The following is a 288,358-nucleotide window of genomic DNA, read 5'->3' as shown; positions in this document are numbered from 1 at the left end:
GAACTCTGTCATTATCTGTATGTGATATCATGTGTTTATTTCATGTACTGAATCACTTTCACTTCTGACTGATATAACCCTACCCACAGCCTCCCCTTACTGTCCACGCTCAGTCCATCAGGATAATCTAGTCCACAATTGTCCACACATCTCAGGAACTGTCCGTTCTGATCCAGGATGTGTAGACAGTCATTGTTCATATCTGCCACAATGATCTGACCCATGGAGTCTGTCACTATGTGTTTAGGATTAAATGACTTCCTCCTCCTGGCTGGTGTACCATCGTATCGGAAACGAACTCTTCCTGACTTGTCCACCACGACCATGGAGGAAGCATTACGATCAGAGGCACAGATGTCTCCATTGTTGTTCTCCACCACATACAGCAGGTATTTCCCTCCATTATAGATTGGTTCTCCTTCTTCATCTCTATATATTTCCTGTTTCACTGCGTGTCCCTGATAATGTACAATTTTATATTGGCTTTTATCAGTAGTACACACACTGACCAGAATGCCCCCTGACTTAGTACAGCATAGTTGACCTGGATGCCAGCCCTGTGCTGTAGTTATCAGTGTTTCTATTCTCTCGTGTCTGACAATGTTCACAGTTCTCTTGGGACCATCACTGTATACCAGTTCTCCCTGTCTGGTCACTGTGATGTCACTAGGCCTGGTTTTACATGTGGTGGTGACAGTGTCCCGTACAGCCCCGTGTATGTCAACACGTCTTATGGTTTTATCTTTACCACTCATCCACTCCCACACAGGAAACATTGAATAGAGGATTAACTCCAGTGGGAATGGTTGTAATTGATTTGGCTTGCTCTAGCAGCATTTGTAAAGATAAATAGGAGACTTCGTCTGTCAGACTGGACAGTGTTGTTTGTGTCAGGCTAGCCTTGTAGCTTTCTAATTCCAGGCTGAGTTATCTACCTTGGACTGTGTTGGTTTTGAGTGATGGCAATTTGACATCAATTTCAGTAGGCATGTTTCTGTATCCCTCGAGTTTGGATTTGTAGTTGGTGACTGCAGAAACATTATTTGACTTCAGAATTTCTTTGTTTTGTTGGACTGTTTGGGTCATGTCTGGAATTTGATTTTTTATTTTGGATTGGTGAGAGTTTAGAGCAGCCAGGAGATTCTCCTTCATGGATTTCATTAAAGAACCAAACGTATTGAAAATGGTGTCGACTTCTTGGTGCCAGAATTTTCTGTGCTTTTCTTTTTCTTTGTCCAGTTCATCAAATGCGGCCATTATAATGGATATTTTGCTTTCCGTTTCTTCGGTTTTCTTCTGGTACAGTGGAATAATGGTGGATTCAATTTCTTTGGTTTCCTTTTGAAGCTCATTTTTCTTGTCGTTGAATATTTCCGGCATATCTTTGACTTGGTGTCCATTATGGGGACCAACTATACATTTCAGGCAAATTGGAACATCACATTGGTGGCAGTGAACCTCACATCTCTGGCTGGAGTGAAATTCACATTCAGGAAAAACAAATTGTATCTTTTTGTCTTTGAAATGAACGATGTCATGTTGTTGGTACTTGAGCTTGTCCACATGTTTACTAACACAGTACACACACAAACTGAGTTGACAGTTGTTACATAATTGCTGGGTAGGCTTGACACAAAGGTTACATGTGATGACCTCCTATGCCTGGAGGTTGTGCGTGGCTATCATCTGTCTCACTGTAATTATACAACCAATTATTATATTCATTCATGAAAATAAGGTAGTAAAATTATACAATAAATGTGATTGACCAACAGACGATTTATATACATGTAGTGTACAATTTAAGGTGGATTCGGAAAATTTTCAAATGTTCGGGAGTGGAGGATGTGACCCAATATCACCAAAACGAGGGAGATTGTAGATATCTTAAAATGTTCGACCAAAAAGAGGGAAATTGTAAACATGAAATAATGGTCCATTCAATCCAGGGAGATAGTAGACATTCAAAAATATTCGACAAAAAAACGATGGGGTGCAAAACCCGTAAAACCCAATGGCAGATCAAGCGGAGGTTAAGTCAGGTTTACCCCCACCCCTCCCTTTTTTTAGTTGAATATTTTTATCAACGTTTTTGGTTTTTTCCTTTTTATGCCATTTGGGGGCTATACCCCCCCCCCCTTTTTTTTTTGTTGAAGCAGTAAACAGGTCCAGACAAAAGACTATTTCTAGCTACGTAGCTATTAATAGCTACCGAGGCTACTTTTACCTGGGGTTTTTTTAAATATAGATAAATAATAATTAAGGTGCATCTTTTAAACAGATGAGTCTATGTATCATGTTGTGCATGTGCAAGTCAAAATTCAGAGTGTAAATTTAAATATTTTACGAGAGTGGAGAATGTAGAGAAATGCATGAAAAATCGGCCCAAAAATCTTTAATGTAAAATTGTCTGAGAGTCAACTTTAAAATTTAAATACATATTTGTAATACATTCTAGACTTCATATCACGTTACTTTGATCCTAGGCTCCTAGAAAATGGAACTGGGTGTAGTTAGTGATGCAAATTTGAAAGGTTAGAAAGTAATCATTTTTGTCCAATATTTTTGTGGCATTCATCGTCAGTGTAAGTGAATCAAGAAATTTGGTACACACCATATTGCACCGTTCCTGTATTATGCCACGAATTGCAAGTAAAGGAAAAAGTAGGTAAAAATAGCTACCTGGAGTAATTTAAATACCTTGGTAGAATTGCCTTTGGACTGGACGTGGTAAAGGTACAAACTTGGGTTGTACCCCCCTTAAAAATTTTCTGGATTCGCTATTCATATGATGGTTTTATTCGGGTTTCATCAGAGCCAATCGGAAAATCGCTCGGTCTTTTCCGTTAAGCCAAGAAAGAACGAGGTCTTGACGGAGAAGACCGAGCTGGAGCTGTGTTTCCTATATATTCGCATGTAAACATTTGATCCCCTTTTGTGGTCCCACCCTACTCCCAGAGGCTATGGTTTGAATAAACGCGTATTTGCACTATGTCCAGAAAACGTTCATATCAATTTTAACTATCCTGGACTAGTGGTTGTTGAGAAGATTTTTAAAGATGTCCCCCATATATTCACATATAATTTAACTTTAATCCCTTATTGTAGCCCCACTCTATCTCCGGGGTCCATGATTAAATCAAACTTGAATTTGCACCATGCCAGAAAGCTTTCATGTAAATGGGGTTCGTGGAATTACCGGAAACACCGTAAACATCAGGTAATTCCAATAAACACTTAAAAAAGTGCCAAAAACACCTAGTGCATACCTGTAAATATATATATCCATAGCGTTGTTCATATTGAAGGAGAATTGAATGAGCTATAAATAGTTTTATATCTTGTATTTCAGACTGCATTTGTTCTGGGTACTTTTGGGGTGTTTTCAGGAATTTCCTGGTGTTTACGGTGTTTCTAGTAACTCCATGGACCGATGTAAATGTCAAATTTTCTGGTCCAGTCATCGTTCTTGAGAAGATGTTTAAAGATTTCCCCAATATACTCCCATGTAAAGTTTTGATTCCCTATGGTGGCCCCACTCAACCCCCGGGGACCATGATTTTAACACACTTAATCTTCACTGTCAGAAAGCTATTGGACATTCAACAATACAAGAAGTGGGTGATACCGGGGGTCCTGTCCGCAAGCACCTTTGATTACAATAGCATTATTAACGAAGTCTGTGAAAGAAGTGATCGAAACTGGTACCCATTTTAACGTTATCAATATTTTCTCTACTGATCTACAAGTAGGCCTCGTCCTGACTCAGTCACATTATGTGTCCATGATAATAGTCCCAACACAATCGTGTAAAAGAGTTATAGATATTGAATTTCAATAAATTAAACATGTTCAAACTTGAATGTTTTACCTTTAGATTTCCGTGTATACCACGTATGTAGAAATCCGTGTCCCCCGCGGCTCCCCCGATATCCACAAGGATGCGAAGTAGTTATGTGTCACGCTTCCTGCACAAAGAGTCAGTTATTCCGCTTTATACATATTGATGGCGAGGAGTTCAGAACAACGGTTTTTTTTATTTAGTTATATATTTTTTGAGGGGTTGTTTTTTTTTCCAGCGGTTTCTAGTACAAAAAAATACAGCATCAGTGACTTGATGATTTTGTGGTTAATTAAAGATGAGATAAAATAAAATGATAAAGGGAAGTGATGATTTGAACAAGTCCGGCTAGGAAAACTCCACGCACAGTTTAAATAAAATCCTCACTTTCACTAGTTCACTCCATTGATTTGTGACAAATACCCAATATTTCAAAGTTCATCATAATCACTGCTAGAAATAGTAAATAAAGCGTTTCTTCTAACCATATATTTGTTTTTTAATTATTGCAAAATTGCACTTTTACACCCACTATGTCTGTTTCTAAATCTCGCTCTCTGTTTCTAAATCTCGCTCTGAGTCATAATTCGGGTTCCGGGTAATTAAATACTAGTAATCAACAGCTACCATCAAATCTGTGACTTGATAAATGCTTGAGTCAACAATTTCCGATTTCTTTCGTTGAAATTCGGCTCATTTACAGTCAGAATTAAGAGATGCTTTAATACGAGGACTGGCCCGCGGAGATCGTCGTTATGTTCCTTTCATATTTTGGCAGAGATGTTGTATTTTAGAAGCAACAACTTGCACTGTGGAATAATGTTTTGGTTTCCTTTTGAAGCTCATTTTTCTTGTCGTTGAATATTTCCGGCGTACCTTGACTTTGTGTCCATTATGGGGACCAACTATACATTTCAAGCAAATGGAACATCACATTGCTGACAGTGAACCTCACATCTATGGCTGGAATGAAATTCACATTCAGGAGATGCTTACTCCTCCTAGGCACCTGATCCCACCTGTGGTATATCCAGGGATTCGTGGCTGCCCAACTTTCTCTTTTTTGTATTGCTTATGGGAGTTATGAGATTGATCCCTGTTCGTTATCTTCACCTTTCTTGTCGAGAATTGGGATATGGATAATTCCTCTCTACTCTGTTTTATCTTTGGCTTTCCTGTTGGCCTCGTCTCACGACCTGAATCCTATTTGATTGCTCTCTCTCTCTCTCTCTCTCTCTCTCTCTCTCTCTCTCTCTCTCTCTCTCTCTCTCTCTCTCTCTCTCTCTCCATGTTTCCGTCGGTCTTCACGACCTGAATCCTAGTTATTTCCTTTCTCTCCATGTTTCCTTCGGTTTTCATTGGTTCTTATTAGTGTCCAAACTAGGGCTGTTCTGACATGACTATTACCTCTCATCCTTAGTACATACCCAATCCATTTCCATCTTGATATTTCCTCGTTAAATATGATGATATACTGATCTCTTCCATGTTGGGTAATTCACCCTTTCCTTTCTCATCTTTACAGAAACTTATCAATACCTTTTAATACACTAGAGGAGGAAGGTGTCATGTAGAATTCGTATCCCTTGGTCATCTTCCAGGTCTCCAAGCTAGACACCAAAATAAATTTGTACTCTTAAGAAGTGGAATATTTGACCACATCTTGGATACTCTGTTGAAATCTATTTACCATTTAAGCAAAAGTTTTAGAAAGGATTTAATGTTGGCATTATTTAATAGCGAGGTAATTAACGTCGCTAAAATTTATTATTGCTAACAACTTATTCCGTAACGTTGGTAATAGTTATCGTTCTTGGAATTATAAAGTCACTAAAATTACCTCTCACTAATTGTTATGGGGAAATCGCGAAATTTGTGTCTCACTAAAAATTCGAGTTAAATAGTATATACTCTGGTAATGTTTGTTATATTGCTTTGTCATAACAAGTTACAGATCAAGTTGAAATTTGGTTTCGGTCCATTGATTTCTCACTAAATTATGGTCCTTGGACTTAAAAAAATAGCATGAATTATCAGTTTTTCACACGTTGTTTTGTTGTGCTTGCAGATATTCATTTAATATCTAATACATTGCTTTGCCATTACACGTTACAGATCACCGTCGAATTTAGTTTCGGTCCGTTGATTTTTCACTAAGTTATGGCCCTTGGACTCAGAGAAAAATAGCATGAATTGTCAGTTTTTCACACTTTTTGTGCTTATAGATATTCATTTGATATTTTGTACATTATAAGTTACAGATCAAGTTCAAATTTCATCTTGGTTCGTTGATTTTGCACTAAGTTATGACCATTGGACTTAGAAAAATAACATGAATTATGAGTTTTCCGCACTTTTTTTTTTTTGACGTACTTGCAGATATTCATTTTATATTTGGTATATTGCTTTCTCATAAAAAGTTATAGGTCAAGTTCAAATTTGGTGTTAGTCCATTGATTTTTCAATACTTCATTGCCCTTGGACTTAGAAAAATAGAGTGAATGATCAGAATGTGGATGTGTTTTGGGGGGATTTTTTTTTTGGGGGGGGGGGGTATTTTTTTTTTTTTTTTTTTTTTTTTTTTGGTACATTGCTTTGCTATAACATACAGATCAAGTTTGAATTTTAAAGTTTTTTGCTGAGTTACGGTGCTTGGACATTTTGTTTTGTTGTGCTTGCAGATGCTCATTTGATAATTGGTTATTTTTAGTTGGCCCCTACAAAGTTGACGAACTAGTGGAGTCACATCCACACCAGCTCAAAGTTTACATCCAAGTTTCTTATTTCTGTAGATAAGAATGCTTCACTCATTATCACCTACATTTTACAGTTCATTGAATTGATTAAAGACCTAAACCTCATTATAAAGAGTATGACACGAGAACCATGAAAAATGACCTAGCCTCGGATATTGATTATGTCCGTACATGATATTCTTCGGGATATAGGCTTTAAAGAATTTTTTTTTTCATATCGTTAATGTTTTACTCTTATTGTGACATTTAATATCAGGTTATTGAACGTTCAAAAAATTGTCATTTCGGAATACACGTCACATCAATAGCCTCCAATACAATGTACAATGTTCGTGAACCTATAGATCACTGAATATATCAAGTTATGTGCACTAGAATGACTAAGGTGGCTTATTCAAATATCATACTAAGCATTAGTTATAATATTTCTGGCCAATTTTGAGAATTAGAAATGTTTAAAAGATATTTTTGGAAATGATAAAGCCGTGATTATTCAATTTATTTTTAAATAGTACTTAATTGATTAAATATTTTTTATATAAAAAAAAAAAATAAATATAGTATATAGTCTATTTGCATTGTGAAAAAAATGAATCAGTGGAACAATTCAGTTTTATATCATATTCCATAGTTTTTTGTATTACAATGACCAAGTATCGACACCAATGGCAACGAATTAAATTGATACCGTGTCTCGCCAAAACATGTTCAATTCGAGTTTACTTTGGAATTACACGTTGAACAAGGATTTGCTGTGAATTTTGATTAAAGCAAGAGTACTGTAATCATCCAATAGCAAGTATCAGATGTTCTTTTTCTTTACATGCACATGTAGATTTTTGTAGCATGAATAATAACACAACACCGATATAGGGGATCAGAAATCGGTATATTCAACTCTTAAATACGAGTTGTTTGTGGTACTTTACCTACAGTTGGTGACGTCTCAATGTGTGTGGAAATTTCTCGAAAGGACGTACAACAATTAAAGCTCTTTCGGAGGAGTGAAAGTTTCAATAAAAGCGATACTCGTACATTAACCCTTACTTAAAACAACATTAAAATGTGTACTCTACGGGTTATTTGGAAATAGTATACCGATATACCAAAACAAGATCATATCCCAACTCCCCAACCCTGTCACCCCCACCTCTAACTAAACAAGAGATCCATGGGCCACATCGCTCACCTGAGTCACCTTGGCTCATATCTGAGGATTTTCCATATATATTTGCATGTAAAGCCTCAGTCCCTATTATGGTCCCAACCTACCCCTGGAGGCCATGAATTTTGCAAACTTAAATCTACAGTATCTCAGAAAGCTTTCATGTAAATGTCTTCTTCTTTTTTATTTCATCATTTATTAAAGAGTAAACATAGATATCATTTGGGATAAAATATCCTCGGATACTCCCGCATAATTCTCACCAATGGTGCCAGGGGCCCATTGGAATGAATGTATTTTATTATGATTATTTTATACAAGGCATCTATATGATTTATATGAAAATACATAATATCATTATATGTATAATAACAAATATTTTTCGAAGTCATAGAAATATCATATACAACGTTGATGTAGATATATCAACAGTAGATTGATTGAATATTGTTTAACGTCCCTCTCAAGAATCTTTCACTCATATGGAGACGTCACCACTGCCGGTGAAGGGCTGCAAAATTTAGGCCTATGCTCGGCGCTTATGGCCATTGAGAAGGGAGGGATCTTTATCATGCCACACCTGCTGTGAAAAGGACCTCGGTTTTTTGCGGTCTCATCCGAAGGACCGCCCCATTTAGTCGCCTCTTACGATAAGCAAGGGCTACTGAGGACCTATTCTAACCCGGATCCCCACGGGATTAGTAGAATAACAGAGAAATTACTCAAGGAATAATATATAAACAATATAGTCCTAAGTTGACCGTATAGTTATAATGATAAATATTTAAGGATTGAATATACAGTTTTGTTGATATTAATTTTAAAGCAGCATTTTCACAGAATTTATTTATTTCATTTAGGGCATTTTTCATAGAAATTACATTATTTACCGCAACTGTTAAATCGTCTGCGTGCTGTATACTTTTTATTTCAGAATTATTTATCACAACACCGTTAATGCTGTTATTGCTTTTTATTCTAATCGCTAAGATTTCTGCTACTAAAAGAAAAAGGAGGGCTGATAGGGGACACCCTTGTGTAATCCCCCTTGTCATCGAGCATATTTTAGAAAGCCATCCATTATTTTCCATTTTAAAGATTGGTTCTGTATATAGATATTTATCCAATTGATAAAATTATTTCCTATATTGAATTTATTCAACACTTTAAAAAGAAAATTCCATTCCACAAAATCGAATGCTTTTTCAAAATCTAATAATAGTAATATTCCTTCCAAATTTTCAGTTTGACAATATTCAAATATGTCTAGTAGAAGTCTTTCATTCTCCCCAATATAACGTCCTTTTATATAAGCAGTTTGGTTTTCATTAATTATACCTGATAAAAAATTTGCAGTCATTTAGCAAAAATAATGGCAATTATTTTATAGTCAGTATTTGTCAAACCTATTGGTCTATAATTTTTAGTTGATTCTTTGCTCCCTTTTCAAAAACCGATGATATTGCTGATAATCTTTGAGTATGTGTCATTATTTCATTGTTAAAAATCTCTTTTAGAGCATCATAAAAATACGGTCCAATTTCATTCCATAAACTTTGGTAAAATTCATTAGGCAAACCATCCACACCAGGTGATTTATCACTTTTCATACTAGAAACGGCCTCCGTACATTCTTCGAAAGTTGGAAAAGATCCATCATCTAAGTTTTTACTAGTATATAAATTTTGATAAAAGTCAACCATTTCTCCCAATATTTTTTTAAGTTTGCTTATCTTTTTATTGTTTGAGTTTAGAATTTCTGTAATGACATTTGAGAATTGATGCTGTTTTTCTAAGTTTAAGAAATAAGAAGTACTTCTTTCTCCATTTTCTATCCATTTAGCTTTTGATCTTATTTGTGCGCCTTTAGATATTCTATCATAAATGCAATCTAACTCTACAGTTTTAAGTTTTTTGTGCCTTTTCTGATTTATTTATTTATTTTTGCCACTTTAACAATGATTTGTCCTAAGAGATGGTCCAGTCCTATCCCCCACTTGTCATTAAAAGTACACTCGGCGAACAGGGTATCCTCTTTGACGGATCTGAGCTTTTCTCTGAATCTCTCCACTTGAATGCATTTTTTTCTATTATTTCTATCATAACATCCTCAGAGGATTCGTTCCATTGATCATTGATTTTCATGAAAATGTCAACTTCTTTGGCCCAATGGTTCTTGAGAAGAACATTTTTAAAGATCTCCCCTATATATTTGTATGAAAAACTTTGATCCCCGCATGTGGTCCCATCCTACACCCGGGAGCCATCATTTGAACAAACTTAAATCTGCACTATGTCAGAAAGCTTTCATGTAAATCTCAGCTTTTCTGACTCAGTGGTTATTGAGAAGATTTTAAAAGATTTTCCCTATATATCATACAAAACTTTGATCCCCTATTGTGGCCCCATCCTACCCTATGTAAATCTCAGCTTTTCTGGCTCAGTGGTTCTTGAGAAGATTTTTAAAGATGTTTCCTATATATTTGTATGTAAAACTTTGATCCCCCTTGTGGCCTCATCGAATCCCCGGAGGTCATGATTTTAACAAACTTGAATTTGCATTCTGTCAGAAAGCTTTCATGTAAATTTCAGTTCTTCTGGCCCAGTGGATCTTAATAAGAAAATATTTAAAGATGTTCCCTATATATTTGTATGTAAAACTTTGATCCCCCTTGAGGTCCCATCCGATCCCCGGGGGGGGGGGGGCATGATTTGAACAAACTTGAATCTGCACTATGTCAGAAAGCTTTCATGTAAATTTCAGCTCTTTTGGCTCTGTGAACCACAGAAGATTTTTAAAGATTTTTCCTATATATTTGTATGTAAAACTTCGATCCCCTATTGTGGCCCCATCCTACCCCCCAGGGGCCATGATTTGAACAAGCAAAAATCTGCACTATGTTAGGAAGCTTTCATGTAAATTTCAGTTCTTCTAGCCCAGTGGTTCTTAAGAACATTTTTAAAGACTTTCCCTATATATTTGTATGTGAAACTTTGATCCTCTATTTTGGCCCTATTCTACCTCCAGGGACCATGATTTGAACAAACTTAAATATTCACTATGCTAGGAAGCTTTCATGTAAATATCAGCTTTTCTGGCTCAGTAGTTATTGAGACGATTTTAAAAGATTTTCCCTATATATTTGTATGCAAAAGTTTGATCCCTTATTGTGGCCCCGTCCTACCCCTGGAGGCCAAGGTTTGCACAAACGTGAATCTGCACTATGTCAGAAAGCTTTCATGTAAATTTCAGCTCTCCTGGTCCAATGGTTCTTGAGAAGAAGATTCTTAAATGACCCCACCCTACTTTTGTGATTATCTCTCCTATGAAAATGACATGGCCCTTCATTTGAACAAACTTGAAAGCCCTTCCCCCAGGGATGCTCTTGGCCAAGTTTGGTTGAAATTGGCCCAGTGGTTCTGGAGAAGAAGTCGAAAATGAAAACAAAAATTACGGACGGACAGACGACGGACAACAGGCGATCAGAATAGCTCACTTGAGCTCTCAGCTCAGGTGAGCTAAAAGTCCGGGTAAAATCTCCAAAAAACACACACACAAAAGTTTCCATTAAAAAATGTAATCGAGTACTCAACACTATCAACATCAATAATACAGCTTGAAATAAATCAAACAAGAGTACCGCAAACGGTACAATATACGCCCGTCGGACAGTGAAATTCAACCTGGAAGCATATTGTGCACTCTGAATTGATACAACACACATTCTGAATAGAAAAGCCTTAAACTGGGGCAATGTACACCAATTCATCTGACATGTGAAGTGATCATGTATTCATCCAGGAGTGATGTTGAAACAAAATGTTGGCGCAATATCTATCTATGATGATAAAAAGTCCAGGAAACCATTTGATCTATTTTTAGCCCTAAAGTAGGTCATGGTGCACCAATTAAGTTGAAATGTTAACTGATCATGTATTTCTCTGAAAGGGAGGTTGTGACTAAATTTCAGAGCAAAACTTGTGACCATACCTAAGAATCTGAAAAACTGTTTGACCTACTTCTACCCCTAAAGTATTGTAGGTCATTGTGCATCAATCCAGCTGAAATGTTAAATGCACTTGTCGTCCTCCGAGAGGAAGCCTTTGACTAAATATCAGGGCAATATCTGTAGCAGTAATGAAAAAAGCCCGAAAAACAGTCTGACCTATTTTTGGTCCAAACGTAGATCAAGAATGGACCAATCCAACTGAAATATTATCTGAACTTGTATTTCTCTGAGAGGAGGCCTTTGATTAAATATCAGGGCAATATCTGTATCCATAATGGAAAAAAATGCCTGGAGAACTGTCTGACCTATTCTTAGTCCCAAAGTAGGTCAAGGATGGATCAATCTAACTGAAATGCAAACTGAACTTGTATTCCTCTGAGAGGAAGCCTTTGACTAAATATCAGGGCAATATCTGTATCCATAATGAAAACAGCCCGGAAAACTGTTTCACCTATTTTTTCCAACAAATATGTCAAGGATGGACCAATCCAGCTGAAATGCAAACTGAACTTGTAATCCTCCGAGAGGAAGCCTATGACTAAAGAGCAGGACAATATTTGTATCTGTAATGAAAAAAGCCAGGAAAACTGTTGACCTATTTTTAACTGAAAAGTGGGTCATGGAAAGACCAATCCAGCTGAAATGCAAAATGAACTTGTAATCATCCGAGAGGAAGCCTATGACTAAATAGCAGGGCCATATTTGTATCTGTAATGAAAAAAGCCAGGGAAACTGTTGACCTATTTTTAACTGAAAAGTAGGTCATGGAAAGACCAATCCAGCTGAAATGCTAAGTGAACATGTATTCCTCCAAGAGGAAGCCTAAGCCTAAATTTCAGGGCAATATCTGTATCCATACTGAAAAAAGCCCGGAAAACTGTTTGACCTACTTTTAGGCCTTATATAGGTCACGGAAGGATGGACCAATCCAGCTGAAATGCTAACTGCACTGGTATTCCTCTGAAAGGAAGCTTATGTATAAATTTCAGGCCAATATCTGTATCTTTAAAAAACAAGAGGCCCATGGGCCACATCGCTCACCTGAGTCACCTTGGCCCATATCTGAAGACTTTCCATATATATTTGCATGTAAAACCTAATAGTCCCTATTATGGCCCAAACTACACTGCAAACTTAAATCTACACTTTCATTTAAATGTCAACTTCTTTGGCCCAATGGTTCTTGAGAAGAAGATGTTTAAAGCTTTTTCCTATATTTGTATGTAAAACTTTGACCCCCCCCCCCCCACTTGTGGCCCCATCCTACCCCCTGGGGGCCATGATTTGAACAAACTTGAATCTGCACTATGTCAGAAAGTTTTCTTGTAAATATCAGCTTTTCTGGCTCAGTGGTTCTTGAGAAGAAGTTTTTCCCTATATATTTGTATGTAAAACTTTGATCCCCCTTGTGGCCCCATCTTACCCCCGGGGGCCATGATTTCAACAATCTTGAATCTGCACTATGTCAGAAAGTTTTCATGTAAAATTCAGTTTTTCTGGCTCAGTGGTTCTTGAGAAGAAGTTTTTCCCTATATATTTGTATGTAAAACTTTGATCACCCCTTGTGGCCCCATCCTACCCCCGGGGGCCATGATTTCAACAAACTTGAATGTGCATTATGTCAGAAAGTTTTCATGTAAAAATCAGCTTTTCTGGCTCAGTGGTTCTTGAGAAGAAGATTTTTAAAGATTTTTCCTATATATTTGTATGTAAAACTTTGATCCCCTATTGTGGCCCCATCCAACCCCCAGGTCCATGATTTGAACAAACTTGAATCTGCATTATGTCAGGAAGCTTTCATGTAAATCTCAGCTTTTCTGGCTTAGTGGTTCTTGAGAAGAAGATTTTTAAAGAATTTGCCTATATATTTCAATATAAAACTTTGACCCCCTATTGTGGCCCCACCCTTACCACGGGGGTCATGATTTGAACAATTTAGAATCTGCACTTCCTTGAGAAGCTTGCACATAAATTTCAGCTCTTCTGGCCCGGTGGTTCTTGAGAAGATTTTTTAATGACCCCACCCTAATTTTGCTTTTTCTTGATTATCTCCCCTTGGACGGGGGCCTGGCCCTTCATTTGAACAATTGAGAATCCACTTTATCCAAGGATGCTTTGTGCCAAGTTTGGTTGAAATTGGCCTAGTGGTTGTTGAGAAGAAGTTGAAAATGTGAAAAGTTTACAGACGGACGGACGCCGGAATACGGGTGATCAGAAAAGCTCACTTGAGCTTTCAGCTCAGGTGAGCTAAAAAAGTCCGGAAAACTGTTTGACCTTCTTATAGTCCTAAAATAGGTCAAGAATGGACCAATCCAGCTGAAATACAAAGTCACTCTTACAATTCTTAACGGCGATATTGTGACCAAATTTCAAAGTTGTACATGCATCCGTTACGGAAAAAAGTCCGGAAAACATGACCCAGGACGGACGGACAGCCAGACAGACAGACGCACGGACAGCGTCATAACATAATACGTCCCGTCTAATGACGGGCGTATAAAAAGTAGGAAATTTATTCATTTATGTATTAGTTAATTGACTTGCATTTTGGCTAAGGAATATTTATTTTCTTTTTACCAAATGTATCCATTTCAAAATAACAATAAAACAAACATATCTTGTTCCGTAAGATATTTTAAGACAAAACTATAGCAACTCCATTTTTAAAAAGCTTTATTTTAAAGCAATAAGTATGCCGGATTAACATTCTAAATTGATAATACGTTTCATAATTCATGGTAATTAAATGCTCTGTATAGCGCGCCATACATTTTACCATCATCAATTTATCGGAAATTTATTGGTGCTTTCGTTAATAGGTCTGTATTTGTTTTATACTGTATACAGTAATGAGTGAATGCGTCATTTCTTTAAAAACGCCAACAATTTTCTTTTCAGGTAGGTCAATATGAAAATGGCACAAGGTCTGTGCATTAAAGAACATGACCCACGAACCATGAAAAATGGCCTAGCCTGGGATATTGATAATTTCCGTATATAATAATCTTCTGGATATAGGCTTTCTAGAAATGTTTTTCTTTTTTTCATATATTCTATACTTTTTTGTTAATATGACGTTGAATATTGTGGTATTTAATGTTAAAAAATTAACATTTCGGGATACACGTCACAACAATAAACCTGCAATGACCATGTACAATGTACATGAACCTATAAATCTCTGAATATATCAAGTTATATGCACTCAAATAGCTAGAATGGCTAATTCAATGATCATAATAAGCATTTTTGACCAAATATGGGAAATAGAAATAAGAAATATTTTGGAAATGATGTTCAAAGCCGTGATTGTTCAACTTTACTTTTAAATTATTTTTACTTGAATTTTGAAATACTGAAATAAGAATAAATATAGTATGTAGTCTATTTACATGGTGAAAGAAGTGAATCATTGGAACAATTCTGTTTCATATCATATTCCATGGTTTTTGGATTTTGTTTTGTTTTTTTGGTTGTTTTTTGTTTTGTTTTTTGTATTAAAACGACCGAGTATCGATATCAATGGTAACGAAATAAGTTGACACCGCGTCTCGTCAAAACATGTTCAATTCGAATTTACTCGGAATTACACGGCCAACGAGCATTTGCTGTGAAACCTGATTAAAGGAAAATTACTGTAGACACCTAATAGTAAGTATCAAATGATCTTTTTTGTTACATGTACATGTAGATTTCATAGCGTGAATAATAACAACACAACACCGATATAGGGGATCAGAGTCAGTATATTATTGACTCTGAAAATACGATTTGAGAAATGATACTGTATAAATTTTACTGTATTTATCTTGATCAATAATTGCATATTCCTATACGTATTAATCATGTAAAGATACTGAGGTCTTTTAACCAACAATTTTAAATGCTTGTGCCAGGGCCGTAAATTACATGGAGGCGGAGGAGGCAGCTGCCTCCTCCAACTTTTGAGCCAAAAAAAATTAAAATTTAAAGTTCATATAGAATTTATGTTGTTTCCAATAACTAAGAACATGATACCTCCCTTAAAAAGCATTCCAAATCTTTCTTTTAGAATGAGTTAGTCAAGTAACATCTTAGAAGGCCCTAGAATCAAGGATTTTGCACGAAACGTGTTCAGTGTGCACAAAATGTGCTCAACGTCTGGGGGCCTGGGGCCCCAGACCCCCGCCTAATTTTCTGCCTCCTCCAAATTGAAGGTTAATTTACGGCCCTGCAGTGTGCAATACATTATTGACTGACAGAACGTAATTCATGAGCTGTGATCTAAAAATCTTCCAGACATTAATATAGATTTGAATAGAATTACATCTAGATACATATTTGAAATGGAATATATCCTAAGGCACTGTAGTTTTAAATTGTTTGGATTATATTGCATTTACATGTAATTTATACATGCTTGTAAATGCCACAGAATGAGAAATAATCTAAATTGGCCTATTTTCATAATGTTCCCAAAATAGAAGTATCATGTAGATCTATACAGGAAATAACATTTACAAATCATGTTTGTTGTTTGTTATTTGCCAGTTAAGGTATTCAATGTATAATGACCATATTTCATATCTAATAAATGGATCGTGGAATATTTGTAATCATGGTATCATTGTGAAGGGTTCATCAAATAAAAATAACCCACGGTAGGAATTTTCTAAATTTTGTTTACTGCTTGATATATTTCACCTAGAATTTAACATTGAAGTATATGGGAAAAGCATCTTTTATTACAATATTTTAAAAACAAATTATATATTCATACTAATCTCTTGGTAGAAAGTTACATACACTTTCTTTTTATGAAAATATGAAATAAAATTAATCATTGACCACACACATTTTTAGAAAATTAGATTTTCCTTATTTTTACAAAGGGCAGACAACTCTTCCAAAAAGTCTTAAGTGCAAAAAGGTCAGCTTCTAATCATTTACCAGTCATGTGAATTTCATCTGCTTCACTTCCATCATTATTTAACAATAAAGTTTTATGTTGATCTAAATCCTTCAAAATTGTTCATTATCCTTTCATTATACATGGAATACCTTAAGTATCATAATGATAATACTAGTAGTTCATGATAAGTAATTATTATGCTAAAATCAAATACCCTTTTTATTGTCAACAAATACATCACTGGTAGAAAGGTTATAAAGCTTTTATATAGCACAAGTTTCCATATTCTACAGGTTTACATATGTCAGCAAGTCCTCAAAAGCAGCTTTAGGGGTTCCCAGGAGATTCTGATGCTCACTGTTAGACTTTCACTGTTGTCAAAATCCAACCTTATTTTCTCTTTTCTCAAAATTTCAGCTCTCAAAAACTTGTTTCATTAATTATGTCACTCCTGTTTTGTTGAACATGGTGTTGTCAGCAATAGGTTCAAGTTCTTCTATGTCTTGTTGTAGGTGATTTGTACAGAAGCGAATGATGGCCTCTTTTGAAATTAAGATTTCATGCCTTACTCCTACTGGGACTACAACTAACTTTGGACCTGGTCACTCGCAGATACAGCATGAAGTGTGCCCTCTTGATGTACATGGGGATGGGAGTGATACAGAAGGGGGACTAATTGGAAGAACTGCTACTGCTGGTGGTGGTGCTGGACTGTCTTGAATCTGTTGCCTAACCGACTTGATATTCTTCTGTTTAATATGGGAGCAACACACACACTCTGGCATATATTGCACAGAAAATCATGATCAGATGGTGCCCTCCCTATCAGAGTGGTGATCACTGTCCTATATTTCTTTGAAATCCTGGATCTGTGTTTTGGTTTTACTCTCCATGGACAGTTGAAACAGAGAAAGAATTAGGGACCACTCCTTGGCATATCTGAAATATTTATGTCATATACATGTAATTAAAATATACAATTTGGGTTGGATGAAAATCTTATCTTCATGTTAAAACCCATTAGCCTAGGTTATTTTTCCTAAAATCTAATTATAAATCAATTAACTTGTTAATTAATGCTTGGTGAATCAATTAATAAATTGTATTCAAAAACTTGAAATTATTTTTTTTCCACTAATAAACTGAAAATGTGTATCTTCAAATGTTTTGTTGATTAATGTCAGTGTGAAATATAGAGGGGGTATGGGGTTTACAACAATGTATATTACATGGTTAATTTATTTCTATTATGTAGTCCATGTAAATTTCTGTGGAAACGAGGAAGTTATTTATATTCGGTCTTTCCTATCCCGGGGTAGGAAAGACCGAATATAAATAACCCCCTCGTTTCCACGGAAATTAAGTCCATGAGAGCCTGAAATCTCCCAACCTGGGTCTGTTTAATGGACCCTTCCAAAGTCCTTTTTTAAGGAAAAAGTAAACCATTTTCCTAATCCAAAAAGAAAACTGGTGCAAAAACCATGCACATCTCCATACATGAAATAATATAAATAATAGAAAAATTATCAGTAGTATTGTAATACATTTTCGGGGGGGGGGGGGGGGGGGGGGGGGGTTGCCGTTTCACCTTTATAGATTGGGTTTTTTTCCTAACATTTAAAACATATCTTTTCAATATCAATTTTGTCTATAGCACAAAATAAAAATTCTAAAATCAATGAAAGCGTTTGATTTTCGTGTGTATATATAAAACAAAACGAAAGAAGAAAAAAAATAGGATCCTCCACTAGTAAACTATGTTTTCCATTTAGAGTTATTGCCCTTCAAATGAAAAAAGTAAATATAATTAAATGAATACTTTACATTTCAACACAAGTTATGTCAAATATTATTTAACAAGATATATTTTGATATGTATTTAAATTGACCTACTTCATTAAAAACAAACTTTCTTTGTGTTTTTGTAGGTTTCTTTCCACGTATATACAAGGGACTTATGAATTTACGAACTTAAATAGTTGAAGTTGAAAACAAAACAATAATTGTTTCCTTTCCGTTCGATGTATGAAAATTGTACGTTCAAATTCTAAAGTACAAATGTAAAATAGATAGAGCTCACAGCCGTGTTTGACATTGCCGTAATATTCGGACATTTGTTAATGTAACACGTTGCTACAACTTTACAGTTACGATTGAGAGACTTCATATTTTATAAGAAACTTTGAACTGTAGCCTATAATAATTAAACGTACAAAATTTATAAAAGTTGTGAGAACCAATGGACAAATTCATACGATAGATCATACTGTCTGAATATATATCGCACATCTCCATGCGTAATATATGTGTACATGCTGGGCCTGTGTAATTGAAATCTTTCGTTAAAATGATAATGTCCTACGGCACCGATTGTGGTGAGGGCCTGTCCCGAGACACAGTTAGATTATTCTAACTAGGGTATTCCGTATGGCCGTATAAGTTTGTACTGTACGTTTGATTCGAACATTCATTCTGTTTCGAACAATATCATTTTTAAAGTAACAAAAGGTAGGGAAATCGGTACTTTTAAAGCCATCGGAACGGACTTCGGAATCAAACATACACGATAGGTGTAAACCCCCCCCCCCCCCCCCCCCCCCCCCCCGCGCCGTACCTTTTTACCATAGGCCATGACTCTCATATTTACTCGTTTAGATATTGATTTTTTATTTTAAAAAATATATAACAACATAAAAACTCACCTCTTTGCTGTTTCTTTTTGAGTCGTATCAACTTCGTTAGATGTATGTATTGACGTCCTTGGAATCTGACGTTTCCAGACGACACTTTTGTTATTATTTTTTTTTTTTCGACATGGCCGCATTGCTTACGAGTTAATTTTTTTGATGGAAAGTGTTAATCTAACTTTGCATTTTAATTTTAGTTTACAAAATTGAGTCGTGAGTAATGCGGCCCATGTGAATTTATAGACTGAAGTTGGCAAATTTATGCGATTTTCCCGGAAAACGTGAAACTGCGGTAGGTTTGGGCATTTACTTGAGTGCTTTAAACATCCGGTGTGAGGAAACGATTGCGCAATACAACTTAGCTCATGTTATGGATAAAAAATATAATCTTAGATTTATTCTAAAGTGTTCTTTAATTTTTCCAAATTTGGTAGGCCAAAAATGGCATATTGTGGGTCATGTTCTTTGTTTGCCTGTCAATAACGAAAGCACACAAAACATTGCATTGTAAATTAATATAGCACTTAGTATATTTTTTTAAGTATTTAGCATTTAAATTTTGAATTTTCCACAAATTCGTTTGTAAAAGCAAAGCAAAAAAAAATGTTCCTTTAACATTGTACGGAAGCCGATATCACGGAAATTGATTAACCTGCAAAATACATGTACAGGGTACAAACAATGTTTCTGAAATTTCTCAATGCATGATTTTTCAAGCCTATTTACAGGTAATTGAATAATACCATTTCCATAAATATTGGGGAGATGAATTTTCAGCACCTTAATTTACAATGATAACTTTGATTTTATCACCCGTGTTGCATCTTGATAAGCGGTTATATGTTTTCATTTTGTCACATGTTTTCTTTTTTATTGTGACGTTAAAATACGGTGGATTGACATAAAGGGGGGGGGAGTTGGTTCCGCAGGTCGTGAGTTCAACCCCGGGTAGGGGCGGAAGTGGGTATCCATATAAAGTGAAATTTTCTGTGCTTTATATTATTTCTTCACTTAGGGCAGTTATGTTAATTTAAGAGTTCATTGCTATTTCTGTGCTTTATATATATATATATATATATATATATATATATATATATATATATATATATATTGTGCTATCCTATCTAAATAAAAGAATTTATTATTATTATTGCAAACGAGTGTAATATTCATTGCAGAATACCCACACAAACGCCTGTTTTGACCAAATGCTCTCAATATACACATACCTACATTTTTGTAGGTATGCACATGGCTACAACGGCGCTTAAGGCGCTACCATTCGGAATCTATCCAGAGCGACATGAAAATCAATTGACTAACGAGGCGAATTAAAGTACCGCTGACCTGTTGTCTGTGCGTAGCACCAAGCAGCAGGGAATCAGTTTACCTCCCGTATAGCTCATTCCTACTTACGTTCAACGCGAAGTAAAAGTCAGAGTGGATCCGTATCTCGAGAGTCCCGTATTTGGTAACACTGCTTTTAAATGCAAGAACACAATAACCAATACTTTGTTTAAACCAACCACTTTGATATGCACAATATTTCCCATACCATGCCGAAATTCCAATGACCAGAGATTAGAACTACAGTGTTTCCTCGATATATTACCAACTTTTGTGCTAGACGAATTTGAGCAATAAAGAGGAGGTGGGTAAAGAATTTACAATTACAGACAATTCAAAGGAAATTCAATACCATAAAGTTATTTGGACTCAATTCTGTATAAACATTTAAATTAGCTCGAGTTTAATTCCGCAATTATTAGTAATTAACCTGGCCACCTGAATACCTTGTCTGAACTGTCACACTTCACCGCACCGCTATCAAAGTACAGGTGCGATTACCGATGGGTGTTAGGTAATTGGCATTATCATCAAGGTATACTCTATAAAATTTGACCATTTGTTGGTGAAAATCAGTGGCATATGGCATTTTGCGGGGTTGGCATTATAACGGGGGTGTTAACATGGGAGGAAATCTGTTCTTTAAGATTTTCAGGCAATAGGCAGGGGTGACATTATAACGGGGAGGGGGGGGCAATGTATTGAATCACGCCTGTACTTTGATAGCGGTGCAGTGAAGTGTGACAGTTCAGACACTGTATTTGCATTATCTCGCGTATATATCAACAAAGGTTTGTACTCAAAATCCAAAGTGCAGTGCCGGTTATAACAAAGGGTCTTCTCCCTATTGCGAGCCGACTCAACAAAACTACAGTAGCCAACTGGTCAAACCTCTACATAAATAAAAAATTCTCAAATTGAAACTAAAATAATTTAATTCTTATTGTATCCTTGTCTCTGATTGGTCAAATTCCAATTGAGGAACGCAGGTTATTTTTGTATAACCTGGTTTGGTATGGGGACTGGTATGGGGACACACCCCCTTGACAATCAGAAGCCGGAACTATTTTTTTTTCTCTCTCTAAATTTACATCGCAGCAGTTTTCATCCTTCTATGGAATAGAAAGTCAACGTGTACAATAAGATACTTCGGTTTGATACACATGTTTTCTCGTTGTCAATTAGCATCTACTTGTACCCTAATCACTGTTGTAAATCATCTTTCTCTGTATGATGATCGAATAATTTTAAAATAGATTAAAACAATTAATGATATTATATTCAAATTAATGATTTACCAAGTAAGAATTGTCCTGTTCATTTTCAAATACATTTCTCACTGGAGAAAGGGGGGAGAGTCATTGCTGATCCGCCTTTCAACAAAACAAACAAAAAAACATATTTTAACACATGACGTCAGTCACATTGACATGTGGATCGCGATTTGTCACTTGCTTACATGTTTTCTAGTGCTGGATTTACTATTAGCGACAACTTTGCATGCAAGGGTAAGTTTTCATGTAGTAGACATTTTCACAGAGTTAAAAGCCGCAAATTATTGCATTTTCTGATATATGAAGACTTACTTTGGGTAGATCTAGGCCTAAACAATGCAATTTCCCGTATTTTCTCAATCTGTCGGAGATGAGCGACTTCAAAGTAGATCTCTAAAGGGCAGCGAAATACGCCATGGATAGTCTACACATATTTTCTGTCATGACAAACTTCACCTTCGATACAATAATTTAATAAATAGGCTAGGCTCTGTTGAACTAAGACCAATTGACAACGAGTTAAGATGGCGACCTTCTATAGCAACATATAGACGTTTCGTCGTTGTTGCTCGGGTCAATTGACTTGTATTTTTCAGAGTTTATGTACATTTTGATAAACGAAGGTTAGTATATTTGTCTCCTGCATTAAATTATAAGGAATGACTTTAATTCTGGGGCAAGTTATACGAGTATAACCTGGTTTGGGTCAGTTTACGCTTTTTTATGATCCGCTTCGCGGATTATAAAGCATAAACTGACCCAAACCAGGTTATTCGCGGATTATAAAAAGGCGTAAACTCACCCAAACTAGGTTATACTCGTATAACTTGCCCCATAATTAAAGTCATCCCTTAACAACAAACAAAACATTTGATAAGACATGGGGCCCACTTTGAATATTTTTCTTTAACAAGGAGGGCAGGAAAGTTGTCTATCAATTAGTCCAGTCCCCAGGTCTTCCATATACCACCCAGTCCATGTTTTACAACACGCCACAATTCATTAAACGGGGGTGGGGGGGTGGGGGTTCCATGGGTCGAATTCACCAACAGTTTATTGTATGGTACTTCAGAATGAGTACTTACTTTGTCAAAGTGATTAAGATTTTAATAGTATATACCATTTATTGTATGTACATGCATTTTCCTGGACCGATGGTAGCGATATGAATTTGTTTACCTATCCGGAGTAAAAAATTACACTTGGCATATTCATACCTAAGGTTAAAATTAGAAGATAAAAAACTTACTCTTGTGTCTAAAATATCAAAGTTCAACAAAACAACTCTGAATAAATACATTTCCTATGTCGAGTAAACATTGTTGTGTAAATATCATCAAGAGCACTGTGTGAGCTCTGTCATTATCTGATGTCTGTATGTGATATCATGTGTTTATTTCATGTACTGAATCACTTTCACTTCTCCTGATTGATATAACCCTACCCACAACCTCCCCTCACTGTCCACACTCAGTCCGCGAGGTTTATCTAGTCCACAATTGTCCACACATCTCAGGAACTGTCCGTTCTGATCCAGGATGTGTAGACAGGCATTGTTGATATCTGCCACAATGATCTGACTCATGGAGTCTGTCACTATATGTCTAGGATTAAATGACTTCTTCCTCCTGGCTGGTGTACCGTCGTATCGGAATCGGACTCTTCCTGACTTGTTCACCACGACCACGGTGTCAGCATTATTATCAGAGGCACAGATGTCTCCATTGTTGTTCTCCACCACATACAGTGTGTATTTCCCTCCTTTATAGATTGGTTCTCCATCTTCATCTCTATCTATTTCCTGTTTCTCTGTGTGTCCCTGATAACGGACAATTTTACGTTGGCTATAATCAGTAGTAAGCATACTGACCAGGATGTCCCTGACTTAGTACAGCATAGTTGACCTGGATGCCAGCCCTGTGGTGTGGTTATCAGTGTCTCTATTCTCCCGTGTCTGACAATGTTCACAGTTCTATTTTGAACATCACTGTATACCAGTTCTCCCTGTCTGGTCACTGTGATGCCATCAGGCCAGTATTGACAGGTGGTGGTGACAGTGTCCCGGACAGACCCGTGTATGTCAACACGTGTTATGGTTTTATCTTTACCACTAACCCAGGCTTCATCCACTCCCACACAGGCAACATGGAGTAGAGGATTAACTCCAGTAGGAATGGTTGTAATTGATTTGGCTTGCTTTAACAGCTTTTGTAAAGATAAATAGGAGACTTCGTCTGTCAGACTGGACAGTGTTGTCTGTGTCAGGCTAGCCTTGTAGTCCTCTAATTCCAGGCTGAGTTCTCTCCCTTGGACTGTGTTGGTTTTGAGTGATGGCAGTTTGACATCAATATCAGTAGGCATGTTCCTGTATTCCTGGAGTTTGGATTTGTAGTTAGTGACTGCAGACACATTGTTGGACTTCAGAATTTCTTTGTTTTGTTGAACTGTTTGGGTCATGTCTGGAATTTGATTTTTGATTTTGGATTGGTGAGAGTTTAGAGCAGCCAGGAGATTCTCTTTTATTGACTTCATCAAAGAACCAAGCTTATTGAAAATGGTGTCGACTTCTTGGTGCCATTGATATTGATATTGATATCGCGATATGTGAGTGCTTTTAGTTTGTTGATAAGGTGTTTGTAATACCAGAGCGTTATTGCTGAGTTTGGTACTGTGAATACAGTGTGATGGTAGCACTTTTATTGATATTGATATCGCGATATGTGAGTGCTTTTAGGTTGTTGATAAGGTGCTTGTAATACCAGAGCGTTATTGCTGAGTTTGGTACTGTGAATACAGTGTGATGGTAGCACTTTTGTTGATATTGATATCGCGATATGAGAATGCTTTTAGCTTGTTGATAAGGTGCTTGCGTTGTGATATCAGACAGTTATAACTGATTTTCGTATAATGATTACATCGTGATATTAGAGTGTTACTACTGATTTTGATATGAAAATGTAAAACTTATATGGTACCAATTCTGATGCACCAGATGCGCATTTCGACAAATAATGTGTCTTCAGTGATGCTCAAGCCGAAAGGTTGGAAATCCGAAATAACAATAAACTTGTAAGAACTAAAATGAAAACCCCAATGCCAAAGACTGGAGTCAAATTTATCTAAGGATCAGAGCTATTCATGAGGGAGATAATCCTCAATTTTGAAACGAATTTCTAAATTTTATAACAGCAATTAAATATACATCCGTGTTTTCAAGCTAATAACGAAGTACTTAGCTACTGGGCTGTAGTGACCCTCGGGGACTAACAGTCGACCAGCAGAGGCCTCGACCCAGGGGTCGTAATGTAAAACTTATACGGTACCAATTTTGATGCACCAAATTCGCATTTTGACAAATAATGTCTCTTCAGTGATGCTCAAGCCGAAATTTGGGAAATCCATTGTGATTTTTAATGATTTATTCTTGATTTTGATATTATGAGTTCATTGTAGTATCAAAATGTTCAACTTCCACAGAGATAAAAAAAATTGTGATACGCGGTTGAGTTAAGGCTTTCCCCATAAAATTTTTAATACCAGTGCTACATACATAAATATACTTTACCGCACTGGCACATTGCACGACGTCACAATGAAAAATACGTCATGACGAAGGTCATGACGTACATATCTACAGTCCTTTTGTGGTTGGAAATGTCAAAATATTGTTTCCTTATTTACCACCGCTGTCAAACGGTAAACTGCAATCGCGTAAAAGTTTCTGTCATATGGGTTATATTAATTCTCTTTGATATTGAAAAATCAATTTCTTCTTTATATAGCATACATGCTGAAGTAATATCCATATTACATTGTGATCATGATATCGCCCCTAATCTACACGTATAGTTACTTTCACAATGGACTCATTTGCATAAACAGGGTTTCCGTACATAAAAAAATCATCATTGGCACGACACCCCGAGGTTTTTAAGTGAAAGATGTTTGATTTATGTGACATGTGAACTTCAATGCCAAAGGAAAGTTAGGGGAGCAAGTTCTGGCGTCAGCAGAAAATATGTTTTTCAGGCTAGATTCAACTTCGTATGTGCAACAATCGCTGCATCTTGCATATTCAATGCAAAAATTAGACATGTTACAAGTCATAATAAACTTGTTCTCAGCACTTTTCAAATTAAGAAATTAATATGCTTTGAAGTTATATTAACTTCAACTTGCATTGATATCTGGATATCGTGCCAATTCAACGATTTATACATACACGATACGTTTTATCTCGATATTTGATCACGTGATACAGAGTTGATGTAGAGACTGTCGATCTGGTGAAAAATGTATAAGAGGTCAATATGCACTTAATGATATATACATATTGTTTTTGTATAAAAGGGTTGTGTTTACAGAATTTGTCACAAATTGATCTGTTTATTAATGCTTTTTCCTTGACATATTTCTATGGCCCTACTTAACACAACTGCGTATCAAGGAGTAATTGCTGACTTTAATATCATGATTTGATTGCACTTGATGTCGAGGTGTTGTGCTTGTTATAGTTGTTATGTGGTGTTCTTCGAATGATTCTGTTTATATTGACGATGTACCTGGTAAACTGTCAGAAGATTACATTTTTCTTTGAGTGATATTAGACATGTGGGTTTGATGCTTACTTTGGTATTGTGATGTAATACTGCATCCCAAGAGCTACCTTTAATTAGAAGAATATTTTAGCATGGATCGCCAATTAAGAAATTAGACGTCAGGTTCTATAATTAATATTGATTATATTAATGCTAATGCAACAGAGAAATAGACAAGCTCACAATTTTACTGGATAATAAAATTTTATTTGCTAGGATTACTTTGTGGATATGGGTTGAATGATTTTCGGTATTCCTTTAATTTTCCTGTATTGATAAAGGTGAAATCAATACATTCGTTGCTTTGTTGTGGTCTTATCGATCCCAGTGTAAATACAACACATTAATACTAAACATGTAGCTGTACATCTCTCTTCCTTTCACATACACACATTAGGAATCACAGTTCAAAACTGGGGTGGCATACATTAAACACATTGCACTATTTGGGGTTGGGGAAAATTAGAAATGGAAATTTGATCACCATATTTGCAAATACTTTTCTTATAAGTTATTCATACCCTCAACTGATCTCAGATAACGCATCTGTGTAAAATATCTAAATAGGTGTTCTTATTTATTGTCATATTTCGGAATTTGCAGAAGCCAGAGTGATCGTTCATTCCGATCAACGGGGCATGCTTACTGCTACTAGGCACCTGATCCCACCTTTGGCATCACCAGAGGTCTGTGTTTCTCAACCCCGAATTTTGTATTATAGGAATTATGAGATTGATCACTGTTCGTTATCTTCACCTTCCATTGATCAATGTTTGTTTTCTTCACTTTTTCATATGGTTCATTCTGGAGAAAATAAGATTAGCATTTCCGTCAGAATCCTACACTGGTTTAAAATATTTTGGAAATTACAAATTAAATGACTAAAACTTTTTTCACTTTGTCCATTACATCTAATAGAAAGTTCTGTTTATCACGTATGTTTGGTCATATGCTTTATATTTCTAAGTGGTTTAGGGTGATCCAATTGTACTGAATTTTCTGTAGAATTGAGTCTGGTTTTGCAAATACCACTTTCATCTAAATCTTCTTTACTTTCAGCAAACATCAGTTTCGAATTCATCAAATTGAAAGTCTCCATTTAAATCCATTCCAAAATGGACAAAAGTATTATCTTTCTTCCACATATTTGTTATGTAAGGTTTTCATGAGAATCCAAATAATGATGAAGGTTCACACACAGCCGATTCTTATCGCACGGAATAGCATTACCAGACATTTCTTGATTTGATTGTGATTTCACTATTTGAGGTTTTCTTGCTTTTTTCAACTTTTGACTCTGGGACTAAGACTTCAATATACTGCTATATCTCATGACGGTGATTCTGGTGCAAAATCTCACTCATTACCTCAGAAATCTTACATGTTATCTTTATTTCAGTAATGATATTAATGCATTCCATATTGTCGTAGGTTTCTCCAAATGTATACTGTGGTACTTAAGATTTATATATTATATCTTGAATTACTAGTAATTCAGCATGTTTTATTGCCATTTTAATGTGATTTTAAATGATTTTGTTTGTCTATTTGATGGGGTTTTTTCTGCCACACTCAACAATTTTTCAGTTATATATGGCGCCCAGTTTTTATTGGTGGAAGAGAGAACCCAGATACAATGTACCTGGGAAGAGACCACCGACCTTCCGAAAGTACACTGGGAAACTTTCTCACTTACCAGCGCGAGCGGGATTCGAACCCTCGCTGACAGAGGTGAGAGGCCATGTGATTTTGAGCGCAATGCTCTAACCACTTGGCCACGGAGGCCCTTTTTTTAAATGATACAGAATTACAAATTATAAGTTGAATATAAAAAAGACTATGTTGAATTTTCTTCATTGATACTTTACTCAAGGTATTTATGTTTGTTTTCTCCCAAACAGAAATTAAGAGACAGTGTATACGGACCTTCAATAACTTTATTAATGAATTGTTTTTACCGCAAACCTTTGTCGCTTTTTAAAAGCATCATGCGAAGATGTTCTTTTTCGTTTAGAATCATTTCTTTTTCATCTGGAATAATTTAAGGAATATCAAGTACGGCATCATCTTTTAATTGTGATCACATATTAGGATATGCCAATTCAGCTAACGACGATGGAAATCCGGAATACTGATTTTTAGTAGAGCGTATACTACCAATTCTGCTGTTTTGTATAATTATTGAATCCTTTCTCTGACAGTAATAGCTAACCGTTTTTGGAGAACTGACTCATTTGGAAATTTGAAAAAAAGACTATGTAAAACTAAGACAGTTATACATTGCAGATTACAGTTTATCTACAACACTATGTGTCTAGAAATTGAAAATCGGAGATACATTCTATCACTGTTCTGAGAATATTTTCATGATGTGGTCCGTATTTGGAAGATTAATGGACGCGAAATTTCTTTGATTTCTGCAATAATCGTAAAAACACTCCGTATATATCCCGTAACTAGTAGACGCCAAACAAAAATCCTTAATATGATCGGAGTTTACAAGATTTATTTTTATTCGTCTTGATAACAAAATTTCAATTAAAATATTTTCGAAGGTAGCCGACTTACTGTATCAAAAACAATGTCATTCATTGCAAAATACACTCTGTTTTGTCCCTAAATATCGATGAAATTCATAACCTAGTATTGTTATACATAACGTCAAGGGATTGGGTAGAAATAAAAATTCTTTTCGCCAAATAGCTTTTTTTCACCATTTTCCCAATGTAATTTGAATGAATATGAAACCAGGTGATGTTTTATGTGTAGCAACATTATGTGTCTGAATGTCTCAGCGTGGTCCATCATAGATGTGTTCCAACTTATAGTGGACGGACTTTGCTACCACTTAAAATGTTTGCTATGCGATTATTCAAATAAGAGTTTAAATAATGCATGATAAAGCAAAACTGTGATTGGTGATTTGAGTGTGGTTGGGATAAATATCATTGATTTTCTCATCTCTAAACCTTAACATCACAGCGTATTTGTACATTGCTGAGCTACATGTCTATCGAATCTAAATAAATCTTCAGAACTTCTTTAAAATGCATTCGTATGCGACAATGATTTTCAATATATTTTTGATTGTCGGTTTATCAAAACCTGTGCTTGGATATTCGGCGGAAGTGGTCAAAAACTTGACAAAATACATGTTTGAAACCAACGCATACGATAAAACGCTTCGTCCATCAACAGATCAATCAACGGCAACAGAACTATCTGTGAGTTTCCACTTGAAGAGGATAAAAAGGCTGGATGAACTGGAGGAAAAAATGGTCACTACGGCATATCTCACTCTGGAATGGCGGGACGAATTCCTGACGTGGGAGCCGACAGTATTTCCTGTATACAGATTACCACTTCCTCAAAACACGGTGTGGAAACCGGATTTGGTTCTGAAAAACGGATTCACGGAATTCAAGGAACTAGGAGGTTCCTTTTATTACGTCATGGTCTCATTTGATGGAACAGTAACCTGGAAGCCTTACCAGGTGTTTGAATCTCAGTGTTCTATAGACGTTACTTATTTTTCATTCGATACCCAAACCTGCGACATTGTTTTTACATTGTGGTCACATTTTCAGAACCAAGTGGAAATAAGACCTCTTAATGATGACATTGAATTGGTTCAGTATCAAGGCAACAGCATTTGGGAAATCACATCTACTAGCCAAATTGTAGATAATTCTAGAAGTAATGCTGACATCACTTTCAATCTCCGTTTGAAACGGAAGCCATCACATTTCGTCGGAAATATTGTTCTACCCATTTTATTTCTTGGAATCCTAAATATACTTGTGTTCGTCATCCCTGCCGATGCTGGAGAGAAGATGTCGTACTCTATTACAGTAGCGCTTGGATTCATGGTATTTCTGACGATCATTAGTTCGGAACTGCCTGCAAACTCAGACACCACTCCATACCTCACTTCTTACCTACAGATTCAGATCATCATGGGAGGAATAGCTCTGATAGTTTCCTCACTGCAGCTTCGCTTACGAAATAACGATGAAGGTCAAAAGGTCAATGCATTTTTTCAATTGATTGTAAAATTTTCGCGTTGTCAAGTCAGGAAACGTAAGAATATGAATGTAGACACTGTCGTTCCCCTTGATGATGTAAAAGAGAATAAACTGGTCCATGATGACGGGGAGGACCAGGTTACTTGGAATGACGTCTCCTCTGCGATAGATTTTCTTATGTTTGGTGTCTATTGTTTGGCTTACTTCATTACTTCAGCTTCTGTGGTAGCCATTATGAATGGCGGGTAGTGATATACTAGTTCGTGTATACAGCTATGCTACATATTAAGCATATAAAAAGAACCACGTTCCATATACTCTTTTTATCATATTGAATGGATTATTTGGACATATGTGATCAATGTATAAAGAGTCAAAAATGCCAAGGGTATGTCCATATACAAAACCAGATTATACAGAATAAATTGCATAGTCTAGTTTGTATCTGATAAGAGACTAGAATACAAAGCAAATTAAAATATCAACACTTGATGCAAAGCACGGAATGAGACGGAATGAAATTAAACACATCATATTTCCAGAAATACTATTTATCTTCCATATAAATTGAGTGGTCGATTTACCATGAAAACATCCATTAGGCAGTCCACTAGAGCGTGGACATTAAATGTACGGAACTTCCTGTCCACTCTTAATCACGTACATTTTGGTAAGGCATTGATTGTTTAACATTTCTGCGAAATGGAACATCAACTATTACAATAAGTTTTCTCTCTGTCAAACTAGACGTAGAATCTACTTATAAGCAAATTACTGTGGTAAAATTTCAACACATTATCTGTGTAATATTTGAACATTAACACATATAAATATTCGAAATACTGGTGTATCAAGTATTTGAAAATTTTATCCCATTTCGTTTTGAAATGCATTTATTTCTTAATGGGGGATTGCTTGATCCGCCTTTCAAAGCAAAAATAACACACACTGACTTGTGGATCGCGAGTAGTCACATGCTTGTATTTCACGGTATCGTATTTAATTGGGGACATTGTTGCATTCAGTGATAAGTTGTGATGTAGTTTAAAGCTTTCATAAAATTAGAAACCGCAAATTATGGTATTTTCTGGTATTTGAAGACTTCGTTTGTGTGATCTCAAAAAGTAAACAATTTCCCGTGTTTTCTGTCGGGGGACTTCAAAGTTGATCTCAAAAGGACAGCGAAATATGTATAAAATGTATAGCCATTTTTGCTAGGAAAATTCGAAGCAAACTTCACATTCAAAATTTGATAAATAAATTTAAAATTTTAAGTCTTTGCAGAACCAAGCTGGCTGTCTACAAAGATCAACGCTTCGTCGATAGTTCTCACATATAAATGATTTGTGCGCGGTGGAAGTGATTTGCATTAATCAATGTAGATACATGTGCATTTAGATAAACGAAAACTTATACTTTTATCTTTTTGAATTGATTATAAGGAATGAATTGAATTCTGGGACATATACGATATAACCTGGTTTGGGTCTGTTTACCCAAGCCAAATTATATACCATTTGTTCCCAAATCAAATTCATTCATAACATGATATAGCACCATTTAATCATTAAATTATCTATCATTTTGGATCGATTTGATCGATTGTTTAACGTTCCACTCGAGATTTTTCTTTCAAATGGAGACGTCACCATTGCCGGTGAAGAGCCTATACTCGACACGGCAATTGAGCAGGGAGGGATCATTGCCATGTCACACTTGTTGTGACACGTGGCCTCAGGTTTTGCTGTCTCATCCGAAGGGCTAATGCACTCAATCGCTTCTGACGACAAGCAAGTGGTACTGTGGACCTATTCTAACCCGGATCCCCACGGGACTAGATTGATATTAATGTTCTATACATAATGTTGACTTAGCCATTGTGATTGCATTGTTGAAAGATATTTCATTGAAATAAATATCCTCGTAAGCGCAAGACAATGGAGGTTCTTTATTTAACGTGTCAACGCCTGTCATGAAACGGGACCTCCGATTTTAAGCAAAATATTTTACACCGTATATTTTTCTTAGATTTGGACACAAATGTGTTTCTCACAGAAAATTCTAACTATTTAAACTTATTATTGATAATTAACACTGGATCAGACAGGGAAATTAGTGGCTTTCACCATTGGAAGTTGAATGCAAATTATGAATAGATATTAATATTTAGATTGTTTATATCAAAAAGATATCAAACATTTTAAGGAATTGTTGTATCGAAACGTCGATGAGGAAATTAGTCAAGAGCTTCAACAAAATCTGAGAAATTCATAGAAATGATATCTAGATGACTGTTTCATCTTTGGAAAAAATCCGAAGTTTCATAAGCTGTTGAATACGCTCAATCCAAATACTCAGTTTACCATGGAATATAGAGATACTTCGGTTCCCTTTTTTGACGTCAAAGCGATAAAACATGAAATTAACATACTAACTGACATATTTTACAAACCTACTGAAACACAGCAATATTTGAATTTCAAATCGTGTCATCCTACACACAATAAAAAGAGTATCCCGTACAATTTGATCAGAAGAATTTGCACCATTGTTAAAGATGAAAATGCTAAAGACCAAAGACTGGCGAAATTGATAACATTTCTTACTGTATGGAGTTATCTGGAAACACTCGTTGTTTCAGCTATAATGAAACTAAGAAAATTCCACAAAATATACTTAGAACAACGAGTGAAAACGATCATGATCTTTTCCAGATACTATTAATGACAACTTACAACTCAAAACATATAAATATCTTTCAGGAAGCTAGGAGGAATTTTGCAAATATTAAGCGTGATTGAGAACTTCAGAAAAATATTCGTAAATCTAACCTACTCCACAGCCAAATACAACAACCTAACAAAAAGAAATTGTTCATAAAAGGCAAATCTAATTCAACAACTTAAAAATATACAGTCTCTACAGGTGATAGAACATTGTTAACAACTACAACGTATTTCCATTTTATAAATTCAAACCCGAATCAACCTCTGAGACTGGTTAAAGAAAATTATTTATCAAACTTTTTTCTCCTAGACGGAACACGCCTTAATCAATCTGTGTGACATCATGTGTGTTTTTAAACCTTTTAATTTATCACCTCAATGATGTAAAACTTTATACTATTTTGCCAAATTTACATTGATTTACATTGATTCTAATAAGAAATGAATAAAAAACATTTCAATGGAAAAAGAACAAAAAACAATTTTAAAAAATGTATAAATGAATAAGGTGGACCAACTTGATATCAACATTAGATATTCCCATACTGATCAGGTCTTCATTTGGTTGTAACAAAATTAAAAGGGCACACACGAGCCCCTGGCGATACGAGAGGTGGGACCATGTGTCTAGGAGGAGTAAGCATCCCTTGTTGATCGGTCACGCACGCCTTGAACACTAAATCTTGATCAGGTAAACGGTAGTCAAGATCATTAAATAAAGAACGGTCCAACGATTGGTATGAAAAACGTTACACATCATTTGACCTAATGATATCGTGTATCATTATAACAGCAATAGAATTTTCGAAATTCTGACATTAAATAAGATTGTTGAAGCCCATTTAACATCAACTTGTTTGTCAGTGGTCTGCCTTAATTTAAAATCTGATCATATGCAGAACAAGCTCTTGTGTATCCAATGAGTTGCGATACATAAACACCATACACAGGTATTTGGAATAATGGAATTGCACATCGAATGATGTGTAAAGTGTTTCATATCAACGGGAAGTTGTCGATGGAGAAGCTGAAGTGATTGATTTTGTCATAAAGTAGAATTGTAAGTTTGCCTTTAGCATTTATGTTCAATGAAATATTCAATTATCAAGCGGGTATACACGATTAAATGTCTTTGTGTTTTTGATTGGAGTTCACCGGGATATATTCAATCTACATACGAATGAAAATGAATATTGTTCATACATGAAATATCGTCGATATATCTAAATGTCGGGTTGAAAACCACAGCAAGAATTTATTTCCTCTCGTGAAAGCTTTTGAATAAACTCTGACTCATAAGAACATAAAAGCAGCTCATCTAATGAAGGAGCACATTCCATGCCCAAGGAACTTCCAACTGACTATTGGAAAACCTGACCACCAACGACTACGCAGATATTGTCGATGATATCCTTTTGATATCAACTTTAGAATATTACTTCATAGAATCGGACTGGTGTTTAACAAAGTAAGTGTTTGGAGGCCTCATCACAAGATTCGAATATTTCTGTTTTCCATTTTCATTAACAAATTAGCTATCTAGCATGTTAAAAAACCTTCTCTTTAAGATATCGTGAAGAATAATCGTGTAAAGTATTGAAAAGTCATCCGCTTTTGTTTATTGTTTGTTTTGTTTGTTTGTTTGTTGGGGTTTTTTGGGGTTTTTTTTTTTTTTTTTTTTTTGTTGATTTGTGAAAAGTTTTGTGATTTAAAATTTATTAACTTTTCTTTAGAATTAAAGGTACTGGTCAAGTATATCTGAAGAGTAAAGGCACTTCTAGTAATAAGAGTGCATATAGTCATTTTCGTCCTAGTTCAACTTTGATGTGAGCTAGAGTATTTTATGTTGTCGTTTTTGGAATCCCATCAAGATATCATCATGTAGGAAAGGCTTCCTTTATTTTTCTACGACATAGGCGACGAATTGTCCTATCTTTTCTTTCGGTTGCTTTATTACTTAATAAGTTCCATTCTCCATTATAGAAAGAACACAACCCGTGCTAATAAGGTAAGCTAAGGAATAGATACAAAACATCACTAAATCTATTGCAGACGAGACGTCATTCCAAGATATATTTCCATCTTCCTCAGCTTCAGTAACGTTCTCTTTCACAACATCAAGTGGGTTAACAGCATCTCCCTTCATTATTTTACGCTTTCTTATTTGACAACATGAAAATTTTACAATTATTTCGAAACGTCCATTGCATTGACCTTTTCACTTTCATTCCTGTGACGAAAACGAAGCTGTAGTGAGGACACTATCAGAGCTATTCCTCCCATGATGATGTGAATATGTAGGTAAGAAGTGAGATAAGGAGTGGTGTCCGAGTTTGCAGGAAGTTCCGAACTAATGATCGTCAGAAATACCATGAATCCAAGCGCTACTGTAATAGAGTACGACATCTTCTCTCAGGCATCGGCAGGAATGACGAACACAAGTATATTCAGGATTCCGAAAAACACAATTGGTAGAACAATATTTCCGACGAAATGTGATGGCTTCCGTTTTAAACGAAGACTGAAAGTGATGCCAGCATTACTTCCAGAATTATCTATATTTTGGCTGGTAGATGTGATTTCCTATATGCTGTTGCTTTTATACTGAACCAATTTCATGGCATCATCAAGTGGTCTTATTTTGACTTGGTTCTGAAATTGTGACCACAATGTAAAAACAATGTCGCAGGTTTTGGTATCGAATGGAAAATACGTAACGTCTGTAGAACACTGAGATTCAAACACCTGGTAAGGCTTCCAGGTTACTGTTCCATCAAATGAGATAATGACTTAATAAAAGGAACCTCCTAATTCCTTGAATTCCGTGAATCCGTTTTTCAGAACCAAATCCGGTTTCCACATCGTGTTTTGGGGTAGTGGTAACTTCTCTACACGATATGCTAACGAGTCCCACGTCAGGAATTCGTCCCGCAATTCAAGAGTGAGATATGCCGTACTAACCAATTATTCTTCGAGTTCATGCAGCCTGTTTATCTCCTTTAAGTTGAAGATCATAGATAGTTATGTTGCCAATGATTGATCCGTTGATGGACGAAGCGTTTTATCGTATGCATTGGTTTCAAACAGATATTTTGTGATAAATTCACAATCAGGAATATATTGTAAATGATTGTTGTACACAGATACATCTTAAAGAACTTCTTTGACTTCATCCACTGAATATCTGAGCACAGAAGCTGATAAATAAACAATCAAAATAGTATTGAAAATTATTGGTGTACCCAGTAGCATCTTAAAGAGAGATAATTTTGTAGATTCTACCAACTCCTAGCTCAGCAGTTGACAGGCGCACTGCGATGTTACAATTAGAGCAAACGTAAGTTCGATGATGACAAAGCCAATTGTATTTGTCCCTATCATAAACAATTTCCAATGACTGCATTGATTTTTGTTTTGTACATTCTTTTTATCAGATTTGTAATTATAATTAAGAAATATCATAGAGCAAATAATTTTAATGGAGGTAAATTTGGTCCATTGTAAGTCGGACCAAATATTCGATGGACCATGCTGAACCATTAAGAAATGTGACAATAATGCAACACAAAGAAAAAACAGTTGAATTCACATTCGTGATTATTTAAAAAGCATTATTGTATCATGAGCCTATCTAATAGGAAAAAATAGATTTCTGTCCACGCCAATGGCGTTAATTGAAAAAAAAATCTAGGTGATTGATCTCCTTAACACTTATAAGAGCAAAGTGTGTTTAGCGATGCAATATGTTTCTAAATACAAAAGAGGTAATTCAAAAGTGAGGCGTAACGAATTATTTTCAATCTCTGAGCGCCTAAATAGATAATGGTATGCTTTAATTTCTCTCATTTTGCAATATCTGTTTGCTGATCTGACCTAATTGTTGAATTGTGCGAACGTGCATCCGAGTGGGATCAGGATATTTACGGGCAGTGACATCACACATACATTGGACAGAATCATTTGGTGACGTATATGGACTTCTTTTTCACTTATGTAAAACCTGAAGATAACAAACAACGATCAATCCCATAATTCTATAAGGAATACAAAGGCGATAAACACCATAATTGGGACCAGGTTGGCCTAGGAGAGTATATAATCCTTCTTGATCGGTTACATCCGCAATGAGTCCTCTAAAACCGTAAAATGACATCATCTATTTAATTTATTCCCAAGAGATGGCATATTCACTGAAACAGGAAACATCCATGTGCATGGCTTTGTATACGACATTTTTTCGAATCATCATCTCATTTATTAAACTGCTTAGATAGGAAGCGATAATTCCATTTGTCAACAGTCAAGTCGTGGTATGACAAAGACAATCATACAATATAAATGTACTAAGGTGTTTCCATATCTATCCACCCACTCTTTTATTTTTTGTCAAACATGATCCACGGCAACAAAGGACGCAGTGAAGGTTTTTTTTCTGTTTCTACGTGACTCCCATTATAAATCCCCATAACGTGCACATGTGGAAGAACGAAAAATAATTAGATCGCGATTCTAACAAAACGAAATATCTTTGCACTTGGAGATTGACTTAAAACAACCTTCTCAAAAATATGCTATTAAGGAAACTTGAGAGAAAATATATTCTTCCGATCCTTAAATTTTCAGTGTATTTGATGTGACCTTAGATGTCATATTTCACCAAAAAAGATTTCTATCGCACCTGGATCGCAGACATTTTCTTTTGTATTTTGGGTTGTCCTATAAGTTCGAAACTTTTCCAGTAGATCTACCACTATACCGATAGTATGATGGAGAATTGCGTCAGATACCAAGTCGTCCTTTGTTTACATAGTATTAGAATTTGAAAATCAACATGCACAAACGCCAAAGATTAATTTTAAGATATTGTACCCCTAATTAGCCCCACAAATATTTTCAACAGACAATAAAATCAGGCCGTAAATGTTAATTTTCTCCTGAGGATTCTGCAAATCAACGGAGAGACGTTTAAAAATCAATCTCAAAACAGAAGATGTAGCTTAATTAATTAAGCATTGAAGCCTATGGGAACAAGATATTTTTCATGGATGAAAGATAAAGAAATGGGTTTGGGTGGAAGGTCTAGGTGAAAGAAAATCCACAATAGTATCATTAGTAAATCAACGGACTAAAAAACAGAGGCCACGTGGATTTTTTTTATATATTCGATTTGTCCAAATTTACAAGATGAGATCATTCTTATAATTGATACTGAATGTTAATTACATTTCGTGTTCATATATTTTATTCAATATATACATGCGAAGTTGGTAATTCCAACAGATAATCAACTTTATATTAATTGTTATACTGCTGAACATAGCAACTATCTCTACATTGATGAGGAATACCTTAATCTTACCAACTACATTCAGGAATATAGATATTCAGTAAAATTACATGCATTGCATGACTAAATACCATAGATGTGTTTTTACGTTTCTGTGACACGTCATAATGTTTATTTTCAGGATTGGATGTAAGTCATTTATAATTTTGTACACCTTGCTCCATGAACATAAATTGAATATAGATATACGGCTGTATGCTAAATTTCAAATTGATGTAAACAATAAGATTTTATTATTTCATAAATCAGTAAAATTCGTGTTGCGGTTTTGGTAAGGTGAAGATAACGAACAGTGATCAATCTCATAACTCCTACAAGCAATACAAAATAGATAGTTGGGCAAACACGGACCCCTGGACACACCAGAGGTGGGATAAGGTGCCTAGGAGAAGTAAGCATCCCCTGTTGACCGGTCACACCCGCCGTGAGCCCCGTATCCTGATCAGGTAAACGGAGTTATCCGCAATCAAAATCAGTGTGCCAAGAACGGCTTAACAATCGGTATGAAACACGTCAGACAGCATTTGACCCAATGATAGGTTGTATTGACGAACTAGATCGTTATAACGACCATAGAATTTGCGAAATGCTGACTTCAATTGAGACTGTTGAAATCCCTGTACCATCAACTTGTTTGTCAGTAGCTTACCTCGATTTAAAATCTGACTATACCCAGAACAAGCTCTTGCATATCGAATCAGTTGAGATATATAAACACCATATGCAGGTGATAATGGAATATTGCTACATAAATGTGGGAAGTTCACGATGGAGAAGCTGAAATCATCCCGTTTGTCATACAGTTGAGTTGTCAGTTTGGTGTAATATGGTACAACATTAATAGAGTGTATTAGTGTGATTTTAAACAATCGGGGCTATATAAATTTTAATTTTTGAAACATCAATGCTTCATGCCAGAAATTCAAGGTTTTTAGTCCAGGACTCATTCGGAGCATGAGTCCTCTTGTACGCGGGAAATCTTCTGAGAAAGTTCTGATCCGCCTTCATAACGACTTTTTGAAATTAAAATTCTGTTTTTTTAATACAGGAGAGTATGGACAGCGACTCTTTACGCCGCCATAATTCATAAAGCGAATTAGCGCTTCGTGAAAAACTATGACGTATGAAGCGTTGCACTTCATTCCCTCGTGTATTTTACAAAATTTTAATTCATTTTTTTTTTATATTTACATTTTACTTTCATTTTTACTGGAAACACAGTCAATAGAATAGCCGACTATATTTATCAAGATTCATACGCACATTGTTCACATTCTTGAGGAAATTGTTCTTACTTCAATTGGTAAAGATATAAAAGGCAAACACATTAGAAATCTAAATATAATGGAATATCAACCCGTTTACTCTAGAGATACAAATAACGTTTATCAATTTCTTTCGTGAATGTATCAGAAGAAGAAGAAAATTTTCGGTAGATGCACATCTCCGTACCGAGGAAATAGCATTCCGATTTGTTTTTTTTTTTTTTTTTTTTTTTTTTTTTTAACTTGGCGAGCATGCCACGTGCATTACTTTTGCAAATGCACTTATATCTGGCAAGAATTGAATGTGAATAATATACATATTATGTCCATTGATTATTTAATGTTATCAGTACATAACTGGTAAATGATTACATGTTATTGGCGTGATGACAAGTATTCTAGAAAAACCTTTTTTTTCGCATTTTCTCATCAATTATTTAAGCTTTCGGAATGTTTTACTAATGTCCGATATGTCGATTGTAATTTTGAGGAATGCACGATGTTTTAAAACGTGGTTTTGTTTGTTTTTCACTCGGGTGTAACAAGTAAATGTTGGTAAACTTTTCTCGAGTACCAAGAGATTTAGCACCGAGCGAAGCGAGGGACCAAATCGAGTGGCGAGAGAAAAGTTTAAAAACATACTTAGTACATGTTTAACCCGAGAAATGAATACTCTTTGTCTTCTCTATCTGATTTATTATAATCCTTCCTTATTCTTTATCCTTCAATCAAGGTCATCAGCATTTATTTTATATAATTTTGTATTGGCTGGGTTTGATAATTAGTTCCCTTAAGGGGAGTTTACCTGTCTTCAACGGCCAGGTGAGGATGCACAGTGAGTAGTTTTCAAGTATTAATAGGTTTCTGTACACATTCGATATATCTTCATCCATGTTTCACGAGTGTCTGTCATGTCTTTTCAAATGGATTTTGGCTGTGTGCTTACTAAAACTATTCTTTCATTATTTTTTTTTTTTTTTTGCATTTTTTTTTACGTTTTAGGGTATAATAGAAAATACTTCCATGATTTTCTAGATATCATTTCTGAAAATGATCTTGAAAACAGACTATTTGGTTGACCAACAAAAACAGATCAGATATGCTGATAAAGTGATATAAAACTCCCTATGTCTTTTATATTTGTTTCAATGATAAGTAAGAGTAAGGGATTGAATATATCTTACACAGAGCACGTGTGATCTCTTCATTGTTTCTGTTGGTCGCCCAAATCTTGTGTTTTTGTTTTAATATCCAATGTTCCATATCAATTCTGGGAAGTGACACACCGTATGCAGAAAGCGCGACGCTCTTCCCCGATTGTTACCAAGTCTTAATCATTATTGGTTTGATAATTGTAAATACAATGGCAAGGTTACCCAACCATGAAGCTTGGACTTGGGGTGCACCAAGCTATCTGGTACACGCAAAAATCTTTTGTTCGGGATGCGAAACATATGCTAATCACATTTGGTTTATATTCGGTAAGGTAAAACCTTAAATATGAAAGAAAATAACGGATAAAATGTATACATATTTTGGAATCCATGTCAGCTTTAAAGTCATTTATAGGACAGTAATTGCGGTGTGTCATCGCAATCGCAAAATGTCACGTTTTTAAACTCTAACTATAGTTTCTGTCAATTGTTGGTAAAATACGTACTCGTCAAGGTCCGGTGATTATGTTTAAACGTCTGATAACGAGGATTTTATCACTTTCTAGAGCAGACATAATTACCTCAGAATTGAAATTTCAATGATACCTTCGGTACCGGGTGACATTTTAAATATTTTCTATTTTATAAGATATGAATTAAGCGATCACTATCGTGATAATTCATGTTGTTTACTAAGTACACAATAAGGTCGAACAGACGTAGTAAACTATTGTATTTTGTTCTCCATGATAGTGTACATATTATAACCATTGTTTGCTTTTCCTTTGAGAGAATGTTTTACAGAGTGAAACGTATATTGAAACAAAATGTATGCATTCCCTCCAACAAATCGCAATCGTTATGTACGATGTTCACTTCTGAGTTCGTAAACTCTAGCAGAGACATATATAATAGAATTAAACAATTGTTTACCGCTTAAAATATGTGATAGTCCCACAATTTCTATTCATCGGTGTGATAAATGGTTTTAAATGAAGTTTATTTCATCTCATTGCAATTACATGTTCAAGGGCGGATCCAGAGGGGAGTCAAGGGGGTCCGGGCCCCCCTTTTTGCGGACCCCCCAAAAATTGAGTTATTCAATGTTAACGAGACTTTGAGTCAAAATGATATGAAAGGTGGATACTTACATGTAATTGCATCATTCAAATATCAACACCAGTATATGATTTAATTCTACGATAAATAAGACGAAACACTGATATATTTTTACGACATTTTCTTCAGATACAAGTCTCACTTCAGAATTCTTAAAAAGTATTTAAGTTTATGTAACATGAAAGTTCTGTTTAAGAAGTAGACAATTTAAAAGTGAAAACGAAGTGCCAGAGGAAATGCTCATAATGCAGGATTTTGCACCATTTACCGCATAGTTTCTAAGGACAAACACCCCATACCTATTGGGAGTAACCTTTAAATAAGTTTTTAAAATCAAAAATCAGGTCTGAATATGTAGATAACAATGACTAGAACTGGGGAAACAAGTGGAAATAAATTAAGCATTTTCGTGTATAAATTGTCTCAAGATCCCCCTAAAATGCTATGTATACAAGCAAAAGGTGTCAATGAGGTGGGAGTGGCGATTGTGAAAAGTACCTAAAAGATCAAGTGTTAGGACACCCCCCCTTTTTTTTTTTTTTTTTTTTTTTTTACAAATTCCTGGATCCGCCTATGAACTCTATTGTTAAGTGGAAATATTGAGTTCTCCATGGGTAAAAATAAAGATCATTCAAAGCAGATCAGATGCAATATATTCTCAAAATCTTTAAACTACAGAAAAAGGGTTTTTTCTATCTCATAGAGGTATATACTAGTACAATTTGACTTCGCCTGATTTGACTGAAAATTGATGTGAAGGATTTGAGGTAGCTCATTACACTAAAATTGTATTTAATGGCTCGTTAAAGCACCTTTAAAGTTTTATGAAATATAATTACCATCGAAAAAGGGATACAAGCTCTCAATTATTCTAAATGATTTTTTAGTGATTTCCCGGGATGAAAAAAAAAAGATGTTTCGTTTACAAATAAGAGATTCTAGAGTCAAAATTTCCCTGTGATTTGGTGCATAATATAAATATCTAATAAAACATGTCTAAAGGTTTCAGATATAATGCGCATTCTAATATTTTAGAGGAAAAAAAATATTGATGAAAAATTGAAATCGTTGTTAATACATGTATGTTTTAAATCTACGGATAAAATTTTACATTAGTTAGAAATGAGATATTCCTAATATTTACAGAAGAGACGTATTACAGATATTTATTCATCAAGATTCATCCGCGCATTGTTCACAACTGAGTCGCATTCACACGGAAATGACGAACATTACAATGGGTAAAGTAATCAATGACAAAAACTTTAGAAATGTAAATAACAACTTGACGTCAGAAATGAAGCAGAATATCCAGTCAACATTTACTTCTTTTTCGTTTTGTTGTTTTGTTGTTTTGGTTTTTTTTTTTTTGGTTTTTTTTTTTGGTTTTTTTTTTCTTTCTTTCGTTTTTTGGCTCCAAAATTTAAATATTTTTACACTTGGTTACGAACAAATTTACAAATGTATCAACCAAATCATGTTTTACTCAAAAGGATCATATGTAGTAACAGTAGAGATTACATTCCCAAATTCGCTCTATACAAAATGTATTTCTTTGTATCTAAATAAAAAAAATTAAAACCTGAGTCAAATAATAAGATATCCATGACGTAATATCTTAGGCTCAAGAACACGTTTTATATATACAAATCTAACCCATTTATGGGGTCACATCAAGCTATTATTATCATTTGGTTTGTATCACTTTTTCACTTTTCTATGACATAAGCGACGAATTGTCGGATTGCTTTATTGCCCGTTATGTTCCATTCTCCATTAACGATACCACACAAACCGTGCTAATGAGGTACACTAAGGAATAGATACCGAACATAAGAAAATCTATCGCAGACGTGACGTCATTCCAAGACATCTTTACATCGTCCTCATCGTCAGCAAAATTCTTTTCTTTTACATCATCAAGAGGGATGACAGTATTTCCCTTCATAACCTTGTTCTTCCTCAATTGACAATGCGAAAGCTTCACAATTAATTGGAAAAATCCATTCACATTTTGACCTTCCTCTTTGTGACGTAGGCGAAGCTGCAGTGAGGAAACTATCAGAGCTATTCCTCCCATGATGATCTGAATCTGTAGGTAAGACGTAAGGTATGGAGTGGTGTCTGAGTTTGCTGGAAGTTCCGAACTAATGATCGTCAGAAATACCATGAATCCAAGCGCTACTGTAATAGAGTACGACATCTTCTCTCCAGCATCGGCAGGAATTACGAATACAAGAATATTCAGAATTCCAAGAAACAAAATTGGTAGAACTATATTTCCGACGAAGTGCGAAGGCTTTCGTTTTAAATTGAGACTGTACGTGATGACGGCGTTACTTCCGGAATTGTCTATATTTTGATTGGTCGACACAATTTCCCATATGCTGTTGCTCTGATACTGATCCCTTGCCACTGCATCCTTAGCGGAGGTTAAATTTACTTGAGACGAATAATGCGACCACAGAGTGAAAACAATGTCGCAAGTTTGGGTATCGAATGGAAAATACGTCACGTCTATAGAACATTGGGATTGAAACACCTGGTAAGGTTTCCAAATTACGTCTCCACTTAATGCCAGCAGGATATTGTAAAACGAGCCGCCCAGTTCCTTAAATTCTGTAAATCCATTTTTCAGAACCAGATCCGGTTTCCATACCAGGGTTTGGGGTAACCAGGAAATGCTGACGGATCCCACGTCAGGAATTCGTCCCGCCATTCTAGAGTGAGATACGCCGTAGTTACTAATTTCTCCTCCAGTTCATCTAGCTTGTTAATACCCATCAAATGGAAGGACACTTTTAGCTCCGTTGCCAATGATTGATCCGTCGATGGACGAAGTGTGTTGTCGTACGCATTGGTTTCAAACAGATATTTCGTCAAGTTTTTGACCACGTCAGCTGAATATCCAAATACATGACTTGATAAACTCAACATATAAAGTGCACGGAGCAACATTGATGCACAAAGTTGCATTATTATCTGAGACCATTGAAAACCTATCCAATACAATCCAGTTTTAAACACAGATTTTTGTCAAGTTCCTGACCATGCCCACCAAGGGTGGTTGCGTAAAAACTTACTCAAAATATTATTGAACACCGTCGTCGAACATAATTGCACTGAATTTCGAAACTTGAAACCTGTTTCATTCAAGAATAGAAAATATAGTTCACGATTTTAAACTTATTAGCAAAGTTACAAGAAACCATTTTCAGCATGTGTGGGTTGTACGAAGGTATTTAATTCTTTTATGCAGCTTTAAATCATCCTTCGGGACAAGTTAATCCGTAGAGAGGTGAACAATACAGAGAGAGAAATTCTGCTTTGATTTTACATGAACTTGAAGATGAACTCCTTACATCTGATTCAATAGTTCAATGATGATAATTTGAAGATTGTTTATATATTTATAGATAGAAAAGACATTGTAATTGTATTTTCTTCTACCGATGTGACCTTGTCTTCAAAAGAGCATCATTAGATACTTCAAATCTATCGTTATATCATCATTCCATATATATATATATATATATATATATATATATATATCCAATAATAAAAGTCATAATTTAATTAAAGCCGAAAGCGCTAACAGTGAAATGTTCTTCGAGTTTTGTGTTTCTTGACTTTTATTATTGGATGTATTTACTGTATCAAATACCGAATTCTTTATTTACAAACTATATATATATATATATATAGAGAGAGAGAGAGAGAGAGAGAGAGAGAGAGAGAGAGAGAGAGAGATAAACGAAATTATAAATAAAACCAAATAATGAAAATATAATGAAGGTATTTTACTCCAAATCAAAATATATATATATATATATATATATATATATATCTTTTGATTTGGAGTAAAATACCTTCATTATATTTTCATTATTTGGTTTTATTTATAATTTCGTTTTTCTTTTCATGTCACAGTTAAACAATGTAACTTAAATAAGCACGAATTGGGTACCTTTATTAGCTGACCTGGTTTTGTCTTCTTATGCGGTAGAATTTATTCAAAACCTTTTATGAAAGAAAAAGTCTTGTTGTGGCGTTCAAACTGATATTTATATATGTCGAGTACGCTTTATATATTAATGATACCTACTTCATTCAAACGTCAATTCTATATATCAGCGGCGGATTTAGAGAGCCGGCGCACCCCCCCCTCCTAAAATTTTCAAATTTAAGGTAAATCGAGGTATCTTGTTTCGGAAAATGTATTAAACGATAAAAGATGCAATAATTTCTTCCACTCCCGGAAAAATAAATGAGAAAATCCTTTGATTTCTTGAATTACTTTATTGGGAGAACTTAATTTTTTTCAAAAAAACCCTTAAAATTTGGGTCATTTTATTAATTTCACCTTATTAAAATGATAGAAAATAGTACAAATGACTTAATAGGAGAAATATTTCAAGCCCCATAAAATCTGTAAAATCCAGAACCCCCTACCTCATAAAGTGGCGCCTTCCGTAACCACAATTCCTGGATCCGCCCCTGTATATCCCTTTAGACTCAAAATAAAAAACACCAGTCTTATATATCTGCTTCATAGTTAAGCATATAGACGTTAACGGCGAACTAACAACTAACCTTTATAACAAACGGGATGGCCTCAGCTTCTCCATCGTCAACTCCCCATATTTATGTAGCAAAATTCCATTATCACCTGCATATTGTGTTTAAGCCTCTCAATGGATAAAATATGTGAGAACATGTACATGTACTACTTATGGCCTCGCTGCACTTCTCGTTTTTATGACACAGCGAGATCCCTCTGCATATATATACATACTTGGCGACAACAGAATGCAGACTTTTAACCACTCTAACACCAGAATAACAATTCTGGAACTCCAAGCCCTCCACCTCAGTTAGATAACCACACAACAAGTTTCCCGATACAGACCCACATTGTAGCCGAATATTCAACAGACTTTAATGCATTTCCTGACTAGGAGGTTTAGCTTGAGGTGTAAACATTCCATACCGAGGGTAACGAAATGTTTGACCACGGAATAACAAATTCATCTAAAACTACAGAACAATGATGAGTCGGTTTCCAGGAACCTCAAGTCTCTCCGTTATACATGTTCTAAAACAATATCTTTAAAAGAAAAACTATATTCACCCAGTTTTTTAAAACGGTTCATATGTCTGCTTCTGTAGTGTCAATACCATCATATTCCAAAGTAGTTTTAGTTCCACGGTTTTGGGAATACATTGAAAATTGTGAAGCTTGAACTATAGTGAAATTTGCGCTTCATACAGTTTATTAAAGGAGCTATTTGCATAGGGGTGAGGTTTTTCCCTATAATAATTCCGTTGACCGTGAAGGTGCAAGAATTCCGACTCGAGTTGGACTTAAGCTAAAGGATCAATTCAGGGTAACAAAAGAAAAAATAACTTTTTCTGTCTTTTCAAAAATCTCATCCATATTCGTTCCAGTTTATGATTTTATGCCAAGCATCTATTCTATTTTGATTATTTGGGTTTTAACACTACGGACGTCCAGTAGAACATGGAAGTGGTATTGTAAGAATTGAAATAGTTCTTATAAAATAACATTCATAGGGAAAATTACTTACAGAAACTCTATCTTCTGTGTTCATCAACAAAAATGAATATTGCATCCATGAGGTGCAAAAATTTCTCGAAATGAAATACCTACCATGACATTTTGTATAATACATGTAATTCTGGATCATTTTATTTCAGTTGAAATTACAGAATAATTGGAGAGATTAAATTCAAAACTACGTGTCGACATTTACCAGCAAAGCAAGACATCCTTCAGAGAAAAGGATTTCTCACATATGGGTTTATTCAATCATGATAGGAACTAGTCTCGTTCGATTTTCTGTTGAGAGTTGCTGCCCCTTGCAAGTGAAGTGACCAACTGCACACTTCCTTAGTAACGAATTAACTAATTTGAATAAGTAAGTCATGTAGCAGTATTTATCGACAGATACAAATTATGCAGCGGATGACTTATAGATAAAAAGACAGAAATTGATATTCTGTTCCCAGTTGCTCTAGAATCATAAACATAGTTCCATAAAATTACCCAAAGGGCCATAACTCTGCATTTTCAACTCGAATAACATGTTCACGGTAAGCATTAGATATTGATCACCGTTCGTTAGATTTTCACTTCTTCATACTTGGTATAATCACGTGATTAGATACCAGATCTTCTGAGTGGCCTAGGATCTAAGTATCAACAGGTGCTTGCCAAGAAAGGCAACTCTAAAACTCTGCATAGTTGCATCTGAAGAAAAATACATAAATATGCGTTACATGTACATATAATATGCTGTCATTTTCAGCCAACTTCTGTTTGAAATTTTATCGTTGACTTTTCAGTGACCTACGCCGCCGAAATGTCGAACAAGGTCAAAGAAGGGATATTATATATGTCAGTGGCGGATTTAATGGGGCGCAGTCCCCCTCCAATTATTTGAATTGAAGGTCAATCGTTGTCTCTCTTTGTTTAAAGAAAATGTAAACGATAAAAGAAGAAATATTTTCTTCCACTCTCGGAGAAATAAATGACAAAATCTTTTAATTTGTTTAATTATGTTTATTGGGAGAACTTGCATTTTTTCCAAAAACTCTTTAAGATGTGCGTCATTTTATTAAAATGTACTTTAATTCACCTTAATTTTCAAAAATGACAAAAAATAGTAAAAGTGTCTACATAGGAGACAAGTCTTGTAAATCTGTAAAATCCAGAAGCTTCCGGGGGCGACACCCAGACCCCCTGCCTCATAATGTTGCGCCCACCTAATGGCAATTTCTGGATCCGCCCCTGCATGTTTTCTATGGTTGTTTCGAACTTGACTAGATATATAGTGCTATATAGTGAGACTTCCTCCCAAACTATCAATAGTGATACAAACATCCCCATGTGCTTGGTCTGGAAGACTGGCTATAGTATATGCATTAAGTGAGTCATCTGTGGTGCACCACAATTAACATAAACTCAAATAATTGAAAATATCTTTTAAATTACTAATAATTATTTCAAGATATCATCAATTTAATTATTGCACACAATAATTGAATTAAGGAGGTACTCATAATCGCTATAATGTCCGACTTCCTTTTAAAACATGGATGACAAGATAAATATCAGCCTGAAAATATAGATAACAGCAATATTTGTCTATTCATTTAAAAAATAATCGCCTAGCTGGGTAGCTCAGTAGGTTAGCACGTCAACTACTGAACTGTAGATGTCGGGTTCGAATCCAGCAGGGGTTTTATATTTTTTTTTCAGATTGCCTCAACTAAAACTGCAGTTTTCAATTTCAAAATATTGTTTAACATATCCTCCACTTTTCATCCCTATCAAATTTCTCTGATGTAGCATACCTCCTGAGTAATAATTGATTTGATGCGCGTTTTAATTAATTAATGAGAATCATTTTCCTCATTATTGAATTGATACTGTACCAGTATTAATTGAATTATTGCTCTCTTCAACTGAAATGTAACACGCATCAAATGAATTGATAACTTAAAATAATTATAGATATAGTCAAATAATTATAGATATCTTCAATTATTTGAGTTGATTTGTCGCTCCATAGTCATCCCCCTTAAAGGGGTGGCTATATCCACTAACCCTAATGTGTAAGGACACAGTGTATGGGCAGATAAATACGTACTTATATTAGATTATATTTAAACGACATTTCCTACATCCATGTATCAGCAGCCCCACAGTTGGCCCACCGAACCTCCGGGGACCTCCGGGGGCCTCCGGGGACCTCCGGGGGCCATGTATTGAACCAATTTGATCTATTCTATGTCTGGAAGCTTCTATGTCAATTTCCACTTTTCTAGCCCAACGAATTAAAAGAAAGATTTATAAAGGAAAAACAAGTGAGATATTTTAGTTCTCCTACTCTTGAGTAAATACATGTACTGCAAAGTTGAAGTGTAACCTAACACCCAGGGGGAAATAGGAAGAGTATTTCCTTTTTTACACTAAATACATTTAAAAAAAACTACAGTAGTTTAAGCTAAATTTAAAAGGATTTCCATACGGTGATAGACAATTAATAAAAAAGTGAATAGAGGATAACTTTTGATTGTCAGCAAAGGTCACAAACACTCCTCTGAATCCTCCACCACACTTCCGAAAGGGGGAACCTACTGAAGAGGGTTCCACTCTGTACCATCAAGGGATTCATCCCATGTTCCTACTGGAAGCATTACGGCGGACTTTTCAGACCCATTGTCTCCGAGGCTATGACCACGCATCCATCCCTATTGCACCACTCCTTATTGAGTGTCATGAAAGAACTTCACTTTCCTTTCATTAACTTATGATCATGTAGATTGCTTATACTACGACACTTCAAATTGGTGTTGTCCTTCGGATATCAAAAGAGTCATTTACAAGTTAGAATATGAAAATATTGATTTTTAACGCAACCTCGTGTACTGGCCGAGAAACAATGATGTAAAATAGGACTTTTTAAAGGTACCTATACTAGTTTCCGGATATAATATTTAACTAACTTTAAAAAGTGCATGAAAGAAGTTGTGCTTGTATTTCAATGACCACGTGTAAATTATAGCGAAAAGGATTTTTCCAGATAGTAAAGTAAATGAGGAAGCCTCACTATAAAGGGGGACGAATGGCTTTATAGTGAGACTTCTCCCGGGCAGTTTGGCTATATAGTGAGGCTTCTCTGGGATAAGGCTCACTACATAGCCAAAATTTCACTAAATATTCAGTCTTTCCGGGGGTATCTCACTATATATCAAAGTACTGAAAGACGGGATCAAATTATTCAATGCATAACTTTCAGAAATGGTGCAGTTATGCTAATATGACAAACATATGAAAACTCTTCAGACAAATACTTTAATGAGACATTGGTCTTGAATTGCAGATTTACGAACAACTTCCTATTCGTGTTTTTATATAAGAAAAGAAGTGTTTAAAATCGAAATTTTCTTGAAGTATGTTCCTTTTTTATGGTTTTGAAGTCAAAACAAATATCTAAAGGGATGCTTGTATGGTAGCCTCCTAGTCTTGTGGCCAGTTTTGTGTAATCAGTATGACCCAGAACTCGATATTCTTGGTTTTCATTTTGTCGAGATAGTTCCTTCCTTATTAAACCTCAATATCCGTGGTTTGTATCTTATAGTGAGGGTCACCACTTTAACTTGTGTACTTAGCTCTTCAGCTATTCATAGCTAAATCAGTTGCTGAACTCATGTGAAAAAGCATGAATGCTATAATAAAGTAAATGAAAAGAAATATAGATAAAGGTATGGAACAAAGTTTAATATGTCAACAGAACAGACAGATAACATATGATAGGTTGACATATGATAATATATGTTTAATAGCTTATTTTATGGACCAACATAATGAAACCAAATGTTAAATGGCATACTTCGGAATTGCACAACACAACTTGTCAATAACACACGAAAGGTTAAACTCAAGTGGTTATGTAAACACTCCACTTCTCTTTTTAGTAAAGAAATTTTCTAAACTACTAAAACTGTAAACAAGAACATGTAAATTGTAAACATTGTAACAAAATTGGTAACATAGTAATTTCTTGACACACATTTGGGCTAGAAGTTTCCTATGCAATGAATTTGTTTTTACATGTTACAGTCCAACATAAATAAACAAGTCCACAAGCCAGACAACGGTCTTTTCAAGTGACAAATATACAATGTAGCATAAAGTGCTGCAAGTTCAGGCATTTTAGAATATTATGCATATACGGGTATCTGGACAATTAACAATTGTAAAAGCATTACTGTTGAATAGGAATAGCATCCATACAGAACAGTTAACTATGATTGTGTAAAGAATATAATACTGTTGCAATGTCATATTTTGAGTTAATAATACAGACTGATGCCTGATCAGGGTTAAATAAATTGCAATGCTGGATTTTCATCGCTATTTTCAGTATCACAGAAAAGGTTATAATGAGATAGACATGCAAACACTCTAAACTTGTATAAAACAAGATGTGTTTGTGAAACACAAAATGCCCCCGATAATGGCCAATTCCGAAGATGACCAAGGTCGCAAAGACAAATATCTTGGTACCAGTAGAACGATATTGTCACAGGAAATGCTCAAGTGCAATATAAAAGCTCTAATATTAGGTCAAATTCCAAGGTTAAGGTCACAGGATCAAAACTGTTGGCACCCACAAAACGGCCTTTTCAGAAGAAATACTCAAATGAAATATCAAAGCTCTAGCTATTACTGTTCAAAAGTTATTGGTAAGGTTAAAGTTTTTTAAAAGTAGGTCAAACTTCAAGGTGGAGGTCACAGGATAAAAAATATTGATACCTATGGAAAGGTCTTGTCACAAAAAATTCTAATGTGATATATCAAAGCTCTATCACTTACTGTTCAAAAGTTAAAAGCAAGGTTAAAGTTTTCAAAAAGTAGGTCAAACTCCAAGGTCAAAGGCTAAAACATGTTGGTACCCACGGAATGGTCTTGTCATAAGGAATACTCATGTGAAATATCAAAGCTCTATCACTTAATGTTCAAAAGTTGTTAGAAAGGTTAAAGTATCAGACAGAATTACAGAATGACAGACAGTACAAAATCAATATGCCCTTGATCTTCGATCTCGGGGGCATAAAAATAGTTTCTAAACTACTAGAACTGTAAATATGTACATGTGAATTGTAAACATTTTAACAAATTATTTACATAATTTCAAATTGTTTGACACACGTTAGGACTAGAGGTTTCCTATGCAATGAACGATACATGAATGTGATAGTCAATCATAAATATGCAAATCCACAAGTCAGGCATCTCTTTTTAAATAATATAATATAAAGACTTGTAAATTATATAATTTCCAAATAATATGCATGAAAGATGTGTATGGTCGAGTTGTAGTTTAGAAAATTTTTGCACGCTTTCATTCACGAAGTAAAAATATTCATGTATTTTATATAGTTTATAAGTATAAAGCTTGGAATGGCCGCAATAGGTATTTAGTGTGATAATGACCTTGACCTTTGGCCTTTGGATTTAAAAAGCAACATGAACCTTGCATGTCATCAGGATTTAAACTAAAGAAAGGTGATAATTACTGCTCTACCGCATATAATAATTTCTACAAATGTGCTTGAGGAGTTGAATATAATTCTTCTCTAATCATCTTATTCTTCTTACAACATTAAACCGTTTTCTCGAATACAGCAAACTACACCAGTAAAGTGAGTGATTCCAGTTCAACAAGTTGTCAAATACCACGCTCCAGTATAGCCATCACACCAATTGTGCTAATGAGGTATACTAAGGAATAGATAACAAACATCAGAAAATCTATCGCAGACGAGACGTCATTCCAGGACACGTTTTCTTCCTCCTCGTTCTGGGTCAGATTCTGTTCTTTCTCCCCACCAAGTGACACATCAGTGTGAGCAATCGCATTCTTGTGCGTCGGTATTTTGCAGAGCGAAATTTTCGAAATTAATTCAAAAATTCCATTGACCTTTTGAACCTCATTTCTGTGACGTAAGCGAAGCTGTAGTGAGGATACAACCAAAGCAACACCTCCCATGATGATCTGAATCTGTAGGTAAGAACTGATATACGGAGTGGTGTCCGAGTTTGCAGGAAGTTCCGAACTAATGATCGTCAGAAATACCATGAATCCAAGCGCTACTGTTATAGAGTACGACATCTTCTCTCCAGCATCGGCAGGAATGACGAACACAAGTATATTTAGGATTCCGAGAAACAAAATTGGTAGTACAATATTTTGAACGAAGTGCGAAGGTTTCCGTTTTAAACGAAGACTGTATGTGAGAACAACGTTTTTTGTTGAGTTGTCTCGCTTTTGGCTGGTAGACACAATTTCCCACACACTATTGCTTTGGTACTCATCCCTATCTATTACAATGTCAAAAGTATCCACCGTTACTTGGTACTCAGTGTGTGACCACAATGTAAAAACAATGTTACAGGTTTGGGTATCAAACGGAAAATACGTAACGTCTATAGAACACTGAGATTCAAACACCTGATACGGTTTCCATTTGACTACTCCGTCATCTTTGACAAGGACGTAATAAAACGAACCACCCAGCTCCTTGAATTCGGTGAATCCGTTTTTCAAAACCAAATCCGGTTTCCATATCATGGTTTGGGGTAGTGACAGCCGATACACAGGGTATTGTGAAGTGTTCCATGTCAGGAATTCGTCTCGCCATTCCACGACAAGATACGCCGTACTGACTAACCTCTTTTCTACCTCGTCCAGCCTGTTTATGCTCATCAAGTGGAAGCTCACAGACAACTGTGTTGCCGAAGAATGGTCCATCGACGGACGAAGCGTTTTATCATAGACATTGGTTTCAAACAGAAGCTTTGTCAGATTCCTGACGACATCCACGTGATGTCCCGACACAAGGACTGATAAGCTCACGTTCAAAATCATACTGAAGAATATCGTTGTACATCGTGGCATTTGATACATCTTCAGAAATTCAATCTTACTAAGATAGAAATTAGTATTACATGTATATAGCTCAGCAATTTCAGCTGATGCCCAATACTGCGAGAATGAAAAGTGATGTTAATGTTTAAACTCCAATGGATGAAGTATTGATTTTAAAAGTAAATATTTTCGGATTATACCAACGATATTTGATGGGTACTATGACGTTCCATGACGACAACGCTGTACAATTAGAAAACAACTGATTTCATGATTAGAATTATTTCCAAGGCACCATGTAAATATTTGTTCAACAAGATCTCTATTTGATGATAGACAATGCATTGAGGGGTAAATAGTGCAGGAATTAAATGGACATCGTGAAGCTTCTCAAATTATCACAATGACCCACAGTAGGAAATAAATTGACCGATCTATGAATTTAATTGACTTGACCACAGCGATATGAAAGGGACACCCCACTCACCCCTATCTCCTTTTGTGACCCAAAATAGAAGAAAAAACACGAGTAAACAAGGAGCTATATTACATGTACAAAAAGGTGCATAACGGAAAAATAAATCAATCATTTGTCTTCATTTCTTGACTCTATTATGTATAAAGCTATAGCTAGAATAACGCAAAAAAGTGACCTCAAATGCCTGAAAACCCTGGAGCCCCCAGACCTCCAGCCTATTGCCCAAACCCTCTTTTGTAATAAATCATGGATCCGCCACTGACCTCCACCACAGTTTTGTAGGCGTGACCGGCCAACAGTGGATTTTTACTCCGCTTGGTATATACATGTATTGACCAATTTTCAAAAATATTTTCTACAACCGCATAGCTGTAAGAAAACTAAATAGTGATGTAGGGCAGGAAGGCCTCTACCAAAATAGTAAGTTTCATGATCCCCGGGTAGATGTTCTGATTCCAGGACAGAACCAAACCTGGTATGTAGTGTTTATTTGTAAGACATTTAAATAACATCTTCATTAGTGCTGTTGATATCAAATCGACACTAAATGGATATTAAGAAAGAGCAGGTAATAGTTTACCAAAATTGTAAATTTGATGATCCCCAGGGGTAGGGGTTTTGGTATCAGGGTGGGTGGGGCCAAAATGGTCAGGTATTAGATGTGTTAACAATTGAGCATTTTTGACTACCAATCCAATTCGTTTGAAATTTAATATGAAGCATATTTTGGACAAGGATTTTAAATTTCTTTTAAAATCCTGAATTTTAAATTTCAGGATTCGTAAGAGGTGGGGCAAAAATTGACAAATTTTCAAAACTCTTCTCTACAACCGCACATCTGCAAGAGAAACTAAATCCATAGTGATGTGGAATAAGGAGTTCGATTTCTACAAAAATTGTAAATTTCATGATCCCCGGAGGAGAGATTCTGACCTCAGGGTGGGGCCAGAACTTAGTATCATATAGTGTATATATGTATAATATTTAAATAATACCTCTTCAATGCTATTGATACTAAATTCGAACTAAATAGATATTTAGAAGGAGTAGGCCGTCCTTTATCAAAATTGTCAATTTTATTATCCCGGGGGGGGGGGGGGGGTAACGGTTTTGGTTCCAGGATAGGGGCTTTATCATAGTGATTATGGTCTCTCTTTTTTATTTGAAAGACTTCTCTATGTCTGCTGATACGGTATAAAACTCCTGCATATTTAGGAAAAGCAGGAAAGGATGTACCAAAATTGAGAATTTCGTAACCATAGGGTTTAAAATCTAAGACAGGTCCAAATTGTCATCTGGTGTTAATGTTTAATATACATCGTATTCTGTAAAGTCTTTCATCCGTATGGGCACTGTAATGTATTTCTATGTATGACTTATCTAGTAATGCATGTTCGAGTTATCTATCTTGATTGTTTTTACTTCCAAGTTGGTGTTTCTAAATAAACCGATTAACTACATCTTAACGGTGTCTGGCTATACCATGTGCAACTTGAACATTACATGGTGTCAGAAGAAACTCAGAATGGCAACTCTTCCTTTCGATGTTTCAGGGGCATTTAATGTTTAGGAACACATCGTGTTTTATACTGTTGCTAAATGCAATATATTAGAATTTACCTTAGATATGCAGTTGAGATCTGCAGTCTCGATTGAAGTCAGCATTTCGCAAATGCTATGGTCGTTATAACGATCTAGTTCGTCATTACAACCTCGCATTGGGTTAAATGCTGTCTGACGTGTTTCATACCGATTGTTAAGCCGTTCTTGGCACACTGATTTGGACTGCGGATAACTCCGTCTACCTGATCAGGATATGGGGCTCACGGTGGGTGTGACCGGTCAACAGGGGATGCTTACTCCTCCTAGGCACCTGATCCCACCTCTGGTGTGTCCAGGGGTCCGTGTTTACCCAACTATCTATTTTGTATTGCTTGTAGGAGTTATGAGATTGATCACTGTTCGTTATCTTCAGCTTGAATATACAGGATATGAATTTTTTTCTAGATTGCACTAGTGATACTCTTAACTAATACCCAGGTGACCGATAAGGCTTGTGGGCCTTTTGTTTGCTTTTAATGAAAACGAATTACACGATGATTACTGATCAAGTAAAATGCAGTTATTGCTTACGGACTTCACCGATATTAAAGGTGCAAGCATTAAAGCGTTCCAGAGTTTCTGGAAATTTCAATACCACTATTCTCTAGAGGATTCGGGTTAGAAAAGGTCCTCAGTACCCTCCACCAATTGTAGTTAGATATAGGGCTCACGGCGGGTGTGACCGGTCAACAGGGGATGCTTACTCCTCCTAGGCACCTGATCCCACCTCTGGTGTGTCCAGGGGTCCGTGTTTGCCCAACTATCTATTTTGTATTGCTTGTAGGAGTTATGAGATTGATCACTGTTCGTTATCTTCACGTTGCATGAAAGTCAATAAAAATTATTCTATCAATTGTTTAAACATTCTAGGAATTTTCTTTACGTTACACTAGATATCAGGCTCAAAATTTCCATTATTTTTGTTGACAACTTGCATGTGTTACTGCAGACGATAAGGATATGATTAAAACCATGAGGAAATAATGAATGGATATTTATTTCCATGGTAGGATTAATTTTAAATCTACCTCCAAAGAAAAAAGAATTTTAAAAAGTAAGACGTAAATCGTAAGTGTTACGACTACGATAGCTTTCGTGAAACGCTGGTATGCATGCGAGTCAAATGATCTTAAACGTAATCGTACGTTTACGATCTATGATCGGTTAGTGAAACGGCCGCCTGGATCCCAATTCCAACCATTATACACAAGAAAGAACCCTTATAGCGGCTAATTTCTCTTCCGATAAGTTGAACTTTTGTCGCCATGTTTCGAGGGGAAAATTACGCTTATAAATTTTCAACTGAGTGTAAACAAGATTTCATGGCATAATCATGTTATGAGACACGCGGACTTAACAATATCGTTATCATGGTTACATGTATAGAGATATATAATTATAGATAGTCGGCACACGGACTAAATAGTTAATAATACTTTTATATTTTTACACATGTTAACTAATCATGTTATTTATTCCGTTTTTTAAAGTCACATTTACGGAATAAATGCTATTGTAAAGTCCGCGGATTGAATAACATGATTATGCCCTATTATTGTGTGACTCTCTCTACATGAAAAGCCAAAACCGTTTCCCTATCGAGCTGGATTATGCGGTAAGCCTTAAACGCTTGCACGGACGCCTCGATCCCCAGTTAGATAGATAAGGTATATACAATGACTAGTAAGTAAACGTCCATCAATTTCTAGCATCCAATTTGAAGTTTAATTTCTCCTGATTGACAAGGGTTCACAGACCAGTTAAACTTGAAGGCGGTGCTTATTTTCTCAGTCTTTAAGAGTCGACTAAATGGGGAGGTCCTTCGGTTACCATATCATGTTTTGGGGAAAAGACAGCCGATACACAGGGTATTGTGAAGTGTTCCATGTCAGGAATTCGTCTCGCCATTCCACGAACAGTTACGCCGTACTGACTAACCTCTTCTCTACCTCATCGAGCTTGTTTATACCCATCAAGTGGAAGCTCACAGAGAGCTGTGTTGCCGAAAAATGACCCATTGATGGACGAAGCGTTTTATCATAGACACTGGTTTCAAACAGAAGCTTTGTCAGATTCCTGACGACATCCACGTGATATCCCGACACAGGGACTGATAAGCTCACGTTCAAAATCATACTGAAGAATATTGTTGTACATCGTGGCATTTTATAGAACTTCATAAAAATTACAAATCAATCTTACTAAGATAGAAAACAGTATTACGGGTATAACGCTCAGCAATTTCAGCTGATGCCCAATGCTGCGAAAATGAAAATGTGATGTTAATGTTTAAACTGCAATGGGTAAAGTTGTGATTTTAAAAGGACGGTAAATATTCTAGGACAATATCAGCGATATTTGATGGGCACCATGACGTTCCATGACGACAACGCTGCACAATTAGAAAACAACTGATTTCGTGATCAGAATTATTTCTAAGGCACTGTTACGAAAGTAGTATAACACATCCCAGAGAATGCCCTATTAAATCTAAAGAAAGTAAATGTTTGGTGAGGTACTCCCAATCATGATCATCATGAGTAATTCATCCCAATTACGCAATGCAAATGTATTTTGATGGATTTTTATATTTACCATTATAACTCGGGAGAGTGCATCTCGAAATCCCGAATTTCCTCTGTGTCATATTATGCTGATTAATATTGCTAACCATGATTAATATTGCTTTAAGATTGATCACTGTTCGTTATCTTCACCTTGCATGTATATCTATTTCACGATGATTTCCAGCAGTGAATTCCAACATACAACTTCTGTAAAACACGTTTAGCACTCCCTTACACGCGATTGTATTCCAACTGCTTCAAACACTTCGACAGTCAAATATGGCGGGTGTTTACCTATGACGCAACATCATAACAATCGAGCCCGACGTCAATAAATACGCAGCTACAACAAAACATCTTGACAAAATAGCAACATCCCACCAAAACAATGAATGGGAGTGTCCAACAGTACCGTTGGGTAATTATTTTTTTTGTTTTTGATCATTAACTGATTTTTATCTGGGAGCTGATGGACATATGATGGCCAAGTTTATATACCTTATTAATACTTAAGTGTATGGGAGCTCTAGCATATTAGAAACAAAAGTTTACATCATTTATATTAATGATATCCCATGATTTTTTCTATTGGAGAAGCTGAGATACTGTTACTTATTAACCCCCATAAATGGGAAAGTAATTATATCCCAGAAAACTTTGTCCCACGTTAATTTTATCAACATGCTTGACTTGATTAATAAAGTTTTATCTTTTGTATTCCTGGCTTTATTTGTCCTTTGTCCAATGTACAGACTTGGGAGACCCACATAAGTTGCTTATACGTGAAAACATAAGAAACGCAACAGCACTATCTAAATATTTGTTCAGCAACATCTCTATTTGATATTAAGTCTTTTATGAGAGAAAATACATGGAGGTAATCAGTGTTTGAATTAAATGGACAGCGTAAAGCTTTTCAAATTATCACAATAACCCAGAGTAGGAAGGAAATTGATTGATCTATGAATTTTAATTGACTTGACCACAGCGATATGAAAGGGACACCCCAACCCACCACTATCCCCTTTTGTGACCAAACAGAGAAGAAATATATTAATAAAACAAAAAGCTATATTACATATACAAAAAAAGTACATAAAGGAAAAACAAATCAATCAATGTATTTATTTATTGACTCTATTATCCTTAAAATATAGCTAGAATAACCTATAAAAAACAACATCGAAAGCCTGAAAATCCTGAAACTAAAACAACAAAAACAACAGTTGATAAGGCCTGGGTTCCACTGTGAATATTTTTTTTTCTTTTACACAGAGGGCGGGAGAGCTGTCAATCAATGGATTTTGTTCACAGTAAAAATAAAGTCACACTAGGCATATAAAATATTACAAGAAGAAGAAACTAACTCTTATGTCTAAATTATCAATGCTAAACAAAACAACTCTGTATAAATACATTTCGTATGAAGTAAACATTGTTGTGTAAATATCATCAAGAGCAATGTGTGAACTCTGTCATTATCTGATGTCTGTATGTGATATCATGTGTTTATTTCATGTACTGAATCACTTTCACTTCTCCTGACTGATATAACCCTACCCACAGCCTCCCCTCACTGTCCACGCTCATTCCATCAGGATAATCTAGTCCACAATTGTTCACACATCTCAGGAACTGTCCGTTCTGATCCAGGATGTGTAGACAGTCATTGTTCATGTCTGCCACAATGATCTGACTCATGGAGTCTGTCACTATGTGTTTAGGATTAAATGACTTCCTCCTCCTGGCTGGTGTACCATCGTATCGGAAACGAACTCTTCCTGACTTGTCCACCACGACCATGGAGGAAGCATTACGATCAGAGGCACAGATGTCTCCATTGTTGTTCTCCACCACATACAGCAGGTATTTCCCTCCATTATAGATTGGTTCTCCTTCTTCATCTCTATATATTTCCTGTTTCACTGCGTGTCCCTGATAATGTACAATTTTATATTGGCTTTTATCAGTAGTACACACACTGACCAGAATGCCCCCTGACTTAGTACAGCATAGTTGACCTGGATGCCAGCCCTGTGCTGTAGTTATCAGTGTTTCTATTCTCTCGTGTCTGACAATGTTCACAGTTCTCTTGGGACCATCACTGTATACCAGTTCTCCCTGTCTGGTCACTGTGATGTCACTAGGCCTGGTTTTACATGTGGTGGTGACAGTGTCCCGTACAGCCCCGTGTATGTCAACACGTCTTATGGTTTTATCTTTACCACTCATCCACTCCCACACAGGAAACATTGAATAGAGGATTAACTCCAGTGGGAATGGTTGTAATTGATTTGGCTTGCTCTAGCAGCATTTGTAAAGATAAATAGGAGACTTCGTCTGTCAGACTGGACAGTGTTGTCTGTGTCAGGCTAGCCTTGTAGTTTTCTAATTCCAGGCTGAGTTATCTACCTTGGACTGTGTTGGTTTTGAGTGATGGCAATTTGACATCAATTTCAGTAGGCATGTTTCTGTATCCCTCGAGTTTGGATTTGTATTTGGTGACTGCAGAAACATTATTTGACTTCAGAATTTCTTTGTTTTGTTGGACTGTTTGGGTAATGTCTGGAATTTGATTTTTTATTTTGGATTGGTGAGAGTTTAGAGCAGCCAGGATATTCTCCTTCATGGATTTCATTAAAGAACCAAACGTATTGAAAATGGTGTCGACTTCTTGGTGCCAGAATTTTCCGTGCTTTTCTTTTTCTCTGTCCAGTTCATCAAATGCGGCTATTATAATGGATATTTTGCTTTCCGTTTCTTCGGTTTTCTTCTGGTACAGTGGAATAATGGTGGATTCAATTTCTTTGGTTTCCTTTTCAAGCTCATTTTTCTTGTCGTTGAATATTTCTGGCATATCCTTGACTTGGTGTCCATTATGGGGACCAACTATACATTTCAGTCAACTTGGAACATCACATTGGTGGCAGTGAACCTCGCATCTCTGGCTGGAGTGAAATTCACATTCAGGAAAAACAAATTGTATCTTTTTGTCTTTGAAATGAACGATGTCATGTTGTTGGTACTTGAGCTTGTCCACATGTTTACTAACACAGTCCACACACAAACTGAGTTGACAGTTGTTACAGAACTGCTGGGTAGGCTTGACACAAAGGTCACATGTGATGACCTCCTGTGCCTGGAGGCTGTGCGTGGCTATCATCTGTCTCACTGTAATTATACAACCAATTATTATATTCATTCATGAAAATAAGGTAGTAAAATTATACAATAAATGTGATTGACCAACAGACGATTTATATACATGTAGTGTACAATTGAAGGTGGATTCGGAAAATTTTCAAATGTTCGGGAGTGGAGGATGTGACCCAATATCACCAAAACGAGGGAGATTGTAGATATCTTAAAATGTTCGACCAAAACGAGGGAAATTGTAAACATGAAATAATGGTCGATTCAATCCAGAGAGATAGTAGACATTCAAAAATATTCAACAAAAAAACGATGGGGTGCAAAACCCGTAAAACCCAATGGCAGATCAAGCGGAGGTTAAGTCAGGTTTACCCCCACCCCTCCCTTTTTAGTTGAATATTTTTATCAACTTTTTTGGTTTTTTCCTTTTTATGCCATTTGGGGGCTATAACCCCCCCCCCCTTTTTTTTTTGTTGAAGCAGTAAACAGGTCCAGACAAAAGAATATTTCTAGCTACGTAGCTATTAATAGCTACCGAGGCTACTTTTACCTGGGTTTTTTAAAATATAAATAAATAATAATTAAGGTGCATCTTTTAAACAGATGAGTCTATGTATCATGTTGTGCATGTGCAAGTCAAAATTTGGAGTGTAAATTTAAATATTTTACGAGAGTGGAGAATGTAGAGAAATGCGTGAAAAATCGGCCCAAAAATCTTTAATGTAAAATTGTATGAGAGTCAACTTTAAAATTTAAATACATATTTGTAATACATTCTAGACTTCATATCACATTACTTTGATCCTAGGCTCCTAGAAAATGGAACTGGGTGTAGTTAGTGATGCAAATTTGAAAGGTTAGAAAGTAATCATTTTTCTCCAATATTTGTGTACCAAATTTCTTGATTCACTTACACTGACGATGAACGTCAGTGTAAGTGAATCAAGAAATTTGGTACACACCATATTGCACCGTTTCTGCATTATGACACGAATTGCAAGTAAAGGAAAAAGTAGGTAAAAATAGCTACCTGGAGTAATTTAAATACCTTGGTAGAATTGCCTTTGGACTGGACCTGGCAAAGGTACAAACCTGGGTCGTACCCCCCTTAAACATTTTCTGGATTCGCTATTCATATGCATATGGTTTTATTCGGGTTTCATCAGAGCCAATCGGAAAATCGCTCGGTCTTTTCCGTTAAGCCAAGAAAGAACGAGGTCTTGACGGAGAAGACCGAGCTGGAGCTGTGTTTCCTATATATTCGCATGTAAACATTTGATCCCCTTTTGTATGGTTTGAATAAACGCGCATTTGCACTATGTCCAGAAAACGTTCATATCAATTTTAACTATCCTGGACCAGTGGTTCTTGAGAAGACTTTTAAAGATGATGTCCCCCATATATTCACATGTAATTTAACTTTAATCCCCTATTGTAGCCCCACTCTATCCCTGGGGTCCATGATTAAATCAAACTTGAATTTGCACCATGCCAGGAAGCTTTCATGTAAATGGGGTTCGTGGAATTACCGGAAACACCGTAAACATCAGGTAATTCCAATAAACACTTTAAAAAGTACCAAAAACATCAATGTATCATCAAAAACACCTAGTGCATACCTGTAAATATATATATATCCATAGCGTTGTTCATATTGAAGGAGAATTGAATGAGCTATGAATAGTTTTATATCTTGTATTTCAGACTGCATTTGTTCTGGGTACTTTTGGGGTGTTTTCAGGAATTTCCTGGTGTTTACGTTGTTTCTAGTAACTCCATGGACCGATGTAAATGTCAGATTTTCTGGTCCAGTCATGGTTCTTGAGAAGATGTTTAAAGATTTCCCCAATATACTCCCATGTAAAGTTTTGATCCCCTATGGTGGCCCCACTCAACCCCCGGGGACCATGATTTTAACACACTTAATCTTCACTGTCAGGAAGCTATTGGACATTCAACAATACAAGAAGTGGGTGGTACCGGGGGTCCTGTCAGCAAGCACCTTTGATTACAATAGCATTATTAACGAAGTCTGTGAAAGAAGTGATCGAAACTGGTACCCATGTTAACGTTATCAATATTTTCTCTACTGATCTACAAGTAGGCCTCGTCCTGACTCAGTCACATTATGTGTCCATGATAATAGTCCCAACACAATCGTGTAAAAGAGTTATAGAAATTGAATTTCAATAAATTAAACATGTTCAAACTTGAATGTTTTACCTTTAGATTTCCGTGTACACCACGTATGTAGAAATCCATGTCCCCCGCGGCTCGCCCCGATATCCACAAGGATGCGAAGTAGTTATGTGTCACGCTTCCTGCACAAAGAGTCAGTTATTCCGCTTTATACATATTGACGGCGAGGAGTTCAGAACAACGGTTTTTTTTATTTAGTTATATATTTTTTGAGGGGTTGTTTTTTTTTCCAGCGGTTTCTAGTACAAAAAAATACAGCATCAGTGACTTGATGATTTTGTGGTTAATTAAAGATGAGATAAAATAAAATGATAAAAAGAAATGATGATTTGAACAAGTCCGGCTAGGAAAACTCCACACACAGCTTAAATAAAATCCTCACTTTCACTATTTCACTCCAATGATTTGTGACAAATACCCAATATTTCAAAGTTCATCATAATCACTGCTAGAAATAGTAAATAAAGCGTTTCTTCTAGCCATATATTTGTTTTTTAATTATTGCAAAATTGCACTTTTACACCCACTATGTCTGTTTCTAAATCTCGCTCTCTGTTTCTAAATCTCGCTTTCTGTTTCTAAATCTCGCTCTGAGTCATAAATCGGGTTCCGGGTAATTAAATACTAATAATCAACAGCTACCATCAAATCTGTAACTTGATAAATACCTGAGTCAACAATTTCCGATTTCTTTCATTGAAATTCGGCTCATTTACAGTCAGAATTAAGAGATGATTTAATACGAGGACTGGCCCGCGGAGATCGTCGTTATGTTCCTTTCATATTTTGGCAGAGATGTTGTATTTTAGAAGCAACAGCTTGCACTGTGGAATAATGTTCTGGTTTCCTTTTGAAGCTCATTTTTCTTGTCGTTGAATATTTCCGGCGTACCTTGACTTTGTGTCCATTATGGGGACCAACTATACATTTCAAGCAAATGGAACATCACATTGCTGACAGTGAACCTCACATCTATGGCTGGAATGAAATTCACATTCAGGAGATGCTTACTCCTCCTAGGCAACTGATCCCACCTGTGGTATATCCAGGGATTCGTGGCTGCCCAACTTTCTCTTTTTTGTATTGCTTATGGGAGTTATGAGATTGATTCCTGTTCGTTATCTTCACCTTTCTTGTCGAGAATTGGGATATGGATAATTCCTCTCCACTCTGTTTTATCTTTGGCTTTCCTGTTGGCCTCGTCTCACGACCTGAATCCTATTTGATTGCTCTCTCTCTCTCTCTCTCCATGTTTCCGTCGGTCTTCACGACCTGAATCCTAGTTATTTCCTTTCTCTCCATGTTTCCTTCGGTTTTCATTGGTTCTTATTAGTGTCCAAACTAGGGCTGTTCTGACATGACTATTACCTCTCATCCTTAGTACATACCCAATCCATTTCCATCTTGATATCTCCTCGTTAAATATGATGATATGATGATGATATACTGATATCTCCCATGTTGGGTAATTCACCCTTTCCTTTCTCATCTTTACAGAAAATTATCAATATCTTTTAATACACTAGAGGAGGAAGGTGTCATGTAGAATTCGTATCCCTTGGTCATCTTCCAGGTCTCCAAGCTAGACACCAAAATAAATTTGTACTCTTTAGAAGTTGAATATTTGACCACATCTTGGATACTCTGTTGAAATCTATTTACCATTTAAGCAGAAGTTTTAGAAAGGATTTAATGTTGGTATTATTTAATAGCAAGGTAATTAACGTCGCTAAAATTGATTATTGCTAACAACTTATTCCGTAACGTTGGTAATAGTTATCGTTCTTGGAATTATAAAGTCACTCAATTTACCTCTCACTAATTGTTATGGGGAAATCGTGAAATTTGTGTCTCACTAAAAATTCGAGTTACATAGTATATACTCTGGTAATGTTTGTTATATTGCTTTGTCATAACAAGTTATGATCAAGTTGAAATTTGGTTTCGGTCCATTGATTTCTCACTAAATTATGGTCCTTGGACTTTAAAAAATAGCATGAATTATCAGTTTTTCACACTTTGTTTTGTTGTGCTTGCAGATATTCATTTAATATCTAATACATTGCTTTGCCATTACACGTTACAGATCACCGTCGAATTTAGTTTCGGTCCGTTGATTTTTCACTAAGTTATGGCCCTTGGACTCAGAAAAATAGCATGAATTGTCAGTTTTTCACACTTTTTGTGCTTATAGATATTCATTTGATATTTTGTACATTATAAGTTACAGATCAAGTTCAAATTTCATCTTGGTTCGTTGATTTTGCACTAAGTTATGACCATTGGACTTAGAAAAATAACATGAATTATAAGTTTTCCGCACTTTTTTTTTTTGACGTACTTGCAGATATTCATTTTATATTTGGTATATTGCTTTCTCATAAAAAGTTATAGGTCAAGTTCAAATTTGGTGTTAGTTCATTGATTTTTCAATACGTCATTGCCCTTGGACTTAGAAAAATAGAGTGAATGATCAGAATGTGGATGTGTTTTGGGTGGGAGGGTGGGGGGTTGTTTTTATTTTTTTTTTTTTTTTTTTTTTGGTACATTGCTTTGCTATAACATACAGATCAAGTTTGAATTTTAAATTTTTTTGCTGAGTTACGGTGCTTGGACTTTTTGTTTTGTTGTGCTTGCAGATGCTCATTTGATAATTGGTTATTTTTAGTTCGCCCCTACAAAGTTGAAGAACTAGTGGAGTCACATCCACACCAGCTCAAAGTTTACATCCAAGTTTCTTATTTCTGTAGATAAGAGTGCTTCACAAATTATCACCTACATTTTACAGTTCATTGAATTGATTAAAGACCTAAACCTCATTATCAAGAACATGACACGAGAACCATGAAAAATGACCTAGCCTCGGATATTGATTATGTCCGTACATGATATTCTTCGGGATATAGGCTTTCTAGAAAAAAAAATTTTCATATCGTTAATGCTTTACTCTTACTGTGACATTTAATATCAGGTTATTGAACGTTCAAAAAATTGTCATTTCGGAATACACGTCACATCAATAGCCTCCAATACAATGTACAATGTTCGTGAACCTATAGATCACTGAATATATCAAGTTATGTGCACTAGAATGACTAAGGTGGCTTATTCAAATATCATACTAAGCATTAGTTATAATATTTCTGGCCAATTTTGAGAATTAGAAATATTTAAAAGATATTTTTGGAAATGATAAAGCCGTGATTATTCAATTTATTTTTAAATAGTACTTCATTGATTAAATAGTTTTTATATATAAAAAAAAAAAAAAGAATAAATATAGTATATAGTCTATTTGCATTGTGAAAAAAATGAATCAGTGGAACAATTCAGTTTTATATCATATTCCATAGTTTTTTGTATTACAATGACCAAGTATCGACACCAATGGCAACGAATTAAATTGATACCGTGTCTCGCCAAAACATGTTCAATTCGAGTTAACTTTGGAATTACACGTTGAACAAGGATTTGCTGTGAATTTTGATTAAAGCAAGAGTACTGTAATCATCCAATAGCAAGTATCAGATGTTCTTTTTCTTTACATGCACATGTAGATTTTTGTAGCATGAATAATAACACAACACCGATATAGGGGATCAGAAATCGGTATATTTAACTCTTAAATACGAGTTGTTTGTGGTACTTTACCTACAGTTGGTGACGTCTCAATGTGTGTGGAAATTTTTCGAAAGGACGTACAACAATTAAAGCTCTTTCGGAGGAGTGAAAGTTTCAATAAAAGCGATACTCGTACATTAACCCTTACTTAAAACAACATTAAAATGTGCACTCTACGGGTTATTTGGAAATAGTATACCGATATACCAAAACAAGATCATATCCCAACTCCCCAACCCTGTCACCCCCACCTCTAACTAAACAAGAGATCCATGGGCCACATCGCTCACCTGAGTCACCTTGGCTCATATCTGAAGATTTTCCATATATATTTGCATGTAAAGCCTCAGTCCCTATTATGGTCCCAACCTACCCCTGGAGGCCATGAATTTTGCAAACTTAAATCTACAGTATCTCAGAAAGCTTTCATGTAAATGTCTTCTTCTTTTTTATTTCATCATTTATTAAAAAGTAAACATAGATATCATTTGGGATAAAATATCCTCGGATACTCCCGCATAATTCTCACCAATGGTGCCAGGGGCCCATTGGAATGAATGTATTTTATTATGATTATTTTATACAAGGCATCTATATGATTTATATGAAAATACATAATATCATTATATGTATAATAACAAATATTTTTCGAAGTCATAGAAATATCATATACAACGTTGATGTAGATATATCAACAGTAGATTGATTGAATATTGTTTAACGTCCCTCTCAAGAATCTTTCACTCATATGGAGACGTCACCACTGCCGGTGAAGGGCTGCAAAATTTAGGCCTATGCTCGGCGCTTATGGCCATTGAGAAGGGAGGGATCTTTATCATGCCACACCTGCTGTGAAAAGGACCTCGGTTTTTTGCGGTCTCATCCGAAGGACCGCCCCATTTAGTCGCCTCTTACGATAAGCAAGGGCTACTGAGGACCTATTCTAACCCGGATCCCCACGGGATTAGTAGAATAACAGAGAAATTACTCAAGGAATAATATATAAACAATATAGTCCTAAGTTGACCGTATAGTTATAATGATAAATATTTAAGGATTGAATATACAGTTTTGTTGATATTAATTTTAAAGCAGCATTTTCACCGAATTTATTTATTTCATTTAGGGCATTTTTCATAGAAATTACATTATTTACCGCAACTGTTAAATCGTCTGCGTGCTGTATACTTTTTATTTCAGAATTATTTATCACAACACCGTTAATGCTGTTATTGCTTTTTATTCTAATCGCTAAGATTTCTGCTACTAAAAGAAAAAGGAGGTCTGATAGGGGACACCCTTGTGTAATCCCCCTTGTCATCGAGCATATTTTAGAAAGCCATCCATTATTTTCCATTTTAAAGATTGGTTCTGTATATAGATATTTATCCATTTGATAAAATTATTTCCTATATTGAATTTATTCAACACTTTAAAAAGAAAATTCCATTCCACAAAATCGAATGCTTTTTCAAAATCTAATAATAGTAATATTCCTTCCAAATTTTCAGTTTGACAATATTCAAATATGTCTAGTAGAAGTCTTGCATTCTCCCCAATATAACGTCCTTTTATATAAGCAGTTTGGTTTTCATTAATTATACGTGATAAAAAATTTGCAGTCATTTAGCAAAAATAATGGCAATTATTTTATAGTCAGTATTTGTCAAACCTATTGGTCTATAATTTTTAGTTGATTCTTTGCTCCCTTTTCAAAAACCGATGATATTGCTGATAATCTTTGAGTATGTGTCATTATTTCATTGTTAAAAATCTCTTTTAGAGCATCATAAAAATACGGTCCAATTTCATTCCATAAACTTTGGTAAAATTCATTAGGCAAACCATCCACACCAGGTGATTTATCACTTTTCATACTAGAAACGGCCTCCGTACATTCTTCGAAAGTTGGAAAAGATCCATCATCTAAGTTTTTACTAGTATATAAATTTTGATAAAAGTCAACCATTTCTCCCAATATTTTTTTAAGTTTGCTTATCTTTTTATTGTTTGAGTTTAGAATTTCTGTAATGACATTTGAGAATTGATGCTGTTTTTCTAAGTTTAAGAAATAAGAAGTACTTCTTTCTCCATTTTCTATCCATTTAGCTTTTGATCTTATTTGTGCGCCTTTAGATATTCTATCATAAATGCAATCTAACTCTACAGTTTTAAGTTTTTTGTGCCTTTTCTGATTTATTTATTTATTTTTGCCACTTTACCAATGATTTGTCCTAAGAGATGGTCCAGTCCTATCCCCCACTTGTCATTAAAAGTACACTCGGCGAACAGGGTATCCTCTTTGACGGATCTGAGCTTTTCTCTGAATCTCTCCACTTGAATGCATTTTTTTCTATTATTTCTATCATAACATCCTCAGAGGATTCGTTCCATTGATCATTGATTTTCATGAAAATGTCAACTTCTTTGGCCCAATGGTTCTTGAGAAGAACATTTTTAAAGATCTCCCCTATATATTTGTATGAAAAACTTTGATCCCCGCATGTGGTCCCATCCTACACCCGGGAGCCATGATTTGAACAAACTTAAATCTGCACTATGTCAGAAAGCTTTCATGTAAATCTCAGCTTTTCTGACTCAGTGGTTATTGAGAAGATTTTAAAAGATTTTCCCTATATATCATACAAAACTTTGATCCCCTATTGTGGCCCCATCCTACCCTATGTAAATCTCAGCTTTTCTGGCTCAGTGGTTCTTGAGAAGATTTTTAAAGATGTTTCCTATATATTTGTATGTAAAACTTTGATCCCCCTTGTGGCCTCATCGAATCCCCGGAGGTCATGATTTTAACAAACTTGAATTTGCATTATGTCAGAAAGCTTTCATGTAAATTTCAGTTCTTCTGGCCCAGTGGATCTTAATAAGAAAATATTTAAAGATGTTCCCTATATATTTGTATGTAAAACTTTGATCCCCCTTGAGGTCCCATCCGATCCCCGGGGTGGGGGGGCATGATTTGAACAAACTTGAATCTGCACTATGTCAGAAAGCTTTCATGTAAATTTCAGCTCTTTTGGCTCTGTGAACCACAGAAGATTTTTAAAGATTTTTCCTATATATTTGTATGTAAAACTTTGATCCCCTATTGTGGCCCCATCCTACCCCCCAGGGGCCATGATTTGAACAAGCAAAAATCTGCACTATGTTAGGAAGCTTTCATGTAAATTTCAGTTCTTCTAGCCCAGTGGTTCTTAAGAACATTTTTAAAGACTTTCCCTATATATTTGTATGTGAAACTTTGATCCTCTATTTTGGCCCTATTCTACCTCCAGGGACCATGATTTGAACAAACTTAAATATTCACTATGCTAGGAAGCTTTCATGTAAATATCAGCTTTTCTGGCTCAGTAGTTATTGAGACGATTTTAAAAGATTTTCCCTATATATTTGTATGCAAAAGTTTGATCCCTTATTGTGACCCCGTCCTACCCCTGGAGGCCAAGGTTTGCACAAACGTGAATCTGCACTATGTCAGAAAGCTTTCATGTAAATTTCAGCTCTCCTGGTCCAATGGTTCTTGAGAAGAAGATTCTTAAATGACCCCACCCTACTTTTGTGATTATCTCTCCTATGAAAATGACATGGCCCTTCATTTGAACAAACTTGAAAGCCCTTCCCCCAGGGATGCTCTTGACCAAGTTTGGTTGAAATTGGCCCAGTGGTTCTGGAGAAGAAGTCGAAAATGAAAACAAAAATTACGGACGGACAGACGACGGACAACAGGCGATCAGAATAGCTCACTTGAGCTCTCAGCTCAGGTGAGCTAAAAGTCCGGGTAAAATCTCCAAAAAACACACACACAAAAGTTTCCATTAAAAAATGTAATCGAGTACTCAACACTATCAACATCAATAATACAGCTTGAAATAAATCAAACAAGAGTACCGCAAACGGTACAATATACGCCCGTCGGACAGTGAAATTCAACCTGGAAGCATATTGTGCACTCTGAATTGATACAACACACATTCTGAATAGAAAAGCGTTAAACTGGGGCAATGTACACCAATTCATCTGACATGTGAAGTGATCATGTATTCATCCAGGAGTGATGTTGAAACAAAATGTTGGTGCAATATCTATCTATGATGATAAAAAGTCCAGGAAACCATTTGATCTATTTTTAGCCCTAAAGTAGGTCATGGTGCACCAATTAAGTTGAAATGTTAACTGATCATGTATTTCTCTGAAAGGGAGGTTGTGACTAAATTTCAGAGCAAAACTTGTGACCATACCTAAGAATCTGAAAAACTGTTTGACCTACTTCTACCCCTAAAGTATTGTAGGTCATTGTGCATCAATCCAGCTGAAATGTTAAATGCACTTGTCGTCCTCCGAGAGGAAGCCTTTGACTAAATATCAGGGCAATATCTGTAGCAGTAATGAAAAAAGCCCGGAAAACAGTCTGACCTATTTTTGGTCCAAACGTAGATCAAGAATGGACCAATCCAACTGAAATATTATCTGAACTTGTATTTCTCTGAGAGGAGGCCTTTGATTAAATATCAGGGCAATATCTGTATCCATAATGGAAAAAAATGCCTGGAGAACTGTCTGACCTATTCTTAGTCCCAAAGTAGGTCAAGGATGGATCAATCTAACTGAAATGCAAACTGAACTTGTATTCCTCTGAGAGGAAGCCTTTGACTAAATATCAGGGCAATATCTGTATCCATAATGAAAACAGCCCGGAAAACTGTTTCACCTATTTTTTCCAACAAATATGTCAAGGATGGACCAATCCAGCTGAAATGCAAACTGAACTTGTAATCCTCCGAGAGGAAGCCTATGACTAAAGAGCAGGGCAATATTTGTATCTGTAATGAAAAAAGCCAGGAAAACTGTTGACCTATTTTTAACTGAAAAGTGGGTCATGGAAAGACCAATCCAGCTGAAATGCAAAATGAACTTGTAATCATCCGAGAGGAAGCCTATGACTAGATAGCAGGGCCATATTTGTATCTGTAATGAAAAAAGCCAGGAAAACTGTTGACCTATTTTTAACTGAAAAGTAGGTCATGGAAAGACCAATCCAGCTGAAATGCTAAGTGAACATGTATTCCTCCAAGAGGAAGCCTAAGCCTAAATTTCAGGGCAATATCTGTATCCATACTGAAAAAAGCCCGGAAAACTGTTTGACCTACTTTTAGGCCTTATATAGGTCACGGAAGGATGGACCAATCCAGCTGAAATGCTAACTGCACTGGTATTCCTCTGAAAGGAAGCTTATGTATAAATTTCAGGCCAATATCTGTATCTTTAAAAAACAAGAGGCCCATGGGCCACATCGCTCACCTGAGTCACCTTGGCCCATATCTGAAGACTTTCCATATATATTTGCATGTAAAACCTAATAGTCCCTATTATGGCCCAAACTACACTGCAAACTTAAATCTACACTTTCATTTAAATGTCAACTTCTTTGGCCCAATGGTTCTTGAGAAGAAGATTTTTAAAGCTTTTTCCTATATTTGTATGTAAAACTTTGACCCCCCCCCCCCCCCCACTTGTGGCCCCATCCTACCCCCTGGGGGCCATGATTTGAACAAACTTGAATCTGCACTATGTCAGAAAGTTTTCTTGTAAATATCAACTTTTCTGGCTCAGTGGTTCTTGAGAAGAAGTTTTTCCCTATATATTTGTATGTAAAACTTTGATCCCCCTTGTGGCCCCATCTTACCCCCGGGGGCCATGATTTCAACAAACTTGAATCTGCACTATGTCAGAAAGTTTTTATGTAAAATTCAGTTTTTCTGGCTCAGTGGTTCTTGAGAAGAAGTTTTTCCCTATATATTTGTATGTAAAACTTTGATCACCCCTTGTGGCCCCATCCTACCCCCGGGGGCCATGATTTCAACAAACTTGAATCTGCATTATGTCAGAAAGTTTTCATGTAAAAATCAGCTTTTCTGGCTCAGTGGTTCTTGAGAAGAAGATTTTTAAAGATTTTTCCTATATATTTGTATGTAAAACTTTGATCCCCTATTGTGGCCCCATCCAACCCCCAGGCCCATGATTTGAACAAACTTGAATCTGCATTATGTCAGGAAGCTTTCATGTAAATCTCAGCTTTTCTGGCTTAGTGGTTCTTGAGAAGAAGATTTTTAAAGAATTTGCCTATATATTTCAATATAAAACTTTGACCCCCTATTGTGGCCCCACCCTTACCACGGGGGTCATGATTTGAACAATTTAGAATCTGCACTTCCTTGAGAAGCTTGCACATAAATTTCAGCTCTTCTGGCCCGGTGGTTCTTGAGAAGATTTTTTAATGACCCCACCCTAATTTTGCTTTTTCTTGATTATCTCCCCTTGGACGGGGGCCTGGCCCTTCATTTGAACAATTGAGAATCCACTTTATCCAAGGATGCTTTGTGCCAAGTTTGGTTGAAATTGGCCTAGTGGTTGTTGAGAAGAAGTTGAAAATGTGAAAAGTTTACAAACGGACGGACGCCGGAATACGGGTGATCAGAAAAGCTCACTTGAGCTTTCAGCTCAGGTGAGCTAAAAAAGTCCGGAAAACTGTTTGACCTTCTTATAGTCCTAAAATAGGTCAAGAATGGACCAATCCAGCTGAAATACAAAGTCACTCTTACAATTCTTAACGGCGATATTGTGACCAAATTTCAAAGTTGTACATGCATCTGTTACGGAAAAAAGTCCGGAAAACATGACCCAGGACGGACGGACAGCCAGACAGACAGACGCACGGACAGCGCCATAACATAATACGTCCCGTCTAATGACGGACGTATAAAAAGTAGGAAATTTATTCATTTATGTATTAGTTAATTGACTTGCATTTTGGCTAAGGAATATTTATTTTCTTTTTACCAAATGTATCCATTTCAAAATAACAATAAAACAAACATATCTTGTTCCGTAAGATATTTTAAGACAAAACTATAGCAACTCCATTTTTAAAAAGCTTTATTTTAAAGCAATAAATATGCCTGATTAACATTCTAAATTGATAATACGTTTCATAATTCATGGTAATTAAATGCTCTGTATAGCGCGCCATACATTTTACCATCATCAATTTATCGGAAATTTATTGGTGCTTTCGTTAATAGGTCTGTATTTGTTTTATACTGTATACAGTAATGAGTGAATGCGTCATTTCTTTAAAAACGCCCACAATTTTCTTTTCAGGTAGGTCAATATGAAAATGGCACGAGGTCTGTGCATTAAATTTGTTTGCCTGTCAATAACGAAAGCACACAAAACATTGCATTGTAAATTAATATAGCACTTAGTATATTTTTTTAAGTATTTAGCATTTAAATTTTGAATTTTCCACAAATTCGTTTGTACAAGCAAAGCAAAAAAAATGTTCCTTTAACATTGTACGGAAGCCGATATCACGGAAATTGATTAACCTGCAAAATACATGTACAGCGTACAAACAATGTTTCTGAAATTTCTCAATGCATGATTTTTCAAGCCTATTTACAGGTAATTGAATAAGACCATTTCCATAAATATTGGGGAGATGAATTTTCAGCACCTTAATTTACAATGATAACTTTGATTTTATCACCCGTGATGCATCTAGATAAGCGGTTATATGTTTTCATTTTGTCACATGTTTTCTTTTTTATTGTGACGTTAAAATACGGTGGATTGACATAAAGGGGGGGGGGGGGTGATTTGGTTCCGCAGGTCGTGAGTTCAACCCCGGGTAGGGGCGGAAGTGGGTATCCATATAAAGTGAAATTTTCTGTGCTTTATATTAATTATTTCTTCACTTGGGGCAGTTATGTTAATTTAAGAGTTCATTGCTATTTCTGTGCTTATATATATATATATATATATATATATATATATATATATATATATATATATTGTGCTATCCTATCTAAATAAAAGAATTTATTATTATTATTACAAACGAGTGTAATATTCATTGCAGAATACCCACACAAACGCCTGTTTTGACCAAATGCTCTCAATATACACATACCTACATTTTTGTAGGTATGCACATGGCTACAACGGCGCTTAAGGCGCTACCATTCGGAATCTATCCAGAGCGACATGAAAATCAATTGACTAACGAGGCGAATTAAAGTACCGCTGACCCGTTGTCTGTGCGTAGCACCAAGCAGCAGGGAACCAGTTTACCTCCCGTATAGCTCATTCCTAGGTTATGACTAGATGGTATCCCTCAAAAGCAGGTGACCCACGAGTTACTTGCCCCTGATCATAGATAGAAAGATAAGTCGTACGTCGAATAATTTCGTAAAGAAATGTGTTTACGATAAAGAAGGCAAAGAAAATTGTTGGGATTTTTTTACTAATTAAGATTACTAATTAAACCCTAATTAGCTGAACTATTAAAAATGTAAGAAATAAATAAAGCAATGAACGCAATATGGAGAGAAATACGATTTGACAGAAAGTATACAGAGTATTATTTAATTAACATAATTAATCAAACCCTAATTCTCTCAGATGTTAAAAACAGTAAGAAATTTGATATAAAAAACTGTAAGGGGCGAGATCAACAGATTGATTTCGGATAAAAATCTAAATTCAAATAGTTAGGGGGAGGAGGGGGGGGTGTTAAAACTTCTGTAAGTTTCTCTCATCCGACATGGATTACACATTAGTCGAAAAAGGAGAAAGACAAGTGACTGTTAAAACTACATGACGATATTACATTTTAATGAACATTTTATAGTTCTAATCTACACTTTCATTTGTGAATAAACAGAAGATAGGGTATACAGAGTTATTTATACTCGTTTGTTCTTACTTGTTAATCGATTATAGTTTAAACACTCATCATATCTGGTTTAGGGGGTCGTTGTGGGGGCGGATAGGGGGGGGACGTAAAAACTATGTGAATTTAGTTTTTTTGTCAGACATTGAACTTTCGATCTCGCCCCTAGGAAGTAGATAAAACAGCGAATGCAACATGGAAAAAAATAATATTTAATAAGAAGTCTTATTAAAAGCAAAACTGATGATATCTAGCGGTGGTCAAAGTAACATATCTTTAGAAATTATTTTTGAAAGTACAGAAGGGTATTTGTGATCAAAAGTTAATCATAGAAATTATTTTAATTACACCCCCCCCCCCCCCCCCTCATTCAGTACACAAAATCAACTCAAAACTTTCATTCAACATTATAACTCACTAAAAAGACCATTCCTCAAAACCTGCTTTTGGATATCGAGTTAATTATTAAGACCAAACTAACTCAAGATCCAGGGCGATATAAACACCTACTTTTGAGGGATTCCAGATAAGCTTTGCCACCCAGCGAGGCCTATGCTAGCCCTGCCTTTCAGGGATACCAAGTTACTTAATAAGGCTCAACTAGCCCGGGTTCCCGGGAGATCTAAACACCTACTTTTGAGGGATACCAGATAAGCTTTGCCACCCAGCGAGCCCTATGCTAGACCTGCCTTTCAGGGATACCGAGTTAATTATCAAGGCTCAACTAGCCCGGGTAACCGGGCGATCTAAACACTTACTTTTGAGGGATACCAGATAAGCTTTACCACCCAGCGAGCCCTATGCTAGACCTGCCTTTCAGGGATACCGAGTTAATTATCAAGGCTCAACTAGCCCGGGTAACCGGGCCCTAAAGTCACCTACTTTTGAGGGATACCAGATAAGCTTTACCACCCTGCGAGCCCTATGCTAGACCTGCCTTTCAGGGATACCAAGTTAATTATCAAGGCTCAACTAGCCCGGGTAACCGGGCGATCTAAACACCTACTTTTGAGGGATACCAGATAAGCTTTACCACCCAGAGAGCCCTATGCTAGACCTGCCTTTCAGGGATACCAAGTTAATTATCAAGGCTCAACTAGCCCGGGTAACCGGGCGATCTAAACACCTACTTTTGAGGGATACCAGATAAGCTTTACCACCCAGGGAGACCTATGCTAGACCTGCCTTTCAGGGATACCAAGTTAATTATCAAGGCTCAACTAGCCCGGGTAACCGGGCGATCTAAACACCTACTTTTGAGGGATACCAGATAAGCTTTACCACCCAGCGAGACCTATGCTAGACCTGCCTTTCAGGGATACCAAGTTAATTATCAAGACTCAACTAGGCCGGGTTCCTGAGCCCTAAAATCACCTACTTTTGAGGGATACCAGATAAGCTTTACCACCCAGCGAGCCCTATGCTAGACCTGCCTTTCAGGGATACCGAGTTAATTATCAAGGCTCAACTAGCCCGGGTTCCCGGGCCCTAAAGTCACCTACTTCTGAGGGATACCAGATAAGCTTTGCCACCCAGCGAGTCCTATGCTAGACCTGCCTTTCAGGGATACAAAGTTTATTAATAGGGCTCAACTAGCCCGGGTTCCCGGGCGATCTAAACACCTACTTTTGAGGGATACCAGATAAGCTTTACCACCCAGAGAGCCCTATGCTAGACCTGCCTTTCAGGGATACCAAGTTAATTATCAAGGCTCAACTAGCCCGGGTAACCGGGCGATCTAAACACCTACTTTTGAGGGATACCAGATAAGCTTTACCACCCAGGGAGACCTATGCTAGACCTGCCTTTCAGGGATACCAAGTTAATTATCAAGGCTCAACTAGCCCGGGTAACCGGGCGATCTAAACACCTACTTTTGAGGGATACCAGATAAGCTTTACCACCCAGCGAGCCCTATGCTAGACCTGCCTTTCAGGGATACCGAGTTAATTATCAAGGCTCAACTAGCCCGGGTAACCGGGCCCTAAAGTCACCTACTTTTGAGGGATACCAGATAAGCTTTACCACCCTGCGAGCCCTATGCTAGACCTGCCTTTCAGGGATACCAAGTTAATTATCAAGGCTCAACTAGCCCGGGTAACCGGGCGATCTAAACACCTACTTTTGAGGGATACCAGATAAGCTTTACCACCCAGAGAGCCCTATGCTAGACCTGCCTTTCAGGGATACCAAGTTAATTATCAAGGCTCAACTAGCCCGGGTAACCGGGCGATCTAAACACCTACTTTTGAGGGATACCAGATAAGCTTTACCACCCAGGGAGACCTATGCTAGACCTGCCTTTCAGGGATACCAAGTTAATTATCAAGGCTCAACTAGCCCGGGTAACCGGGCGATCTAAACACCTACTTTTGAGGGATACCAGATAAGCTTTACCACCCAGCGAGACCTATGCTAGACCTGCCTTTCAGGGATACCAAGTTAATTATCAAGACTCAACTAGGCCGGGTTCCTGAGCCCTAAAATCACCTACTTTTGAGGGATACCAGATAAGCTTTACCACCCAGCGAGCCCTATGCTAGACCTGCCTTTCAGGGATACCGAGTTAATTATCAAGGCTCAACTAGCCCGGGTTCCCGGGCCCTAAAGTCACCTACTTCTGAGGGATACCAGATAAGCTTTGCCACCCAGCGAGCCCTATGCTAGACCTGCCTTTCAGGGATACCGAGTTAATTATCAAGGCTCAACTAGCCCGGGTTCCTGAGCCCTAAAATCACCTACTTTTGAGGGATACCAGATAAGCTTTACCACCCAGCGAGTCCTATGCTAGACCTGCCTTTCAGGGATACAAAGTTTATTAATAGGGCTCAACTAGCCCGGGTTCCCGGGCGATCTAAACACCTACTTTTGAGGGATACCAGATAAGCTTTACCACCCAGAGAGCCCTATGCTAGACCTGCCTTTCAGGGATACCAAGTTAATTATCAAGGCTCAACTAGCCCGGGTAACCGGGCGATCTAAACACCTACTTTTGAGGGATACCAGATAAGCTTTACCACCCAGGGAGACCTATGCTAGACCTGCCTTTCAGGGATACCAAGTTAATTATCAAGGCTCAACTAGCCCGGGTAACCGGGCGATCTAAACACCTACTTTTGAGGGATACCAGATAAGCTTTACCACCCAGCGAGACCTATGCTAGACCTGCCTTTCAGGGATACCAAGTTAATTATCAAGACTCAACTAGGCCGGGTTCCTGAGCCCTAAAATCACCTACTTTTGAGGGATACCAGATAAGCTTTACCACCCAGCGAGCCCTATGCTAGACCTGCCTTTCAGGGATACCGAGTTAATTATCAAGGCTCAACTAGCCCGGGTTCCCGGGCCCTAAAGTCACCTACTTCTGAGGGATACCAGATAAGCTTTGCCACCCAGCGAGCCCTATGCTAGACCTGCCTTTCAGGGATACCGAGTTAATTATCAAGGCTCAACTAGCCCGGGTTCCTGAGCCCTAAAATCACCTACTTTTGAGGGATACCAGATAAGCTTTACCACCCAGCGAGTCCTATGCTAGACCTGCCTTTCAGGGATACTAAGTTCATTAATAGGGCTCAACTAGCCCGGGTTCCCGGGCGATCTAAACACCTACTTTTGAGGGATACCAGATAAGCTTTACCACCCTGCGAGCCCTATGCTAGACCTGCCTTTCAAGGATACCAAGTTAATTATCAAGGCTCAACTAGCCCGGGTTCCTGGGCCCTAAAATCACCTACTTTTGAGGGATACCAGATAAGCTTTACCACCCAGCGAGACCTATGCTAGACCTGCCTTTCAGGGATACCAAGTTAATTATCAAGGCTCAACTAGCCCGGGTAACCGGGCGATCTAAACACCTACTTTTGAGGGATACCAGATAAGCTTTACCACCCAGCGAGCCCTATGCTAGACCTGCCTTTCAGGGATTCCGAGTTAATTATCAAGACTCAACTAGCCCGGGTAACCGGTCGATCTAAACACCTACTTTTGAGGGATACCAGATAAGCTTTACCCTAATTATGGTGTTCTTAAACCTAACCCTAGTTGCCCGCCTAATTAAAATATCAAGTCCCGTGGGTAGAGTAATTAAGGTGTGGGCACGGCGTGGGTGTTAGATCCTGCGGAAATCGCCAAGTTTTAACGTGCCCCAACCCCCGGGACGCTAGGGTTTTTTTTGGACAAAGTTATGGCAAAATCCCTAAAAAGGCGAAAAATGCCCTTAAACTCTGATTTCCCATAAAGGATTAGATAAAACTAACTAGGGGTTGAATAGGGGGTCAAAATTAAGGGCTAATCATGTGGGAAGGGATAGCCCAGCACCCCTAGAAATATGGCTCCAAGGGACCCTGGAACGAGGATGGTCTGAGGGGTATAACCAACTTACCCTATAATAATGTCTAAGTACAAAAGTACTTCATTTTTTGGGGTTAATAGTATGTTTTTCTTTTTCCTTGGATTTTTACTTGGATTTTTACCCTGGTCCGAGGGACAATGGTTGAAAGCCTACCCTCCCAAAATTGCAGCCCGATCCCCAACTTGGGGGCTGGGGATGGACTTTGAAGTTGTTTTTTTTTTGAAGCCAAGACTGGCCCTAACATCTCATATCGGTGGCCAGTTCGAGCCTTTTTTCAACCCCCACCCCGGGTGCTAAGCGCCCCCTCAGAGATTTTTTCTGGGTGGGGTAATAAAGAGTGGACCCTGCCCTACGGATCTGGCAAGTTTCGCGCCTGAAATCAGCCTGGAAAGGGGATAGGATGATGTTTTACTAAGGTAGCCACTTGCCCTTAAAGTGCAGGGCTCGCTCTAAAAGGGTTTTTTCCAGGGTTGTGCCCCTTTAGAAAAGGGGGTTAGACCCCTTCTTTCGACCCCAAAGGACCCCCAACATTTCAGATCGGCTCCTAAAAGGATATTACAGAAGAAGTCAAGGGAAAAATTTGCCCCCACGGGTGCCTAGACCGAACCCCTCTTAGGCCCCATCCCAAATTAGGGTCCCCTAGCCCAATCAACTTTAGAGCTAGAAGTCCTCCAGTAAAAGGTGTCACTAAAAAAAACATTGGCCTTAAGGGGGCAAATGAACCCCAGGGGGCTCGAAGACGTTCCCTTTGAAGGTCCCTGCCTAAATTTGGGTCCCCTAGCCCCATCCAATCTCGAGCCCCAGCACTTCGAAATCGGCAAAAGGGGGCAAATTTCTAGTCTCATATCTCGGGACCGGAAGTACCTAGGGACTCAATTTTTTAGCCCTGGACCCCTCGAAGGACTTTCTGTCGACACCCGGAAGGGCAGGACCAAAAGGGGGCTTTACAATAGTTTGAGGTCACCCTCTTCAAAGGGTCATGCCGGGGTAGGGTTTTTAGCCCTTTGCCCCAAATCGACCCCAAGTGGGCACAGAGTGGGGCCCCATTAGTTCTGGAAACGAATAGGGTTAGGTCTGGCCCCATCATGAGGGGCTCGACCAGTGGTTAAAAAATTCTGGGAACTGCTGACCCCAAGGGGGCCAATTTACCCAACAGGGGCCGAGAACGGACCCTTCTTACGCCCCATTCCAAATTGGGGTGCTCTAGCCCCATCGACCCCAGAGCTACACGTTTTCCAGTAAAGGGTGACCTTTCTAAAACTTCTGCCTCGTTGGAGCAAACTGGCCCCAGGGGGCTCGAGAGAGACAACACGGAAGGCCCCTCCCTAATCTTGAGTCCTCTGGCCCCACCCATTTGGCAGTGACGGGTCTTTGAAAAAAGCCATAATTCCGGTAGCCAAACCTGCCCTTAAAAGTAACCAAAATTGCCCTTAAAATGTAAAATTCTCCATTTCTCCAATGGGCCATAATTCGGTACCGGAAGTACCTAGGGACCCCATCTTCTCAAAAACTGACCCCAAATGGGGCCCTCTGATGACTCAGCGAAGGCCAGGCCTCATGAGGGGGCCCAGAGTGGATTGGCATGACAACTTTAGAAAGGTAGGGTCGTGATAGGTGTTTTGCCCCTTAGGACCCCATGGGGCAATAGAGTGGGGCCAGTCCTTTTGCCACTCGGGAAAAGTCCGGTCTGGCCCCATCAACTTCGGCCCAGTCGGAATTCAAAAAATGTTGGCCCCACTTTTAAGGACCCCTGACCCCAAAAGGGCCGATTTGTCCCAAAGCGACCGAGAACGGACCCCTTTTAGGCCCCATCCCAAATTGGGGTCCTCTAGCCCCATCGACCCCAGACCTACAAGTCCTCCAGTAAAGGGTGTCACCCACTTTGGCCCCACTGGGGCAAATAAGTTCCATGGGGCTCCAAGGCGCTCATCACGAAGGCCCCTCCCCAAATTTGGGTCCCCTAGCCCCACCCATTCTCGAGCCCCAAAACTTACAAAAAGGGTCGAAATCGGCCAAGGGGGCTCTCTTTGAGGGCTCATATCTCGCTACCGGAAATACCTAGGGACCCCAGTTTTTAATCCTGGACACCACGAAGGGTCTTCGGACGACCCCTATAAGGGCAGGTTCTTAAATGGTCTCACAATAGTTTGGGGTCACCCTCTTAAAAGGGTCATGTCGGAGTAGGGTTTTTCTTATGTATAGCAACCATTGGTGTAGCACCAATCATCGGGGAACCAGTTTAGGTTGAGACCCAATCGGAATTCCTTGAATGTCTCGCGCACTATCATTCTCTCAACAAAGGGGGCGTTACGCAAGCTTCTCTTACCAGAGGTGGCGTTACGCAAGCGTCGCTTATACCTCTGTCAATGTTTGGAATCACGTGATAATATAATCACATGATATAAACAATTATTCTCGTTTCCTTTCCCTTTAAAAGTAGCGCACAGAACACTGGGTAGAGAATGGCGCACTATGTCGAGTGCACGAGACATTCGAGGCGTTCCGATTGGGTTGGGACCTAGGTAAACTGGTACCCTGTTGATCTCGCTTCTCTCGTGTGAAGCACCAATCAGTAGGGAACCAGTTTAGGACCTAAGGTAGTCTCGTGCAACCAGACGCTCGGTTGTCTCCAGAAATCTCCGACGAGCAGAGATTTTCGTTGCAGATTTGCCGAGACAGTCGAGTGTCTGGTTGAACGAGACTAGACCTAGGTCGGGTATGACGTAACAATGGAAGCCGGGAGCGGTATGACGTAGGAATGCAAAAGCGTACAAACTCCCCGTCGAGGCCTCACTGCGTCAACTATGTATAGACATCTCCTATGTGACGCAGTACAATATACAGATTTGTATATTGTGAGTCCGCGATTATCACGCGGGCAAATAACACTAAAGAAGTAGTTCGTAGTTAAAGCTTGAAAATATTGACATTAAGAGCATATATATAAAAGTATGGATTTTATTTTAAATATAAAATGATCAAAAGATCATTAAAGAGAAGGGAGACTGTTCAAATTATAGTGTAAAGTAATAAACTTGTTGTTTACGTTCTTGATTTGAACTATTTACGTTTGACATTATGGTTCTTTTTTCGTCATTCTACAGTGACGTCACACAGTATACAATCGCTATCCCATAATGCCTAACTGGAAGAATTTGGTTTGTGAGCAAACGAACTCTGGCGGAAGTTTGAAGAGCGATATGACGTTAAGTCGAGCATGACGTAACAATGGGAGTTATTAGCTTTACGTCGGGAAAATAACGTTAAAAAAATTGAAATAGCAGAGAACACAATGACGTAACAATTGCAGTAATATGTGATATAGGTGTAATGGTATTTTGTAGTATGGGTGGTGGTATGTGGAGTATGGGCAGTGTAATAGTATGTGGTGTATAGGTTGTAGTTGATAGTGTATGGGTGGTATACACCACATACCACCACCCATACAATCACCTATATCACCTCCTATACATACGTGGTACCACTGGCACACTTATTATTAACACCTTTAAATACTACGCCGACTTGATCGATTTTTCCCTTGTCATTGCTACGTCATAGCGCTCTTGGCTTTCTCAATTTTTTCTGCGTTATCATTACAACATAGCGCTCCCAACTTCTATTGTTACGTCATATCCGACTTGACGTCACAGGTCTCTTGTATTTTTATATCATACCCTAAACTGGTTCCCCGCTGATTTGCAAGAGAAGCGAGGTCAACAGGGTACCATTTCATATCATACCCGACCTAGTTCATCCCAATCGTAACTACTCGGCTATTTCCGCAACCGCAAATGAACCTCATATGTGGATCGACGCCATCATAGTCTATTACCATGTGTACAGAAATGCAACTATGACGTCACAGGCGTACGTTACAATATGAACCGCGAGCTTTCAAATGCATTTAAGATATCATACATGTCTAAGGTATTCTACCACTATTATTTTTTACTTTTATGTTTATGTATTGGAGTGAATAAGACGTTAATGATACCAAAACTGAATCTCTGGTGAAAATATAAATAATACATTATACAAGGATTCGGTTTTGGCCTTTTAACCTAATCCACAGGCGCGCTTCCGGCGAAGAAATGCATCAATTTGATGCAATTCTTGCGCCGATCCACGTCCGAGTCTTTTTACCGGTTACGGAAAAAGGCGAGCGCGTGATCCGATTGAGTCCATCCTAATCCTACGTCATTGACATTTTACGTTATAGCGCTAATGGCTTATATTGTTACATCATCACTTGACCTTTGACCCACCTATCAATGCTGTTTATACTTACAAGGAATGTGATATTGCAGAGAAGAAGGATCAATTATACGCGTAACTCTCAATTAGATTTTTCACCCAAGATTTATAATAAATCATTTCTTTTTATGGTAATGTTGGTATATCAGTAACAATTCTGATTACATATACATGTAGTTGCAATGTCTCAAGCTCTCTCAATGCAATGATACATGCTTTTGTCCAAAATATGATGATATATCTTGAGTATATATTTGAATACAGATAAAAATATTATTATCTTACCTTCACTCAGTGGACTTATTGATTAAACTGCAAAATCAAAATAAATGAGGAGCCTTTCTTTTATACTGCAGTCGGAGAGAGAGGGGGAGAAAAAGAAAGGGAGAGAGAGAGAGGGATGAATAGATAGATAAAGAGGTGAGAATGAGAGAGAGAGATAAAGAGGAGAGGGTAGAGAGTGAAGGGAGAGAGGGGAAGGGTGGTACAGAGAGAGGAGGAAGAAGACAGGAGACATGGAGAGAGAGGAGGAGGAAGGGTGGGGAGAGAGAGGGGCAAGAGAGAAAGGGAAAGACAGGCATGGAGGCATTGAGTAGGGAGAGATACGAGAGTGAGTGAGAGGAAAGGTGGGAGGAGGTAGACAGACAAGAGAGCGAGAGAAAGAAAGACAAGAGAGCGAGAGAAAGAAAAACAGTAACAACTAACACCCAATATAATATGTGCACACATTCATTTACAAACTATCATAGCTGATGAGCTTAATCAGTCTATCAAAAATTAAAAGTCCGTACTAAATGTTGTTTTAATTTGATCTAGTCAATGCAACATGGTGATTATTTCATAACGTTTAAGGATGTCCATGGAGATTTTTTTATCATTACAGTGTAGCGTCATTTCCATTACAGTACGAAGTGTTTCTCATTTACTAGTATTATACATCTTAGTTCCATAGTAATAACTATGCTAGGCGCGAAATACGTTATTGTAATAGCTTCATTTGTGCACAATAGTCCCCAAAGGCAGCTTAGCAAAACACCATAGGAATTGGCTTAGCTGTCCAAGGATTACTAACTCCGTATCTCTAAAAGGCAGATCTTATGAATCGATCTTTGTATAGGAAATCAAAAATACTATCCTTAAAAGGCAGATTAGTACCGTAGCCTACAAATCGTACTACACTCGTCGTTATGCGTTGCTGATTAACTCAGTATCCCTGAAAGGCAGGTTTGCCATAGGGCTCGCTGGGTGGTAAAGCTTATCTGGTATCCCTCAAAAGTAGGTGTTTAGATCGCCCGGGAACCCGGGCTAGTTAAGCCCTATTAATAAACTTGGTATCCCTGAAAGGCAGGTCTAGCATAGGGCTCGCTGGGTGGTAAAGCTTATCTGGTATCCCTCAAAAGTAGGTGACTGTAGCACCTGGGAACTTGGGCTAGTTGAGCGTCGATAATTAACTCGGTATCCCTAAATGGCAGGTCTGATATAGGGCTCGTTGGGCGACAAAGCTTATCTGATATCCCTCAAAAGAAGGTGACTTTAGCGCCCGGGAACTTGGGCTAGTTGAGCGTCGATAATTAAATCGGTATCCCTGAAAGGCAGGTCTGATAAAGGGCTCGTTGGGTGGCAAAGCTTATCTAGTATCCCTCAAAGGTAGGTAACTTTACCGCCTGGGAACTTGGGCTAGTTGAGCATCGATAATTTAGTCGGTATCCCTGAAAGGCAGGTCTGATATAGGCCTCGCTGGGTGGCAAAGCTTATCTGGTATCCCTCAAAAGTAGGTAACTTTAGCGCCTGGGAACTTGGGCTAGTTGAGCGTCGATAATTAACTCGGTATCTCTGAAAGGCAGGTCAGATATAGGGCTCGCTGAGTGACAAAGCTTATCTGGTATCCCTCAAAAGTAGGTGACTTTAGCGCCCGGGAACTTGGGCTAGTTGAGCATCGATAATTAAGTCGGTATCCCTGAAAGGCAGGTCTGATATAGGGCTCGCTGGGTGGTAAAGCTTATCTGGTATCCCTCAAAAGTAGGTGTTTAGATCGCCCGGTTACCCGGGCTAGTTGAGCCTTGATAATTAACTTGGTATCCCTGAAAGGCAGGTCTAGCATAGGGCTTGCTGGGTGGCAAAGCTTATTTGGTATCCCTCAAAAGTAGGTGTTTAGATCGCTCGGTTACCCGGGCTAGTTGAGCCTTGATGATTAACTTGGTATCCCTGAAAGGCAGGTCTAGCATAGGTCTTGCTGTGTGTTAAAGCTTATCTGGTATCCCTCAAAAGTAGGTGTTTAAATCACCAGGGAACCTGGGCTAGTTGAGCCTTGATAATTAACTCGGTATCCCTGAAAGGCAGGTCTAGCATAGGGCTTGCCGGGTGGTAAAGCTTATCTGGTATCCCTCAAAAATAGGTGTTTAGATCGCCCGGTTACCCGGGCTAGTTGAGCCTTGATAATTAACTTGGTATCCCTGAAAGGCAGGTCTAGCATAGGGCTCGCTGGGTGGTAAAGCTTATCTGGTATCCCTCAAAAGTAGGTGACTTTAGGGCCCGGGAACCCGGGCTAGTTGAGCCTTGATAATTAACTCGGTATCCCTGAAAGGCAGGTCTAGCATAGGGCTCGCTGGGTGGTAAAGCTTATCTGGTATCCCTCAAAAGTAGGTGTTTAGATCGCCCGGGAACCCGGGCTAGTTGAGCCATGATAATTAACTCGGTATCCCTGAAAGGCAGGTCTAGCATAGGGTTCGCTGGGTGGTAAAGCTTATCTGGTATCCCTCAAAAGTAGGTGTTTAGATCGCCCGGGAACCCGGGCTAGTTGAGCCCTATTAATGAACTTAGTATCCCTGAAAGGCAGGTTTGCCATAGGGCTCGCTGGGTGGTAAAGCTTATCTGGTATCCCTCAAAAGTAGGTGTTTAGATCGCCCGGGAACCCGGGCTAGTTGAGCCTTGATAATTAACTCGGTATCCCTGAAAGGCAGGTCTAGCATAGGGCTCGCTGGGTGGTAAAGCTTATGTGGTATCCCTCAAAAGTAGGTGACTTTAGGGCCCGGGAACCCGGGCTAGTTGAGCCTTGATAATTAACTCGGTATCCCTGAAAGGCAGGTCTAGCATAGGGCTCGCTGGGTGGTAAAGCTTATCTGGTATCCCTCAAAAATAGGTGACTTTAAGGCCCGGGAACCCGGGCTAGTTGAGCCTTGATAATTAACTCGGTATCCCTGAAAGGCAGGTCTAGCATAGGGCTCGCTGGGTGGTAAAGCTTATCTGGTATCCCTCAAAAGTAGGTGACTTTAGGGTCCTGGAACCCGGGCTAGTTGAGCCTTGATAATTAACTCGGTATCCCTGAAAGGCAGGTCTAGCATAGGGCTCGCTGGGTGGTAAAGCTTATCTGGTATCCCTCAAAAGTAGGTGATTTAGGGCCCGGGAACCCGGACTAGTTGAGCCTTGATAATTAACTCGGTATCCCTGAAAGGCAGGTCTAGCATAGGGCTCGCTGGGTGGTAAAGCTTATCTGGTATCCCTCAAAAGTAGGTGTTTAGATCGCCCGGGCTAGTTGAGCCATGATAATTAACTCGGTATCCCTGAAAGGCAGGTCTAGCATAGGGTTCGCTGGGTGGTAAAGCTTATCTGGTATCCCTCAAAAGTAGGTGTTTAGATCGCCCGGGAACCCGGGCTAGTTGAGCCCTATTAATGAACTTAGTATCCCTGAAAGGCAGGTTTGCCATAGGGCTCGCTGGGTGGTAAAGCTTATCTGGTATCCCTCAAAAGTAGGTGTTTAGATCGCCCGGGAACCCGGGCTAGTTGAGCCCTATTAATAAATTTGGTATCCCTGAAAGGCAGGTCTAGCATAGGGCTCGCTGGGTGGTAAAGCTTATGTGGTATCCCTCAAAAGTAGGTGACTTTAGGGCCCGGGAACCCGGGCTAGTTGAGCCTTGATAATTAACTCGGTATCCCTGAAAGGCAGGTCTAGCATAGGGCTCGCTGGGTGGTAAAGCTTATCTGGTATCCCTCAAAAGTAGGTGACTTTAGGGCCCGGGAACCCGGGCTAGTTGAGCCTTGATAATTAACTCGGTATCCCTGAAAGGCAGGTCTAGCATAGGGCTCGCTGGGTGGTAAAGCTTATCTGGTATCCCTCAAAAGTAGGTGACTTTAGGGTCCTGGAACCCGGGCTAGTTGAGCCTTGATAATTAACTCGGTATCCCTGAAAGGCAGGTCTAGCATAGGGCTCGCTGGGTGGTAAAGCTTATCTGGTATCCCTCAAAAGTAGGTGATTTTAGGGCTCAGGAACCCGGGCTAGTTGAGTCTTGATAATTAACTCGGAATCCCTGAAAGGCAGGTCTAGCATAGATCTCGCTGGGTGGTAAAGCTTATCTGGTATCCCTCAAAAGTAGATGATTTTAGGGCCCAGGAACCCTGGCTAGTTGAGCCTTGATAATTAACTTGGTATCCCTGAAAGGCAGGTCTAGCATAGGGCTCGCTGGGTGGTAAAGCTTATCTGGTATCCCTCAAAAGTAGGTGTTTAGATCGCCCGGTTACCCGGGCTAGTTGATCCTTGATAATTAACTTGGTATCCCTGAAAGGCAGGTCTAGCATAGGGCTCGCTGGATGGTAAAGCTTATCTGGTATCCCTCAAAAGTAGGTGACTTTAGGGCCCGGTTACCCGGGCTAGTTGAGCCTTGATAATTAACTCGGTATCCCTGAAAGGCAGGTCTAGCATAGGGCTCGCAGGGTGGTAAAACTTATCTGGTATCCCTCAAAAGTAAGTGTTTAGATCGTCCGGTTACCCGGGCTAGTTGAGCCTTGATAATTAACTTGGTATCCCTGAAAGGCAGGTCTAGCATAGGGCTCGCAGGGTGGTAAAGCTTATCTGGTATCCCTCAAAAGTAGGTGTTTAGATCGCCCGGGAACCCGGGCTAGTTGAGCCTTGATAATTAACTCGGTATCCCTGAAAGGCAGGTCTAGCATAGGGCTCGCTGGGTGGTAAAGCTTATCTGGTATCCCTCAAAAGTAGGTGACTTTAGGGCCCGGGAACCCGGGTTTGTTGAGCCTTGATAATTAACTCGGTATCCCTGAAAGGCAGGTCTAGCATAGGGCTCGCAGGGTGGTAAAGCTTATCTGGTATCCCTCAAAAGTAGGTGTGTAGATCGCCCGGGAACCCGGGCTAGTTGAGCCTTGATAATTAACTCGGTATCCCTGAAAGGCAGGTCTAGCATAGGGCTCGCTGGGTGGTAAAGCTTATGTGGTATCCCTCAAAAGTAGGTGACTTTAGGGCCCGGGAACCCGGGCTAGTTGAGCCTTGATAATTAACTCGGTATCCCTGAAAGGCAGGTCTAGCATAGGGCTCGCTGGGTGGTAAAGCTTATCTGGTATCCCTCAAAAGTAGGTGACTTTAGGGCCCGGGAACCCGGGCTAGTTGAGCCTTGATAATTAACTCGGTATCCCTGAAAGGCAGGTCTAGCATAGGGTTCGCTGGGTGGTAAAGCTTATCTGGTATCCCTCAAAAGTAGGTGTTTACATCGCCCGGGAACCCGGGCTAGTTGAGCTCTATTAATGAACTTAGTATCCCTGAAAGGCAGGTTTGCCATAGGGCTCGCTGGGTGGTAAAGCTTATCTGGTATCCCTCAAAAGTAGGTGTTTAGATCGCCCGGGAACCCGGGCTAGTTGAGCCCTATTAATAAATTTGGTATCCCTGAAAGGCAGGTCTAGCATAGGGCTCGCTGGGTGGTAAAGCTTATGTGGTATCCCTCAAAAGTAGGTGTTTAGATCGCCCGGGAACCCGGGCTAGTTGAGCCCTATTAATAAATTTGGTATCCCTGAAAGGCAGGTCTAGCATAGGGCTCGCTGGGTGGTAAAGCTTATGTGGTATCCCTCAAAAGTAGGTGACTTTAGGGCCCGGGAACCCGGGCTAGTTGAGTCTTGATAATTAACTCGGTATCCCTGAAAGGCAGGTCTAGCATAGGGCTCGCTGGGTGGTAAAGCTTATCTGGTATCCCTCAAAAGTAGGTGACTTTAGGGCCCGGGAACCCGGGCTAGTTGAGCCTTGATAATTAACTCGGTATCCCTGAAAGGCAGGTCTAGCATAGGGTTCGCTGGGTGGTAAAGCTTATCTGGTATCCCTCAAAAGTAGGTGTTTACATCGCCCGGGAACCCGGGCTAGTTGAGCTCTATTAATGAACTTAGTATCCCTGAAAGGCAGGTTTGCCATAGGGCTCGCTGGGTGGTAAAGCTTATCTGGTATCCCTCAAAAGTAGGTGTTTAGATCGCCCGGGAACCCGGGCTAGTTGAGCCCTATTAATAAATTTGGTATCCCTGAAAGGCAGGTCTAGCATAGGGCTCGCTGGGTGGTAAAGCTTATGTGGTATCCCTCAAAAGTAGGTGTTTAGATCGCCCGGGAACCCGGGCTAGTTGAGCCCTATTAATAAATTTGGTATCCCTGAAAGGCAGGTCTAGCATAGGGCTCGCTGGGTGGTAAAGCTTATGTGGTATCCCTCAAAAGTAGGTGACTTTAGGGCCCGGGAACCCGGGCTAGTTGAGCCTTGATAATTAACTCGGTATCCCTGAAAGGCAGGTCTAGCATAGGGCTCGCTGGGTGGTAAAGCTTATCTGGTATCCCTCAAAAGTAGGTGACTTTAGGGCCCGGGAACCCGGGCTAGTTGAGCCTTGATAATTAACTCGGTATCCCTGAAAGGCAGGTCTAGCATAGGGCTCGCTGGGTGGTAAAGCTTATCTGGTATCCCTCAAAAGTAGGTGACTTTAGGGTCCTGGAACCCGGGCTAGTTGAGCCTTGATAATTAACTCGGTATCCCTGAAAGGCAGGTCTAGCATAGGGCTCGCTGGGTGGTAAAGCTTATCTGGTATCCCTCAAAAGTAGGTGATTTTAGGGCTCAGGAACCCGGGCTAGTTGAGTCTTGATAATTAACTCGGAATCCCTGAAAGGCAGGTCTAGCATAGATCTCGCTGGGTGGTAAAGCTTATCTGGTATCCCTCAAAAGTAGATGATTTTAGGGCCCAGGAACCCTGGCTAGTTGAGCCTTGATAATTAACTTGGTATCCCTGAAAGGCAGGTCTAGCATAGGGCTCGCAGGGTGGTAAAGCTTATCTGGTATCCCTTAAAAGTAGGTGTTTAGATCGCCCGGGAACCCGGGCTAGTTGAGCCTTGATAATTAACTCGGTATCCCTGAAAGGCAGGTCTAGCATAGGGCTCGCTGGGTGGTAAAGCTTATCTGGTATCTCTCAAAAGTAGGTGACTTTAGGGCCCGGGAACCCGGGCTAGTTGAGCCTTGATAATTAACTCGGTATCCCTGAAAGGCAGGTCTAGCATAGGGCTCGCAGGGTGGTAAAGCTTATCTGGTATCCCTCAAAAGTAGGTGTGTAGATCGCCCGGGAACCCGGGCTAGTTGAGTCTTGATAATTAACTCGGAATCCCTGAAAGGCAGGTCTAGCATAGATCTCGCTGGGTGGTAAAGCTTATCTGGTATCCCTCAAAAGTAAGTGTTTAGATCGTCCGGTTACCCGGGCTAGTTGAGCCTTGATAATTAACTTGGTATCCCTGAAAGGCAGGTCTAGCATAGGGCTCGCAGGGTGGTAAAGCTTATCTGGTATCCCTCAAAAGTAGGTGTGTAGATCGCCCGGGAACCCGGGCTAGTTGAGCCTTGATAATTAACTCGGTATCCCTGAAAGGCAGGTCTAGCATAGGGCTCGCTGGGTGGTAAAGCTTATCTGGTATCCCTCAAAAGTAGGTGACTTTAGGGCCCGGGAACCCGGGCTAGTTGAGCCTTGATAATTAACTCGGTATCCCTGAAAGGCAGGTCTAGCATAGGGCTCGCTGGGTGGCAAAGCTTATCTGGTATCCCTCAAAAGTAGGTGTTTAGATCTCCCGGGAACCCGGGCTAGTTGAGCCTTATTAAGTAACTTGGTATCCCTGAAAGGCAGGGCTAGCATAGGCCTCGCTGGGTGGCAAAGCTTATCTGGTATCCCTCAAAAGTAGGTGTTTATATCGCCCTGGATCTTGAGTTAGTTTGGTCTTAATAATTAACTCGATATCCAAAAGCAGGTTTTGAGGAATGGTCTTTTTAGTGAGTTATAATGTTGAATGAAAGTTTTGAGTTGATTTTGTGTACTGAATGAGGGGGGGGGGGGGTAATTAAAATAATTTCTATGATTAACTTTTGATCAAAAATACCCTTCTGTACTTTCAAAAATAATTTCTAAAGATATTTTACTTTGACCACCGCTAGATATCATCAGTTTTGCTTTTAATAAGACTTCTTATTAAATATTATTTTTTTCCATGTTGCATTCGCTGTTTTATCTACTTCCTAGGGGCGAGATCGAAAGTTCAATGTCTGACAAAAAAACTAAATTCACATAGTTTTTACGTCCCCCCCCCCCCTATCCGCCCCCACAACGACCCCCTAAACTAGATATGATGAGTGTTTAAACTATAATCGATTAACAAGTAAGAACAAACGAGTATAAATAACTCTGTATACCCTATCTTCTGTTTATTCACAAATGAAAGTGTAGATTAAAACTATCAAATGTTCATTAAAATGTAATATCGTCATGTAGTTTTAACAGTCACTTGTCTTTCTCCTTTTTCGACTAATGTGTAATCCATGTCGGATGAGAGAAACTTACAGAAGTTTTAACACCCCCCCCCCTCCTCCCCCTAACTATTTGAATTTAGATTTTTATCCGAAATCAATCTGTTGATCTCGCCCCTTACAGTTTTTTATATCAAATTTCTTACTGTTTTTAACATCTGAGAGAATTAGGGTTTGATTAATTATGTTAATTAAATAATACTCTGTATACTTTCTATCAAATCGTATTTCTCTCCATATTGCGTTCATTGCTTTATTTATTTCTTACATTTTTAATAGTTCAGCTAATTAGAGTTTAATTAGTAATCTTAATTAGTAAAAAAAATCCCAACAATTTTCTTTGCCTTCTTTATCGTAAACACATTTCTTTACGAAATTATTCGACGTACGACTTATCTTTCTATCTATGATCAGGGGCAAGTAACTCGTGGGTCACCTGCTTTTGAGGGATACCATCTAGTCATAACCTCATTCCTACTTACGTTCAACGCGAAGTAAAAGTCAGAGTGGATCCGTATCTCGAGAGTCCCGTATTTGGTAACACTGCTTTTAAATGCAAGAACACAATAACCAATACTTTGTTTAAACCAACCACTTTGATATGCACAATATTTCCCATACCATGCCGAAATTCCAATGACCAGAGATTAGAACTACAGTGTTCCCTCGATATATTACCAACTTTTGTGCTAGACGAATTTGAGCAATAAAGAGGGGGTGGGTAAAGAATTTACAATTACAGACAATTCAAAGGAAATTCAATACCATAAAGTTATTTGGACTCAATTCTGTATAAACATTTAAATTAGCTCGAGTTTAATTCCGCAATTATTAGTAATTAACCTGGCCACCTGAATACCTTGTCTGAACTGTCACACTTCACCGCACCGCTATCAAAGTACAGGTGCGATTACCGATGGGTGTTAGGTAATTGGCATTATCATCAAGGTATACTCTATAAAATTTGACCATTTGTTGGTGAAAATCAGTGGCATATGGCATTTTGCGGGGTTGGCATTATAACGGGGGTGTTAACATGGGAGGAAATCTGTTCTTTAAGATTTTCAGGCAATAGGCAGGGGTGACATTATAACGGGGAGGGGGGGGGGGGGCAATGTATTGAATCACGCCTGTACTTTGATAGCGGTGCAGTGAAGTGTGACAGTTCAGACACTGTATTTGCATTATCTCGCGTATATATCAACAAAGGTTTGTACTCAAAATCCAAAGTGCAGTGCCGGTTATAACAAAGGGTCTTCTCGCTATTGCGAGCCGACTCAACAAAACTACAGTAGCCAACTGGTCAAACCTCTACATAAATAAAAAATTCTCAAATTGAAACTAAAATAATTTAATTCTTATTGTATCCTTGTCTCTGATTGGTCAAATTCCAATTGAGGAACGCAGGTTATTTTTGTATAACCTGGTTTGGTATGGGGACACACCCCCTTGACAATCAGAAGCCGGAACTATTTTTTTTTTCTCTCTCTAAATTTACATCGCAGCACAGTTTTCATCCTTCTATGGAATAGAAAGTCAACGTGTACAATAAGATACTTCGGTTTGATACACATGTTTTCTCGTTGTCAATTAGCATCTACTTGTACCCTAATCACTGTTGTAAATCATCTTTCTCTGTATGATGATCGAATAATTTTAAAATAGATTAAAACAATTAATGATATTATATTCAAATTAATGATTTACCAAGTAAGAATTGTCCTGTTCATTTTCAAATACATTTCTCACTGGGGAAAGGGGGGAGAGTCATTGCTGATCCGCCTTTCAACAAAACAAACAAAAAAACATATTTTAACACATGACGTCAGTCACATTGACATGTGGATCGCGATTTGTCACTTGCTTACATGTTTTCTAGTGCTGGATTTACTATTAGCGACAACTTTGCATGCAAGGGTAAGTTTTCATGTAGTAGACATTTTCACAGAGTTAAAATCCGCAAATTATTGCATTTTCTGATATATGAAGACTTACTTTGGGTAGATCTAGGCCTAAACAATGCAATTTCCCGTATTTTCTCAATCTGTCGGAGATGAGCGACTTCAAAGTAGATCTCTAAAGGGCAGCGAAATACGCCATGGATAGTCTACACATATTTTCTGTCATGACAAACTTCACCTTCGATACAATAATTTAATAAATAGGCTAGGCTCTGTTGAACTAAGACCAATTGACAACGAGTTAAGATGGCGACCTTCTATAGCAACATATAGACGTTTCGTCGTTGTTGCGCGGGTCAATTGACTTGTATTTTTCAGAGTTTATGTACATTTTGATAAACGAAGGTTAGTATCTTTGTCTCCTGCATTAAATTATAAGGAATGACTTTAATTCTGGGGCAAGTTATACGAGTATAACCTGGTTTGGGTCAGTTTACGCTTTTTTATGATCCGCTTCGCGGATTATAAAGCATAAACTGACCCAAACCAGGTTATTCGCGGATTATAAAAAGGCGTAAACTCACCCAAACTAGGTTATACTCGTATAACTTGCCCCATAATTAAAGTCATCCCTTAACAACAAACAAAACATTTGATAAGACATGGGGCCCACTTTGAATATTTTTCTTTAACAAGGAGGGCAGGAAAGTTGTCTATCAATTAGTCCAGTCCCCAGGTCTTCCATATACCACCCAGTCCATGTTTTACAACACGCCACGATTCATTAAACGGGGGTGGGGGGGGTGGGGGTTCCATGGGTCGAATTCACCAACAGTTTATTGTATGGTACTTCAGAATGAGTACTTACTTTGTCAAAGTGATTAAGATTTTAACAGTATATACCATTTGTTGTATGTACATGCATTTTCCTGGACCGATGGCAGCGATATGAATTTGTTTACCTATCCGGAGTAAAAAATTACACTTGGCATATTGATACCTAAGGTTAAAATTAGAAGATAAAAAACTTACTCTTGTGTCTAAAATATCAAAGTTCAACAAAACAACTCTGAATAAATACATTTCCTATGTCGAGTAAACATTGTTGTGTAAATATCATCAAGAGCACTGTGTGAGCTCTGTCATTATCTGATGTCTGTATGTGATATCATGTGTTTATTTCATGTACTGAATCACTTTCACTTCTCCTGATTGATATAACCCTACCCACAACCTCCCCTCACTGTCCACACTCAGTCCGCGAGGTTTATCTAGTCCACAATTGTCCACACATCTCAGGAACTGTCCGTTCTGATCCAGGATGTGTAGACAGGCATTGTTGATATCTGCCACAATGATCTGACTCATGGAGTCTGTCACTATATGTCTAGGATTAAATGACTTCTTCCTCTTGGCTGGTGTACCGTCGTATCGGAATCGGACTCTTCCTGACTTGTTCACCACGACCACGGTGTCAGCATTATTATCAGAGGCACAGATGTCTCCATTGTTGTTCTCCACCACAAACAGTGTGTATTTCCCTCCTTTATAGATTGGTTCTCCATCTTCATCTCTATCTATTTCCTGTTTCTCTGTGTGTCCCTGATAACGGACAATTTTACGTTGGCTATAATCAGTAGTAAGCATACTGACCAGGATGTCCCCATACTTAGTACAGCATAGTTGACCTGGATGCCAGCCCTGTGGTGTGGTTATCAGTGTCTCTGTTCTCCCGTGTCTGACAATGTTCACAGTTCTATTGTGAACATCACTGTACACCAGTTCTCCCTGTCTGGTCACTGTGATGTCATTAGGCCATTCTTCACATGTCGTGGTGACAGTGTCCCGTACAGACCCGTGTATGTCAACACGTGTTATGGTTTTATCTTTACCACTAACCCAGGCTTCATCCACTCCCACACAGGCAACATGGAGTAGAGGATTAACTCCAGTAGGAATGGTTGTAATTGATTTGGGTTGCTTTAACAGCTTTTGTAAAGATAAATAGGAGACTTCGTCTGTCAGACTGGACAGTGTTGTCTGTGTCAGGCTAGCCTTGTAGTCCTCTAATTCCAGGCTGAGTTCTCTCCCTTGGACTGTGTTGGTTTTGAGTGATGGCAGTTTGACATCAATATCAGTAGGCATGTTCCTGTATTCCTGGAGTTTGGATTTGTAGTTAGTGACTGCAGACACATTGTTGGACTTCAGAATTTCTTTGTTTTGTTGAACTGTTTGGGTCATGTCTGGAATTTGATTTTTGATTTTGGATTGGTGAGAGTTTAGAGCAGCCAGGAGATTCTCTTTTATTGACTTCATCAAAGAACCAAGCTTATTGAAAATGGTGTCGACTTCTTGGTGCCAGAATTTTCTGTGCTTTTCTTTTTCTTTGTCCAGTTCACCAAATTCGGCCATTATAATGGATAGTTTGCTTTCTGTTTCTTCATTTTTCTTCTTGTACTGTGGAATAATGGTGGATTCAATTTCTTTGGTTTCCTTTTCAAGCTCCTTTTTTTTCTCATTGAATATTTCTGGCATATCCTTGACTTTGTGTCCATTATGGGGACCAACTATACATTTCAGGCAAACTGGAACATCACATTGCTGGCAGTGAACCTCACATCTCTGGCTGGAGTGAAATTCACACTCAGGAAAAACAAGTTGTATCTTTCTGTCTTTGAAATGAACGATGTCATGTTGTTGGTACTTGAGCTTGTCCACATGTTTATTAACACAGTCCACACACAAACTGACTTGACAACTGTTACAGAACTGCTGGGTAGGCTTGACACAAAGGTCACAGGTGATGACCTCCTGTGCCTGGGGGTTGGGCGTGGCCATCATCTGTCTCACTGTAATTATACAACCAATTATATTCATTCATGAAAATAAGGTAGTAAAATTATATAATAAAGGTGATTGATCAACAGAAGATTTTATATTGTGTACAATTGAAGGGTGGATTCAGATATAGTTGACCAAAAACGAAGGGGTGAAAACCCCGTAAAACTCAGTGGCAAATCAAGCGGAGGTTGCGTCAGGTTGACAACAACAACCCCACCCGTTTTTTTCAGTTGAATATTTTTATCAACACTTTTCATTTTTATGCCATTTAGGGGTCATTACCCCCCCCCCCCTTTTTTTTTCTTTTTTTTTTTTTGAAGCGTTAAAGGTACAAACTTGGGTCGCACACCCCTTAAAAATCATCTGGATTTGCTAGATAGTGTAGCAGGAATGAATTTATATGCATATTATTATTGTTGTATTCAGGGTCCACGCAGAAAATATAAAAGCGAGGTTAATTTACCATAGTGTTTCTCTGTTCCGCCATCACCGAACTTGGGTTTTATGCCTCGTTCACACGAAGAATTTAATTCGCATTAAACGTAAGTGCTGTTCACACGGAGATTTTAATGCGCATTAGTTTACTTCGAATTAAAATTGACGTCGCGATTTAATGCGAATTAAATTTACTTCGCATTAGCTCCGTGTGAACGCTAAGCGAAGATAATTCGCATTAAATGTACACGCATGCGTAATGGCAAATGTGGGTCACATGCATCATACCCATGGTCAGCTATATATATTAATGCCTTGTTCACACGGATGCGCATTATATTTTACTTCGCATCAAATTTGATGCGAAGTAAAATAATGCGCATTAAATTAATTCGAATTAAATAGCGTTCACACGGCGGTAATATTTAATGCGAAGTAAACTAATACGCATTAAATTCGTATGCATATCTATTAAAGGGTGCGCGAAATAAATTAAAGAATAGACTATGTTATTGAAAATTATTCTTATAGATATTTTAATGAATATTGTGTAGATACAGAATTCTTTGTTCAAAATACTATATACATGTAGTATACTACATGTTTACAATTTACATGCTGATCTACACATAAGGAGTTTTGTCGTGTTTATTTATATGTTCCCACGATATTACTTGTTATTTCCTCTGACAACCAGCATTAAATCTAGACAATATATTGTTTCTTCATGGGCCCAATTTTAAAACTTCGGAACGTCTTTTTCACCATTCCACTGACTACTGTTGTGACGTAATTTTTAATTACTAATACGTATTATAAGTCTACTATGACGTCATATGGTATAAAAATTAACAATGAGCGGCATATTTGTTTTAAAAAATGTAAAACAAAAAAAAGAAAATCATATTATCACTATTTTAAAACATTGTTGTCGTATTTAAAAACAATTCCTTCCACATGTATTACTCAGTATGCCTATGCAGAGCACAGATTTACGTCTGACATTATCTAATGACATGCTGTTTGTACATGTTTTTAGTATTATTTAGTATTAGGGTCAATTAGAAATTATTTCTTCCCACAAACATGTTGGTCGCACTTTTTTCAATGATTTACAATGGTCTATGTACATAAAAATGTATATCAATGATATTGTAAACAATGCGCATAAAAAACTAGGACTTCTAAGGAAACTCAAATTCACTTTTTAAAAGTTGAAATAAATAATCTAAATTGTATGTGACTTTTGTTAGACCTATACTAGAATATGCTTCAGTCGTATGGGATGGATGTTCTTCTGCAGAAATTGAAAAGTTAGAAAAAGTACAGTTCCATGCAGCTAGAATTGTAACGGGACTGCCAATTCTTGCATCCAAAGAATCCTTATATTTAGAAAAGGGTTGGGAACCACTATGTAAAAGACGGGAAATCACAAAATTAATTTTTTCTTTCAATTTGTTTGTAAAAGATTTTCAGTAGTAAGGAATGTTATGTTTAACGACATTTTTTCAAATACAAGAATTATCTATTATTGATACACAGATCTTACTTTGGGGCAGTGACAATTTGGGGTATGAAACTTACAGCAAAATTTTTAATACTGTTCACAAATTTATACTTAATTAATTCAGGCAGATTCCCATGATAATAATTTACTTTATGCCATAAGTACTGACATGTATTTATTTTATCTATACAATTGTTATCATTAATCTAAGGTGAGAAAGGTTTGTAAGAACTTGTGTTCAAACCTGTTGTAAATTATATATGCAATAAAACATGTTCAAACTATTATCTAGAGCTGTGGTTCTTGAGAAGAAGATTTTTAAAGATTTTCCCTATATATTCGCATGTAAACCTTTGATTCCCTAGTGTGGTCCCACGTTACTCCCGGGGGCTATGGTTTCAACAAACGTGTATCTGTAATATATCAGGAAACTTTCATATTAATTTGCCACTTTTCTGGGGGGGGGGGGGGGGTGATTCTTAAAAACAAAAACAAACTTGAATTTGCTCATGTCGGGAAGCTTTCATGTAAAATGTAAAATTTTCTGGTCCAGTGGTTCTTGAGAAGATTTTTTAAAGACTCGCATGTAATGCTTTCATCCCCTAGCCTAAGGTGGCCTGGCCACCCTATCCCGGGGACCATGACTTACACTTGAATCTACGCTATGTCAGGTAATCCGAGATTCCTCTGTCTCTTACCCCCGCTTTTAAATTGTGACATGTGCTCCCCCGCAGAATATAAAAGGATTTATATGTCAGGAAGCTTCAATGTAAGGAATTGAACATTCAATACAAGAAGGGGTGGTACCGGAAGTCCTGTCCACAAGTACCTTTAATTACAATAACATAGCTATGAACACAGGAGTCGGCAATTTTATCAATAAAATAGAAATATATGAGAAATGGGCATGAATACTATCACTGAGCTTCGCGAGCGCTAAGCTCAGTGATAGGACCATTTCTCATATATCTCTATTTTATTGATAAAATTGCCGACTCCTGTGCTATGAAGAGGTCAGAACTGGTATGTATATATTATTTGTTACATTTTTCTCTCCTGATCTACAAGTAGAGCTCTTTTGAATAGATTGAATATAAGCTTCAAACTTGAATGTTTTACCTTTAGACTTCCGTGTATAACACGCATGAAGAAATCCATGTCCTCCGCGGGCCGCACCCGATAATGATATGAATTCACCAGGTCAGGTTGGGAAGTACTTTCGTTTTGGTAATCATACGTCACGCTTCCTCCACAAAGAGTTATTCCGCTTTGTACATATTGACGGCGAGGAGTTCTGAAGAATTAATTATTATTTATAGATTCTGTCAAAGTCAGATGGACTTCGTTTCTTCTATTCTCCTTTGCAACTCGTCAGTCTGTAACAGGAAGGGATAAAATGCAACGAACCAGACCGGGATTCGAACCCGGGCCCCCTGAATCTCCATCCCTGAATCTCTAGTCAGGTGCTCTACCAACTGAGCTACATGTAACAGGCCAGCGGCAATTGAACCCGGCTGACTGCGACATTCCTCTCTCCTTAAATGTCTTCACACCTGAAGACATCAACCCAGGATCTTTATCCCCTGACAGTCATTTTCACCTGTTAGTTCCAGAGGCTGGTAACGGCACCAAATGTAACAGGAAGGGAGAAAATGCAACGGACCAAACCGGGATTCGAACCCTGGCCTCCTGAATCTCTAGTCAGGTGTTCTACCAACTGAGCTAACTGACCACCGGTGATCGAACCTGGCTGACCGCTACATACAATGTATCTATACATGTCTATTGCATGATTTGTCTACTTGTTTTCTTTTTCACCCAACTCAACTGAAATGACTCAAATGAAATTCCACAACGATAAAACAGAGTAGTTCCTCTTTTTTACATCATCTTCACACCGTAGCTTAATATGTACCGGTATGTATTCAAGTGGGGTGTTTATTTATATATAAGATATCTTTTTTTATTATATCAGAAAAGAATGAGATGATTTGGGGTGAGATATTTTTAAAACAAAAAATAAGTAGTACTATCTCTTTAACTAACGTTGTAAGCAGTTTACCTCATCGTAGTGCTAGGTTAGGTACAAGTGTATCAAAATAAAATAATAAAAGGAAGAGATGGTTTGATCAAGTCTAGGAAAACTCCACACACAGCTTAAATAAATTCCTCACTCTCACCAGTTCACGCCATAGATTTTTTGTGACAAATCACCAATTTTTCAAAGTTCATTATAATCACTGCTAGAAATAGTAAATAAAGTGTTTCTTCTAACCATATATTTGTTTTTTAATTGTTGAAAAATTGCACTTTTTACACCCACTATTAGAGCCGTATCTTACGCAATTTGTATTGACAAAATGGAGCCTATCTACACGATGGATTTTCTCTTCCTACCTGCATTATTCTGGTCAAAAAGATTTACAATTAGTGTATAGAGTGTACTTAAAATTTCCATGTTGATTTTTTTTCTTTTTAATTAAAACTGGAATATTCAGTAATCAATTTCAAAATGTCTCACGTCTACCAGACAGGGAAACCATTTCGTGTTATTTTACAAATTCGAAACTACGCCTCTGGGTTTCATTTCTGATGAGTCAATTTGAACGACAGTTTATCAAAGTGTGAGAGTTTATTTCTGTTTCTAAATCTCGCTCTGAGTCATAAATCAGACTCCGGGTAATTAAATACTAGTAATCAACAGCTACCATCAAATCTGTAACTTGATGAATACTTGAGTCAACAATTTCCGATTTCTTTCGTTGAAATTCGGCTCATTTACAGTCAGAATTAAGAGATAATTTAATACGAGGACTGGCCCGCGGGGATCGTCGCTATGTTCGTTTGATAGTTAGGCAGAGATGTTGTATTTTAGAGGCAGCAACAAAACTCTGCTGGTTCATCATCTACAAACATGTTTGTATGCTGCACACGTCCTACAGGAGAGAGAGAGAGAGAGAGAGAGAGAGAGAGAGAGAGAGGTATGATAAAACGTGTATAGTGGCGACAATGTTTGACCATTTGACAGAAGTTGTGAGGACAGAAAGTACACTATGAGGGCAAAATTCTGTCCTCACAATTGCGTCCCCATAAACGTGATCCACAGCATGTGAAAGATGTAGATACAAAATATCAGATTAGTTAGGACAAGTGGTGTGGGGACATGTTCTCACAAATATTCTCTCTCAAAACCATTTCTTTTCACAATTCGAAAGAGGGTATTAGATAAACTTTATAGGTGTCCTATAGCTATACCTAACACAGTAAATTTTATAGATGTCCCTATAGTTATACCTAACACAGTACATTTTATAGGTGTCCCTATAACTATACCTAACACAGTACATTTTATAGGTGTCTCTATAGCTATACCTAACACAGTACATTTTATAGGTGTCCCTATAACTATACCTAACACAGTACATTTTATAGGTGTCCTATATCTATACCTAACACAGTACATTTTATAGGTGTCCTATAACTATACCTAACACAGTACATTTTATAGGTGTCCCTATAGCTATACCTAACACAGTACATTTTATAGGTGTCCCTATAGCTATACCTAACACAGTACATTTTATAGGTGTCCTATAGCTATACCTAACACAGTACATTTTATAGATGTCCTATAGCTATACCTAACACAGTACATTTTATAGGTGTCCCTATAGTTATACCTCACACAGTACATTTTATAGGTGTCCTATAGTTATACCTAACACAGTACATTTTATAGATGTCCTATAGTTATACCTAACACAGTACATTTTATAGTTGTCCCTAACTATACCTAACACAGTACATTTTATAGGTGTCCTATATCTATACCTAACACAGTACATTTTATAGATGTCCTATAGTTATACCTAACACAGTACATTTTATAGATGTTCTATAGCTATACCTAACACAGTACATTTTATAGGTGTCCCTATAGCTATACCTAACACAGTACATTTTATAGGTGTCCCTATAGTTATACCTAACACAGTACATTTTATAGATGTCCCTATAGTTATACCTAACACAGTACATTTTATAGATGTCCTATAGCTATACCTCACACAGTACATTTTATAGGTGTCCTATAACTATACCTAACACAGTACATTTTATAGATGTCCTATAGCTATACCTAACACAGTACATTTTATAGATGTCCTATAGTTATACCTAACACAGTACATTTTATAGATGTCCTATAGTTATACCTAACACAGTACATTTTATAGATGTCCCTATAGTTATACCTAACACAGTACATTTTATAGATGTCCTATAGTTATACCTAACACAGTACATTTTATAGATGTCCTATAGTTATACCTAACACAGTACATTTTATAGATGTCCCTATAGCTATACCTAACACAGTACATTTTACAATAACATATCCGTGTTTTCTCTTCTAGACATTGTGAGGACATCCTCAGTAAACAGGTTTCATTGTCCAGATCCAGATCCAGATCCAGAGAGAGAGAGAGAGAGAGAGAGAGAGGTTCAATTAAAAAATTAATATATTATTAAGATACAAATATCCACACGAGTTGAATTTGAATGACGGAAGTGATGCAGTGGTGTGTACTAATAGTCTATAGGAAGCCTCAAAAGCTTAGATATGAATGGAATGATGTTAATCTTTGACCTCGGGGAATAGAACCGACTGCCTGTCCAGAACATATTCCAATAGGCTTCAAATTCAGATAATTTCACGGTATTTATACGCTCTCTCATTCCTTGCTTTCAGATGTACACGAACCAGACTTAATTCATAATACGTTTTCTGTTGTCTCAACGGTCCCCGCGCTTGCGCATACGCGGATTGAACAAGGTATTGTATGATTTCCATATGATTTTTTTTTTTAAATTAGATTATAAGAAATAAAGTTATTAAAGTATTCGAGTCACCAGTTTGGGAGGGGGCCTACATAGGCCCTGCCTGTTGCCCAATCCTGAAGATCGGGGGGGGGGGGGGACTGAAATACATTCTTATAAGGTTATAAGGTGCTTCACACAGATGAAAATATATATCAAAAATCCTGTTTCACTCGTGAAATAAATTCTATATACAAAAAGAAGCATTGAATGACCTCTTTTCTTTTTCATTTTCCTTTGTATCATCAAACAAATATACCACTCTATCATTTTATCATGACTATGAGGCTTCAAAAACTTACTTATACATGTAATTCCGTATATTTTACTTTGTAAAATCTATCATAATTATATACCCGCAGATCAACATACCTTAATCCTGTTTAAATTCCCCTGTAGTGTAAAGTGCTATCGTATGTTTATTCAAAATAACATTTTGACGTTGAGTACGATGCTTTATCAATCTGAAAAGTACAATATTCACTGAGCATGGGGAAGGAGATTGAATATTGTACGTATGGTAACGAAATTATTGTATGAACCTAAAAATGTCAAGAATTGTGTTATCCCACGAGGATCTAAGTTAAAATAGATCCTTGTCGTAAGAGGCGACTAAATGTGGCGGTCCTTCGGATGAGATCGCAAAAACTGAGGCCCCATGTTACACCAGATGTGGCATGATAAAGACCCCTCCCTGCTGAAAGACCATAAGCGCCGAGCATAGGCCTAAATTTTGCAGCCCTTGACCGGCAATAGTGACATCTTCATATGAGTGAAAAATTCTTGAGAGGCATATTCAATCAATCGAGAACTGTTTCAGTATATGATTGAATAATTCAAAACATCATAGATCGATACCTGGTGGGCAATCTCTAAAGCGACGGTGATTATAGGTGATCATTTGGAAGTCTCTATTTATTTTTGGTCTGAGGTTGAAAAGATTAAATCTTGTATTCACCCTGAAAGCATGATTGCTATTTGTGATATACATTTATCATATGATTGAAAAAGAGTTTTCTGATTGATGTAGATAAAAACACCAAGAGGAAAAAATAGAACAGAGACAACAGAAATACTTCTGTGCAAAGTAAAACAACTTACCCGAAGTATACATTTCTGTTTTGCCTTAAAATAAGACAAGATTTTTTTTAAATGGCTGAAATATTACCCAGAGAAAATAACAATAGCTTTATTTTTACTAGTTTTTACTATGTTCTGAGCTACACCTTCTGCAACCCTTAAAGTTGTTACTCTCTTAGGCAGATGAAAGTGTCGGGGCTTTGTTTGTAGTACATAGATCTGTAATGTTGTTTAAGCTTTCGTTATACTGAGTGCTTTCTACATTGCAAAGTTCGATGAATTCATATACATTCTCATGTTCCTACATCTTCTCTTTCTTCTTCTACACTTCTGTCTTTCTCCTATCTTTATCCGATATAAAACATAATTATTGATATCAACACTCACAATCTTCCAAGATAAAAACTCTTCCCCCGCCTTCCTTTGTCTTTCATGAACCTTTTATTTATACATTTTCCCAATATTTCTTTGACCTACGCAATTCTTGCGCCATATGCACTGACCTCTTTTACTATTCTTATTTTCCAAAAGAGTTCCGAAAATATAAAGATTAAAACCAAACCAAGACAACGAATTAGAACTCTCCAGTTAAATTTAATTTTTGTACATGGGGATGAAAGACTTTGTAGTATCTGACTTAAATTCTTCGTATGGCTTGGTTACAGTAAGTGAAAAGTCTCTATCTTTTCTGATGGGATCTTAAATTCACATTAGACGACTGCACGATAAAGAACCGTCTCTTCTAAATGTCCCAGAACGCCAGGCATATGTCAAAGGTCGTAGCACTCTGGTGGCGTGCAAAATTGGAAGACTGTCGAATCGACGTTGGTCTCCAAACAACCAACTCCGATCAATCTCCACGTTTTTAGAAGAACATGTCATTTTCAATACTTTTGTTGTTAGGGTAACCAAAAGCATCAAGCCGGTCCAAGAAAAAAGATGAGAATTCGTTTTAAAACTTGTGTACTAATATTTCTGCATTTCCGTAGCAGCTTGTGGATATTTTGAATACTTGCATGTAATTGGAATCTGTAAATAGCTAAAATAGTCCAATCTCAATTTCTCGGATTTTTCCAGCAAGCGGAAAAACAACATCGAATGTATTACGAAAACCTCCATTTTTATATGAAATGAAAATATGAACATTAAGAAATTGTATTTTGTCTGTTTTTCAATGAATATTTACTAGAAACCATAAAATTTCCCAAAGTAAGATTCATATTGTACAACGTTCGCACATTCGTGAAAGTAATACATCCGAGGCTATTTCCCGAGCTTGCCGGAAAAACCCGAGAAGTTGCGATTGAAGAACATGCTTGTAAAACTATACATTGTACGAATTATTTACATGCATACAATATTTGTGTACCACTAACTGTATAAAGGACTCGGAAACTTTGTCTAAAGTTCTTTAACAGAAAATTCCAGTCGTTGTCAGGTCTCTTAATGTTCATTGGTGGGTGGGTATTTTTGACATCTAAGCTGTCTTTCGTCATCTTCGGAAATTGCATGCGGTTTCAATTTCTACTCATAGAAATAAATGAAGCTGATTTATCTGCAATGAATACATTACTGAAGGAAAATTAAGTTCTTGATTTAGAGAAGATGGCTTAAAGATGACTTCGTCTCTGTGTTACCAATGTTATCTGATGCCGTAATTCGACATTAAAATGTTCAAACAAAGCCTGGCTGCGGACTTTTATGTCTTTTCAAAAGCTCGATCCCGATTTTAAGCATGAAAAACACATCAACTATCATCCGGGTAATTTAGATATGGAAACGATGGATTTCTTCTGTGGTAAAACTTGCATCATTTATTTTATTTTCTTATAAAGTGTCGTCTAGATACGCGTGTGGCGCCCCATAAATGATCGTGATGAAAAATCACAATTTCTATAATAAAACAAAAATTTCAAATGGTGAAATATCATTCCATGGGTACTCAATGATCAGTGATTTCTTTTTATTCATAGAAATCGGACATGATCACATGGTTAAAAACTTACATCCAACAGAAACAGGATAACCACATGTACATTGTATGTGACTGTGCACACTCGTGTTTTATGTCTACGCAACATAAAGTTCTGGAGTTGTGAACAGACCTATATTTACAAATATACATTGAGTATGTTTTCAACATTCTTCGCTCGCCAAGGGTGACGCTCCACGGTGTTTCTCTTTTCACCGTTGAGCGTCACCCTTGGCTAGCGAAGATGTAGCTTTGTATATCCATATAGCATATTATTATCACCTGTATCTGGTGACCCATTACGGCGTATTAATTTTCATATTGGAATTATTTAGATATGATTTTTTAAAATTATGATCAATAAAACACACAAATGTAAGATGTTTAGAATAGAACAATTGTCTTCTACTAATTGATCATGATCACTATGACTGTTGGTCTCCATTTCAGATGATTCTATTTTTCACACGCCTTTTGAACTTGAAGGACTGGTCAAAACCGGTATTCAACAGTTCTGCATGTAAGTCTGTCACTACGGAATATGCAAAAAAATATCATTGAAAGATTGTAAATGTAAGCGTTCATAGCTTATGCAATTGAATGGTGTAAACATTGTACAATTTATGGTAAAAGCATAAAAAGTACATGTACTTACATGTACATCTGTACAGGTGTAAGTAGGATTTAGTTGAACTAGTGGTGTACTTCCAATCATCGATTATAATGGAAAATCAGTCGACTGTTCACATATTTCAAGCGCTCGATTATGAAAATTTTATTCCAATTAATCGGATATTAGATTTTTTTATCGACGACTTTAGTTTTTTAAAGAATATTCCAACCGCGACATATCTATTAACCTCAAAAGGCTCGCAAATTTGTTTATCATTATGGCGGCGCACATGAAAGTGTATGACATACCTTTTATAGGTCTATAGTCATATTTGTTGCCTTAAATAGGCGAACTTAGATTCAAAAATATGAATGAAGGACCATCGATCAAAGAAAATCTGGATTTGAACAAAGAGTCTACGTGTGTGAATTAAGTAGAATAAAATGCCGTCAAACCCCAGTGCATTGTTACATCGTTCGTATAAAAGTTTTGTTGTTAAAATGAGATAAAATTTCATTTTTAGAAATATTTTATTTTTCTTTGCTGAATTTTAGTTATATCTGATCATCTTAAGTGAACATGTGCGAAATATGGGGTTACATAAATGTATTAAATGAAGCAAACAGCATCCGTATTTTGGCGCGTAGACCTTTCTAAATGTCTTCATTGTTTCAATATCTGTAAAAAAAAAAAAAAAAAAAAAAAAAAAAAAAAAAAAAAAACACACACACACAGAAAATACTTATATACAAATGTACACTAATTTCAGCGAAAGAACCAACAAATGTAAACGTAGAAATTTTTTTCTTATTAACATAGTTCCACCTCTCTTGTTACGTCTTCAGATTTCGCAAAGTCAATGATTTAATAAGATTTATGCAGGACAGGAACTTAAGTTTTGTTGGAGTCTTTTGCAAAAAGTTGTACAAATTTTTGTTAACCATAGAATATTTAAAAAGTCTAAGTTATTTAGGAATAATCAATTATATGTTTCAAAATATTGAATCCAAGAGTAATAAGTCTGTTTTCATTTATCAAGTCTTTTCTTTATTTTTCATTTAAACAATCATTTTGTATATATTTTCAAAGAAACAGTTTCATGAAATTGTTATGAATACTTTTGTATCATATTAACCAGTTTTGTGAAATTTTGATAATGCTGTTTAAGGAAAATTATAATTTTCTGACGTTGATAACGGGTTTATGTTTGCCAATTGATAAAAAATTCATGAATACCGCAACATACTTATTTTATCATTTTTATTTGTTACTAAGATATATCATTTGAAGAATCAACAATCAAATATACGATCGAACCTATAATTCTAGAAGGGTAGAATTACCTTAATTAACTTTATTATAGAATTTCTTGATGTCTGATTATAATCGATCATTAGTTAATATCAGTAAACCAATCATCGATTATTAAATTCTTACCGATTCCCGTCACTGTAATTTACCATACGAAACAAAACAAGGTGGATCTTGAAAACGGTGGTCATTTTAGATATTGGCGACATTTTGTACGAAATATCTATTGCATGCTGGGTGGCATTACGGTAGGATGAAACATTGAATAAACTGTAGCCTTTATGGATCGCCAGCGAAGCATTGCGACACTTCTCACATTTGCCCATCACTTGTCCATATTTTCTCTATTTGTCACAACACTGTTAGAGATAGAACTTCTTTTATTGGTCTGTGTACTCTTTGTGTGAGAATCGTTAAATGTATACATCACGATTAATCATGTCATTGCAAATGGCACATGCCTTCCTCAATTATCTTATTTTGCATAGACTGTGGAAATGCGCATGATATTTACTACCAACTGAGAAACTTTAGTGGTTACGACGCTCACCACAACCGCGAGGTCCTGGGTTCGATTCTCGAATTGGGCGACGTGTTAATCCTTAGACGTATAACATAGGTACTGATTGTTCCTTCCCAAGCGCCGGACATTGCTGTAGCAAAAGTCACGGGTCTTTCAAACATGATATTAAAAATGGGGGTCCTGTCTCACGGTAGGCGGTGGCACAATAAAGAACCTTTACCGATACGTTAGTGATACGGGCGAGAGCGTCATGCATGGGTCAAAATTTGTGGCACTTCACCTTCACAAAACAAAAAATTTTTACTATGAACTACGTGTGTAATAAAGTGCTTCCTGTGGGATGTAAAGTACCTATTGTGAACTGGGGGTACCCGGTTACTTGGTTGATTATGTCCCAATGTCCAGACACAGTTTAGCGGGGGGGGGGGGGTTCCAGTCGCTAAATAGTGAAGGACCTGTTGTGATAGTGGAGTGGCTAGTGAAGTACTGGTCTTCAGATTGACATACTAAGTATTCGTCTAGTAATGTAGCTGTCGTGAAGATGAAGTGTCTAGTTGGTGAATAATTACATAGCTCTAAAACTTCATTGTTATTTCGGATTTCAAACACTTCGGTTGAGCATCATTGAAGAGACATTATTAAATTTTGTCGAAATGCGCATCTAGTGCATCAAAATTGGTACCGTATAAGTTTTACATGTTAAGGTTGAGAATTTAGCAATCCAATTCGAAGTTTAGTGCTGTGATTGCAAACTGGGATTTGTCTAGTCGACCTGTGGTGTCCAGTCAGTAGTATGAGTAGTATGTCTGTCGTGAAAGAACGTGTCCTTCAGGTTTAGCAAAGTACCTAGCCTGAGAAAGGCATATCCAGTTATAATGGCTGTCTTACTATCGTGAAAGGGGCGTACCCAATCCGTAACTTGTTAAGTACTCGTCCGTTGTAAGAGTGTGTATTCCCTGCCTTGCCGGTGTAGGGGTGTGTGCAATTGTGGAGTAAACAATGCACGTATCTAGTCAGCGACCTTACAGTGCGACTTAGTAATGGTATTTCTGTGGTGCAGGGGGCATGTCTTAGTTTGGTTTAGTTACCTCTTGCGAGAGAGTGTCTTAACGTACGTAACAATTGATGACTGCTAATAAATTGTATTTTAGAAGAAGGGACATACCAAAGTCGGCAAAGGACTACTAACCACAGATAACAAATTCATAACGAGAGAAATGTATATGAAGTCGGAGTTCTTACAACAGTATTAAACATAATATATCCTATAGATCAATCATAAACAAGACATTAATTCTAGCAGTACAAGACCTTACAATGTAACCTTTCGTAAAGCAAGACACGAGATATATCTGAACATAAGCATTTTTAAACAGTTAATAGTATTTTTCCCTTCTTGGATTAAAGTTAAATCTGTTTAACGTATAATTAACGTCTTTTCTTCAGCTTTTCGTTTCTCATTAGTTTCAGGGGTTTGCGTGACTTGAGGGTTTTGTACCTAACAATTGCTGTCTGTCAGTCAACGTGAATAGGGTTCTTTCTCCGGAAGTTAAACTGGTGCGCGCCGAAGAAGTGCAACACATGGCTGTCCGCCCTCAATTAGATCTATACAGTGAAAAAGAAGTTGAAATTGAAATGAAAATTGGATCTATGATGACAAATTGAATGGCTGTTCAATTATGATAAAAATCTGTTAGGGTTTATAATTTATACTTGTACTAAATATACGACATTGATAGAAGAGTTGATGACGTAAACTAGTAAAAGTCAAATGGTGTCGGAATTGAAGATTTGTCTATCTGCCTTTGTTTATTTGACATCAAAATTGTCTGTGATATGAAAGGTACATGGGACACAGATTGAGCGAAGGTGTCAACATGTGATCCGATATTTTGGAAGGAGAGAGGTTATCCGTGATTTATTGTATACATATCAAGTCAAATCATTCCAGTGTATGCGATTTCTGTATAGGCCTACTGCTCGAAATCAAGTAAAATGTACAAGTGTATTTGTGTACCATGAGATTGTCATTAATTTATTTTTCTTTACTTTTTTTTTTTTTTTTTTTTTTTTTTTTTTTTTTTTTTAGAAAATACTAAGCTTAGATTAAAAGTCATGTTTCCGCCCGAACTGTTTAGACTCAAAGTCGTTCAAGGAAAGCAGCATCAATAAGAAGGAATGAATAATGACAAGGGGAGGTGATGATGTACACAACATAGTAACAAGAAATTAAAAAAAAAAACTCACTTCGTGGTTTCAGAGGTTTGTTTGCACTTCAGAATATAGACAGGTACATAATATAGCATACAACGTTCCTACGGACCCGAAATCACCAGGCGAGCGGGAACCTCGGAGTCCAACCATCGATACAGCTGAATATGGAAATCACCAGGCGAGCGGGAACCTCGGAGTCCAACCATCGATACAGCTGAATATGGAAATCACCAGGCGAGCGGGAACCTCGGAGTCCAACCATCGATACAGCTGAATATGGAAATCCCCAGGCGAGCGGGAACCTCGGAGTCCAACCATCGATACAGCTGAATATGGAAATCCCCAGGCGAGCAGGAACCTCGGAGTCCAACCATCGATACAGCTGAATATGGAAATCCCCAGGCGAGCGGGAACCTCGGAGTCCAACCATCCATAAAGCAGAATATCGAAATCCCCAGGCGAGCGGGAACCTCGGAGTCCAACCATCGATGAAGCTGAATATGGAAATCCCCAGGCGAGCGGGAACCTCGGAGTCCAACCATCGATACAGCTGAATATCAAATATACAATATAAGCCTCATGTGCTGCCAAAAACTAACATAAAATCTTCAAAGATAGTTCATTCATCTGATATACAGTTTATAATCATTGATATATTTCATATACAGTGTGTATTCATTGATATATCTAATATACAGTGTATAATCATTGATATATCTAATATACAGTGTATAATCATTGATATATCTAATATACAGTGTATAATCATTGATATATCTAATACACAGTTATAATCATTGATATATCTAATACACAGTGTGTAATCATTGATATATCTAATATACAGTTATAATCATTGATATATCTAACACACTGTGTATAATCATTGATATATCTAATATACAGTTATAATCATTGATATATCTAATATACAGTTATAATCATTGATATATCTAATACACAGTGTATAATCATTGATATATCTAATACACAGTGTATAATCATTGATATATCTAATATACAGTTATAATCATTGATATATCTAATATACAGTGTATAATCATTGATATATCTAATATACAGTGTATAATCATTGATATATCTAATACACAGTTATAATCATTGATATATCTAATACACAGTGTGTAATCATTGATATATCTAATATACAGTTATAATCATTGATATATCTAACACACTGTGTATAATCATTGATATATCTCATATACAGTTATAATCATTGATATATCTAATATACAGTTATAATCATTGATATATCTAATACACAGTGTATAATCATTGATATATCTAATACACAGTGTATAATCATTGATATATCTAATATACAGTTATAATCATTGATATATCTAATATACAGTTATAATCATTGATATATCTAATATACAGTGTATAATCATTGATATATCTAATACACAGTTATAATCATTGATATATCTAATACACAGTGTATAATCATTGATATATCTAATATACAGTTATAATCATTGATATATCTAATACACAGTGTATAATCATTGATATATCTAATACACAGTGTATAATCATTGATATATCTAATATACAGTTATAATCATTGATATATCTAATACACAGTTATAATCATTGATATATCTAATATACAGTGTATAATCATTGATATATCTAATATACAGTTATAATCATTGATATATCTAATATACAGTTATAATCATTGATATATCTAATATACAGTGTATAATCATTGATATATCTAATATACAGTGTGTAATCATTGATATATCTAATATACAGTGTATAATCATTGATATATCTAATACACAGTTATAATCATTGATATATCTAATATACAGTGTATAATCATTGATATATCTAACACACTGTGTATAATCATTGATATATCTAATATACAGTTATAATCATTGATATATCTAATACACAGTGTATAATCATTGATATATCTAATATACAGTGTATAATCATTGATATATCTAATACACAGTTATAATCATTGATATATCTAATATACAGTGTATAATCATTGATATATCTAATATACAGTGTGTAATCATTGATATATCTAATATACAGTTATAATCATTGATATATCTAATATACAGTTATAATCATTGATATATCTAATATACAGTGTATAATCATTGATATATCTAATATACAGTGTATAATCATTGATATATCTAATATACAGTTATAATCATTGATATATCTAATATACAGTTATAATCATTGATATATCTAACACACAGTGTATAATCATTGATATATCTAATATACAGTGTATAATCATTGATATATCTAATACACAGTGTATAATCATTGATATATCTAATATACAGTTATAATCATTGATATATCTAATATACAGTTATAATCATTGATATATCTAACACACAGTGTATAATCATTGATATATCTAATACACAGTTATAATCATTGATATATCTAATATACAGTTATAATCATTGATATATCTAATACACAGTTATAATCATTGATATATCTAATATACAGTGTGTAATCATTGATATATCTAATATACAGTGTGTAATCATTGATATATCTAATATACAGTGTATAATCATTGATATATCTAATACACAGTTATAATCATTGATATATCTAATACACAGTTATAATCATTGATATATCTAATATACAGTGTATAATCATTGATATATCTAATACACAGTGTGTAATCATTGATATATCTAATATACAGTGTATAATCATTGATATATCTAATATACAGTTATAATCATTGATATATCTAATACACAGTTATAATCATTGATATATCTAATATACAGTGTATAATCATTGATATATCTAATACACAGTTATAATCATTGATATATCTAATACACAGTGTGTAATCATTGATATATCTAATACACAGTGTGTAATCATTGATATATCTAATATACAGTGTATAATCATTGATATATCTAATACACAGTTATAATCATTGATATATCTAATACACAGTTATAATCATTGATATATCTAATACACAGTTATAATCATTGATATATCTAATATACAGTTATAATCATTGATATATCTAATATACAGTTATAATCATTGATATATCTAATACACAGTTATAATCATTGATATATCTAATACACAGTGTGTAATTATTGATATATCTAATACACAGTGTGTAATCATTGATATATCTAATACACAGTTATAATCATTGATATATCTAATATACAGTGTCTAATCATTGATATATCTAATACAGAGTTATAATCATTGATATATCTAATATACAGTTATAATTATTGATATATCTAATACACAGTTATAATCATTGATATATCTAATACACAGTTATAATCATTGATATATCTAATACACAGTTATAATCATTGATATATCTAATATACAGTTATAATCATTGATATATCTAATACACAGTTATAATCATTGATATATCTAATATACAGTTATAATCATTGATATATCTAATACACAGTTATAATCATTGATATATCTAATACACAGTTATAATCATTGATATATCTAATATACAGTGTATAATCATTGATATATCTAATATACAGCGTATAATCATTGATATATCTAATATACAGTGTATAATCATTGATATATCTAATATACAGTTATAATCATTGATATATCTAATATACAGTTATAATCATTGATATATCTAATATACAGTTATAATCATTGATATATCTAATATACAGTGTATAATCATTGATATATCTAATATACAGTTATAATCATTGATATATCTAATATACAGTTATAATCATTGATATATCTAATATACAGTTATAATCATTGATATATCTAATATACAGCGTATAATCATTGATATATCTAATACACAGTGTATAATCATTGATATATCTAATATACAGTGTATAATCATTGATATATCTAATACACAGTGTATAATCATTGATATATCTAATATACAGTTATAATCATTGATATATCTAATATACAGTTATAATCATTGATATATCTAATACACAGTTATAATCATTGATATATCTAATACACAGTGTGTAATTATTGATATATCTAATACACAGTGTGTAATCATTGATATATCTAATACACAGTTATAATCATTGATATATCTAATATACAGTGTCTAATCATTGATATATCTAATACAGAGTTATAATCATTGATATATCTAATATACAGTTATAATTATTGATATATCTAATACACAGTTATAATCATTGATATATCTAATACACAGTTATAATCATTGATATATCTAATACACAGTTATAATCATTGATATATCTAATATACAGTTATAATCATTGATATATCTAATACACAGTTATAATCATTGATATATCTAATATACAGTTATAATCATTGATATATCTAATACACAGTTATAATCATTGATATATCTAATATACAGTGTATAATCATTGATATATCTAATATACAGCGTATAATCATTGATATATCTAATATACAGTGTATAATCATTGATATATCTAATATACAGTTATAATCATTGATATATCTAATATACAGTTATAATCATTGATATATCTAATATACAGTTATAATCATTGATATATCTAATATACAGTGTATAATCATTGATATATCTAATATACAGTTATAATCATTGATATATCTAATATACAGTTATAATCATTGATATATCTAATATACAGTTATAATCATTGATATATCTAATATACAGCGTATAATCATTGATATATCTAATACACAGTGTATAATCATTGATATATCTAATATACAGTGTATAATCATTGATATATCTAATACACAGTGTATAATCATTGATATATCTAATATACAGTTATAATCATTGATATATCTAATATACAGTTATAATCATTGATATATCTAATATACAGTGTATAATCATTGATATATCTAATATACAGTGTATAATCATTGATATATCTAATACACAGTTATAATCATTGATATATCTAATACACAGTGTATAAGCATAAATATACCAAATTAGCACGTATATACATAACAGTGTGTATGTACAGATTCACGCCATGTCTTGTACTTAATGCCCAGGCGTGCGTCCTATGAGACGTCTGTTTTAGAACAATGTCGCTCTCTATCTTGGTATTCATATGAGTCTGTATCAAACGGCTGGAAATGATGGAGCGATAATTCTAAACAGACACGTGGTTACTGACGATTAAATCCTGATTAAGATGACACTCCAAATCCGAGCTCTTGGAATCCGCTCAAATCCACAGATCTGTCAAACACACGCCGTTGTTGGCACATCACCGGGGCAAAGCAAATTTGTTTTAACATTTTTCGTAATAAGATTGCTCAAACAATGCATTATGAAGGGTCGTTTTATCGGCTCTCGGACCGCCATTGGCTATCCGGTTCAGCGGGTTTGTGTGGACTCAGCTGCTCGGAGTGCAGGATACTCCGGAAGTTTGAGGACCGTTGTAAACAGAGAAATCTGGCCGTGTAAACGGTCGGCCACACTTACCCCTCTGGTGTCAAAAGATGACCACCTCGTGCACATCTTGCCATGTACACGTATTAATAAAAATTAACAGATCCTATTGAAGCAAATTGGCAGATCAATTTACATGACACAATGTATAAGGACTAATTACTAGGTATCCGATGCAGTGTACATAGAGCGTTACGCTTTGATTTCATACCTTAAAATTAGATTTTAGAATTTAGAATGTATGTAAACTTTGCAGGTGCGGAAGGAAAGCCGAAGAATTAGGACATGAAAACTTGTACAGATAAACAGAAATGTCAGAAAAGCGTGAACGGCTTGTCGCGGTGGCTATATTCGATTTCAACTAACCACAACGTAGATTTCATAAATCTCAAAGTTTCGAAATAGGCTGAAGTTGAGCGGGGAGGTCGTGGGTTCGAATCTTGTCTATTTCAGACCCGATGTTCCTTCGCCAGACGCTCCATTATAACTGAAAAGGAGAAAGCATAGGCCTTTTGGAGATCTTCATCAAAAGCTGTCATTTCTTTCATGGCAGCAATTGTTACCCCCCCCCCCCCCCCCCCCCCCCCCCCCAGATGCTGTCGTCTTGGTGCACCTAAGATAGTCTCGCTTGTGCGTGAAATCTTTTCAAACAATCGATGCAAAACGCTAATAAACGCAGTGTTCATGTACTTCATTTTCTATTTAAGGGTACATATTGCAGTTTATTAGGATTATTTTTTCTTCTGGTGAATTTGACTGTGACCCAGTACTCATGCATATTTATATCCAGTAATTAATTAATCATAACAAACGTCGATCAATATAATAAGAAAAGAAATATACCGAGCTGAATTGATTTCTTAAATAATAAAATAGTTTTTAAAAAATTACGCGATGTGGGTCCCGTTTTTCTACTCTCTTTTTTCTGTTGACAAATGTTTTTATTGTATTAACGACTATAAAGACCTAACATACATAGATCTACCTACACATGCATCCATTTAAACTGCTACCTGTATTTGTAAGATTGTTATAGTAAGTATTCGTAAGAATGGTCCAGTAGAAAAGTCGTATTGACTAGTCACATGCATTGTTGCCCGCCAGGCGCATATTATTTAAATTGTAGTAAATAACGTAAAAAATAAAAACAAATCATGTTTGTTTAAGAATTGATTCAAATACACCGCATTGTGTGGATGAAAAAGACCAAATTATCCCTATTTTTACTCGTTATATAGACATTGCTTTTGAAATTCAGCGAGAACAGTGACCACTAAAAGACAGTTTGATTTGAAAATTGACCTATTCGATCTATCCTCACATATCGAGATTTTTTTATCGGTCGTTTAGTCCGAGGTCTTTTGTGTATTGGTCAATACTGCCCGCACACCGTCCGACATGTAGAACAACGGACGTGAGTTAATGCGGCCTGTTCAAATAGACATCAAAGGAAACCGCCACAAGCCGATACAGCCGCATGGCGTATCGTGTAGGGAATAAACAGCGGAATATAATGGAATTTCTAATCTAGAGCTTGATAATGGGGAAATAAGTTATACATACAGTGTTTCAAGGGTTCTAATGTGTATATTTATATGTTTATGCAGAAACAATAAGATCAAAAGCCGGCTTTGTGTGGTGTTTGCTGGGACAAATTGAGCCACTTATGAAGAAGACAAATATTTTAGCGCTGTTATATCTAACGGATTTCAACAAAAACTTGTTGGATTTAGAATAGATCTTCATTTGTTTTGGTCGCAGTAAAGTGCGCCTAGTAAGTGCATGTATAAAACGATTGAGTCACAAAGACGCGATACTTAAAAGCTCTCGTCCCTGGTTTAAAATAAACGTTAGAAAATAGCACTTACTGTGGAAAAGAAGGACCCTTCCAAGTCCCCGTCCATGATCTCTAATAAGAAGGTGTTTGTTTGTTCAGCTAAATGCATGTGTATTTATACATAATCAAAGGGTGCCCAATCTGGAAAATCTAGTTAGAATTGTTCTGAAAGTAAGTAAAACATTCATTTGAAAATTTATGTAAGGTATCAGATTGAGTGATGGGCTAGAATGTAAGATATCAGTCTGAGTGATGAGCTAGAATGTAAGATATCAGTCTGAGTGATGAGCTAGAATGTAAGATATCAGTCTGAGTGATGAGCTAGAATGTAGGATATCAGTCTGAGTGATGAGCTAGAATGTAAGATACTATAGTTAGTGATGGGCTAGAATGTAAGATATCAGACTGAGTGATGAGCTAGAATGTAAGATATCAGTCTGAGTGATGGGCTAGAATGTAAGATATCATACTGAGTGATGGGCTAGAATGTAAGATATCAGATTGAGTGATGAGCTAGAATGTAAGATATCAGTCTGAGTGATGGGCTAGAATGTAAGATATCAGTCTGAGTGATGGGCTAGAATGTAAGATATCAGATTGAGTGATGGGCTAGAATGTAAGATATCATAGTTAGTGATAGGCTAGAATGTAAGATATCAGTCTGAGTGATGGGCTAGAATGTAAGATACAATAGTTAGTGATGGACTAGAATGTAAGATATCAGTCTGAGTGATGAGCTAGAATGTAAGATATCAGTCTGAGTGATGGGCTAGAATGTAAGATATCAGATTGAGTGACGGGCTAGAATGTAAGATACTATAGTTAGTGATGGGCTAGAATGTAAGATACTATAGTTAGTGATGGGCTAGAATGTAAGATACTATAGTTAGTGATGAGCTAGAATGTAAGATATCAGACTGAGTGATGAGCTAGAATGTAAGGTATTAGACTGAGTGATGGGCTAGAATGTAAGATATCAGATTGAGTGATGGGCTAGAATGTAAGATATCAGATTGAGTAATGGGCTACATGTCATTCTGGGTAAATTTTCCATACCAGGTATTCAGACATGTAGTTCGCTGTGCAGAGACTGACATCATAAATAGATATGGGTGTTATAGAATTATTATAGTATTTCCCCTATATACCCAGACGCCCCCCCCCCCCCTCCGGAAGTCCTGCTCTGTACAGTAACAGCTTCAGGAGGAACCACATTCCAGAGCCAACCCTCCCTCCCCCTTTCAGTGTCCCAAAGTACACCCCCCTTCTTATGAGATTTTCCCCCAATTCAATTGAAGAGATGTTATATAATAGAAATGAAATATGATATTTTTCTTAAATGATATTTGAATGTCTTCCTGTTGGTAACACGTATCCACATGACTGGGGTGTTTCCGGGCTCTTTCTTTAATTCTTTGAGATAATAAGATTTGACGACATACACGGATCTGTCATATTGCAATGCTAATGTTTATCTCGACTCAGAAAACAATTTATAGTACTACTGCGCATCGATTTGTGTATCAATGGCGGATCTGAATCCGCCCTGCGTGTAGTCTTTGAATCCGCCCCTTGTGTAGTTTACGAATCCGCCTCATGTGTAGTGAATGAATCCGCTCCGCGTGTACTGTATGAATCCGCACCATGTATTGTGTATGAATCCGCCTCATGTGTAGTGTATGAATTCGCCCCTGTGTACTGTATGAATCTCCCCCTTGCGTGGTTTATGAATCCCACCCGTGTGTAGTGTATTAATCCGCCCCATATGTAATTTATGAATCCGCCCCATGTGTACTGTATGAATCCGCCCCATGTATTGTGTATGAATTCTTCCCGCGTGTACTGTATGAATCCGCCTCGTGTGTAGTGTATTAATCCGCCCCATATGTAATTTATGAATCCGCCCCATGTATTGTGTATGAATCCGCCCCATGTATTGTGTATGAATTCTTCCCGCGTGTACTGTATGAATCCGCCTCGTGTGTAGTGTATTAATCCGCCCCATATGTAATTTATGAATCCGCCCCATGTATTGTGTATGAATCCGCCCCGTGTGTAGTGTATGAATCCGCCCCGTGTGTAGTGTATTAAACCACCATACGAGTAGCGTAGCAAATTAAGAACAATAATAAAATGAATGTTTATCTGAATAGCTGTATGTAAATATTATACATGTATACATTAGTTTGGACTTTCAAACAAGGAACCTGTAGAGCAGGTATGGCAGGGTGCTGTATTGGATGCATACTAAATTGAAGAGGCCTGTTGGTCACATCACTCATTTGGTTACAGACCCGCGACGGACCAGTATAGTGTAAATGTTTTTGGTGTTATACATATATTTTCAATTTCTATTTCATGGACAGTGTAAGCAGGGGGTGGATCCAGGAATTGCAGTTACGGGGGCGCCACTTTATGAGGCAGTGGGTCTAGGGCGAAGTCCTGGTGGGGGTTCATGGGGCGAAGCCCCAGTAAGCGCCTGGATTTTACAGATATTATAGGGCTTGAAATATTTCTCCTATTTAGTCATTTGTACTATTTTCTATCATTTTAATAAGGTGAAATTAATAAAATTACCCAAATTTTAAGGTTTTGTTTTTTTTGAAAAATATTCAGTTCTCCCAATAAAGTAATTCAAGAAATCAAAAGATTTTGTCATTTATTTCTCCGGGAGTGGAAGAAATTATTGCTTCTTTTATCGTTTAGTACATTTTCCGAAACAAGATACCGCGATTTACCTTAAATTTGAAAATTTTAGGGAGAGGGGGGGGGGGGACGGTTGCGCCCCATCTAAATCCGCCACTGGTAAATGATAAGCATGGACAGTTTTGTTGTGGGTAGCATGACCTTTTTACGTGCAATGTAATCATAAAGTAGCACAGAAGCGCTACCTCCTATTTCCGATGGGGTTCTATTAGTATTGAATAGACAGTGGTATGTCTTATGATATAGAATAAGTGAATGAATGTAGGGGGGGGGGGGGACAAATATGGCAAATGATATTATTTTATATAATATTATGAAATATAATGTAATTCATAACGTTTGTACATATGTCATAGTTTATGTACCGTAGAAAGAGGACAAAATCGGTTTTCAGAATGTGTGTGCCTAATTCTATCGTATATATATTGATACTTAAGAAATAAAGTTCGTTTTTCTGATAATATACACGAGAGATTGAACTGCACAGCGTTGCTTCGTGGTGTATTTTCAAAAACGAAATCTATTTTTTATACATATATTTACACTTTATTTTCCGTTCTGTCGGAATTCCTAGCCGTTAAATTGTCGTACTATATTTTTTAAGATTCATACGCAAATTGTTCACATTCACGATGAAATGGCTATCGTTTCAATCGGTAAAGATATCGAAGGCAAACACATTGGAAATGTAAATATAATGAAATATGATAAAATCTCAGATAGTATGACCTGATTTTAGATAACACGTTTCCTGACTTATTGGTTTTCTAACCAGTAGATTTTATTTCATCTAGTAAAGAGTTCCAATCCTAACTGCCATTGTAAACCAATATCTATTTCTGTCGTTGAAGTAGGTAAAATTTCCACGTAAATGATGGAGATCAGGAACGGATCCACAAAAGTTTCAAAGACAGAGTCGCAATCCAAGATGGTACCCATTCCCCACCCCCACCCCCCAAAAATGGGAATTGCTGACCCCAAAATGGCACAAATTACCATTTTTGTTGAAAATGTTCAACTAAAATAAGGGGGTCCAACTTTCGTAACCTCCAACAGGTCCGCAACTAGCGATATTCTCCATGGAGAAAAGTGGTGAACATGATTTCAAGAGACCGATTTGAGAAACTCTGATATAAAGATATTCAAAATTCAACCTTTTCAAACTCATGAAAAGTAAGTCTTTATTTTTATTATATATTTTTTTGTTTTGTTTTGTTTAAATAAACCTAATGATCTGATGACTGTTTGGGGCAACCATCCCCCCTCTCTCTTTCTCTTTCTCTATTATCATTTTTCGACAGATTTTCGAACTGACAAAATCAAAAACAAGCATACATGTAGTGAAAACGACATTGGATTAATGAAGTACTTTAAAAGATTTTTTTTTACAAGAAAGATAGACGTCATGAATTGTTTATAAAAATTGAGGGAAATTTTGTCAGAGAAGAACTGCTAATACAACAAACTCATCAAATCAAAATTTCAAAAAAAAAAATGACTAATGACATCGGTGATTTGTGTTTTTAATCGGAAGACCTGATCAATTTGCTAGCATTCTAAGGACATACTTGTTTTATTGATAGATCTTTGTACATAATGAAAAATAAATTGAAAAAATTATATTCTATAAAACATAAGTACGTATATCATTTAGAGATTTACAATGTCAAAATCGGGAAAATCAAGGAAAAATGAGAAGATATACATGAATTTGTTAACATGGGGTAACGCTCCTGCAGTAAAATAGTTTGCATTCGCCTTTGATCTAAAGAAAGCCATTACTTAATACACCATATTATTCAGGTGTTCCTAATCTTTTATAATGAAATCACTTTTAAATCGGCGGCTCCTTTAATCGAGCTTCTCAGGTGTTTATCCTCATATAGATATTAATCCATAAAGTATGTAAATTCTTATAAATACGTATTGTTATAAATGTATATAGGTTTGTCCAAACTCTGTAAGAATGAGATGATTAATGCGTAAAAATAAAAGGAAGGTCCTGTTATTAAGGCACACAGACAAGCACACCACCAGTTAATCGACGATTGATTCATGGATGCGGGCTATGTTTGTTTTTTGGTTGTTTTTTGTTTTTTTGTTTTGTGTGTGTGTACACATTTTGTCCTTCGATTCACACTTTCATTCACGTCTTAATATCGGAAAGTCATCATTCATTTGTCCCCCCCCCCCCCCGATCCTTGCTACATGTAATTAGTTTTGAAAAACGATCGGTTCTGATGGATTATCGCAGGTCGATATTCATATGTCGCCCGCCTGTTTCTTCATAAATAAAACAATTCATGTGTCATCGCCTTTTTTCGTGAATAGATACTAAATTCAATATAATCTACACGCAAGCAAGTTATGCTAGAGAATGAGGCATATATACATCAAGTATTCACAAAATGCAGTTGGCAAAGAAATAATGAGATAAAAGCTTTAAAGATTAAATGTATAAACACTGAGCATCAGTCATCTAATGAATGGTACAGAGTTTGCTTCACCGCCACTAATAGCCCTATGGTGGGTTTTACTTGTCATTCTCCTCTCCTCTAACACACGGACGGGGTTGCAGCAACTGAATTATTAATGGCAGTCGTCGGTCACGACGCCTTAACGCGGTAGCAACCGCCTTAACGTGATCTATCGTCTCGGTGAATCTGGACAGCCAGAAGTGACAAGAAAGCGATCGACAGCCCGTTAGTTTCAGATCGTTTCCCTGTAAATTGCTTCATAACGACTTGGTAGAAATAGTCTACATGGCTTGGTATCATTGTATATATCAAGAAACGATATTCATCCGCTTATCTCTCATCACTTGGCGTTATCGATTATGATAGGAAGGTGTCCACGTGCGGGAGAGGGGGAGATTGCGATGGTAATTGTCTTATTCCACTTGGATGGCCAAAATCTTTAGAGTACTGTGGCGCTAGCAATTTAATAGTCGGCGAGCCTAGCACTTGGAAAACACTTGGAATAATACTTGTATCATAAAGCGTTTGTACGTGGAGGGACTTTCAAGTACTTTTGTTTGTTTGTAATTTCATGAAAATAGTGATACATAATATTTATTAGTGTTATTTTTAATTTTTATCATTTTATTTGATTGATGAGAAAGTGGTTCTAGGATTATCGAATTCATCGATTAAATGAACGTCCAACATTCATCTACTGTTTTTGATTTACATGCCGATCGGTACATATCACGAAATTCCAAAACCGCGAGGACATACTTTCCAACTGTTCGGATTTTGTGATTCCTTATCATTGAGAGGTGAACATCAAATGGATTTTTACCGATTATTTTGAGGAGAGAGGTTTTGGGGTGAGATTATTTTTTTAATTTGCGTTTGATTCCGTTTTTCTGAGTTTTGAATGAAGATATCCAACCATTTAATCAAGAGAAATATCTCACTAACGACTTGAGAGAGATGTTCATAAAACAAGGTTGAAAATAGTTTAGGGATAGTCTCTTCAAAGCCCCCTGGCTGGCAAGGTTGATTCTATCTGTAATGAAAATTTTCGGTGTTCGTTAAATATTGCCCTCGCGGACAGGGCAAACATAACTTCGGTGGAACGAGATGTCGAAGTAAATCCCACCCGCAACTTCTCACATTGTGAACTTTCGGAAAAGTGATGAAAACCACTTTAACTTTGGAATATTTTCAGACCTGTTTCACAGTTTTCTTGAAGATTATCCATTTCCTTTGCTAAAGAAAAGTGCTTCTTTAAAAGAGTTTTTCTAAAGAATTGATTTCGCAGTCCTCAAAGAGACTTTTCTGTTGTTATATGGTGTCCCTGCTGGGTCGATTTTCGCAGTCCAATACCTCGTGTGTATTGATAGCGTTGCGAGCCCCTTTTCTGTCCAGTCGTGTTTAAATTGAGATTTGTGTACTTTAATTATTTTCACCTGTGATCTACCTTTGGCAAGGATTACATCGAATTCCGTACATCGCCGGCTTTCTATTATTGTCAGAATGTAAACAACGATTGCAATGAGAATTTTTACCATAAAGTCGAATCGTGAACACACACCGTAAACGCATTTAAATTTCTGCCCAATTCGTTTTTACAAAAAAAAGGGTAAAATATTTAAGAATGGGATTTGATGTGAACAATTTCGTGACCACAGTTCGCGAGGAGATGATATGTGAGTTGTGTTGCGGGGTACTGGACAATCCTTTACGAACCACGTGCCGGCACATATTCTGCTCAGGGTGTATCCTCCCGTGGGTGGTTCGAACCGGAAAGTGTCCCAAGGGGTGCCAGCGCCTTACCCCAGACGACCTTACAAATGAGTTAGAGTTGAGGGACTGCATACTGAATTTGAGTGTTCACTGTGAATTTCGTAGTAGAGGATGCAAAAGACTGGTTCGTCTGCGAGATATTGGGGTTCACAAAACAGACTGTGAGCATCGGCCCGTCCCCTGTCCAAACGAAGACTGTAAAGTGATTATGAACATCAGGGACCTCGAGAAACACGTCACAGGCAATTGTCCATATAAGGAAGTAGGGGTCTGCCAGAAAGGATGTAGTCTTGTTTTGCTGCAAAAAACGGCAGACTCACATGAATGTGTTTCCGCTTTACGATCATACATCGCTGGTCAGGAAAACGAAATAAATACCATGGAAACAAAACTGCAGTTGGTCAGTCTAAATGCCGCTAAAAGGGAACACGAACTTCTGAGTCAAATTGCTTTTCTCCATAACGAAAATCAGCTCCAAGTTCTGGAGTTTAACAGGAAGCTGAACGATATTTCGACGAAGCCTAGAAAACGCGACAAGAGCGTTAACGCTGCCACGGTAAGATAATACTTTATACATGTATAAGTGTAGGTGAATGTGTCTTATGTCTTAATAAATTGTATGGTAGGAAAAAGAATGTAAGGTTTATACCTGCATGTACACAGTGGTATGAATATCTAGCACACAATCAGGCATGTAACAGTAAATGTAATGAGAGAGAGAGAGAGAGAGAGAGAGAGAGAGAGTAAAACGTGACGTGGGGACAAATTTTAACCAATGGACAGAAGTTGTGGGGACAAAATTGCACAGTACGAGGACAAAAAAAAAAAAAAAGTCCTCACAATTGCGTCCTCATAAATGTGACCCACAGCATGTGAAAAATGTAGATACCAAATATTGATGTGAAGACATGTCCTTAATAATATTCTTTCTCAAAAACCTTTTTTTTTTTCATAATTCAAAAGAGAGTGTTCGATAAACTTTAATGGACCTATAGATATACCTAACATAGTACTTTTTTGCCTTTCCTCATTTAGTTTGTTTGGTCGGCTAGAGAGAGAGAGAGAGAAAGAGAGAGAGAGAGAGAGAAAAAACGTGTTTTTAAAAAATATTATATACAGGTATCCAGATATACACCTGCTTACTGCCATTGAACTGTCGAAATAAAACCCAGATCAAAGCGGAGAGTCCGATAAGAGAAGAATTGATTAACTTCTCAACGGACCGGGTGTTTACTCTAAAAACATTTACATATGAATCTATATTTTCCAGCGCTGAATTTTATTTACTACTTCAGGGGAGACGTATTTATCCATTCTAATAATTAATATAAGATAAATATATTATAGTCATTTCCTCGTATCGTAAATATATGGTCCTCTAAATTTGTACTTTTTTCAAGTCGGGAAAGGTTTGTGTGCGCATTAATCATGGCAACCAATTAGACACGTCCGAAACGTTGGCACATTATCGCCGAGTTTTACTACCGTGGGGTCTTCGATTTCATTTGAACGATGGTGTATTGACAAGCGAGGAGGATATGATCTAGATATTGTCCCCCAGTTAAAATATGATATACTGGATTTTTGAGTTTGAGTAGATTTAATTAAATTTGAAATTCATACACTCGTAATTTTTGTAATTGCTCTTCATAGAATTGTTTGTAAAATTTTGTTCTCGCTTCGACATTCTCTTAAATTTGTGTGATATATGAGAAATATAGTCATGTGCATGTAGGCAAGATATTTTATTTGGGCTGAGAAATTAATGTTTACGGATTGGAAGGAAAACAAACCACTGAAAACTTAAAGGTAACGTGTAACGGACCTAGACAGGATAAGCTGAATGTTAGTGTAAAGGACTAAAGGTGTGGTAACCTATTCCAGTCCGAAATCAAATTTAAAACTTCCCTTTATTTCTCAGAAGTTCTGCAATTTCCATGTTGAAAGTTTTGAGATAAAAATTAAACTTGTTTTCACCATTCATGTTTCCCGTTTTCGATTATGACGTCAAGGAGAATAAATATAAACGTTGTAGAGAAATCATTGGCCTTAAATGCGTCTTCTCCGTCTCTCTATCTATCCAGTGGCGGATTTAGGGGGGGGGGGGCGGGGGGGGGGGGGCAGCCGTCGCGTGGCCCCCTAAAATTTTCAAATTTAAATCTGCCGAAACGAAACGAAGCCTAATACCGAAACGAAACAGATTGTAGAATCAAACTATGTAATTGTGATAGTAAAAATGGTATCCCAGGTCCCTGTGAAAGTTACCACATATGAACAAAAAAAATAAAATGAGATACCATTTGAGCCGTTCCTAGCAAAAAGAGTCCTTAAGTATATTACTTAAGTGTGAACTATAGAGAACTATAGAGAACATCCCTCAAAATATCAAAGCAATGTTGATTGTCGTTAAAATATTACAGGCAATCAAAGATGACAACCAACTTGTGATTGGTAATCATGGCCCTTTTCTTTACAAGTATGCAAAAACTGACGTTACGTTTTTTCATTATGACGTTTTTTGAAAAAAAGTTGTATAAGATAAGGGCCTTTTCTGCTAGGAACGGCTCATTAATGATCATAATTAAAAGAGTTCGGTTATACAATCTGTTTCGTTTCGATAGGTTTCGTTCTTTACAGGTAACCCCCCCCCCCCCAACTGTAAGATAAACAAAAAATGCATTAGATCTACCTGGTTTTCAGTGCATTTGTTTTATCAAAATAAATGAAATCATGGGTATGAGAATCTGATAAAACAGATAGGAGTGCACTTTTATAACGGGTATCTTGCTCACTCTGTATATTTCTTATAGATCATTTTAAAACGGTTTTATAGCATGCATAATTTATGCAGTTTCTTCTTTAATCGCAACAAATTAGGCCCATGATGGAAGACCTTAATTGAAAATTATTACAGCTAGCCGTAATATCTCATGAGCTGACTGACTGACACACCCCCCTTCTTCCCCTGGGTATACGCGGATGATTGATACACTCAGAGCACGAGCTATCATCAGCTCCCCGCGTGCGGAAATTAATGGCGCAATTTTCACGACATCACGTGATTTGTGTTGTAGAACACCGATGATGCTGTGTGGCTGGTTGTGACGGTCTCCCTGCACAGAGTGAACGGTTCACTAGGCTTCAACATCATGGGAGGATACACGGTAAGTCCCTGAGGAACGGAGGTAGGGGCGAGGGGATCAGTAAACCTAATGAGGGCGGTGGGTGGGTTAGGGGTTAGAGCCAACTTCAGAGAGTCAGTAAACATAATGTGCGGGGGGGGGGGGGGGGGGGGGGGGGGGGGGGGGGGGGGGGGGGGGGGGCTATTAGAGGGTTAGATGGTCAGTTAACTAAATGTGGGGTTTGGTTGGGGTGAGAAGAATGTGGGTGACAGACAATGTGAGGGAACCTGTAAATAAAGGGTGGGATAGGGGTGAAAGACAAACTGTCAAAGGATAACTGATTCAGCAGGGTAATGTTTATACTAGACACCCAAAAGACTTATTAATAATTTAGAGGGAGATGAAAGAGAGTTGGTCCTATTAATTTTGTTATGCAACACCAGGCTTCAGGGGTGTTGTGGGGGTGGGAAGGGTGGATGGGGTGGAGTGGACCATAACTCAGCGGAGCATTGATAAAGGTTTGTCTTTGGTGAGGGGTCTGAGACCACCTTGTGTGTGGATCCACAAGATCATCTTATCTGCTGTTCTCAGAATTAATCTCTATTATACAAGAATTATAATAATCCTAATATAATGTTGTAATAGAGAACAAAGTGAATAAGAGGTCCCTGGTGTGCCCAAACTTTGCTTTGTAAACCAGCTAAGAAGAAATTAATAACACACTTCTGGAACGTTAAATACATGTATGTGTGTAATAGAGATCAGGGGGAATGAGGCCCCTGTGGTGGATCCATAAATCTTTTATTCAATCTATACCAAGAGGTCTAACATTTTGTTTTAAAAATTGATCTTCATAAAAATGTAGGCAAAAAAAAAAAAAAATGTCTTGGACCAATCTCACGGGGTTGTGGTGATCCCTGTCTCAATATTCACTTGCACCTAGGTGTCCAAGAGGCCAATCTGATTAAAATCAGATCTTTCATCCGTTCAGTTATTGTTATGTTGCAACATATTAAACAATAATGGAGCGGATCAAAGATCTGATTTTAATCAGATTGCCAAGGGGCTAAAGGAAGTTTCCTAATCAGGGGTCCATTGAAGCTCATTGACATAAAAAATTGGAAATCATGAAGTTTGAATACAATACTGAACAGTTAATGATTTAAACTATTTAAGAGTATTTAGTAATAATTCATCAGACATTAACAACTTGCACCATACTGATAGTCTAGACCATTTTTGTTTTTAGGGGGGGGGGGGGGGGGGGGGGGTTGCACCTTCCTCCTTTCAAAAGAAATTTTCCCCCTTTTATTGTGGAAAAAAAAATTTGTATAAGGGACACACTATTGGTGACCATTAGAGGGAGATTTTTTTCACTCTCTCGGTCACAACTGGGGCATGTAAAACACATGATTCATCAATTACAGCTGCCATCAATAGAAAGGACCAAAGTGTTAACATTAGGTGACAAATTTTCTCTTTTGTCCATCAACACAACATTAAAAGGTCCATTTGTAAAGTCTGGTTTGTGTCCACTGTGACTTGTGAACATACCCTCGGTCTTAATGCAAAGTTTTTTTTTATGGGATTATTTAAAAGAACTATATCTAAATGCTTTATTTGAATTTTTATCATGTTTATGGACATTTAACATGGATAATTTATTGAAAGGTTCATAAAATCTTTTTCTTATGTGCCATGAAATCCATCATATAAAGCTCGTCTAAGTGCCCCCTTGGTATTATTTTTAATCGACAATGCTGCCTCAGACATCAAAGTTTACCCTACTGTATAAAGTTTTCAATTTTTCTAATCGCGCAGATCCGATCTGTAAAGCATCATCACACATGATACTTCTATTAACCACTGATATAGGCATCTTCTGTCAGAGGAATGATACTTTCCAGTAAAAAGAAAAACATTTCAATGTCCGTGTATGTTTTTTTTAAAAAAGCGAACATGATCAATTATATCTCTGGCAATGAAAGGTTTTGGAGGTACATGTTTAAGCTGTCTGTCCATCTGTCTGTCAGTCCTACTAATTTTGTCTGGGCACAAAACTCTTGTTCAGAGATACATTAGAGATTCATACTATCTTGTCACCAACAAATTGTTTGTAGCCAGGCTGGGTGTCATGACAATGGCCCAAGGTTATTTTGCCAAGGACAAATCATCTGTAAGACCATTTTAATGTTTTGTCTGCCCTGGGTCATAACTTTCTAGAGGAGAGGCATTTGAAACTAATACTATGCACATAAGTAGCTTATGTCCAGGTGTTATACTGTGGTCTTGACCTAAGGTAATTAGGTCAAAGCCAAGGTCACTTGCAAAAACGATGTGTTTGTTAAACACTGATGTCCTCGTATAGCAGTAAAGTGATTTTGATAGTGATACCCAAAGAAAGGTCTTGTCTCAATGAATACACATGTGAAATATGAAAGCCCTATCATTAACCATTCAAAAGTTGTGGCATAGGTTAAGATTTGTTAAAAGTAGGTCAGAGTCCAAAGTCATAAGGTCAAACATTTTGGTACCAAAAGAAATGCCTTGTCATAAGGTATACACATGTGAAATATGAAAAGTCTATCTCCATCTATTCAAGAGTTATGGTCAAGATTAAATTTTTTAAGAATAGGTCAGATTTCAAGGTCAAGGTCACAAGGTCAAGATTGTTATTTAGAGAAAAGTCTTGTTACAAGGAATACATGTGAAATATGAAAGCCCTCTCACCATCCATTCAAAAGTTATGGACAAGGATAAAGTTTTTGTGCACAAACAAGACAGATTGTTATACCACAAACTATATGCCCCTGAATCTTTGACTACAGGGGCATAAAAAATAAAGTTTTTTGTCTTGTCCTTGACTTTCTTATGGAGAGAGATGAAAAAGCTCATATTGCAACAAAGGTTGATTTGGTGTAGTATGACCTTTAAATGTGGTGTGGATTTTTTCAACTTGCAGGAAAGCATTAAATCAGACATGTCCTTTGTATAAATATAATCGCCCCCAATAATGTGTCTCTACTCTCGGACTTCTGTAGGACTTCCCGACAGGTTTTGTACACCACAAGTGGTCAGCCATGTAGATAATAATTACTTACCTATAACCTATCACTCAACATGCCTGCATCATTTATTGTTTAAGGGGAAAAAACTTTCAAAAGGGAAACCTAATTACCACCCCACCCCCAGCCAATCAAGGAGTCTATTAATAAGATAAATACACAGGGTTTGACATTTACTTTTTTGAGCACTAGACCAGTCGGGCTACTTCAAATGATTTTTACTAGACCTGACCTGACATCCACTAGCCCTGACCAACTTTCCAGAGAAAAAAACCCCCTGATGATTTCTCCATATTTAAGTACTTAATTCAAATGAAAAATGTTAAGTTTAAACTAAAACGTACTTAATTGTCTCAAAAACATCTTTTAATCTCGTCATTCAATTTGATGCTTTTATTTTCAAATGCATTTTCTGTTTCTTTAAATTCTACTTGGCACAGAAATTCTTTAGTCCATTTGTTCGAATAAAATGGCCTCAACCGCTTTTTTAGAATTTCTAATTCATAAGCCCCTGCTTTGTTTCTTCCCTACCTATTCCTTTTTTTCTCTCGGAACATCCTTCCTTGAGGACGAGAAGTCGAGACATTCCCGCACATGTGTCAATACCAAAAAATGGCTATTTACGATGTAATTTATTATTTTGATAGACACTTTCTTATATTCAATTAAAATAAACTGTTTTTTTTAAATGAAAATAAATTCAGTTTATATCTATTTATCCGAAACATAACTTTACACACATTAACAAAGAGTTAATGTCGTAAAACATCACTTCCGACAGCGACTTATATATTAGAACTAAAAATAGAGATTTTGTCATCACGCGGTTCAAAATTGCTCGCAAACTCTTTACAGTTATTTTTGTTACTTAAAATTAAGATATCTTATGGTTTAAACCAAAGTTTCTTGTTTATTTTTTCAACATGACCAGTCAGACTAGTAAATCGATATTTTACCCGACCGGACCTATCATTTAGTAGACTCGGTCGGTCGGATGTGCCTTAGTGTCAAACCCTGATACAGTATTACAGTGTTCGAAATTGACCATAGACCGATAGACCGAATCTAGATGTCATATGACACCGTTCTATGCCGATTGTAATTGGGATAGACCAAATTGTCTATGCCGATTTTCTAGGTTTAAAGCAATAGAGTTATCACAAAAGTCGACGTCTGATAAACGTAATATGAGAAAAGGAGGACATTGTTATGGAAATGGCAAGAAAATATGCTTTCTAAGAACAATAGAAGTAAATAACAATGCTTTAAATTTGTGTTATTTCTTTTCAATGTTGCGGTCTATACCAATACAATAAGGTCTATGTCATCTTGTTTTGGCATAGACCTGTGGTCTACACCGAGTTTTAAACCAATTTCGAACACTGGTATAGAAGGAAAAAAAGATTTTACTCTTTATAATGAAGTTTTCGTTTAGTCCTGAACATATTGCTGAGGATCCAGAATGGCATTAATATAGCATAAATGGTGGATAAAATGAACACCATCATATCATTACACTCGTAGATTTCAATCATGTATGTATCATGGAGTACCTAGACAAACATTGCACTCTGGGTTCATGTACATTATCCTGTCATAGCTAGGGGACCATAAATATCCTAACGATTTCCACTCAATGGATTTGATCGTGAATATCATTATGTTATGGGGGGGGGGGATAGATCCCACCAAATAATAGTGGACCTGATAATCGAACATCACTGTATCATTCAGGGACCAAACAATCTTCTCTATATTCTGAATTAGTATACATCTTCATCATACAGATAACAATTATGTATTTCTATGCTGATCCATTTGTTATTTCTAATTCAGATTTTTTTTATTCAAGCTACACTTGCAAAAAAAATTCTTTGACTTTACATTTTACCTGGACTAGCTAATTTAGACTCAGTTCAGGTAAGAAGGTAATATCTATATGCCTCTGAAGTGCAAGACAAGCCGGCATATTGTTTTATGATGTGTTTGTCTTTTTGTTTATTCACGGGTCTTGTGACATGTATTTTAGCAGAACTAAGATGATGGGGTGTAGCATGTGTAGTGAAAGGACATAATGTCACAAAGTTTTTTGTCACATAATGATAATGGAGATGGGATGTAATAAACCTCTTCTAGAGAGATAAATTAGTTTTTGTCAATAGCACGGTATTTCATTTTGTGATTAATTTTCCTCCCCTTCCCTGAAATTGTCATGTTATAAGTGCACCATTATCAAAGATTATCATTTCTGGGTTATTAAGATGGAATAAAACCTAGAATAACGGTCTTCTTCACAAAAGGCAGACATCTTGTAAAACAAAAGTTCATCCACTATCCACTAGGGAATAATCAGGTGTCCAAGTAACATAAACTTTATTTGGGACTCAAATTCTGTCAATGTTGAAAATAATATTTGATTAATTTGACATTTTTCACTAAGATGAAAAAAGTAAATGCATCATCATGACGTCAAACAATGCATTATCATTGGTTTAGTGTTGCCCATTGAACCAACATACTATTATAGAAATTATGTTTAATGTACTGGAGATCAAAGCAACTTGCTATCCTAATTAAAATTGTGCAAGCTAGGCTGCAGTTTGTCTTGCCTGCGGAGAACAAATAAAATTTGAAAATTAATTTTTTACGAGGACATAAAATGCAATTTCTGATTAATTGTTGTCAACATATAGAAATTCAGGATAAAAAACCAAAGTGCATGCCGTGGCAATTTTCTGCAGCGTATTATAATGAAATTCATTAATGCTGTCGGCATTAGTCATGTTAGAAAACGAGGCTCATCTTCTACCCCCCCTTTTGCCCACTGTTTGTCATATGATCTCTGTTAGGGAATTATCTTAACAAGTTTGATCAATAGTTTAATAGCAGATCATGAAAAAAATGTCTTTCCGGTTTTTTTTTCCAAGAGAGAAACATAAGGAAGTGACAGCTCGCGATGCCCCCCGCTGTCAAAATGGTGCAAGTCGATTTGAATTAATTGAGCCCAAATTACCACACTTGGCAAGATCTGCTTCTAAATAGGGTGAGCTGGAGTTAATTCATGGAAACCACATCACCCTTGAAACTTGGCCTATGCTGGGTGTCTCTGACAGGACAAAAGAAGGTTCTCCATTCTTTGTGAACCCCAATGGCACAATGTTAAATATTTTTTATGTTCCTGATTTTTTTGTTAGCCTGAACCTAATAACAACGAGGCTGAGAAACAAGAGGAATTATCTGGAGGGGTGATGGTTTCCAAGGTAACGGAGAGCAGCCCTGCAGAAAAGAATGGACTGAAGATTCATGATGTCATTACTCAGGTAGGCTAATTAGTTTGTTCGTTTGGTTAATTCATGGTTTGTTTTCAGGGTTGATATGCCCTCTGATCGCGGATAACGGGAGTGACCTGCAGGTATGTTCTGATGTCGCAGTGATTTAAAAAAAACGGAAGGCAAAATGTAACAGGAGTTCAGCTCTCTGCACTGTAGCAAAGATATTTACAAGGTTGTCAGGGTCTCAGTTCTTCCTGTCTATCAGCTTCTGTCTATTCGAATAGCTTCTATATACAAAAGTGCAATGGAATGAATGCACACTAGATGTCTTTGTACTAGAGATGATATTATACTTAGTACTTTTATCAACGGAAGGAAACAGTTTCCTGTTTACGAGATGGTGTATTAATTTTCTTTTCCCCTAAATTTGTCCATTTAGAAGGAATTTTATGGCATTTACAAGAACGCACCAATTATTAAAGCTTGTAAGGTTCCCCGTTTCCAAAGGATTGCCTTTCAAAACATGATTGAATTAAAAAATGATTAAGAAAAGAAATTTTTATGAATATTTTCTCACAGAATATGTTGTGTGAATAGAGTTGTGGTATAGGATTGGTTCCACGAAGACCGAGATTCTTAAGTTCTATGCTGGATACAGTGGAGGTGACAAACAAGGATGTGTTCCCCCTTCATTAGAGTCGATCAGGGGTGTGGATATTTACTTTTCCAGATTGCTGTCGTTGAATATTTTCCATACAAATATTTTGTCGTTTGAAAGATCTGATGGACAAAATCAATGGAGAGTACCGCTATTGCTGTGATATACAGAATTTAATGTCCGACAAAATTGTCATAATTAAACTGCATTCACTGACGGCATACAATTATTGAGTCAATGGCAAAATTAGATTGGAGGTAGATTAAAAGAAAAAGCATGCAGGGTGACAATCTGATTGAAAAATATAATTAGAAAATTATAGACAGTGCAGAAAAGGAAAGCCTTTAATAGACCTAGGTTGCATGGAGCCGTAAAATGGAATATAAACTTGGAATCCTGTGCTGCCCAGGAATCCATTTATTGCTATTGATTGAAAATGATTTGATGATAAATTGATTCCTTTTATTGATATTCTTCATTTCATTTGTCAATGAAATGTAATAACGTGCAAGGGTCTTACCAAGCGCATGTACATGTATTTGTCAAGATGTAGACAAGAATCGCAGAGTCGGAGAGAAATCATGCACTACCAGGAATCTAATTCACAACTTCTTGCAATTGAAGGCTGTCAACAAAGAGCTTAAAAAGTATCTGAATGGAATTTAAAATCCCAAGGACTCCCCAGTCTCATTCACGTAAAACACTGGCAAATTAAGCTGATCTCTGCATTTTTCTCGTAAGATTGAACGGATAAGAAAATTTCTCAAAAGCTGCCTGACTTTCTTTGATACGTAAGGGACATAGACTTTTGTCCTTATTTGACAACAGACATATAACGAAACAATGTGGTTTATAGAAAATTGGCTAGGGTCTTGTCTGGGTACACCCAGGGGTGAAATTGTCAGGATGACACTTGTAAAGTTAGCATGTAGAGGCTCCAAGGCCACACATAGACATGGAGACTAAAGATCAGTTAAGAATAAAACATGGGTCTTCAGATATAAAAACAGGTAGTGACTGCTTCTTTGCCAAATACTCTGCATTTATTTTAGAAGTGAGAGCCGTGGGTCTTTCGGATGAGACAGTAAAACCAGGGTCCTGTTTGTACTGACACAGCTTTCAGTGTATTCTATATCTGACAATAAAATTTCAAAAATGATATTGATAATTTTTTTCAGTGCTGTTGTTGATAGAAAATTTGGAATCAAAGTCACTTTCTGCATACTTGGGGTTCTTGAGTTTGTGTACACTGACAGAAATTTAAATGAAGGAGGAGAGGGGGGTAAATTTTCTTCCACTTATAACTAATGTTATCAGTAAAGTAGATTGTGTTGAAAGATTAGAGTCAACCTCTAGCTCTTTGTATGACATTTGGGGAGCCCTGGTGAGACCCTTAACCACGCCCTGGGGTGTCAGAGGTGATAGCGGGATAGGACAGTAATCTACTGGGTGTCGGAGGTGATAGCGGGATAGGACAGTAATCTACTGGGTTTGTCAGGTGGGAAGGAATTGATAGGAATTGTTGCTACAAAGACCTCACAGTTTTTAAATTGAAAAGCCTAGTTGTTGATATGAACAATTCCTTTATCGGTATCTCAATGATTTAGAGAATTTATGTATCTACCTGCTAAGGATAGGTAAATTATGGTACTAGAAAACTGCATGGGGTTTTTAAAAGACTCTTGTGAAGAATTACATGATGATATGCCAGAATGTTGACTACTGTGTATATAAAGTTGTTGGAAGAGTACTAATATGATTTTGGTTCACATTAATCAGAATTATCAGCCACATAGCTAAAGGATACTCCATCTAATGAATTGGATTTTGTGTGGTGATTATGGACAGTGTTCACAATACAATATTTGCATATTGTTTTAAAATGAAAGGTCAGCGTTGTAAATTGAGAAACTTGAAAACAAATTTGCCAGACAGATGGTCAAACACGATGGCTTGGACTGTGTTTACAATGTTACAATCAAACCTTAATACTTTGCAGTAAAAACAGTCTGCTTTTTCCCATGAATAGGAATTAGTCTAAATCAGGAACAATCATCATAATTAGAATCTAACTAGAAATTTATCAGATAAGATTGAATTTAATAGCAGATTAGACAGAAAACACCATTTCCTTATGCTGATTGGTGTTTCCTTTCATCTCCCTGGAGACCAAATTTACCCAACATGCTCTTGTGCCATGCTGTACTGTAATTGGTCATAAAAATTCATAGAAGGGTTCTGTAATTGCTGGGGATTAACAAAATGATAGTGTTTGGCCGCTCCATCTGTCCCCATCTTGCTCTCTAGGGTAGCTGTCATTGCAAGTTACAGGGGTTGTGCAAGGTCATGACCTCATTCTGAGGCCAGTGCTCAGACTCAATACACAGACTCTTGACCACATGACCAATGGATGAATTATGGGTAAATTTCATTATAGGGATAAGGGTCTGACAGATGTAAGGGAAATTATGGGGATGAAAGAAAAACTGTAATCCCATTACAGGGCAGTTGATGGGATGATGAATGGGCTTTTAATTGCAGTGTCTCCCTTCCCATGCCTTTAAAATAAGATGGGAAGCAAATAGTTTGGTGTGAAATCTGTGTAGATATTACCTTAGTAAGAAACAAATTACAGCATATGATTTCATTTGATGCAGAGTGATGTGATGCATGAGAGTCTGAGTCCGCAAAGGCAATATCAGGAGTCTATATATATATATATATATATAGAGAGAGAGAGAGAGAGAGAGAGAGAGAGAGAGAGAGAGAGAGAGTACAGAGAGAGAGAGAGAGAGAGAAAGGATATGATTAACTGATAGGTCAGATACTGTGTTTGTATATATTTCCTTTAATGGGTTCATATACATTTGATATTTTGTAAGGAATGTAAGCAATTGTAAAGGTAATGGACAAGAACACGCAAAATTGCTTTTGGTGAAAATTAACTGTGAGCTGTTCAGAATTATTCCCTTAATTCTCTCTTCAATCAAATCATATAAATGATAGATTATTTGAAAAACAATGATTTTTTTTTTCTAAAATAAAAAATTCGACGTTTATTCTGTGGGGAATATTTTAATATATTGTATTATGATTAAGTTAAATACATACAATTTCCCATAGTACTCTTAGTGTCGACCAAGTCAATACAGAACTTTTAAAAAACAAAAAAACCAAGATGATAAATGATCTGAACGAGTTTATTATTGGATCCCATTGAGATTAGAAAGACATTGATACGGATCATTAGTATTACACCCTGATCGTCTCACCCTGGCTTTTCTGTTTGCTGAGATCATTTTGACAGGTGCCCCTCGGTCATTGTCTTTGGTGAATTCCTGCACTTTCGGGCTGATGTTGTGTCTTTACTGACAACAGATGACGTTTTAACAGAGAGAGATTATTTACACAGTGCTACATAACAAGGTGACACACTGATCTGTAGATTTGGTAGAAATCTCCAGGGTTTCTACCACCCCTCATCTATCATGGCAGAATTCGTTGGGGGGACCTGTGCTGCGCTATGTATTCAAATGTGGGTTTACGGATGTACCCTCTAAACTTGGGGAGGAAATCTGTCTCTTGAACCTTTGTGGTCGTTTATTGTCGTTTGACACTTCAAAACATATTAAACATTTTCTTTAAGAGAAGATTAAGGCATTAACTGCCAATAAAAATCAACAACTACAAATGTAAGTGAGTGGTTGTTTTTGTTCTATAACAGTTAACACTGTAGGAGGTGGACCAAGGAGAGTGCCTAGGGGGGTCCTGGGATGGTTATTTCATTGTTTGATTAGACTTTCCTTTCTGTGTGTTGTTTTGGTGTAAAGATTTATGGAACTGTACAAAGCGTGACAGATATCACTATATAACTTTGCAAGGTTGAGTCCCTCTGCTGCTGTTGCACTCTATTCCAGTTGTGCATCACTAATAAACTTTTAAATGCATCTGAAACCTCTTGGCCAAAATTAAACAAAACTGGAAATTGATACATGTTTTTGCAAGAAAGATAACTCTGTATAGCTGTTGGTTTTTATTTTGGTACAAGTAGCTCTGTTCAACTTTGGAGGTCAATAAAATGCTGTTTTTTGTTTTTATGACAGTAAAACAATTCGCAGATAGTAATTAACACTGCACTGTTTATCAAATTTTATGTTTTGGAAATCCATGCCCACAAAAAAAAATATTTTAGAAAAATTATTTTTTACCTATGAGCTAGAAAATTGCCAAAGTTTACACTGTTGGAAAAAATATAGGCTATACAGCATGCTGTCGTGAGTTACTCCCAAGAACTGTGCACCGTGGGCCTTAGTGCTACTTATTATATACTTGCCCTTACTCTCCATTTCAAATTTACCTGATTAGAAGAAACCCTGTGATTTATTCTGACTATAATTACTCTTATTTCAAAAAAAGTAATTTCGTATTCCTCTGGTCTATTTTGATGCTAATTTTCAGCTTTGAAGACAGGGCCTTCATGTACTAGAGATGTGTGTCTTTGTACATTACAAGTGCATTTCCTGATACGTTTTTTATGCATTTGTTTAAAGATGAAGTGAAATATTTGAGAAACATTATGCCAAGGAAAACATTCTGTCGGTGCAGTGCTAGATCAAACACTGAGCATGTAATCGTCGTCTTCTGGTGGCCGTAAGAAGCTGGATGGCGACATGCTTGTTGTGAGATATTAATTTTAAATGCACTAAATGTCACTGTGATTTAAGAAAGTTTGTTTTACAAGTAGTGTAAATTATGTGTTTGATGATCTTATACTTGATTGTCATTTAGCTTGTGAAATTCAAGGTGAATTACATGCAGTTGTCATTATATTGAAATCTTTTGTTTCGGTCACAGTTCAGTTACCTGGCATTAATTTTTTTTTTATATTAACCTCAATGCGTCTAAGTTTGTGTATACTCCTCAACTATTTTTATATATCTAAATCTATGGATTGAGCTATCACAGAATTTTTTGTTTGTATAATTCATTGAAGGTGTGTGTATGTTTTGATGTCCAGGTGTAACAATGTTTCACAGAGGCTAAAAACCTCATCACTCTAGGTACATTACAGTGCTGTCTGCGCATAAATAGCTTAGGTAGAGGACAGTCACCACTCTTTTGTCTCCGAGAACTCTTGATAGAAAGATATATAGGTACATGTTCAGGCTGGCATATCACGAGAACTCTTGATAGAAAGATATATAGGTACATGTTCAGGCTGGCATATCATATTGCTTCGTAATACGCCAATTTCGTGACTTTTAGTCTCATTGATGCAGTTGAAATCGTACGGTCTACATATGATGTGTCCCAGTTCTTAAAAAGATTAACATATTAGGGATTAGTGTTATATCCATAAACTATAATGAAACAGATTAACATATTAGGGATTAGTGTTATATCCATAAACTATAATGAAACAGATTGGGATTTGAACACCAAGAGACTCTCAGAATTTATTCAGTCATGAAATTTGAATAGGTGCTCTATCATTAATTGAGAGAGAGGTCTAGGCACCAGTGATCATAGACAGCCATTGCTGAGAGCAGCTGATGCTGAGGCTGGTATAGTGTGTGCAAAGGGAGGTCACTCAATTCACCATCATGGTGGTTCTGGGTTACAGCTAGAATTTAAGCAACAATAAATATTGAAATTTAGAGCAGTCATTCCCAAAATAAAGGAAATCAGATATGTAAATAGAGAAAGCTATATATGATAAGAGGTTTGTACCAAGTCTAATTCTCATTAAGAACTGTTGATTTTATGATGGAAAGTGTTTAACAGGGTATTATTTCCTTATCAAATATTCATGATTCTATTCATGGAGATATTAGAATGGTAGAGCACTTGTTCATTTGTGGCCATTGTTTGGGACAATACATTGACCACTTAAGGGCCCAGATTTTAGATGGACGGTCTTGGCATGGGGTGGGCTAATTTGTTTTATACATATACAAACCTACACTAAGGGCTCTTGAGATTTTTGGAGTTCTTTGATGTGCCTGGGATCAGACCTAGGAGAGTTTATGATGTAATGTTTAGAAGTGTTAGTGTTGGTGTATTGTTGTGTGGAGACCTATAGGGTTGGGTTTATAAACTGTTGGACTGACCTTGAGAATATCAAGTGCACACGGAGCAAACCTGCAATATAAGCTGGACATATATAAAATATATTTTACTGCTGAAATGCATTGATAAATGCGAAAGTTGTATATAGCATGAATATAAGTTTATAGGATTTTGAAGTTTCAATAAATTTCAAGAAAGGTTTTATAATAATTGGGTCCTACTAATAATAGTTGCCTTACTCTAAATTTTGTGTTCTTTATTGGATTTATGAGATGGATCACTGTTCGTTTTCTTCACTTTTTCATTCGTGAGATTAGCAATTAAATCATAATATTGACCTAATACTTGTATGTAAGAAAAGATCAGTATATATTTTAGAATGATTGCAGATTTGAAAGTTCAGTATTGCTCTTTGTATCTATGAAAATTTAGAGGTTCTGAGATTAAATGCACATTTTAGAGGATCAAAGTTATAATCACACTTAGAGAATCTTAAGTGTTGTTAACAGCTGCAGTCAGGAAATTAATGGTACAGAGGCTGGAAACCAAGGGAAGTAACTCTGTCAGTCCTCTGCAGCACACGGAGATTAGTCATGCAGTTTCCTCTCTTCTTAGCTCGCAGAGAGAGATTATTGATCATCACCTCCAGGAGCTTTACTAATCATATCCGTCATTCATCCTTTCTGTCTCTTTTTCAAATACTGTATCATTGAGTTTTTCAGAATCATGCAGTCAACATCAAATTTTGCACCTCTATTGGACCTGAAGGAGTTTGATCAGCTGCATATCAGAGACTTAACTTGCCACAAATATGAAATGTCTCTGCAAAGTATGGCTGCTATTTCTTAAATTACATTTTGATGAAACATGCTCAAACAAAACTAATTTCAAATTGCTTGTCAAGCCACCAAAACATGGTGTTTTAGAAATGGTCCTGAGGAAGTTTCATAACAGTTTGGAGCTTTAGGGATCTCCAGATGGTTGCCTAATTGCCTTTGCTTTTTTGAGGGATGCTGTACATCTCTAGTACATTGTTTACTGAGTGTCAATGAAACATAGCACAGTGATATCAAGGATGGCAAACCATGTAATTTTTATGATTTGGGTTACCCAGGAGTTCTTGGCAAATGATTGGACTTTATGTGTAATGAATAAGACATGCAGTGTGAGACTAGGCTAATATTGCATGTATGTATACAGTCAAGGAATAGAAATAACTTTTGATTAGATGAAATGAGGATATTGACAGAGCCACCATGTTATTGGATTAACAGCAGTTCTCTGTTGACAATAATTGTGTTACTTCAGTATGAAGCTGTAACGGTTTGAAGGGGACAATTAATTAACCTGCCTAATTGGGATGGAATAGATCATCTGTACACAGAAATTAGCTGTATCCAATTAATATGTGGACACTGCATTTGATACTCTCTGCATCAGAAATTAACTTCAAATACAGAGGGAAATGAAATGGATCTTTGTTAAACAGTGCAGATAAAAAAAAGAAGATGATGAACAGGATTTTGATTGAAATTGATTTTTGCCAAAATAATGGCAATGTTTGTCAAATAAATATAACTTTTGCTTTAGAGGAAATGTGTTTATGGCGGAGTTTCAGTTAGTGAAAAGTTTTAATTAAAAGTTTCAGACAAGTTAGTTAACTGTGTAAACAGAATATTCATCATCATTTGAGACTGGGAGTGAAATCTGAGATTCTGTTAATTGACTTACAGTGTAAGGGGATCAGAGTTGAATTTTACACAGGACCTTCACAATGTCTCTTGAAAGATGCAAGATAGAAAAGAAAAATCATTCTAATTAACCAGTGTTTGGCAGTAATGTTTTTGGTCAGAAGTTTTAACAGTAGGGTGTCTTGATGATCTGGTTACAGGAATATTTTTTTCTCTTGAATAAATTTTTTGAATTTGAGATGGGCTGACTCAAGTTTTATGGTACTGTGGCATATTTTTTTTCTTCTTCTTCTCCAAAAACAGTGAATTGAAATGATTATAGAAATTGCATTACGAGGCTAATATAGAATAGTGATGCAATGATAATGTGCTGCAAGAAACAGCTAGATACTCTTTGTTGCTGCAGGGATTATTAGCGGGATTTTTCAATCTCCAGAAGGCAGGGATTGTTTCGCTATTAATGATTTGGAGGAGGACTCGGGGAGAACACAGATGAGAATTTTAACGAGAATATTATAGAAAAATTTCGTAAACATCAGGTGCTGTATTGATAATCGGAAAAAATGAAGTTAGAATTCCTTGGTATGAAATTGACGAGAAAGCGTAAACAAATATTAATCAAAATGGATCATTCCCTGTTGTACAGTTCGATCTTTTTTTAGGGCGATGCTGCATGCCTTGTATTAAGTTGAAAAATCCAGCATTTGATAAACATTTTTTTCTTTGATTCAGAACACGTTAATACATGTACATGTAGTATTATAAAGCGAGAAAATATTCTATTTAACGGAATTCAAAAGTCACAAAGATTGGCAAGCCGAAAAAAAAAAAAAAAAAACCCAACAAAAAAAACCAAACCAATTTGAAAAACCTGCTAATTTAATTGGTAATGTATTTTTTCTGCAATGTTTGCAATCTTCATCTCCAATTCAACAAACCAAAGAAAGCGTTTTATTATTGAGATATACCACTTTTTAGTGAATCGTTAACATTTTAAAAGTATGAATTTATTTCCAGGATTCAATAGGTCAAAGATAAGTTAAATTCAATTGATAGTTAACTATTGCTATTAACTCATACATTGACATAATGTTAAAGGACACATATCGTGTTTTCAAAGTATACAAAATTATATGCATTTTGTCTTCCTTATGCTTATAGAAATTAATTGTAATAGTTCGTTCGCTGAAGTATTGCGATAATTAGCCACAATACGGACTTAAATCTAAGCCCCGATTTCAAAAAGCCTAGTTAATTAGATAGGTAGTCACGTGGTACAGTGACGTCATATGTGACCTTCGTCGATCAACTTGTTGTAAAAGTAGTGTTAGATATTTTTAAAAACTCGGGTTTTAGGGGCCTAATAAATTTACCATGGGTAACATTTATTTCGATGTTAACAAATTTCCCGAGTCTTATATCTTTTAGCCACCAGTGCATACAAATAGCGGCCCAAATGTAGCGAGGAAAGCGAGTATGAAATCTGCGAGTAAATAATGTTTACATGGGATCACTGTCTAAACACTATATGGTAATGTCATTTCTGTAAACAACTGTAGCGTTGTTGCTTTTTGAAAATAAACAGTGCAATTATTATTAAATTTATTTTGGAGAAGTTAGATCTAAATTATGATACGATTATGTATCATTGACAACTAGGCCTACTGTCACGGGTGCATTTCGAGAAGAAAAAAATAATAATAAAAATTATCAAACTTATGGTGAAAATCCCAATACTTTTAGATTATTTTATTCAAGCAATTTTATTAATCATTATTTTTTTGTTATCTACACGTTGTTACTTAGGAAGTGGGAGCGCGGCGTGCTGTACGTTGTTGTAAACACGTACGTGTTCCTTAAAAATAAAATGAAAGCATTATAATTCAATTCAAAGTTGGGAAATATCATATTTTATTATTTATAATTGAAAGTTCAATTATCTTTCATCTTCAAATTTCTTTTTTAAAACTACCAGTTGGTAGACACTGCTAGCGAAGTTCTGCCTATATGGTGTTACAAGGTGAAGGTCAGTTGGTGCGAGTGTGTATTGAATTTGAGAGCAGAACGGAAAGCATAAACCGTAACAGTGGGTAGCTTCGATAGAACCATTTTCTCGCAGTTTATCTACGTCTTTGTCCAAGTGCTTGTTTAAAAAAGTAAAGGGACAAATTCTACTGGGTTTTTTATGGCAAAGTCGTTGTGTCGACAAAAAATATTCACGTCTTGTCCCTCATACCTTCCTTCGAAAATTGAAAAAAACACAGTCCAAAGCCTCTCTACTGATAGCAAGTACACCCTTAAACGGCACAAAACACCCTAATGCAGTGTTATTTACAAGCCGTTAATGTGATAATTGTTTGTTTGTCAATTAAATCTAATCTGTTAATGAAATGGCTAACAACTGTTTTCAAATCTTCTCGCTCGAGGTCGCATATGACGTCACAGATAATGGCGCGTAAAATATCGAAGAAAATATGCATATCGCAAGATTTGAATTTCATCGCTTTCAAACTCGAAAACTACGCAAACTGTTTCCTTTAAAACACATGTAAAGTAGTTTTAGGCATGAAATGAATTAATTTTGCTGAAAAAATTAAAAAGTTTAAAAACATGAGATGTGTCCTTTAAGTAGACAGCTAAACTTGACTAACTTTTGTTCAACTGGGTCAGGATCAATTCCCATGTAAACTCTTTCAAAAGAAAGTCTGATTCTGATAGGTCCACTATCAGTATTGCTAAACTGCACTACATATGTTTTACTGTACAATATATCAAAATGTTACCCAGCCTGATTTAAATATAAGAGCTATGGGACTTCCAAATGGTATGCTGAGCTCTTGAATTGTATTATAGTACACTGATAAAAATGTATTGAGGTGCACTGAATTAAAAAGACTTGCTGGCTTGCTAAATTTTTCAACCTAGCATATAGAATAGAAGGCAATCTGATTTCAGAATTTACAATATTACATTGATTCAGGGGATTTTAATATCATTTGACATTGTTGATCATAAGTCTGACTGTCACTGAGTTTCTTGTGAAACATGGGCATTAGGTTTATCACATGCCTGTGTCTAGGGCCACTCTTGACTGATTGACCTCACAGTTTTCTCAGAATTCTGACAGATCTTTATCACTGAAGAATGATAATTAATCAGTACTCAGGCACTCCAGCAAACACTGTCATCAAGTTTCAGAATGGTGGAAATTATATTGGAACCATAATAGCACGATCAAAGGGCTCCACAAAATGGGAGATGAAGGACAGTAAAATGAACAGAGATTGCCAGCCTGCTCATTAGCCATCAGGCTGCACACAGGTTCATTAATGACCATATAGTGTGTGTCTCTCAAACATGGTTTTTTTCCCCATTAGCATCTGAGTCTAGTTAAGAAATTATATAGCAATTGACAAGATTACAATGTAGATAGGTATAAATTAAAATCGTTTCTAGGATGTGTGATGAAGAGAGGAGAAGATGGAGGAGACTGTTGTTGCACTTGCATCAAGACGTCACAAGTTGTAGGTGAAGTTGTACAAATTTAGACTTGTAATACATGATGTTGAGGGTCGTAGCAATGAGGGTACTTTATCATGCTAATGCCTGCCGTAACATTGGACATGAGTTTGTAAGGTCTCATCTGAAAGTTGCACGACTTTCATTTCTAAAAATGAAGGAGCTGTCACTAGGCCTAATTTATACATCATAGGTTAGATGGGGTTTAAAGTATAAGCAGGGCTCGAACTTACGACCTTCTGGTCATGAAGTAAACCGTCAAACCAGCAGAGACTGAAACAATGTTCAATGTAGAAGGAAATGTACAACTTTTAACCCCCTCCCTCCTCCTATGTCCCGGGCAACAACAGCAACTTCTACAAGCTTAGAATCCTCCTATGTCCCGGGCAACAACAGCAACTTCTACAAGCTTAGAATCCTCCTATGTCTCGGGCAACAACAGCAGCTTCTACAAGCTTAGAAATAGTTATTGATCAGTGAAAGTTGATTGGTTTGGATTCAATGGCAGCAGTTGCTATATTGCTTAGGTATCAGAAGTTGAAGTCTTGTGTTTTGGATGAAACTTCATTGTTATTATTATACCCCCCGCAACAAGTTGTGGGGGGGGGGGGGGGGGGGGGGGGGGTATACTGGAATCGGGTTGTCCGTCTGTCTGTCCGTCCGTCCGTAGACGCAATGGTTTCCGGACTCTAAAGCATTATCCTTTCCACCTACCGTCACCATATCATATATATGGACTACCCATGGGATGAAGATGTTCCCTATCGATTTTGGGGTCAAAAGGTCAAAGGTCAAGTGCACTGGACATCGAAGTAGTAATATGGTTTCCGGGCTCTAAAGGGTTATCCTTTCCACCTACAGTCACCATATCATACATATGGACTACCCATGGGATGAAGATGTTCCCTATCAATTTTGGGGTCAAAAGGTCAAAGGTCATGCGCACTGGACATCGAAGTAGCAATATGGTTTCCATTTAAATTCTTTAATGGCTTTTTTCATCGCATGGAGATGCTGTGTTCCTAGATACCTTTTGGATCATAATACTGAAGTTTTACCTATTACCTACACCCTTTGGGAGATTGGGGTAAGCGGGGGGTATTCTTAGTGAGCATTGCTCACAGTACCTCTTGTTGACACTGGCACTGCAATTAGAACCGTGAGCATAAAGCTGCTCAGCACTTTTGTATTCCTCCCCCTCCCCCTTGCCCCTCCCCTCCATGTTGGACCCATGTATACGAGAGAAAGTAAACCTTGTCTATTGTAAACAGCACTGCTCAGTTCAGTGATGCCACTCGTTAATAATCTTATCTGACACTGTCTTACTATATCTACAACATATCTTTATCCTGCAGTCTTTCAGTGGTCAGTGGATAGATCTATCGATCATGCATACAAACACACATATATTGCATACACAAAATTTTAATCGCTGTCATTCACCGAAGATGTAACAGGGTTTTCCTCTCAGGGACAGATGATGGGGACAAAATGTAAATTTTGCTGTTCTATCAACACACACCAACCTAAAGCTATGAAATTTCTGGGGGGAGATAAACCAAGGATGTTGCTGATAAAACTGGTGGCCCCTATCAGAGAGTGCTGATTGAAAACCTCCCAACTTCATAAAGATTAGAATATTGTAGCCAATGTCTGACTCCCGGAAGGAGCAAGTTTTGGAAAATATGAACAATGTCTTCATAACTGGAGCATCGTTTATCTAACCAGGTTGTAATGCAAGAGGTAAGGAATACAAGTTTTTTTTTATGTGTCATTTTTTTGTGGGTTTAAGAGACTCATCTCGGGGAGATCTGATAAGTTGTGGAATTATGATAATTGATTCTTGTGCCTTTCACAATTTGCGTCACTGTGTTTACTTTGTATTGTAACCCAGTTTGATATTAAACTGGGTGTGTGTTTTTTACTCAAAATATTGTTTCATAAAAAAGTTTAGAATGTTAAAAAATTAGATGTCGTGTGGATTTGTACATTTGATTCTCACTGATATCCAGTGAAGAAAAGTATCCACTCTGTCTGTTTTTGTGGGAGTTTGTTTAGGTCTTCGCAACCCTTGAATTGGGGTAATGGATGTTTCGCCTAATGTCCCTCCTCGGTAGAGACACGATCCCAGTATGCATTAGGTACTATTGCTAAACTTACTTGAGAAGGGAGTATATAAATATAGACAGATTTTGATACTAAGACAGTGTAGAATGTTTTGGTCACTCTGAAAAGAAACACGGGTTTGACAGAGATTACTCACAGAGGTGTACAATGTGCTGAAGCCCCCAGAGCTGCTGTTTATCATCTGAGATTTTTGTGTTTGACAGAGATTTCTCAGCTGTCACCTCCACCAATTCAAGCTACAGATCTTCTACAGATGGGCCACATTAACCTTACCCCTCAGATTATAAACACTGATACAGGAGCTGAATGTCACCTCTACAGCCCCACAACATCAACTTTGCTGCATTAGTTAGATTATAAAAACATAGATAAAATGATGTAGAAACTTGATTAATTTTCACAAGTAAAGACGCAAAGCATGCTGCATGTAAAGATGCAGATCTTGAGTACGGCTGTTGTACCATTGGATCACAATAGAAATGTGCGATAAAGAACTATAGTATGTAAGTATATAATATAAGTAATTCCAGGTGATTCATTAGCTGGCCGGGGGTCAGGTGCTAAGTTGTTGACCGTTTCTATCATTATGACTAGTAGCCGTGCTCTCTCATCTCCTGTGATGGCCATTAGAAGGGGGGAGTTGTTGTTTACCTAGATACAGAAATTGTCTGTGGTTAATAGAAACAAATGGAGGAGTCTCCCCCTGCCTGACATAACACATTCTTCATTCTTTAGCTGGACTTTTGCCTTGTTGGTGGTCAGTTTGTGTTAGTCTAATTCAGGGGGTCTTGTAGTGTGGACTGATTATAGATTCATGGTAAGTTACTTTCTTGTGAAATTACTTACTGTATTTTGTTTTTTACTAATCTGCGTTGGACCATACAGTTTTACTCTAGCTGTTATTTACATGGAGTAATATGGGCTGCATTCTCTTATGTGGTAATGAATTCAGATTTACTTTTGCTTCGCATCCAAATTGGGGCTAGTATGAAAATATTACACGTTTTTTTAGGGTAACTCGTGAAATTGTCACCCTGCAAAAAACCGTTGTTGACCATTTTTGTTATACTGAATGTTTTAAGAATACATTTAACAAAGTGCATGAACCATACATGCAAACATTCTGCGCAGTTAACATGCAATGTCCGCCGTCGCTATGTACTGTTGCCTGGAAGGTGTGCAATGCATTTTAACAAATGTTTCTAAACCAATGAAATTTGTATAATTTACTTGAAGGTACATGTATAACAAAATGTAATGGCATAGACTGGGACGTATTATAATGGGAATATAACGCGGGACGTATTATAACGCAGGACATATTATAACGTGGGACATATTTTAACGGGAATATTATTACGGGGCATATAATTATAACAGGTCATATAACGAGGGGCAGAAGTGTAGTTTGTATACAGAATGATGAAAATAAAAACAAGCATAAGTAGTTTAATTTAAATACATCAGGATGAACATTTTCCCATTGATTAGATATGCTCCCAGTATCAGATTATGTAATATGTAAAGTTCTTTTACTAATTTAAAACTCTTATGGGCAGGATTTAATGAAGTTAATTGTGAACTTTGGTGGGCTTTGAAGACCTACAGTTGAAAAGGATCACAGTGTTGACTAATTCTTTGTGCAAAGTGTGTCAGTCACATTAATAATGAAGCAAAGAACACTGGCATCAGTCTTTGTGGTGCATCACAAATAAATGGATTTTATAAAAATTATACAAAAAAAAAAAGTGAAACATGAAAAATCTCCCAATCCTTGTGATGTTCGGTGCTGGCAGTATGAAGACTTTCATATTATGTGTCATCTGTGTGTTTGACCTCGTGGTGCATCTGATGGCGCTGTGATGTTCCACCAACAATAACCCAGACAACATCTAATGAAAATCCCTGAAATCTGCTATCATAAAGAAAATTGCGCAAGCCTTCATAATTCTGAAATTGATGGCCATTTTCTTGTTGAAAGAGGATTGTGTCGTATTTGATTCCAGTAATTTTTGCCCTAAAAGGAAAGCGTTGGTCTTTTAATTGTGTTATTTGCGTTCCATGGCGGCTTTGCCTTCTCTGTTGTGAGAGGTTGGGTCAATGAAAAGTTAAGTTAACATGACAGGTATTAGAGAATTCTGATACAATGATAAATGATTAACAAATATTAATGACCATGTAATTGACTGCTCAGTCAGATAAATGTAAGTCGGTAAGAGTTACAGGTCTCTTGGATGAGTGTTCTGATTCTAGAGGGGTACCACACTACTCGTTGATAGATAACTCGCTTATTTTTGTCAAGAATAATGCATTAGAGACCCCGTTTAATCATTGAATGGAAGAAAGGCTAGTAAGAATTTGACTCAGCAAATGTTCATTAACTCGTGTAATGCCTCATCATTCCCGCCATAATCTGTAGGAATTCATGTTTCACACAGAGCTTTTTATTACTGGGAATTACGTGTGAAAATTCAATTTCAGACTAATTTTTCCATTTGCATGCTTCAACTAGACAAATTAATGAAAGGTTTATGAATACCTCAGACAAAATAATTTTCATTAAGTCGAGAAAGATTGTAGAGAGATCACAAGCTGGTGGTTAATCTGAGATCAATTGTGATTAGCAGGCAGCAGTCTTGGTATTGGAATTGTACATTAGGAGATTTCTGGCGATGACACATCTCCACATATCCTTATACAGTCCCTGTTAGAGTCGCATCAGTGTGCATTGAACACAGCACACAATTTGTATTAACATACTTTAGCTATACACACGTTGGATCCAAAGTGGCTTGATGTAATTGAAGAATTGAGTATATAATGTAATAGAATTTTATGTTACTCACATTTTTCTTAAAATAATTTTGTCTGTGTTACTTTAGTTTGTCAGGGGCACTTGAAATTTCAACTGTCTCATGGGGTACATATGTAGCTCTGAGAAGATCACTCTTCGCTCCACTGGCATTTCAGCCTATTTTATTGTGTCCTGTGAGGCTGGCATGAAGGACAATTGTTTTAAAGTCAGTGTGGGATTCAGGATGGGTCGAGGGACAGGTATGATATCTGCACAATGGAGGAGGACTAATGGAGGCAGGCAATTTAGCAAATATACAAGAAAAAAACCATGTTTACTTTTTCTGATAAAAAAAATTAACTAGCTGCCAACAGAAATCAAAGTCTGCTGTGTCACAGCCAAGCACCTGATTGGAAGAAATATCTGGTAATAGCTAATTTTATTGGTTGTCATGATTTATTTGTTGTTTGATTGAACATAAAGATCTATTTGTGCCATTTCTGCTTGTGATCAGCATTTGATGAAGAATGAAGTTCACACAGTCTTCTAGATATTAATTATTGTTATCTTGTATTGAAACACATTTATAGAATCTAGCTGCACAGAAAATGTCAGAATTCTGAAGTCCTTCTTTTTTTTTAAGGGGGGTCGACATTTAATCACTTCGAGGTTTGATAAACAAGTCCACCCTATCAGTGTTAGCTTTGATGATGAGTAATGGCTGTACAGTGTGAGTTATTTCCCCTTTCACTCCCTCGGATGGTCAAAGGATGGACCACACACAGTGAGGGCCTAGCTCTATCACCCAGCCAATGATTTGTTGAACTGACTACTTCTTAATGACCACAGCAATGTCCAGTCGGTGCAAAATTTATTGGAGATATGTACAACTCCTTGCAGATCAATGAAGAATTATGTATATTTCTTGTGATAAACCTGGGTATGAGAAAGAGAGACAGAATAATTGTATCAAGATCAATTTATCATATTTTTGGGGGAAAAATTCAGTCAATTACTAGGCGGTGTTTTTAGTGCAGTATTACTTAAATTATTTCTCTTGCCTTGAAGTTTGTGAAATATATCTCCTAAACCAACTATCATGGCATTTAAAAGAGAAATGCAGGAGCTTAACGAGAACAGAAACTCAAATTCCCCGAAGGGACATTGAAGTTAAAGCTTCCTCTGGAAAGACAAATTATTTCCCCTCTTTATGAAGACAAATATATTTTTTTTCTTTTCAGTTTTTCCTGTGTGGAAATGGGTTTTTTCATCTGTCATGGGTTTCTGTGTGGATCGATATTCTGCATTTGTTAATCTCTTCATTGACATCTTAGCAACATGACTTTTATGTTTTCATTAATATGGTTTTTTTTGGTACAACATAATCGCTATTGTAATAAAATTCCATATCAATGGCCGACCTTCCATACTTCATTGTTGATGAAAGGTGATTGTGATTCTACAGAGAGAGAGGCAGAAAAAAACCCTATGACACTCAGATGTTTTTAATCAGCCTGTCTTTCTATACCACTACCTATTCAGGTAGAGAGGGTCAAGTTGAATTACTTAATAATCAATACACAGGAGATAAATGAGTTTTTCGACTATGTGCGGAGCGCCTAGCAAAGCACATCCATCCCTGGTTATCTCGGGGTGATCTGCCATCAGGACATAAAAATTAAAATGGTTTTATTTTTTACTAGCAATGATCAGCTGATTGTGCTCTCTCCCAATGGTCGCGTTAGAATCCAATAATTGCATACCTGTACACGACTTTATCCTAAGGACAGGTGAATCATGAGAATTTTATGTCTCTCTGCGACTCTTTCTGTCCCCACCTTCATCAACATTTCATTTACATAACAAAACCTTGATCAGACCTAAAGTTTTAATCCCTTGATGGTCCGTGGAACAGTGATGGTGTTACGTGAGTCTGTGGCAACCTCTCAGATCAGCAAGCCAGATCACTAGATTAGATTCTTGGTGATGGAATTGGATTGGCCCGCTGGAAACTGTTGCATGATTTGTGGCACTTGCTGTTGTGGTAGTGGGAAAGATTAACTCTCTTTATTCTGAAGACAATTGATTTTGGACTGTGTATATATAAATAAAACTTTCTGATGGTGAAACATATGGATGCATGATTTATTCCATCTACAATCATGTGTCGTACTTAGAAATTTTATTATTGCTTGAAGTTGACTTAAGTTTTAACTTTAACAATTATTAAAAGATCTTGTGTGTGACTGAGTTTCCGGAGCTTTCCCACATCCATGGCATCCAAGGTAGGAGTTTTTTTTTTTGTATTTTAATTTAAAATTATGAAGCCATTGGGTGATCAAAAGAGAACTGAGCAACATTCTCACATTACCCAGGTCCTTAATATAATTTTCAAATTATCTATATTTAATTTGCAATGAGAATTGTTTTTTATCTAGTTTGCAATGAGAATTGTTTTGAGTATAGATCAAGTTTGCAGTTTGAGATGCAGTTGTATTTCAGATATGTTTTGAAATGTCAGATGAAGACTAGATCTCACAGCTACATTGAAGGTTTCACAAATTGTTGCATGTACTTCCAAGGTTTTTATCTTTCCCAAGACTACCATTTCAGAATGGCACTCGTACACATTCGTTTAGGAAAAAAAAAATTGTGTCAAAATAGAACTGTCAAGGCTGAAAGTAAACTGATGCTGATCTACAACCAAAAAAAAAAAAAAAATAAACTCGAAACTAAAAAGTGGTAATGATAAGTATCAATTACATATACGCATTGCAACCATCTATAGACGTCTCGTCACTCCTGTTCTTAGTTAACTTAATTACTCTGCAGTGGAAGAACCCAGGAGATACAATTTATGGTTTAATTTTCTTTGCATTTTATTTGGGAAATTTTCGCAGACAACAACCAAATGAAAGAAAAAATGGATAAAATGCCATTTGTGGCTTTGGACTGGTAATTAGTTTATACAGTTGGATATGATAAAGAAAACAGAAACCTCTGACTTACGGTTGAACTGTGTAAATGTTGAGGATAGGTATAATTTGAGAATATGTATATGTACTTCTATCGTATTTGTATCACTGGCACAATAGATAAAAGCGGACATCAATTTTTAATTAAAAAAAAGGTAGGATACAGGATATACCTGAAGGTAACCAAGATTGATATTAAGGCTAAATATTGTCTTTAGTCACAATCAACAGTCGAGGAAGTAATTATCAGTAGAAGCTATTGATTAGGAATAAAGTTTAGTTATGTACAATGAATAAGACTTTGAGGATGAACAAGGGTGGTGACAATGGACCATTGAATCAATAGAACTACTAAAAATGGAGGATTGGACGGGGTCAACAGCATTATTGCCTGTTAGGGGAAGGGATTAACGCCAGTTAAATCATGTAGCAGGGATCAAATCTTTGGAAAGGAAATTAATTTTGTCTTGTCTTTTGTGTAGAATATTGTAAAAGCATCAGTTTTCTTCATCTCCCCTCTCGACAAACTGTTACGAGGGATGGTATTTGTACTTACCTTGCGTGGCTGCACATTTTTAAACTGTTGTGGACACCGTATCATAGTATGGAATATTATGATCGATGATTGGAATTGCAATGTGATCAATCCTCATCTCTTGACGAGTATATCCTAGTTTCCAATATGGGTATTGTCGGGTGTGTCGTATTTAGGTTGTAGTGTGCTACTTAGCTCACCCAAGCCCAACACTGAAGTGAGTTTTTCTGTTAAAACTGTTTCTACCTTTTAGTGTCGGTCATCTGTAGACTTTTCACATTTTTGATTTTTTAATTCTCAAGAACCACTGAGCCAATTTCAACCAAAATTGCTTCAGAGCATCCTGGAATATAGGGGATTCAAGTTTGTTAAATTGAAGGGTCATGTCCCTTTCTTATGGGAGATAATTATGAAATAGAAGAAATGGGATGGGGTGTTTAAAAATCTCAAGAACCAAGAAATCATAAAAGCTAAAATTGTATATTAAAAAAATTTCCATATACTCAGTGGCCGAGTGGTTAAAGCATCATGCTCAAAATCATACGGCCTCTCATCTCTGATGGGCGCAGGTTTGAATCCTGCTCGTGCCGCTTCGAATCCCGCTCGCGCCGGTAAGTGAGAAAGTTTCCCAGTTTACTTTTGGAAGGTCGGTGGTCTCTTCCCAGGTACATTGTATCTGGTTTCTCTCTTCCACCAATAAAAACTGGGAGCCACCAGAAAAATTGTTGAGTGTGGTGGAAAACATCAATCAATCAATCAATCATAGATATACTGAAGATTCAAGTTAGTTCATATACCATAGCCAGGGTAGGGCCAAAATAGAGGTTCAAATTTTGATTTGGATATATGTGAGGAATACCCTTTGAAAATCTTTTTTTCAAGAACCAGAAAGGTATAGATTGTCAAACGTTAATTTAATTTAAGCATCCTCATATAACTTGTACAGTAGTTTCAGATTTGTTTATACCATGACCCAATGGGCCACAAAAGGGGTTCAAAGTTCATCATCCTTTCTTCTTAAGGTACAGATACTGTACTAGATTCCTTATTTTAAGCAAGAATTTAATATTGCGTAATCGTAGACACCAAATCATGTACTAGAACATGAATTCGCAAGCGGACTGTTAATCAAGAGTTTCGGCATGTATTTCAGCAACATAACAATAAAAGCATGTAATTTTATTTAACAAGTGGTGCTTCTCACGGAATTATGCGATAATAATTTCCTGGTGTATCTTTAGTAATCTGCAGTTCGTTGGTCGGGCGGTTGGTTGAATATTGTTTAACGTCCCTCTCAAGAATTTTTCACTCATAACGAGACATCACCATTGCTGGTGAAGGGCTGCAAAATTTAGTCCTATACTCGGTGCTTATGACCTTTGAGCAGGGAGGGGTCTTTATAGTGCCACACCTGCTGTGACATGGGACCTCGGTTTTTGTGGTCTCATCCGAAATAGTTGTGTAGTACGTGTTTCAGTAGTTATAGGTTTCTTAATTCATGTCATGATCCTTTGAGCCACATCTAGAACACTACATGAGTTTAGAGTATAACTATGGTTATTTATTGGATCAATGTTTGAATATCATTTTCTGAATTTCAAGCGCGAAGGTACAGATTGTCAAATAATTGTGCGAGCATTTCTTGATATATAGTGTAGTTTCAGATTTGTTCATGGTATGATCCCAAAGGCCAGGACAGAACCACAATGGATTGAAAGTTTAACATTAGCGATATTATTTGAATTAGAATCCTTTCAATGTACATGTGCAGTTATGTACATAATGAATTGATATATTCAAGCAACTTCATGAAACTTGACCGACATTTGTTACCTCCAGACCTCTAGGTGCTAAGGTGAGCTATGTGGCCCATGGACCTCTTGGATGAAATAGAGAGATTATAATGAATTGAAATTACAGAGTTGTAATTTTCTTTCCTAATGGACATGGAATATTCCATGACTGATATCTGTTAATAATCTGCCAGTGATTTACATCTGTTCCTGTTGTCTGACTATCCTATAGTTCTCTACCTGTAATCACCTGCCATCACCTGCTATAAACTCTGTGATGGGATGAAAGACAAGTCTAGATTTAGTGTGACCATATTCATTTATTAATTACTAAACCTTCCTGTGAAGTGACAGAACACCATTATTGCTGACTGTATAGAAATAATGAGATGTTTATCTGAATCACCCGGTTTAATAATATCGACATTGACCTGAGGTGACCCGCTGTCCTCGGTATGGAAGTCTCATTGACTATATGTATAAACATGTACATGGAGCTGACTTCTGGTCACTACTAAACTACAATCATGTGAAGAAAGTTTACAGAGTCATGCTTGTGTACTAAGGAAAGATTTCTATAGTAATTACAATTTTTAGGGCCCCTGGTAACCTTATGACAAGTGCCCTATAGTAATAGCATTGCCTGTTCATTTGTCTGTCTGTCTGTTCATCAACATGCACTTTCTATGGCATGTAATGATTTAAGTTTCCTTGTGAAGATTTTCGTACATTTTATACACAATGTTTGGATAAGACAGTGGAAGATGTCTTTTGACTTTCAGAATTTATCGTAGGGGCCTTTCTGGCTTTTTTAACTTTTCTATAGTTTTAGCAAAATTTAACTGTCACAAGTCAGTTTACTACATATTTATAATTGGGTATAGGCTGAGGAGATATATACTTACTGTGTAGAATGAGTGTAATCGTAATACAGTTAACGTGCCATGGGAAGATTGAGATTAACAACAATTTGCACACTTCTCAAATGGGTATGGTTCTCAAATTGGAAGTCATGTGATCATCATTTTTTAAAAACTTTGATTCAGGTGGAAATCGTTTATTTGAATTCCTTCTGATCATTGAAATTCAATGACTGTCCTCCTTCATGGTCTATAATGTTAGTGTTGTCAGATCAACTGGAGATGTGATTGGATGAGAACCTTTCATTTTGGCCAGTCAGATAGCAGATATACTTGACATTTTGGTAGGTCATAGGTCATGTTCAGAATGTTGAATAAAAACTACAGGGTTGTGAACCGCAGTTTGAATCGGTGTTCTGAATCATGACTTTTGGCAACGAGATGAATTTTTACACCACTGTAGAGCTATTTAGTTTTTTTTTTTTTTTACAATGGTCAGCTCTCAGCAACAAATATAGTACAAAAAAGATGTGAATGAGCTACCCGTTGCGTGGATTCCAGGCGACCACCCAGTATAAACATTCCTGTCTCTGTTGCAGAAAAATTATACATTTAATAATAAGCAAGCTAAGTCAAATGGATTAAGCTTTATATGACTGCTATTTATCAAGTCATATTACTGATAAGCATCTTTCATTACGATTTAAAAAAAGCCTATTTGTGTAAGAACACGATTTTGTGTGACATTATACTGACATTTATGATGTATGAATTTTTTCTTTTGATGTCTGCAAGGTAAAAATCGGATTTAAGAAAAATGATGGAAACCATTAAAGTAGATGGAAACCATCAAAGTAGATTTAAATGCTCAGCATCAGATGAGATGATGGAGAATTTTAGGTGAGGAGACTACAAAAGGAAACACTTATTGAATTTGAACATCATCTTAGAGACTGCCGGCCCTAAAGCCATTCTTGACATCAAGTGCTAACCTAGGAGTTCAAACCTAGCCAAGGGAACTAGACCACATAAAAGCTAGCCAAGTTACCTCTAAGTAAAATCATGTCAGAGCCAGTGAAATTGCACCAAACTCGGTGAGGTCACACCAAACCGACTTGTATCACTATAAATCCAGGAAGATATACATGCATCACTAAACCCATTGTACTTTTGTCGTTACATCAAACATGTTCCCATCTCCCCAAGGCTTCAGCAAAGTAGCACCAAGCTCATGCAGATTACGCTGAGTGATTTCATTGTTGCACCAAGCAGGACAAGCAAGGTCACTCCAAGCAGGTTATCTCAAGCTCAGTGACATCACACCAAGCTCAAGGAGGTCGCACTAAGCTTAGTAAGGTTGCAACAAGTCTGGGGAAGTCACACTACACTTAGTAAGGTTGCAACAAGTCTGGGGAAGTCACACTACACTTAGTAAGGTTGCAACAAGCCTGGGAAATTCACTCTATGCTTAGTAAGGTTGCAACAAACCTGGAGAAGTCACACTAAGCTTAGTAAGGTTGCAACAAGCCTGGGGAAGTCACACTAAGCTTAGTAAGGTTGCAACAAGCTTAGGGAATTCACATTACACATAGTAAGGTTGCAACAAGCCTGGGGAAGTCACACTAAGCTTAGTAAGGTTGCAACAAGCTTAGGGGATTCACATTACACTTAGTAAGGTTGCAACAAGCCTGGGAAATTCACTCTACGCTAACAAGCTTGGGGAAGTCACGCCAATTAAGCTCAAGGGAATCATACCAAGCTTGGTAAGGTTACATCAAGCTCAGCAGGGTCACACCAAGCTCGAGGAAATCACATAAAGCTTTGAGGTTGCACTAAGCTCTGTGAGATTGCACTAAGCTCAGGGAGATCAATCTGAGCTCGGGGAAATCTCAGCAGGCAGGATACCTGATTTATCAAACAAAAGGAGATGGTGATATGCTTAAGGGCACTGTAGCAGGAATCCACTTTCCGAGCATCAGAGGATGAACGATTTAATGTTTCTTTAATGTTAGAAAGCAATTTCTCATTTAGTTTCGAAGAACTGCAAATTATTGATTGAAAGGGACTGATTTTATTTAATGTTGTTAATTGAAATTTCATTGATGAAACCAATTAAAAAATGCAATGTTGTAAATGACAGTAAAGGACTGAAAAATTGGAAATTAAATTCAATGTTTTACCCCATGTAGAACAATGAAAATTGCGTAAAGGTCTATAGAAACATCCAACACCTATTTGAAAGGAAAATATATGCTAATAAATGAAATCCAACAGAAAGTTGTCCTAACACAATTACACTAGCTGGGTCAACATTTCAGGTTTTGCACTGCATCATCTCTAACAAAGCTGACCTGAGAGCTGATGAAAATATTGTCTAGAAGGCAACACAAGAATTTGAAACCATTTTCTTCTTCCATTGCCATCTCGTGGGGATCTGGGTTAGAATAGGTCGTCAGTACCCCTTGCTTGTCGTAAGAGGCGATTAAATGAGGCGGTCCTTCGGATGAGACCGCAAAAACTGAGGTCCCCTGTCACAGCAGGTGTGGCACGATAAAGATCCCTCCCTGCTCAATGGTCATTAGAGCCAAGCATAGGCCTAACCCTAACCCTAAATTTTGCAGTCCTTCACCAGCAGTGGTGACATCTCCACATGAGTGAAATATTCTTGAGAGGGACGTAAAACAGTATTCCATCTTCCATTGCCAAATGCTGCTATGAAGTGAAATTTTCTTCTTGATAGAAATTATGGAATAAAAAATGGACCAATCAGATTCCTCAAACAGTGTTTCATGGATGAACATACCCTAAATCTTAAATTGAAATCCTCCCACCCACCCCACCCCCCTTCCATGATCTGCCATGATATTTTAAGAAGCAGATCCAGAGTTCAAACATAATGCTTGGATTGGGTTTCTGGATGTACATGGGTGTTATGCAAGGTCTGGCTCTTACTTCTTCCGTCTACTTCAAGCTACACCATTCATTCTGCAAATTTGAATTGTGTACCACCTTAACTTCCAAACAAGTGAAGATATGTATAATGGGAACTTCTGGGTATAATGGTGCACTACTTGTGAAGTTGCCACAGGCATCAAGCTTACAGGTCTGCTTATACATACTAACATGATAAAATGTTTTTGTTATATGATAGTGCCTGTCATAATAAGTAAGCTTGGTGCCTATATTGTGCAAGCAATCGAGTTTCTTTAGATCAGACTGGGGACAGAGGATGGAGATATAGATGTACAGGAAACTAGGAATTCAGAATCCTCTCCTCTCTGCTGTGGAATCAGATTGTAACAACCTGCAATTTTGCAATTATCCATTTCGTTTTTTTTTTTTTTAGAGGCCACCAGACAAGATCCTGCGATAACTCTTTCGTCATTCCGTTGTCTGGTGAATGCCATTTTGTGATGAACTTTATTTTTTCATATTGGCAGATTAGTATTTCATTCCCTCTGGACTTTCACAATATACTCTGACTAACCAGGAGATCTGATGAGCATTTTATGGCAAATATTTCTATTGGATATAAAATTTTACAGCTTTGACTATAATCAGTTACATCAGCAGATTGGTGCAAACACACCATAGGAATTTGACTTCATAAACAAGATATCATGATGACTGGAGGGGGTGATTTTTTTTAAAAATCCAATTGTATGATCGGTTTTGGATCATAATTATTGAAACACAAAACTAGTTCTCAGTCCACTGGGATTGGAATATCTCAAAATGCCGTCCATCAAGATTAAAAAAACCTCAAATTTCTGGAGAAATATGATTGCAAAATAAAATATACAAAATAGCCACAAGAGTACTAGATTCATTCGGTAGATGAAAATGGAAGCATCATGCAGACATATGGAAAATACAGTAATTATTTCTGAACCAGTAGATTTATTGAGCATTACTTATTGAGATGCTGGCAAATTGTTTGATTTCCTTTCAGCACAATATCAACAGGATTTCTTTGTTCGTTTTTTTAATAAAAGATAACAATATTGGAACATCCTCCTCGTGGCCATTCTGAGTTTGAATGTCATTGCTATTCAGGAGTTTAGTGATATTAGACGAATTGTTTATGGTCTTCTGTCTCGTTTTGCCCAGACCATTTGATGACCAAATGACCAGATAATGGATATTGCATTCATAGCAGTCTTATATTGGTAATCGTTAGGTTAGACTTGTATAAAAAAGTAATAGAAAGAGTTTCTTTTTCAGGTTGTTAATGGAGACTTGGACTGATCTATGGGATCAGTCCATTACGTGGATAGTATGTTTTTCTGTAATGTCATCGGAAACCCACTTCCGTGATTCAAGAGAAAAGTGGGGAAAGCTTTTAAAAACTGATCCCTATAATACGACAGCATGTAGACATGTCTGGAAAGAAGACTTACTAATTGTGAGTGAAGATTAATTCCTTATGTTATACAGATTCAAAGTCCCCTTTTTTCCAGACCTGCAACTATAAGGGAATTCAACTGTAAAGCGTTTAATCTATCGGATTGTAATGGTTAATAAGGCATGTAATATAAAAGGAAATTGATTGTATTGTAGAGCGTTTTCGTCTTGCAACAGAAAGAATGATTCTGTTTTCCCTTCCCAGTTATTGACAGCTATAAAACAAATCACATTTCCCTATTTACTTATAAGATTGCTAATGCAACTCAGCACAGAGTCCCAAATCTTAACTAATTGACATCGTAAATTTTACCAAAACCCTATGGAAAAACAGCTTGTTTCTGCTTGAGAAAATCAAGAAATTGTAGGATTTCCAATTGTAGAAATTGAAGAAGGAAATTGGTAAGCGAAGGGAATTGAAGCTTAGTTTAATATAAGTGTACAATTATTTGGGAATTTGTCCTTAAACCTCCCTTTTGTATGGGAAGTCTGTAGAGGGAGTGCAATTGGAAAACAAATTACGATGGGGGGGCTGGACATATTGAATGTGAGAAGCTCTTCAATGCCATATGAGAGGCAATAACTTGCGTTGATGGCTGTTTGTAGGGTCTTAACAGTGGTGGAATTTTTTTGTAAAATTTCAGTTTTACCAGAGTACAGTTATTGAGACTGTCAATATGGATAATTAATGTATTTCGTTTACAACAGTAAGCTGACAATCAGATAAATGTGACATTCATGATAGAAAGTTACACTGAATACTAAACTAAATGGACCGAGTACAGTTAATATGGGTATACATGTAACAGTACTCCACAAATGACTAAAGTAAAGAGGCACCTGTGAAGTTACTACTAATTACCCCAAAAGGATGAAAGGACCCAAAATAATTTAGAGACTCAAATACTAATTTTTGTCAATATTAATTCATTATAATACATAAATTATGCTAATAACAAGTCTTAATAAAGACAAATGTCTTATTATGTCTATTTTTATCCAAACCACATTAACACAAGTGAATGACGATTTATAATATTATGATGTTAATTTGGGTAGTTAGTGGCACCCGTCAAAATGGCTGCATGTGATAAGTGAAAGTGCAGATGGTTTTACAATTTTCAGTCACTTGGAGCTATTACGGACGTCAGTTTATGAATTGGTGTACGTAAGAAATTCAACTTAGAAATGACATCTTATGCTGCACATTCTATCTAATAGCTTGTTGCAGTGCTCAAACATTCCGTTTAGTCGTGAAGTGCCAGGGGCCAGCTAAAAGTCGACCAAATAATAATGGGCATTTTTGCGAATTCAATTCTGCATATCTTTGGAAGTATTCAGAATTTCGGGATGAACTTTGGTAAGTAATGTAGATTGGTTATGATTATGAATGAATATATTAGAGTGCAACAAAGTTGAATTCTATATCATTTGGTTTATTGTTTTTACATTGGCTAACTTTGATACCCTATATTTCTATACCTTTACTCTTTAATAGTAAATTCAAACTCAAGCATTATAATGGCCTATGGTCTCTATATGAATGGAAAGTTCTTGAATGGGATGTAAACCAATGATAACAGTGCAGAATATCATTGTTTGGTTTTTTTTAATGTTGGCCCACAATTTTGTTGAATTGATTGAATAAACTGATAAGTACCTAGTAGTTCAAAACAGTTTAATTGATTAAAGTGGATTTAATCAATGGAGATTTTAACATGGTGTATAGGCTAAAGAGCACAGGGTTCATGAAAAAAAGAGAAGGAAATTACCACCACTCAAAGCAGCTGAAGCTTTACTCCTCATTACATGGCTCTCTGTGAGGTGATTGGAAATCAGAACTTTGATTGATCTGTGCATGGAAGACAATAAACAGTAGATGGTCCTACTGATAGATGGCCTTACGGGACAGGTGAGTCAGGAGATGTGTTTTATGTGGGGCTTTATCAGCAATCTAAAACACCAGGAAAGATACACCAGCAAAATTAACCGACCATCAACTAGTAGTCCCTGCAATAGAGACTGCAGGAATTCTCAGATCAATAGAGAGGAGTGGATCGCAGAATTTGTAAAAGATATCTCAATGTGCTCCCTGTGATAGACCCAAGATCAATGATGTGAAAGCAAATCTCAGAATCCTGTTGTGATTTGTATACCAGCAGAACTGACCAACCATCAATTAGTGCTCCCTGTTTGTTAAAAAAAAAAATTGCAAGAATTCAGAAATCAATAAGGGTGTAGATCTAAGAATTTTAATGTGTTTTTATAATTTTGATCCCAACATTAAGCAATCTGAAGATTCACCACAGGGCTGCAGAGTTGAAGAGTAAATTAAGGATGATGGCTAGTAAATATGAACAATTGGAATTATTTAATATCAGACCCTGTTGGTGTCTAATTCAGACTTAAAATGTATCAATATACTTGGATATTATACCATGCATTATAAGGCTCAAAACAGAATTGGATGATCTGTCTATACATATTGTACAGTTGAGTGTGCATGTCTAAATTCAGAAAAAGGTTGATTTGATTCCAGTGTGATTATTTAGGGATTGTGTATTTCATAAAAAGAAGTAAATCAAATTTAAATACATTGTCTCCCTTGTTCAATCCCAGGATGACAACATCATTATGTGTTTTGACATAAAGGGGGTCTTGTAAATGGACCTTGCTCACACAAAGGAGGAAATGACATAGATTGTATTTTAATGCTTTTTATGTTGTAAGTTTTATTCAGGTTCAATGGAAAATATCATTCATAAGATTTAAATGCATTCCTAATGTAATAAAAACTGTCCTAGTTTCTTTATACATATTCTAAATTTGATCATTTGAATTAATGTATCGCAGCTAGTAAGGATTGTCATTGTTGAAAAGCAATGATTACAAGTGGAATTTAAATTCTCTAAAAAATTATATGTAATTTTTGTATTAAATTTGGTTCTTTTTTTTGGTCATATTTTTAGAAATTGATTTAATGTCATATAATAATGTTCTGTTGCAATTCGATATAAAGATTACATGCATGGAAATCTGATATATGGTATATCTGCTTAATAAAGATGCGCAATTTGCTGATAGTAATTTTGAGATAAATTGCTGATTTCAATAAGTGGAGGAATAATTGTAATTTCTGTGTATAACCACAGTTTAATTGCCATCAGTTACTAAAGAAAAATCTGAAGAATTTTGCCAGTTTTCATGGACAGAATGAACTATCAAGCAAAACAACCAAAAAAATCTGAAATGAGATGAAATAATCCAGCCGTAGAGTGTTAATAAGTGTTATGTTCTCTGTTAACAGTATTATTTGCTGAAAGGAACCGCTTTTCCCTTTCTACAGGAATCCAATTACGTCTGGTCAGTTTGAGTGACAGTAACCTCTCCAATCCAACACCAGATATGCATAAATTTTTCTCTGAATTGAAAAATGAAGATAGGAATCTTTTTTTCCTGAATCAACAAGTGTTGATATGACATAGCTTTATTTTCCCTTGATATCACTGAGTGATGCTAAGGCCAAACTGGTGCAGGGGGCTCTTTTATGTGGCAAGTTTTGATTAAGCCTTTTCTGCAGAACGAGATGAGGGGATTTATGAAGCCGGAGTGTCCCGGCAAATCCTGGTCATATCTATATTAATTTTTGAGGGGATGAAAGAAAACCTAATGCAGTAATGTGATCACCGTCCAGACTAGTTGTCGGCCAGCACTGGGCAGTATGAATGATGATAAGTAATTTTTCCTTACGATCAGCTGACAAAAGTATGGTGTAATTTACTTAGAGGAGAAATCAATGCTAGGATATGTAACAGTCCTGCTGAAAGTAGTGAGCTATTTCACTGCCTGGCTTTAAAAGATTGAGGAAGCGATGATGGCAGTAACAGGACGCTGTCTCGTCATCCAGGGGGGGGGGGGGGGGGGGGGGGGGGGCTGTTATGAAATACAGGATATTTTCATCTGTTATTTTAAGGTGCACAATTGCATGGGTGGCATCAGATGGTCTGTTGACATTCTGTGGGGCCCTGGCAGGCCACCCCAGAAAATAGCAGCACGCTCTGTCACCTAAAACACCAATCAGAAGATGTATTGCTTCATCCCTGGGATTTAAATACAGAATTATAACACCCCGACTCTATTTATTGGCTGCTCTTTTCAGCATTTCTTACTGTAAATGGCAATCAAAAAGTCTTGTTTAATTTGATTTAAACCATTAAATTACTGAGGAAGTCTAATCTGAGGTTAAATTGGAATTTGGCTACTGAAAGCCCACCCATCAAGTTTGTTGTGATTCTGCTAATTGATTCATTATCAGGTTTCCAGTCAATATCAATTAAGTTTAGTATTTAATTAATAAAATTGTTTAGGGTGAAGTCTTGACTAAAAATGAAATTGTGTGTACTTTATATGGCTTAGATTATAAACTCGGTTATTTGCATGGAGATTAGGAATTTGTGCGCGGAGATTACGAATCATTGAATTTGGGTGCAGAGAAAGTCTCTTCCATTGAAGTTGATAAATGCACAGTGAAGAAAATTAAAATTTAAGCTATTTCTAAAACATCAAAGGAGATTTTTTTTTCTAAGCCAGGAGATTTGTGCATTTGTTGGAAGTTGTATGTGGATTGAGTAGACTAGCTGTGTAAATCACTGTGACCGAAATGTTCTGGTGAAAAGCAAATTGGGAGAGTCTTGCTGCATGCACTAACTGTATACCTGCCTGCTTGGTAAAAATAGAAAAAAAAGGAAACAAGCAGTCCCAATATTTATAAAATATTTCTAACTACGAAAAAATTATACCAAATGTTGCCTACCAGTGACATTTAATAATATTTACGTCTCATTGCTATGCTAACTCTCTGAGTGACCATCCTTAAAGTTTATGTCAAATGAAATGAAAGTCGAAAGAAAAAATAAATTTCAACATGTTCTGCATAAAGACAAGTGATTACATCTATATTGTTGAGCATTTACAGAAGTGTGAAATTATCAAATTATTCATGTTCTGGGAAAATAAAAACTATTCAATGTTCGCATTATATCATAAAGCTAGAAATGAACTTTATCTGTAAAAAATATCAGGGATTATTAACGTGGTGTATCTTTGGTTTTTTTTTTTTTTTGCCTTAGGGAGTCCCTTAAGAACTGTTGGTGCAATTAATCTCTGGCTCATTATAATGTTGAATTTTTAATTATCTTTATTTCTTTCCCTCTGGTGTGAAGTAATGCTTGTTAAATTTTGTAATGATTCTTTTTAAATAATAAGAGTGTCAAAAACTCTTGAAACAATATGCCTTGAAGCTAATAACTTAATCAGATCAATGAAAACCAATCCAGCCCAAAGGTCATCAGAATTGAATTGTGTAAAAGAAGTTAATTAATTAAATAAATGTTTTGACTCCAAACAGCAGGCTTATCAGATCAGCTAATAAACAAGGAGATAATCTTTTTGTGGATTGAAGAGATGTTTACTGTACAAGGCATAGGATTTAACCTATGCAGAGAAGATCAAACAGAAATGGAACACGTTTTTTTGGCTTAATCTCCTGAACAGAATAACACTGTATTTAATCCCCAGTGGTCAGGAGGATCAAGTGGGAATAACTCATGGTTATCTCGGGAGAAATCAGAGGGAGATAATTTGTGCTGATCACCCACTGATAAAGGGTGGTGGCTCACGACTTCCACCCCTCTAAATAAATACAAAATTTAATGATCTGTTTACAGATTGTCACAGCAGAGAGAGAGAGAGAGAGAGAGAGAGAGAGAGAGAGAGAGAGAGAGAGAGAGAGAAAAAGTAAAAGATATATCTTGGGGCCTAAGGTAGCCTCAAGTTATATTACTGAATGTTTTGGAATGGTGGGGCATTGGAAACCAAAGTGGTTACTACATACTTTGCTCTCTGCTATAACAAGTTTACACCTTTAAATAAATGAGGTGGATGATGAAGTTGCCTCCCTTTAGACACGATCTACTGAAGAAGTATGTGCAAAAAATAATGTTTACGTTGATTTATATTGTAGAGTGGTATAATTATGAGATTATTCAATTTTTAAGTAAATGGGACTATCGTTTTGCATGTGCCATTCATGTTTATGCACTCAAATATGAGTTCAGACGCGGGTCCTTTTGCTGAAGATTATTTAGACAGACAAATTTCTGAGAACAAATTTCTCACTGGTGCCAGCAACGATCTAGCAGGTTTATTTTCATCCATGAGAAATTTTTTCCAAAAATTTTGTTTTAGGTTTGTTATACCATAGATAATGCAATTGAACCTCAGCCATCATTATCAATATAAATATTTAAGTTGTTGTGATGAGATTGATTTCAGAAATGTCAGAATTAGAGAGAGCTGATTGTTGGAGTACGTATTAAGGCGAGACAAGATTTATTTTAGTGTTTGTTTGCCAACATTGGGTTTCATTAAAACACGAGTTAAGGTTTTATCAAAAGATGAACATGTAATCTGGGTTTTATGGCTATTGAAATTTCATCGGTACAAAATCTGAATGGGAAGACGGGTAGAATACGAGGGTTGAAGATTCTCTCTGATCCGCTAAACAGAAACACATTTGATCTCGATTTGAGCCGCTGAAGGAACCGGGCAAATTCAACCCTTATCCAGGTGATAAAATGCAAAATCATAACTTAATATACACAAAGGTGAAAATCCGCAGCTTTCAGAGGGACAGTGTGCTGTGTGATTAGGAAGAGCGGTGTCTTATGATTCGTCTTTGATCTCGCAGAGAACCTGGGGTCAAACACTTGGACTGATCCGAAAGAATTTGATGTTGTACTTCAGATCACCGAGAGAAACAAATTACAGTTTTTATTTTACTTTTCATTTTCTTTTAATAATTCTGGCAGTTAGAGGAGAGATTATAAGATTGTGGACTTCACAATTACCGGCTCAAAAGGATTAAATATTGACCACCTGCACCAACAGGTTCTATTGTGGCTGGAGACACTCGCATGTTTTTTTTTTTGTGTTGGAAGTGCAAGATTTAGGTGTGAATGTCATCCACCCTGCCTGTATCATTACTGGATAAGATGGAGCAGATTTTGATGACACTTTGACACTTGGGGAAAGGCAGATTATAATGTGTGACTCTACAACGGTATAGATTATATCATTGTTTGCTCTTCAGATTCACACCAAAGACCCCCCAGTCAATAGCTGGAGACATAGCTGGAGACAGAGGACATAATCCGTTTGCAGAGCTGGGTTAACTGGACTTTGGTGTGATCAGCCAAATTTCTGCAATCCATACTGGTGGCTATACTTACAAATTTGTTCTGTTTTGGTTTATAGGGAGAGTGATTTGCCGTGTCCACTAATTCGCTGTGCTAGATGCTACAGCCTAGACTATCGGTCAGTCTACTAATTCGCTGTGTTTAATGACTAGATGCTATAGCCCAGAGTATCAGTCAGTTTGAGGTGTGGAGTTGACCTTGGAAGTCATTTGATGGTCCATTGACTTACTTGTTGGTAACCTTAACTGGTTTGTTCCATGGCCCATGGTCATTCCTGTGAAGTGTTAGGTGATACTTAATTACCCTGATTATGACCTGTGTTACCTGACAAATCAGGTGTCGGTGTTCTAATTACACCTGACAACGAGAAGGAAGCGACCAGGTTTTACGAATCTTGCCCAAAGTGTTTTGGACAGTTGTTTATTCTTGGAAGCACAGACTTGGAGGTCTATATACATGTATATACATTGCTGGGATTTTTTCGACTGTGCATTTAAAACTTTTATCGTTGTTAAGAAATTGGTTTATAACTTTTGTGCAGTTTGGTGCCAAGGAATTTACACTTTTGCAATTTTCTTGGAATAATTGAAGCAGCTTTCACGGGTTGAATAAACTGCTCAGTGTTTTAATTATTTGGTTTGTTCTCTGGGGAAAACATTTTTTTATGGATAGACACTGGAAGATTTGAGGACATTTTGTACCAAGTGTAGGAGAAAACTAAATTATCCGAATTCCCTGGACCCACTATAGTAACTGGGCAATGTTTTGGGGATTTTTTTTGAGCAGAGTAACAAGATTTGTGATTGTAAACTCTATTTATTAGTTCTTCATTGTGTCTGGAAGTATCTGGACATTGGCACCAGAGATCTACTGGTAAATAGCAGGCATTGGGTATTCAGGTATTCAGAATCTTATCAATAAACCCTGACAATCACTTTTAGCAGGAAAGTGTGGCCTCTCCTTAAAGGGCCAGATTACCTGTCTGATACCTGAGTTTACCTGTGTGGTACCTGGTGTTTACAGTAAACAGTAGACTTTGGCTTGGTGAGCTGGACAGATTCATCACATGTTCTGTGCACAGCTGACCTGTATTTTCCAGAGATTTTGGTGAATGAAAAATCTGCTGAATTTCATACCTGTGGATAATGAGCTTTCATTGGAAAAGGTGATCTACAAGGAGAACTTTACAAGCGTGAAATCATCTGATCTGGAAAGAAAAATAAAAACGAGATGCACTAGACAGTGAGAAGGGAGTGTATAATCGTTTTTCGTGAATCTGTTTAATGATACACTGGGGCCCATTTTTTGGACCATTCCAATTAAGAAACAAAAGCTCACCTATTCAAACAGGTGAAAAAAAAATAACTCCCTGTATCTTATCTAAGACCAAGAGAGAGGGGCTTTAATTAAAGGCAGCAAACGGACTGGAAAATCGGACCTGTCATTAATTTCAGGTGGAATTCTGGAAAGTTTAGACAAACAGAAGAAGTCACCGTCAGTCAGCTACCACAGCCAGTGCTCCGAGCTGCTGTGTATGTAGAGGGGGAGAGAAATCATCGCTTAAAAAACACAAGTGGTGGAGGATAGGAAAGCTCTCCACTGTGTATAGATAAACATAGGTATAGAGGAATACAGGAGATTGCCAGGGGAGGGTTTATACAGAGCAGAGCTGTGGACTAGGGAGGTCCGGCGTTTCATCTCGCCTTAGTCACAGACAGAACTGTGGAAAAAAAAGACTTTCAGAAAAATTCTCCTTTGAGTAGAAATTGATTGAATGTGGAACAAGGAAAATGATGGAATAGATAAAACTGGGAAAAAAGGTGATATTTGAGAATTTTTGTTTTACCTATGATAAGGGATTTGCTATCAGATTTTTTTGATACATAAATAGCCTGTGGAATTACGGAGGGATGTGTTTGATAGCTGACTCGGTAACCTATCCGTGTACTATGTCAGAGTCTGGATGATGAGCCGCGTTATCTGCCGATCAGTGTTTTATTTTAACTTCTCTAGTGGAATTCGGGGAGAATTTAAACAACAGCATAATGGTGTCCATCATCGTAATTCTCAAAACATAATCAGCTCAGGACCTGTAGATTTTAATTTGATGCAAAATACACTGGATGTTATAAAGCCTGTTGATGTAGCATGGATTTTATCATTCTAAAGGTAAGAGGGTTTTGTGTGTGTGTGTGTGTGTGTGTGTGACCCAGCCTGTATAATTATGAAATGTAGCTTATAAGTATATGTAGATTTAGAAGAAAGTTTGGATTGCTGTTTATAGATTTAAGAGTGCAGTGTTTTGATGTGACAAGAGAGACAATTATCTGTGTTATGAGGAAATGAAGAATGATTGACAAGTTACATGAATAAAAAATGTGCCTAGTTAAAAAACATTGCGATAATTAACAAAAAAATTAACTTCTTATGGCGAAACAGTCTATGTTTGATTAAAAAATGTCTTAATATTTATGGAGATAGAGGGAGTGAGAAAGATAGAAAAAAAGTTAATGAAATTCAAATTACATTGAAATCCTATTCCTTTGATGTGGTCATAAATGTTGAATGCATGTTATCAGTTGGACTTATGAGGTTTAATGGCATTATATAATACAAAAGTCATATCAAGAAGTTGTAGAATTCATCTTAAAGGAGTTTTTTAGAGTCTGTGAAGTTTGGGCTCAGAAAACCAGTGTTGGGCATGTTGTATGTAACTCATTCAACACTCCTGTTCCGAGATTTCATGATTTAGATACACAGAGCTCATCTTCAGAGGCCCCAATCAGGGTGGCTGGGTTTTAACACTGAAAGACGAGGGCCCACAACTCTGCGTAATCTAGTTTGAACTTTAGTTATAACTGCACAACGGTGACTTTGCGGGATTTCATACACCTGCATCTTGTTCATGAGGGATGTAAGGTTTGGATAACAGTGTATATAAATGTAACCCACAGGGGGGCCTCCTAATAGATATATCTTTTCTGTTAAATGTATCTTTTAGACAAACTCTTATGAATTGAAGAGAAGACACAGGAGCTAGGGCATGCTTTTCTTCTTCACAAAAAACTTGACTTCTTTAACAGCTGTTGGTTGCTTGGATGATTGCAACTGTAGAGTTAAATGGAACTGCCGAATTTCTCATCTTGTCAGTCAAAAATTGCTATCCAAAAGGTTTTTTTGATTTAAATTTGTCTTATTTCACAGATACATTACTCTCTCTCTTTCTCTCTCCTTCAGTTGACTGTGAAATCTTCCCGTTTATTTATGGTTATGAGTTAATACTTTAATATGATTACTGCACATCCGCCCCTTGAATATACTTGTTATAAAGAAAAATCTGTTGAATAAGAGAGTACAGCACTGCCGCTGCTAATTGATACCATCAGCTAATGATAAAGCAATAATAAGAGAAATTCCCTCATATTATGGAGCATTTATTTTCATGCTGTGTTCCATCGCTCCTCTTGTTAGGAGTTATTTTTTGTGAATGACGGCACATCATCTTTTTCTCTCTCTGTCCGGCTCTTTGGCTCTGGCTCTTCCGGGGTGAGACATAGAGAGGTGAATTTTTATGCAGTAGTTGCTACTTTGTATGTGTTCTTTCTGTTAACTTCGGAGTGAAATTATAGAAAAGCTGTTTGAAAAAAATGATTTGGTTAGGATATGTGTCAATCACGGGGCCCTCATGCGGCAGTGTGAAATTTGACAAATTTTCAAATTACGCTCTAAATATATCAATGAGAAAAAGTCTTTCGGTTGCCTGATACTAGATGATAGATGATTTACATCTCGCAGTAAGGTTGTGTACTATTCTTCTAAATAGTGTCTTCAACTCCCGAGAAAAACAAGGCAGCAAATTATCATTTCTTCGAACCTCTTAATGCTTTTTGTATTTTTTGTTTGTTAAAAAAAAAACAACGTAATATTTTGATTGTCTGCATGCCTGTTCACATTTCAAGTGTGAAAGTATAATGTGTCTATAAGCAGCCCATCCCAGGAAAGAGGAAGAAAAGAATTTGTATGACTTTATCTCTACATCAAGTCCATGTGGGTCAGATGGGCTTTGTGCAAACCAATTATTTGCTAATTGCTGGTAATTGGAGGTGTGTTTGAAACCACAAATTTCCCATGTCGATTGGAATCAGCGTCCTTAGATGCAGACTTGCAAATTTACATGTTTTTATTGTCTATAAGGCATATTTAGTGTGTCTGTGTATCCCTGAGTGGGTCTTGCTTATACACAATGAGATAATTTCTATTGTGCAATGTCATGCAGTGAATCTCTTAAGGACTCCTGAACTTACACCTAAAGTTTATCTTTTCAATCACCAGCTCAATATTAACACCCACCCTTCACTGTCACCACCTTCTGTTCAGATTTCTTATACCTAATGCGTACAAATAATGGTGGAGAAAATGGGAGGGATTGTTGATGTAAGGAGTCCTCAAGTGCAAGTCGGAGGGCTTTTTAAGATTGCGGCAGCAAGCACAAGTCCTCGAGGAAATTATCTTTTGTGGACTTCTCGATCATCTAGTGCAGCATGGCTGCAGAAGAAATAACATTTATTATAATAAGAAAACCTAAGCTAGAGTACATCTGTTTGTAAGAGCTGATCGACTAGCGACTTTTGTTGGTTCATACATGTGAACTGGTGCAGATATAATTCCATTTTATTTATCCTGTCATGAAAAAAAAAATATGATGAGATTTAAGCGTCATTAAAAAATCCTTCAAGGTGTACACTCCTCTTAAGTTTCCTCCATACAGATGGGGCCTGAAAGCGATGTTGTCACTGACGGTTGATGTTACAAAAGAGTCCTTAATATGACCAAACAAAGACCAGGGACTAATAAGTGTCCTAATCTGTTCCAGCCAGGGTATTATTGATAAATTTATTGACTGTGCAGATGTAACAAGTTAGCTGGGTGTCATAATCTTATTGTGTGTTTGACAGTGCGCTGATAACAGTGGAGATTTAGAGCTGAAGGCTCTCCATTCAGTGTACAATGCACTTGGAGATGACATTTAACTGAATTATCATTCAATGATCACTGTCTCTCATACTTACATGGAGAAGGGCTCTATTTAGGAGTATTAATTGTCAAGTAATTGATATATTGAACAGGTCTGAGTGCAGATCCTCTTCAACTCAACAATTGAAAGCTAAATGCACTTTTCTAAATAAACATACATTGCGAGGTAGAGGAGACGAATACATCTCCCGCAGGCAGATTATTGTGTTGTACTCAATTCCATGCTCAACAAACAATGATTGAATGAGATAGTCTTATTTAGCCGACATCCGTCACAGCAAAAGTGGTCCACTCCACAAATTGATAGATCCATATTTTTTCTCTGAATCGTTTACTACCCTAGTCCTGCACCTCATTAAAAAAAATGTACTCCTGAATTCCTCATAATTTCTTGTTTAATCTTACAAAGGACAAACAATTGCCTAATCTTGCAAAAACAAACAGACAGACAGTCAGACTGGACCACAAAGCATTGACCTCTGGATAGAGGTCAATGAACATATTAATGAGTTTTCAATAATATTTTCTCAGAAGAACCATCTTAACATCCTAATTATGCAATTCTGGAAAAAAGTCAGTTCTGTTAGTGGACTTCAAACAGCACTCCTCCTTAATGAGTTCAGGATAAAATTAAAAATAGAAATTGACTGATAGGAAGGTGTGTTGCTTGAAATTGTGGAAACCACTTAACTGTAGGTATCTTTGTCAGGTATATTTTGAGATCCTGAAGGCTAGTGGTAATTAACACAGTGTATTCGGAAGCCCCTGGTTTATGTAGGAAGACAGAGATTTGGTATTTAGTAAATCCTGAAACAACAGTGGAGGAATAACAAAGGCCGTTGTCTGTGAATGGTTTACAAACACGCTGAGTGTCTGAACCCTAATGTAAACTGTGGCATATGTACGAGATTTCTCCTTACCCATAATTCCATCCACATGGGCCAGCCGCAGCAAAAGGCCGTAGGGGTCACAAACCTCTGGGAGGGAAATTGATCATTAATGAGGACTAATATCCATGTAACTGTCGGTGGTGAATTTGGGAATTGTTTTGTTTCTGTAGGTTTACATGTGAGAGGTTTGTTCTGATCATTGCAGGGCTGAATTCCTGGAGGAGGTTAAGATGCATGGTACCCCCCACACAGTGACCCAAGTAATAATTAAAATAGTATGCTGTGTTCAGATTCATAATAAAGCAAACTAGTATATCATTGTACTAATACACAGGTACTTCCAACAGGGAACATTGAGGCACTCTGATTTCTACTCCACAGACATAGAGAACATGGGGATTTCCTAACTTTTTATTGTAGTGCCAGCCTTTGCCAATTTCATTGATAGTATACCCTTATATTCAGGGGTTAAAAACTCTTCAAGTCTGTATTCGGACTCAGCAATTAGAAATAACGGAAGCCTGAAGGACTTGTTCTATAATTGTATAAAAAAATAGCCATATGATTAATGGATGAAAGTAAAGATGACTATTCCCAAAAAAATATATTTAACTTGACGTTTTGAATTTCATACATGTGATAGGCGAAATGGATTTCCGAAGACACCAATGCGTATTTCTTTATTCCGCACTATTGCAACCTGTGATATCACGTATGCATGTTTCCGATTTAATGGCGGCGGTATTGTAGGTAAAATGAGTCTGTTAAACTTCGGATTTACAGCTCAACAATCTAAATAGAGATGAACACAATTAGTATGACAGAATGTAAGAGAACAAGAGTGTTTCTCAAATATTGGCGAGGCGATCGTCCGTGGCTAGTCTTTAGTAAAACTGTCACTATGTAATGATTGATAGAAATAAAAAGATTGACAATTTAAATACTGGTTTGTATGTATATAGCCATATATAACAACAATAACAAATTTTTAAATTCAACCAAGATTAGGATATTTCTCAGTGGGACTTGACAGAAATTTTCCTCTCGATTCCTGGACTTGAGCATGGGAAAAGCCATTTTCAACCCGGCCAGGTGTCTGTGAATCGGGTCCTTCAGTCCGAGTCTCTCTGGAGTGGATCCGTGAGGTCATTCACTACCTCACACAACAGTCCTGGGTATTGTAGACCGTGGTTTAATGACCACTGGACGAGGTTCAGTGTAAGAGGCTTTGAGGAGGGGGACACGGTACATGGTATACATGTATTATAAAGAGTCCAGGTCGTCTCCAGTGATTTCATTATAGGCAGATTATCAATTATACTCTTTTCAATGTATAATAAGGAATGGTTTTGTAATGGGTCTTATAAAACGATTCGTCTAACTTAATTTGGTGGGTGTTTCTGTGATAATATGCTGCAAGTTTTGTTTTATTCAATTAGCTTAATACTGCTTTATTATAGTGACTTTAATAGATGTGAAAAAGGGGGATTTAACATGCTGCAAGTATTAAAACTCAGAAATTATGTTACATCCTCGTTTGATTGTGTTGTTTACTTAAAGACTAACGTAGAAAAATATTGACTAAAAAAGTCAGATCGTTGTTGATAGAGGAAATTAGTTTGATATGAAAAAGGTCATAAAAATCTTAGCACTAAATGTAGAATAAATTTGTACAAATCTTGGTATCTTTCGGAAGCCAGGTTTTAAATAGCACTTATTAGGAGCTTTTACCATTATCACCCAACTGATAAGCATTAGGGTACATATTTGTCACCTGATTTTTTCCGCTACTGGTAGTGAATTATATCAGTGTAAGGGAAGTTCATTAAATATTTTCTCTGTTTCTTAATTATGTGTGGCAAAGAAAACGGAGGTGTTTGTTGAATCAACAGGTCTAGGTTTGGTTCCTTTGATGTCTGTGTTTGGTTATGGGCTTTTCGATTATAAGAAGAGAATGAGGTAATTTATGCCACACGTCTATATCAACACCTCTCAGTATCACAGGGACCTCCTTTCTTATGCAACCAGCTGATTGATTTCTCTGTCCAATGGACAATTTTCTTTACTAGGACAGGAAAAAATTAATGAAGTCCAAATATTTGCTCTTTTCATTGCACATGTGTATATTGAAATGGTAAAGAGCTTTTATTCACAGGATTTAATTGAAAAATAGATTGATTTTCAAGGACTTGAATAAAAGTATAGATCTAATTAAAAAAAAAAAAAAAAAAGAAAAATGATATTATAGCAACTTACTATTGAAATTTGTAAAAATAGTCTGGAAATTTATTTTTTTATCTCATTAGAAGATGGAAATTTAAGCACTAATTAAAATTGATATTTCCTTGAATTTCACACAAATTTCTCTTGCCTGTGCAGCATGTTGGTGGAAAATTAATTTGGATTGTTCACTCGTAATTTCCTATCAAGTCCATGGTCTGTTTGATTCTTACAGATTTAAAACCCCCATCTCAAACATGCTCATGTTGTATGGCAAATGAAATGGCTTTGCATGGTGTTTGGAACAAACAGTGTTTTTGAAGTCAAATTGAATGTGTCAAAAGTCGAGGCAAACCCGGCTGCAATGACATGATAAGAATGTGCTGTTTGTACCAGACATGAGGACCACGTTCATTCATGACTTTCCGCTGTTGATGTTAAACACTTTGAATTTTAAATAGAGCTCAAAGACGCGTGTTTCAGAAGTTGATAGTAAACTGTTTCCATATTTGCACGTTCATTTCTTTTGTACAGTAATGTATTATAGAATTTGATCCCTTAATTTAGAACTTGTTCCGAAATCATTAAGAGCCTGACGTCACAGCCGGGTCCTAATCGTGTTTGTATATTTGGCGTGGGAGAAGGGGGATCATCTTGGATAAAATAATTGCACCATGGATCTATATTAAGTTTTGAGACTTTCATATGAATTTGGAATACTTGTATTTGTGAGATTGCAAGTTCATAATGAGGTAAAGCACAAACTACATGGGGAATCTATTAGGCCACTGACTTTCAACCTTGAAATTAATAAATTGACATGTAGTTAGGTTTTTATATAACCTGTTAATGATGCCCTCATTAAGCGTAATACACAGATGTACATCTTGGTGAGAGCATGACAGCAATTTTGCAAGTTATGCCCCTTTTTATTTTTTTAAACCTTGACCATTTGTATGACCTTGACATCACATTTGAACATCCATGTCCTAGACATATTTCTACTTCAGAAAAATTCAAAGATGATCATTGGGCTGCTGAGTGTACCTGCATCATATAATGCATGAACCATTAGACATAATGCAGTACTGTTGAAATTTTCAGCAAAATTAATTCAAGCATCAGAGGCTGCTGTTGTTGAGTGATAATACATAAACTGAGAAAAGAAACGAGGGATTTTTGAATCATAGAAGTCAAAACATTATACAGTGTGTGTAATTGTAGATTGTAATCACCAATTACAGGCATGTGTTACCGCTAACCAGGCAAGATGTCGGCATTCTTCAAGGAAACACTTGAGAGGAATGCCATTCTGTAACTGGTTATGGAGGAGTCTTTTTATAACTGTAGTTATTGCTGGGTTCAGTCCCCTTCCTTGTGATATGAAGTCTGCTAGGATGTGTTGTAATTATACTCTACAGAACTCTGGGGAGGCACAGTCCCTCCAGTTCAATGGAGGGTCACTCGCCAAGTAGTGCTGCTAAACCTGTTAGAATTTACAGAATGACTTTGGCCAGTTGCCCTGACTTGAGGTGGTCTCCCTTTAACCTCTATGGTCACCTGGCTTAATTCGTCCCCTGGGTCTTATCATGGGTACTTTATTCAGGGGTTATCAGCAATTTTGTGGCTATTTAGGTTAGATATACTGCAGTAATGATCACGTTAAGTTTATCAGTTGATTATTGAACTGTTCAGTGTGTACACATTGGATACTCTAATGAATACACAGAACTATACACTCGCGTCACTTGTATTATTTACATCTTTTCATGCAGGTTTTATAACGCAAACTTTTCCTAATGCAATTAAAACTTGGCAATTAAGTAACATTTTGAATCAAATGAGTAGATCTAATTGGAGCAGATATTGAATTATATGCAACCTATATATATATACTTAAGTGCTTGCCATGAGATCTGGATGAAATTGCTATTTTTGATATTGACTTAAATTGATGTCTAGGAAAACGCACCATTATTGATCTGCAAAAATACCTGTGCACAGATATATAAATACCTGTGATACTAAGGCAGTTAATGAAGTTAGAAAGTATGGACAAAATGTATACTTTGAAATATTGATGAATGTGATGATAGGGCCCTCTTGTCGGAAGGGACAGCTATTGACGGGAGAAATCAGGATTATCCCCCCTGTCCATCCATCAAGCACTGAATTCCCCTCAATTTACATACTCTCCTGGACAGAAATATTAATTAGGACCGAGTCTGATGGATGATCGAAACTTTGAGGAGATTGATTAACATGTTTTCCTGCATGTAGACTGCTCATCTTTGGTGAAGGTGTGACCTATTTATAGATTCTGTGGTCTTCAGGTTGACCCTGGTGGTATATTCGATCCCAGACCAAGGTTCCTATGGTGTCCTGTGATGTAGTGTGTTAGATCAGTGACTTATAACATGATGCTGCTCTCACTGAGCATCAAAAATCGTAATCGTTATCGTCAACTATCTAGCTGTAAATCTATCTATTTATCTATCTATCGAGAGAATTATGGTACTTTTTGCGATCAACATTAAATCATAGTTTATAAATACACATGTGTTATGAATGTTTGCCACGGTCAGGTGGATGGATTTGGACACATTTTGACCTTTTTCTGTTGACCGTCACCTTTGATGTTGTTTTGATCAGTATTATTGTGTAACAGTATTGACAGCCCATCACTCACACAAGATGGATGACTCATAACCACTGACTGTCAGGAACTCTCCAAGTATTAAACTGGTACTCTTAAAGTAAAACTCCCACTACATATGGGTGTATTAACTGGTACTCCTAAAGTAAAAGAGCGTACTGATTGAAGATTATAAAATGAAAGTCCCACTCTCAGTGTATACCAGTAACTGCCGTGGACTCCTCACATTACTGATACTCCAGGATGACCAGAGACAGAATGTAGAATACGTTATCACCTTATCGAGTTGACTACTAGAAAAGGGAGGGGACCAGTTTAATGATAGTATTCAGTTCTATATCTGGACACCTGATGAGGGCAGGTGTCTGCAGGTGGTTGCTCAGTGTGTATTTTTTGTCTCTCCCCACCCAGAACTCAGACATCTGAAAAACCGGTAAAAAGGTCAGACTGCCAAACTTAAGATTAAAGATGCATTTTCGTGTTGACCTGGCTTTTATCACTTTCAACTGCTGTGTAATAATACCAATACGCATGTATATATGTACATTAGCCAGATGCAGCCAAATTGCTCAAATACCTAAGTAATTCCTTGGGTGAAATATTTTCTTTTGGATCCTGTATTAGGGTTGTCTGTCAGTGTGTCAAATGTCCACGATCCATTCACAAAACAGGGGTACACATATCAGTGGTTAGTAACATGGTATTGCTGTTATTGTACTTCGCAGTGTCAGAAAAATTGTTCTTGGACGTTTCAGTGGCCCAGGTTTATTGTTAGCTCTCTATAAAGCATAGATTAAATGACTAGAAATTCTCCCGTTGATGATTAAAATGATATGGAGGTGAGGGATCCTGTGTTTGTCCGTCCATCAGCAGGGTAGTCTGGCGTGAGGTATATATTTGTCACTGAATCAGACGTAATGACCGGAAAATTGTCCCAGAAACCTGAGGTGGGTTTTAATATTTCTTATTGAAAATGGAGAAAGCTCTATGCTTTATAACAGAGAGGTCAATGAAAATGATCAAGGACTAAAAAAGTGAGATATCAGAGAGATGGTGAGCATGAAGGTTTTTAACAATGATTGTATGCAGCCTTCATCTGTGTAGTAAAAAAAAGTTAGTTCTGAAAGTTTCCTAATCTAATTTATCAACCGTGTGTAGGAATCTGGTGTAAAAGTTTCTCATAATCAAACGTCTGGTTATTTCATTACTGGATACCGTTTTTCCGGTCTATGTAATAAATCAAAATATTGCATTGAAAGAAGGAGATGGCTTGTGTTGACCTTTAAGCCAAATAAAAAAAAAATCCTAGGATGAAGCAGTGCTGCTTTACAGACAGACATACACACAGACAGGCCAGTGTCCAAGAAATGTGGAGGAACAGAATCCAGTAAATTACAAGCTGATGAGCCAGATGTTGGGGATGATCTGAGGGAGATAAGATAGACTACTTATCTTATCTGGCATACCTGAGACCAGACAGAACTGTGTGTGTATTGCTAAGGTGGCGATGGTCGTTAATTGGGGGTAATTATGGTAGGGTAGCACTTTCTGACCCTGGTGAGGTCAACTCAAGTTCCATAATTGTAGATACCAGTAGTTAAGAAACAATCAAGATTGCAGTTATAGGTAGAAACTCTAGCCATGATCAGAAGTACTATATAAGCAAAGGCATTAGTACTGTGACCTTAAAGTGAGGACAAAGGCTTCCGATTGCAGCCAGTGGCCAATGAATCTTGTTCCATTCACATTCTTATTTGTAGAAAATTTTAATAACCTGATGCCTCTCTAGAAGAAAAGCCTAATTGTTTTTGCTCCCATTGCTAACACAGCCTGCCAAGTTTGGTGGATGTTGATACAGTGAAGTAGAGTGTTGCCTTCTGATGTGGTGTGGTATGTTTGACATCTGGAGAAGACTTGTTCTCCTCAGAAAGTCAGAAAGGGATGGGGAAGTCGAGTGACTTATCTCTTTTGAAGTCAGCCAGGCGTGACAATTTCTGGCACTGGGTACCAGGTCGTTTGGCAGTCTGTAGAACAGTCATTAGTACCTAAGCTCTGATATTTGACCCCTTACTGTCAAAGAAACAAAAAGAGAATGCAATAGAGTCACAAAAAGTGAAGATTTCCACAAAACCATCCTTTGAAATGCATATGGAATTCCCTTAGAGACAGACATTAAAGATAATGTTGATTCTGCCACATTTAGTAAACTTTAGATCATTTACTTAACTTGCACTTTTAAGGATGTCTTGCATTTTGGATCCCTTTCAAGCACTTAATTTACCTCTCAAAAAAAAAGAAGAGTCAATATGAATAGAATAGAAAACTTCATGTATGTTTTATAACTCAGGGAAACTCAAAAGACTTAATATATTTACTATCTTAGAGGAAGTTCATGAATTGATGTACTGCATAATGGCCAAAATTGGCCGTTTGCCCCTCCAAAATTGAAGAATTCCTTAGCATTGAAATGTATTAGTGTACTAGATTTATTGTAAACCTAAGTGGATTACATTGGCAATTATGTGAAATCTTGAAAACTCTTTCAGATATTGCTTTTTCAATTAATATTAGAGTTTTAATGGCAGGCTTTCAATGGGACATTTGATGTTTACAACTTTGTAGCAATCATCAGAAGGATACCAAGTCATAAATGGAAATGAATTTTTAATGACAAAACTTAACAAGATCAAAAAAGGCATACTGAGAAGTTTAAAAGAAAATAATTTCCTGTCATAAAAATATGTTTTATGCTTTATTAATGAGTGTATCTTCATATTGCCCTTTGAATGTTGATATAAGTGTGCCTGAAATGATAAGTAGTTCAAATATGACCTTATATTGACTCGGCTGAAAATGGATCAGGCTGACTTCTAAGGTCAGGTTTTTGATATGATGATAAAATGTACTAAAATTAAATGGGCAGTTCATGATCTGGTTGTAATGCTGGGTGTGCATCCAAGTTTTAGTTAGCTCAAATCATCAGCTTACACAGGTGCAAAATGCATATAGTTACACCTGTCTTCAGTGTTGTATATAGCAAGGTCACCTCACAGGTGTTCAGCTAAACAGCCCACGGAAGAGTGTCCCAAATTTATCTTCCATTGTTGATTCTAGACATTTAAGGTATACGATGCTCGTAAGATAATGCATTATTTGCTTCAGCATGCAGATAGGAAATCTTAGCTGAAAGAGAAACTTTATTTTAAGGTTCAGCCAGGTTCAATATGTTTGCTGCCGTGATATTGGGGATCTGTCCTCGAGATTTACAGTGAACGGGCTAAAGGAGACGTTTTATAAAATAAAAACTTTCTGCATAATTTATTTTACAACCGTCTTTGATCGTATTTTGAGATTTACGAGGTTTGTGTATAGATATCAGTAGAGAGCAAGCGTTGTGGCCCATATCTGTCAAAGCTAGGCCTCTACAATCGCAGCGACGGCCCCCTTTATCTGTCAAAGCTAGGCCTCTACAATCGCAGCGACGGCCCCGTTTATGTATAAAGACTATCGCCTGTGACATACATGTGATTTCCTCGTGGAGTCTTCCTTGACATGCAAATGAAATTCAAAACTTTTGACTGTTTTGGTCATTGCATGTCTTGACAAGGAAATACTTGCGAGTCTTAAAATGGAACTTTTGATGAATTTACTGACCATCTGTAAGCCTGTAATTAGCTTTTGGGGGGTTTCCCTGGAACTCTTCCCACTGGAACGCCACAGTAATATGGTCAAGGATATTTATAAAAATGTAAAGTTGCAATTTAGACCATTTTAAAATCCTGCACACGTTTAATCAATTGTTAATATCCAATTTCTGCATAGCTGTCTTTTGGGTTTTGTTACCGTTGATATGTTCTTGAGAGGTATACCCAAAGTTCTGTCATTCATGAGAGAAAATGGAAGTTGTGAGATTTGCAAAATATACCTGCAGTTTATACTTCAACATATGATATCAGAATGATATGTCACTGTTGATTCAAACAAATTTCTTTTAAGTCTGTTGATGCATTGTAATCTGTTTTTTTGTCCGTCTGTCACAGCCTCTGTATGCGAGACGTAATGTTGTTTAATTTGTTGGAACACATGATTTTAATTCAGTCAGGTATCTATATATACATGTATATTTAATTTTGAATTCTCTGCTATTTTTATTCTTGACTAATGGTTTGATGATTCCAAACAGACTTTTAAGATCACAGCTACCTTATAATATTATCTATTGGTATTACTAGAGGTCGTTAAACTGACAAACTTTTACAGCTTTGTAGCAAATGCTGCAGTCTCGGATTGGTCCACAGTGGCATGCAATTTGGCCCTCTAAGAAGAGAAAATATTTGAAATATTGTTAATTTTAAACCTTGGACCCCCGAATAAATATTAGTCAAATTAAATAATGGTAGTGGGTTACAAATTGGACTCCAAAATGACATTGTTGAGATTTTAATTGACAAACAAACTCATGAATAATGCTGGATATACTTTAAATTCAGACTGGAATAATCTTGTGAATGAGTTTAAAGTGTAGAGTGATGCACTGGAGATAAGATTATATCTATGGATAAATGCTGCATTGTAAAATTGTGTGCACTTTTTACAGTTCCAAAGGCCAACAATTTTCTTTCCCTGTCTGTTGAATAAGTTTGGGATACGGGTCACCTCTCATTGCATGCCTTGTCACATCATGTCCCAGTCTGTGCTGTTCTCTCTCAATCCTGGACCCGCTATACCACCCTCGCATACAACATGATTCTGCAGGTCTGAAAACGAAGGTTTCCATTTTCTTCTAATTTAAATCTATGGGTCTTTTTCTTCTTTTGTTAGAGATGTGAATATTATGAATGCTTGCTGTACCGCATTCTCATTTTGCATAGAGTTTTTGCACTTATCAGATCTTCACTTGTATCCTTTACCGCGAGGATACTCGGTTCTTACGGAGGAGGCTCTGTGCTGTATACGTCACAACACCCTGATTTCTCGCTACTATTAACACCCCACCAGGCGAACAAATGGGGTCGTGTATCCCATGATGGTATCTGACAGTACTATTGTCAATGGTGACAAACCAGCACTGTTCGTGATTGTTCCATCTGACAAATTCTGAGACATCTAGAACTTGAGGGTATGCATTTGATGTACGATAAAATATCTGGTAAATTATTTGTAGGAAATTCAAGATTGCAAATGATCTATAGCGTAGAGCCCTGTCATGCTAAGGTGGTGATCTTTGGGGTATACATTAAATTAATTTGGTTACATGAGGGAGATGGTTGTTTAAAAGTGATATACATGTATTTGAAAAAGGATTAAACAGAACCATCATAGGAGGGATTTTAAATGACTTGCATTGGGTACAGCCACTTGGGATTTTTTTTTCAAGACATGTTGGACACAGCTAGTTTATACTTTTTAACACTTTCTGGAATTTGATGCTTAAAATGGCCAGGATAATGAACTTAGGGCCCTTTGGGTAAATGATAAGTTTAACTGCAATTTTATATAAAAGAGGGAAAGAGGACGCATTTTACTCTATTTGTTTAGGTGTCATGAATCTCCTATCCCCATCCCCACCCCCAAAAGGAAAAAGCGAAAGATTAATGAGGATGGTTTAAATGTCAGCTAGCTTAATAACCCTGTAGTATGGACTTAAGTTAGTGTTCTTTCTGCTTTCATTGTTTTACTTTGGTTAATGTTTAATATCTGATATTGGAATCCATATATAGTGATATATATACATACACTTGCATTGATTAAGAGAGAGGACATAATTACCTTTTCTTCGACTGGATCACTAATGTCAAAACGAAGTGGGTCACGAAATGACATCTTGACTTACAGACCCACGGCAGAATTTTTGTCTTTGGATTTGGAGATGACAGTAGGGGCATTCCTTTGGTAGTTGTGTATTGATGTTAATTAGGATGAAACAAACAGGTGTTTTATGTTTAACTGGTAAATCATGTAGAAATATGTAGACCTGATGTGCGAGATAGCGTGTAAATACCAGGAGTAGTGCGTAGCGCGGGGGACAATAGTCATTATACAGAACCGTGATGGTTATCCGAAAGCCGTCTCACAAAAAATACAACCAACTGCATCAGGATTGTGGAACATTGTAGGTTTTTTTTAAAAAAAAATATATTTTCCTGTGTTGCAGAAAAGGTGATCGGGAGGGTCAAGAGACAATTCTGTTATCTAATTTTTGCACAGATGGTGGTTCTAATATGAAGAATTTGCACCCATGAAAATTCTTTAAATCTAAAGTATTGCAAACATTGAAACTTTAATTGAAATATATGACAGGAAAACTTCATAACACACTTAGACATCAATGAAATATATTTATGTTGTATACTCCACTACTAAGAGCTGTTGACAGGCAAACTATTGTCCTGGTGAGGAGATCAGAAGGAGCTGGACCTGAACTTGTTGCCCCTGTTGATAAGTTTTTATCTCCTGCACCAGATGGCTTATCCCTTTTGTTGTGTCCATGTACATACACCTAATCAACTTCCTCTCTCAAAGAGAGGTATAGTTATATTTATAGAATGCATCATTGTGGACATTGAAAGTGAGAATAATCGCCAATATGGTTTGTTTAAAGCTTATAAATATGTCGCGTCATCTAATACAGCTAATTCATGTTTTATTTTTCGGAGCCTGACATGTTGGCAATTTTGAGCTCTACTCTTTTTTTTTTATTTTAAACATGTCATAAAGCTTTAATTTCAATTTCCTGCCATATTAAATGTGATTGCCATTTTTGTTGTTTGGCAAGCGTTGTAAATGTTTATGCTTTGTATAAGCTTGAAGACAGAGTAAAATGACAAAAAAAAGTATGTTGTCATTTTTTGTTGTTGTAAAAACAAAGGGTTTTGGAAGTTCAAAAGAATACAGCGGCATCATCAAAAGCAGTTACTGTCATTTGTGGTAATGAGGCGTCATAAGGCTGTATTTGTCACCCTAGTAAACACGGCGCGCCGTGCAGGGTGTGAATTTTTGTAAATAAATCAGGACAAGTGTAGAAATGTCAATCAAATCAATTGAAGTGATAGTCGTTAACGCGCAAAACATCTAATTAAGTTATCAATACAGAATGAATGAAGTGATGGAATCAATTTCCGATGTTCTTTTCTCATTGTGACGCATTTAGAAGGCGGTAGTAGAGTTGTCATTGTGTGCCTTAATTTAGGTATTCAAACATCGGAAATAGAAAGATATGTAAATAAATCACAGTGAAGAGAAGCAGTATTATGCTGGAGTTGTTGGACGTTTTACTTTGTCGTGATGCCAATTAACATCATGTATAATGAAATGTAATCAATTGCATAATTGTGCATTCAATTTTGACTCAAATTACATATTTAAAAAGTTGTGATAATCATGCGCCACTTCAGTAAAATGTTCAATATTTTATTTCTAATATATTTTCAAAACAAGTAGTCCCTGGAATTTAAGCCAACAAATATGGCTTAAGTAAAACTAAAACGTATTTCAGGAGAGGATTATTATTTTTTGGGGGGAGGGGGAGTTTGGGGGGTAATTATAAATTTTGATTTATATGTGGTAATTGTGTTACTATTGACTGCCTCAATGACTTCATAGTATTTGAAATGGCATATATAGTATCTCATTATTAAGTACTTGACAGATTTTTTCGTGAACTCTGGTTTGGCAGTGCAAAATTTATTTGGACCCATTAAGTCAGAGAGTACACGCAGGAGGAAACAAAGAGTTTTGATGCTTCACAGGGAAAATTTTCTGCACTTTTAACATGTTTAAGAACTCTTTAGATGTTTTGAAATGAAAATCATGTTAAGCTTGTCACTCACCCCTTTGAACAATGTCTTTTCAACTGAAAAGTTGTGTAATGGAGGAATAAAGGTTTTGACAGTGTTTTTGTTTTGATGGGGATGACACGATTTGCAAGACTGACCAGGAAATACACAGAAGAGTTCATGAATACTGAAAAATCCCTAAAAGTCACACCTACAAGCGCCTGGCGCGCGCACGTCAGAGACCAGCAACCAATTGTCACAATGTTTACACCGGGCTAAGGTTGACGAACCGGGGCCTTTAACTTTTGGGGCGTCTTATTTAGTGACAGTAATATCCACGATGAAAGGAGGAAGACTAGTCCTTCGCTAATTGTTCAGAAGCTGTAAATTAAAATGATTAACGAGGGTCGCTAATGAACAGTTTTTGAAATATAAAAACTGAAGTGGCTGCATGATTTTGCACATTCATTGATGAGAAGTACTCTAAGCCAGTGTGCCATATTGGTATCTTTTGGTAGAGGAAACTTTGGTTAATTGGATTATCCTGTGATAGGACAACTCTGACAAGAGGAGTAATCGACAGAGATAATCCTAGTGTCTGAGCTTTTATTCATTTTTTGTTTGCTGATAAGGAGGAAAGACTGACAGTTTCAGAGCTTCATTATATTTTAACAAAGTTGTGAGAACCATTGAGATGTGTATGCCTCATGTGAACTGTAGCATCTACTGACAGAGAATTGGATATATATTGTGTTGGAGAATCCTGTAATGAGTGAACTATGAAGGACCTAGCAGGCATCCTGTGTTGTCTAGGTCTGGGGGAAAAGAGTCATGTTCTGAAGATTAAGGATATTTGGGAGGGGATTGTGCTGACCAAGGTAAGACGAGGACTCCATCCAAACTCACTAACACAGCTCTCCGATTCCATCCAAACTCATTAATTAAGCTCTCTGGTTCCATCCAAACTCACTAATAAAGCTCTCCGATTCAGCCGACTTGCGCGAGGAAATTACGAGGTTACTATTGGGTACAGGCCTAAATCTAAAATACATCAATATTTTACTCAATGCACCTCATTATAGTGTTGAAAAGGTGTTTTATTTCCTATATGAAGCCTAGTAACTACTATACCAAGATGTATTTCCAAAACTTAAGTCATATTATGCTGCACAATTATGTCATACTGCTCTTAAAAGGTCTCTTTTCATTTGGTTGATGACCAAACTTGCTAACTCGAGTACAGTTGTGAAAAGGTTGAGAGAGAAAACGGCACTTTTAAAGATGCAACTGCTCTAGGAAAAAGAGTGTCGCCACCATCAACATGGGCCTTCTACTCTGACCTGTTGCCAACGCATGCCAATGTGACATCTTCCTCTCAATGCTCCAACAGAAAAAAAAGACAAGTGTTTCAGCTTCACTTTTGAATACTTTTGGAAAGATTTCATGAAATTCTCTAAACAACAGCTGTTGCTTGCAATTAGGAAAGACATCCAGCCTTGCTTAAGTTGCTGTTTCATTGAGTTGTTATCTTGCCAATCTTAATTGATAGATCTGAATGACATCATAACCTAAATGTTCTAGTCTAGTTAGGACACACATGGTTCTCTATTTATCAGGGGGGTATTTCCTGAATGTTTAGAATTTGATCGGTCTGTATCAGTTATGATATGGCCCTGTTATTGTTAAGACTGCCAGATAATTTAACACCTATGTGCACTTCTTATACAACAGGAAGACCTGATTCAGGTAGAAAACACCTGTTGACAGATCAATGGTGGGTGATTGAGGAATATTCTTCTCTGCACAAAGATAGCCTAGGTGTAGTCAATCTACAGAATTCTGCTGTTAACATGCACAGATAAGAGAAAGGCTGTTCCTCTCCATATGTCCATGGTTATATTTATGCCAATTGTATATTCTGATTCTTTGGATTCTTTAGCATATAATCAGCTACTTGTCAGTCCCATATATAGCCTATAAAAAATTTTTTTTTTGGCATTTAAGTATGAAGGCCTTTGTATGGCATAGTATTTGATTTTATGAGTGCAGTGAAAATATTTGAGGTGGAAAACATTACCATAAATTTGTGGACAGTACAGGAGATTTAGTATTTATTAGGATCAGTCAAGATATTGAAAGTTCACTTTGAAAATTGCATCAAAAATATTAAAATGATCATAAAAATAAAATAAAGGAAATAATTAAAAACACATTAATCAGCAAGCTTTAGCTAGAATGTGAGAAAGCTGTATAGTCTAGCTGTTAAGAATAAGGAACTTGAGGAATTTAAGGGAATTAATATTCATGATGATTCACGAGGATTCCATATAATACGATTTAGAATTTAGTGGTCAGGGTAAAATTAGGTTCGCACATCATTTTAAGGATGACAGAAGCAGATTAAGGGAAGCTATAGGCTAATATGAAGACAGGTCTCAATTTCAACTTTTTTGTGACCAGTCTGTGTTTCCTCTTTTAACTTAGTCTTCTGTGGGGGGAGGGGAGAGTCTTCTGTGGGGGGAAACCCAACTGAAATGTTTTGAGAGGTCGGTTTGCTACTGATGTCCGGTAATATCAACAGGTGGAGTTTCTTTATACAGAGCATAAATATTTGGCAGGAGTTGATGGCCTATGAAAATAAGATCCAAAATTCCAAGCAGCTCAGAGAAAATATTCAAACACTTAATTATATATACATTATCAGAAAGATTTTTTTCTGGGAGTATATAAATAATCATTAATATTGAGATGAGAGGCAATCAATTGTAGGCTGGCTGGAGTCTCCAGGATTAGACTGATTGTGGGTGATGTCGACAGTCATAGACTTATCAGATCAGTATCTACTTAAAGGTCCTCAATTACTTAATTGGCTTTTTGTGTAATATGTGATTATAGGGTATTTAAAATGCTAATTCAGACTGAAGAGCAGCAGTTTCTCCTGTCAATTTTTATAGGTAAAAAGAGGGTATGGTTTAATCCAGTCATTCACTCTTTACCTACGGTCCTTGAAATTTTTGAGTTCTGATCGACGAACAAAAAGACGGAGTCGAAATCAGTGAACATCTAGTATATTAACAATCTATAGTTCTTTTAAAACGATGACCTCAAAAGTCTCTAGAGGTCAGTGTTTTTATCAATATCATATGAACTCATGAAAAACAGCTGTGAATAGATTCTGCCTCAACAAATTTCTTGTCTCTTGGAAGGGGCTTTCCTCAGAGGTGACAGGTTGTTTACGTTTTTTGCAGACCATGTTCCGGAATTTCAGTAGACTTTTGACCACAATGGAACCTGTCAAAGCTTTTGTTTCTCTGCCAGCTGGGTCATAAAGAGAATTTCGTCTCTGGCAGAGTAAAAGTGACAACTCCAGTGGTAGAACTAGCAGTATAGGGGAACGTTATTGACACACTCCGCACAATAACTGTGTTTTATTACCACCATTATTGGGTTCACGGTCACGGGGAAATAAACGGCTGCAATTACAGTTGTGTTGGTAATCCTCCCCATGATTAATTTTTGCAAGCTTAACTAATGAAATGAATTTAATTAAAAAGGTGAAGAAATGAGGATGAGGAGAAACAAATACCAATGTTGCTTAACTATGTTTGATCATTTGTAACATCACGTGTAGTTTTTATAGGCTGATGTACATTGCTCTGACATTATACACTCTAATACTAAGTACTGCAAGTCATTCTGAGGATCTCCAAAGTACATAACAAGGTGATGTCCCTTCCTGTGACAATCCGCTTTTCATGCCTCATAATCACTAATCTCTAATGGATTTCCCATTTGTAAAGGTACTTTTTAAATTTATTTTCTACTTCTATAAAATGAATTGGAGATGTTTATCTCCCCCACGACTCAGCTCCAGGGATAAAATTTTGGCATTTTTGGTCTACCATTAGATGAAGTTCTTCCCAAAAAACGGACCTCCACAAAGCAAAGTGTTTTAAAAATTCAAAAATCTAATTGAAATCAATTTTGATCTTAACGTTAACCACTGTTTTAAAATACTTCATGTGGGAGGGGAAATGTTCGACATATTTGGGATTTTCTAATGATATTATGAGTGGGTTTTGTTGTCATTTATTTAATGCATTTTGCCTGAACAAGTTCCGCAATTTGTTGTGAGCAGTAAAAAGAGAAACTGTAACAGTAAATGTCCCATAGAACTTAGGTTTAGGAATGCAGAACTACCCAGGTTAATTATCACCTGTTGTTGAAACAAATAAAACTGATTATTAATTGTCATTAACTAGGATCAGGGTCCTCTGTATTCAAACTGTCAAGATTTTTCTTGCCCAATCAAAGCATTCTTTTTATTGGTCAGATTACAACACATTAATTAACTTGTTATCTATGAAGTCAAATTGAGGCAAGGAATTAATAGGTCTTGTCTCTGTTATGATTTGCTAATTACTATGACCCGGTGTCAGTTGCATGTACACTCTCAAACCTTTCAGAACACAGCAGACACCTGTGCACTTTTCTTACTGTTGATTGCAGAAACACGAAGTGCTGGAAAAGTCATCTAAGGTCTGAAAATGACTGTCATGTCATTAGCATTCGGTCAGGATTTCAAAGACAGAAAAAACAAACTATATACATGATCAGGAAGAAAGTTATTACATGTCCATGACTGTATGAGTGATGGCATCATTACAGTGGCCATCAGGGGAGACAATTCTTCCTTCTGCTAATTACCTCCCTTTATGAAATGTTTATTTTTGAACGTTATGTTTAAATATAACTATGAGTCAAGGAATATGATTGGCTGAAATAGCCACTTAAAGTACAGGTTACCCTAAATGCTTTATGGTTTTGGTTTGGAAATGGGGTCTTTGGATGATATAATTAATTAACACTGGCTAATATATTCTGGTTCATGCTCTGGTAATGAGAATTTGGGCTTTAAGGTATCTAGCATTTCCTGTGCATTTTCTATGATAATGAAGTCGGTGCTTCGGAAACCAAGAACAAGCAAAAATGAGAGAGAGAAGGAGAGAGAGATTGTAGTTTGACATTAGTTGAACTGGACATTAGTGGTATTATATTGCATGCCTCTTTGGTTACTTTATACCATTGAGCCGTCCAGTCGAGTAAAACTCATTTCTGGAGAATATTAGAGTTCATTTACTCCTAGAAATCAATAGCTTATTTGTAGAAAATGACAAAGAATGAGCCTGCAGACAAAGGAAGATGAGCAGAAGGAGTCATATGATGTGGGGTTGTGGCTTATTTCTGATATTATTAAGAAAAGAGATGATGTATAAGCCTTTATTTGTAAGGAATGAGGTACCTCCGCTCCGGGGAATCTTTGCATCGAGATCTACTGCATGCACTGCATTGTTTCTTCAAAAGTTGGCAATATTTATTGCATGACATGGGAACAATAATGTTTCTGTGTTATTTAGAAAAGTGTGTTTAAGATGATAGTGATCCAGGATTTTGTATGTAACAAGTCGAGCTCCTGGGATAAATATTGATGTACGTGTTGGCTGGATTCAAAATAAGTTCATAGGTTCATAGGATCAGCTCCATGTTAGGATCCCCTCCTCAATGTTCACAGTTTCAGCTTCATTTGGTGATAAAAAAATTTTCAAGGAAGGTATAGAGTATTGATTTATTTTACCTTAATGCCTCAGCAACAGGGAACCAATGTCTTCCTGATGTCTCCCTTAACGAGAAGCCGGGCTCAATAACCCTGTGACAAATCAGTATGGTGTGAACTGTGTTACTAACAGGTTTTATTTCACCCTCTGACTTCAGGAGGTATGTAAAATAGTTTTCATATATTTAAAGTAAAGTTCGTAGGTGTGATATTTTAAGTAATAAGTAAACAGTTTCTGCATAATTTGACATTTTTTGTCTCTTACTCAATTCATTGAAAGAATCATTTGCTGACTGTGAATGAACAAGCAATTTACTGGTTAAATTTTGCCGAATTTCATATGGCATTCAGGAAATGGCTACTTTGAGGCCCTATGAAAATATTTATGGTCGGCACCTTCAATATTCATTAATGATTATCTTTACAATAGTTTATCCTGTAGGAATTGCAAATCATCCATGGATGTAAGAATGCCAATAATCCATTCCCTTTGTCAAACTTAACTGTGGATAGCATGTCATAAAATAGCAGTGAAAACAGTTTTTTGGGGGAGAAATGAAAGTAATTGCTCATTGATTTAGTCAGAGATGTATGGGAGCTAGCTTTCCTGGTAAGCCAATGGGCAAACTATGGTCCAAGAGCATCTCGTTATGCTGGCAGAAGATTAGAAAGCAGCAGATACGTTGATGGTAAATTTGATTATTTGTTCTTTATGAATGGATTTGGAGATCAGTTCATATACCACTTGGGTTATCCACTGAATTGTGTGCCCGTTTGATATATTTTAGCAATCGCCCATCAGGTGTTTTTTTGACCAGACGGGAACAGCTTGATGTCCTCAGAGTGCAATGATCTATTGTATAAAGTGATATATTTACTGTGTACATCTTTTCAGAGTTTACGATTTGTAAACAGGATATATCAAAAAGGAACCTTTATAAAAACTGACCCTTGAAAAAACTTAATGGAACAATTGAAGCTTGATGACCATTCCATGAGATGGACCAAGAGTACTGTTTTCAACAAAAATTAAAATCGATATTAGAACATCAGTGGAATTTTGCCTCATTACCTTGCAGATAATGTGGTAACAGGTTTGACTGTATGCCATGAGGCCTGATATGAAATCTGTAAAAATATTGGGATTCTCTTTGATCTTCTAATTGATATTTGATATTACAGTATATACACAAAAGCTAGAGTGCTAGTGGCCACTGAGTGAAACGGTTTTGAAAAATGAAATAATTTTAGAAGTTCTGAGGCCATATGTCAGTTGATGGGGTCCTGGCTGACGAATTTAGCTGAAGGGTGGTTTGCATCTGTAAGATTGCCGTGGAGATTAGACATAGTGATGTAACGGCCGATACAAAAGTCATCCATCACACAACGTAAAAAGAATTTCAAAATTTTGGGGGGTTGGAAATAAATTATGACTTATGACTGCACTGGGGGAAAAAAGCAGGATAAAAACCTGCCTTGAACCAACCAACTGTTGAATGATCCAAGCTGTCTACTGCTGATCATAGTCTGATGAAGCTGGCATCCGATCAGCTAACCCAGAATCACATCAAGGAATTGTGTGCAATATTGAAAGACTGAATGAAAAACAAACACCATGGTGTCATGAAAAAATCAAACCGAAAGAAAAACAGAACTTATTATGCAACTTGTACACGGCTGCTATTGGATGTATCTGAAGGTTGTCTGTGATTAGATTGAAGACAAACTATCTTTGTGTGTAAGCTTGAAATACTTTCTGGGACACTGAAGATGGTAAGCATCTAAGAACAGTCTGTCTGGGTGCAACTGTTGCACAAAGAATGCGCTGTCCATGTACAAAGGTGCACGCTTCACCACCAGCCAGACGTCACCCCCTCTGATAAAATAGAAATCTATGTAGTTTCTGGTCTAGCTATCATTGGGGAATGAATCTGTAAACGAATTGAATTAAAATCTGCACAGGATAGGAGAAAGGTCTGGTGTCTTAGAAAATTACGGTACAAATGAAATCTGTTTTTCACTCAGTTTTAAATTCACAGTAAAGTTATTTGTATTTCATTTCAAAGCTATATAGTTACATTATCTTCACTGTAATTTTTAATTTCATTGATGTTATCCCTCGGCGAAGAGGCAGCCACCTCTGAATTTAATTGTGGAAAAGATTGGGCCTGTTTTGGGTTATGTAATATTGGATATTAGGCTCTGGGTTCACCATAACTCTGTGGTCTCTCTGCTCATGGTGTCTGGTTATTACCCAAATTACACTGCATACTGTTTTATTAATTTGCTGTGGAATTGTTCCAATCAGGCCATAATTATGATTGGCGCTAGTTTGAATTAGAGGCTTTTAAATATAGAAAGGAACCCACTGACATCATCAGCAGGAGCTGAAGGAAGTGATGAGTTGTATGAGACAGATTGCAAGTGCCAAAAATCTTGTAGAAAAAATAATTGTACATGAGATTGAATGCATGATTTGCAATCACTCTGCTACTTGAAAAATGTGAAATAGGAAAACTATTTCTACCTCTCTGAACTGGTCTTTATTATAATTGTAGCGGTATTTACAGCACACTCGGTGTATACGCAAGTTGGTCTTCAGATTTGTTTTGGTGATGGAGAGGAAGAATTGATTAGGTACTAATTATCCAGTGTTTACACAGGGCCCTTGCTGTTTGGTCAGTTGGTTACAGATGGGGGTCTCCACAGAAATGAAGAAATCACACCTTGGGGACCTTCTGCACCACCTGATGTCATTCTTAATGTAGTTCTTAAAGGATCATATATCAATTTTCTGTTGAAGTTAGTGATGTTTGTGAGATTTGATTATGATTTATGACAAAAGCAGCTAATTCTGGACTTTCGCACTTTCTTTACAAGATGGAGGAAGGGGATACTTATTTGTAAAGTTATTTAATTGCTACTAATAATGGACTGTTAAAAACAATTGGCGTTGGGAGAGAAAATAAGTGAACATTTCGGAGGTATTGAAATTTGTTTTCAATCAAAAGTTTAAATTATTACGTACTTCGTAAATTGTTTTTGAAGAATTCCATAAAAAGATTGAATATCGGTTTTGCATTATTGATATGTCAATCACTTTTTATTATGTGATCTGTTGTCTATTAGGCGTATCAAATTAAGCAGTATTTTTCTGTTAATGAATTAGCATACTTTTCATTCAATTTTACGATAAGTTTTTGTGTCAAAATCATGGAATTATGACACTAACACTTTAACACTTGAACCTGTCAAGAAAATATGCGGTAAATATTTACACCTTTGAACTGGTGTATTGATCGGTAGTCAATAATGCGCATTCCTAGAACATAGACCATGACAGAGAACCATCGCAGTTGAATGTTTTCCTTTAGTGTAAAAATAAAGCTTATGTTATGATCTAATTTCCTTTTGTCTTGGAGAAAACATCAAACGGATATTGAAATAATTCAATTTCTACAAGGAAGCTTTCTATACAGAAATATGTGCCTTTTAGAAAAGAAAAAGAAAGGTTAACCTTGAAATAGAAATTTCAATTGAAAATTCATTTTGTCATAGGGATGGAGCTCCCCCTCTGTCAATTGTGACTGTCCTTTGGGAAGAGTTTAACAGCAGATGAATGCCCATTTAGACATGTAATTAATAATTCCACATTTTCTGAACAATTCAAGCTTCCTCTTCACACAGCTGAGTGTGGAGTTCCCTTAATTATTAATATGTTATTAAACAATAGCAGTAGATGGGCTGCACTGTAAGTTAACTGTAATAATTTAGCAGGCAATCACAGACGGCCCACAGAGAATAGTGAAGCAATAGGAATGAGTAATTAGCCAGTTATTGGTTCCTTAATTGTTAAGGGATATGACCAACTGTCTGTACCCTACCTTTTTCTATAAACTGATAATGAATCAGCAGCAGGCTAGTGCTTCACCAGCACCACTAGGCTCGGAGCACCTGTTGGGTATGCTTAGAGAGCCATGACTCATTAGAACTCCTATATACCAGTTAGAGGGGAATCCGGAGTCTGACATTTGTGTCATCCAACTCCATGTTGACACAACATCCTGTCATGTTGTTGCAGTTTGTCGAGAAGATTACACAGGGAAATCAAATATTTATGTAACGTCGGTCTCCATTGTGTAATGAAGCCGGATAATTCGTTGATAATTGCTCATTATTGCAGACTTTGATTGCTTAATCCTGTTTTTCAAGAATTTTTTATTGTCTGTCAGATACTGATAAAGGAAAGTTTTATTAATACATGTATTGACATTCTTCCTCATGGAGTGAAGAGGACAGGAGGCTGCATATATAATTAATATGAAAGTTTATAAAATTCTTAGAATGTAATTTTCATGCATTTTAATTTTTTGATGTAGAATTAATGTAAGCATCTTTATGTCATTAATTTAGTATGTTATTTAATAAATAGAAATTTTCAGTCTTCGGTGAATTTGACTTTCACTTTGTTTTTCTTCAACCCTAGGTAAATGGTCAGGATTTTACTTTCACTTTTGTTTTTCTCCATTCTTAGGTAAATGGTCAGGATTTGTCACAAGCAAGTCACGAGGAAGCAGTGGAAGCGTTCCGTGCGGCGTCCGAGCCAATCACCGTCGAGGTTCTTAGACGTGTCAGCAAAAATAAAATGAAAAACACCCCACCGACCATGGTGTCCACATCTACCCAGACTGAAGAGGAGCTCTATGGGAGACCCCCCACCCCACCGTTCTTCACCTATTCCCCAGGGTAAGGATTTGTAGCCATTTTTACTTGCATGCTACATTGGCAATCCATTCTTCACTCCCCCTCCCCACACAATCTAAGGACTGGGAAGTAATTTTTATGGGATATGTCTGTGAATAAGGACCTGCAGCTACTCTGGAGTGTCCATTCATTTCCTTCCGGTTTCTGGAGGTTGAAGCTTTTGATGCTATTCATTCCTCCCCAGGCCCTTTCCTACCTCAAAGTATAGGGACTTGTATATATACTTTGGTGAGGGTGGGGTGTCAATGAAATTGTGCCTGTGCCACCGCCCCCCTTCCCACAGTTCCTTGGGGCTTTGGATAGCAGAGATACACTTGTAAAGTTCTGCAAATTACCACAGATTGTCTCAATCATGACATGCTATTGTTGGGGGTTAATTGAAGGGAAGAAATAAATGATAAATGAATTGTAATTGTTTCTTAACCACCCTTACTGAGAATCTTGGAGCTGGATAATTATGTTTTATTACCATGATGGTTTGATTGGCACTTGGGTGCCCTAACTCAGGGAAAGAGCTTTATTCCCATGGCAACCATAGGTAGGGGAAGAACAGATGCCCATGGTATTTATTCTGTTGTTTTTTTATGTAAAGAAAATAGATAAACCATGGATGAAAATTGAGATTTTTTGCATGTACAGTGAGTTAACCGTTTATCTAAGAAGAAGGGTGTTGGATACAATTTATGAGTGTGGATTATTAACATTCTCAAGATGAAGGAGAGCCTCAAGATAGGGGAGGGGGGTGTTTGAAAAAAAATGTGATTTTTAAAATTACAATCTCATTAGCTGTTACTGACACACTTGCTTTTTTTCTTGGTAATGTTCTTATGTATTTGAAATAAATCAGGGAGGGTAACTGTTTTGGATGATGTCCATTTAGGATTAAAACATCTTTTAGGGAACACATTAAGGGCAATTTATTTATGACCTGTCTTAGTTTGAGATATGAACATTGTACTGCATGAACAGATTGCAGTCTTCATCTGTAAGCCATCACTCAGAAAATACTAATGAAATGTTCTAAAAACAGAGCTTAAAGAACCAGGCTTACACGTTCTGATGTAGAAATGGTTTTCTTTCAATTTTATAGTCTGCACAATATCTCTCAGCAGAGGAAAGAATTTGGCCTTTTTTCTGTGTTTTGCCAAAATCAAAACAATGTTTCTGGGTTATTTTTTCTTCTTCTTCATATGCTGATGAAAAGATGCTGATTGTTTTGTTAAAGCTTATTGTATTTTCAAAGGGAATATGAATTGATCATTTTAATCATAAGATTGCAGAACACATAGTTATCATGTCTTCAAAGTGTTGAAAGTGAACATTTGATTAGACTTTTTTTTGTTTTGAAATTCTCTTTCCTCTTTCAAGAACATAGATCACTTCAATATTTTTATAAAAAAAAAAGAAGAAAGTCGCCCAGTCTGCAGGTATTAAAACAGAAGCTCCTCTAGGATAGTGTGGCGCTACCTGGTCATGGCCTGGATTATCTTAGAAGCCATTAGACCCAATATGCATCAACTCATAAAATCCCACATCAAAGGTTCAACTAAATGTTGCATTAACTTTCATTTGACATTTTTACATTTGATTTGGAATTTGCCCTCCCATGAACAAGAAGGTTAACAGCTTTTCCTTTCAGCCATGCAATTTGTTGAGTCTCTCCTGAAGATAGTTTTTTCCTCTTCAAGTCTAACATTGCATAACAATGGCAGATTTTTTTCTCTATCATAATGGGAATCAAAATCTAAGTAATCCTAGGTTATTGTGATAGTTATTTTGTATGTTAATCAGCTCTATATCAAATATGAGATAAAGATCTAGCCCTTATAAAATCAACAACAAAAATAAAAATCCAGCACAAGACGTGATTGCTTTCTGTCTTATCATGATGACACCATTTTGTAGGGAGGAATGTAGGGGACAATTTGTATACCGCATTTTTGGGACAGTTCGTTCTTGTTTGATTAAGGGCAGTGTGTAGCCAGTAATCTTTTTTAGTTTGTCTGCTGGTCAGCATGAGGAATAGACACACACTCAGTCTCTCTCTCTCTGCCACTTCCTTCAACACAATCAAATTCATTTATCATATGTCAGACTAGGCTTCTGAAATCTGATAGTTCCAGTTATTTCAACACCAATAAATGGTCATTTGTTATCACTACTACAAAAGTTTCTGTGGCAATATTTGAAGGAGTATGTGATTTTTAAAAAATGTCTTTGTTTAAAGACAGACTGGTGCACTGAAGGCCTTGAATTTGATGGAAGCCCAGGTAGACAAGGCAATACATCACAGAAATTAAACATTGTCAGTCATTCTTATGGTAGTTTAATACAGATATCCGACAGGGTTTTTACTTTTTGTGCAGTTAAAGTTGACTTTCACAACAGAAAAGGTGTACAGGTTTCATAATCCTAAAGTGGTTTAGTGGCGCCAAACTCCTCGTTTACAAATGCAGATGTCATATAAATTAGGAAAGTAGATTTGTTTTGTCGCTGTTTCTCGCAGTCCAATAGACATTGCTAAACTTGCAGGAGTTTACAAAGATATCAAACTATGCTGATTTTTAAAAAAAAACCAATCATCTCCATTGAGTAATTGCCTTGCTTGCACTGTTTTCTTCAACTGATGATATGTTTTTGAGCATTATATGATTTTCTTTGACAGTCTATACCAGGCCGGCACTAGAAGACCCCTAGCCTTTTCCCCCAGTACGGACATGGGACTAACAGATATAGAAATGGCACACAACCTGGATTATGATGATCCATACTTCGATGACAGAGTGGGATATGAAATGGAGTACGAGGTATTGAATTATGTTTTCTGTTTTACTGTTTAGTCATTTGTCTTGGACAAGATAATCTAGGAAACCTTAGTGTGCAGTCCCCAGTGTGTGTATTATTATTAAGTGTCTATATTTGAGCTGCAGACCAACACCATTTTAAAGTGAATTATAAAGCAATCAGTATTTGTAAGTGTCATAATCGGAACAGCTGACCATGCCTTAGACTGAATATAATTGTCATTCTGGAAGTTTTCTTTGTCACCATGGTAACCGAGACTCCACATTTGGTGAACATCAGAGTTCCCTGTGGGTTTGACCCTTGTAAAAATGTCTGCCTTTGTTACACAGCCAAATGATTTAATGTCTCCCGAGAGGAATTATATTGCAAGTGATATAAGAAGACCACAAAAAAAATATAAAAAGATAATTATATAATGACTCTTTAATATTCCTATTTTTCTGCTGTCAGTCGGAGTAAAAAAAGATAACGATTATCCGTTTGACTAATGGTGTTTAATTAGACTGAACTCGACACTCTGTTCTCCAGTATCAAAAAACCACGCACTACTGAAGTGTGGTAATGTTACGCTGAGGTGCAGAATTACCACAGATTAGTGACAATACTATATTGCATCCTTTTTTCTCTCTCCATTTTTCTTGATTGACACAAGCTACCCTTTTTTTCTAGCGGGAATGCATCAGATTAACACGGCTATAGGTGATCTTCTGCATTGTCCTGCGACTGTTTAAGAGTATGAGATTATAGTTGTTATTTGAAATAAAATATATTAATCTGCTCAACCTTTCGGCCTCTTTGCCATCTATAAGCCTACATGATGCCTTTTTGTGCAGACTTCTGGACTTTTATCTTCCGCTCATCGTGGCCTTGGAGCCCCTCATTTGTAAAGATATCTGGCTTATAATACATGGGTATAGATTACCGATTTCATGCAGAAATGTGAGATAGCTAGGGTAGGCAGGCCAGGACCTATCTAATTAATGTTTATAGGTGTAACAATCGCATGTTCTCTTCTTGTCTTGAGAAAAATAAATTCTCAGCTTGTAATTGATTATTTTCGGATAAAAACGGCTTTCTTTGTTCATTATTGAAATAGATACCCTATCACTTCATGTTAGACTCAGATGGTTAGTCTCAAAATTCATTCATGAAAAATCACATTTGTCAAAGATAAGTGAAATGTGTGCAATCAGATAAAATGACTCCACCAGCTGCTTGGGGTATGGAAGACAAGAATTAATTTTAAAAAAAAAAGAAATCCTTTCCTACCAAACAAGTGTTTGTCTTGAAATCTTGTGAGCTTGGAAATGTTGTTTCCCCAGTAATTATAGAGAGAATCTACATAGTATAGAATGCTTACATATATTGTCTACACCTCATGAGTAACGTCAGATGTTCTGACATGAAATATCTTTTCTTCTGTCCAGGTTGTGTTTAATCCTAATCTTTGACCCAATGCCATGTTCCTGTAGATAAGTTTGTCAATGGAGTCTCTCCTAATCAAAGAGTCATCTTGTGTCTCGGTTTGTTTAAAGAAAAGTGTATCGTTTAGCTAAACATTTGTGTTGAATCAGCATTCATTGAAAAGTGAATTTGCAAATGTTAATGCAACATGTTGCATCTGCTGGTATGGTTTGATCTGTAGAGCTGTGTTTTGTGAGATAAATTGTGTCTGGAAGCTGTGCCCCCAGAGAATTGAAATATTGTGACAAAAAAATAGATAACTGTAAAAATCTACGCAAATACAATGTGTTCAGTTATCTAGTCCTCTTCTTGAAATGTGCATTGTCTAAACGTCTGTAAAGAATACTATCTGCGATACTTCAAAACATTCAGAGGTGAGCAGTGCTCTGTTGATCATCTAGTACATGTATTTTACATTCAGAGGTGAGCAGTGCTCTGTTGATCATCTAGTACATGTATTTTACATTCAGAGGTGAGCAGTGCTCTGTTGATCATCTAGTACATGTATTTTACATTCAGAGGTAAGCAGTGCTCTGTTGATCATCTAGTACATGTATTTTACATTCAGAGGTGAGCAGTGCTCTGTTGATCATCAGTTACATGTATTTTCTGTAATATGTCCCAATGTGCTTCTACAGGATTGACCATTCACACTGCTACTTAGACAGTTCATGCTGAAAGAAAAAAGAGCTTCATCACTTCTGGAAATTTAAACACATTTATAATTTGTTTGAAAATAATCCAAATACAGATTCCATGGTCATGTTTCCTTATTTTTTATGTTGAAGAAAACCCGAATTCAGGATATTTACCGACCTGAAAGTTTGTTTTAATAACAATAACCCTATTCCATTTCTATCCTTTGAACATGCTCTTGCTGCCGTGAATGATCAGCTTCAGCTCTGTTTACTCTGCGGATCACACAACACTGATTATAACTCAAATAGACCCGGTACACCGAGTTGTACACGAAGGTGTCCGCCGCTGTTGACAAAGGTGTTTAATAACAACTCATTCCCTCACCTAAACAAATTGTGCAAATACTCCAGCCATTGATTGCCCTGATATTCTGTGATATTGTTAATTTTTAAGCAGACCATTTAGAAGGTTGATAGCTCGATGAGAGACTGAATTGTTTTCAAATGAACAACATCAAAAGAGGTTTCAAGTAGACATTAGATCTTGAGGATCTGCTTTTGTGCTTTGAAGGTGTGGCTCTATTTTCTGTTTCAGTGTTTGTAAACATCCAAAGTCATCACTGAAATCTGTGTTTGTATGTTTCTGGTACTCGTTAGACAACGGATGACTCAATATCTGAGGGTATCATTTAGATATCGGGTTGTGAAACAGCAAGCACCATCGATAAGAATAGAAACTCTCTAGATGATCACACCAATGATATAATTCTGTACAAAGAACAAAACTTTATATGAAGTGTCAGGGGTTAATCCAAGTGTGGGAATATTATATCCATTGTCCTGTCAGTATTATCTGTTTACAGGAGGTACAGATGTATTAATTTACTGTATTGTGTGTTTACAGGAAGTTCTATATACTGTAATACAGATTCTTCTGTTTACAGGAGGTGATTTTACACAGATCGGTAGAAAACCAGAAGCTGGGCCTCACTCTGTGTTACGGATCCCTGGAAGATGAAACCACAGACATCTTTATCAGTGAGGTAAGACACCCTTTAGAGGATGGGGAGGGGGGGGGGGGGCATTATCAGTGAGGTAAGACACCCTCTGGAGGATGGGGAGAGGGGAGGGGGCATTTCTGTCATGGTAGTTCAGGTTAATCTTGGATCCTTGGTTTAAGTGATATGGTCATGGAAACACGGGCCTGTTTAAACCTATCATTATCTGGTGTACTGTCGGATGTTGAGGGGATATTGTCCAGTGCATCAGCTGTAGATGGAGTGGACACTTCAAGCTAATGGGATTTACTTGTTGCTGATAAAGGACAGTTTGGACAAGCAGAGGGTGTACCAAGAAACATTCAACAGCACTTCAGTACATGGAACTTGTAATGTCCTGATTGTTATTTAGGGAATAATTATCATCTGTGCTTTTTCTCAGGGGAATTAGGTGTGAAAAGAGTATATCTACACTTGTCTTTGAGAGTATGACATGTTGCGAGCCGGCTGTATGCTTTCACACAATACTCCACATGTAAAGCTTGCATAGGAAGGATGTCATTGCAGTTCAAGAACTTTAGCCCAAGTCAAGAGGTCATCTGCATTGCATTAGCCTTCTTTTAAAGGTGGTTTTGGCCTCTGATAAGTGGATGCCGGTTTACCTGTTGGTACTTCATTGGTCATAGTAAAATGCCGTTGAGATATCCGACTACCATCTTCATAAACTGGCCATGTTTTGTTTACATTATACCTAAAAGGTGGACAAGAGTTTAGTGTTATGCTATTAAGGATTGTGATGACGTTTGCAGTGTTTGTAATATTGTTGGACTGAGGTAAACCACAGGTAACACTGTCTCATTCTTCCTGTAAACTGATCATTGTAATGGGACTGTGATAGATGAGTTTGAAGGTCTGTGTATCAGTTCCCTTTATTTATTTCTCTCCTTCAGAAATGGAGTGCAAAGGGTCATCCTGTTATTAATAATCTGACTCCTAGTCAAAGCTTCCCGAGTGTAAGCCCACAGAGGTTAGTGGTCGACTTCCTAGGGTCAAAGATTCAAAAGACAACACCCCCAAGTGTCTGATTTCTCTTAGCACACTCAAAGAAGATAATGGCTGCATGTCCAGAACCGTTAACGAGAAGGAATTTGTGGATATATCACATGCACTGTGCACTTTTTGCAAATTGAAGAAACGTCAGCTAATTTCGCAGAATGAAAATTTCTAGTGTTGAATTGGTCCCCGTGATCTTTTTATTGATGAGCTATTTCCTCAGCACACATTTTGTGGCTTCTGCTCAGCATCCCTCGGGCTTCCTTGTGTTGGAGAAGCAGTCTTTGACTCAGCACCTGCTGGGAGAGCACTTGTGCAGGGTAATGGCCTCTCATCATTGCCAACACTGACATGCATTTTGTTTTTATATTTAAGCTACAGCTTCAGTATTATTTTCCCCCACTGGTACGTCTGGAGGGTCAGACCCTCTTGAGTCCCATTAAGTCCCCTGTTGATTTACGACCAGTTTATTTACTTCCTCCCAGACTGAGTTGCAAGATTTGACACTTTGGAGGGAGAGAGGGACTGGGTGTAGTGATCTGACAGACTAGCTGTAAATTTTCTTCTCTTGACATTTGATGTGTTGACATGACACCCTGGGAATCGGGTCAAATGATTAAGAGACACATGGAAGATTCAGAGCGCATGTCCAGTGCCAATGTCAAATGCCCAATGCTTCTTATTTTTCCAGCCTCTTTTAAAATAATGCACAGATGGCAAAAACATGTGCATCGTGTTTTGGTAAATTTTCAGGCATTCAGTCATACAAGAGCTATTAAGCTTAGCAGGTTCAGGCTGATGGTAATGTGTTTCTGATCATGTAAAATTAATAAACACTCATTTCAGTGTGGAAACCTCTATCCTCCTGCTCATTAGATTTGATTTGTAAGCCAGCCTGCCTAATCAGCCCTTTGATAACTTTTTGACTCCCAAGATATATTGGCTTGTCTATTGATTAGAGCTCCACCAATTAATTCGTCAGATTAAGCCACGACAATTTTCATTAGCAGGAAACACTGTTCATGTAACTGTATTGCTGTTTTCTGTTCTGACAGTTGCATCATTCAGATGCCTTTTCTTTTCCAGTGCTTCTACATGTAGTAAAAAATATTCTTGCCTTCATAGGTTCACCAAAGTCCAGGAGATTGGTGACCTGGTAGGAAAGAGACACATGCAGGCCCTATGGTGACAATAGCTTGATCAATATCTGGGCAGTTTAATCCATATTTGTCTCCATGCCTCCTTATAAGATTGTGGCTTTCTAATTAGGTTCTTGTTACCTCCTTATAAATCTAGTTCACATTAGGAGGGGCATTCTTAGAAGTGTTTGAATGATTTTTGAATGGGTATAAATGTCAAATGCCTTTATTAATTACTGTGATTGTGTAATGTTTAACATTGGAAACACATTGCAGACAATATATTTATGATATTGGGATTAAGGAAACCTCTGGCATTGAATTGCCTTCTCAATTAAACTAGGAAATGATAAATCAGTCTATCAAATTTGTGAGATAACAACCATTTTGTGGTAAGGTGCTAATCCATACATTTTGAATAGTATTTGTTAGCCCTGAACCATAGAGAGTTTTTCTGTCTTTGAGAGTCACTAAGATTCTGAGCTATGATTCTGTCAACACTAACAGTCAGGAATGTAGATAATATCAAACAGGAAAGAAATCTCTATCAATTTTCTATTTAAAAATCATTTATTCGCTCTCAGATTGATATTTTTTCTTCCTCCCAAGAAAGAAAAAAAAAAGACAAAGACAATTTTCTTAAGATTTATACTGAAGGTCTTTTCCTGCTTTTATTCAGGGAGTTCAGTGAACTAGAGATACTGAACCCGAGATATGAATTTTCTGTCATTTTGTGATCATTATCTGATCAAAGACCAGGAGTTAAAAACAATAAACAAAGCAATCCATGTTGATGTTCTGTGAAATGGCACAGATGCCGAGATGAGAGAAGGATCTGGATAGGTTTCTACAATCTCCGTAAGGACCAAATTGTATTGTTGGTAATGTTTGTGTGTGTATGTGAATAGAGCCCTTTATAGAAATCATTCCTTGCTATACACAGATTAGTTAATCCCTTTGAGATTCTTATTGATGTAGAGAGAAAAAAGAGTGGTCTCCCCTGGGTCATCTCCAGTTTTAGAAAACAGCAAGAGCTTTGACATTGTTTTCTAAACAGACAACCTAACAAAGCCTTTGCTCCTTCTGATTGGTACGAAAATATGTTGGTAAATTTCCCTCCTGCCTTTGAAGTGAAGATAATAAAATTACCTAGATATGATTTTGTATACACCAGACCCCACTATTTCCAAAACACCCAGGGCTGCTAATGAGGGAACCATAATGAAGGCTAATGCAATAATCAATTTCAGGGGTCTTTGAAAATCAATCTTCAGCTCATTGGAGGGTCAGTTCTGATAAAAATCTGGACATGCGAGAAGTGACCGTGTCATTTTCACTCCGTGGCATCTGCCTGAAACTTCAGGCCTCAGTTTTGACAAGTGCCTGGTCAGTATAACGGTCAGGGTGAATGCTATAGAATTCATGTCTTGCAGTTTGTAGTTGTGCTGAAAATTGAAGTGGAAATGAAGTTGAGTTTTTTTAAGGAGTATGTTATATCTCATGTGGAGGTAAGCCAAGAATATCACATGGAAAATTCACCAAAGGTGTTATATTAGTATAAAAGAGCAATGTACTGGCGGAGGACATTCTAAAGTTAGGAGCTTTTCTCATCAACTCTTGTATGTTTGGTGATTACATGATATCTCATTACTATAGGGGAATCACTATGGGTTGATAATCGGATATTTATTGTGTATTGGTTCGTAAAATAGCCACCCAGGTTTCGTAGTGTGATTCCTGAGGTCAACAGCAGGTAGCAAAAACACAATCCTGCCAGTTCCTATTGCTCATCAACTTCTGCAGGCCAGTATATCGAGGGTTCAGACCTGTTTGCTGTTATGATTTCTCTCCATGTTTGGTACGGAATCGTTAAAAAAAATAAAAATAAAAAAAGAATATGCTTTTGCCGATTAAGACCCATAAAATATTGAAACCTGATGTTTATGAAAGCATTTTTAATTATAATGCTTCATCTCTCTGATGCTTGTAATAGAAGAAATCATAGTACTTATATTTTTTTTTCCATTTTACAAACCCTACAAGAAAAGTTGTTTTTTTTTTTTTTTTTTTTTTTTTAATATAAAAGTGGTTTTTGGTTTTTAATCCGGAATCAAGCAAAATTCAAATCTTGCTGACAGATATGTTAAATTTTATTTACAAAGGCGATCCTAAACACTGAGAAATCTGAAAAGGGGTAAACAGGTCTTAGGATTGTGTTTCAGGGGAAAATGATATCATGCAACGACAAATTCAGAGGGGTGTTCAACGAGTTAAAGAGTTCACCTTTTGTCATAACCATTCCATTAATTTCTGACGTATTCTGAAGAAGAAGAAATGCGCTAAGATTGTAAACAAGAGCCCATGTAGAATATGAAACTTATAGGATTGAAGTTTAAGAATTCGGAGTGTAAATTTCATAGTGTGACAGTGTAAGCCTGATTTTAATAACCCCTTTGCCTGACAGTTAAGCCATGGATTTGATTTTTATTGATAAAAGCCTGTGGCTTAAAAACGATGGACTTTTACATCAATTTTAATGTTGCTATTTGTTTGAAGTTCTCACATAAATTGTGTAACTGACGCAATATGTTTGAATGAATTTCTTCAGCAGTTCAAGTAGACACCCCCCCCCCCCTTTTTTTTTTTTTTTTTTACAGTGCTCCCTAAAATAGACATAGATTTACATGGTTTTGGAATTTGATGAAAAGGGAATACAAATTAATCACTTAGTTGGTTCCTGCTGGGTAGATGTAATGCAAATTGATAAAGTCCTCATTCAGTAAAATTCAGAAAGTAATTTCCTCAGAAATGCCTATTAATGTGCTTGATATATGTTACAGGACTTCAGGTACTTGAAACCATCTCTCTCCCTCTTTAAATGCTGATTTTGTTTCTAGAAATGAATGGATGAATACGAGATGGCGTATCTGGCTTAGATACATGCTCTTGCACATCAATGAGCAGTTCGATCCTGCACTACGTTGTTGATGCTGCGATTTTGTTTTTCTGATGGAGAGAATGTTCTGTTTTAGAAGGAAGGCATCAATTGCTTTTATCTATCTTTCTCTTGTTCATTTCACTCAGATCAAAGGAAACCTTATCATTGAGGTATGCCAGTTTACTTCAGCAGCCGACAGCTGTGGAGAATACTTCTCTCAAATGTAAATTGGTCAAATAACCAAAACTATTTTCATCAAACTTTGGAAATGTTTTGACCAGTATGCAGTTGGAAAATGATGGACTCCCTAGTTTGTATCTTTTAACCTTTAGCATGACTTTCTGTCCTTGACCTTCAATTAGCAACATATCTTTGAAGTAGAGGTATTCAGGACATATTCATCATGGGTGTTTGTCAGGTAGACTTCTTGGTGATTAGGCCAGGTATTTACTGAATCTTTTGATTCTTCTTTCAAACATGCACCAGGTTATTTTTTACATATTCATAGTAATAATCTTTGACAGAACAATTTCCCAAAGCTATTTCGAAACACTTTCTATCCCTGCAAGAAGAAAATTTCCAATTTCTCTAACTCCACTTCTGCCAGGCCCCTTGACATGATTTGGCAGTGTAGACAAATCGCTTTATTTTCATTGCGTCAGTACTTCCCATAATACTCCAGGTCTTGTTGGTATAAACTGTAAGATGAAAGGTTCTTTCTTGAGTTATGTCTAATAGAATAGGATTAGGCACTAAATGACAATCCTGGGGGATAGATACAGACAGAGAGCATCTGCCAAAATCACAAATAACCTGCAATCCAGAGAGCATACCCCACAGAGCATCCCAGGCTGAGAATGGGACAGCCATGACATCAGTGGAACATGCTTTTTATTGAATGCATAAGTTGCCACACTTGTGAATACATGGTTTAGGTATTGTCAGTGCTTGTATGGTGTCACTCCAGTATTTACATCAGATTCCAGATGGTATTAATTGTGTATTCACTTCTGACTTCAATTTTAGCTTTTATGGAAGCCATTTGTATTGAAAACCAAAAGGGTAAAATGATTGGTGAAGATTTAGATTCATCATTTAAAGTTCATTATTTTTTTTTTCTGGATCTCTATAGAGAGTTCATTGAACTTAGGAAGAAAACTGTGTTTTGCGGGACTGGGGAATCCGTTTACACCTTGCTGCATTAAGATATGACAAGCCTCTCTTTGAAGTGCTAGTAAAACTGGTAAAGATGAGAGCCCTGGCTTTGACAGGGGATGGTCTGCTATACCACAGATTGGGGAAACAGAAAAAGTGTTCTTGTTTTTGCTGCGGTAGCCATAAATTTCATCTCTTTGCTCCCACCTCCCCGTTATTCCCTCACATTTTTTATGCTGATGATTGCCCAAGGTTTTTGGGTTGTGCTCCTTTGCAGTGGAGCATTAGCTTACTATCATTATTTAGATTGACAGGGGTAGACATCAAAGGTTTCTGATTGTTTCCATTGAATGCTAGAATAATGCAAGATGGTCGTAAATCTGGGCCATTAGCAGGGAAGAATGGTTTATGGAAGGGTGGATGGGGAAAAATAAAACAGGATTGAGATTAGATCAAAGAAAAAATCTGCACATACTGTTGTAGAGAGTGGTAGATCAAAATCTGTTGCACTTGTTGACTGAGGATAGTGATGAATTGACCCCTAACCTTGGTTATAGAGGATACATCATTTATTTTTTCAGGTTGAGGCTCATAGTGTAGCTGCTCAGGACGGGCACATCAAAGAAGGGGACCAAGTTCTCCAGGTAAAAACACCTGTCAATCAAATTCTCCACCTGTCAATCAAGTTTGTCAAATTCAGATGAGGAAATCCAGAACCAGCATTTGATGGGGGAAGTTTTTCCCTATCGCAGCCAATTAGGAGGGGAAAACTTCCATCCCTTCTACAACGACAAACTCCTCCATCCCTCCCACAACGATGTTATAGTATAGGATAAGGAAAAGTGATTATGGTGTCCTTAAAACTAAATAGTATCTATCTGCTTTTATTTGTTTAGATGATTAGATAGATTAGGATGATACACCGGCCACAGGCAAGATTATGACAGATACCAACAGAATTATCATGTACATCTACTTAGTTATTGATAACTAGAAATCCCTCAGGTCGCCCAACGTATATAGGCCCAGAATTACCAATGGGTGCGAGTTGAATCAAATATTGAATTGGTATATATCATAAATTTCTTTGTTCCTGATGATAAATTCTGTCTTTCAATTCTGTTACGGATATACCTTTCTCAAATGCACAGTTTTTCGGGCGGAAATTATAAAATATTGATCTCGTGTGTGATTGGGTACATTTGGCCATTCTGACACAAGAGTACAATCAACTTCACCCAAATGAAGTTGTTCTAGCCTTATGAGATCTTAGTGGCATTTAATAAAGCCATTAAAGGATGATGAAAGCATTCTGCATCAGATGATTATATAAAAAGCTATTAAAAGTTGTTGCATAAATCTTTCCTCCAAAGCATTTAGTATTAAATAGGAAATCCATAAGTCCGCAAGTAGGCGCTCAGTGAATCTCCATCCCCACAAAGAGAACAAGTTTTGTGCAATTTCCTGAAATATTTCGGAAATTAAAAGCGTTCTTATGCTTTTAATTACTGCCCTAGACAGATCAATCTTTTTATGTAACTGTTCAAATATAGATATAATTTTAGGAATGCAACCCGCAGTGTCGTCTGATAGGTCCAAAAAATGGTGAGCCGTTAATTCTGTGATTTTGAAAAACCTAGACATACTTTTAAAGCCATGTCAATAAAAGCCCATTATGTAGGCTCAAGTAAAAGTGGGAAAAAGAGATTATATTGAAAATGATGTAGTCTATTGTCTGATACAGAAAGAAATAATTCTAAAGATAGCCGTAATCGTTATGGAGATTATTCCGTCTTCAATGGTTAGCTCTGACAATATTATACAATTGGGGTATGTATAAACAGACATCTGGACTGCCAAAGATAACACATAGGAGGAACTTTGTGGTAGGTCTGGGAGAGATATGAAATTTTGGCGGGTACTGCACAACATAATGATATGACAACACACAGATATATGTAATATCTGGATTCTCAAGCCACTGATGTTTTTCTAAGTATATGTTATTCATTCTCAGCGTACAAGCCCCTTCTACAACCAACAGTATGTCTGAGATTACTTTGGAGTTATTCTTGTTTTCTTACATGAAATATTCTCCTAATTGTGTGGCTGGGTGATTGCAGCGGTTCTGTGGAGTTAGAACACCTAGTAAATCAAGAAATGGCCATTATATGTAGAGTGCTCTGATGTAAAGGCATGTGGCTCATATCAAGGCCCTTCCAAAAATGTGAGCCATGCTAAAAACTAGGAAATAGAACTTAATTGTTTTGGCAGGAAAGGAGATATCGGGGCAGTCTGCTTCAGATCAGCTTACATGTATACAGAAGATGAAGTCTTTTTTTAACTTTCAGGTGAATGGGGTAGACGTGCGAAGTCGGGACCAAGCAATACAGCTATTCTCAGAAAGAGGCTCGGATATAAGGCTTCTTCTGGCAAGACCCCAGTTGCAGGTAAATAGTCTGGCCTCAGTTGTTGTGGGAAGAAGATAAAAAGTTGATTCATTATGTTTGCTGTAAACTTCTAGACCCAAACACCCCCCTCCCCCTTCCTCCAACAAGATATAATCAATGGGAGAGAACTCTCTCTGATCCTTTACATTTCAAAAGCGAACTGTGTAAAACTTGACTTAATCAGTGTGGAGTGTTTTAATTCAGAATTCAGAACATAATCACGTTTACAGTTGTATGGAAATATTGAACAATGACATCTGGATTGTTTTACATGTACAGGGTATAATGTTTACACCTCAACTCCACAATTAGGATTCAGAAATGAGACCCAAGTGAACTGAACGGGTTGCTTTGATAATGTATTAGGTTGCAGCTTTTCAAGTTTTGTATGATTTTGATTTAAAGAGGCTTTGTATCGTATTTTGAATGTGAGCCAGGAAGCAAATTGACACAGATAGTCCGGAGTCATAGGGTCCTTTAATGGCCGTATAATGAAGAGGCAAAGGACACTCTTGTATTCATGGAATAATAATTAATTTGCACATTTTTATGTTCCTTTGTATCAAGGTATCACAAATGTTGACACAAGTTGTTGGAGGGATGTTGGGTTATTGTTAGGAGAGACCCTGGCTGGATATCTAAAGTCTTTTGACATCAAGGTGGTCATATTCCCTTAGAGCAAATCCTGCCTAAATCTTCTTGTTTGTTTAGCTTTGGCATAAACAGTTGTATCAGTGCCTTTTCATGTTGGATGTACTTTAAGATCATGTAATAACAGGTGTGCCAAGTTTGGTGTTCATCGGGAAAAGTGAGTCCTGACCTGTAGTTTTTCTCAATGTGTTTTTGTCAGTTTCACAAGGTCCCACAAAGTTAATGCAGGAGAATGTCCCTGCTGTGAATTCAAGTGTCAGAATATGGAAATGGGTGATAGGCAAGCAAGACAGACTTAACTGGCTCAGGGGATCAGAGTATGCTGTGTGTAATCACATTAGACACCTGTTGCATTTCGTGTGGACAGCAGCAAGGTCAGGGCGGAGAAATCTGCTACACTGGTCACAGGAAAGTGCTCAAAAAGAAAACTGGTTCGGAATTGAATTTGTCTTTTTTTTAAATATACAAATGCATCATCAGTGTTTAGAATTTAAGATACATAGTATTTGCTTTTATAGGTTGTTGTCATAACAATGGTAATTCCAAAACAAAGTAAACAATGAAGTACTAGAAATAACTAATTTTTTTGGCAAATGAATAATGGAATAGTATTAGTTCAATTAATTCCTGAAGATGTTATTCAACATTAAAAGCTTTCCAGATATAAAAAAAAAAAAACCCAAAAAAACAAACCCCCAGAATCACACAGAGAACCTGGAAAGCTAATCACCAGCAGATAAGCATATGGCCATCTGATTTTGTTAGTCACCCACCTTACCAGAATCTGGAAAGAACAAAAATTTACACTTTTTGTAATGTCAAGTACAGAAAATCTGGATGAGAAACTCATGTGACAAATAGTCATTTAACCACAAGCAGGTGTTTTTGCCATAAATTTAGTTATGGAGGATTTAGAACAAGTGGAATACTTTTTTGGGAGTTTGTTCTGCAATGTTGACAGAGAGTAGACATAATAGGGTTAGACTGACCTACATTCTGACATGGTAGTTGTGTTTGAATGAGAGCAGATGATAATTTGTGTGGACCAGCATCAACTGTTGACAGCTTCAATATTGGGCAAAATACAAAAAATAGAAATTTAAAAAAAGCAAAGGACCCCCCCCCCCCCCCCCCCCCCCCCCCCCCCCCACCAAAACCACCCGAACTCCAAAAGTATACATTAATAGGTTATATAGAAGTTATTTGTCACTCTTTGGGTCTGAAAAGAACTTAATTCCATTTACAGGTGTTATATGAGTTTTTTCATGAAGGATGAAATTAACAATAGGTGGATATGAATTGTCAGTGGTGTATGAAAACAGTTCCTGAGGTAATGGGATTTAGTCGTCTGAGCGGTATCAACTGAGAGCAGCTATTGGACTATTTGTGCACTTGTTGACTCCCATTAATGATTTTGACCACAAAAACACCAGAATCTTCATGGACAATTAACACTTCACAAACATCTTTCTGTTAACACAGCTGACCTCTGCAGGCCGAGATCAAAGGCCGAGGTCTATCTCCTAATTACACTACAATGTGTGGACATGCACATAATGACTTTTTCTGCACACCTCTGAACATTCTCCTGCAGCACATTATCTCTTTGTTTTTCCTTTCATGCTGCGTTTTTCTTACCTCTTAATGTTTACAGCCGGTTTAATGAACAGTGGCGAAGGAACTGCCTAGAAATGATAGAAGATGAAAAGTATGGAAAACAGCCATTGTGGTTTACTAATTTTACCACGGCCAGAACAATTGGAGGGTCAGGGTGTAATTTCTCTTGTTGGCCGTTTGATGTGCCAGGTGTAATTAATAAACTTGAAAGTTTTCAAATTTTGGTTACATTCTGTGCTGACCCCAATGTCCCCAGCTGATGTCATCACTTCTATATTTATATGCTAAATACATTGCAATAACAACTGTCAGGCGACAAGTCGGTGAACTTCAATCCAGCAAAATTATACATATTGGGATTTTGTTTTTAAAAAGCCAGGTGAATGCACCAGCATTATAGAACTGAAAATAATCAGTACTTTATCAAAATTACAGTAATGAAACTGATGGTAATTTAACATTCATTTTGTTCAAACTGTTTTTGTTCATTGCCAGTACAATTTTACTTTTTATCAAGCTATTTATCAGCATAGCTACAATTGAGCTATAAAAACTCCGGGTGCTCCTATCACTGCACAGTTACTGTTAATAAAAGATTCAACATTAAATTGCAAAAATGATGTTTCATGGGGAAGATCAAAGGGCTGTGATGAGGGTTTGTCATAACATGGCCCAGACTGAGACATTGTAACAGATGGTGTTTATTGTTTCCACGGTAACAGTTTGTCAAAGGTTTGAGTTTAAATTAGCGGTCCATCATATCTTTGTTAACCTGCTGATGATGTCATAGTTAGTCATGTGACCTAAGTGATTGGTATGATGAGCAGTATTGATAGTCTTTTGTACAAGGTTTTGAGGTTTTAATCGTGTCACACCCTGAAAAATCACTGATGAGAGTGTTGGATTATAGTGTAAGAATTATCTCCCTTTTTTTAGCTGGATGATGGGTTCATGGAGGATCAGAATGTGACCCTGGATGATTTACATATGGATATTCTTGAAAAACATCACCGTGACAACATGCAAATCATGGCCTCCATGCTGGCACGGGTAGGTTGTGCATGGATATATGTATATACCCAAGTGTAGTCTAATATTGCGACAATGTGCTTGTCATTCTTGTATCATTAATCTGCTGATGCATGGCTCCTGCTAGATAGAATATATTAATAAATGTACATTATATACCCAATATCTGTATCATGATATACATGTTGAAGATGCAATGATATACCTATTAAAACTTATATTTGCAATTAGTCACTGTTACAGTAGGTTGCGCTTTAGCATGGAAGAAAATGTTCCGTTAGTTAGAATACTTGTTAAGTTGGGAATACAAAAGCAGAATTCTGTCTTTTGAAGATGTAATGACATTTGAGGAGAATTTGCTGAATCATTTTGGCTTGTTTGTTGAAAAATTGATGTTGTCTTTATTTGGATTTCTAGGTCAATTTATTCTATCATTTAACTAATTACTAATGTGCTTGCAGATGTTGTTGCTTGGCATTGTTACAAAGTGTGGATTTTGTCGAATTGCATGTCATCAAAGGAAAAGAGATTAATATTGTTCAGTTTCTCTCAATGACATGACTCAGCTCTTCATGAAAGGGTTTTATTTAAACAGAAAAATGGGAAAGGAAAAGTTTGAAAACACAAAAATTGCCTAAGGCCTGCTTAAGGGCATGTTGTAGTTGTGTGAAAAATGTGCACAGGGGCCGGCTCTGGCTCCAAGGGGCGACTTTAAACAAATGACTGTTCAGTGACAGAAACAAGTTTTGTGTTGCCATTGTCTTAGATTGAGTGGGGTTTTTATGTTTTGTTTCTTTGATGTGACACAGCTTGGAAACACCTCTTTGTGTGTAATTATCATGGCATATCTTCTGTTTTAATTATTCAGCAGTCTACGAAGTAGCATAACATAAACTGTTTTATTTCACGATTTCTGTAAGTTTTTGTTTTTTGTTTTGAGCCACACAGTAATTTGTTAAAGTGACAAGCTCGGTCTTATTCATTAGAAGCTGCATGATAACTCTAGATGACAAGATATTCCACTTCATAGCCCCACAGGAAAGTAATCCCCAAAACATGTTACATGGACCCAGCCTCTCCTAATCAATAAGATAAAAAAAGTATTTCTAACGCTTCAGGTGTTGTAACTTTCAATGAGAAGTGAGTATTGGAGACTCTGGTGTCCTGATCAATATCACACTAACATGGCTCAGCATGTTGAGGAGGCAATATTATCTCAGATTTGTTGTCCAGAAGGTCTCTAATCCTCAGATCTATGCACTCCTCTAGTTCTTTGTGACAAGTTGCTGGTTTTTTTATTATGCAGGGTCACATGGAGGAAGAAGGGGGCACAACTGACACCGCCACAACAGAAAATTCACTCCACAAGCATGAAAAGGACAGTGGTGTTGGCCGTACGGATGAAAGCACTAGGAACGACGAAAGCTCTGAACAGGTTTGTACCGATCTGAGTTTTTTGTATGATTTTTTCTAGATGCATAAGAGTACTTTTTACTGTGATTTTGATTTTGAATGTAAACCATGGTCAACATTTATAGATATCTAGACCTTTAGAATAATAGAGTTCATTTCCTCAGTAAGAATTTGTTTCTTCAATAAGAATAAGTAAGAAAAAAAGAGACCTTTCATTTCCCCTACCATCAATAATAAACAAGATTTTATCATCAATGTTTCTTTTAGATTCATTTAGATTCAATCATCTTTCCCTTTCATCTGTACATCTTATCGTCTGATCACAAATATTGATCATTTTGGCTGCACGTAAAGACATAGCTCATCTTAGAAATGAAGGCTAAAGGATTGAGATGTGAATGATACAGATGTTTCTGGTAGACACCTGCTTCAGAGAAAATTTGTTATGATATTAAACTTTTTAAAAACTCTTAGCTGATGCAATGCGTCAGCAGTTGTGAGCTCCTTTTACAGCTTAATTGTTTTGCACAGTTTGAGAGAATTAACAGATAAAATTTGATTAATTAGTAAATGACTCTAACAGGAATCTTAGTTACCACCTTGTAAAGAACAAAGGAAAAAGGTTGAGGTGTGAAAAGTAAACAAAGTTTTCTGGAACAGTAAAGGATTATCAATGAAAGATATTTTATCAATGGATTGTGGAGTGCACCAGAGTTTGTTTGGTGTAATGAAAGTATCTGTCCATCAGATCTTTCATGTCCCTAACATCTCTATTAAGCCACAATTAAAGGCTTTGATTCCCATCCAGGGCTCCCTCTTTTTTCAAACATATATTCCCCATTTCATGGAGTGATTGGGAGGTTTTTACACAAAGGGGGTAGCAAGCTTATCTCAATAAAACTGAAAATGGACCAATATTTGATAGACTATGTTTTATCAGTTGAGATGAATGAGTTCCTCTTTTGAAAGAATCCATTTTTCAATTCTTTTTGATCTGTTGATTCTACCTTTTGATCTTGGAATTGAACTATAGAATTGTCAGATCTGGTAATCCAGGGAAGATACAAACAAACAAAAAAAGATTCAAATTAGTTTTGTAGTTTTCTTAAGAGGATCGAAGAACTCTTTAACTTCTAGGATGACTGAATTACCAAAAGAAATTAATTTTTGTTTTTTTGTTGAAAGGTAAATTTTAAGCCCTACTCTCTGAAAAATAAAAGATAATGAAAGAAAATCAATCTGGGGATACACATACGGATACATGTATATGTATTAATATAAGGATTTTGTTTTTAATTGTTGCTGGCTATTTTATGGGGTTGAAGTAGTGACTTAACACCATATCATAAGTTAAAGGGAGACTTAGACTATTTAGCTGTATAGTAATTCCAGTTTGATTGACAGATTGCCTGATGTCTCCTTCAGCATTGCTCTATATTACCTCACAATCCGAGTCTCCATTTACAAATTAACAGAAAGGTGAAGCCCAAGATAACAATCTCCAATGTTAACATGCAAAACAACAACCAGCGCTAAATGAAATTGCATGTCAAGTTCATGCAGATATGAATCTTGGATTCGTTTACATTTGGTCATATTCACAATTTTTTAAATCTTGGCTAGTGGTATAAATAGCTGCTTTATTTATGAAGGTTTTAAATAAATAACACAACCCTCACAGACCCCACTAAGTCTATACTTGTATATTTCACCCTGCCAAGGAGGTTGGATTTGGTTTTATCTCAAGGTAACTGCATTAAAGTTTGTCAGATGGAATTAAGTGTGGCAGTTGTCTTTCCTGGGGCCCTGGAATCTGGAATAGTCTTTAATTTCTTTGACATTCAGTGATTACCATGTTGAAATAGTAAGAAAATGGAAGCATTAAATTTTTTTATAGCAAAACTTTTTTATTTATTACATTGAAATTCTTCTTGATAATTGTCAAATGCCAAGATAGACATCATGGGCTGTATGTACATGTATAAGTTAACTAGAACTATTAGCATGCTATAATGCTAAATTTGACCAATAGAAAAAATGGTGGGAAAATATCTTTCTGATGTCCTCCATAGTGAATCATGATTATTATCTATTCTTTTTAACAACAAATGAATTGGGGTCAAATTGGACTTAGTATTACTGTTAGTTTGTGTAGTCCTTTTCAAAAAGACAAGTTGTTTATATGGCCAAAAATTGATTTTGGAAACGATCTGATTTGATACATCCAGGACTTATGGGGTGGGATCGATGCCATTGATGCCATACTCATAAGCAAGGAGAGATAACTCAGTTTTACTGAAGAATTTGGAACTGAGAGTTTATTTTATCAGTGTAATGAGTATCAAACATTATCTTTTAAATGGATGGATTTTGATAGTGGTAATAGGGACAATCACTTCCAAAGGATGTTCACCGGAGTCGTGCTTCAGACTTGCATCAACTTCCCATAAAATAACCACTGAAACAATTTCTCATTCAAGACATATCATTAATTTCTTGTTGTTTTTAGCTGTTTGAGCTACTGACCGTGTGTGTTTTTTTTTACAGGATCCTTTCGATACAGAGTGTACCAATTCTCCGGCAGCAACCTCCAGGTTCCGAAGAAAGGATCTGAATTACAGTGACGACAGTGTGTTGTCCAATGAAGTGACTGATCACGACACTAATGTGACAGACTATGGAAATGAATGTGACAGTTTTCGTGCTCATCTAGAGAGCAGGTGTGTAAATAACAACATGGAGAGCTCTCCTCAGAAGAACTCCGGGAGAAAAGACTCGGTGAGCAGCATTGAGCGCGAGCTTGCTCTTTTAAATAAAGAAATGGAAACTATACACATGGAGTGTCAAGAAATGTGTGACAAACACACAAAAGACATTACTACTAAACAGCAGCATCAACGAGAAGCTGTGCAAATTAAAAGTCCAAGAATTGTGCCTAGAATGGGGACAAGGCTCGAATATCTAAAATATGTGCAATTATATGACAACCCAAATTCCTGGGATCGCCGCGACACCTTACCCAAGCCTACTACTCAACAGCCAAAAAGTCAATGTGAAAAGGACGCGTCCACAACCACAAGTGCTTACAATACCGGCGAGAGCTGTCGAAGCACACCACTCACACTAGAACTTAACCAAGGCTCAGATGAAGGAGATTTCAAAAACTCTATGTTGTGCTTGGCACCATCCAACACCAATGTTTCAGCATTAAGTGACACTGAGAAACAGACCCAGACCCCGTGTGGTCCGAACGATGGTTCTAGTGATGACTACCAATCCATCGCTGCGGACTTCAAGGAGTCGTCCACACTGCAGAAACAGAACTGCATGGGCGAATCGCTCCAGGATCTGTACATGCAGTATGCTGACGTGATGTACACAAACCAAGCAAATCTGCAGCACACAATAGCCATTCAACAAAAACTTTTTCAACAACAAATTGAACAAAATCCAATGAGGAGCAGGAGAAATAATGGGTGTTCTCCTCAACCTCCTACGTCAGCTGCTAGCTCGGTAAGTGGACAAGGTGAGAGTAAATCTAGAGACAGTCTGAATGTCTCAAGAGATAGTCCAAAAGCCACACCCCCTGACAGTAGTGGAGAAATGGAGTGGGTGGTAAAACGACGGCCAGACGGAACTCGATACATCACGCGGCGTCCAATGAAAAGCAAGCTCCTGAAAGAAAGGGCCAAGAAAATTTCAGAGGAAAGATGTGGAATGACAACAGATGATGATGCAATGAGTGAATTAAAATTTGGACGTTATTGGTCAAAGGAAGAGCGCAAGAAGCACTTGGAAAAGGCACGCGACCACAAACGAAAACGAGAATGCTTGATGAAAGCGAAAATGGAGACCTTGAAAGAAGCTGAGGAAAAGAAAGAAGTAAACATAGTCGAACTGAGTCATCGGAAAATGATGAAGCATAAAAATAAGAAAGTGTTGGACAATTTTGTGACTGTGCAGGAAATGCTGGCTCATGGGAGTCGTGTGTCTGATGGGAAAACATACAACCCGTTACTATCTGTGACTACCGTTTGATTTTATTGGTGTGATAGTGAATGCTTGGACTAATGGTTTGCATAAATGTGATATATTGTGACATGACGTGATCATTTAGTGCGGGGAAAAAAAAGATTATTGTTCATATATATATTAATGTATTGTATTCCTATGGAATGTAAATATTTCAAAGGAAATTTTGTTTTAAGAATGAAAACTGATTTAATCTGGCTGTGAGACAAATGTGGTTGTCGTGCATAAATATGAAAGAAAGCAAGGAATGTTGTTAGAAACTCCATGCTGCATATTGCAGCAGTAAAGTGCAAGTGCTGTAAGTCATGAGTAATTCATTTGTATGTGATATGTAAGTAGTGATGTAATGTAGAGTTCTGTTCATGGAGAACTTCTTGACAGTGGTGGAAAGCAGGGAGAATCCCTTTCCCCTCATTTATTCATTGTTTTTTTTCTTCTTCATATTTTGTATTGTTAATATTTATTAAAAATAATTGTTTCAGAGAGGATATTATTGAAAGCAATATAATCATGAAAAATCCCAGATGATTGTAGTTTTGTTAAATGTATCCTGTTCTTGCAAATCTTAAAAATGCAAATTACAAGCCTGTACATGTAATTGACAGATGATATGAATTCCATGTTGTTTTCACCTTATAGTCCCCTGCCTATATTGCTATTTTTTCTGTCAGAAATATCAACTTTATATGAAGAGCACTAATATTATATCTAGTTTTTTTTTAAGTAAATGATATCAAAAGATATATGCTAGTCAATTGCAGATTCATGTCATTCTAGTACGTATTATTTGTGTGTTTTGTCTGTTTCTCATCTCTGGATTAGGAAAACACTGGAGAATGAAAACAGCTGAACATTTTCTTTGTAGAAGTGGACATAACCTGTTATCATAGGATTCATTATAAACATTGTTGTCAGTCGGAACTGCAACACATTGTCATGGAAACATTTTGAAAATATTTGTGCTTCATTATTTTCCTCAGAATTCAGTGATATCAGAACTTGAATAAATTATTGTTTTATATTTATGAACAGAATGTTGTGTCTCTTTTTGCCGCTTCTGGGATACTGCAACTACAGTAGCTCTAGGTTGGAAGCTCGAAGTGCAGTGCTGTGTTTAGGCAAATGATATGTTTCATATGAGTTGATCATCACTGCTTTGTAGTTTATAGCTTGGCACACTGCCCATGATGTCGTGAAAATGGTCATTTCGATATAAATCCATTTCATATGAGTTGGGCATCACCGCTTTTGTAGATTATAACTTGCAACACTGCCCAGGATGTGGCGAATCTGGTCATTTTGATATAAACCCATTGCCGGTTACTAATGTGAGCCTTTGGTGATTCTGTTGTTAGTTATCTATTACATTACTCGTGTTACATTACAATCTTCTGGTCTGTCAACGTTTGGAAACTTGCGAATTTCTTATCTTCAGCTCAGAAACTACTTGTTCAATTTCAGTATCAAAATTTCTTTGGATCCTTGGAACCAAACCCTTAAAATACTAGGGAACTATGAAATATATTCTTATTCTTAGTGCTACCTTTCCCTCATGTAAGGCCATCTGTATAACAGAAAGTGTCATTGTGACCATAAGGGTACCCAGACGTGTTGAGGGTTTTTGTTGTGGTCTAAACTTTGACCTAGTGACCTACTTCTGTAAAAGGTCTGCAGGTTGAATAATATTTGAATTATGGTGTCAAAATATCCCAAAGAAGCTTAATAGCATTGGCTTTTGCAACAAAAACATGGGGTTTTCATTGGGAAGTGTTTCGGTTAAGTGATATTCCGTCGACGTGGCCACACAATCTCAAGGTCGTTTCTTAATTCATTGTGGCCTTGACTGTTCAGCATCTGACATCAAGGTCTTTTTGCCTTCCGAGTCATTCTATAATTATTGTCCAATCGATAAAGCATACGAGGATATAGGTTAGGGTTAAAAAAAAAATGCAGACGGACGCCGAGTACTTGAGGATCTGTGATATCACAGCAACACAACCCTTGTTCAGGTACATCGATCAATAAAACTTGATCAGCATCATCCAGTGGCCGTGTCCCGGGATTAAGGAGGTGAACTGTGGGGATCTGAAAGACAGACAACCACGACGCAACTGATACTAGTTAGACCACCAAACTGTTATACTCCTTAGGGATGGTAATTAATTACTTAGGTTCCACCCGCATAAAGACGAGGGACTAAAGTATCAGTATAAATGAATGGATTGATTGTATGTTTATCGTCCCTCTCGAGAATTTTTCACTCATATGGAGACTTCACCGTTGCCCGCGGTGAAAGGCTTAGACCTATGCTCTGCACTTCATACACCACACCTGCTGACACGGCGGTTTCTGTGGTCTCATTCGAAAGAACGCCCCATTTAGTCGCCTCTTACGTCAAGCAAGATGTACTGAGAACATATTCTAACCGGCCGGATGAAAATATTAGTTTTTTATTGCATATGATCACGAAACAGGAATTAAAGAAAAAAATTTATATCCAATGATGCTCAGATTTCCAGGAAAAAGAACATCTACCTGTGTGCATACGAGTTCTGCCCGAGTCAAACTAACTTGGGATTTCTTTTATACTGTTTTTAAGCCCAGTTTCCAACACTGTATGATATGAGTATTGACAGCACAGAAGTCAAGCCAGATAACCTACAGACAGTCAGACATGTGTACACGTGATGCAGATAACCTACAGACAGTCAGACATATGTACACGTGATGCAGATAACCTACAGACAGTCAGACAGATAACCTACAGTCAGACAGATAACCTACAGACAGTCAGACAGATAACCTACAGACAGTCAGACAGATAACCTACAGACAGACAGATAACCTACAGACAGTCAGACAGATAACCTACAGACAGTCAGACAGATAACCTACAGACAGACAGACAGATAACCTACAGACAGACAGACAGATAACCTACAGACAGTCAGACAGATAACCTACAGACAGTCAGACAGATAACCTACAGACAGTCAGACAGATAACCTACAGACAGTCAGACAGATAACCTACAGACAGTCAGACAGATAACCTACAGACAGATGTACACGTGATGCTTGATACATGAAATGGCTGAAAATAGAAAAGTTACTTTTAATTTACATTTCTTTACTTCAATAAAATCGAGTGTTGCTTCCTATGGATAAGATGAATCAGGCATGGCTTGTCCTTTTGGACGTTTAATGATGTGGTGACACTCTTAAAGCGGGTAGAAAAAAAGTTTTATTAAATCTTTTGTGACTTTTACTTTTATATTGTTCTCACATAAAATATTGATAAGTCATTTGTTGGTATATTTTCATATGATCTAATTCTTTTGATATAATGTTATAACATAATGACTATATATATTTTGAGTTGAAAATTAAATACTTGGTACACTTGACAAACTGTGAGGAATTGGAGCCCTAGCTAGAAATAGGTAAAACATAATCGAATCAGATATTTACCGATGTTTAAATTTCGTCAGCAATAATATACATGTATATTTCATTTCGAAAAGTACATCCCCCCCCCCCCTTTCAACTATTTCGGTGCGTGTTGCAGTCAAAGAAAGACAACTCAAATATATACATGGATCAACCGTTTCGGTACATCACTTTTGGAGGGAAAGTCCTGATAAATGACTCTGTTTGGAGTATGTATTTACGTTGTGGAATGATTCAGACACTGTCCAAAACATGTAGTTTCTGGCTGTGAAATATCAATATCGTAAAAAGAATCCTTGTGCGGGTAATGTTTAAACCAGTATGAATTAATGATATAAAATTGGATCAAGATTTCATTTAAAGCTCCTATAGATGTAGATGCTCGAGGAAAGAATTCAGAATATTAAAGAATTCATATATTTATATTTTCCCAATGTTTTTGCTTTTGATATCTCTACAATTAGTAATGATAGTTATTTCCTCATGAATGCGTTTCAGTTGTAAACGGTGTGCGTATGAATACAGATGAATATACATGTAGCACTTAAATATCAGCGACTAGGACTTACGGCAGAAATTAAAATAGGATGTAAATAAAATAAACTTCACGACGACATTCTTTTCAAGAAGGGGCGGAATTTATTTCTTAAATGATTCTAGTGTGACTTTACGTTCGATGTTATATACATTTTTAATCGGTCAGATTAATTTTTTTTTTTAATTTGCAATCGTTATTTCAAACATTGAAAATACAACAAAAATCATCTCATGGAATCCATGTTGATTTCGAGTTTGCTAGTTCAACTCGTGGAGTTTCTAAATTTAATAAAGTTTTGTTTATGACCGTCTTTTCTTAATATTTTCTTAGACACATCCAATTCTGGTTGCAAATCTAAAATGGCAGGAAACAGCGTGAGTCCCTTTATTACCAGCTGATCACTCCAAGGAAAGCGCGAAAAACGGTTTGATTTAGTAGAGATCACTGGTGTGTTCGGCATGAATGTACATTATCCACAATTAAGAATCAACAGACTTCCTGTTGCAAATACTCCATAAACTTCACACTACCGATGAATTACTTACAACCAATCATTACTGTCGTTTATCCATATACCACCATACAGTATCTATCTGTCTGTCTGTCTATCTATCTATCTATCTATCTATCTATCTATCTATCTATCTATCTATCTATCTATCTATCTGTCTGTCTGTCTGTCTGTCTCTCTGTCTATTTATTGGTTAATTAATTGATTAATTACACTGCCGGGAAGACATACTTTATAATACATCATTTATCTGTTTTACAGTATATAAATAACGCGTAACATTGCCTGATTTTATTTGTGTATCCTTTGCTCTTGCATGAGGGTATGAACAGCGACACTTTACACCGGCCTACTTCGTGAAGCGCGTTAGTATGCCCACGTGAAGCGCTGCAATTCACTCTCATCATGTATTCTCTTTAGCGAAAACACACGTACTACGTTTATCTGTATTCATACGCATGGTGTTCAACTGCTTCGTGTTCATGAGGAAATGGCTATCATTACAATTTGTAGAAACATTTTAAAAAATCACAAACAATGTTGAATTCTATATGACACGTACGCGTGATTCATAAGTAAAGTTGCGTCAGTGGAATATATTGTATATCTGACACTTATCCCAAATGTATTGACATTCTCAACATTTTCAGTTGTGGCGTGATTCAGAAGAAAGCAACGGAAACTTAAGATTTACATTTCTAATGGTTTTGCCCTTGATATCTTATCCTATTGAAATGATGGGTCATTTCCTCATGAATGTGAACAACGTGCTTAGTCCCACGTAAACACGGGGAAATCCTACTTCTTTCTATGCATCCAAAATTTTAGTTACCCTATAACCTTTAATAAAAGCTGCGTAATTTAGGTGAGATTTTCTATTATTTGATGAAACAACAAATTAATGCATGAGATGCACCAATAAACAGACATTTTTGAAGGATTTCGAGTTTTTTCACGAAAGATTTGTAAAGAATAAAAAAAATAATAATAATAAATGTTTCGTAGGAAATGTTTATGGCAAATATTGCTTTTTAGTAAAATTAAAACATTTGCAAATATTTTTACAGAATTCTGTGACCATTTTTTTGCTATCTTTTGTCCGTAAGATCAAGGAAGTTAGCTCCTGAGCTTTTGAGCACAACTGCGCAGGATGCTACAATTTACTGGTTTAATACTGATCCCATTGGTGGAAACATATTACACATCGATTACTGATCCCTATCCAGTTGAAAAAAAAAATTGTGTCAATTCAAATTTTGAAATGGTTTGGCAGGGACTATATTTGTGGCAGGGGGAGATGACGAGGACATAAAGGTCAGAATCAGCCAGGCGAGACATGCATTCGTCACCCTCAGACCAGTGTGGAGGAAGAACAACCCTAGTCTACACACCAAGCTTAGGCTGTTTAACACCAATGTCAAGTCAGTGTTGCTGTACAGTTCGGAGACCTGGAGACGCACAAAGAGCCTGGAGAGCACGTTACAAGTCTTCATCAACACGTGTCTTCGCCAGATCCTACGCATCAGATGACATGCGCCCGACGAACCAAAACCCGATTACCAAGACCACCCAGAGCAGGAAATGGAGTTGGGTTGGATACACCCTGCACAGAAGACCAAACAACATCCGACGCTACACCTTGGACTGGAACTCACAGGGGACGCGAAAGAGGGAACGACTAGTTATCACCTGGAGAAGAACTCTATAGACAGAGCTCAGAAAAATCAACATGACCCGGGGTGAAGCCAAGAGAACAGCCCAAGACAGAACAGGATGGGGAACAGCACTGCGGGCCCTATGTTCCGAACGGAACAAAGACAGAACAGGATGGGGAACAGCACTGCGGGCCCTATGTTCCGAACGGAACAAAGAGGACAAAGAAGATATTTTGTGGCGGAAGGATTGATTAATCTAAAAGTTCTAAATCTGCATATTACAGTTTCTGATTCATTCTTCTATTTCTATACTTCTATTCGTGTATATTTCAGTTTTATGATTTATGATACAAGTAGTTGCGACTTTGAACTAGTTCAAATGTTGCACTTCATTAATTTGGTTGATTTATTTTTCCAAACAGAACACCGATTGTTAAAAAAGTTTAAATCAATTTACTCGAAATTTTGTATAAAAATTCAGTACTGTAGTATCTGGGGAGACTTCCAGTACGACTTGTTTATTCCCGGATTGCAGAGGAGCGACTTCCGACAGCACGAGATTTCCCGCTGTTATGGAATATGCCAGACGTGCTCGCACGGGTACAAGTCGGACTGCATGAGGACACAGGCAGGCGCCCTCTTGCATGCGCCGCTCCAGTAGGGGCACACTCCAAGTGAGGTTCAGGGAGGCACCCGAGGAGGAGGAAATCCGAGGATTGGGTTATAGATTGGGAGGAGGACAAGTACGAGCCCTCTCCCAGAGATATGTCGCTCAGGATTCAAGCTCTCCAAGGATAACGTGGTGCCGGTGTTATAGAGCCAGACTTCCCCCCATAGTGAGACTTCCCCCCAGAGCCAGCCTTTCCCCTGCGGAAGTTTGGCTCTGGAGTGATCCCTTCCCCCGGAAGTCTGGCTCTAGAGTGAGCCTTCCCCCCGGTAGTCTCGCTCTAGAGTGAGCCCCCCCCCCCCCCCCCCCGCAGCAGAATTGCTCTAGAATAAACCTTACCCCCAGGGGGAAGACTCACTCTAGAGCCATAACACCCACTTGAAGTCTCGCTCTAGAGGGACATCCCCGCTTTCACCCCCTCCTGCGCAAACTATGAAATAAATTTTAGTTTATCGGACAGGGAATTACCTACCTAACCTACCTACTTACCTACCTACCCACCCACCCACCGACTTTACGCAGATGAGAAGAAACACAAATTCGAAATTTCCTCATTTCATTTTTCAAACTTCTAAGACTAACCAAGGCATAGGTATTGTGTGGGTCAAAGTTCAGGGTCTATGGGTCAAACAAAATGACTTATCAATTCCAATTGTAAACTTTCAAAATAACTTTATTTGGTAAAAAAAATGCAGTTTTAGTAGAAAGCAATTTGAGAAAAATTTAAAACTCATGCTGAACGATCTACAGTTCAGCAGTCGACGTGCTTTTTTTCCTCTCTCTTTTATTGCAGTTGACGTGCTAACCTACTGAGCTACTTAGCTAGGTGAGAATTCTTTAAATGATTAAACAAACATTGCTGATATTTATATTTTCATCCATGTTTTAAAAGGAATTCAGCCATTATGACGATGTAGAGTACGTCCTTAAGCAAAATCATTTAATGCCCTGCTGAAAAAGGTCTTGGTATCTAAACAATATATATAAAGTGATAGTAGTTTACCAGGAATAAATGAAGGGGAAAGTCCTGCTATGGGGGGAAGTCTGACTCAACAACTAGTGCTAGAGTAGGTCTGGCTCTAGAGTGAGACTTCCCCGTGGTTTCTCCTGCTCTAGAGTGAGTCTTCCCTCAGGCTTCCGGGATGGGGTTGTCTCATTATGGGGGAAGGCTCACTCTACAACACCGGATCTGCCGGGATTTGGGGCAGAGAACCAGGGGAATAGGGAGGACTTTCCGGAAGATTCGGTGGACTTGTCGGATCTGGAGCCATCGCCCGTTTAGGAGGAGGAGGCTTGCGCGGATTCCGCATCCAGAACTAGTGCGTGACCGGAACCAGTAATGACGCAAGATCAGCCCAAGGAGGAATGTGGGCTGTAGGTGGTCAGAGGCCGAGCCGAAAGCGAGATATGGGACATGCCCTTACAGCATGCGGGAGAACCCCGTTGAGACTCGCCTGTGCCAATCGGGCAGATACGCCCGACCACCAGGTTCATGGTTGAGATGGTGGTCCAGGGAGTGAGACTTCAGGCAGTGGTAGACGCTGGGGCAGAGGTGAGTGTGTTGTCCACCCGGGTCTACGAGGAGCTCGACCCCAAGCCTCCCATCAAACAGCACGTGACCTTGGTTCAGGCAGGGGAAAATGCAAGGATGAGGGACTTCATCATTGGCCCTGTGGTAGTCTGCCTTGAATACACAGAATATAGTGTTGATCTGTATGTGCCCCCCCCCCCCCCCCCCCCCCCCCGCAGGACCAAATCCTGCTAGGCATGGAGTTTCTCCATCAGCAAAAGGCTCATTTGGACCTGAAGCATGGCACCATGACCTTGGGAGAGGAGAAAGTCCCCATGACGTTCGGACACCCAAGAAGGGTACAGGAGGCCCAAGTTTCCTCGCCTAAGACTGTCCAGGTCCTAGCTGCCTCGTTCATTCAGTGTCCCTGTCGTTTGGATTGGTAGTTGGAGGACTTTGTAATCGGCCCAGATATCAACAGATCTCGGACGTCTTATTAGTGCCACACACTTATGCTAGGGAGAGCACAGCGATGACCAGCATTGTCAACGCTTCAGATGAGGAAGTGTCTATCTCCGGAGACAGTGTGATGGGGGTCAGCTTTGGAGGCCGAACCATGGGTGCTGACGTTTGACTTAGTCAATAAGAATATGTGCAGTGTGGACCCCCACACTGAGGCAGGGGCTAAGCTCAGTACATTTACAGCAAGAGTTGATGTTGTCCCCTTAGCTTGCCCTGGAACTTGGTCAAATTCCAAGGAGGCCATAATGGATGGTGGGGGACTCGAGCCGACTAACACTGCTGAGGAAATCAGTGTGGTTGAAGCCCCAGCTGTTGGCCTTACTCAGTGTAGGCCTGGTGAAAGTGTTCCGGATGGTCACAGTGCCCCTGTTAGCGAGGCATCATGGAACTATGTCTCCCGAGAACTTATCAGGTTCCCAGGTTGGACCCAGGGGGTGGAGTTGGACTTCGAGACGGATCTTGTGGGACACGACTCATTCAGGACCCAAGTCCGACAGTTCAGAGGCATCAGGTTACCTTGGTCCCCACCTGGATTCAGAGCTGATGGTAGGATCTATTGATCCTTTTCAGTTAGGGGTGTGCGACCCAGGGCTCACCCTGACCCATACCGGTTGGGATTAGATTAGTCCCAGTCTGTTTTCTCCGGGGCATTTACCCGGACCCTTCCTGCCGGAGCCCTTTCCGGCGTCCTCGGATAGTCCCTTCGAGGGGGTGTGTCGCGCCCACCTTGACCATTGGTTGGATCCGTTTCTCCGTCCTTCAGAGAAAACGGGGGGTGGGGGGGGGGGTGTAGTATCTGGGGAGTCTTCCCTAGTACGACTTGTTTATACCCGGAATGCAGAGGAGCGACTTCCGGCAGCACGATATTTCCCGCGGTTATGGAATATGCCAGACGTATAGCAGGACCTACCAGAAGCTGAGACCGACAACAGGTAGAGCAGTAAGTCCGTGAGACCCATGTTTTATGTACATATATGGTAATAAATGCCACAGATACTTTAGTATTTTCACCAATAATTTAATTTTTTAAAATTTTTATTTTTAGTTCCATTTTAAATTTTAAGACAAAATCTTGAAAATTATGTGAACTTTTAGGAATTGACATTACTCCTAATATGCCCATTTAAAGTCTTAAATTTGATGTCATGAATTTTTTCCTACATCAAGTGCAAAAAGGTCATTATCTATTTCCATTACCAGCATAAAACTTTTTTTATGTCTGCATTGTTAGAAGACATGATTATATATCTATTTTATGTCTGTATTGTTAGAAGACATGATTATATATCTATTTTATGTAATGATTGGTTTGTGTTGCTTACATGTATGTTATGTTGACACCAACAGACAAATCAAGTTTAACTGAATAAATCTTACAATCAATTTTACACTGTAGCTCAATAACAAGCATTGCGACCCCAGTTTTTCTGTTTTATTTCCTAATTCTCCTTCAATGTAGAAATCAAAAATATATTTCCCAAACAATTGACTTTACTCCAAAGCTCAGGTGCGGACCTCTTTAAATATGTTTATCTGTCATCACCGGCCCGGCTCTACCGATACCCCTTTTACCGACTGCCTCAATCCGTGACGAGGGCACGAGAGAGACGGCTCGAAGATAGAAAAGGATGGCTAGCCAGTGAATTATACACGAATGTGACCATTTATAGATGGAAGAAGAGTATATGCATTGTTTGTCTAAGTTTGGAATCTGATTTCTCGTCCTGAAGCGTTCATGTTATTTAGAGGCCAAATTGCTGCAGCAAATCTTGCAGTGTACGGAAAGCCATGAAAGTTAAAAATTCTATTCTTACCGTGCTTCGTCAGGTGTATAAATTGGTTGTGAACACAATTTTCAAAATTGAATCACATTTAAAATATCATTTTCTGCTGTAATATTGATAAAACATTGCAAGATTATCTAGAGTTTTGAAATATTTTTTTTCGGGTTACAGTGCTGTGAGGTATCAGGAGAACCTGTACCCAGGAGAACTCGTACCCAGAAATTTGGATACGAGTTCTCCAAGAGAAGTCGTATCCATCAATATCTGGGTACCAGTTCTCCTGGAGAAAAACTTGTCAATTGTATTATAAAAATCTGGGTACGAGTTCTCCTGCAGAAAAAAAATTGTCATTTCTGTCATAAAAATCTGGGTACGAGTTCTCCCGGAGAAAAAACATGGTCATTTTATCTGATAAATCTGCATGGGAATGAGTTCTCCTGGAGAGAAACTTTGTCATTTCTGTCATAAGGATCTAGGTACGAGTTCACCTGGAGAAAAAGCTATGTCTATTTTGTCATATATTGATACGAGTTTATCTTATTAAGAATTGTACCATTTTAGGTATTGGAATCTGGGTACAATTTCTCCTTGAAAAATTCGAGGATTTCACACATTAGGCCTATACATAATTTACTATGAACATGCCTTTCAATCGAATAAAAAAAGTAAATGCAATGATCAAACTTGTTTGTTGTTTTGTTTTGTTCATTTGAATTGCTGTTTGGCTAGAGACTATAATTAGTACAATTATATCACCATTAACACCAATTGCAAACCTGCGACATTGTATTTTTATAGCGTACCTCTATTCTCCGGCACATGAAGAAGAACTCGTACCCAGATTTATATGACAAAATGATAAGAACTCGTACCCAGATTTATATGACAAAATGATGAAGTTTTTCACCAGGAGAACTCGTACCCAGATTTTTGACAGAAATGACAAAGTTTTTCTCCAGGAGAACTCGTACCCAGATTTATCCAATAAAATGACAAAGTTTTTTCACCATGAGAACTTGTACCCAGATTTTTATGACAGAAATGACAAACTTTTTTCTGTAGGAGAACTCGTACCCAGATTTATCCAATAAAATGACAAAGTTTTTTCTCCGGGAGAACTCGTACCCGGCAGATTTTTATAATACAATTGAAAAGTTTTTTCTTTAAGAGAACTTGTACCCACATTTCTATTTGATAGAATGACAAAGTTTTTCTCCAGGAGAACTTGTACCCAGATATTGATGGGTACGACTTCTCTTGGAGAACTCGTACTCGGGTACGACTTCTTCAGGAGAACTCGTACCCAAATTTCTGGGTACGAGTTCTCCTGGGTACGGGTTCTCCTGGGTATGAGTTCTCCAGAAGTCTGCTGTGATGGATATATATGTTACAAAGGTTGCTTTTGGCCACACAGAGTATGCAAAAATTCTACAGCGTAGTGATTTGGTCACGGTCTGAAGTTTTCAATGAAAAACTTAAAAATATCTATCTGAGGTTGTTGCCCCTTTCCTAAGTACTGGAGAAATAGTATCCAGGGGTCCGTGTAAAATTGCCTAACTCTTTTGTATTCCTTATAGGAGTTGAATATGAGATTGATTACTGTTCGTTATCTTCACCTTTCATGTTGATATTTGATGCAAAAGTTTCATATGACCTGGAACCAATATGATTTGGCCATGGTAAAAGTTCAGTGATCGAAAAGTCTGAAATAAATTTGGAAAGGAGATTCGAAAAAACTGATGATGCAATAATTGGGATCAAATTTTAATTTTGGTACTCAGGTGATCGAAAAGTTCCTTGGCCTTCTAGTATTTTTAAGAACAGTAAGAATATAAAGATTGAATTCCTTTTTATTTTACAGGATGAACATTTCCTTCAAGTTGTCCATCTCTCTGTCCATTCTTAAAAAGGTGTAACAATATTGTGTGAGTGACAGGACACTGCAATATAGAGCAGGGAGACCACTGTTAGTTCATATGACCAGTCAGCTGGACAAAGGGCAGGGAGACCACCGGACATAACACTGAAGTTAGTTTAAGTGACCAGTCAGCTGGACAAAAAAAATCATTTACGTATATGAATGGGGGAGGATGTAACTTACAGACACACAAGGACACACAGACAATAAACCATACAAGTAATGATGGATGTGGGAAGGTATTGAGTCAAAAAGGAAATTTACAGGATAAAGGAGGTTGCCTATATACAGGTGATTAGTCATTTTAGGCATGACGTTCAATCAGTCCAAAGACTTAAGAATACACACATGTGATGAAGCCTCCACACATGATGAAACCTCCACACATGATGAAACCTCCACATGTGATGAAACCTCCACATGTGATGAAACCTCCACACATGATGAAACCTCCGCACGTGATGAAACCTCCACATGTGATGAAACCTCCACACATGATGAAACCTCCACACATGATGAAACCTCCACATGTGATCTCTGTGGGAAGACATTTAATACAGGAGGACATTTGGAAAGCCACAGAGAGACACATTCATGTGAAAAGCTTTATCCATGTGGTGTGTGCAAGAAGGTCTTTACTAAGGTGAAATCTTTACAAACACATGTGAGGATACATACAGGTGACAAACTGAATCTGTGTCATGTCTGTGGGAAGGCATTTATGCCAGGACGTGATTTTCAGAGACACTTGAGGACACATACGAGTGATAAGCCTTATAAATGTGGTGTCTGTGCAAAGGCTTTTACCGAGAAACGACATCTACAACATCACTGGAGGATACATACAGGTGATAAACCTTATACATGTGATGTCTGTGGAAAAATGTTTAGACGAACTAGTACTTTGCATAGACATGTGAGGATTCACACAGGTTATAAGCCGTATATATGTAGTTTCTGTGGGAAAGCGTTTAGTGACAAAGTTCATTTTCACAGACACTCGAGGACACATACCGGTGAGAAACCTTATAAGTGTGATGTCTGTGTAAAGGCTTTTAATGAGAGAGGACAATTAAAGAGACATGTGAGGATACACACAGGTGATAAACCTTATAAATGTGACGTCTGTGGCAAGGCATTCACTCAAAGAAGTGATTTACAGAGACACATCAGAATACACACAGGTGATAAACCTTATACATGTCATTTCTGTGGGAAGGCATTCACTCATTCTGGCCATGTAAAGCAACACATGGTGGTACACAGACGTGAAAATCCAGGTGACATCACCCAGCCATGTAAAGGCACACAAGAGCATATAAAAGATGACACACTTTGTCAATAAAAACACAATATGTTTATGAGGAGTAGCATGCAAACAAAGTTTAAAAGATAAACTACATGAATACAATTATTATTTTTTTTTAAAATGTGATATGTTGGCAATCCTATGTATATTTAGAATGTAAAATGAAAAATTGGTATTTGTAGTGTTGAACAGTTGACTAACAGACATGTTTCAGTGGCAGTGACTCGATGGTTAGAGCTTTTGCTCAGTGGGGTTGAGCTCTGTTCATGCTTTGGATGCATCAAACTGTTGAAACTTAGAGGTAGCAGGGGATAGTTTCATGTTTAAATGCCGGTCAACTTTCTTTTAAAATAAATGGAAATAGCCCATATTTGAAGTGGTACCGGTAATATTACAGGTGTAAAATAATTTTAGGATACATGTCAAGTGTAGTCAAGTGCTTAATGAAAAAGTTGATATTAATCTATATAAAACGTCGTCGAATTTGTATCTAAATATCGAATTGCCATCGCAGCACAGATTTTTTCTTCTTCTCATGTACAAATGAAGAAATTGTTACCACTGTATTTATCAGCTTGATATGAGGTGATCTCAAAGTTATGAAAATTGATGGAGTACGTAACTTTAAAAGTCATTGTACTGTGTATACTTGGATTTAATGGCAATTCGTGGTGTGAAAATTAATTTTATTCAAATAGTCATCTTTTTAAAACTTATTCATAATTTAATAATTCATAATTCAATTATTATTTTGATACAGTGTAATGCACACTGTAATTTAAAGTAGTACTATGTAATCTCGAACAGAAATGACATATTCTACCAGTATCATCTCATCTGATCAATATGATAAAAGACTGTATCATCACAATTTCCTTAATCAAAATGACAAATTATTGTAAATACGCTTTTTTGGGGTTACATTATTTACTGCAGGGAGCAAAGTTTCTTTACTTTCTGGATTCCTTTAAACCTGGCCAGCATTTACAAGGGGCCATGGAAATCGGCCAGTGGCTTTGACTGTTTTTTGTACTCTTGAAGATGTACCAGTGTACCAAGTTTGATGCCTACTAAACAAAGGGTCCTCAAGATATTGAGCGCGGAGTATATCTTCCTGGGCTTTGACATTTATAAAACATAATAGATTTACTGCTTTTTGGCAGGTGAAAACCCTGGTTCGGTATATTTATAAAAGAATTATTAGAAAAAGTTTACAGTTTTAATGTACCTAGGTTACAAATAGTAGCCTCTGCAAATTGCATGTTATTACATGCAGTGTTGAGCGAGAAATCCCCCCCCCCCCAATCGCTATCCGGGACTTTCGGCTTATGGCCGTACTACATTCACCGCTTCCCATCGTTGATGAACCTAGCCTAAGTGAAAGTGAAAGTAGAGGAAATGTTGGTACACACGAGACTCGTGTAGTTAGGCTTACGATGCTATTTCGTCAAAACCATAGTTATTTCAGTCGGTTTTAGGCCTTTGGAAGTTAACACCGGGTATATTGTGTGCTCATCGTAGATGGTACTCGAATTGAAGCATGAGTTGCGGAGGTACATGAAGAATGTTGACAAACATTTGTTTGACTTCGGTGCTGTAGAAGCGTTTAGCGCTAAGACAGATGACACAGAAATCTACGCTCAGTCTGAATCTTTTAGTAGCCACGAGGCGGGATGGAAGTTTAGGTGGTACCGTGATTCTATTGCCGCCTGTGATAGACTCCTCGTGTCTTGCTTTTGGCTGTTTGAGAAGGGTTTTCGAGCAACAAAAAGTTGTGTCTCTATTGAGAGTCTCCCCCCATCCCACAATGCCGCATTTTCAGCACTTGAGAGATTCTACATGAGTAAAGGTATGAGTTTTCTGAACAATTCATGATACATTGTAGAAAAAGTATTGTTTTGGTCTCAAGAAAAGTGTAACAACTATTTATTTCGGTATAAATGAGGTGCTTCTCCACAAGTCCTGTTCACCCTGGGATATTTGTTCTTGTTATTTTATGGTACTGTAGTAGTTAATGCTATACGGACCATGGGTAGCGGCCTGGATAGCTCAGTGGTTAGAGCACCTGACTACGTAATGCAGGGGTCCTGGACTTGATTCCCGGTCTAGCCCAACATTCCCCTCCCCCCAAATACTACAATTGGTGACATTGATCACCCCTGGATTTGCAGGTTGTCCTGCCAGGGACAAAAAGAGTCTTGGTTTTGTGTCTTTGAGGGCGAAGACAAATCAAGGGAGGGAGGAATGTAGTAGTTAATTAAGGCTTTATGAACCATGGATAGCTTAGTGGTTACAGCACCAATAGTAAAGCAGAGGTCCCAGGTTTGATTCCTGGTCCAGCTATACAACTGTTTTAATACACATTCATATAATATATACTATATACCTTCAATACACAGTGAATTTCCATTCCACTCATCCATTTTTCAAAAAGCACCCATTCCCAAAAGAAAACCCCCACACACCACCTACCTACCCCAATTTAAAATCTCATGTAATGGGAAACTTTTTTTTTGTATTGGCCTTATGTGACACTTTATAATGTAACAATATTGGCTCACAGTGACATATTTCCTAATATTTTTCTTTCCCAATCATCAAGGAAAACATCATACAACACAGCGTAATATATTTTCTGACTTTGTATAATAACTGGTTGGGTTAGGTCAGTGTTTTATATCTGTTGTCATAGGTGGTGAAGGGCTCGAAATTAACATATGCCCGTGAGTTTGTGACTGGTTAAAAGTCTGGCAGACTGACTGACATTTGTTTTAGTCAGTCCAATGGGACTGGTTAATTTTCTAAAGCATAATTTTGGAAATTATACTTATGAAATTCTATACACACATTTGGCATGCTTCGATCTGTAGATGTCAGACGAATCTGATTTGTAAATATAAATCCCACATTTAAGTGTTACAATATTGTCTGAGGCATATTGAGTTAAATTTCATTTTAATAACATTAACGAAATATGTTTAATTATTTCTGGAACACTGTTGGACTGGTAAATTTTTCTGCGGACTGGTTGAAATTATACTCCATCAGTCCGGCTGGACTGGTGACACAAAAAGTTAGCTTCAAGCCCTGTGGTGTGCTAATCAACTTCTTGCTTCCTTGTAGTGACCAGTTTTCATGTAGAGTACCAGGAATCAAAATTGAATTCCTTGTCAGACTCACTGCACCCCTGACTGCCCTGAGGTCTGACCAATGATACAATCTGGGTCACTGGGGCTCTGGTGTTAGGGTGAAATTTCTATTAAAATCTTTATACTCCTAGACACTGTGTATGATCTGTATATGATCATAATGAAAAGAGAAGCTCCTTCTACCAAAATTATGAAATGTATGGAGTTAATAATCTTGTGCTAGCATCTTTAAAAATTATTCAATCCTTAAAAATCACTTGGATGAACTTTGCTTTGATTTTGAGAAATGCAATCATTATGTATTTTACAGTTGCATAAATTATCCTATACCTTGTAGAAAACCATGAAAGATGCCTACGGCTTGGTTTTGATCGGAGTTCATCAGAAACTGATGTGACAGCTGTCCTAGCGCAGCATCTTCTATCACAGTTGATACCTCATCCTGCCAACTATTTTCTGGATCACACATCAAAAGGAAAACCAGATTTTTGTGTGGAAAACTCCTACATTTTGGAATTACACACATTGGTAAAATCATTTTTGCATGAATATATTAAAGGTTTAACTACATGTAGTATGCAAATATTGAATTATTCCCTAGGAGATCAAATAAGTATTGAATTATTTCCCAAATGAAAATCACCATTTTGATTAACAATTTCTCATTACTATTCTTGTAGAAAGTAAAATTGGAAAATATAGTACAAAGCTATTGGTCTGTGATTGTTGTCTGTTATGCATTGGGAATTGAACATTTTCTGACAACTTCTTGATAACTTGTGACAATTACAAATCTTTTCAAATTTGGTACCACATGTAAGCATTTTTGGGACAAGGGGGATACAAATTTTAAATTTCTGGACTCCTGCATCCTTAAGGGTGGGCAAAAATGGACCATTTTAAAAATATGTTTCTTCTATACAACTGCATATCTGTAAGAAAAACTAAATGCATAGTCATGTAGTGCAGGACAGCCTCTACCAAAATTGTGATTTCATCATCCCCAGGGTAGAGGTTCTGACTCCAGGGCAGGGCCAAAATTGGTATATAGTGTTAAAGTGTAAAACATTTAAAGGGTCATGGACACGGTTTGAGCTGAAAGTTTTCAAATTTTATTTTTCCATTTTTATTGTTTACAATGCTTAACTGAAGTATTTCTGAAGTATTTCTAATGGTCAACCAAAGTTTGAATATCAGTTTTTGAATTATAAGTAAGATACAGCACTTGCAATTCTTTGTTATGTAAACAAGGCTCTTGTCATTTTATTTTAGAAAATAGCGTGTTTAAAACAAAATTAGATGTGCTAAACACTAGAAACTGTTTAATTGTGTTAAAAATTCACTTATAAATTGAAAAAAATCTGCTCTAAACGAAACTTTTGCTAGTTTATTTAACTTATGTAAACAATAACATGGCACAAGCCTTGTTTACATAACAGGGACTTGTGACCTCTGTATCTCCCATGCACCTTGACTACTGACATTCCAGTTTTTGCTGATCATTAGTAACACCTTAGTTAAGCATTCTAAACATTAAAAATCAAAAAGTAAAATTTGAAAATATTTAGCTCAAATCGTATCCATGTCCCTTTAAATAACATCTTCTTTTATGCTATTGATACTAAATTGAAGTTAAATGCATAATTAGAAGGAGTAGGTAGTCCTTTACCTACCTGCAGAACTGCAGCTCTCTGAGACAATATTCAGCAGATCAGAGATCCTTCCCAATATTTTCTCGGAGAGCTACAGTTCTGCAGCTACCCTTTAGCATATTTACCAAGATAGTACAGTGATTTTTTTGGGGCCAAAATGCCACCGATATTCGGCTGTTTCCCCTCACTAAAATTAGCTATTTTTTCCCAATTATATATATATATATATATATATATATATATATATATATATATATATATGTTTTTTCCAATTTGAAATCTAGGGATATTAGGCCATTTAAAAAAAAGGTTACCGTATATTGCTGACAAAGAGTAAATACGTTTTTTTCTTCAGTTTTATTCTCCAATTCTCCAAACCACTGCACATGCAAAAGGTTTTGTAAAGAATATGTAAAACAATAGAGGCATCCATATAAGCAGATATGCAGCGAAGTATATAGTTTCCAGATACACATTAAGCCATATTGTTGACAATTTAGTTTGACCGCCATTATATATAGGGTCAGGCTAATAACAGGAAGTGGCCAACAGTATAGGGTTTTACTACAATCCGAAAAATACAAAAAGGAGAGACATTCTGGAAACTTGATTATTACAATATTTACAAGATTATGGGTACAAATGCTGGTGAATTGATAATTTATTATTTTCTTTATGAATTTAGACAATAAGTATTTTTTAAAAAAATAAATAAATAATATCTATACAAAGTGTGACTTTCAGTAGATATTTAATGTTAAATAATGATTTATGATTTTAAATCAGATCTGAAATAAATCTCAAACAAAAAAATTGTTATTTGATTATTTTATGCATCTTTACCATTTTAATTTACTATGAATGATTTTTCCCAATTTGAGGAAAATATCGCTATTTTTTCCCAATTCAAAAGGAGGGGTAGTAGTTTGAAAAAAAAAATATCACTGTAGTAAATTTCGTGATTCCAGGGGTAGGAGTTTTGGTTCCAGGGTGGGGCCAAAATTATCATAGTGATTATTGTTTTTATCATTTGAAAGAATTATTTTTTTAAAGTGTGCAGTTATTCTATAAAAACTAAATGCATATTAGGAAAAGCAGAAAGTTATGTACCAAAATTGTGAATGTTGCAATCCCAGGGTTTCTGAATCTAGGGCAGGTCCAAAATCGTCATATAGATAAAGTGTTCATACATGTTATGTAAAGTCTTCATCACACAGTATAGGCACTTTTGAGGACATTTGTGTTTTAAGAGCACATCTTGTTTTGTATTGCTGCTGAATATTAGAATTTAGCTTAAATATGTAGAACAGGAAAATTATTATAGATTTCAAAGCCCTGGGGCTAGTGATACTTTCAAGTAATACTCAGGTCACGAAGTGACTGATAAAGCCTGTAAACCTCTTGTTAAATCATCAAGACTTGTTTCATGTATACATATGTACACTGTATATATACATACATACATACATACATACATACATACATACATACATACATACATACATACATATATATATATATATATATATATATATAAAAGCACTAAATTCCCACAACACCCGGGGTTGTTCCTGGTTGTTGTGTCGTTGGTCATTTTAGTGCTTTATATATATATATATATATATATATATATATATATATATATACTGGTAGTGATATTGAAGATGACAACTTTGTTGGAAAATTTAGAAGGCATGGCACAGCTATCAGAAGTAGAACTCCAGTCCGCCAGTTATGTAAACAAGCCATCGCGATCTCTTTTTGCAAACAATATTAAATGTATAAGAATCTCCGAAACTACGAGGGACAACCTGCAATTATTCCAGTGTGTGCAATGACTGATGATGCCTATGAAATTGCCTTGTATGATGCAGAAAATGACTTTTTGTTAAGATGTGTACAGCCTAGGTTTCTCTTCAATGATGAAGTATGTAGTCTTCCAATATCCTCTATAATTGATCTGTGGTTTGTCATAAACCACAGCTTGTTTTGTACAAAACAGGCGGACGATACAGTGAACACGTGGAAGGGGACATGTAATCTGTGCCCGCAGCTAGGAGACGATTTACTACAATCCGCTGTCACAAATTCAACCTTGATGTTTAAACCAGATTATACAACTCAAATGTCATGATCTGCCAGATGGGGGAGCTAAAAGAGCGGACGAGAGGTGAGATTTCTTATAGTACCGTAAACCAACTTTTATTCGCGTTCGAGAAATTTTTGAGAGGTTAGTGAGAACCTCATCATCGTGAATATTTCTCATCGCAAACCAGTCCTTTAATATTTTTGTATGTTTAAGATAATGTTGGTCGCGAAAAATTGTTGCCGCGAACCAGTTCATCACTGGGAAGTCGCGAAATGAAGTTGTCGCGAAATGAAGTTGTCGCGAATAAAGGTTGGTTTACAGTATACAGTTATTGACGGGGTTCGAGGACAACAGCTGTTTTGTTTGACCCGAGAACGGGTCTGTTGCCCGAAGCCGTAGGACCCAGTCAATAACTGTTTTGTTATACATCTTCATTTTAGGTTGTTTTTACTAGATGCACATGGTTTGTTGACTTTAAACATGTTAAACAGGACAGTGTGATTGTGTACATTTATCACCGATTCCACTAGTTTAAAAGAAAACATACCCAATATCCTAATTGATAATTATATATTTCGTGTATCTGCTCTGCTTTTCATCAACTAAATTCTGTATTTCATCACCAGTCAGATCAGTGAACCTCGCCATTACGTAAACAAATCAGCAGACCCAAGAATCATGTGACTTACGTATAGCTTTAACATGAATAAAATAAAAATAAACTTCATCTTATACAATTGATTCTAGAAAATGAACAAATAATTTTTCTATATTCTTGCTGTCCCTACTTTGAAGAATTAAATGAATTTCATCTTCCGTTGCTGTCGCAAAATGTGCATCCGCCATTTCTCTTTATCCAAACGGCACGAAAAGATAACTCGAGTTAGCGCCATATGACGTCATCGGTCAACAGTCTTTTTTAACAGTCGATTTTAAAACAGTTCCCGGTCCAACAGTCGCCAGAACAGTCAAAATGTTGGACTTATTTTAGTAGGAGTTATATAGGAACTGTTTTATAGGGGTATAACAATTCTCTCTGCTCAATGGAGGATGTTAATTTGTGCCTGTATGCCCATGAGTCAGTAAAATATGTATCAAATACTGTTTGAACTTGAGTACTAAACCCCAGTCTCCAAGATTTGAAAGATGACCTCTATTGTTTTTAAAGTCAAAGGTCACCCATGGCAATGATGGTGTTTCTATATACCAATCTCGCTTTTACATGAACAGTCTATATCTGAGGAATGAACCATCTTGTTTCTGTGCAAATCGGAATGTTATGTACAATGGATCAACATTTTGTGTCGCAATCTTGCGCGTCGACTTGTACATGTTGAAATGATTGCTGTAATATTATGCCATGTATCACATGTACTCTTAAAGATAAAACGTCACCGAAAGAGACTAATTGACTGAAAGCTGTATGCCCCTGTAGTTTTGCGGAATTTTGGTTTGATATCATAAATTAATTTTATCCTCCTTACGGTATGATTTCAAATCCCAACTGTTCAAGCCTATTGCACTACATACAGTATTTCGAAAGAACTTATCCGTAAATGTTTTTTTTTTGCCCCTATGTAGTCAGAGGTGAAAATTGCTTTGCGGCACGTGGTGATCATTGTAAAGGATAAAGGCTGATAAGTTTCTGAATAAGGACACTTAATGACCTGACCACACGCTGTCTTATATTTATAGTCTTTGTACAAGATAATTGTTCAAGGTGAAGGTCTTGAATTAAAAATAAATTAAATAAATTAAAACGCTTGTTAGAGCCAAATCGTAGTGGCAGATAGACATTAGACACCCATGGATACTTCATACAAGAAATGCTTATGGTAAGATTGTTGGTTGTAATTTTGAATAAAGATTATTTGATAAAGGTGAAAATCTCCCATAAAGAAGTAAAAAAAAAAAAAAAAGAATTGTAATACCGACATTAGAGGTTCATACTAATGGAAGACACGAGTTCTTTTGGTCACATGATTTGTACTGACCTTTATTTGGCAAATGTCTTACATTTTGTTACTATGGTACCGACACTTGTTCCACTGACACACAGTCTCTCAGATTCTAGGCCTTTAGGCGTTATGTTAATTTCAGAGTAATCTTGATTCCAATCAAAGTTCACTTCGTTGAAAACTTTTAACACTTTCCATCAAAACTGGAGAATTTAGTAACCTCAAAGCTATTAATGAGGGTGGTCACTGATCCACATTTATTTTATGCAATGGTCCTAAGGACAATCTACTATTTTTTTTGGCCAGAATGTAAAGAAATACTTGAGTCTGGTTTATTTATTGGAAAACATGTACAGATGTATATACATTGTATATATAGATCATGAAATATACTTCGCAAGAATTTCTTGAAAGACTTGTCATACTTTCAGGGGTGACCATCCTTTGAGAATCGAAAAGGAGCCATCACACCTTACCGGATAGCATACACGGACGTCGCACGGATACAAGTGATTGTGACGTAATGCTGTCCGTTAGTATCCGTTGATGAAAGTTGTTCCCGCCGCTGCTCCGGGATCCTGCGATCGGTGTATGAAGCGTATAAAAGGCATAATAACCACACGATTACTGGACACGTACCGGGCAATTAACGGTCGATTAACGGACCTTACCGTCTGAATAACGGACAAGTATCAGATTTAACGAACACGCATTGTCGCACACCACGGTGTTTAGCCCACACACGCTCACTGGATGGAGAGAATCGATTAGAAGCACCCGTGAGTAACGGGCGATGACGAACATGGGACGCACGAGAAACTGATAGAACGTTCATTCAACGTTAGACGAACGGCCTTGTAACAGGAAAAAACCCCACACGAGTTCCTATTAAAACGCATAACAACGCATAGGTACTGTGCACTAAGCGGACTCTACAGTCCGGTGTTATCCGTTTCAAGTTTTGAACATTTTCAAGTTTTGAACATGCTCAAAACTTTCCGTCGGATAGACCAGACTTCGCCGGACGGGGAACGCGTTGACCGAAAGAGAAATGGACAAGAAACGCAAAGGAACGGAGACGAACGGATTGACAATTTTGTTATCCGTTGGACGTCCGTTAGCTTTATCCGGTAGGGTGTGGCTGCTGCACACTGAAGACCCATGAGTGAACTTCAGCATCTTAAACTACATTATATTTATAGATACCTGTGCTTTAAAAGTAATTTCTTTTTCAAAAGGATTATGATGTTATTGTTTTTCTGAATTTTTAGTGACGGATTACATGTTTGAATTATTTACGATACATGTAGCAGACTATAGCAAATATGACATGTCATGTCAATTCGAGCACATGTATACAAATTTAGAATAACCCATGACATCAGCGTTTTCAAAGGCAGGCGTATTGTTATGTGGAATTGCCAGACATTTTGTTGATAGTATATTGCTTTAAAAACTCAAATGGGGAAATAGACACATGTATCGGCCGTATATTCCTTGGTCTTTTAAATTTTGTTACCTGGCTGGATAGCTTGGTGGGTTAATGTGATAACTGCTAATCTGAACTCGGTAAATCACGGTTTCAATCAAGTCAAGCAGAAGTTTTTAATTTCTACTAAAACTGCATTTTTTCATTAGATAAGGACAAACAGAAGATTTTATTTTCTACTAAAACTGCATTTCCTCCATTATATAAGGTGAAGCTACGTGTATTGTCTGACATATCCTCCACGTCCCATCAGTTTGTTTTTCGGTGTCTTATTATTATTATTATTTTTTTTTTTTTTTAGATCTATAACTCTGTAATATGGAGAACTTTCTCAAGTAACAATACTATTGTGTTGATTACAGTACACAGATTTCCAGGATTCAGATAAAGAACTCAACATTACAAAACAGAGAAAATAAATTCAGGTAAGTATATATATAACTCGGGGAACATCCAGGTACTCTCTATAGAATTTTGGTAATGGGGAGATACTGATAATGTAAATCACGTTTTATTTGCGAGTTATTATTTACATGTAAGTTCGTCATACTAATCATTTGCAAAAAATGAAATCTCGCGAATATCCTCTTACATACAGAATATATTTATTATCAATAAGTAATTATTCACGAAAGCTTTGTATTGTGAATAAATACATCATTGTATACGCGCTAAAACAAGGTCCCGCGAAATGAAAGTGATCTACAGTATGAATATTTGCCACAAAAGTTACATGTAGTAGTAACCAGATAATTTGTCATGAACTAGAACCAATATCATTTTACCAAGGTGAATAGGCAATGATGGAAAAGTTAGAATATCCATTCAGACAATAATTTTGCAAAACAGAAGAAAAGATCAATTGTGATCTATTTTTATTTTTGTATTCAGATGACCAAGAAGTTCCCTTGTCTTCTAGTTAAAACTTGCAAACTAACAGGGTTTAGTTTTTTTGCCCAACAAACAATATTGAAAACAAAACGTAACCCATGGGGATCCGGGTTAGAATACATGTAGGTCCCCATTACCCCTTGTTTGTCGTAAGAGACGACTAAATGGGGCGGTCCTTTGGACGAGACCGCAAAAACCGAGGTCCCGTGTCATAGCAGGTGTGGCACAATAAAGATCCCTCCCTGCTCAATGGCCATAAGGTCCGGGCATAGACCATAATTTTGCAGCCCTTCATCGGCAGTGGTGACGTCTCCATATGAGTGAAATATTCTCGAGAGGGACGTTAAACAATATTCAATCAATCAATTAACCTGAATTCCTATTTATTTTACAGGATGAACATTTCCTTCAAGTTGTCCATCTTTCTGTCCATTCTTAAAAAGGTGTATCAATATTGTGTGAGTGACAGGACACTGCAATATAGAGCAGGGAGACCACTGTTAGTTCATATGACCAGTCAGCTGGACAAAGGGCAGGGAGACCACCGGACATAACACTGAAGTTAGTTTAAGTGACCAGTCAGCTAGACAAAGAGCCACATTAATTAATTGGGAAAAGATAAAGCCACACTGCGACTTATCATGATATGTTATCACAGCTTTGTCATTTCTGAACCCGGGTTCAACCCTGTATATATTTCAAAGTACAGTTTTTAAACAATTAGAAAACGCACAGTGACGCTACTTTATACATGTGATTTATGTGCGAATTTGTGCAATAAAACTTTAACTTATTTTATTTGTACACATGCTGACGCACATTTAATAAACTATGCAGGGCTGACGTCAGGAATAGGAATAGGAAATGCATTATATATCGGTATACCTGTACCAACTCACGACGATAGCAGATATTTTTTTTTTACATTCACTGAATTTTATATTTCCTTTGACATTGATATTGCTTTCATCGTAGACAGTTGCAAACCAGTTCAATCCGGCTTTTTAGTTCCACCTGTCCGCGTAATCATTACCAAATATGGAGCGTCGTCAAGGTCAAAGGTTGTATTGACTGGAACAAATGTTCAAAGTAACCCAATTGGTCAACAATATATTTCAGTACTTGAATCTAACTTATATTTAAAAGAAAATACTTAAAAATATAAACAATAAAATGTCTCTCTCTGTTGTTTTATCGGGTGATGAAGGTAGTAATTAATTACTGAAATCATTAGCCGTGCACGCATTCCAAATGGCAATTCAACACCACAAACAAAAGGATAAATTCCCCATTTGTCTATTTTATGTGCGTTTTAAATTTCTATGTTAAGATTTATTAAATGATATCGAATATTTATGAATTCCACACACATTAAAGGGGTTTTATGTTCCCGTCCCACCCCCTGCGTTACGTAGATTTAGTTAATGCATTCGGAAGGTTTAAAAGACAATATGGAGACACGTCCGGATTCCCGGTTAAACATTCTGCGATGTAAAAAATTCACGATGTTGAAACTGCCTGTGTTAGTAATACTATTGGTATATTTTGTGGATATTGGTGAGTACAGTGATTCTATAATTACGTTTTTACATCATCAACAATGCTTGCGTGGATTAGTTTCACGAAATTGTTAATTTTGTATCCTCACACTCTGAATTGTATGAAGAAAATTATTTCATTTCCATTGTATATGTCTGTAAATATGATACCTACATGGTATGCTGTTGGTTGCTAATTTATTTTGCATTAAAAACACGCTGTGATTAGTCAGTACTTGGTGAATTAGATGCTGGGATTAAAACATAGTGATGATATGTGCAGCCTGTGATGGTAATATTCTCATCAGCCAGGAGTTAGGCTTGCAACGAAGATTTTTTTATGCTCTGCCATGAATATATCCGGGGCATATAGTGTTTGTCATGTCCGTCTTCCGTCCTTCCATCACACCTTGCGTTAAATTCAGTTTCAAAGAAATTATTCAAGGTATTTTTATCAAACCCTATATCCTGATATATATTCGTGACATTTATTTAACTACATCAATATTTATGACCTTGACATTACTTTTGTCCTTCACCACTTTTCCCTATTTGGTGTGTAACTCAGTTACAAAGCAACTATTGACAATATTTTTATGAAAACTCTTGCACTGATACATATATTAGTGGTCGCTATTCAACTGTGGGCATTATTTTTCAAACTTGACCTTCCTTGTGACCAAGGAAACTGAGATGACCATTAAACTCTAGGTGCAGTCGGAACATCGCTCGGTCTTTCCCGTCAAGTCGAGAGAAAAAAAAAAACCTAATTTGTTTCGTACTTGACTGAAAAGGCTGAGTGATGTTCCGATTGGAGCAGTGAAAACATGCATATATACACGCACGTGCATGCGCATGCTGACTTTACCCCATAGCATTCGGCTTAACATCGCTTATATATTTTCTGCGTGGACCTCGCGCAACAAGCCGATTTATCTAAGAGAAAACGGTTTCTAATGATATTCCAAGTTCACATCTTGAACCCCAACGAAATACCCGCGAAGGCGCCATAAACTGTGGCGATCATTTCACTTCAGTTAATACGGAATGGAAAGAAGCTGACAATGTCTCCCTCTTTTTCTTCGAAAGATTTTTTTCTATTTGATATAATTCTTATGATTATTCCCAACATATATTTCTTCCTGGGTCATGTCCAAGCCTGCTATTCTTATAAATCAAACTCTACACATGGAATACAAACACAGACAAGTGGATGACAGAAATATAATTAGTTCTATTAGCGATGCTTTTTAAATTCTAGATTATGAAGTTTAAACATAGATAACAGTTTCTGCTTTCTTTCTAAAAACTCCCTTTTTATCTATAAATCGTTAACTATTAACCTACAATGACTATATGGCCAAACATATAACACTAGGTTATTTACAATGAAGGTAATAACAAACATATAACACTAAGTTATTTACATTGAAGATAATAACAAATAACACTAGGTTATTTACAATGAAGATAATAACAAGTAACACTAGGTTATTTACAATGAAGATAATAACAAATAACACTAGGTTATTTACAATGAAGATAATAACAAACATATAACACTAGGTTATTTACAATGAAGATAATAACAAATAACACTAGGTTATTTACAATGAAGATAATACCAAACAAATAACACTAGGTTATTTACAATGAAGATAAAAACAAACATATAACACTAGGTTATTTACAATGAAGATAATACCAAACATATAACACTAAGTTATTTACAATGAAGATAATAACAAACATATAACACTAGGTTATTTACAATGAAGATAATACCAAACATATAACACTAGGTTATTTACAATGAAGATAATAGCAAACATGTAACACTAGGTTATTTACAATGAAGATAATACCAAACATATAATACTAGGTTATTTACAATGAAGATAATAAGAAACATATAACACTAGGTTATTTACAATGAAGATAATAACATATAACACTAGGTTATTTACAATGAAGTTAATAACAAATAACACTAGGTTATTTACAATGAAGATAATAAGAAACATATAACACTAGGTTATTTACAATGAAGATAATAAGAAACATATAACACTAGGTTATTTACAATGAAGATAATAACAAACATATAACACTAGGTTATTTACAATGAAGATAATAAGAAACATATAACACTAGGTTATTTACAATGAAGATAATAACATATAACACTAGGTTATTTACAATGAAGATAATAACAAATAACACTAGGTTATTTACAATGAAGATAATAAGAAACATATAACACTAGGTTATTTACAATGAAGATAATAACATATAACACTAGGTTATTTACAATGAAGATAATAACAAATAACACTAGGTTATTTACAATGAAGATAATAAGAAACATGTAACACTAGGTTATTTACATTGAAGATAATAACAAATATATAACACTAGGTTATTTACAATGAAGATGATAACAAAATACAACACTAGGTTATTGACAATGAAGATAATAGCAAACATATAACACTAGGTTATTTACAATGAAGATAATAAGAAACATGTAACACTAGGTTATTTACATTGAAGATAATAACAAATATATAACACTAGGTTATTTACAATGAAGATGATAACAAAATACAACACTAGGTTATTGACAATGAAGATAATAGCAAACATATAACACTAGGTTATTTACAATGAAGATAATAACAAACATATAGCACTATGTTATTTACAGTGAAGATAAAAACAAACATACAACACTAGGTTATTTACAATGAAGATAAAAACAAACATATAACACTAGGTTATTTACATTGAAGATAATAACAAACATATAACACTAGGTTATTTACATTGAAGATAATAACAAATATATAACACTAGGTTATTTACATTGAAGATAATAACAAATATTTAACACTAGGTTATTTACAATGAAGATAATAACAAACATACAACACTAGGTTATTTACAATGAAGATAATAACAAATATATAACACTAGGTTATTTACAATGAAGATAACACGAAACATATAACACTAGGTTACTTACAATGAAGATAATAACACACATATAACACTAGGTTATTTACAATGAAGATAATAACATATAACACTAGGTTATTTACAATGAAGATAATAACAAACATATAACACTAGGTTATTTACAATGAAAATAATAACATACATATAACACTAGGTTATTTACAATGAAGATAATAACAAACATATAACACTAGGTTATTTACAATGAATATAATAACAAACATATAACACTAGGTTATTTACAATGAAGATAATAACAAACATATAACACTAGGTTATTTACAATGAAGATAATAACATATAACACTAGGTTATTTACAATGAAGATAATAATAAACATATAACACTAGGTTATTTACAATGAAGATAATAACAAACATATAACACTAGGTTATTTACAATGAAGATAAAAACACACATATAACACTAGGTTATTTACAATGAAGATAAAAACACACATATAACACTAGGTTATTTACAATGAAGATAATAACAAACATATAACACTAGGTTATTTACAATGAAGATAAAAACACACATATAACACTAGGTTATTTACAATGAAGATAATAACAAACATATAACACTAGGTTATTTAGAATGAAGATAATACCAAACATATAACACTAGGTTATTTACAATGAAGATAATAACAAACATATAACACTAGGTTATTTACAATGAAGATAATAAGAAACATATAACACTAGGTTATTTACAATGAAAATAATAACAAACATATAACACTAGGTTATTTACAATGAAGATAATAACAAATAACACTAGGTTATTTACAATGAATATAATAACAAATATATAACACTTGGTTATTTACAATGAATATAATAACAAACATATAACACTAGGTTATTTACAATGAAGATAATAACAAACATATAACACTAGGTTATTTACAATGAATATAATAACAAACATATAACACTAGGTTATTTACAATGAAGATAATAACAAATATATAACACTAGGTTATTTACAATGAAGATAATAACAAACATATAACACTAGGTTATTTACAATGAAGATAATAACAAACATATAACACTAGGTTATTTACAATGAAGATAATAACAAACATATAACACTAGGTTATTTACAATGAAGATAATAACATATAACACTAGGTTATTTACAATGAAGATAATAACAAACATATAACACTAGGTTATTTACAATGAAGATAACACGAAACATATAACACTAGGTTACTTACAATGAAGATAAAAACACACATATAACACTAGGTTATTTACAATGAAGATAATAACAAACATATAACACTAGGTTATTTACAATGAAGATAATAACAAACATATAACACTAGGTTATTTACAATGAAGATAATAACAAACATATAACACTAGGTTATTTACAATGAAGATAATAACAAACATATAACACTAGGTTATTTACAATGAAGATAATAACAAACATATAACACTAGGTTATTTACAATGAAGATAATAACAAACATATAACACTAGGTTATTTACAATGAAGATAATAACATATAACACTAGGTTATTTACAATGAAGATAATAACAAACATATAACACTAGGTTATTTACAATGAAGATAATAACAAACATATAACACTAGGTTATTTACAATGAAGATAATAACATATAACACTAGGTTATTTACAATGAAGATAATAACAAACATATAACACTAGGTTATTTACAATGAAGATAACACGAAACATATAACACTAGGTTACTTACAATGAAGATAAAAACACACATATAACACTAGGTTATTTACAATGAAGATAATAACAAACATATAACACTAGGTTATTTACAATGAAGATAATAACAAACATGTAACACTAGGTTATTTACAATGAAGATAATAACAAACATATAACACTAGGTTATTTACAATGAAGATAATAACAAACATATAACACTAGGTTATTTACAGTGAAGATAAAAACAAACATATAACACTAGGTTATTTACAATGAAGATAATAACAAATATATAACACTAGGTTATTTACAATGAAGATAATAACAAACATATAACACTAGGTTATTTACAATGAAGATAATAACAAACATATAACACTAGGTTATTTACAATGAAGATAATAACAAACATATAACACTAGGTTATTTACAATGAAGATAATAACAAACATATAACACTAGGTTATTTACAATGAAGATAATAACATATAACACTAGGTTATTTACAATGAAGATAATAACAAACATATAACACTAGGTTATTTACAATGAAGATAACACGAAACATATAACACTAGGTTACTTACAATGAAGATAAAAACACACATATAACACTAGGTTATTTACAATGAAGATAAAAACAAACATATAACACTAGGTTATTTACAATGAAGATAATAACAAATATATAACACTAGGTTATTTACAATGAAGATAATAATAAACATATAACACTAGGTTATTTACAATGAAGATAATAATAAACATATAACACTAGGTTATTTACAATGAAGATAAAAACACACATACAACATTAGGTTATTTACAATGAAGATAATAACAAACATATAACACTAGGTTATTTACAATGAAAATAACATATAACACTAGGTTATTTACAATGAAGATAATGACAAACATATAACACTAGGTTATTTACAATGAAGATAATGACAAACATATAACACTAGGTTATTTACAATGAAGATCATAACAAACATATAACACTAGGTTATTTACAATGAAGATAATGACAAACATATAACACTAGGTTATTTACAATGAAGATAAAAACAAACATATAACACTAGCTTATTGACAATGAATTTAATACCAAACACAACACTAGGTTATTTACAATGAAGATAATAAAAAACATATAACACTAGGTTATTTAGAATGAAGATAATACCAAAGATATAACACTAGGTTATTTACAATGAAGTTAAAAACAAACATATAACACTAGGTTATTTACAATGAAAATAAAAACAAATATATAACACTAGGTTATTTACAATGAAGATAATAACAAACATATAACAATAGGTTATTTACAATGAAGATAATAACAAACAAATAACACTAGATTATTTACAATGAAGATAATAATAAACATATAACACTAGGTTATTTACAATGAAGATAATAATAAACATATAACACTAGGTTATTTACAATGAAGATAAAAACAAACATATAACACTAGGTTATTTACAATGAAGATAATACCAAACATATAACACTAGGTTATTTACAATGAAGATAATAACAAACATATAACACTAGGTTATTTACAATGAAGATAAAAACAAACATATAACACTAGCTTATTGACAATGAATTTAATACCAAACACAACACTAGGTTATTTACAATGAAGATAATAAAAAACATATAACACTAGGTTATTTAGAATGAAGATAATACCAAACATATAACACTAGGTTATTTACAATGAAGTTAAAAACAAACATATAACAATAGGTTATTTACAATGAAGATAAAAACAAACAAATAACACTAGGTTATTTACAATGAATATAATAACAAACAAATAACACTAGGTTATTTACAATGAAGATAATAACAAACAAATAACACTAGGTTATTTACAATGAAGATAATAACAAACAAATAACACTAGGTTATTTACAATGAAGATAATAACAAACATATAACACTAGGTTATTTACAATGAAGATAATAACAAACATATAACACTAGGTTATTTACAATGAAGATAATAACAAACATATAACACTAGGTTATTTACAATGAAGATAATAACAAACATATAACACTAGGTTATTTACAATGAAGATAATAACAAACATATACCACTAGGTTATTTACAATGAAGATAATAACATATAACACTAGGTTATTTACAATGAAGATAATAACAAACATATAACAGTAGGTTATTTACAATGAAGATAACACGAAATATATAACACTAGGTTACTTACAATGAAGATAAAAACACACATATAACACTAGGTTATTTACAATGAAGATAAAAACAAACATATAACACTAGGTTATTTACAATGAAGATAATAACAAATATATAACACTAGGTTATTTACAATGAAGATAATAATAAACATATAACACTAGGTTATTTACAATGAAGATAATAATAAACATATAACACTAGGTTATTTACAATGAAGATAAAAACACACATACAACATTAGGTTATTTACAATGAAGATAATAACAAACATATAACACTAGGTTATTTACAATGAAAATAATAACATATAACACTAGGTTATTTACAATGAAGATAATGACAAACATATAACACTAGGTTATTTACAATGAAGATAATGACAAACATATAACACTAGGTTATTTACAATGAAGATCATAACAAACATATAACACTAGGTTATTTACAATGAAGATAATGACAAACATATAACACTAGGTTATTTACAATGAAGATAAAAACAAACATATAACACTAGCTTATTGACAATGAATTTAATACCAAACACAACACTAGGTTATTTACAATGAAGATAATAAAAAACATATAACACTAGGTTATTTACAATGAAGATAATACCAAACATATAACACTAGGTTATTTACAATGAAGTTAAAAACAAACATATAACACTAGGTTATTTACAATGAAAATAAAAACAAATATATAACACTAGGTTATTTACAATGAAGATAATAACAAACATATAACAATAGGTTATTTACAATGAAGATAATAACAAACAAATAACACTAGGTTATTTACAATGAAGATAATAATAAACATATAACACTAGGTTATTTACAATGAAGATAATAATAAACATATAACACTAGGTTATTTACAATGAAGATAAAAACAAACATATAACACTAGGTTATTTACAATGAAGACAATACCAAACATATAACACTAGGTTATTTACAATGAAGATAATAACAAACATATAACACTAGGTTATTTACAATGAAGATAAAAACAAACATATAACACTAGCTTATTGACAATGAATTTAATACCAAACACAACACTAGGTTATTTACAATGAAGATAATAAAAAACATATAACACTAGGTTATTTAGAATGAAGATAATACCAAACATATAACACTAGGTTATTTACAATGAAGTTAAAAACAAACATATAACAATAGGTTATTTACAATGAAGATAAAAACAAAGAAATAACACTAGGTTATTTACAATGAATATAATAACAAACAAATAACACTAGGTTATTTACAATGAAGATAATAACAAACAAATAACACTAGGTTATTTACAATGAAGATAATAACAAACAAATAACACTAGGTTATTTACAATGAAGATAATAATAAACAAATAACACTAAGTTATTTACAATGAAGATAATAACAAACATATAACACTAGGTTATTTACAATGAAGATAATACCAACCATACAACACTAGGTTATTTACAATGAAGATAAAAACAAACATATAACACTAGGTTATTTACAATGAAGATAAAAACTAACATATAACACTAGGTTATTTACAATGAAGATAAAAACAAACATGTAACAGTAGGTTATTTACAATGAAGATAATAACAAATAACACTATGTTATTTAAAATGAAGATAATACCAAACATATAACACTAGGTTATTTACAGTGAAGATAATAACAAATAACACTAGGTTATTTACAATGAATATAATAACAAACATATAACACTAGGTTATTTACAATGAAGACAATAACAAACAAATAACACTAGGTTATCTACAATGAAGATAATACCAAACAAATAACACTAGGTTATTTACACTGAAGATAATAACAAATAACACTAGGTTATTTACAATGAATATAATAACAAACATATAACACTAGGTTATTTACAATGAAGACAATAACAAACAAATAACACTAGGTTATTTACAATGAAGATAATACCAAACATATAACACTAGGTTATTTACACTGAAGATAATAACAAATAACACTAGGTTATTTACAATGAATATAATAAGAAACAAATAACACTAGGTTATTTACAATGAAGATAATAACAAACAAATAACACAAGGTATTTACAATGGAGATAATACCAAACATATAACACTAGGTTATTTACAATGAAGATAATACCAACCATACAACACTAGGTTATTTACAATGAAAATAAAAAGCATATAACACTAGGTTATTTACAATGAAGATAAAAACAAACATATAGCACTAGGTTATTTACAATGAAAATAAAAAACATATAACACTAGGTTATTTACATTGAAGATAGTAACAAACAAATAATACTAGGTTATTTACAATGAAGATAAAAACATATAACACTTGGTTGTTATACCCCCCGAACGAAGTTCTGGGGGGTATATAGGAATCACTCTGTCTGTCGTCTGTCCGTCTGTCTGTGCAGATTTGTGTCCGGGCCATAACTTCTTTGTTCTTTGACATAGGCATACCATATTTGACACAGGAGTGTATCACCATGAGACGATGTGTCGGGTACCTTCATGACCTCTATATGACTTTGAACTTTGACCTCAAGGTCAAAATTAATTATAGGGTTTTGACATAGTCATACCATAATACATGGGTGTATCACAATGAGACTATGTATCATGTACATTTATGACCTTGACCTTTGATGTCAAGGTCAAAATTATAGGTTTATACCATGGATTTGTGTTGGGACTATATCTTCCATTTTCTTCTACAAAGGCATAACATATTTTTACACTCAGGAAAGAGGTAATTTATACCTATTAACAACACCCTTTGGGAGATTGGGGTAAGCGGGGGGTATTCTTAGTGAGCATTGCTCACAGTACCTCTTGTTTACAATGAAGAATAACACTGTTATTTTGAATGACAATGGAAACTATTTCTTTAATTTTATGCTCCATTGTTGTTGCATTTCTACAACGTCCTGGGATAAATCTCCCAGGTCCCAAGTGACCAATCGGTGCCGACCATTCCTTGTAGGCAACGGACTCCAAATGGACCCTTTCTAATTAAAAAGATATGTGTCGCAGGGTCCAACCAAGACAAAACAAATTGTTGGTCTGGTTTCTTACTCAATTTTTATTGTGTAAGGAAAACAAAAACCTGTAAGTAAAACACAAACTCTCACAATACATAAAATACTCGCACAACATTTAAACAGACATTGAGACATTGAACATTTAAACATGCATTAAATTAACAGCACATTGAGCACAATATTTTAGGTTACGCTGCCAATGAAATTAGTTACTTATCAATAAGATAAAATAAATAAGTGTAAATCTTATCAGGACTCCAGTAATAGAATATAAAATGAAGTTTTAAATTATATTTCTCAACAAACAAACTCACATCCATTCATTCATACTATCGTACACCCTCGTATTCGATTGGCTATGCGCGCCAATAGTATTTAAAAATAGCGCTCGCTGCAACACAATTATAAATTACGACTGTGACAAGGGTTTTGAGACCAGCCCTTACTTATATATGCTATTTGTAGGTCAAGCTGCACGAGCACAATGTACAAGACCCGCAAACGCATTTAATAAGTTTTACAATGAAGATCAGCCTATCGGAGATCTATTGAGGACATTTGAGGGTTTCGACAGTGATGGTGATAACATTATTTTCTACTCCATTGGAAGTATTGCACCTTTTAGGCTGTCTGGTGCAAACCTTAGATTGAATGATCCCTTGGATTTTGAATCTGCTGATAGACACATCCTTGACAATATTTAGTAAGTATCATCGTGTTAACCTTTTCTAGAAATCAACAGTGATGAGAATCCTAAAGGGACATTAACTGTCATTTTGTCATAAAAAAATAATAAATAGAATTCAATGATTGCTCTATTTTATATATTTCAGTAATAACACCAGTATTTAATTTTTTCAAACACTTTTTAACCTCAAACCAGACACATGAATATGTAATTTTGGTGATTGAATAATTATTGTCTTGTAAGAATATACAGATATATATATATATATATATATATATATATATATATATATATATATATATATAAGCGCTAAGTTCCAACAACACCCGATACCTAAAAGTGTCGGATCCACAACATGGATACAAGGTCAAATACAAAAAAAAAAAAAAAAAAAAAAAAAAAAAATACAAAGCACTAAAATGACCAACGACACGAACAACCAGATTGTCAAATTTTCGGGACGACCCGTCCCTTCTTCAGGACAAACGAAAAGAATTACATAATGTGGCCAATATCAACTTAGAAACTATATATATATATATATATATATATATATATTGTCGAATTTTCGGGACGACCCGTCCCTTCTTTAGGACAGACGAAAAGAATTACATAATGTGGCCAATATCAACAGAGAATAATAACAAAAACTACATATAAATACATTTAGCACTACAACTACACTAATCTACAAACGTATTTACAACGCAGACTACATGTTTTTGGGGTTTTTAGGCTTGCCAATCAATGTTAAAAGCGAAGCGAATTAGGACATGTCTTATTCGTCCAAAGAGCTGATCCACAATGTACGAGGTGATAAAAATAGACTTAATTAATCTCAAGTGGAACGAAGGTGGGCGGTAAATCTAGTATTGCCGACTCCCGATGGTCCCGGATTGCGATGTTTTATAGATAATATTAAAACCGGCGAACAAAATTACTTCATACTTCTCGGGAACAATCTTTATGTCCAAATTGATTTACACAATTAAAAAAAACCCAATAGTAATAAGTATAAATACTTAAACTTGAAATGTCGCCTACTCAAAAGCGGTATATCTAGTACTGTGTTGTAAATACAAAAACCGAAAACGGACACTGGCTAATTCCTTTTTTAAGTCGTCAAATTAAAGCTCTTTAATCCGGTCGATCGAATAGAATGAGTCATTAAAGTTCGGTTAATCCGGTCGATCGAATACGATGAGTTATCAAAGCTCGTTAATCCGGTCAATCGAATGCAATGTGTCATTAAAGCTCGTTAATCCGATTAGGAGATTAGAAAGTTCCATGCTTATGTAGCAAATGCCCGAAATAACGATCGTTTGACACAAAATATAGTTTGTTAGATTTTTATCAAATAAATAATCATGAACAATATCAAAGAGAATATAAGATATAGATATTTAATTGGGAAAAAAGACGAAACAGATGTAAAATAAAGGTAATTTAGAGCGTAAAGTTAACTGAAATGAAGACAAGAAGAGCGGAGTGAACTACATCCGTGATGTGATTTGATCGCGATCAGCGAGGGAGAAACTGGTCTTGGCCTACTTCAAAACGCAATTGTTGAACACAGATTTCGACAGAAATTCAGAGGATATGAGAGAATTGATGGAGGATAGATAGAACACGTTAACTTTTAGCTTTTGATCAGGATTTTGGAAGGGAACATGTTCATCTTTAGGACTCGTGACAATCGGTCAACTTCGGCTGATTCCGGTATGAGGTATGAATATTCCGAGTTGGCTGAGTGGGGTTCGTGGTTGTAGTCATGTAGGACAGATTTTTAACCTCCGGGTGTGTAATAGAAAAAAATACAAACTGCCAGGCAGTTTTTGTTCACCTGAGAGATTTCTGCATGATTTAGGAGTTAGTGAAGACTCGCAGCGGTGCCCTGACAAGGACATATTTTTCGAGCCTCAAAGTCAGCCTCTTGTCCATGATGGATGTTGCCTGGAAACAACAGGTTATCATCATAACGTTTTATAGGTCTAATTCTGTCTACAGTTCTTCGCTTCCAAAATCAAAGTCATCGAATGGATTCGCCATGTTGCAGAAGTAGCAGTTTAAGGCCTGTCATGTTGCAGAAGTTGCAGTTTAAGGCCTAGTTCTAGTAGTTGTAGACTTTATTAAAAATGAAACAACTTCAGGAACGGTTTGTTGATAACGTTTCTGTTTTATTAATTGATGAAATTATTTTGTGTCTGCAAAATAAATTCTGTATATTCTGATGCGTCTTTCAAAATTTTGTTTCTGTTATGATGTCATTGCAGTGGCAGATCCAGGATTTCCGAAAGGAGGGGGGGGGGATGTCATGTGGATGTACAGTATTAGCGAAAATACTCAGCCATTCTGGGTGCCAATCTAGACTTTTACTCGCACTATTTCTAATTCTTGAATTTGTGTCGAAAGGGGGGATGGCCTCTAAGTCCCCCACAGAAGCCAGGTGAAAGTATCTGACCTTTGAAGCGGCGATTGTATTCATACATAACGAAATTGAATGTCAATTTCATAAGTGTTGTCATATAAGGAAATACATTAGCAAACGTAAATATATTTCATTGAAGTTTATTCAGTTTTATCGCTTTATGAAATCAATATTTTATTCACAAAATTTTGGGTAGCACTAAACAGCACAAGTTTAGGGCTCTTATTCACCCCCTCCTTTGGAAGCTAATAGCAACTTTTCTAGATTTTTTATCATCTGAAAGAATCCGGGTACCCTAAATAAGATGAATTAAAACCTTTTCTCTTAAAACACCTATCCCTATCATTTGATCACTTATCATTGTAAAATAACTATAAATGCATAGGGAAAAGGAAAATCTACCCCGGGCCCGTTTTTTCTGGGGACTTTTATACGAAGGAAATCTATGCTACAACACTAGTCGAACAAATACAGCGAGTCATCACATTAAAGCTCGGTTATTCCGGTCGATGAGTCATCACATTAAAGCTCGGTTATTCCGGTCGATCAATTGATGATTGATTGTATATTGTTTAACGTCCCTCGAGAATTTTTCACTCATATGGAGACGTCACCATTGCCGATGAAGGGCTGCAAAATTTAAACCTATGTTCGGCGCTTACGGCCTTTGAGCAGGGAGGGGTCTTTATCGTGCCACACCTGCTGCGACACGGGGTCTCAGTTTTTCCGGTCTCACCCGAAGGACCCCCCCCCCCCCCATTAGGTCGCCTCTTACGACAAGTAAGGGGGTACTGAGGACCTATTCTAACCCGGATCCTCACGGGATTCTGGTCGATTGAATACAACGAATCATCAAATTAAATCTCGGCTAATCCGGTCGATCGAATACATAGCGTATCATATCAATGCCCTGTTAACGTTAATCCCGTTGATACTCTTATAACTTAATCGTTCGATCAGCTAAAATCTTTGAATGACGATATGATGAAACACTTACAATGATGTGATTTATTGACATATTACTTTACAATTGTCTGATTTATTGATGTAGTACTTACAAAAGTCTGGTTTATTGATTTAGTACTTGCAGTGGTCTAATTTATTTGTGCAGTACTCACAATAGTCCGGATTGTTTTTAGTACTAACACTATATTCATTTGTTGCATCCTCCTTTTTAAGTCCCTTGAAAGTCTGCAGATGTCTATCCTACGTATCCTGTCTTATTAAACACCCATCAATATTCCGTGTGTTCATGATCGCTTTAATATCTCCTCTCTGACTGGAGCTTGGTTTGTTCTCTGCCACAGTTCAGTGTTGTTGATTTTCATCTGATCTGGAGGATTCGTCTCAGACATGTGTTGATTAATGTATTCAACAACGACATGTTAAGGACGAGTCTAGTTGTATCAATGTTTAATTTTTTTGCTACAGAGAAATTCCACAATGTCTTGAAAAGTGTGTAATTGAATGAAACATTTCTAATTGTTAAAATGCATATGCAATAGATATAAAGATAATCATTCATGATTATAGGTAACATGCATCCTTCCTAGATAGACCGGATATACTTATATATCTACTTAGTTTTCTACAGTGTAACTTATACATTGATAGCGCGAGAGATGCTGGCACTTCAGCATCCTATGGAGACCGGTGTAAGACCATAACTGTCATCGTAAACCCCGTGAATGAATTCGAACCGGAGTTTAACCCCCACAATCAGACTGTCAGCATTCCAGAAGGCTCCCCGCAAGGTAAGACTCGGGACAAATAAAACTGATAAAAACTGCATGCTACAACAGTATGAACAACGAGATATCGAACTAATTCTATACTGGTAAACGTGGTGACTTGACATAGTTCCAATATTGCATCTGTCGGTTAATGGGGACACAGGTGGGGGACATGCATTACTCATGTAACACTAGTACTCCCAGAATGCTTGTTTATCCACAATACTCACACTAATCTGGAGAAACATATGAGTCTTTATAGTTTAGCCTAAGCATAGCAGGTGGGGGACATGCATTACTCATGTAACACTAGTACTCTCAGAATGCGTGTTTATCCACAATTCTCACACTAATCTGGAGAAACATATGAGTCTTTATAGTTTAGCCTAAGCATAGCAGGTGGGGGACATGCATTACTCATGTAACACTAGTACTCTCAGAATGCGTGTTTATCCACAATTCTCACACTAATCTGGAGAAACATGAGTCTTTATAGTTTAGCCTAAGCATAGCCAATATTGTGTAATAAAGACAGGAACAATGACGATAAAATCGCATTTCTAAGAACTATTCAATATTTTTATTAAAACATTAGCTGCTTTGCAAGAAAGTACTTATATGTTTCGAGAATTTGGTTGTGCAAAGGTAAAGTTTACATCATCACTAGAGGACTGTCGAACAGCCTCGACGCCTTTAATAGTGAGATGTAGGTCTAACATGTCTTTCGTTATGACTCCAGGGCCAGAACTATCAAGATATCCGCAACTATCATCTACTATCGTCTCCCCCGTCAACTTACAATATCTCTGTAGCAATATTCCATCATCACCTGCATATGGTGTTTATATCTCTCAACTGATTCGATACGCAAGAGCTTGTTCTGTGTATGATCAGTTTTTAAACCGAGGCAGGCTACTGAAAAACAAGTTGATGTTACATGGATTTCAACGATCACATTTAGAGTCAGCATTTCGCAAATTATATGGTCATTATAGTGAATTAGTTTGCCAATACCACCTATCATTGAGTCAAATGCTGTCGGACGTGTTTCATACCAATTGTTAGGCTGTTCTTGACACACCGATTTTGACTCCGTCTATCTGATCAAAATATAGGGATCACGGCGGGATGCTTACTTCTCCTAGGCACCTGATCCCACCTCTGGTATATCCAGGGGTCCGTGTTTGCCCAGCTCTCTAATTTTTATTTCTTGTGGGAGTTATGAGATTTATCACTGGTAGTTATCTTCACTTTTCTGGGTTCGGAAATCATCCACTACAATATATAATATTTCCCCATCTTTATGGATCGAGGGTTCCTTTAAAAATATTACAGTGATGATACAAATTGGGATTCTGGAATTGATAATGCCATGTAAGGCATGTTTTGAAAATATAAGACGTAACATACTATAATCATACGATTACACACCTTTGTAGATAGATTTGTAGCTGGACTCATCTGTACTGACCAGGACAAAGAACCAAGTGGATCGCCTGATGGTTGTTCTACAGTAGCCATCCTGTCTGGGGACGATTCCAATCCAAAGTTTAAACTCAATGCAGCATTAAATGAAATTCAGACAACTACCAACGTCATCGATTACGACACTGGTGACATCACCTACACACTTATTGTGATTGGTGTTGACAGCTCGACACGTGATCCCCGTAAAAACGGAACGACGACGATCATGGTCAATATTCTCCCTGTGAATGAATTTACTCCCCAGATAATGGACCAACCACTAACATTAACAGTGTGTATCTTCATTTCTTCTTACGTCATTTTCAATCAATTTTCTTATAATCCAAAAATTTTTATGCTGTATCTACATACACAGTAGTTTGGAAAGCCAATATGACTTTCTCTTTACTTGAGCCTTATTTAGACATAAAAACGTAGAACATGCTGACCATCACAATTTACTGTCCATTTTCTCGTGTACGTACTAGATAATTTGTTTTACAATTTTGGTATCTCTTTAGTCCCTTCCCTGTTATATTAACACTTTCGTAAACCGGTCGCAGTAGCTCAGTAGTAGATCATTTGCTTCGTAACCTGGAGGTCGTGAGGTCGAATCAAAACGCAGGACATGAATTAGGTAGTGAATGTTCATTCGCCAAACGCTCGGCATTTAAAATTGAGAACCCACTGAGCTAATTTGATCGAAACCTTGGTTTAATTTGAGGGATTTAACCACTTGTTAAAGAGGTTTGCACCTGATATATGGAGAAATGTCAAGTTTTTGGGAAGTGTAATTTTGATTTCTTCATTTAAGGAGAATTGGGAAATTCAAAAGAAAAAAAATGGGGTCGTAACGCTTGTTATTGGCTACAGTGTTCTAAACGTGACTTTTTGCACTTAAAATTCATTCAATTAAACTGGATTTGTCTGTTAGTGTCAGCACAACATAAACAATATAAATCAATCATTGCATAAAATAGATGCATAATCTAACACTACAGATAAAAAAAAAGTTTAATACTAGTAATGGAAATAAATAATGACTTTTTTGCACTAGATATACGAACAAGTTAATGATATCATATTTGAGAGTTTAAAGAAGAGACTGGAAGTAATGTCAATTTCTAAAATTTCACTTAATTTTCAAGGTATTGTCTTAAAAATTATACTGGGACTTTACAAAGTGTGGATTGGAGACTTTTAAATTATTAGCAAAAATACTGAATTTTATAGAAAATTGCGAGTAAATTAATTTAATCTTTTATAAGAATCGGTGTTCTATTTGGAAAAATATATCAACCAAATTATGAAATCACAACATTTGAACTAGTTTCAAGTCTCAACTACTTGTATCATAAATTATAAAACTGAAATACACGTATAGGAGTGTAAATATAGAAGATATATTGGATGAAACAGAAACTGTAATATCACGCAGATTAAACTTTCATTTAGAAAACATAGAAAATGCACAACCAATGGTGTTTACCCAACAACTCGGCTGTTCTACATTTTTATTATCCTTTATGATGTTTACAAGCGTGCACTTTTGATAAATATTGATGGTTTTCATTGATAAATAATTCAAAAATATTTCACAATGATAAAACACCCTTTATCGTAGATTCGAGAAGATACCCCTGTAGGTACAGAGGTTCTAGCTGTGAATACCACAGACGATGACGGGGGCCATCATGGTGAGGTGACGTATACCATTATAGGTAATGTTATTACGTACCTGCCAGGTAGGGGGACCGAAATAAATTTTATCTTGTTGCTTTGTCTTTATTTGTAGCAAACGACGAGTAATTGATAGTTTTTAAAATCCGTTATGAACGAATTCGCGCATAAATTATTCATAAAAACATGTTTATATTAACGTTTTGTGTCAATCAGAAGAAATATAATAATATTTCATTTAATTTGTAAACAGCTGGAAACACAGACAACACATTTCTAATAAGTCGGACAACAGGAAAGATTTACTTGAGAAGACCAGTCGATTACGAGTCTGCCAGTGCAATAACCTTCTCATTTACAATAGAAGCGACAGATGGCGGTGGTCGCTCCACAACTGCTGTTGTTGACGTCATAATCACTGACGTCAACGACAATATACCTATATGTTCCTCTCGGGAGTACAACGTCAGTGTCAGCGAAGATGTGACGATCGGGACTACGGTATGTTATGAAGATAGATGATTAAAAACGTACTGAATGGCCAATCAGTTTAGCATTCACGATGGCGTGAAACATGCTGTAATTAATACAAAGGCTCTTTTGGTTATATTTTAACCAATGAAGACCAAATACATTCAAACAATGTGCATTCCATCGTTCAAGACTTGATTTACCCATGCCACTGACTACATATCCACAAATACGATTGACTGGCGAAATGATCATTAGACGACGGTGTACTGAGTATTAAGTATAATTACTTATGTTCCGGCACTTTTATCATTCATACATGGTCACCATACTCGTTAACTTCCTTGTATGCTTTAAATGAAATCAAATATGGCGATGAAGATGTTTGCTTCGCACGATGCTTTCGACAACAAAATATTACGCTCTGTGTGCATACATGGTGGATGTAAATCGAATATGACTAAATATATGATAAATGCATAGAATTCTTGCATTAATTCATAAAGAATGCATAACATCAGTTACAAAATATTTAGGTATTTCTACAACATAATAATGACCATTGAACATCTGGCTTCCAAGTACAAATATCCCTCTGTAGTCACTAGATGACCGTGTAACTAATATCGTCCCGTACCGATCACTAGATGACCGTGTAACTATGAAAGGTGAAGATAACGAACACTGATAAATTCAAAATCCCATGAATAATACAAAATCAAGAGTAGGGCAAACACGGACTCTTGGGCACACCAGAGGTGAGATCAGGTACCTAGGAGGAGTAAGCATTCCCTGTTGACCGGTCACACCCGTGATGAACCCTATAACCCGATCAGGTAAACGGAGTAATTCGTAGTCAATATCATTATGTAACAAAAGGCCTAACAATTATTATGAAACACGTCAGACAGCATTCTACCCAATGACTGGTTATAACATTATAATGACCGAAGAATTTCCGAAATGCTGACTTCAAACGAGAGTGTTGAAGAAACCCTTTCACCACTAGATGACTATGTGACCTATATGATTCGAAGATCCATTCATCACAAACAAATTAAAAGAAAAACATTGACACTGTATATTACTAGTGCCTGGATTTGTTGCTATTTCAGTTATCATAAAGAATGATACAATGAAAAAATATCAAATTATTGAGAAAGCGTAGGAATGTTAACTAAAATAGTACACATTATCTGAAATGGATTTTATACCAATTATATGTTCATTTGTTGAAAATGTTAAATAAATGACATATCAAATTGCGATTTTAATATTTATCCTATCATACGGTGACGACTTAGTTCAAAGAAAGTCTTCCTTTCCCTTGTAGGTTTCTTCGATGAATTGCACTGATAGAGATGCTGGAAATGCTCTAAGTTATTTGATCTTAAGTGGTGGCGATGGCTTATTCCAGATTTCACCTTCGGGTGACATCCAGACGACAGCAGGTGCGTCCAAATATCAAATCTGTGAACTTGAATACTTTATGTTTGCTCGTCACAATTTAATACATTCACAAGTTCAAATATTAAAAAGATTATATGTACCAATTAAGTATAACTACTAAAATATTTCTCTTGATGAGTAAAATGGAAAATATGTATGAGTTTAGAAAGAACTCACTCTCAGGCATTGATTTTCACAAGATACTAACTACTATTCAGATGATTATCTTTTTTCGATATTCTATATTGCAAGTCATATATTGGCGGCGTTTTCTTTTTGTTTTAATTTTATGCGTGGTATATCATGTAGCAAGTGATTAAATATAAATTGGATGGGGTGTTTGTTACCTCGATACTTAATAGAACGGTAAAGTATTAGCTTGTAATCTTCTTTAGGATGAATAAAAAGATAACGTTAGTAAAACCATTTTAAGAACCTTTAGTTTGTATCTACATAGCTTTTTGCGAGTATTGCACATATCTGTTAAACTTAACATACATCCTTAATTTTGTCATTGTAGCGCTCGATTATGATAGCGGTACATTTGTCTACTATATGTCCATACAAATATCAGATGGTATTCACAATACAAAGGTATGGGTCTTAGTCCAACTTCGTCCTGTAAATGAATTTGACCCGACGTTCACCAATCCAACAATCAATGTGAACGAAATAAGACCAATTGGATATGAGATTATGACGTATACTGCTGATGACAGTGACGCGCCACCACATGATGTGACGTCATATCAGATACTAAACGGTAAGTTGATTAAAATTCAAGGAATAGGTGTATTGGATTTCTAATTGTCAATTTTATATACCTGTATAAGTAGTTTTCCATTTTGTCAATACAAATCCATTCACACTAAAATTATACAATCTATCTTACCTCATATCAACTTAGTAGTCTTTGTATAATTCCAGTGTGACGAGGGGCCAAATTTAGGTTTATTTTTACACGACCATTCCGCATGATAAATAAAAGACTAGACTTTTTAACATCATAAACAGTTGCTTCTTCAACAAAAACGGAAAACGCAAATATTCCTATCTAGTGATCAGTCATCCAAAACTACTTTGTTAAACACCACTCTGATTCTATGCACAAGTACTCTGAAGTTGAAATAAAAAATATGCTGGAGTTCCTCATTGACAATATTTTCTTTAATGATCAGGTCTTCCGACAGTCTGTTAGAATTTCTATGAGCATGATTTGTGTCCCTTTGTTATCTGACCTGTTTTTATAAATTTATTAAAAAACTTCTACGTGAGAAAAAAACCCTTGCTGTGACCTTCAATTCGACATTTAGACAGATCGGTGACGTTTTATCTATCAACAATAATAACTTCCATTCATACGTCAACTCGATATATCCTTGTAAACTCGAAATAAAAGACATCACAGAGTCGTCCAATTGTGCTTCGTACTTAGATATTTTATTGAATGTAGATACTAACGACAAACTAAAAACTCAACTTTATGACAAGTGGTATGATTTCAGCCTCTCCATGGTAAACTTCCCATATTTATGCAGCAATATTCCATTATCACCTGCATATGCTGTTTATATCTCTACTGATTCGATACGCAAGAGCTTGTTCTGCGTATGGTCAGTTTTTTAATCGAGGCAGGCTACTGAAAAACAAGTTGAAGGACAGGGGTTTCAACAGTCTCGTTGTCTAAAGTCAGCATTTCGCAAATTCTATGGTCGTTATAACGATCTAGTTTGCCAATACATCCTATCATTGCGTCAAACGCTATCTGACATGTTTCACACCAATTGTTAGACCGTTCTTGGCACACTGATTTTGACTGCGGATAACACCGTTTACTTGATCAAGAAATAGGGTTCACAGCTGGTGTGACCGGTCAACAGGGGATACTTACTCCTCCAAGACACCTGATCCCACCTCTGGTGTGACCAGGGATCCATTTTTACCCAACTCTATATTTTGTATTGCTTATAGGAGTTATGAGATTGATAACTGTTTGTTATATGCACCTTTCATTCTAGAAACCGATGCTTATATCTTTAGTTTTTGTTTCATGGCAGCGAGATGAAGATAGAGATATTGACAAATTCTATGACGTCATGTCGTCGTGATACGTGTTTGTATCAGTGTAGTGTGACGTGGAGCCCGATTTGGACTAAGTCTGAAAAAGGAATGTTAATGGGATAGGAATGTGAAGCATGTTCGCGCAATTTAAATTAATGTTTATACCTGTTCCGTAAACTCATACCAATATCAAATGTATTTGCATCAAGCCAGCGCAATCAAGCACAAGTATTGTAGTTAGAACTTCTGTTTCGCAAGAAGGAGATCACTGGTTCGTTTGTTGATCCCAGTGCCGCGTGATAACTAAGGCGTTTAATGTCTAAAGTGACACTTTCGTTGCCCAGAGTCTGACATTGGATGTGGAAGCCAGATAACCTCAAACATAAAAGTGTCATGGTGGGCGTCGGTGCGATAAAGAACAATAATTTCTACAGCGTTGAACATCAATGCATCACTTGACCAAAGCTGATGACGTCTCTATATGAATGCATAGATCTTGAATGGAGCATAAAGAACTTTAAAACAAACCAAGCCTTACTTTAGACTTGTATTGTTAACTCATACCATGGTAATTCGTGTTTGTATTATGCCAGTGTGATGAGGTTAAAGATCCAAAATTGGGCATATTCTGTAAAGTCCGAAATGAATAAGGGTAACATACAAGCACCTTTACAAAACCTTGATATTTGATGTCTCCTTGGAGGAATCTGCCGATGACTTTAAAGGAACAAATTTTCTACAAAGTTAGTTATGCACTGTAGTGGTTTCTTATACAATGAAATATACAGACGAATGAAAGTAGGTAATCATTAGTCCTTTCCTGATCCCCCCTTCCCGCTTCATTACATATAATTTGATGATTTTCCAATTGTTTATTTATTTGTTTGTAGTGCACAATGGACACATCACAACGTTTTACATGGATAAAACATCCGGAAAAATATACTTAGCACAAATATTAGATTTTGAAAGCATTCCACAATACAAAATCATTGTCCTGGCAACAGACGGTGGGGGACGGATGGTAGGTGAATAATGCCATGAGTTTTATGTACAACATTTTTTTGTTTATGCTCCATTAAGTATATTACGCATACCATTTCAACTTTGTTGAGACTGTGATATGCGAGTTGCGATAAATCACTTACCATCTCCAGTCACAGTAGTGGTATATCAACGTCCTCCCTATATAGGATACACTCTTTGATTCATTGTGGAGGATGCATGTCGGTACGTTGATAACATCGAGATTATAGTTACTACAATTTTATTCAATGGATGCAAAATGTCTTGTGTGATTCACGTATATACCTCCTGAAAGTTAGATAAACGACTTCACGAAGAGTAGAATAATCTCGAAAATGTGTGCTACTGAGTTTCGTATTGTACTGTTTAATTTTAGAAAGGGGATACTTTCTCCTCATAGGAACCCGATCCCACCTCTGGTATATCCAAGGGTCAGTGTTTGCCCAACTATCTATTTTGTATTGATTATAGGAGTTATGAGATTGATCACTGTTCCTTATCTTCACCTTTCATATTAACGATTTCTACATTGAAGGAGAATTTTGAAATTGGAAAGAAAAACTGGTGTCATAGTGTTTGTAATTGAGCTACGGATTTAAACTTAATCTTTTTGCACTTAATTTACTAAATGAAAAGGTGAAGATAACGAAAGTTTTAAAAATATAGAATCTATGTCCAGATGTTTTGTAATAAATATTTCAGTTTTCATTCAAGTTGGAACAAGAATTAGTTCAGAATGATAGAATATATTTTTAATTTGGCGTAAAACGTGAAAGTTGACTTATAGACACCGTATAAGTGGTATTATTAGCGAGATACTTTAGCGATTTTTTCATCAATCATGGTTATATATATTTAGCAAGAACTTATTTTAGATGACTATTACCTTCGATATGATATGATTGACATCTATCTATTTTTATCAAAGGGTACGGGAACGATTACAATCAATGTAGAAAACGGCAACGACCACGCTCCTACCTGTGTGACGTCAGTAAAAAGTTTCACTCTGTCGGAAAGCGCTGGTACATGTATTAACCACATGTTTTATTCTACTATAAAATTCTATCTATACAAGGTTTTGAATGTTAATTGATTTACATATCTTTTTAAAAAGATTGAAAGAAGCAATATTTATGTTGAAAATATTTTTAGAAAAAATCCAATCATCCATGTGTTTTTGAAACGAAATTTATAAACAAAATGAATGCATAACGGAAGAAAAAATATATGGTTCAGTTCAAGCATCAAATGTTTGACTTCATATTTGTTAGCATTGAATGCACATTATAACTTAATTTCTTGTTCGTTTCACAGCGTTGGGTGATGTGCTGATGGCAGATTTTGGATGTTCAGATCTCGATAAAGATCCTTTGACTTATGCATTAACTCAAGTTCCGACCGACAATACATTTGAAGTAGATAATGTTTCCAACCAACTCCGAGTGAAAGGTGACCTTTATGTTTCTATTCTTTTTACAACTGTTTTTAAAATCCTTGATGAACGACTGTTGTGAATCATAGAATAGATTAATTGACAGTGGGTTCTCGTTCTTTTGGATAACGTTTAATAAGTGAAGATCAAATTTCAAAGTAAACTAACATATTGAAATAATATTTCCTTTGAAAAGTAGCTGATAAAAGTAAAAAAAATATTATATCTCCGTTCAATTAGATAATACTGTTAAATTCGGTATTATAATATAATATTAAAATCCTACGATGGACAATTCTTGAACTAAGATAAAAAAAAAAAACCCGGAAAGACTTCCACATTCAGTATTTCCATTGAATACTTAGCAAACTGGACATTAGTGGAATTTTTCATTATTACAGGTGCCCTTGATTACGAAAGATCTTCATTTTACAGCATTACAATTATTGTATCAGATGGATCGTCGTCTACACGCTTGAAAATTGTTGTCAACATCCTAAACGAAAATGAAGATGCTCCTCAATTCTTACAATCAGGTCTTCCTTTCTCTGTCTGTCTGTCACTCTGTCTGTCTGTCTGTCTGGCTCTCTCTTTCTCTCTCTCTCTCTCTCTCCATATGTATATTCTTGATTTATGTAGAACTCACAAGTTTACATTAGTTCTCTATTCTAAATGTAGATTGACAATATGGTAGGTAATTATATAGTCTAAATGATTAATGCAGAACACATTTCCGGTTGTAGTTATCAGTACCGTCGTCAGTGAGACTGACACCAATGGGAAGTCCGTGGTCACTGTGTCTGCTATAGACGCAGATAACGATCCTGTCACGTACTCTTTTGCTGGCGTATACCCGAACTTTAGGATCGACTCCAAAACTGGAAAGATATTACTTAGAACTTCCATAGACAGAGAAACGGATCCCACTATTGATCTCTATGTTATAGCCTCTGATGGACAGAGAAGTTCCACGGCTACGGTGTCTGTAACGGTTGAGGATGTTAATGAGACTCCGATATTTGCAAATTCTAGTTATAGGTATGTCAATTTTTGATCCCTATACATAAATTAAGCAAGTGTAATATGAATATCAGTATTATAGTTAACTGTAAACATACAATATTACGCGTAATACTTATTTTCGTTATGTCCACGGTCAAATAAAATCTGCGGAATTTCATACCAGCGTACTTAAAGCATGTAGCTTATTTTAAGTAAGCCATGTGCAGCTCAACAAACTTTTTTACTCGCGAACCAAAACAAAAATATCCGTAAAAGTATTCCTTCGTGAAATTAAATACATTTAAAGCATTCAACACAAAGATTGATGTAAATGTAAAATTGAAATTTTCGTTGACATTCAGCCTTTTTCGTTAAGCATCTTTTTATTCTTATTGATCCAGAGTAAAGTACTGAATACAAGACATGAATATTCATATTGATCAGTTTAAACTTTTTTGTGAGAAATTGACAGTGTCTTGTACAGAGAGATTTGATTTTCTGTGAATTTGGAAAGACTGAGAGAAAGACTCATTTTCCTTCATTTTTCAGGTTTACAGTGGCAGAGAATACAATAACCGGAACTGATATTGGAACTGTTCAAGCCATTGATGCTGATGTAGGACCAGCCAATGGACAGGTCCGTTACAGAATTCTCTCAGGGAATGATAAATCGTACTTTCAAATTGACAACATTACTGGACGTATCACTGTTGCAACTCCAATAGATTACGAGGACTTGGAAACAGCATTGTTGGTCGTTGAAGCGTCAGACTTGGGATCTCCAACATTATCGGGGGTGTGTACAGTTTCCATTCAAATTCTAGATAGAAATGATAACGCGCCGCAATTTTTAAGTCCTACTCTACAGGAGCAAGTTCCCGAGGATGCACCTCTGGGACAATCAATTAGTCAGGTATTTGCCTCTGACAAAGATTCGTCCACTGATGAGAACAACAAGGTGAATTATCAGAGTTCTGCAGCAGTGCCTTTCCAGGTGGATTCAGAAAGTGGTATTGTCACAGTTACCGGCAGTCTGGACCGAGAAACCATTCCATGGTAATACATTCATTGAAAGTTAGATATTATGAAATAATTTGTTGTAACACCATGGCACGTTCATCAATCATTGTAAAATTGAAAAAGATAATGTTTGGAAAAAAACTATTGATTAAATAGTTCAAATCCCTATAAGAAATGTGCAATCATATTTGCTATATAGAATGTGTCAAATGTAGATTTCGTCTAGAGATTCAGCCCATTGATAAAGTGTTATCGTAACAGAACGTACATTTTTAACAAATGAAGAGACGGCAATTTCAGGTCTTACACCGCCAAATGCAAAGGAACATTTACTTTCTATTTCAAATTCATGTGTATTGCCCAGATTGGGATCGAACCCGCGTCTTCCTTTCAGTAAGCGAACATTTTTACATGCAGTCCACCCTTGAGTCACTGTGAAAGTTTGACATCGATGTAAAGTTTACAAACTATAGACAGATTTATCTGATATGGAAATTGTATACGTGTATATCAAATTATTATCATATAGACAAATGCACGTTGTTTGAATTCAATAGGTATCAGATGGTAATCACCGCCACGGACAGAGGTACACCTCGTTTGACCGGAAGCTTGACACTAGAAATTAGTCTCACTGACGTCAACGACAATGACCCAGTTGTAACAGGGGTCTACAAAACTACAGTACCGGAGAACGCTCCTGAACACTTTGTGATTTTCGACATCAATGCTGACGATGCTGATGGAGAGGCATTTGGGAAACTTAAATACGAGATTATATCTGGGGATTCTAATTCGGTATTCAAAATAGAACCAAATACGGGCGTTATACAAGTTGCTTCACCGCTCGATAGGGAGTCTATAAGTCAATATGAATTAGTGATAAAAGTAACAGATAATGGAATTCCTCCTCGGTCGACTTTTGGTGCTGCAACAATCTATGTAGGGGATGTCAATGACGTTGTTCCTGTATCGTTAAATTCATCGTACGAATTTTCTGTCCTCGAAAACGTTACAATAAATTCATATGTTGGAAAGATTGTTGCTTCAGATGGAGACTTTGGAACCAATTCCCAACTCAAGTATAAGATAGCCACGTATTGGTTGGGATCATCTGGGAAATTTGGAATTAATGAAATGACAGGGGACATTTTTACCACGGGGATGTTGGATCGTGAAGTGGAAGATGTGTACTCGATATTGTTTAGAGTTGAAGATGGAGGAACACCCGCTCTATTATCTGATACTATCGTAAATATCAACGTTAAGGACATAAATGACAAACACCCAATGTTTAGGCGACCAAGATATTCGACAGCTATTTTTGAAAACCTTGCTGCCGGAAGTAAAGTTCACACAACAGGAGCGACAGATGAAGATTTGGGAGTCAATGCTGTAATTAAGTACGAGCTGGACATTTCCACACAAAATGGATTACTTACCAACTATTACTTTAGTGTACACGAGACAACAGGTGATATTTACCTGAAAAGAAAAGTAGACCGAGAAGCATATGAGATGTTCACATTGACTGTGGTCGCAAGAGACACTGGTTTTCCACCACTATCCAGCAGTGTCAGCGTTAACATACAGATAGAAGATATAAATGACAATAGACCAAAATTTTCCCCATTGTTCTACAATACAGAAGCCTCGACGATCAATCTCTGTGACGCTACCATTACTGACGTCACAGCTACAGATGCAGATTTGGGACGAAACGCCGCAGTTAACTATGAATTGGATGAGAATGCTGTATCTTTACCCTTCACGGTTTCACAACTCGGTAATTCTCAGTAGTTGAGTACATTTGTAATGATATATTAGCAAAGTACAAGTACATTAAAAGACGAAGACTGGCATAAATAACCACTTTTATAGATAATTTCACTTATTTTTTTTCTGAAATGAAAATAGAATGGCTATGTTTATTCTCCAGGAGCTGTTAAAGCACGCTCTGAAGTGCTCTTAACCAAGTACATCATCAATGTGATATCACGTGACAATGGAGACCCAGTTCTAACATCATCGGATCACGCTACAGTTCGAATAGACAGGTTTCGCCCGGAAGATGTTGTCGTCACATTTTACCTAGATATGATTTTACCCACATTCTATCAAAAAGAAACTAACCTTCTCCGTCAAGTAGAGGAGGCTCTGTCTGTCGACTTTCCAACTGTGTATGTAAGGAGATGGTGTATAGAAGACAAATTCACGTGAGTAAGAGAGACAACTCCTGCAAGATATGTTAATAATCCAAAATGCTACCATTATTCAAATATTGGCGTACAACAATGGTTATTCGTTTCAGAGCAACCATTATTAAACCGAACTCGATTCTTTCTGACGTAATATTTTATGTTTATTTATATGTATATGACAAAGTAAAGATTTCATAGAAAATGAATGAGTCATATTTATGTTTAAATCACTTAACTTACGAAAGTTTCAAAACAAAGTCTAGAATTTTATGCTTGGAATCTAATTGGTTCCCTACATATTGGTGATATTTGTCTTTGTTATCTGCTAATAAACACTGAATGATATTGATGTATAAAATTTCCTCAATGCATTCTCAGATCCATATTAGTTCACTTGTATGCTGTGAAGAATGATGTTACAAATGATATCAGCAACTTGAATGTGAAAAAAGTTTTCCTAACAAATGGTGAATTTCTGGACGCACTTCAACTGAATCTGAACAAACAACCAACAGTGGAAATCAACGGTATGTTTATTGTCAAATGTTGAAATAGTTCTTCAGAGATCACAGCAGGTTTGTTGTCAATATTTCGGAGAATGCTAGTTCTTGTTTATACTGTAAGAATGTAATGCAAGATACGTGTATTTATTTCTAACAGAAAGCTATCCGTACAAGTGAGGTTTTGATATCTTTTGATATTTCAGGGAAAACCTGGAATGAATATGCTGTTGAGAAAGTAGTTCCATATGGAGATAAAATTGTTCACCCAGAACCATTGGTGTCCCATCTGGAAGAGGATAATGAATATATTGTTCCTTTAGCCGTGTCATTTGCTCTCTTGATGGCCGTTTTTATTATTGCAGCCATCTTTCTTTATTTTGTCTGGAGAAGACGATGGTGCAGAAAGAAGCCGTAAGATAATTACAATCTATAACAACAATGAAAATTCATAATGTACGGGAGGTTGTGTAGTTATCAACAATTATTGCAATTTCTGAAATTGAAATTAAGAAGGAAATATTAATGGGAAAAGGATGATTCCTTAATTAAGTCAATAAAGAAATGGTGCTAATTTAACGATTGATACGGTATAACTTGGTAGGGGACAGAGTGCGGTTGATATATAAATCCTGGAAGTTTATATAATTACCATAAAGTGTTGCAAACCAAGTTATATTGTACAAAGGGGTCCAAAATCAGCTTAATTTATCTCATTTGAGAATAAAAGGTAGAATAAAAACACAAAAAAGATCTATATATGGTAGTGAAATATTACATATGTGCTATTGATGAAACGATTGTCACCGACAGTCGATTGTCGATGGTTTTTGGCTCTTCGATTCCGATTATCGATTCTATTTTTCATAATCGATTGTCGCCTGTATACTAATTAATATCTAATCCGAGATTCACTGACTGTTAATCCCGCTTTTATATCGAGAGATGTGCGGGGGAGAGTCAGAGTGGACTACACATTGAAAAGCTAGTGTGTATGCTGCACATATATCCATAAAACTTAATAGAAACACACCCCAAAATAATAAGCATTTATTAACTACATGTAAATACCGATTATATCGATCATTGATCGATACAGTTCTTCAAATTATAACCGATAATCGATTACGAAATCTTTCCGATTTTTCATCACCAATATTTGCGCATCTTTGTGTCTCGACCACTGATAAATCACGACGTCATTGTGTACGATCCAATTATCGTATATTTTCCATTTTTCAAATTACACTCCGTGTAAAGCAAAATATTTTTCAAAAGACAAAAATCGAGGAATCCAACTTACACCTTTGAAAGGCGAAGATAGCGAAGAGTGATCAATCTCATAACTCCTATAAGCAATACGAAATAGAGAGTTTGGCAAACACAGACCCCTGGATACACCAGAGGTGGGATCAGGTGCCTAGGAGGAGTAAGCACCCCCTGTCGTCCTACCTTTTAGCCAGTGCTTTGTGTGATAGAGTGACTTTAATATCAGAGATTTAGGAGATATCCGTCAGACTGGCAATCACACCTTTGAATTATGGAATGGGAAATCTGCGACTTCAACTTTTCGATATTACGGACGGCCTTCCAACCTGATTCAGTAACTTTGAGTAATAATTTATTCCCAAACAGCTAATATAAAATGTTATCTAAATTTATTTCATTTTCAGGGCATACTTGCTCCTCCTAGCCACATGATCCCACCTCTGGTGTGTCCAGGGGTCAGTGTTTGCCCAACTATTTATTTTGTATTGCTTAAGGAGTTATGCGATTGCTCACTGTTCGTTATCTTCACTTTTCATATATCTTATATAATAATTGTTTTTCACCACAAACAGAAAGAAAGATAATGCAAAGAAGCCACGGGTTCAGTTGACAGAGACCAAACAGGAGGGAAACAACATTCCACTCTTTGAAAAAAGAGGTCAATCCCAGGTGTCAACAAAACCTACCTCTGGATGGGATGAATCAAATTCTGCAGTTTCTGTAGTATCTCCAGTTCCGCAAAAATCCAACGAGGAGCCAATCCGAGAACCGGATATTGAGTTAGAAAATTCAGGTTTGGCAGTTTCACCAACGTTAGTTAATTTGAATGACCTGCTGTTTTTTTATAGAAATATTGCTCCGCGTAGGATAAGTTCATTGACAACAAATATATGCGTATGGAGAAGACTTGTTACGACACATAAATTTCAAACAAAGAAAATATAATGTGCAACTACGGATACTTGGGTTTGACTATAATTCATAAGCATCTGTCTTAGTTACTAGTATACAATTCATAATTTTGTGTAATATTTTATAGACAATGTAAACACGCAACAGCTACCAGGGCCGTATATCAAAGTTCCTTTAACGGAGCGATCTGCTTTTGACACGACATCCAAAGATGGAAGCTTGAAGAGTGATGTGGGGAATGAAATGGAAGTTCCTGAACATCAAGTAAAGAGTCCAGTACGACGTGGAATAGAAATAGGTATTATATATATATATATATATATATATATATATATATGTATGTATGTATGTATGTATGTATGTGTATAAATAAATATATATTCCAACTGCTAGCGCTTTCTGGATTTCAACAGCCATTATCATGAATACACTTAAGAATGGATCCAGAAATCGCTAGTTATTCGAATATATTTTAGAACTGCATGTTTTCCTGCTTTTTATTTTAATTATTTTGTGTGGTATCAACTCTTTCTATTTGGATTATATTTTTATATACACATCTATATATATGCAAGGTTTGCCAACTGAATGGTTAATGACATTGTCTGCAATACGGATTTGACGTTTAACCCTGTAAGACACCATGTTAGACTGAAGATTCCAAGATTCGAAAGTATTGACCGAATAATGAGGAGGTAACGATGCTTCATAGTAACAAGGTCACAATTCCCCCTTTCTACCAACGTGGTGTCATGCAGATGACTATTGGCTAAACACTGGTGTATATCGTCATTAATGTATTCCACTTAACACTAGATCCATGTTTCTACGATATATCATATACATGTACATGTATATCCAACTATTTACCAAAAAAAAAAAAAATAATTTCTCTGATTGCTTTTATTTGTACAGTTACAGGATGGGTATATGAAGAAGATCCCCAAACTAAAGTCAGAAACTGGATTCACACACCAATTGGGGAGAAGTCTGCATCTTTTCTCCCCTTCAACAACTAAGGAAATGTATTGTCTTTCACTTTGTATGAAGATTATTGAGTGGAAACCAAACATTTATGAAATTCTTAGTGTTGCCTTACAAATATTTGAATTTGGTTAGCATAAATTGAAGAATTTGAATAATCTCTTTCAAGTTTTGACAAGAATAAAAGATTTTTATTGAAAGATAGTACAGTGGACACTGGAAGCTTTACGATGAATTGTAACCTAGCTACCTCAAACGTCTTGGAGATGGTTGTTTAATCACTTTGATAACTTCAACAGTTTTAAAGCAGATATATTTCTCTGTAACCCAATCTGATGTTTTTGATTCAATAAATGTGTGAAAGGTTATCAAAAGGTTATTTGCAAGAGCTCATGAAAGAAGGTTGTCTTTATGAAAGGTGAAGATAACGAACAGTGATCAATCTCATAACTCCTACAAGCAATACAAAATAGATAGTTGGGCAAACATGGATCCATTGACACACTAGGGGTGAGATCAGGTATCTAGGAGAAGTAAGCATGCTCTTTCGACCGGTCACACCCATGTCATATCATTTCAAACTGCTGTACATAAGAACATAATGCTACACTATATGTCTAGTTTTTTATATAAATATAATTATCAAAAAAATATTTCCAAGGGCTAATTGAAGATGGTTGCCTTATTTCGAGTTGGTGTGCATAAGAATACAATGCTGCACTGTTGATATGTGCAGATGAGAAAAGAACTGGGAAAAAAGGAAATAAAATACACATTCTAATTACAAATGCCACAGATAATGATGAGATGGAAGTTTTACAATTCATATTACAAGCGCAAGGGGATATACCTACAACATCCAATAGCATATACTGTCAAATTCAACAAGAGTACCGGAAACAGTGCATCATGTACCCGTCGGACAGTGATTACGAAATTTCAGTGCAATATCTGTATCCATAATCAGAAAGTTCGGGAAATTATTTGACCTACTCTTAGCCCTAAACTATGTCATTGTGCAACAATTAAGCTGAAATAGAGAGGGAGGTTGTGAATAAATTTCAGTGCAATACCTGTATCCATAACGAAAAAAAAAATCTGAAAAATTGTTTCACTTACTTTTAGCCTTAAAGTAGGTCACGGTGCATCAATCCAGCTGAAATGCAAACTCACTCTTAAGGAGGAACTCTACATCGTCATAATGACTGACATCCTTTTAAAACATGGATGAAAGCAGAGTAGCTCAGTGGGTTGCATTTTGTAGCCCGTCGACCGCTGAACTGTATATCGCGGGTTTTAAATTTTTTAAAGATTGCTTTCTACTAAATTTGCATTTCTGACTAAATAAAGTAAATTTGAGAGTTTTCAGTTTCAAAATAGTTCAAAAAGTTTGTATAAGTACACTGTACTCATCAACATGTGTGTATAACAATTTCTCATATTTTCTTAGAACAAAGCTGTAATATTTTCTCATGTAATGGTTTCAGTCACAAACACGGATATTTTGTACAAGTTTTAATTTGTCATATTTTCTATATGTCTTGACTTATGACAAATTTTCAATTATGTTTTCCCAAAATATGTTTTGAATCTCACATTTATTGCAACACGTAGGTTGTGATAGTTTAAGAATTTTAAAACTCTTCTCAAAATACTGTACATTCAGATTCCTCAAACTTGCCCATGCTTTTATTTCAGCAGGTTCCCACATCTCCTCAACACACAACCTTCGTCATAAAGATACTAAATATTTAACAAACACTTCAAATGTTTTAGTCAAGCATTATATGTCATAACTGTCTTCAATTTTCTAATATCTTGGATTTCTTTTGCCACAGCCTATAATTATTTCTCACACATGTCACCTGTTGATTAATTCATAACGACAAAATCTGAGAGATCAGAAAGGTAAAGTAACAATATCTCAATTTTTAAGACAAATTATTTCGATTTTAAGATATTAGTAGACATCTTCAATAACTATTTGAAAATAAGATAGTATAAGTTATAACGGAACCCAAAATTATATGAAGATCTCAGAATTTCTCCACTTCTTATACGATTAAATTCTATGGAGATGCCTCACGGTATTGTGATATATCTAAAAATAAAAAAAATCACGTCTAGTCTATCTAACTATTACATGTACCCACTAAACACTGGTAATGATATCAATGCTAGGAATATTCTATCAAGGTGAAGATAACGAACAGTGATCAATCTTATAACTCCTACACGCAATACAAAATAGATAGTTGGGCAAACACGGACCCCTGGACACATCAAAGGTGGGATCAGGTGCCTAGTAGGAGTAAGCATCCCCTGTTGACCGGTCACACCCGCCGTGAGCTCCATATCCTGATCAGGTAAACGGAGTTATCCGCAGTCAAAATCAGTGTGTCAAGAACGGCTTAACAATCGGTATGAAACACGTCAGACAGCATTTGATCCAATGCGAGGTTGTATTGACGAACTAGATCGTTATAACGACCATAGAATTTGCGAAATGCTGACTTCAATCGAGACTGTTGAAATCCCTGTACCATCAACTTGTTTGCCAGTAGCTTACCTCGATTTAAAAACTGAATATACCCAGAACAAGCTCTTGCATATCGAATCAGTTGATATATATAAACACCATATACAGGTGATAATGGAATATTGCTACATAAATATGGGAAGTTGACGATGGAGAAGCTGAAATCATCCCGTTTGTCATACAGTTGAGTTGTCAGTTTGCCGTTAATGTCTACTTTCAATAAAAGATCTAACTATGAAGCAGAAGTGGATGACTCTGTGGTGACCTTTATTTCGAGCTCACAGGGATGTATCAAATCGACATATGAATGAAAGCTATTATTGTTAATAGACAAAACGTCATCGATATATATAATTGTCGAATTGAAGGTCACAGTGAGCGATTTTTTCTTCTCACGTAGAAGTTTTTGAATAAATTCTGCTTCATAATGTAGAATGTAGAAACAGGTCAGCTAACAAAGGAGCACAATTCGTGCCCATGGAAATTCATACAGACTTGTGGAAGACCTGTTCTCCAAAGACCACGAATATATTGTAAATGAGGAACTCTAGCATATTTTTTATTTCAACTTCAGAGTACTTGTGCGTCGAAGCAGAGTGGTGTTTAGCAAATAAAGTTTTTGAATGACTGATCTCTAGATATGAATATTTCCGTTTTCCGATTTTGCTGAAAAAGCAACTGCCTATGATGTCAAAAAGTCTAGTCTTTAATTTATCGTGAGGAATGGTCGTGTATAGTGTTGAAAAGTTATAGGTTTTAATGTTATTGATTTGGGAAATATTCTGCGATTTCAAGTTTAGTCAAAGTTCTTTAGAATTTTTTAGAATCCACATTTGATTAACACCACTTCTGGCATATGTAGTTGCACAGCAAGTTTGAAGTTTCTCCGTCACAGCTGTTAATGTTTTCGTGAGGAGCAAAGATAGGGGCTTGGTGGAGCACTTACTGGATCCAGCAATGTATTGTTGTTTGTAAGGGTTTTTAGGTAGTTTAGGAATCCAGTATAGGTACGGTAACTCATATTCCTTCGACACATTGACTGGGATATTAAATGTGTCTAAAACTGAAGCATGGTTTTGAAGAATTTCATCTTTTGAAAGGGCAGTTGGAGTATAAGTATGATTACCAAAAGTGGAATTAATGCCAAGTTCGTTTACAATACAGTTGGAATAATGAGCCTTACAAACAAAGACAATGTTGTTACTAGCTTTGTCAGCTGGAACCAAAACATATTCCTCATGTAACCTATTTAATTCTTTTATCACTTCTGGTTTACTAAACACTGAATGATAGATGGTATGCACTTTTGTTTTCATGTGTCTAATGCGGGATATTAATATCAATCTTATGCTTTTAACCCATTCTGACAATGTATCAAGTTCTTTTTTATATTTAGTCCATCGTCTGGCATAGTCTTCGATAGAATTCATAATAGAGATGCAGTTCTGTCAACAATTAAAAGACCGAGGTTCTCTGTATTTAGGACCTTTAAGAATAAGTGATTTGTATGCTTTGAATAGTGAGGGAGCTACCCTGTCCTCTTTAGGAAAGCGAGAATACATTTTATTTTTGATGTGATCACAGAATGAAATTGCTATGTTGTGTTTGTAACATTAATCAGAATCATCACATGCAGCATTTCCTTGATGATTCCGACGACCTGTAGTATGTGAGAATAGTAGATGTATACCTATTGTAGTACGTGACAATAGTAGATATGTACCTATTGTAGTACATGACAATAGTAGCTGTGTACCTATTGTAGTACATGACAATAGTAGCTGTGTACCTATTGTAGTACATGACAATAGTAGCTGTGTACCTATTGTAGTACGTGACAATAGTAGCTGTGTACCTATTGTAGTACGTGACAATAGTAGATATGTACCTATTGTAGTACGTGACAATAGTAGCTGTGTACCTATTGTAGTACGTGACAATAGTAGATATATACCTATTGTAGTACGTGACAATAGTAGATATATACCTATTGTAGTACGTGACAATAGTAGATGTGTACCTGTTGTAGTACGTGACAATAGTAGATATGTACCTATTGTAGTACGTGACAATAGTAGCTGTGTACCTATTGTAGTACGTGACAATAGTAGATATGTACCTATTGTAGTACATGACAATAGTAGATATATACCTATTGTAGTACGTGACAATAGTAGATATATGTACCTATTGTAGTACATGACAATAGTAGATATGTACCTATTGTAGTACGTGACAATAGTAGATATATGTACCTATTGTAGTACATGACAATAGTAGCTGTGTACCTATTGTAGTACATGACAATAGTAGATATATGTACCTATTGTAGTACGTGACAATAGTAGCTGTGTACCTATTGTAGTACCTGACAATAGTAGATGTGTACCTATTGTAGTACCTGACAATAGTAGATGTGTACCTGTTGTAGTACGTGACAATAGTAGATATATACCTATTTTAGTATTTGACAATAGTAGATGTGTACCTATTGTAGTACCTGACAATAGTAGATATATACCTGTTGTAGTACGTAATAATAGTAGATATATACCTAT

The 288,358-nt window shown here is 36.4% G+C and overlaps 11 protein-coding genes, 1 long non-coding RNA gene and 5 pseudogenes across 14 annotated transcripts; 8 read left to right on the top strand and 9 right to left on the bottom strand.

Annotated features, from left to right (window-relative positions):
- Window positions 1-35: 35 nt before the first annotated feature.
- Window positions 36-755, bottom strand: LOC130048825 (uncharacterized). Its single transcript, XM_056145897.1, has one exon. It carries the CDS (start codon window positions 753-755, stop codon window positions 36-38), a length of 720 nt encoding a protein of 239 aa, XP_056001872.1.
- A 13,954-nt stretch (window positions 756-14,709) lies between these two features.
- Window positions 14,710-17,826, top strand: LOC130047556 (uncharacterized). Its single transcript, XR_008796431.1, has 2 exons — window positions 14,710-17,022; window positions 17,176-17,826. It is a non-coding gene; the product is annotated as an uncharacterized LOC130047556 (long non-coding RNA).
- A 3,788-nt stretch (window positions 17,827-21,614) lies between these two features.
- On the bottom strand, window positions 21,615-26,625 carry LOC130048824 (uncharacterized; annotated as a pseudogene).
- A 3,009-nt stretch (window positions 26,626-29,634) lies between these two features.
- On the top strand, window positions 29,635-30,843 carry LOC130048823 (neuronal acetylcholine receptor subunit beta-2-like). Its single transcript, XM_056145895.1, has one exon. The coding sequence runs from the start codon at window positions 29,635-29,637 to the stop codon at window positions 30,841-30,843; it is 1,209 nt and encodes a 402-aa protein (XP_056001870.1).
- A 4,434-nt stretch (window positions 30,844-35,277) lies between these two features.
- Window positions 35,278-40,825, bottom strand: LOC125654444 (neuronal acetylcholine receptor subunit beta-2-like; annotated as a pseudogene).
- Window positions 40,826-43,757: 2,932 nt separating this feature from the next.
- On the bottom strand, window positions 43,758-45,525 carry LOC125655581 (neuronal acetylcholine receptor subunit beta-2-like; annotated as a pseudogene).
- Window positions 45,526-49,482: 3,957 nt separating this feature from the next.
- LOC125655343 (neuronal acetylcholine receptor subunit alpha-6-like) lies at window positions 49,483-54,955 on the bottom strand. Its single transcript, XM_048885607.2, has one exon. The coding sequence runs from the start codon at window positions 54,703-54,705 to the stop codon at window positions 53,467-53,469; it is 1,239 nt and encodes a 412-aa protein (XP_048741564.2). The 5' UTR covers window positions 54,706-54,955; the 3' UTR covers window positions 49,483-53,466.
- A 5,472-nt stretch (window positions 54,956-60,427) lies between these two features.
- Window positions 60,428-65,499, bottom strand: LOC125655346 (tripartite motif-containing protein 3-like). Its single transcript, XM_048885614.2, has 2 exons — window positions 64,690-65,499; window positions 60,428-62,484 (listed from the first exon to the last, which is right to left on the bottom strand). Exon 2 carries the CDS (start codon window positions 61,564-61,566, stop codon window positions 60,823-60,825), a length of 744 nt encoding a protein of 247 aa, XP_048741571.1. The 5' UTR covers window positions 61,567-62,484; window positions 64,690-65,499; the 3' UTR covers window positions 60,428-60,822.
- Window positions 62,216-66,154, bottom strand: LOC130048822 (uncharacterized). Its single transcript, XM_056145894.1, has 2 exons — window positions 66,034-66,154; window positions 62,216-62,484 (listed from the first exon to the last, which is right to left on the bottom strand). The coding sequence occupies exons 1-2, from the start codon at window positions 66,152-66,154 to the stop codon at window positions 62,216-62,218; spliced, it is 390 nt and encodes a 129-aa protein (XP_056001869.1).
- Window positions 66,155-95,563: 29,409 nt separating this feature from the next.
- LOC125655341 (E3 ubiquitin-protein ligase TRIM71-like) lies at window positions 95,564-102,745 on the bottom strand. The gene is made up of 2 exons (XM_056142864.1): window positions 102,032-102,745; window positions 95,564-98,978 (listed from the first exon to the last, which is right to left on the bottom strand). Exon 2 carries the CDS (start codon window positions 98,968-98,970, stop codon window positions 97,306-97,308), a length of 1,665 nt encoding a protein of 554 aa, XP_055998839.1. The 5' UTR covers window positions 98,971-98,978; window positions 102,032-102,745; the 3' UTR covers window positions 95,564-97,305.
- A 10,794-nt stretch (window positions 102,746-113,539) lies between these two features.
- On the bottom strand, window positions 113,540-120,918 carry LOC130047555 (uncharacterized). Its single transcript, XM_056142863.1, has 2 exons — window positions 120,863-120,918; window positions 113,540-114,053 (listed from the first exon to the last, which is right to left on the bottom strand). Exons 1-2 carry the CDS (start codon window positions 120,896-120,898, stop codon window positions 113,619-113,621), a joined length of 471 nt encoding a protein of 156 aa, XP_055998838.1. The 5' UTR covers window positions 120,899-120,918; the 3' UTR covers window positions 113,540-113,618.
- A 5,480-nt stretch (window positions 120,919-126,398) lies between these two features.
- Window positions 126,399-225,291, top strand: LOC125655338 (E3 ubiquitin-protein ligase PDZRN3-B-like). 3 transcript variants are annotated; one of them, XM_048885597.2, is made up of 11 exons: window positions 126,399-128,343; window positions 130,862-130,951; window positions 137,169-137,294; window positions 200,651-200,862; window positions 203,546-203,687; window positions 206,732-206,830; window positions 213,652-213,714; window positions 215,422-215,520; window positions 218,725-218,838; window positions 220,124-220,252; window positions 222,778-225,291. In XM_048885597.2, exons 1-11 carry the CDS (start codon window positions 127,639-127,641, stop codon window positions 224,266-224,268), a joined length of 3,270 nt encoding a protein of 1,089 aa, XP_048741554.2. In that variant the 5' UTR covers window positions 126,399-127,638; the 3' UTR covers window positions 224,269-225,291. The 3 variants fall into 3 exon arrangements, with proteins under 3 accessions (XP_048741554.2, XP_048741555.2, XP_048741556.2); XM_048885598.2 differs by lacking the exon at window positions 218,725-218,838; XM_048885599.2 differs by lacking the exons at window positions 126,399-128,343; window positions 130,862-130,951; window positions 137,169-137,294 and adding an exon at window positions 190,530-191,380.
- A 9,411-nt stretch (window positions 225,292-234,702) lies between these two features.
- Window positions 234,703-238,475, top strand: LOC125654506 (zinc finger protein 239-like). The gene is made up of 2 exons (XM_056142862.1): window positions 234,703-234,795; window positions 236,760-238,475. The coding sequence occupies exon 2, from the start codon at window positions 237,127-237,129 to the stop codon at window positions 238,159-238,161; it is 1,035 nt and encodes a 344-aa protein (XP_055998837.1). The 5' UTR covers window positions 234,703-234,795; window positions 236,760-237,126; the 3' UTR covers window positions 238,162-238,475.
- Window positions 238,476-239,510: 1,035 nt separating this feature from the next.
- On the top strand, window positions 239,511-241,926 carry LOC125656938 (uncharacterized; annotated as a pseudogene).
- Window positions 241,927-244,760: 2,834 nt separating this feature from the next.
- On the top strand, window positions 244,761-250,161 carry LOC130048821 (uncharacterized; annotated as a pseudogene).
- A 16,990-nt stretch (window positions 250,162-267,151) lies between these two features.
- On the top strand, window positions 267,152-269,453 carry LOC130048820 (protocadherin-3-like). Its single transcript, XM_056145893.1, has 3 exons — window positions 267,152-267,158; window positions 267,224-267,454; window positions 269,185-269,453. The coding sequence occupies exons 1-3, from the start codon at window positions 267,152-267,154 to the stop codon at window positions 269,451-269,453; spliced, it is 507 nt and encodes a 168-aa protein (XP_056001868.1).
- A 1,689-nt stretch (window positions 269,454-271,142) lies between these two features.
- LOC125653395 (protocadherin Fat 4-like) lies at window positions 271,143-283,623 on the top strand. The gene is made up of 14 exons (XM_048882836.2): window positions 271,143-271,614; window positions 273,803-273,936; window positions 274,867-274,963; window positions 275,256-275,390; window positions 275,775-275,909; window positions 276,117-276,411; window positions 276,925-277,431; window positions 277,953-279,181; window positions 279,335-279,611; window positions 279,975-280,123; window positions 280,303-280,510; window positions 281,938-282,158; window positions 282,405-282,575; window positions 283,193-283,623. The coding sequence occupies exons 1-14, from the start codon at window positions 271,407-271,409 to the stop codon at window positions 283,294-283,296; spliced, it is 3,870 nt and encodes a 1,289-aa protein (XP_048738793.2). The 5' UTR covers window positions 271,143-271,406; the 3' UTR covers window positions 283,297-283,623.
- The last annotated feature ends 4,735 nt before the right edge of the window (window positions 283,624-288,358 follow it).

This window comes from Ostrea edulis, chromosome 7, assembly GCF_947568905.1.
Source record: "Ostrea edulis chromosome 7, xbOstEdul1.1, whole genome shotgun sequence".
NCBI classification, from domain to species: Eukaryota; Metazoa; Mollusca; class Bivalvia; order Ostreida; family Ostreidae; genus Ostrea; species Ostrea edulis.
Note: the sequence above shows the minus strand (reverse complement) of the source record. Positions and strands in the feature narration are given on the sequence as shown.

Coding starts and splice junctions, on each gene's coding strand:
- LOC130048823 (XM_056145895.1), top strand. CDS start 29,635: ATGATTTTCAATATATTTTTGATTGTCGGTTTATCAAAACCTGTGCTT.
- LOC130048825 (XM_056145897.1), bottom strand. CDS start 755: ATGAGTGGTAAAGATAAAACCATAAGACGTGTTGACATACACGGGGCT.
- LOC125654506 (XM_056142862.1), top strand. CDS start 237,127: ATGACGTTCAATCAGTCCAAAGACTTAAGAATACACACATGTGATGAA.
- LOC130048820 (XM_056145893.1), top strand. Junction 267,455..269,184: donor CAGCTCGACACGTGATCCCC/GTAAAAACGGAA, acceptor ATTTGTAAACAG/CTGGAAACACAGACAACACA.
- LOC130047555 (XM_056142863.1), bottom strand. CDS start 120,898: ATGGACGGGGACTTGGAAGGGTCCTTCTTTTCCACA. Junction 114,054..120,862: donor AAGGGTCCTTCTTTTCCACA/GTAAGTGCTATT, acceptor TTTGATATTCAG/CTGTATCGATGGTTGGACTC.
- LOC125655346 (XM_048885614.2), bottom strand. CDS start 61,566: ATGTTTCCTGTGTGGGAGTGGATGAGTGGTAAAGATAAAACCATAAGA.
- LOC125655343 (XM_048885607.2), bottom strand. CDS start 54,705: ATGTATCAAATGCCACGATGTACAACGATATTCTTCAGTATGATTTTG.
- LOC125653395 (XM_048882836.2), top strand. CDS start 271,407: ATGTCCATACAAATATCAGATGGTATTCACAATACAAAGGTATGGGTC. Junction 275,391..275,774: donor CAACCAACTCCGAGTGAAAG/GTGACCTTTATG, acceptor TCATTATTACAG/GTGCCCTTGATTACGAAAGA. Junction 279,182..279,334: donor CTTCACGGTTTCACAACTCG/GTAATTCTCAGT, acceptor TTTATTCTCCAG/GAGCTGTTAAAGCACGCTCT.
- LOC125655338 (XM_048885597.2), top strand. CDS start 127,639: ATGGGATTTGATGTGAACAATTTCGTGACCACAGTTCGCGAGGAGATG. Junction 200,863..203,545: donor TTCTTCACCTATTCCCCAGG/GTAAGGATTTGT, acceptor TTTCTTTGACAG/TCTATACCAGGCCGGCACTA. Junction 203,688..206,731: donor GATATGAAATGGAGTACGAG/GTATTGAATTAT, acceptor TTCTGTTTACAG/GAGGTGATTTTACACAGATC.
- LOC130048822 (XM_056145894.1), bottom strand. CDS start 66,154: ATGAGAAAGGAAAGGGTGAATTACCCAACATGGGAGATATCAGTATAT. Junction 62,485..66,033: donor GTATGTACTAAGGATGAGAG/GTAATAGTCATG, acceptor GTATAATTACAG/TGAGACAGATGATAGCCACG.
- LOC125655341 (XM_056142864.1), bottom strand. CDS start 98,970: ATGATGGCCACGCCCAACCCCCAGGCACAGGAGGTCATCACCTGTGAC.